This window comes from Bubalus bubalis, chromosome 22 (genome assembly GCF_019923935.1).
Source record: "Bubalus bubalis isolate 160015118507 breed Murrah chromosome 22, NDDB_SH_1, whole genome shotgun sequence".
Classification (NCBI taxonomy): domain Eukaryota; kingdom Metazoa; phylum Chordata; class Mammalia; order Artiodactyla; family Bovidae; genus Bubalus; species Bubalus bubalis.
In genome coordinates this window covers 54677057-54965414 of record NC_059178.1, presented here as the reverse complement: position 1 = coordinate 54965414, position 288358 = coordinate 54677057, and the positions used below count along the sequence as shown (strand labels likewise).

At 42.2% G+C, this 288358-nt stretch overlaps 2 protein-coding genes and 1 long non-coding RNA gene across 18 annotated transcripts in view; 2 read left to right on the top strand and 1 right to left on the bottom strand.

The window, feature by feature from the left end:
• The window catches only part of SOCS6 (suppressor of cytokine signaling 6), a 115884-nt gene extending 25354 nt beyond the window's left edge, over positions 1-90530 (bottom strand). The window contains exons 1-5 of one of the 11 annotated variants that reach the window (XR_006547804.2): positions 90048-90263; positions 84374-84564; positions 74309-74650; positions 42401-42523; positions 37644-37758 (exon numbers count right to left, since the gene is read on the bottom strand). Coding sequence is in view for 5 of the 11 variants with exons in the window: in XM_025273675.3 (XP_025129460.1) it covers positions 60519-62093 (1575 nt within the window). In the remaining 6 variants the exon portion in view is untranslated. Of the gene's footprint in view, positions 1-37643; positions 37759-42326; positions 42524-56595; positions 62222-74308; positions 74651-84373; positions 84565-85796; positions 89610-90047; positions 90273-90506 lie in introns of those variants that run through there. The other 10 variants (XR_006547803.2, XR_003106022.3, XR_003106021.3 and 7 more) reach the window with 10 other exon arrangements.
• LOC123331248 lies at positions 90359-91450 on the top strand. The gene is made up of 2 exons (XR_006547807.2): positions 90359-90611; positions 90731-91450. It is a non-coding gene; the product is annotated as an uncharacterized LOC123331248 (long non-coding RNA).
• Positions 91451-156027: 64577 nt separating this feature from the next.
• RTTN (rotatin) lies at positions 156028-271423 on the top strand. 6 transcript variants are annotated; one of them, XM_006061281.4, is made up of 49 exons: positions 156031-156357; positions 156663-156850; positions 157698-157875; positions 159800-159889; positions 161866-161956; positions 163304-163418; positions 164368-164518; positions 168628-168793; positions 170740-170918; positions 173332-173447; positions 176685-176855; positions 182320-182532; positions 184049-184161; positions 185940-186066; positions 187795-187920; positions 188427-188543; positions 189371-189510; positions 193293-193464; positions 195059-195158; positions 197115-197203; positions 197787-197904; positions 199494-199590; positions 200226-200294; positions 202474-202662; positions 203246-203485; positions 205731-205875; positions 211356-211510; positions 212894-213113; positions 220319-220447; positions 220913-221023; positions 222927-223085; positions 224251-224322; positions 232014-232203; positions 233644-233735; positions 239893-239986; positions 242310-242502; positions 244060-244150; positions 248611-248764; positions 249815-249952; positions 250266-250480; positions 251017-251122; positions 252085-252182; positions 253874-253951; positions 257255-257381; positions 258454-258656; positions 262495-262762; positions 268720-268823; positions 269856-269925; positions 271056-271423. In XM_006061281.4, the coding sequence occupies exons 1-49, from the start codon at positions 156327-156329 to the stop codon at positions 271139-271141; spliced, it is 6684 nt and encodes a 2227-aa protein (XP_006061343.3). In that variant the 5' UTR covers positions 156031-156326; the 3' UTR covers positions 271142-271423. The 6 variants fall into 6 exon arrangements, with proteins under 6 accessions (XP_025129469.3, XP_025129471.3, XP_006061343.3 ...); XM_025273680.3 differs by having other exon boundaries at positions 161863-161956; positions 224269-224322; XM_025273679.3 differs by having other exon boundaries at positions 161863-161956.
• The last annotated feature ends 16935 nt before the right edge of the window (positions 271424-288358 follow it).

Genomic DNA, 288358 nt, shown 5'->3' with positions numbered 1-288358 from the left:
TGGATTAAAGTTTTAAAATTGAGCCAAGAGATGGCCTAAAATTAAGCTGGAGGTTAAAGGGAATTGAGGGTGGGCGTGAGGATGGCGATCCTGAAACACAGGATCGAGACCAGAGCTGCCTGGTCCATCCAGACAGCGCCCTTGGTTTGTGGATGGTCCCCAAAGCCTGAGAGTCTCGTGTGTCAAGTCCCTTGGGTACAAGTCTGGGAGGTTTGGCAGGTGAGGTGTAGTAAAAGTATTTTTGACTTAAGGACAGATTTTATTTTCTTGGGCTCCAAAATCACAGCAGTTGGTGACTGTAGCCACAAAATTAAAAGATGCTTGCTCTTTGGAAGAAAAGCTATGACAAATCTAGACGGCGAGTTAAGAAGCGGAGACATCACTTTGCCAACAAAGATCTGTCTAATCAAAGCCATGGTTTTTCCAGTAGTCATGTACAGATGTGCAAGTTGGATCATAAAGAACACTGAGCATCAAGGAATTGATGCTTTTGAAATAGGGTGCTGGAGAAGACTCTGGGGAGTCCCTTGGACAGCAAGGAGATCAAATTAGTCAAACCTAAAGGAAATCAACCCTGAATATTCATTGGAATGACTGATGCTGAAGCTGAAGCCCCAATACTTTTGCCAGCTGATATGAAGAGCTGACTCATTAGAAAAGACCCTGATGCTGGGAAAGATTGAGGTCAGGAGGAGAATAGGGCGACAGATGGTGAGATGGTTGGATGGCATCACTGACTCAATGGATTTGAATATGAGCAATCTTCAGGAGATAGTGAAGGACAGTGAAGCTTGGAGTGCTGCAGTCCATGGGGTCACAAAGAGTTAGACACAACTCCGAGACTGAACAATACCACTACCACCATCGGAGTCGATGAATATCTGTATTATATGAGCCACAAAATTAAGAGAAACAAGTATAGCTTAAATCTAGCCAAATGAGATTAAGATCAGTATTGATTATAATCAGTTACTTAAAATTTGAAAGCAATTTGAAAATGAAGGGTAAAGAGCACTTATCCTATTAATATACACTATTATACTCTTCATTTTACTTTTTAAATTCCATGAGATCACTTGATAGATTAAACAAAATACTGGAAGAATGAATTCCTTGGACAATGGCATTGTTAGCAAAGGAAGCTAGGAAAAAAAAAAAACAAATGACACAGAGAGTCTGAAGCAGTGGGGTTCATCTAACACCACATAATGGAGAGGGAATGGTGACCAAGGAGGTCACATTTAATCCACTTGTCTGTTCATTCCAAGGTTACTGATTGATTGTGTGCGGGGGTCTGGTGAATTAGACAAATGAGAGCAGGTTGGCATTTCAGCAGGATGATTGGCTTCCCTGAAGAAAGAGGGTGGGGGTCTTCCCTGGTGGTCCCGAGGCTGAGACTCTGCACTCCCAATGTGGGGTCCAGATTAGGCTTTCCTGGTGGCACCAACACTTTTATATATTTTTTCATATATATATATATATGAAAGTCACTCAGTCATGTCTGACTCTTTGTGACCCCATGGACTATACAGTCCATGGAATTCTCCAGGCCAGAATACTGGAGTGGGTAGCCTTTCCCTTCTCCAGGGGATCTTCCCAACCCAGGGATCGAACCCAGGTCTCATGCATTGCAGGCAGATTCTTTACCAGCTGAGCCACAAGGGAAGCCCAAAAATATATATTATATTTCAAAAAGAGCATGAGGACGTAAGATTGGAAGCAGAAGTAGTTGGAGGCTGCCTCAATAATCCTGGGCAGACACAACAGAGCCTGAACTTCCTGATGACCCAGAAACAGACAAACTCATGGGGTAGCTACCTGTCAGGTAGACTCGGCTCCTTTGCAAAGATTATTCTTACAATCAGGAAGAGAAACTCCAGCTGTCTCCACCAAAGAACACTTCTTGAGATAAGGTTATAATAATGGTAGTTGAAATTAAAGTGCTTCTACACTCTCCATCCGTGTAGCAATAAAGCGGCTCAGAGTGTCCGTTCAAATCTTAGCTCTTCACGCTAGCTGTGTGACCTTGGAAAAGTTCCTAACCTCTCTGTGCCTCCATTGCATGGACAGTTTTATAAGGATTAAGTGAGTTAATTGTATGTCCCTGACCCCATGCACTTTTGTGTCTAATCATTTAGTGAGATCAATCAACTCGCATTCTCAGACAGCAGACACGCCAGGCCATCGATACTACATTATGCTGCACCTGCTCATTTTTAATCTGTGGTGTCCCCAGGGTACAGGTCAGCTCCTGGCACACCTGAGAAACCAACTGAGACCCGGCTGAAGGTCAGCTCAAAGGCCTCACCTAACCACACCTGCAGAGAAGGCGATGGCACCCCACTCCAGTACTGGGGCCTGGAAAATCCCATGGGCAGAGGAGCCTGGGGGGCTGAAGTCCATGGGGTCGCGAAGCGTCAGACACGACTGAGCGACTTCACTTACACTCTTCACTTTCGTGCATGGGAGAAGGAAATGGCAACCCACTCCAGTGTTCTTGCCTGGAGAATCCTAGGGACGGCGGAGCCTGGTGGGCTGCCGTCTATGGGGTCGCACAGAGTTGGACACGACTGAAGCAACTTAGCAGCAGCAGCAGCAGCACCACACCTGAGTATCGCCCTGCCTGCCTCTCAGACTCTAGCCGTCCTGATGGGAGCCATTAGTCATGTATTCCTAACCACCACTTGTGATGGGCCAATTTACTTTTTTTCCCCAAACGTTAAACTATTTATTTTGTATTGGGGTATAGCCGATTGGCAAATGCTGTGTAGTTTCAGGTGAACAGCGAGGGGACTCAGTCATTCATATACGTTCTTCCTCAAGGGAATTCCTTGGTGGCTCAGACAGTAAAGAATCCGCCGGCAATGGGGGAGACCTGGGTTCGATCCCGGGGTCGGGAAGATTCCCCTGGAGAAGGGAATGGCAACCCACTCCAGTATTCTGGCCTGTAGAATCCCACGGATGGAGAAGCCTGGTGGGCTACAGTCCATGCAGTCGGAAGGAGTCGCAAACGACTGAGTGACTTCACTTTCATGTTCATTCTTCCTCAAACCCTGCTTCCTATCCAGGCTGGCACGCAACACTGAGCAGAGTTTCCTGTGCTATACAGTAGGTCCTTGCAGGTTATCCATTTCAAGTAGAGCAGTGTGTACAGGACCTTCCCAAACTCCCTAACTATGCCTTCCCCCCGGCAACCATAAGTTTGTGTTCTAAGTCTGTGAGTCTCTTTCTGTTTCGTGAGTAAGTTCATTTGTACCATTTCTTCTCAGGTCCCACATATAGGGATGTCATACGGTGTTTCTCCTTCTCTGTGGACCTACTTCACTCAGTCTGACACTCTCTAGGTCACGATGGGCCAGTTCAGAACACGACTGTGTGGACAGTGGTTTAACCTCTCAGGTTGCTTGATTACACTGGTGTGATTTGTTCAGTGTTTATACTTTGCTGTTCCAGCAGGAGGGTCCATGTCTTCACTGCTTTCAAATGTTACCTAGAGCCCTCTTCCATGCTCCAGGGAACCGGAGCAGCTCTAGAAGTCTGCGCTGCCTTAGCCCCTGCGGGTCCCTGCCTGTCCATCCGAGCCTCGTCACTCCAATGACACTGGGACCAACCTTCTGCACAGTTAAGAAATGGGGATGTTTCCTGTACTTCTCCCTAGCGATGAATAACATGAAACATAATTCATGACATTTAAATTTTGATTTTGTTGTTCTTTCTATTCAGTCATGTCTTGTCTGACTCTTTGAGACCCCGTGGACTGCAGCACGCCAGGCTTCCCTGTCCTTCATTATCTTCTACAGTTTGCTCAGATTCATGTCCGTCGATTCAGTGATGCCATCCAACCATCTCATCCTCTGTCGTCCCCTTTTCCTCCCACCTTCAATCTTTCCCAGCATCAGGGTCTTTTCAAATGAGTCAGTTCTTCACATCAGGTGGCCACAGTACTGGAGCTTCAGCTTCAGCATCAGTCCTTCCAATGAATATTCAGGGTTGATTTCCCTTAGGATGGACTGGTTGGATTTCCTTGTTGTCCAAGGGACTCTCAAGAGTCTTCCCCAGGACCACAGCTGGAAAGCATCAATTCTTCGATGCTCAGCCTGTTAGCGGAAGTGCACTGACTGAAACTGCCCACCCTGGCCTGGCACCATAGGAACCATTCATGTGAGTTGTTTTACGACAGGAGGTCCTGGTGGGGAACACAGAACTAAGGAGCCACCGCCAACCGGAAGAGTTCGGGAAAGGTCAAAAGGAGACACCACGTGTCTGACCACCCCCGGGAATCCTCCTCTCTGGCATCCATCTTGGCTGAACAAGCCGTGCACCACCAGGAAGGACTCTGAGTCAGAGTGATTGGTGAGAGACAACCCGGAAACTAATCCCATCACCATAAAACCCGGGACTGCGAGCCACGTGACAGAGCAGTCCTCCTGGGTTCCCTTACCCTCATGCAGGGGCGCCCCTTCCCAACCAAGTTTCTTGCTTTGTCAGTTGGTGTGTCTCCTCAGACAATTAACTTCCCAGTGTTAGACAAGGATGATTTTTCGGGCCCTGGAAGGGCTCCCCCTTCTGCAACAAGCCTTCTTTATGGTCCAACCGTCACATCCATACATGACTACTAGAAAAACTGTAGCTTTGACTAGACAGATCTTTGTCAGCAAAGTGATGTCTCTGCTTCTTAATACACTAAGTTTGTCATAGTATATTTTAAATGATCATGAATCCTAATCTGTCCTATTAATTTTTATTGAATTCAGTGATATTGAGTAATGGTGCTTTGGGTTACTTTCTCACCCAAAATTTCCCTTTCATTATAAATAAGACCCTTTCTGAGCATGGGCTGGGACCTCTCCCACACCTCACAATGTAAGGGGGGTCCATCAGTCAGAGGCCCTCCGTCCTTACTCACAGGGACTTAGTAAGCACAGTAGCTAAATGGACCGTTTCACTGACATTGACAAATCAATGACAAATCTGTCACTTCACTGACGTCAGAGAAAACTGGTTTTCTTCATATTTTTTAACACCAATTTCCTCCAATGACTAGAAGTCCAGGGGAAAAAAATGAAGAGGAATATTAAAATGCATACAGGATCAAAGGCTACCTTAGCTTAAAGAATTAAACAGGTTTAAGCTAGGTAAACATTAACTTGGGAGGGTATGCATTTGCAGTAGACACAAATATTTAAAGGGTGAAGTCATCGGGATTGAGGAATTGTAAATGCAGGTAAATCACCAGAAGCAAACAAAAACTGAGATTCGTACATAGATCAATATCTCAACCATGAAGCTGATAGACTTATCAAACAGAATCTAGAAATACATGGAAAGGACAATGCATCTTGATTAAGTAAAATTGATAGCTAGAATCAGGACCCGTTTACTATTAGGATTTTAATTTAATTTACCACATTGAGAAAAAAATCAATATGATTATGTCATAACTAATCAATACAATTATCTCTATATATCTAGATGCTATGGGTTATATCTAGAAGCTATGCTATGGGCTTCCCTGGTGGCTCAGACAGTAAAGAATCTGCCTGCAATGCAGGAGATGCAGGTTTGATCCCTGGGTGGGGAAGATTCCCTGGAGAAGGAAATGGCAACCCACTCCAGTATTCTTGCCTAGGAAATCCCATGGATGGAAGAGCTTTGCAGGAGCTGCAGTCTAGGAGTTTGCAAAGGGTCGGACACGACTGAGCAAAATAACACTGTAACACTGTCACTATCCACAGTGATTTTGAAGCCCGAGATAATAAAGCCTGTTACTGTTTTAAGTTTTTCCCTATTTGCCATGAAGTGATGGAACTGGGTGCCATGATTGAGTTTTTTAAATGTTGACTTTTAAGCCAGCTTTTTCACTCTTCTCTTTCACCTTCATCAAGAGGCTCTTATGGTCTAAGGACATCATATACTCTGCTCGGTTATTTTTTTTTTACTTTCTCAGGGAGAGCTTCTGGGGGAGGCTGAAGGACAGGCATGGGACAGGGAAGAAGAAAGTCACCAGCATGGTGTCAGCTCTGAGATGGGTATGTTCACTTACATTATTCTACTGGATTCACGGAAAGCCCGATAAGGGTGATGTTATTCTACATTTGCAGAGAAGTGAACTAAGACTCTGAGAACTGAAGGTAAAACGCTAACGCACGTGTGCCAGGCTGCAAACCCACGCTCAGTCACCACACTGCACTTTCACACACCAAATGCAGGCTCCCTGACTCTGCCAGCCTGGCTCGGAAGGCCAAAGGCCGGCTTTTCACCACAGTCAGAGACTATTTTCTGTTTCAATATCCTATCTCCTCAATTCTAAGATTCACCATTTTTTCTTTCATTTTTAACATCTCTGAAATTAAAATGCATCTTATATTCACAAGGGCTCCCCTGGTGTCTCAGAGGGTAAAGAATCCACCTGCAATGCGGATTCAATCCCTGGGTCGGGAAGATCCCCTGGAGAAGGGGATGGCTACCCACTCCAGTATTCTTGCCTGGAGAATCCCATTGATGGAGGAGCCTGCAGGGCTACAGACCATGGGGTGGCAAAGAGGCGGACAGGACTGAGCGACTTCACTTTATATTCACAAAGCTTTACAATTATACATGGCAGCATTTGTTCCTTCCCCAGTGATGTATAAAAGAACGGTGTGTCTTAGAATGGAGTGTTCCTAGAATGAGAGAGTAGGACAGCTTCCCTGAGCCACATACTGGGCTCTGAGGTCACAGGCAGAACTTCTCCACCCTTCCTCAGGAACCCATGCCAATGGTCGTTTTTTTCAACATCAGGAAATATGTCTTATGCACAACCTAAATCTCTCAGGCTACAGCTGAAGTTCCTGCCTGGCTTGGCTGTTAAAAGAGAATAGTCATCTCTCTTTTTTCTTCTTAGCACTTTTTGCTAAACAGTGGGTTAGGAAGCTTGGAAGGATACAAACAAAGTGGAAGATGAGGCTTCTGCTCTCAAAAAGACCCAGAGAAAACCAACTGGGATTCAGGTAAGATAACACATGATTAAGGACCTAATTGTCACAGAGACCGCGGGGCAACTTATTTTAGTTTTGTTTTCAATACAGTCTCATCATTAAACTTCGTTCATTAAGCTTTTCAAAAGCTTTTAGGTAAAGAGACTTCCCTGGTGGTCTGGAGGTTAGTAATCTGCTTCCCAACACAGGGGACGTGGATTGGATCCCAGGTTGGGGAACTAAGATTCCACATGCCATGGAGCAGCTAAGCCCGTGACCCACAACTACTGAGCTGCGACCACAACTAGAGAGAAGCCTGCACAGTGCAACAAAAACCATATGCAGCCAGAAATAAAATAAATCAATATTTTTTAAAGCTTATGTAGAAATATCTTTGCATCAAGTAAGCTAGTGTAGTGGATCCAGTCGTTCCCCCCAAGAGCCGTGTTCAAGTCCTAACACCATGTCCCCCATTTGGAAATAGAGTCTTTGCAGATGTGAGCAAGTTAAAATAAGGTCATCCTTGATTAGAGGGGGCCTTACATCCAATGACTTTATACCCAAAAAAAGTAGAGAGTGATTTGAATACTGAGACCCAGAAGGAGGCACACAGAAGAAGGCCACGTGAAGATGGAGGCAGAGGTTGGGGTGACGCAGCTGCAAGCCAAGGCACCCCAAGGATGACCAGGAGGCCCCCAAAGCTGGGAAGAAGCAAGGAAGGATTCCTCCCTAGAAACTTGAGAGCAGAGGTCCCCTACCCCCGGGATCTGATGTCTGATGATCTGAGCTGGAGCTGATGTAATAACAATAGAAATAAAGTGTACACACATGTAATGTGCTCGAATCATCCTGAAACCATGGGCTTCCCAGGTGGCCTATCAGTGCAGGAGGCGTGAGGGACTTGAATTCGATCCCTGGGTCAGGAAGATCCCCTGGAGAAGGAAATGGCAACCCACTCCAGTATTCTTGCCTGGAGAATCCCATGGACAGAGGAGCCTGGTGGGCTACAGTCCATGGGGTCACAAAAGAGTCAGACACGACTGAGCATGTGATAGATGGAGAGATGAGATCTCTAAGTCATAGCTGATTTTTTTAAAGAGTCTGTATAGATCATTGTATCATGTATTGCTAAGAACACATTTTCTGTTAAAGAAGAACATTACGAAACTGTAGTAAACTCTAGAAGGCTATAGACAGTATTGCAGAACATAGAGATTTTTAGCCAATAAGAACCTTGAGGATCATAATTCCAGTATGAACCATTTGAGAATACTGAGGTCACAGAAAATAGAGACTTAAACTCGCCCCTCCCCAGAGAAGAGGAAAGACTCCGGGGGAAGGGAGCAGGCAGAGCGCATGCTGATTTCAAAGCAAGGAACAAGAGAAGACAGTGGGCCCCACGCAGATGAAAGGAAAGCTTCCTAAGCGTAAAGACCACCTCTAATTTAGCATGGCACTGTGAAAAGAGGCCCTTTCTGGGTGTCAGACAGAACTAAATTCAAAACCCCCATTAGCCACTTAACGAAAGCTGTCATCTTCACTTATTTAAGTGGGCTAAGATCCGTCCTCTTCACATGGACTGCAGGGATGATGTCAGAACTCAGTAAGGAGCAAGGGGTACCTAGGTTCCCTGCCTGTGTGGTACCAGGCGCCAATGACTCCCAGAGCCAACTTCATGAGGCAGGACCTTGTTATCCTTGTCGCCCAGAGTACACTGAGGTTTAGACGAGCAAGGCGCACGCTCACAGTGACACAGACGGTGAGAGGCGGGGCGAGGACAGCCTAACTCCACAGCAGCCCTCCTCTGTCTTTTGAATCCTGATCCTCAAAATATGCTGCTCCATCTCACCTACGAGGCATCGCCCTGAATCGCCGCCACCACTGAGAGCAACGCAGTGAAGACACCCGCTGTGTCCGGGGAACAGTCTACTCTGTCTTCACACCCTCGGTCCTGACCAGGATGACAGACACACAGCAAGTGTCTGTTAAGGGAATAAACTAACAAGGGAGGTGGGCAGAATGTGGGCTTTCAGGGTCTCGCCCATGAGACAGAGAAGGAGAGATTTGATGAGAAACGGCTCTGCGTTTGTCAAGTAACGCAGTCCAGTTTAAAACATCCACTGCGGGAAGTTCCCTGGCAGCCCTGTGGTTAACACTCTGCGCTTCCACTGCAGGGGGCTCAGGTTCGATCCCTGGTCAGGGAACTAAGAGCCCAAACACTGTACGGGACACCAAAAAAAAACAAAAACGCTGCATGTGACAGCCAGGTCGGACAGCTCAGTGGTGGCACAGAAGACGCAGGACACAGCCCTGCCCTCTGAGAGCCACATGCAAGGTCGTGAAGGGCCGCGCACAGACGCATAAGTGATTCACACACATACACAGTGCTCAAGGCTAATTATTATCTGAGGGATCCATAATGTAAATATATATCTTCATTTTATGGGGGAAAAACATGTACAAAGAAAGTGCTGAAAATCATTTCTGTTCAAAAAATAAAAGGGAATATGTAGATGATATATATATATATATATATATATATATATATATATATATATATACACGCTCATTTTTACAGAGAAAGACCTGAGACGCAAAGGTCTTGGGTGACCTGTCACCTCTCGCACAGGAGGCCCGTGCTGAGAAGGCCCACGACGAGCGGTCCAGGAGGCTGTCACGTTGCGTTCAGGTCACACGCGTTGCCAACGCCTGAGTCTGGCCTGTCCCTCCCGTGCAGCAAGGTTACGGGCTGACACAATTTGTTCCAATGGCTTCACCAGGGACAAAGGGCAGACGTTTGCACAAATAAATAAACCTCAGGCTTGATATCTTGTTTCTATCCAAAGCCAAAGACCCCTTGTCCTTTTGTCCCTGGGGCAATCTTGCAATAATTTTTCATTTGTTCCTTTGCCTGTTTTGTATCACACTAGGTTCCTGTCCCGGAGAAGGCGATGGCACCCCACTCCAGTACTCATGCATGGAAAATCCCATGGACAGAGGAGCCTGGTAGGCTGCAGTCCATGGCGTCGCAAAGAGTTGGACACGACTGAGCAACTTCACTTTCACTCTTCACTTTCATGCATTGGAGAAGGAAATGGCAACCCACTCCAGTGTTCTTGCCTGGAGAATCCTAGGGATGGGGGAGCCTCGTGGGTTGCCATCTATGGGGTTGCACAGAGTCGGACACAACTGAAGCAACTTAGCAGCAGCAGCAGCAGCAGGCTCCTGTCCATGGAGTTTTCTAAGCAAGAATGCTGGAGTGGGTTGCCATGTCCTCCTTCAAGGGATCTTCCTGACCCAGGGATCAAACCGACGTCTCCTGCCTGGTAGGTGGATTCTTTTCCACTGAGTCACCTGGGAAGCCCCACTGGGAGCAATCTTGGTGACGCTCCGCCTGGCGGGACAGAGACCTGTCCTCTGGCCTGCGTCACTGCGGGGCCATGGGGACCTGCAGATGGAGACCCCTTTCCACTGGGTCTTGTTACCCTCCCCAGTTGCTGCTAAGCTGACTTGTCTGGTTTTGTTCTCTGTCCTTGTACTGTGGCTTTTGCTTCCTGGCAGGGGCCTGTTTTTCTTTGCTTAGATCTACTTTTGTTAACACATTCTTATAGTCAAACCTCTATATTTTATTTTCCTCCCCCTGCATAAACAGCAGGACCTGGAGGAGAATGCAAGCTTTCTGATTTCAGATTACAAATTCTTTCTAGTCTACTCCAAAGTTTCTGGATACATTACACGGATTTTGTAAGAAACAATCAGTGAATATGTATTGAGTACCAAGCTCCCTGCTCAAGAGAAATATCAATAACCTCAGATATGCAAATGATACCACCCTTATGGCAGAAAGTGAAGAATAACTAAAAAGCCTCTTGATGAAAGTGAAAGAGGAGAGTGAAAAAGTTGGCTTAAAGCTTAACATTCAGAAAACGAAGATCATGGCATCCGGTCCCATCACTTCATGGGAAATAGATGGGGAAACAGTGGAAACAGTGTCAGACTTTATTTTTCTGGGCTCCAAAATCACTACAGATGGTGACTGCAGCCATGAAATTAAAAGATGCTTACTCTGTGAAAGGGAAGTTGTGACCAACCTAGACAGCATATTAAAATGCAGAGACATTACTTTGCCAACAAAGGTCTGTCTAGTCAAGGCTGTGGTTTCTCCGGTGGTCGTGTATGGATGTGAGAGTTGGACTATAAAGAAAGCTGAGTGCTGAAGAATTGATGCTTTTGAACTATGGTATTGGAGAAGGCTCTTGAGAGTCCCTTGGACTGCAAGGAGATCCAACCAGTCCATCCTCAAGGAGACCAGTCCTGGGTGTTCATTGGAAGGACTGATGCTGAAGCTGAAACTCCAGTACTTTGGCCACCTCATGCAAAGAGCTGACTCCTTTGAAAAGACACTGATGCTGGGAAAGACTGAGGGTAGGAGGCAAAGGGGACGACAGAGGATGAGATGGTTGGCTAGCATCACCGACTTGATGGACATGAGTTTCGGTAAACTCCGGGAGTTGGTGATGGACAAGGAGGCCTGGTGTGCTGCGGTTCATGGGGTCGCAAAGAGTCTGACATGACTGAGCGACTGAACTGAACTGAACTGAACTCCCTGCTCAAGGATCTTTCAGTCAAGTGGGTAAAGCAGACATACAAGCGGACAATCGGCTGTAACATCGTGTGTTAAATCAGGTGCTGAGAAAGCACAGAATACGATGGGGACACCCAAGGTGTGCTCCTGACCAATCTTGATAATGAGGCCAGGTTAACACAGAGCTGGCAAAGAGGATGGTTTGATGTTTGGAGCAGTGTGGTCCAAACAGTAAAGAGAGCTCAACCGAAAGCTGTAAACATTTGCTCATCCTGACAGGTTGGGACATTTGACAAAGTGAAGTTTAGGGACTTCCCTGGAGGTCCAGGGGCTGAGACTCTGTGCTCCCGATGCTGGGGGCCCAGCCTCGATCCCTGGGCAAGGGAACCAGATCCTACACGCCACCACTGAGACCCTGCACAGCCAAATAAATACATGTGAGAAGAAAAAGAAGCAAAGTTTGGAGTTTCTGTGGGTGACAGCGGGAGTCACTGTCACTCCAAAAAGGAGTTCAAAAGGATGTGAAAAGAGACTCAACAAAAGGAGATGATGTATAAAACACAATCCCCCGGGTTCAAGATGTTCATCACCTCCTGGGCAAGAGAGATAAATCATTACAGCACAATTAGCTGAGTTCTAAACACAGTGCAGACAAGCGGTTGGGGCCCAGAGGAGGAAACCATTAGCGCTGCCTGGGGGAGAAGAAAGAAAGGCTTCGCGTGGGAGAGAGTTGAGCAAAGTGACCGATGGGTGGGTGGCAGCCAGTCCTGGCAGATGAGGTAGACCCTCCCGGGCAGCTGGGACCAAGACAGGCACCTCCAATGCCAAATTGCATTAGCCAAATGTTTTGCCATTGTCTCTACATTATCCTGTTAGATACTGAATGTTAGATGGTAATTCACAGCCCTCTTTTCAAGGAGTCTAAATGTTTACAGAGCGCTCCCTACCTCGTGCATTCCAGAAACAAAAGGAGCTTTCAAAACACACTTTCAGAAGTATTTGCGGTACCAGGACGCTCTGCTCATTTCTGGAGGCTGTGTTTGTGGAATAACCACAGAATCAGAAGTAGGAAGGGCTGGTGTGGGCACAGTTGGACCCACCTGGTGAGTGTGTGTGTGTGTGTGTGTGTGTGAGTGCTCAGTTGTGTGCGACTCTTTGCAACCCCCTGGACTGTAGCCCACCAGGCTCTTCTGTCCATGGGATTTTCCAGACAAGACTACTGCAGTGGGTGGCCATTTCCTCCTGCAGGAAGGACTCTTTCTGACCCAGGGATCCAGCCCACATCGCCTGTGTCTCCTGCATGGGCAGGCGGATCCTTGACCATGAGAGCCACCTGGGAAGCCTGGACTCAGAATCCAAGTGACTGGGTCATGGGGTTAGAAAGGAAGACTCCTCCTTGTCTCGAGCAGCAGCAGCTTTTGCACAGCCTTCAGCTGGAAAGAATGCTACCCTTCCCGTGTCCTTACCATCTCACAAGGGCATCGCAGGAGCACAGAACATCACAAGACACAGGCTTCTGTTTTTCCCTTAACACAGCTCAGCATCAATCCATGGAGAAGGGGAGGCAGACAGCCTGACACCTCCTTTGCTGACAGAAATATGAGCCAGGTGGGGTCAGCTTTACTGGTTTGGTGGGGTTTAACTTATGCCTGGTGGGAGCCGTGGAAATAGTGAAATGGAAACTACACAAATGGGTTGAAAATAAAGGGCTGGGCAGGAATCTACCAGGGAAACACAAACAAAAGATGTAGAAATAAAAGAGGTTCATAAAAGATTAACAGGCAATTTAATGTTTTAAATAGTCAGAGGACAATTTGGTAATGATAAAAAGCCATGACAAGGATATTATAGTGATGAATCTTTAGGTACTAAATAACAATGTAGTAAATATATATGTATATTTATCATATATATATATGATAAAATCTCTTAGAATGTAGACAGATAATTTGGTGAAACTGCAATCACTGTAGAGCAGATCTTTTATTGTTTTTGTTGTTGGCTATGGGCTTCCCAGGTGGCGCTAGTGGTAAAGAACCCGCCTGCCGATGCAGAAGACCTAAAAGACACAGGTTCAAGCCCTGGGTCGGGAAGATCCCCTGGAGGGGGGCATGGCAACCCACTGCAGTATTCTTGCCTGGAGGATCCTAAGGACTGAGGGATCTGGCAGATTACAGTCCAGTGTCGAAAAGAGTCGGACAGGACTGAAGCAATTTAGCACACACACACATTATTGGGTATAGCTGCTTTACAGTATCACTTTCTGCTGTACAATGAAGTAAACCAGCTGTATGTGTACATATATCCCCTCCCTCTTGGACAGTCCTCCCACCCCACCCTCATCCCACCCCTCTAGGTCATCATGGAGCACCAAGCTGAGCTCCCTTCGCTAGACAGCAGCTGCCCACTAGCCCTCTGTCTCACACATGGTGTGTATATCTGTCAATCCCAGCCTCCCAGTACGTCCCCCACTTCCTCCCACCACATCCACACGTTTGTTCTCTATCCCTGCCCTGTAAATAGATTCATCAGTTCAGACAATATAAAATGCTTACAGGAAAACACAGGCAGAACACTCTTTGACATAAATCACAGCAAGATCTTTTTTGACCCACCTTCTAGAGTCCTGAAAATAAAACAAAAATATGGGCCTAATTAAATTTAAAAGCTTTTGCACAGCAAAAAAAAAAAAAAAAAAACATAAATGAGACACAAAAACAACACTCAGACTGGGAGAAAGCATTTGCAAATGAAGCAACTGATAAGGGATTAATCTCCAAAATATATAAACAGCTCATGCAGCTCAATATTAAAAAAAAAAAAAAAAAAGCAACCTAATTGAAAAATGAGCAGTGGTTCTTGACCAAAGGCAGTTTTGTCTCCCATGGGATACTGGGCAGTGTCTGGAGACATCTGTGGTCATTGCAGCCAGGTAGGGGAGGGCCACGGGCATCTAGCAGGTACCTGCAGCGCTCAGGACACCCCACAGCACAGAGTTAGTGGTGCAAAATGTCAGCCATGCTGAGCTTGTATAATATGTAGGATGCATCCGATGGACAGGCCCACTGGGGGAGGGAGGAATATATATATATATATATATATACACACACACACATATATGGAAAATATATTTTCTCTCTCACATCTATAAAACTGTTATAATGACGTTTAAGCTAGATAGCACATTTTGATTCATTTTTTAAACTTTTTATTTTTATTGGGGTATAGTTCATTATATATATATGGTTTTATATATATATATATGTATGAAAAGATTGAGGGCAGGAGGAGAAGCGGGTGACAGAGGCTGAGATGGTTGGGTGGCGTCACTGACTCAGTGGACATGAGTTTGAGTAAACTCTGGGAGACAGGAAAGGACACGAAGCCTGGCATGTTGCAGTTCATGGACTAAACAACAACACAGGCGATTAACAAACAGTGTTGTGATGGTTTCAGGTGAACAGAGAAGGGACCCAGCTGTACATATACAGGTATCCATTCTCCCCCAATATTTATTTTTGATATGCAAATTAGACTAATAAAAATTCTAAGCTGAGGTATTATTTGACAAAATCGTAAGGCATTTAAACTGTACAATGTGATCATTTGATATATCACATCAGATGTCGTGAAAGGAATAAACCCCATTAAGATCATTAATACGTCCATCACCTCACACATTTCCCTATTATTTTATGCCTTGTTTAATTTTGAGGTTGAATTCATGTTTTATAAAATTCTTAGAGTTAACATAAATATTTGAATACTCACTGAAATCAACTTGATGGATTTGAAATCAACTTAAGATTACAATCAAATTTATTGCCAATCCAATGTTGGCACAGATTGGCTGAAAAAGTTTTTTAAATTTCTTGAATATTACCAAATTTGATCTCCCTAAGAAAGAAAAAAATGCTCATTTAGACTACTAAAATATAAAAGGCTGTGAGAGAACTGTGGAGCTGGGATCTGTCAGAAATGACAAAAAGAAGCCAGAGGAAGTACCAAAGGCAGGAGTCCCAGTGAGGGGGACCCCAGGAAGGAGGCAACCGTTACACAGGGGTGATGGTGTCACACACAGGGGTAACTGTCTCACACACAGGGGTGACAGTCTCACATACAGGGGTGACTGTGTCACATACAGGGTTAACGGTGTCACATACAGGGGTAACTGCCGAAAGGACCAGACAGACGAGACCCCAGTGGCTGTTTCCCGGCCCTGAAGGTGCCACTGAACTTCACACTCAGCCAAGCCCTGCCAAAGAGCACCATGCCCGCACCAGCTGGGCCGGGGAGCTGCAGGGCTGGGCAGGAGAGAGGAGGCAGATTCCTGAGGCACTCCTGTTAAACAGGCCTCTTCCTCTTTTGAATGTTAAGTTTGAAGATTCTATCTCACCAAGCCAAAAATCAATAAAAATCTCTTAAGTCTTTGAGGAACCTGCCGATTCATTTTTATCTATCATTTACATTAAAGTTCCAGTTAACAATATTTTTAGAAAAATAATTGCTGCTGCTAAAAAAAATTAAAACTTGAAAATAAAAAATAACAACTTGAAAATGACTGCGGTCTAACATGCAAATATGATCAATCCCTGGTATTCATGAGGAATACACGAGATCTTCAAGAATCTCCAAATTTATACGCATCCAAAAATATTTATCTGGGCTGCTGTTCTTCCTCCCAAGTTCCAAGTCCCTGGCAGCATTTCCTGGACATATATTTTCTTTCTCAGTGGACAGTGTTCTTAAAAAAGAGAGAGAGATGTTGGGTAGAGAAGCAGTGAGCCAGGCTGGGGGGGTGCATGTGGGGGGCTTCTGAGCTTGCTCGCAGCTCTAGGCAGCTCCACACACGTGGTGGAACCACCCGATGCAGTTATCATACACATCACCCCCAAGTTATCACGTGCATCACTTCCTGTACATGCATCCAATTTACTCGCTAACAGCTGAAGTCACAAATGTCAAGTTTAAGAATGCCAAGGGTCTACGCAGCCTCGGTCCATGGAGGGCATACATCAAAAGCCAACTACAGACCAGGATGATCCCTTCAGTGGAGGTCAGGACCCCCAGGGAAGGATGCTGGTGGAAACACTCAGTGAGGTGAACCTGAGGGGAAAGAAGGGAGGCAGGCAGAGAAGCTGCAGAGTGTACGGTCTCGGGAGGACACACCCGAGAAAGGGGATGGGCCGAGCGAAGCTGCAGGCCCAGGAAGTGTGGGGATGTCACAAACTGGGCTGAGTGGTCCAACCCAAGTCAAGAGCTGTGTTCTAGTCCCAACCCTGAATCCCAGGGTCATTGTGAAAGGTTGTTGCTAAACGAAAAGACGCCAGGATTCTTGGCCTCCAGAGGAGAAGAATTCAGTCTGGGGCCAGAGACAAGGCTTGATCTCTCAGAGCTTTGTGTAATAAAGTTTTATTAAAGTATAAAGGAGATAGAGAAAGCTTCTGACGTAGGCATCAGAAGAGGGCAGAAAGAGTACCCCCTGCTAGTCTTCAGCTGGATGTTATATAGTCACTAGCAGTCTGTTAATGAAAGAAAGGAATGTCTTAAAACTCAGAATGGCACCAGGCCCCTCACCCATAAGATGCATTTTGGGATAATCTTGGCACCCTGGCCATAAAATGATTAACTTGAATCTTGTAGAAGGGCAGATTACCATACAAATAGTTATGTTTACATAGATTAGGGGAACAATATCTGAGTATAACATATGTGTTTGTCAAGTAGGTTATGAACCATTAGGCGGAACCAACTTGAAGACAGAGTTTGGTGTAAATGTATAGTACATTAGCATAGCTTAAGACAAACATTTCCGTAAGAAAAATGCATTGGTTAACTCAAGGTTTGAGAATAGTCAACTTCAGGTGAAACAGGGGTCATTATGGCAACACAGTATTTTAAGAGAAACCTCCTTTTAAATTTATAGAGAGAAGAAAAAAATATCGCTAGTTTGTTTCCTCCTGCCGCTTAAGAGAGATAAAAATGTCTGACAATTGCAGGCTATTTCCTCCTTTTGGAGACCCCTGGCCTTCCTGCCTGTTACCCTCTCATTCGCAGATGTGATCAATATAAGAGGTGGTCACACTGGAGAAGGATGAGCCCTAATGCCGTGCCTAGTGTCCCTATAAAAAGAGGAAGAGTGGACAGAGACCTACAGAGAAGAGAAAGCCATGTGACAACAGAGCAGAGACCAGGGTGATGTGTCTCTGAGCCAAGGGACCCTGAGGACCGCCAGCCATGGGCAGACCCCAGGAGAGGGCTGTGAAGTGGTCTCCTTCGGGGCCTCCAAAGAGAACCAACCCTGCTGACCCTTCCATTCTGGACTTCTAGCCTCCAGAACGGGGAGAAAACCAACCTCGCTGATTTTAAGACTCTCCGTGTGGGGCACTTTATGACACTTTACCCCAGGAAACTAACCCATGGGGTGAATCGACTCAGCGAGAAGCTGCCCAGGCTTGCTGCTTGCTGACCGTGAATGTGGACCGAGCTCCTAGTTTTCTCAGTTTACAGTCAAGGTTGTTCTCACTCACATGCATGTCATGATGCATCTTCCAGTCCGTGACTTATATGAGAGTGCAGATCTATTTTAGCTACCCAAATCAGTGACTAGAGGTGAAAAAAACTAGAGTCACCCAAACCCCACACTTTCATAGGCCAGACACGTTCTTCTGGGTCTGTGTGTGAGGCCTGCTCCCCAAACATACTTGAAATGCTAGGGAATCGGGGAGACATCCAACAGCAGACGAGCAGAAGGAGAGGGATGGGTCCACTCACTGCCCACGGGGCGGGGCTCCTCCAGACCCAGAGGTTCATGGACTTGGCCTGCGTCCTCCCCACAAACCAGGAGGTGGATGCTGCGGACTGTGTGGGATGGTGGCACCCACAGTGTGACGTTCTGACGAAACCTTCCAACGCTCGGACCTTGCTCCAGGCTGACAAGGCCAGGCGGGGCTCAGAACCAGTAGTGAGGAGGCCAAGGGGGGACGTCGGGGGCAGGAAGGGGTTTGGGCAGATGCTGACTGCAGCTGTGAGTGCATGAGCTGTGGGCGGGAGCCTCAGGATGTCAAGTCTAGAAGTTTGTGGCTGTTTAGTTGCTCAGTCATGTCCAGCTCTGCAAGCCCATGGACTGTAGCCCTCCAGGCTCCTCTGTCTGTGGGATTTTCCCAACACAAATACTGGAGTGGGTTGCCATTTCCTTCTTAAACAAAAGAAGGAGGGGTGTGTGTGTGTGCGTGTGTGTATAAGAGAGAGAAGGAGAGAGGGGAGATGCGGAGGAAATATTAAGTATTTGAAAAGAGAAGAAATGAGCTTCCTTTTTGCAATAAAACCTAAACGTGTCAAGAGCTTAGCAGCCAGCGTAGGCTTTCCGTTCCCCAAATGCTAGGAGTCGATGCTTTTTTCTGTCTAGTTTGCCGTGTTTCTGTCTAGTTGCCTGTTGATCCAGCAACACCACTGCTTCAGCCCAAACACCCACGACCTCTGAAGAGTCCGGCTTGGGTCAGAAGTACACGATCCTGCCTCATTATCATTCAGGACTTTTGAAGCAACGTCATTTTGTTTTTCGGTTGGCCAAAAGGTTCATTTGGGTATTTCCGTAGGACGTCACACGAACACCCAAACAAATACTCTGTCCAACCCCATATAACTTTACACGCATCCACCTTTTTTGCGTAGCCGGATGGGCGGCTTCATTTCTGTTTCCCTAATCATCTCACTGAGAATGAATTCATATTGTCTACTTGATTTTTTTAAAATTAAAAAGCCTTGATTAAAATATTTCCATTTAAAACACACTGGCAAAGTTTCAAATTATTTCAAAACATTCCATTCTTTGCTTTTCAGTTCCCAGTGCTGTCCCATCACTCTTTATGGTTCCAACTTCAACAGCAAATCAAATTCAGGCAGACGTGTCCACCAGCCAAACACAGAGGGAAGAGCCCTTTTAAGTCCTGTTGTGTTGTTGTTGTTGTTGTTTAGTTGCTAAGCCGGGTCTGACTCTTGCGATCCCATGGACGGTAGCCCACCAGACTCCTCTGTCCATGGGAGTCTCCAGTCGAGAATACTGGAGTGGGTTGCCATTTCCCTCTCCAGGGGATCTTCCCAACCCAGGGATGGAACCCGGGTCTTATGCATAGACGGGCAGATTCTTTACCATTGAGCCACCTGGGAAGCCCTTCAGGTACTGTTGATCTGGGCCAAATACTAAAGAGCCCCCACTTTAATAAGCTGGTCACGGGCCAGGGGAGGAAAGGTAACCAAAGAAACAGAAAAGCAGGGGAACTTGGCAGAGTGAGCAACAGCTCGCGTGAGAGGAGCGGAAAGTCCAACAACACAGAAAAGCATGATGACTGTTTCTCAGAAGTATACCTTAGTAGGTCAGAAAGAAGAAAACAAGCATCCTATAGGCAGACATGTGGAATCTAGCAAAATGGTGTTGATGACCTTATTTACAAGCCAGAAACAGAGATACTGACAGAGAACAAACCTGCAGACACCAAGTGGGAAAGAAACACAGGATGAGTTGGGAGATTGGGATGGACAAATACACACTACCATGTACAAAATAAAGAGCCAACGAGGGCCTACTGCGGAGCACAGGGAACTCCACTCAGTGTTCTGTGGTGGCCTAAATGGGAAGGAAATCTAAAAAAGAGGGGCGTAAAAACAATAAATTAGTCACTTAGTCGGATCTGACTTTTTGTGAACCCATAGACTGTAGCTTGCCAAACTCCTCTGTCCATGGGATTCTCCAGGCCTGTACTGGAGTGGGTCGCTATTTCCTTCTCCAGGGGATCTTCCCAACCCAGGAATCGAACCGGGCTCTCCTGCATTGCAGGCAGATTCTTTACCATCTGAGCCACCCGGGAAGCATTTATATACATATGTATGTATATATATATATATATATATATATATAGCTGATTTACTTTGCTTCACAGTAGAAACTAACACAGTGTTGTAAAGCAACTATTCACCAATAAAAATTAATTCTAAAAAAAAATGTAAAAAAAATATTTCAAGTCTACCTGAGATGAAGATTACCTTAGATGAAGATGAGTCGGACGTGACTGAGCGACTTCACTTTCTTTTCTTTCTTTAGATGAAGATTAGGACTTTTTTTTCCATTTATCTAATTAACAGAGAGCCATGAGGGATTTCATAAAATTGTGCTAAAGTATTATAAGGGGAGAAAGTAAGAAATTACAGTCTGTCTGGTATAAGTTTTCCTAGATTCTGAGACTTATAACCAAGTTAGAATAAAACTAAAAAATTTTGACTTGCCCTTTTGCTTGATTCAGCACCCAAATAGACTGTATATTTACTACTTAAATAACCAGAGCACATGAATTTCAAAGGCTATGTTAAAAGAAGAAAACAATATTTCTCCTCCAAATTAGAATATCTTTTGCTCTCTAAAAACCAATAGAATATATTTATTTATTGCTCACTACACTAATGGCTAATTTCCATCTAGTTTTTAAAACTCTAAGGTTAATTGTCATAAATTGTCAAAGAAGCGAAATTAAATATATTTAACATTTTTGTGGGCTTCCCAGGTAGCTCATCTGGTAAAGAATCCACCTGCAATGCTGGAGAACTTCATTTGATTCCTGGGTCAGGAAGATCCCCTGATGAAGGGATAGGCTACCCACTCCAGTATTCTTAGGCTTCCTTGGTAGCTCAGTCGGTAAAGAATCTGTCTGCAATGCAGGAGACCTGGCTTGGGAAGATCCCCTGGAGGAGGCCATGGCAACCCACTCCAGTGTTCTTGCCTGGAGAATCCCCATAGACACATGGGGCCACAGTCCCTGGGGTCACAAAGAGTCAGATACGACTGAGCGATTAAGCACACAGGACACACAACACTCTCATTACAAAGGACAGCAATATTGTTTTTAAGTTTATTTAAAATTGAATTTGCTGTGGTTGTGCTTTTTAATCCAAAAACCTGAGACTCTTATCTATTTGGAGCTTCTCAGGTGGCACACTGGTAAAGAATCCACCTGCCAATGTAGCAGATGAGGGTTCAATCCCTGGGTCAGGAAGATCCCCTGGAGAAGGAAATGGCAATGCACTCTACTATTCTTGCCTGGGAAATCCCATGGACAGAGGAGTCTGGCAGGCTACATCGGGTTGCAAAGAGTTGGACACAACTTATTGACTAAGCACATATCCTAAGACAGAAGACATTATCCTTTATGAACCGCTTGCTGTAGGGCTCCAGCATGGATCAAAGAGTTAAATGGTGTGGGCAAATAATAAGAACAAAACAGAGTCTGTCCACCCTCTGATTTTAGGAGCATCCAGACAACAGAAGACACAACAATGAGAAAGCATGTGTCTCTGCATCTGAACATTAAATTGCTACGTCTAAGTAATCAGTTCAGCTCAGTTGTGTCCAACTCTTTGCTACCCCATGGACTGCAGCACCCCAGGCTTCCCTGTCCATCACCAACTTCCAGAGTTTACCCAAACTCATGTCCATCGAGTCGGTGATGCCATCCAACCATCTCATCCTCTGTCATCCCCTTCTCCTCCTGCCTTCAATCTTTCCCAGCATCAGGGTCTTTTCCAAGGAGTCAGTTCTTCTCATCAGGTGGCCAAAGTATTGGAGTTTTAGCTTCAGCATGAGTCCTTCCAAAGAATATTCAGGAATGATTTCTTTTAGGATTGACTAGTTTGATCTCCTTCAGTTCAAGGGACTCTCAAGAGTCTTCTACAACACCACAGTTCAAAAGCATCAACTCTTCTGCGCTCAGTTTTCTTTATACTTCAACTCTCACATCCATACAATACTACTGGAAAAACTATAACCTTGAATAGACTGACCTTTGTTGGCAAAGTAATGTCTCTGCTTTTTAATATGCTGTCTAGGTTAATCATAGCTTTTCTTCCAAGGAGCAAGCGTCTTTTAATTTCATGGCTGCAGCACCATCTGCAGTGATTTTGGAGCCCAAGAAAATAAAGTCTGTCACTGTTTCCATTGTTTCCCCATCTATTTGCCATGAAATGATGGGACCAGATGCCATGATCTTAATTTTTTGAATGTTGAGTTGTAAGCCAGCTTTTTCACTTTCCTCTTTCCCTTTCATGAAGAGGCTCTTAAGTTCCTCTTCACTTTCTGCCATAAGGGTGGTGTCATCTGCATATCTGAGGTTATTGATATTTCTCCCAGCAATCTTGATTCCAGCTTGTGCTTCATCCAGCCCAGCATTTCTCATGATGTACTCTGCATATAAGTTAAATAAGCAGGCTGACAATAAATTGCATTGACGAACTCCTTTCCCAATTTGGAACCAGTCTGTTGTTCCATGTCCGATTCTGTTGATTCTTCACCTGCATATAGATATCTCAGGAGACAGGCAGGTGGTCTGGTATCACTATTGCTTGAAGAATTTTCCACAGTTTGTTGTGATCTACACAGTCAAAGACTTGAGCATAATCAATAAAGCAGAAGTGGATGTTTCTCTGGAATTCTCTTGCTTTTTTGATGATCCAATAGATGTTGGCAGTTTGATCTCTAGTTACTCTTTTCTAAATCCAGCTTGAACATCTGGAAGTTCACAGTTCACACACTGTTGAAGCCTGACTTGGAGAATTTTGAGCATTACTTTGCTAGTACGTGAGATGATTGCAATTGTGCAGTCTGATGCTATAAAGAGCAATATTGCATAGGAATCTGGAATGTTAGGTCCAAGAATCAAGGTATATTGGAAGTGGTCAAACAGGAGATGGCTAGCGGGAACATTGACATTTTAGAATCAGTGAACTAAAATGGACTGGAATGGGTGAATTTAATTCAGATGACCATCATATCGACTACTGTGGGCAAGAATCCCTTAGGAGAAATGGAGTAGCCCTCATACTCAACAAAAGAGTCTGAAATGCAGTACTTGGGTGCAATCTCAAAAATGACAGAATGATCTCTGTTCGTTTCCAAGGCAAACCATTCAATATCATGGTAATCCAAGTCTATGCCCTGACCAGTAATGCTGAAGAAACTGAAGTTGAATGGTTCTATGAAGACCTATAAGACTTTCTAGAACTAATACCCAAAAAAGATGTCCTTTTCATTATAGGGGACTGGAATGAAAAAGTAGGAAGTCAAGTAATATCCAGAGTAAAAGGCAAATTTGGCCTTGGAGTACAAAATGAAGCAGGGCAAAGGCTAACAGAGTTTTGCCAAGAGAACGCCCTGGTTATAGGAAACACCCTCTTCCAACAACACAAGAGAAGACTCTACACATGGACCTCACCAGTTGGTCAATACCAAAATCAGATTGATTATATTCTTTGCAGCCAAAGATGGAGAAGCTCTACACAGATAGCTAAAACAAGACCAGAAGCTGACTATGGCTCAGATCATGAACTCCTTATTGCCAAATTCAGACTTAAATTGAAGAAAGTATGGAAAACCACTAGAGCATTCAGGTATGACCTAAATCCAATCCCTTACAATTATACAGTGGAAGTGACAAATAGATTCAAGGGATTAGATCTCAAAGACAGAATACCTGAAGAACTATAGACCTATAGACGGAGGTTTGTGACATTGTAAGGAGGCAGTGATCAAGACCATCCCCAAGAAAATGAAATGCAAAAAGGCAAAAGGATTGTCTGAGGAGGCCTTACAAATAGCTGAGAAAAAAAGAGAAGCTAAAAGCAAAGTTGAAAAGGAAAGATATACCCATTTGAATACCGAGTTGCAAAGAATAGCAAGGAGAGATAAGAAAGCCTTCTTCAGTGACCAATGCAAAGAAATAGAGGAAAACAATAGAATGGGGAAGACTAGAGATCTCTTCAAGAAGATTAGAGATACCAAGGGAATATTTAAGGCAAAGATGGGCACAATAAAGGATAGAAATGGTATGGACCTAACATAAGCAGAAGATGTTAAGAAGAGGTGGCAAGACTACGCAGAACAACTATTCAAAAAAGATCTTCATGACCCAGATAACCACGATGGTGTGATCATTCACCTAGAGTCAGACATCCTGGAATGCGAAGTCAAGTGGGCCTTAGAAAGCATCACTACGAACAAAGCTAGTGGAGATGATGGAATTCAGTTGAGCTATTTCAAATCCTAAAAGATGATGCTGTGAAAGTGCTGTACTCAATATGCCAGCAAATTTGGAAAACTCAGCAGTGGCCACAGGACTGAGAAAGGTCAGTTTTCATTCCAATCCCAAAGAAAGGAAATGTCAAACAATGTTCAAACTACCATACAATTGCACTCATCTCACACACTAGCAAAGTAACATCTAAGTAATAAAGAAACATTAAAACAAGCCCAAGGACTTCATCTGATGGGGAAACTCTGCCAATCAGTTGTGTGGAGCAGTATAATACAGGACTGACTGTTCTCCAGGCTATAAGTGCAAATGTAATTAGACTTGTTCCAGGAATTCGTTTACCTTTTCCTCTTGTGCTGTGTTTTCTCTTAAACTTGTTCCTTTTTAATATGATCCATGGATCGCATTAAATTGCAAATTTAAATTGAACAAACAGCTACAAGGGTGTTCAAAGTGGGAGGGAGGTATGGAATGTTGCTTGTTTCACCAGATTAAGTTAAAACATTTTTTTTATCGTTGCCTCTCTGATGCCTCAGATGGTAAAGAATCTGCTTGCAATGTAGGTGACACCGGTTCTAAAGCAGGGTCAGGAAGATGCGCTGGAGAAGGGAATGGCTACCCATCCAGTATTCTTGCCTGGAGAATCCCAGGAACAGAGGAGCCTCGAGGGCTACAATCCATGGAGTTGCAAAGGGTCAGTCAGACATAACTGAGTGACTGACACTTTCACTTCCTGAATCCTGGAGAATATCATTGTAAGTTACTATCTCCATACCAAAATACTAGCCCCTTTCTTACTTTCTCTGTTTTCAAGCAGATATTTCTATTTGCCTGATGTAAGAACACTGACTAAGCAAAATTATAGAATATTTATAAATGGTTAAAATAAAAATTAGCCTCAGAGCCCAAGCATAAAACTGTTTTCATTCTTCATATCTTTCCATCTTCTTTCCCACAATTAGTGTTAAGCATAAGATAAAGGCAAGTTTATATTCTGCCTTTTTCACTTAAAATCATAGTATTTTCACAAACTCCCACAGCTATAATTTCTACGTGCTGTCTAATAGTGACCTCTCTGTACTGCTGCTGCTACTGCTAAGTCGCTTCAGTCGTGTCTGACTCTGTGCGACCCCATAGACGGCAGCCCACCAGGCTCCTCCATCCCTGGGATTCTCCAGGCAAGAACACTGGAGTGGGTTGCCATTTCCTTCTCCAATTCTCTCTTACTAGATACTGACTATTATAGATGGGACTGCAGTTAATAGCTTCATGTTTGTAGAACAGGAATACTTAGCTTCATGTTTGTAGAACAGGAATACTTAGAGGCTGATGACTCTTTGGCAGGGCTGGCATCGGTTATCCTGTGTGGCGGGGAGGGGAAGCTACAGTGCGCACACTTTAATGTCCGTTCAAAGATAAACAGAGGCATACTTAAAATGCTAACAGCTGGGGCTTCCCTGGTAGTCCAGTGGTTAAAACTCTGCCTTCCAATGCAGAGGGTGAAGGTTCAATCTCTGGTCAGAGAGCTAAGATCCACCAGCTTCCAGGCCAAAAAACCAAAACATAAAACAGAAGCAGTATTGTAACAAATTCAGTAAAGACTTTTAAAATGGTTCATATCTCTTAAAAAAAAAAAAAAAAAAGAAAGTTAAGAGTTTATTGAGCAAAAATGAATTCCAGTTGGGCAGCACCAAACTGGAAGTGGCCAGGAACTGGGAGGGACTTAGAGAAAGTGAGAGAAAGTCAGGGCGTTATGGACCAGCTTAGTTGGGTGTTCATGATGGGTTGTCCTTAGATTTCGATTTCATAACCTTGAGGCATTTACAGGCTTACCTTTTTGGTTTGCTTCCTAACTCCTCAAGGGCATGAGTGCCCCTGGATCTACTGACCTCCTTGGATAAGTGGTTTTATATGTCCTTTCCATCCTTAAATTCTGCTTCCCTCCAGCACAAGAAAATACCCCAAGTGGTCTTACGGATCAAGACGACCAACGTCAAAACCAAGGATGTTTGCAATAGGCTTGTCCAGTCCGACCAGGGCCCCGAGGGATTTCGGAGTCTTGACGTCAGTGAGGGCATGGGCGATTACAACCATCATTGTGAAACGCCTCCACCAGGCATTTAAGACAGAACATCCTTCACGGTGCCCAAATTCTGGCTAAGCTGTGCAGCCCAATGCTGACTCATGCTTTCTCTGGAAAAAGCAAGACACTGTTGAAAAGGTCATCTTGGTGACTTGTCCCCCATGGATCAGGAAGTGAAGGTAGAGAGAAACTCAGGATCCGTTGGGACCTTGGCCAAGGCGCAGTAGATGAGTACGTTTGCAAAACTTCCTTGGAACACGACGCCTCCGTGTGACCCAAACAGTACTGTTAGGGGAACTCCTGACCGAAACCACCCACGCTGGCCAGGCACCATAGAAACCACTTGCATGAGTTATCTTTGGTTTTTTCTAATTTATTTTTAATTGAAGGATAATTGCTTTACAGTATTGTACTGCTTTCTGCCAAACATCAACATGAATCAGCCATAGGTATACATATGCCCCTCCCTCTTGAACCTCCCTTCACATGTTATCTTCCACGGGAAGTCGTAGTAAAGAAACGGGGAACTAACTAACACCAACCAGAAGAATTGGGGAAAGGTTAAAAAGAGAGAGAAGGCACAGACCACATGTCCGACCAACCTCGCAGAATCTTTCTCTCTGGAATCCATCTCTGGAAGGGCTCTGAATGAGAGCAATTGACCACAGACAACCCGGACACTGACCCCATCACCATAAAACCCGAGGCTGTGAGCCACATGGCGGAGCAGTCCTCCTGGGTTCCCTTACCCTCTGCTCTCCACTGGCGCCCCATCCCAATAAAGGCCCTTGCTTTGTCAGCACATGTGTCTCCCCTCACAGTTCATTTCTGAGTAGACAAGAGCCTGCTCTCAGGCCCTGGAAGGAGTCTCCCTTCCTGTAATCGTCCTGGGCTCGACTCCTCTAGGATGCAAATACCTACACTGCTGTTGATCTGACGAGCAAGTTTCTTATTCTGTGTGCCCGCGTGAGTGTGTGCTCAGTCGTGTCTGACTCTTTGCGACCCCACGGACTATAGCCTGCCAGGCTCCTCTATCTGTGGAATTCTCCAAGAATACTGGAGTGGGTTGCCATTTCCTTCTCCAGGGGAATCTTCCCGACCCAGGGATCAAACCCAGGTCTCCTGCCTTGCAGGCAGATTCTTACTGAGCTATGGGGGAAGCACCTGGGAATCCCCTTGTTCTGGGAAAGCTATAAATAAGACATAATTTACAGAATACCTGATATCCTCTTACTCTGATTCATTTAATCCTCATGATTAACCCCATTAAAGAGTTTTTTAATCTGTTTTATGTGATATCCACCCAAACTCTGTCATGGAAGTGATCGAATTCATCTTCCCAGATAAACTGGCATTCTATCTGGAGAAGGAAAGAGAAAGAAAAAAAGAAGAAAACTGGTGTTCATCCATGCTGCTGCCTTCTGGGCACTAAAGTAGTCATTGAAGGGATAAAGCCAGAAAGAATAATAAATTCTCTAGATAAACAGGGGTGTGCCGGGATCCAATTTGTGTTTTACAAAGATCAGGCTGGATAACACAGAAAACAATGTAGAGACCAAGAGATCTGAAGCACGGAGAACTTTTAAGAGACTATTATTGAAGCCTCCCTGGTGGTCCAGTGGTTAAGACTCCAAGCTCCCCATGCAGGGGACCCAGGTTTGATTCCTGGTCAGGAAACTAGATTCCACATGCCTCAACCGCATGCCATACTCAATGGATACTACTGCACCTGAAACCTGGTTCAGCCAAATGAATAAATATTAAAAAGAGAGAGAGAGAATATTATCTTTGGTTTTGTCTTCTCCGTTCAAGTCTAGTTTTTTTTTTTAATCTCACACTGACCCCAGGCCATTTGTATCACCCATCTGCATCTCATACTTAACATATCTAAAAGCAAACTTGTCATTATCCTCTCAGAGTGAAATGCTGTGACTTTGGCCACTCACTTGAAAGGGCAATCCCCACCACCTCCCCCAGCATTTCTACCGCTTGACACTGATTTTTCTGTTCCTTAAAGCCCTTCCTCCTAGATTACTATGCAATTCACTTTTTTTTTTAATGCTTATTATCTGATCTCTCTGCTAAATCAAAGTTATTAAGGCAGGAATTTTCATCTGTTGTCATCACAAATGTATCTCCAGGGGCTATCCTGATGCTGGGAAAGACTGAAGGCGGGAGAAGGGGACGACAGAGGATGAGATGGTTGGATGGCATCACCGATTTGATGGACATGAGTTTAAGTAAACGCTGGGAGTTGGCGATGAACAGGGAGGCCTGGCGTGCTGCAGTCCATGGGGTCGCAAAGAGTCAGACACGACTGAGTGACTGAACTGAGGGGCTACCCAGCAGGCCGCCAGCTTCCATCCCAGGAAGGAAGGGATGAAAGGGGAGGTGCTCCTTCTCGCAGTCAGGAGACAGGCCTGAAGGAGAGGTGGGCAGGGGGCTCTGAGTGCAGGAGGCTCCTTTCCTGCGAACACCTAGAAATAAGTGGAGAAACCTTCCAGGGCTGGATGACAGGAGTAGGTTACACAAGATACACGTGAGTAAGTATGCAGTATCGCAGATGGCTTCCAGGGGGCACTAGTGGTAAAGACCCTACCTGCCAATGCAGGAGACTTAAGAGACACAGGTTCGATCCCTGGGCCAGGAAGATCCCCTGAAAAAGGAAACAGCAACCCATTCCAGTATTCTTTCCTGGAGAATCCCATGGATAGAGGGGCCTGGGGGGCTACAGTGAAGTTCAGTGCAGTCGCCCCGTCATGTCCAACTCTTTGCAACCCCGTGGAGGGTACAGTCCATGGGGTGTCAAAGAGTCAGAAGGACTGAGCCACAAACAACAGCAATGAATCTGGATAATAAGATCAGAGCCAACTTTATTTACCGAGGTGCTTTCTTTCCTTTACCTTCCCTTGTCTTCTGGTGAAGTCAGTGAAAATGAAGGTCGGGGAACACACAGTGACAATGACGCAAAGGCCGTGCGGGTGGCAAGGGGAGTCAGAGGGGAGTCTTCTGCGACCCTTTCCCCACTCTGCCTCCCAGCGGCGGCCTCCTGTCCAGCCAGTGGCCTCTCATATCGGGTTTAAACTTAGCCACGTTCTGGTAGGGGGAGCAGTGGAAATAAAGAACCTTGTTGCGAAATAACAGACAGGCTCCACTGAGAGGCTGCAAAGGAGGAAGAAGTAGGAAGAGCTGAGAGAGGCTCTGAGATGTTGAGCGTGCTCAGTCGCTCAGTCCTGTCTGACTCTCTGTGACCCCCATGGACCACATCCCACCAGGCCCCTCTGTCCATGGGCTTCTCCAGGCGAGGATACTGGGGTGGGTAGCCATGCCCTTCTCCGGGGCTGGGGTGCTGAGCTCTCTTCAACTAAGAGAATGGTCGTGTCACCACTGAGACCAGGAGGAACCCCAAGGGCGGATTTTGTCCCCCTGCCCCTGGTTTGGAAGGGAGGGGAGCCAGGAACAGGTGCGGCCTCGCAGGCTTTGGGGGAGCTTTGCTTCTGTGTGGAGATAACCGGGCCTGTTTGAGCAGAGAGGGGATCAGACTTGGGTTTTGAAAGAATGACTTCCGGGCAGCATTGCAAACCCACTTGACTTTTGTGGTCATGAACTGAAAATAAACCAGTCAACCCAGCTGTGGGTTTGTGTCCAGCCGTGGCCAGCTCTAACTGGGCAGACAGACAGATGTAAGTGGAGGTTTAGATTTGCCCAGACAGCTAGAAGAAGGGCAGGGTGGCAGGTTCAGCGTGTGGGATTCCACAGAAGCTCACAGAATGCTTTGTTGTTGTTGTTCAGTCACTCAGTCTTGTCTGACTCTTTGCAACGCCATGGACTGTAGCCCGCCAGGCTCCTCTGTCCATGGGATTCTCCAGGCAAGGATACTGGAATAGGTTGCCATTTCCTCCTCCAGGGCATCTTCCTGAACCAGGGATCGAACCTGTGTCTCCTGCATTGTCAGGGGGATTCTTTACCACTGAGCCACCTGGGAAGCCCAAGGCACCCTGAACATTCACCTCTAAAAAAATCAAGCTTCTTGGAATTCCACTTTCAAATTCCTGTCCTGAAAAGTCTCTGTATTTCTCCGTTACCTGCAGCTCCTGTTTGTACACTTTGGTCCATGGATTGGACCATCTAAGGAACTTGAAAAGACTGCAGGTTATAGGACTCACCAAGTTGCTGGGGCAGTCAGCTAGAGGCCCAGGAGTCTGCATTTCCATAAAGCTCCCTGGTGATCCTAATACACTACCAGGGGGCAGAATGGTTGAATTACGAGATAAAACCCAAGCTCTTTCCCAAGTGTGTCAAATTTCTCCACAACACATTGCTACCTGATCTATTTATTCCTGTTTATTTCTCCCTCTCTCTTTCTCTCAAGTCTCTCAGTCAAGTCCAACTCTTTGCAACCCCATGGACTGTAGCACCCCAGGCTCCTCTGTCTATGGAACTCTCTTGGTAAGAATACTGGAGTCCAAGTTCGATGCATGAAACAGGGCACTCAAAACTGGTGCACTGGGACAACCCTGAGGGATGCGATGGGGAGGGAGTGTATGGCAATAACCACCACAGTATTGTAAAGTAATTAGCCTCCAATTAAAATAAATAAATAAATTAAAAAAAAAATACTGGAGTGGGTTGCCATTCCTTCTCCGGGGGATCTTTTTGACCCAGGGATGGAACCCAGGTCTCCCGCATTGCAGGCAGATTCTTTGCCATCTGAGCCACCAGGGAAGCCTTGCAACCCACATCTTCTGTCCCAGGAAAGGAAATCAACGCAAGGATCTTTACAAGGCAAGGTCCCTCCTACTCCTGTTTACACTGTGCATCATTTCAGCTGGCTCTTCAATCCTGTGTGCCTGTTCCAAAACCGGTCCATCATCCCAGCCCAAGTCCCCCTCCACTCTCCACAAAGCCATCAGGGTGATCACCACCCAGTGATGGAACCCGGCTTGGTCCAAATAAAGTATCACTTGCTACTGTTTGACTTAGCTTGTTATGGCATTATGTGCAGTTTGTCTAAGGAAACTGCTCTTAGATAGGCCGGTGTTCATAGCCCTAGGGATCTGAACTATACCTGGGATGCAGCCTGGACGGAAGAGTCTACATCACTTGCAAAATCCCCCTGGCACCTTCCTCACGCCCTTTCCTCACTGTCACAATTTAATTATCATAAGATGTTTTCAAATATCTTTTAGGAAAAGTGTAGCTATCATAAAAATGAGGCAGCGAAGATAGCTTGGGTTTCGTTTGTTGTTCTTTTAATCTCCCACTTTCTATCATTGTTTTTTTCAGGTGGCACAGGGTAAAGAAACCACCTGCCAATGCAGGAGATGTGGGTTCGATCCCTGGGTCAGGAAGATCCCCAGAAGAAGGAAATGGCAACGCATTCCAGTGTTCTTGCCTGGAGAATCCCCTGGACAGAGGAGCCTGGCAGGCTACAGTCCATGGGGCCACAAACAGTCGAACAGCACTGAACACACACACGTGCATTGCTATTATTATATTTATAAAGCACCACAGATAAACTAATGTACCTTAGCAATTGCAATAAAATAATTTTTACAAAGCACATGGGCTGTGTGCTTTGTATGTTTTTTTGTACCTTTTTGTTTTATATTTTCCTTGAGCAATAATATTCATCTCCTGTATTTCACTTCTACTTATAGCTAATTACACTTCCTGGTTCCCATAATCCAAATAATGTTGCTACTGTATTTTTTTGTTTCCCATTCTCTGATCATTTCAAAATCATTTTAGAGATTTTTATTGATCTAATAACACTTTAATAATAAATCCCCAGTGAGGGGCTTCATCAATGTCTACATTCTTAGTTCTGTGATAGAACAGAAACACCCAATTTAAGGGCTTTTAGTGTCATAATGGGAAATACACACTGCACATCTATTTTCCTGGGGGCTACTAGGGGACCAAATCTCTATTTTTCTAGTAAAGATTTTAGAGGAAGTTTTTGTTTTATTAAAGGCTACTGTACACAAGCTGCTGTAAGATTTCTTTCTGGTCTAGTTTTCTTTCCCCAAAGTTGATGTTTGCAATCTATTATTCATCAGGTTGCAGAGTCGGACACGAATGAATGACTAACACACACACACACACACACACACACACACACACCCCTATAAATTTCACGAGAGCAGGAGTCATAGGCTCTTGTCCGGTGTTTTACCTTGTTCAGTGTCCAACATGGAGCATGTTGATGGCACTGTGCGTGGCAAAAGAAACCATTAACAAAATGAAAAGCCAGCCTACTAGGCGGGAGAAAATATTTGCAAATTATATATCTGACAGGGGTTAACATCCAAAGTATACGAAGAGCTCATACAACTTAATAGCAAAATAAATAAATAAACCATCCAGTTTAAAACAGGCAGAGGATCTGAACAGACATTTTTGCAAAGAAGACACACAGATGGCCAATAGGTGCATGCAAAGATGCCCAGCATCACTAATCGTCAGGGAAATGCAGATCCAAGCCACAACGAGGTGGTGAGATATTACCTCACACCTCTTGGGATGGCCATTATCAAAAAGCAAGAAATGACAGCTTTTGGCAAGGATTGGAGGCTGGGGGAGAACACTTGTGCGCTACGGGTGGCAACAAAAACTGATACAGCCACGATGGAAGACAGGATGGAGATTCCTCAAAAAATTAAAAACAGAACTACCATATGATCTAGCAACTCCATTTCTAAATATTTATTCAGAGAAAATGAAAACACCAAGTTGAAAACACATATGCACCCCTATGTTCCTAGAAGCACTACTTACAATAGCCAATACACAACAGCAACCTAAGTGTCCACCAATGGATGGCTGGATAATGTGGCACATACACACACAGGAATATTATTCAGCCAAAAAAAACAATGGAATCTTACTGTTTGCAACAACATGGATGGACCTTGAGGGCATTATGCTAAACAAAATATGTCTAAGAGAGAAACACAAATATTATATGATCTCACTTAATATGTAGCATCTAAAAAAAAACACATAAGTTTACAAAAAAAAAGCAAGCTCACAGACATGGAGAACAGATTGGTGGCTGCCAGAGGAAGGGGCTGGAAAAGTAGGATGCAAAATGGATGAAGGGAGTCAGAAGGTAGGAACTTCCAGTTATAAAATTAAAGAGTCATGGAAATAAAATGTACAGCCTGGTGACTATAGTTAACAATAATGTATTGCATATGTGAAAGTTGCTAAGTTATAAAATCTTAAAAGATCTCTCCACAAGAAAAAAAAATTCTGTATATATGGTGGTGAATGTAACTACACTTATTGGAGTGATCATTTCATAATATATACAAATATAAAGTCATTGAAAGTTAAACTGAAAGTTAAGTTGCTCAGTCGCGTCCAACTCTCTGCGACTCCGTGGACTGTAGCCCACCAGGCCCCTCCATCCATGGGATTTTCCAGGCAAGAATACTGGAGTGGGTTGCCATTTAAAGTCATTATGTGTACTTAAAATTAATATAGTGTTGTATGTTAGTTACATAGGCTTTCCAGGTGGCTCAGTGGTAAAGAATACACCTGGATTCTCCATTTGCAGGACATTTGGGTTTGATCCCTGGGTCAGCATCATATACATATATGATATTTTCCAGTATTGTTTTAAGTGTTGTTTAGTCACTAAGTCGTGTCCAACTCTTTGTGGCCCCATGGACTGCAGCCTGTCAGGCTCCTCTATCTGTGGGATCTTCCCAGGCAAGAAAACTGGAGTGGGTTGCCATTGCCTTCTCCAGGGGATCTTCCTGACCCAAGGATTGAACCCAGGTCTCCTGTACTGGGTTCTTGGCGAATGTCTCCTGTCGGATTCTTTACCTCTGAGCCACCAGGGAAGTATTGTTTTAAGTACTTTTCATATACTGATTCATTTCCATATAGTGACTTATTCCATATATTGGCTCAATGCATGTCTTTCCATATATTGACCTCATCTACTGACTCATGGTCTTCACAGAGGTCTGACAGATGAAGACACCTCGGGACTGAGCAGTGCAGAGACCAGCGAGTACAAGGCTAGGATGTGAACCCTGGCCTCGCACCTGAGCATCTGCGCCGCATTTCTTGCACGACCCCATGCGGTAGCCGTTAACCACATGTGGCCATATTCAAATTTTAAATTAACCTAATTATGCTAAAGGGGAGGGGGCTAGGGGAGGGGTGGTTACAGAGTTTGGGATTAGCAGATGCAAACTATTGCATATAGAATGGATACACAACAGGTCCTACTGAACAGCACAGGGAATTATAGTCAATATCCTGTGATAAACCGTAACGGAAAAGAATATGAAAAAGAATGTCTGTACATGTATAACTGAATCACCATGCTGTACTGCATAAATTAACGCATTGGATCATTGAAAAAGCAAGAGAGTTCCAGAAAAACATCTATTTCTGCTTTATTGACTATGCCAAAGCCTTTGACTGTGTGGATCACAATAAACTGTGGAAAATTCTGAAAGAGATAGGACTAGCAGACCACCTGACCTGCCTCTTGAGAAATCTATATGCAGGTCAGGAAGCAACAGTTAGAACTGGACATGAAACAACAGACTGGTTCAAAAGAGGAAAAGGAGTACGTAAAGGCTGTATATTGTCACCCTGCTTATTTAACTTGTATGCAGAGTACATCATGAGAAACGCTGGGCTGGAAGAAACACAAACTGGAATCAAGATTGCTGGGAGAAATATCAATAACCTCAGATATGCAGATGACACCACCCTTATGGGAGAAAGTGAAAAGGAACTAAAAATCTTATTGATGAAAGTGAAAGAGGAGAGTGAAAAAGTTGGCTTAAAGCTCAACATTCAGAATACTAAGATCATGGCATCTGGTCCCATCACTTCATGGGAAATAGATGGGGAAACAGTAGAAACAGTGTCAGATTTTGTTTTGGGGGGCTCCAAAATCACTGTAGATGGTGATTGCAGCCATGAAATTAAAAGACGCTTACTCCTTGGAAGGAAAGTTATGACCAACCTAGATAGCATATTGAAAAGCAGAGACATTACTTTGCCAACAAAGGTCCGTCTAGTCAAGGCTATGGTTTTTCCTGTGGTCATGTACGGATGTGAGAGTTGGACTGTGAAGAAAGCTGAGTGCCGAAGAATTGATGCTTTTGAACTGTGGTGTTGGAGAAGACTCTTGAGAGTCCCTTGGAGTGCAAGGAGATCCAACCAGTCCATTCTAAAGGAGATCAGTCCTGGGTGTTCTTTGGAGGAATGATGCTAAAGCTGAAACTCCAATACTTTGGCCACCTCATGCAAAGAGTTGACTCATTGGAAAAGACTCTGATGCTGGGAGGGATTGGGGGCAGAAGGAGAAGGGGACGACAGAGGATGAGATGGCTGGATGGCATCACTGACTCAATGGACGTGAGTTTGAGTGGACTCCGGGAGTTGGTGATGGACAGGGAGGCCTGGCATGCTGCAGTTCATGGGGTCGCAAAGAGTCGGACACGACTGAGTGACTGAACTGAACTGAACTGAGCTGAAATCAACTATACTTCAACAAAATAAAGTTTTAAGAATGAACTGCTGCTGCTGCTGCTGCTGCTAAGTTGCTTCAGTCGTGTCCGAGTCTGTGCGACCCCATAGAATAAACTAATTAACCTAATTAAAATCAAACAATATTACAGGTTCCGTTCTTCAATGGCACTAGCCACTGTTCAAGTTCTCAATAGCCATGCATGGCCCGTGGCTTCCACTGGGCACAGCAGATGAAGAACATTTCCATCATCACAGATGCTTCTACAGCCCGGTGCTCCTGACCAGGGCACTTCCCTGCCTTGTGGACTCCAACAGTCTGTCCACTTCGCCCAGCTTTCATAAAGGTTACAACCTGAATTCAAAGCATACGTCGCAGAACCGGACACAACTGAAGCGACTTACCACCACTACAACCACCACCACTCTATATTGAGCAAAAAGCTTATTCTGAGCCTACATTTTACACAGCTATTCAGTATAACACATTGAGGGTTGCAAAGCAGCCTGGCGAGACAATGGTTTGGATCCATGAAATTTTAAAAATTGGGAGGGGAGTTTGGGGGAGAACAGGTACATGCATGGGTATGGCTGAGTCCTTTCACTATTCATCTGAAATTATTACAACATTGTTAATCGGCTATACCCCAATACAAAATAAAAAGTCCTAAAAAAAAATTAAGCTCAGGTAGGAGTCAAGAAGCGCTTCCCAGGTAGCGCTAAAAGAACCCGCCTGCCAGTGCAGGAGACGTAAGAGACATGAGTTCGATCCCTGGGTGGGGAAGATCCCCTGGAGGAGGGTGTGGCAACCCACTCCAGTATTCTTGCCTGGAGAATCCCAGGGACCAAGGGGCCTGGCAGGTTACAGTATAGAATTGCAAACAGTCGGACACGACTGAAGCAACTTAGCATGCACGCATGCACAGAAATCAAGAAAGAGTAATTGTTTGCACAGGAGTGAGGTGGAAGGCTGTTGGTGCAAACCTAGCAGTGGAGTCAAACTGCACCATGTCTGGGATCATCTGTCTCTAAACAAAGGCAAGAACCCAGAAAGGAACAGAAACGCTGGATGACCATCAGCTGTTTTCCATCAACATCCTTGCTCTCTGCTCTCCTTTCCATCTCATCTCCCATCCTCCCACTTGGTCTCTGCTTTCCTTCTAATGACCCTGAAAGCACCACAGTCTTCTCAGGACCCACATCTTCCACAATCCCTTATGAGAATTCAGGAATGCGTTCTTCCCTTTAAATCCCTCCTCCTCCTCCTCCACCTTCTCTTCCTGCTTTTCAATGGCAGCAGCTGCTATACTGGGGAACCTGTCACTATATGCCAAAGCACTGTGCGATGCGTCTTATTTTGTTATCTCATCTAACCTCAGAACTGCCTCCTCTGGTAGGATTACAAGACCCTATTACAGAGCGGAAACCGAGGTGTAACTTACCCGGGCCACGTGATAAGAGCTGACGTCCGGATGTGGACTCAGGCCTGGGTGTCTCCGAGGACTGTGTTCTTCACAGCGCAGGAGACCATCTTCAGCGTACTCAAATCAGAATTCCCTGTTATAGTGGAAAGAGCTTTTTAACTAAGGGAATTTAAAAGCCCTCACTTTTCACCCTATTCCAGGAAAAGTTCAGTGATTATTGTGGAGAAATTATCTAACGTCTCTGGATTTCAGTTTCTTTTTTGACCCTGATGCTGGGAAAGATCGAAAGCAGGAGGAGAAGGGGGCAACAGAGGATGAGAAGGTTGAATGGCCTCACCGACTCGATGGACATGAATGGAGCAAACTCGGGGGAGATGGTGAGGACAGGGAAGCCTGGCGTGCCTCTCAGTCCGTGGGGTCACAAAGAGTCCGGCATGACTGAGCGACCGAACAACAAAAGTCTGTCAGAGGGAGAGGATTTTTGAAGTCCCTTCCAGCTCAAAACTAAGAATTCTATCCTACCAATATATTTTAATTTCCTCCTAAGTATCTAATTTTTACCACATTTTAACTGATGACAACTAGTATTGACTACTGTCAATAGGAGCCAGGCATTTTACACTCATCTTGATCATAACCTGGGGGGGATGATTTCAGCATAGATTAAATTAATTCCGTGATGCAGAAATTGAAACTCAGGGCAGCTAAATAACTTGCCCCAACTATTTTTTTTTAATTTAATTTATTTATTTCTGGCTGCACTGGGTCTTCATTGCTTTGTGCGGGCTTTCTCCAGTTGCACCAGACGGGTTTCCTCTCCCTTGCGGTGCGCGGGCTTCTCGCTGCTGTGGTTTCTCGTGCTGGAGAGCACAGGCTCTAGAGGTTCAGGCTCCAGCAGTTGTGGCATGGGCTTAGTTGCTCCTCGGCAAGTGGCATCTTCCCAGACCAGGGATAGAACCCGTGTCCCCCGGATTGGCAGGTGGGCTCTCAACCACTGGGTCACCAGGTGAGTCCCAACGTGCCCCCAGTATGAAGGATGGTGGCTGAACCCAAACCCAAGGCACTTGGCTCTGGACTCAAAGTCTGCACTGACCCCCGGTCACGCCCCCAGGTCCTCCCCTCCCTGGTCAGAGGCTGTATGCTAGACTTTTCATAGCACACAGACATCTAGCGCTAGAGAGAAGTAGTGCAGAGACACATTAACTCTCAAGAAAAAGCACACAACCGAGGAAAAAACAAGCAAACATATCTTGATGGCTGGCCTCCTAACAGGCTGTGAGGCAGCAGGCATATTCAACTTTTACTTGTCTCTTTGAACCCACAAATAGACTTTCATTTGTGAGTTAAGCTGCAAGGGCATGCGTGCTCAGTCGTGTCCGACTCTGCGACCCCGCCAGGCTCCCCTGTCCATAGGATTTCATGGAATCTTCAAAAAAAATCATATGACAAACACTGATTGTAGTAGCTCCACTGAGCTTAAAATCCCATGTAGTTTTTTTTTTTTTTTAATTGGCATTTCTCCCTACAAGTTTCATAAAAGTCACTTAAGACTGGAGAAGGGAAAGGCTACCCACTCCAGTATTCTGGCCTAGAGAATTCCACGGACTGTATAGTCCATGGGGTCACAAAGAGTCGGACACGACTGAGCAACTTTCACTTTCACTTAAAGACTAGGTAAATTCTGGCTCAGTAACACTATCAAAAAAGGAACCTTTAGCACTTTCATTGCCTAAAGTCCATGTACACCGGAAGCCTTATACGGGAACTGAGCCCCTCCCATGTTTGGCGAACAGTAGTGGTTTCTAAGGGCAATTAAGACATTTCTGGAGCTATCGCTGATTATTCTGTTGAACTAGGAACTCTCTTCATGTAAGTAAGTTTATAAACTTTGTTTTCTCATTAGCTTAATCAAATGTATCACATGAAATCCCTACTCTGGACTGAATACACAGATAGATATTTGACGAAGCAAACACAGTAACATTTTAATTACAGAATCTAGGTGGTGGAGACTTGGATGTTGACTGTACAGCTCTTTCCAGTTTTATATTTGAAAGTTTTTACAGTAAAATGTTGGGAGAAAGATCCCCCTTTTTTTATAAAATATGTATTGCATATTCTACGAATGGGCTTCCCAGGTGGAGCTAGTGGTAAAGAACCCACCTGCCGATGCAGATAGATACTGGAGACAAGGGTTCCAAGCCTGGGTTGAGAAGATCCCCTGGAGGAGGGCATGGCAACCCACTCCAGTATTCTTTCCTGGAGAAGCCCATGGACATAGAATCCTGGTGGGCTACAGTCCACGGGGTCACAAAGAGTCAGACACAACTGAAGAGACTTAGCATGCATCTCTATGAATACTTATTGACTCCTCACTATATGCCAGGTGCTGGTATATGCTGAACACTGGGGTTTGATGCAATGATCCTGCAGCGTTGGCTTAGGCTGGACTTAGAGCCCAAGGCAGAGGACCAGATATCCTTTCATTTGAGACAGGAACACTCCATGGCCTATCCATGAGAAGACTTCCCCCCATGAGCCTAAGGACAGTGAAACTATTCAAGACTGTCAAATAAGTTTACAAGTCAGTCTGAAAACTCCTCACCCACTCCTACCACCTCCAAACCACTTCCAAAAACGCCACCTTAGGGGACAATCCCTCCCAAAGAGGACAATGACCAAAGACTGTTTGAAATGTCCTCCTTTTACTCTAAAAATCATCCTTTCAAACCTCTTTGAGTCTCTTCATTGTTGTTTAGTCATTCAGTCATGTCGGACTCTTTGGGACCTCATGGACGGTAGCCCGCCAGGCTCCTCTGTCCTTGGGATTGTCTCAGCAATAAGACTGGAGTGGGTTGCCATTTCCTCCTTCAGGGGATCTTCCCAACTCAGGGATAGAACCCCAGTCTCCTGCGTTGGAAGGCAGGTTCTTTAGCGCTGAGCCACCGGGGAACCCTTGAGTTTCTTGCAGGAGTGCAATAGTAGCTGACTCCCTCTTGACAGAACTCTGAAAAAACAGACTTTGATGAACAGGTGATCTTCAACCTTTAGACAGTCCTCAGCTACCACTATCTACATGCTTCATTAAAATCAGTTGTGACAACCCTTCACAAACAAATCAGTCGTGGTTGGTTATTCATTCATAGGTTCTTGTTGGCTATGCATTTTACAAATAGCAGTATGCACATGTCCATTCCAAACTCCCTAACTATCCCTCCCCCTTCCCTCCCCCAGCCCTGAACAAACATAAGTTGGTTCTCTAAGTTTGTAAGTCGCTTTCTGTTTTGTTAATAAGTTCATCTGTATCATTTTTTTTTTTTTAGATCCCACACATAAGGGATGTCATACTGCATTTCTCCTTCTCTGACTTAACTACTTCACTCAGTATGACACTCTCTAGGTTCATCCACAGTGCTGCAAAGGGCATTATCTCATTCTGTTCAATGGCCGAGGTATATTCCATTGTGTGTATGTATATATATATATATATATACACCACATCTTCTTCATTCATTCCACTTTACATTTTTTATTTGACTGTGCTTTATCTGTGGCACACAGGATCTTTGATCTTCACTGCGGCATGCGGGATCCTTAGTGTAGCATGCAAGCTCTGAACTGTGGCTTGTGCAATATAGTTCTCTGTATAGTATAGTATGGTGAAGTCGCTCAGTCATGTCCGACTCTTTGCGACCCCATGGACTATAGCCTACCAGGCTCCTCTGTCCATGGGATTTTCCAGGCAATAGTACTAGAGTGGATTGCCATCTCCTTCTCCAGGGGATCTTCCCAACCCAGGGATTCAACCCGGGTCTACCACATTGTAGACAGGTGCTTTACCATCTGAGCCACCAGGGAAGTCCTAGTTCTCTGACGGGGGATCAAACCCCGGGCCCCTTGCTTCAGGAGCACCAGAGAAGTCCTCTAAAGTCCATCACACTCCTCTTGCAAGGTGAGCTGCTGAAGTCAATATTTTATTGACTACAATAAAAACAGAGCAAATACCCAGGATAAGGATGCCAGGATACGCTTCCTACTTTCCTATCCGTGGGAATTATTTTAGAAGGAACACATAGAATTGATTGTGCTGTATATTGCCTAATGACAAGGCCATCCTATGCCATTCTTCAACTGTTTGGAGCCAACAAAATACAAACTTCACTATAAAAGCATGGAAATCAGAAACAGTGATTTAAAATGTCAGACCCATGAATTTCAGATGAATTCCAGCTGTCCATGAACATATACCAAACATGTTTTGGACAGAAAATTTATAGTCCAGGCACCTTTGGTCATTCAGAGCCTAGAAATGAAATTGTTCACACCTGGTTCCTAGAATCTGAACTGTTACCCCTTTAACTGGGGCTTCCCAGGTGACGCAGTGGTAAAGAATCCACCTGCCAATGCAGGAGATGCAAGAGATGCGGGTTTGGTCCATGAACCAGGAAGATCCACTGGAGAAGGGCATGGCAACCCACTCCAGTGTTCTTGTCTGGAAAATTCCATAGGCAAAGGAGCCTGACGGGCTACAGTCCATGGGGTCGCAAAGAGTCAGACACAACTGAGCAACTGAGCACACAGACACACACAGCACTCCCCTTTAATTGCTCATCATTATTTATAAAATCAGCAGCATTAACGGTTGCCTGCCCCCTTCACAAGGCAGTTAAGAGGAAAAGATCCCCAGCAGTAGAGCTTTACCCCTCGATTCTTCAGCTTGCACAGTTGGTGGTGCTTTGGGTAAACCTCAAGGTGATTTAAATGGACCTGATCACCTTTCATGTAGCCAGGTTGGAAACCCCACTCTTCCATGCTCGACAGGAAGTGTCAGCAGCCACTGTCGTAACTTTCTCAGAGTCCCTTCCCGAGCAGGGCAGGCTGTTGTCAGATGATGCCGTCTGTAAACAGAGTAGAAGGGAGAGAAATAAAGGGAGCGGGTTAGTTGCAACAAACGCTTTGGTCAGCAGTTCTCCACCCCTTCTCCTCACCCACCTCCAAATGCAGATGCCAAAAAAGCGAGATCCTTTCTTTTCCAGCCACTTTTGTGGTTCAGGGAGGGAGGCCATAAGACCCCCTCTGCCCAGAGAAATGTAGGCAGAGCGACCTCCGGGAAAGATATTTCTCCGTGGATACAGGAGACGGGTGTGTGGGAAGGGTGGCCTTTTCCACCCTGACAGCCCTCCTCTCCTGCATTCACACCTGGCCGCGTGAAGACCTGCCGTCTGTGGGTGTGGCAACGACCTGGTGGCCTTGAAGCATGCCACCTGAGGATAAAACCTGAACCTGTGACAGATGTTGAAACGTAAGGAAATGTGACTTCCCTGGTGGTCCAGTGGCTAAGATTCCGTGTCCCCAATACAGGGGGTCCAGGTTCGATCTCTAGTCAGGGAACTAGATAAAGCATTCGCATGACACAGCGAAAGATCCCGTATGCCGCAACTAAAACTGAGCCCAGCCAAAATAAATAAATAAAAGTTAAAAAAAAAAATGGAAACATAAAGAAAGAAAAGAGCATGGGACCCCCATGATGCTAAATCACAAACCAATCCAGAAGCACCTCCTGGCTAAACATCTTATCAAATTTGCAATAAATGTGCTTTCTTAACAGGACACCTAAAAGAAAAATAGTGACTCAGTTTTAGCATTTCTGCTGCTGCTAAGTCACTTCAGTCGTGTCCGACTCTGTGCGACCCCATAGATGGCAGCCCACCAGGCTCCGCCATCCCTGGGATTCTCCAGGCAAGAACACTGGAGTGGGTTGCCATTTCCTTCTCCAATGCAGGAAAGTGAAAAGTGAAAGTGAAGTCGCTCAGTTGTGTCCGACTCTTCGCGACCCCATGCACTGCAGCCCACCAGGCTTCTTCATCCATGGGATTTTCCAGGCAAGAGTACCTGAGTGGGGTGCCATTGCCTTCTCCACAGTTTTAGCATTGGGACCTACCAAATCATAGAGGTTCTAAAAATATAACACAAAAATAACTCAAGACTTGGCAACAGTAATGGCCAAATCCATGAACAACCAGTTTCAACAGCTTGTAGTTCATGGAAATATTTACCTGGCAAGAATAAGAACCTGCTGGAACAGTTCCAGAGTTCCTCAGCCTCCGGTCAATTTAGAATGAATGCCAGCCTTCGGAAGGAATTTCACAACACCCTCTTCATTGAGAAAGTGCTGACTTACCCTACAGACACAACTATAAAGACCAAGGAGGGACTTCCCTGGTGGTCCAGTGGCTAAGACCCCACGCTCCCAATGCAGGGGGCCCAGGTTCCATCCCTGGCCACGGAACTAGATCCCACATGCCACAACTAAAACATCTCGCATGCTTGCAACTGACACTTGGCACAGCCAAATAAATATTTAAAATAAAGATATATTCTTTAAAAAAAGACCAAAGAAATAATGAGAATTGTTTCTTATATAGGAAACACCTCCAGAAAGATTGGCAATTTTAATAGCAACTCATTGGACTTCCCTGATGGCTCATCAGGGAAATGGTCTGCCTGCAATGAAGGAGACACAGGAGACTTGGGTTCAATCCCTGGGTCGCAAAGATTCCCTGGAGGAGGAAATGGCAACCCACCCCAGTTTTCTTGCCTGAAAAGTTCCATGGACAGAGGAACCTGGCAAGCTACAGTGTACACGGTCGCAAGAGTCAGACACAACTGAGGGACTAAGCACACAGTCTTTGCAATATCCCAGGTAGGGTGGGATAAAGAATAATCGCTGCCATTTTATAGGGAAAAAAAATACAAAGAACATGAGATTAAGTGATTACTTATACATCATAGTCAACATTCAGCCCCATGTAAACATAGCCAGGGACTTCCCTGGTGGCCCAACAGTTAAGACTCCACACTTCCAGAGCAAGGCACCCACGTTCAATCTCCTGTCAGGGAGCTGATGGGAAGAACTGACTTCTTTGAAAAGACCTTGATGCTGGGAAAGATTGAAGGCAGGAAAGGAAGGGGACGACAGAGGATGAGACTGTAGGACGGCACCACTGACTCAATGGACAGGAGTTTGAGCAAACTCGAGGAGATGGTCAAGGACAGGGAAGCCTGGAGAGCTGCAGTCCATGGGGTCTTGAAGAGTCAGACACGATTGAGCGACTGAACAACAACCCAACCCCCAATCTGAATGCCAAAGTCTGTTTTAAAGTATTTTATGAGTATACCCTATTTCTGAATTTCTTGTTTAAGCCTTAAGATTAAGACAAAGATTTAACTCTTCTATGTGCCCACACATTCACGTCCTACCCACTCCTCCTTTCCCCATTCTACCAATTTATCAATGATTTAACCAAAAATTATATCCAATTTTTGGTGAAATCATTATCCAGGTGTTTACATTATTATACACATGTAAACATTTTTAGGCTTTATGCAGAGTACATCATGAGAAACACTGGACTGGAAGAAACACAAACTAGAATCAAGATTGCAGGGAGAAATATCAATAACCTCAAATATGCAGATGACACCACCCTTATGGCACAAAGTGAAGAGGAACTCAAAAGCCTCTTGATGAAAGTGAAAGTGGAGAGTGAAAAAGTTGGCTTAAAGCTCAACATTCAGAAAATGAAGATCACAGCATCTGGTCCCATCACTTCATGGAAATAGATGGGGAAACAGTGGAAACAGAGTCAGACTTTATTTTTCTGGGCTCCAAAATCACTACAGATGGTGACTGCAGCCATGAAATTAAAAGACACTTACTCCTTGGAAGGAAAGTCATGACCAACATAGATAGCATATTGAAAAGCAGAGATATTACTTTGCCAACAAAGGTTCGTCTAGTCAAGGCTATGGTTTTTCCTGTGGTCATGTATGGATGTGAGAGTTGGACTGTGAAGAAGGCTGAGCGCCAAAGAATTGATGCTTTTGAACTGTGGTGTTGGAGAAGACTCTTGCAGAAGACTGCAAGGAGATCCAAGCAGTCCATTCTGAAAGAGATCAGCCCTGGGATTTCTTTGGAAGGAATGATGCTAAAGCTGAAACTCCATACTTCGGCCACCTGATGTGAAGAGTTGACTCATTGGAAAAGACTCTGATGCTGGGAGGGATTGGGGGCAGGAGGAGAAGGGGACGACAGAGGATGAGACGGCTGGATGGCATCACCGACTCAATGGACGTGAGTCTCAGTGAACTCCCGGAGTTGGTGATGGACAAGGAGGCCTGGCATGCTGCGATTCATGGGGTCGCAAAGAGTCAGACACGACTGAGCGGCTGATCTGATCTGATCTGATGGCTCATATTGGTAAAGAATCCACCTCCAGTGCAGAAGACATAGGAGACACAGATTCTATCCCTGGGTAAGGATAATTCCCTGGAGAAGGAAATGGCAACCCACTCCTGTATCCTTGCCTGGAGAATCCCATGGACAGAGGAGCCTGGCGGGCTACAGTCCATGGCATCGCAGAGTCGGATGTGACTGAGCGACTAAGCAGTGTGGAGAATGGTCTCTACCGCAGCCTGTAGCCGTGGAGTAGCAGAGAACAGCTCTGAAGGCATTGCCCAGAACAGCACCTCCACTGTGGCATGTTCCCAAGCAGATCACTTTTAGGAAACAACAACAGACACAGCACTTGACAGTCTGGGAAATGATTCTCTCAAAATATCCAGGCCTCCATAGTTTAGAATAGTTTTCATGTACTTTACCTCTAGACTTAATCCATACGCTAAACACAGTTTGAGGACTACTGTTTTAAAACAAGTCTTTCTGGTAACGTGGGATTCAAAAGGCAGAGAGAAATAAAAACGCTAACTTTCTTACTCTCTCCTTATTTTTCACTTGTCACCTTTACTTTTTTTTTTTTTTTAACAGAAACAAAGAGCTTTAGTTACTCTGTTCTTCTGAAACACTTCCTCCTCACCTAACATAACAGTGGGGAAAATGGCTCAGCAGCTTCTATGTGATCCTGATGTTCAATAACCTATATTTCTCTAGAGTCTAGACTACGCAAATAGAATCATCAACGATGACAATTTTCTTTTTTTCTCATTTTAAAATTTTAACTGGAAACGTCTATGGTCCTGTTGGCAAGATGCGAACATTTTAAGATGTACATGTACGTTATAGATTTAAAAAAAGAGATTCGTGATATTTAAGGATTTTAAGATAAAGATGATTTTAAGAATTCAAGATGAAAAAAAAAAAGAATTCAAGATGAAGAAAAGAAATATTTCAATAATTCTATAATCACCCTTATCTTTATTGTGAACAATTTTGGCATATGTGCCTGCTAAAGAAAATTATATTAATTTTAGTAAAATTTTAAGAAAGTCACCAAACCTAGATGCTGAATATTATGGAAACATTATAACTGTACTTTCCAGGTTCTTATCATCTCTTTGTGGAAACCAGACAGTTAATAAGTCAAACAGTGTATGATTAATTGCTGAAATGAGAGCTATGAAAATATAATATCTAAAAAAAAAGAAAATATCTGATTCAGTATCATTAAAGACTTAGATTATTAGGAAATTTGCTCCAAAACCTTATCTTGTCATTTATTTAGATGAAAAATAAATTTCACTAAGCTGTGAATTGCTGAGAAACGCAACTGAAAAGTACATACTAAAATTCAAACAGATTACCGTAATATATTTTCAACCTCTGGGTCTAAGCATATTCATTTATACCACAAGTTCTGAATAGAAACAAACATCATGATACTAAAATTGAATTTTAGTCTAACGCCAACACAGAAATGAAAATTGAAAAACTACAGCACAATATGATATATTTATTTCTTTTATTCAGAGTTTTAGGAAGAGTTTGAAGCTATTTGAACATTCAAACTTCTTACATTTTAACTTCCTCTGAAAACAATAGACATATATTCCCACCCTGTTACAATTTTATCTCCCAGTTCCTATAGAGAAATCCTTTCAACTGAAACAGTTTACAAAAAGGTTAAAATCCAAGATTCTATCAATTAATGAAGTTTAGCAATTTAGTAGTTGATAAATGTTACATAATTCTTTCATGCCCTTGAGCTAATAATGCATATTAATTAAATTATTAATTTAGTTAAATGTAAAATTAACATTTAATCTTCTTGTTCCATGGCAAACTTATCTTTCCATCACATGGCAAATGCCGATAGCTTGAAAAGCCACAAATGACTAGATATGTATGTAGCTATTTCAGTATATAGAAAAGAAAAAAAATCAGTATCTGGTTCACGTTTTTCTAAAAACTCAAGTTCAGACTTCCCTTTTCAGTCAGCATTTGCCACACATCTGTATTCCACCAATTGTCTCTAAGGTGTAAGCAGTGAAAAACTGCTTCTTCAGAAGTAGACCAAGAAAAGAAAGAAAATGAAATCACCTTTAAAGCAATGAAACCCAACCACTAACCATCATGACTGGGGAAATAAGTAGTCAGGGTTTCAGTGAGACCTAAATATAAACTTCTGCATACCAAACCTTAGCTGTACTTCTCAACCAAAGGCTCCAAAAATTACATGGTTTCTAATAAGTGAATTGGGCTTCCCTGGTGGCTCAGTGGTAAAGAATCTGCCTGCAACTCAGGAGACCTGGGTTCAGCCTCTGGGTTGGGAATATTCCCTGGAGAAGGAAATTGCAACCCACTCCAGTATTCTTGCGTGGAAAACCCCATGGACAGAGGAGCCTGGGGGACTACAGTCCACGGGGTCACAAAAGAATCAGATATGTTAGCAGCTCAACAACAATAAGTGAAATAAATTTGTATTTTTTCCATAATCAAAGGATATAGATCAAAGTTTGGGTTCTTTAAGCAACCTTGTTGCTTCCTGAAGTGGCATTCTCATGCAAAAGTGAGGTCATCACCAGGTAAATCAAGACACCAGCTCAGAAAGCGATCAAAGTCGTGAAAAAGTCATTTTGCAAATTATTGAGGGGCATGCAAACACACTCTATTGAGAGTTCCAAGGTTACAGCAGAGAAAAGTATTGAAGTATATTTTTGCCTTGTGCTTTATCATTTTCATTGAAACGGCTTCGTTTGGAGACCTATAGGGAAAGGCAGTGTTGTACCAAAAGAAGGCAAAGAGGCTGTAGATTTTAACCTTTCATGGAATCATTTAGATTTCCTTTTTTACCTTTAATCTATTCATGTGGAAGAAATATTCTGGAAATGAATCTCTACCTCTCCCCAAAAATCAATTCTTGTTTTTGAACAGGGAATTTTGTTAGATATTGCTCATCTTGCACAAATCAATATAGAATGAATTAAAATGTTATTTCTGGAAAGAAGAAAAAAAAAAAGGCTGAGTTACAGTTGGAAGACTTCTGGATGGGAGGTGGCAAGAACAAAATAAAAGCAAATTAATAACAGGATGTTTTCCATCCAGAGCTAATTCATCTACTGACAATGAAAGGGTTGGAAAAAGTTCTCTTGGTTATGGATTGGGTTGGCCCAGAACTTTTAAACAACCAAAAACACTGCTACAAATCATATGTGCTATGAGAAGCACTGTTACAACTAAACATTTAACTAAATGGAAAAAAAAGTTCTGCCCTTTAGGCAATGCTAAGTTCTTAACCTTGTTATAATAAAAGTTGTCCCTTTAAATAATTCAATAAAACAAAAGCTTTTCTTTATTTCCATAAATGGGTCAAAGGTATATGCAGGAACTGATAACGTTCTATATATAGAGTAAACGCTCTGAGCACAGCAGAGTCTTCATACCCCTGCAAACAATTCTTTTAGGGAAAAAAAAGAAAACAAAAAATAGAAATAATGTAGAAAATTTCATTCTAAGGGAATCTTGTATCTATTCTGCAGCTAATATACCTAAAAATTATTAGTTATCAAATGATTGTCAATCAGAATTATTTTTAATTCAGTTCAGTTCAGTTCAGTCACTCAGTCATGTCCAACTCTTTGCGACCCCATGGACTGCAGCATGCCAGGCTTCCCTGTCCATCACCAACTCCTGGGGCTTGCTCAAACTCATGTCCATTGAGTCGGTGATGCCATCCAGCCATCTCATCCTCTATTGTCCCCTCCTCCTCCTGCCTTCAATTTTTCCCAGCATCAGGGTCTTTTCCAATGAGTCAGATCTTCACATCAGGTGGCCAAAGTACTGGAGTTTCAGCTTCAGCATCAGTGCTTCCAATGAATATTCAGGACTGATTCCCTTTAGGATGGACTGGTTGGATCTCCTTGCAGTCCAAGGGACTCTCAAGAGTCCTCCAACACCACAGTTCAAAAGCATCAATTCTCCTGCACTCAGCTTTCTTTATAGTCCAAACTTCACATCCATACCTGACTACTGGAAAAACCTTAGCTTTGACCAGACGGACCTTTGTTGGCAAAGTAATGTCTCTGCTTTTTAATATGCTGTGTAGGTTGGTCGTAACTTTTCTTCCAAGGAGTAAGCATCTTTCATTAATTATTTTTAATTAAGATACTTCAAATTTTTTTTAATGTTTTAGTTTAGGCAATATTTATTAAAGTCAAAATATAGAAAAATCAGAAGTGAAATTCAAATAACCTCCTCTCTGTTCCTCATTTTAATGAGATGACTTTATTCTAAGAGGATTTTCACTTTTCTTTGATCTCTATCAAAACTCAACATAAACTGACTGATGTCGGTAGACTTACAAGGTTCATAAATGGTAGCTGGAGAAAACTAACAAAAGAATTTCTGACTAGCAGAGGGAATCTCTTAGAGTGAGCAGAAACTTTTCAGTCAATGAAGTTCATCTGCCACTAATGGGTCAATAATTGTGTGCACTTAGTCATTTCAGTCATGTCCGACTCTTTGTGACCCCATGGACTATAGCCCTCCAGGCTCCACTGTCCGTGGGATTCTCCAGGCAAGAATACTGGAGTGGGTTGCCATTTCTTTCTCCACGGGATCTTCCTGACCCTAGGATCAAACCCATGTCTCTTATGTCTCCTCCATTGGCAGACGGTTCTTCACTAGTGAAACCTATTGAGTGATAGTTGCTCAGTCATGCCTGACTCTTTGTAATCCCATGGACTGTAGCCTGCCACACTCCTCTGTCCATGGACTTCTCCAGGCAAGATTACTGGAGTGGGTTGCCATTTCCTTCTCCAGTGAAACCTATTAGAGGTTGTTTATTTTTAATTATAATACAAGGCACTGAAAAGATTTCAAATGTTTTCACATAATTTTCCAAGAAATGATCAACAATGGTATACTGTCCCACATCTATGCCTTCTAGATACTTTATTATCTGATGGGGACGAGTTAGCCAGGTAATCTCACTGTTCTACAAAATAAATAAATAAATCTAATCATGCCTACAGTAGGTAATCCTACCTGATTACCTCATAAAATAGAATGTGAAAGATGTACATTAAAATGTGCTTAATTAAAAGTGATCATATTTAACACACAGCTAACATCCTTATGGCAGAAAGTGAAGAGGAACTAAAACCCCTCCTGATGAACGTGAAAGTGGAGAGTGAAAAAGTTGGCTTAAAGCTCAACATTCAGAAAACAAAGATCATGGCATCCAGTCCCATCACTTCATGGAAATAGATGGGGAAACAGTGGAAACAGTGTCAGACTTTATTTTTGGGGGCTCCAAAATCACTGCAGATGGTGACTGCAGCCATGAAGTTAAAAGATGCTTACTCCTCGGAAGGAAAGTTATGACCAACCTAGATAGCATATTCAAAAGCAGAGACATTACTTTGCCAACAAAGGTCCGTCTAGTCAAGACTATGGTTTTTCCTGTGGTCATGTATGGATGTGAGAGTTGGACTGTGAAGAAGGCTGAGCGCCGAAGAATTGATGCTTTTGAACTGTGGTGTTGGAAAAGACTCTTGAGAGTCCCTTGGACTGCAAGGAGATCCAACCAGTCCATTCTGAAGGAGATCAGCCCTGGGATTTCTTTGGAAGGAATGATGCTAAAGCTGAAACTCCAGTACTTTGGCCACCTCATGCGAAGAGTTGACTCATTGGAAAAGACTCTGATGCTGGGAGGGATTGGGGGCAGGAGGAGAAGGGGACGACAGAGGATGAGATGGCTGGATGGCATCACTGACTCGATACACGTGAGTTTGAGTGGACTCCGGGAGTTGGTGATGGACAGGGAGGCCTGGCATGCTGCGATTCATGGGGTCGCAAAGAGTCGGACACAACTGAGTGACTGAACTGAACTGATTCATGGGAAAGTGCTCACATTTTTATACATATTGAACTATTTTGATTTCATTAGCACATTTTTTGGTTCATTAACATAGTGAAACATTAGGTACCACCTTCCCCTCTGTAAGCAAGAAGGGGCAGGTCCTATTGGAACAGACTCCTGTCTTCCCACCGTGGAGTAGCCATGTGACCCCACTGGACGTATCTGAGAATTTTATTATTCTGGCCACAGAGATTGGTTCAAGAAGGAATATATGATCCAGTTTAAGCAATTTGGAGTCTTGGCTAGCATCTCTCTGCTGTACTTGAGAGGAAAGAAACACCTTTTCTCCACTGATTACAAAACTATAACAATGTGTCTCGAGGGCTACCAGCAATCAGGCCCCTCATCATATGGAAAGCTTGAGAACAGAGCTGACAGCCAGAGACGACAGGCAAAATGAAAAGGTCAGGATGGCATGGAATCCCTGGTTCGAGTTCTGGGAGCGAGCCACCCACCAAACCATGAAGTTATCATCTATGGTTTGGGGGAGTAAAGGCATTGCCTATTTAAAGATGGAATAAACCATCTTCAGTTCCTTGATAATCACCTCCCTCAAGATTACATTAGGTCTTACTGAACCCTACCTTCCTATGACAACTCATCTCACTTATAATTACTTTTGCAGTTTGGACACATAATAGAAGCTCAAGAAATACTTTCAGAATCAATGAGTGAACCAATGACTAAAGAAATTCATTAGCAGTGGAACACGAAAAGTGTGAAAGTGTTAGTTGCTCAGTTGTGTCCGACTCTTTGCAACCCCATAGACTATAGCCCACCAGGCTCCTCTGTCCACAGAATTCTCCAGGCAAGAATAGTGGGGTGTTTAGCCATTCCCTTCTCCAGGGGATCTTCCTGACCCAGGGATTGAAGCTGCATCTCCTGCATTCTAGGCAGGTTCTTTACCTCTAAGCCACGGGGGAGCCCATAAAGCAGGTATAAATTGTTATTTCCCAGAAATGTGGAGGGGAATATCCCTTAGATTGATCACAGCATTTATCATATGAACAGGTGGTACATTTTTCTACCCATTTAAGTCCAGGCAGAGAAGCTAAAGACAGGGTTTAAGTATAGCTAGAACTTCTTCTGTAAAGAAGTTCTTGCTCAGGGTGTGGAAAGAGAATTGGCTGAGCACGGGTAAAGGAAATGAAAAAGGTGGACAACCAAGGCTACTAGTACAATAGGGCAATGTCATTATTTATTAGCAAAAAAAAAAAAAAAAAAATCAGAATTAACGCTTTTCTTTATGCACCAAACATGTGGAGAAGTCCTCCCAAGAGTTCATCTTCACTGAATCTTGTTCCTATGTTAGTATATTAGGTAGTTAAAAGAAAACTTGATGAGGCCGTACAAAGGACAGCAGTGGTCACCTCCCCCAGTAATAGAAGATAAAGTCCCCCAGATACACCACCAGCCAGGCCTCTGTCACAGAGTTTTTCTGCCATGGCTTAGACAAGAGTATTTTTTGTTTAAGCGACAGAGTAATCCCCTAGAGAAGATAGTAGGTCATTCATTTACTTATGCTACAGTTCTTTCCCAGACAATCACAGATAGAAATGCTCCAAATAATAGAAAGCCCTGAAGAAAGGAAGGAAGTATATCCTACTGGCTTCGAACATAGATTTTCGGAGCCAGACCGTGTGACTTTAAAACTGGTGTTTTTGGTGTTTTGTGTTTTTTTTTTGGTATGTGTGTGTGGCTATGGGAAGGTTCACCTCTGTGCTTCACTTTCATTTTTGATAACCCTCAGGTGTCTGCCTTGCATAGGGCCTAGGAAATGCGAAATAAACGTTAAGCATTAGAAGTATTAGGTATTAGAAGTATGACTTAGCGGACACGACTTAGTGACTGAACAACACTGAAGCCCAATTCATTTGCTATTATAATTGAGAAATGGTGTAAAATCCAGCTCTCGTTTCATCCACTGATTCCATTAACTGCATTCTAGGAGAACTCCCATTTTTTCTTTTTTGCAGAGTAATGGATTCTTCTGCCTTTAAAGATATATCAATGCATCTATTGATGTTCTAGGCAAGTGTCACACCCCATAGTCACAGTTAGGCTTGTAATTCTCAGTCAGTGCCAAATGGGGCTAACGATTTGCCAGCCACAAGAAAAAAGGTGCCAAAGACTACAGTGAGGAACGGGCTGCAGTAAAGCCCATTTAGGTGAGCAGGAGGCTTCACAGTACACTTCTCAGCGGAGAGGACCAGAGACTCTGCGTCCTGAAGCTGTTAGACGTGCACTGGGGACAGAGGACGGATTATTTACACAAGGAGGAGAAGTTCTCTTTAATGAGACTCTAGGATGGAATCCCATATACTTTAAGAGAACATTTTATGGGCTTCCCAGGTGGCACCAGTGGTAAAGAAAAAGAATCTGCCTGCCAGTGCAGGGGATGCAAGAGACAAAGCAAGGAGACGCAAGCCAATGGCAGGAGAAGCAAGGGTTCGATCTCTGGGTCGGGAAGAGCCTCTGGAGTGGGAAATGGCCACCCACTCCAGTATCCTTGCCTGGAAAATTCTATGGACAGAGGAGCTTAGCAAGCTACAGTCCATAGGGTTGCAGAGTCGGACACGACTGAGCACACACACACACGACTTATGACCTAAGGTGTTATCAAAATCTAGCGTGTATTAGACTTCCATAGGGTCGCAGAGAGTTGGACATGACTGAAGTGACTTAACACACACACATACATTAGACTTACAGAACAGAGACCAGAAAAGGCTAGCTTCCTAAAAGAATCTGTGCTTCCTAAAAACTTCCTTGGTGTGAAATCCATGGCTCATGATCGGAGTCTCTTTCCAGCTTGAGATGTACCTTTATTTGCAAGCCAGTTACCAAGGACAGAATTTGACAGCCCCAAATGACCTCTACGCAAAGGCAACTGGCCCTGTTCATAAACCCTGTAAAAATATTGATAATCCCTGCTCTGGTCAGCCTCCCCTGGCTTTTACAATCTGGAGGAGCCTCTCCTAAGAGGAGACTCCTCTAATTCTTCTGGAAGAGGTGGGAGGCTACCTGGTATGAAGTAGGGAAAATGCAATTCAAAACAAAACTCCAGGAGTCTAATGACTACAAATTCAGCTGTGCTCAGAAATGGATTTAATGTAGATGCCGCTGCTACTGGGCTCTTTGTCAGTGTCAGGCTCTGGTGCTATCAGGAGGCCCTGGATTCAGGGGAGGTAGCTTGGGGAAGGGGGATGGACAAGGCAGATAAGGCAAAAACATCCATTCATAAGGCATGCAAAAACAGCAGGAAAAACAGAAGTCAAAAATTTTTTTAAGATGTTACAGGTTAGGAAGCCCTTAAAACTGGAAATTGGAATACAAATACACTAAAAGAATTAAAGGATTTTTTTTTAATGAAGTTTAAATGAAACTAAAGAGTTGAAAAAAGATTGGAGATTAAAATAGCAGACAATAAGGACTAAATTCAAGTGAAATAAAAGTTAAAATATTTTTGATTCAGAAAAGTTGAAAAGCTTAAGTAAAACCTGTGGGGTTAAAAAAAAAAAGAAGAATTTAAAGATGAGGTGGCAGTGAGTTCTGTCTGCATGACCATCAAGTAGGAGCTTCATCTATATTATTTCATCTGATTGATGACTGTCATTTATCACTTTATAGATACTTCTGTCTCGGGTATTCTTTTGGAAAAGGTGTACGGATTCATTACATATTCTAATGTATTGTCTATAGATTATAAGATAAAGTCAAGCATGTATCTGCTGATACTTTTTAAGTTGACCTGTCTTTATACTTAGAAATGTCTCTTAATAGTAAGCTTCCCTGGTGGCTCAGATGGTGAAGAATCTGCCTGCAATGCAAGAGACCCATGTTCTTCTATCCGTGGCTCAGAAAGATCCCCTGGAGAAGGAAAGGGCAACCCACTCTAGCATTTTTGCCTGGAGAATCCCATGGATAAAGGAGACTGGCAGCTCCAGTCCACGGGGTCGCAGAGTTGGACACGACTGAGCGACTCTCTCTACTGTAGTAACAGGTCTGCTGTTTGAATGAGTAAGAGTCTATGTGGCTAGGGTGTTAAGTCTGTCAAGTCTAAACTTCTACATAGTTCTTGAGGCCTGACCATCTCTTTTCCTTAATTTCCCATTTCACTAGCACCACCATCAGCAAAGTCTGACACTGGAATCAGTGCTGTCAATTGATACCAGTTCTAGAAAATGTGGTTACAACAAGACATTATTTGCATTCTATGAAAGTCAAAATTTATGATATATTCTCAACCAGGTCATTTAAAAATTTATCTTTCTATTAGCCAGGATAAAAGACCTGTTAAAACGTAACTGAACGACAAATTTTCAAGTGAACATTCAACCCGATATGGTGTTTTAAGAACTTCAAAACATATAAGGCAACTCAGTGGCTATTAGATATCATTGTCTATGAAAGGATTTTTAAGTAACTCCTACAGAAAGATCAGCTGATTCTACTGAATACCATGAAGTAATAAGGGGCATATTTTTTAAATGTCAAAATCCAAACATTTTTTATCATTTGGCCTAACATTCTGTTAAGAGAAGTTTTATTATTACTGTGTTCATTTTAATTAGTCTTTGTTTTGCAATGTTCTGCCAACTGGCTCCAGCCTTTGTGCTGAAGGCTTTAGGGTATTAGCAACACTGGCTGTCTCCCCGTCACCATTTCACTTTTCCTGTTTTACTAAAACTTGTTGGTCCCTACCTCCAGTCTCTGCCCAGTTTATGGGACATCCAGAAATAATCTAGTTAGCCCTATACTGATTACAAGTCAAACTCTGCATTTGATTATTAAATAGACCACAAGGCAGATCTTGTGAACGAAATTTTTATTTACATGTTGTATCTAGAAGCAGATACATAAATTCTTTATACGATTAATCTCCAAAAATGTGCAAGAAATTACTATAGTTTGTTTACAAACCAAAACACGTATTAAAATCAATGGACTTTGGATAATTCATTCTGTGGTGTTCTCAGTACAAATGGTACACACCTGATTCGAAACATACAGAAAAAGTGTAAACTACAGCAATCTGGATTGCAAGTATTAATTCCATGGCACTCTGACGACTAAAAAATTTCTTTAACCCAACATGTATACTTATTACAAAATTCTATAAGAATTTTTCATCATCTCTGGAAGTAGAGCTTGGATCACTTTTCAGAAACAGCAACTACACATTCGCCATGTTATGACTGATTAATAAAAAGGATGTTTATAAAAAATCTTTACAGGATTAAAAAAGTATTAAACCGAATTTGTGATTACTAGCGTACCAATACTTTGTTTTAGAATTTTAAAGTTACTTATGGAACTGGCAAGTGTTCCTTATTAGAGTTTTCAACGAAACTGTCTATTGCTGGTAGTGTGATTTCAAATTAAGACTTCACATTGGATGAAAAGCCATGAAGATTTAAAACGGATTATTTTGAATCATTCATAAAGCAAATCTCTCTCATATACAATGTGAACTGTACAATGATCAAAATTGGCATTTCTGAAAGCATTGTTAAGAAAGAGATTCGGACTGGTAGCACTAGCAGGGACACTGAATATAACCTACTGAAGATTTCAGTAACTTTTATCCTGTTTTAGTAATACTGGCTCAGAAATTATCCTGTATATTGTACTTGGGTTTTATTTCCTATATTCCAATGGTTTAGCCTTTTGGCACGATTTCTTTTAACAGCAAGATGGTTGCCCTGTGTAGCCGGTTTCCTTAAAAACTATTTTAAATTCTGTGATTGTTTCCTGTGACATTTTTTGACCTTCTAAAATTTTCAGATTATTGCACCAAAATGGGGCACAGTTTTCCTTAGAGAAAGGAGACTTTTTCAAGTACTTTCTATGCTTTCTTATTATTTGTAAAAAAAAATTTTAAAAAGCACAATAGTGTTCTAGGAAGCCTGGAAATATCTTCTGGCTTCCATCATGTTTCTGGGATGAGATATTTGATAAAAAGCAACTCTGATTCATTTCGTACGGCAGAAGGATACAGCTTTCCTGTGGTCTTTCTCTTGCCTTGAGCTCAGATTTTCAGAAGCAAACATTTAAGAAATCACTTACAAGCAGCACCCATGTCATCTAAGCCACCATTCAGCGGAATTCAGAAATTCACCCAAATGCTACCTGCACAAAAACTACAGGATCAAGACTTCTCTTTTTCTCCTTTCCACTTTTAACCAGACTGTTTTACTAGCCTATAAAGCCAATTGCTCACATTATGTTGTGCTGCCTCAGCCAAATGGTTCCCTAAACAAAAGCAAAAAACTTTGCGATATTCCTGTTTGTAAATGATTTCTTTGCAAACACTTTTATTTTTATTGATACACTATCAGACTCTAGAAATCTGAAATTGGATTAGAATAGGGCATTTTACTTAAAGGAATTTTATATTATGAACATACAGAAGCACACTACGAATTGGCTTTCTGAATTAGAACAGTATCAAGACTTGCCCTCCATAAAAACACAAAATACAATTTTCAAGACATTTATATGGAAATCAGGATGATCTTAACTTGAAACCAAATGGCTCAATCTTAAACACATGGTTATCATGAAGAAGGTGTGGGGAACAGGCTATGCCCACATAAGACAGGGTTCAGGGCAGTCCAAAGACCTCTGTGCACCACGGTCTCACAAAGAGTACATGTCAATGCTTCTAGAAACATGGAGAAGCCATCTCAACACTTATTATTAATACACAGTGACTCTGTGACAATACCTGCCATCTAATATAGATGCACAGGGACTTTTAACTCACCCTAGATATATTTTAAATTGTTTAAAAATAAATAGTTTTGCAAAAAAATAGTTTAAATGTCTTGCATTAATTTGATAACAAGTTTACAACTCTGTAATAGTTCTTAATCCAAATAGCTTATAATGAACACTTAAATTATATTATTACAGTATACTCCATATTCAATCTTATTAGGTGAAAACATATCAGAAAATGAAAGAGTCTTTGCAACAAGGTACAATCAAACATTCCACCAAAATTAAGTACCTTTTCCCCTTTAAGTCAAATACCATAACACAGGTATTAATACACTGGGCCTTTTCTTGGTAATTCTCAGCTGACTCTTAAAAAAAAAAAAAAAACAGAAAAAAAAATGGGGATACTGATATGTCTGGATGACAAAGCTATTAAATTTGACCTAAGACCTTTACTCTGTTTGTTTTTTTTAATGAGGATAAGAGATAGGAAAAGGAAGAAATGTCTTAAATTACATGTTTCATTGGAAGGGAAAACATTTCCTTTAAAGTTATGTAGCTAGAAACATCTTCTGGATGGAACAATTTCAAAACACTAAAGAATCTGCAGTGAATAAGCACTGCATTTCAAAATAACTAAAAAGTATTGGATATAACATACTACCCCCACCCCGCAAAGGACTGAATCAAAAGAAATGAAAAAACTAATGATGCTAATTTACTTAAGACTTAGCTAAATTAAAAATAGAAACCCTATAGATAAATGGCAGTATATATGGTAGGTAAATGCACACACCTGATTCGGTATTAACACTTTTGTTACACGGTACGCCACAATTTCCACAATTTTTAAACTAAAGTCACTGGGATTTTTTGGTTTTGTTGCTTTTGTTTTTTTTTGGTGGGGGAAGGAAGTGTTAAATCTAGCACATTTTAATGGTGAATACATAAAAGAAAAATATAAACCCAACTTTAAAACATTTTCTTTCTCTTCAGATCAATTTAAAACTCTATATAGACTTTAATGTTGCAAGAGGATCTAGTCCATTTATGAAAAGCATTTCTACATCAAGTTCACCCAAGAAAATGTTGTCTAAGCTAAAGAAATCACAGATAAAACATTTTACCAGAGGAAAGTATAGATAACAAAAAATTGCTTATCACAGGAAACTAAGGTCATCTAATAATTTCTTTAATAGTTCTAGTTCCATAGGTCTTTATACGTTATGCCAATTTGTACCAGAGTTTAATGACAGAAAAGGCAACAATTTTTAAATTGGTGGTATACATTTCTTTACAACTTTTTAATGTAAGGCCATTTATTAAAAACAGACAAACCACAAGATGAAAATGAAGGCAACAGAAAAATCCAGCTTCTCAGAACCAAAAGACAGCACAACCTCAAACATAATTTAGAAACAAATGTGGCAGAAAGATATGTCGCAGACCTGCCTTCCATTACCCAAGGTTATGTCAGTTCACAATTCTAAATAAATCTTTGTAGAGCATGAAATTAAAAATCATTTTCAGTGTAGGTGTAAACTCTTGTGATTAATCACACAGCTATGCTGACTCAACACTATCTTTGAAGATGGGCCATTGAAAGAGACATAACAGGTTCATTCTGCAAGTTTCATTCAACTTTACTCAGGATTGGATACACATGAAATGTGCTTTTAATGCATAAAATCACAGTGGATAGCAGCAAAGGACTGGGGGTGGGTGGGTAAGGAGAATCTGATCATTCACATTGTGATTATTCTGCACGCTGATGGAAGAGACTTCACACCTCCTCAAACCTCCAGACTTCCCTTTTGTAAAGAATGAAAATGAACCCGACACCTCGCGGACGGTTCCCCACCCCTAAACGGACTGGACACTCTTTTACACATAAAACTGAAATAAAGAATATGGCAGCAAAAGATTCTGATGGCGATGAAGAGTCTGTAAACTGTATCTCAGTCTCTCTCTCTCTCACTCCCAAAGTGCACGATGCCGGGCTGCGGTCCTGTCAGTAGTGCTTCTCCTGTAGGTAATCCTTCATTTTGTTGGGCAGGGGCAGCTTCTGGATCAGGTCTATCCGGGTGTACTGGCGGATGACGAAGCGGCACAGGTACTGCAGCGAGCGCACCTGCATGAAGCGCGACACTGGGTTGGTGAGCCGCACCGGGTAGGTGGCGGAGCCCGGCAGGCGCGAGCGCGAGTAGCAGAAGGCGCCGTTCTCTGAGTCCCTGATGGAGTGCTCGATGAGGTCCACAATGGACGTGTGCCCCTCTACGTCCGGCTGCTCGTAGAAGCTGAACCGGCCGTTCGAGTGCTCGATCCGGGTGTGCAGGGTCTTGCCGTGCGAGCGGAAGCTCAGGCTGAGCAGGTAGCGGTCGTCCGAGCTGTCCCGCACCAGGAAGGAGCCGTCGGGCACGTTGGCCAGCTTGCCCTCCGCCTCCCAGCGCGTGATGGGCCCCCAGTACCAGCCCTGCTTGGCCAGCTTCTTGAGCTCCTCCGTCAGGCTGGTCACCGCCAGGGGGCCGCTGCTCTGCACCGAGTCGTACACCCTGGCCACCCCGGGAGCCGAGGTGGGGTCAAAATTCAAGTGGCAGCGCACGCTGTCGGCCGCGTGGGCATCCGGGCCGGCCAGCCCGGCGAAGGTCCTTTGGCTCGGGTCGGTCTGCAGCGGAGGTAGCAGCGGGGAGAGGGGGGGCCCGTCGTCGGGGCCTGCCCGAGGGCTCGGCAGCACCCCCGCCGCGGGGCCCGCCAGCAGGCCGCCCACCGGCGGGTCGCCGAAGAGCTCGGGCGCTGGGCGCCCGGCGTCCTCGTCGCGGCGGGCGGGGCAGGGGCCCCCTGCGGACGGGGGCGGCGGGACGGCCGAGACCTCCATCGGGGAGGAGCCGTCCAAAGGCACGGTGTACGGGAGGTAGTCCTGAGGCAGCAGGCCCAGGACCACAGGCACGTGCTCGCCCAGACGCAGGCGCAGGTCCCCGGCCGCGGGCGCCGGGCTCCCGGGCGCGGCGGGTGGCTCCGGGCACGGGCAGGCGGGCTCGGCCGCTGGGCGGAGCTCGCCGAAGTCCTTGCGCACGCCGTTGAGAGCCGGGCCCGTGCCGGGCGAGTGCACCAGCGCCTTGACCCGCACCTCCATCCGGATGCACGTCTCCTCCGAGGCGGTGGGCCGCAGCGGCCAGGGCGTGGGGCTGTAGTGGTGGCTGCGCAGCGACGTGGAGCGCATGGGCCGCGGCGCCCGCGCGTCCTTGAACACCAGCGGCGCCGACGACGACGAGAAGGTGTCCTCATCCGCCGCGCCCCCCGCCGCCGCGCCACCCTTGCCCTTGGCCTTCTGCTTGGCGCTCAGCCGCCTCTTCAGCGTGCCCATGAGGCTCTCGCTCTTGGCCCGGTTCTTGCCGCCGCCTTTTTCGTCCTCGCCGTGCAGCTCGCAGCCGGCCATCTCCTTCCCGTAGCAGCTCCCGAACAAGGACTCCTCTTTGCCAAAGTCGCCGGCTAGTGCTGGCTGTTGTACGACCATGAATTCCGCGTCTTCTTTGCTCTTACTCAAATTGAAAGATTTCCGGAAGGTCTTAAGGCTGATCTTCTTCATTCTGACGAGCTACCTGATCCGAGGGGCTCAATTTCTCTCGGGGAGATTATCCGCGAACATCTGGGCAGGCTGCAGGCGAGGCTGCATCCATGCGTTTTTCCAGCTTCATTCCCCTCTAGAGTCACTGTCTTAAAAAAAAAAAAAAAAATTAAAAGGTCACATTAAATAATGTCTCCACAAGTCTTAGTTTTAATTCTTCAGCTTCTGAACAAGGATGCCTAAGTATAAGAAGGTAAGCTCCATTTGGACAGATTTTTTTTTCCCGTTTCACGCAGCACAGTAGATCACTGCCTATTTGACCAACATGTGATAATGCTTCAGGAACAAACCCTAATCCTTTTCTCCCTGCACCTCGCTTTGATTTAACCCTAATTATGGTCCACGTGCCTGTCCTTCCTGAGTCAGTCGCCCTTTTCACAATGACCCACACCGTCCCAGCCACCAGCCTGTGTCCTGCAGACAGCCAACACTCAGCAAACAAGGCACCACGTCCATAACAAGCCCAACCGATTCTTCAACAACCTAGGTGTATTTTTAAATCTTTAAACAGCTGTAAAAATGAATTAAAGGAAGTCCATAATCTGTGACAAGTTATCTGGGGAAAGCCTAGACATGCCCTCCATAGCCACGAGTCTACTGAGAACAGGGTCTGTCCACCTGCATGATCCCAGAGCCTGGCCAGCCCAGACCTCCCAAGACAGGCACTTTCACCTGCAGGGGACACGGGTAACAACAAGTACAGTTCTTCACAGTAGGAGAAACTGCATTATTAGTCTTAACAGGCAGAAAATGGTGATGTGAAAACTAATAAAAACCTCCCTGTGTTAAGTGATCATTTTCTGGCTCACTAGCAACAAATCCAATTTTGTCCACCAAAAAAACCGACCATCAATTTACAGAGATTAAGAAAACTTAATTACCAATATCCATAAAACTAGAGGCCGTGAATACAAGCAGAAAACAAACATGTTTAGCCCCCAAAACAGGAATGCTGTAAAGAAAGTACCGTTTATAATAATAACTGAAAATCAGCAAAGTCTTGATAAACTAGATCAATGGCTCAGTATCCAAAATGGATTATGTCTGGTGTGTCTGGAGTGTTACCCCAACATCTCCCAAACCCAAGCAGGTAAACCCACTACACTTAAAGCTTGACCTAGTGGGTCAGGCCCCATCGGCTTTCTATGAATGGTATAAAATGTTAGTTCAGCCCTCTATTATTAAAAAAAAGCAAATCAAAACTACAACGAGGTACCAGGTCAAACTCCTCAGACTGGCCATCATTAAAACCTCTACAAATAACAGGTGCTAGAGAGGATGTGCGGAGAAGGCAATGGCACCCCACTCCAGTATTCTTGCCTGGAAAATCCTATGGACGGAGGAGCCTAGTAGGCTGCAGTCCATGGGGTCGCTAAGAGTCCGATATGACTGAGCGACTTCACTTTCACTTTTCACTTTCATGCATTGGAGAAGGAACTGGTAACCCACTCCAGTGTTCTTGCCTGGAGAATCCCAGGGACGGGGGAACCTGGTGGGCTGCTGTCTTGGGGGTCGCACAAAGTCGGACACGACTGAAGCGACTTAGCAGCAGCAGCAGCAGCAGCAGAGAGGATGCAAAGAAAAGGGAACCCTCTCCTACACCACTGGTGGGAATGCAAATTGGTACAGCCACTATGGAAAACAGTATGGAGGTTCCTTAGAAAACTAAAAACAGAATTACCATATGATCCAGCAATCCCACTCCTGGGCACATATCCAGAGAAAACTCTAATTCAAAAAGATACACGCACCCCTATGTTTATAGCAGCACTATTCATAACAGCCAAGACATAGAAATAACCTAAATGTTCATCAACAGATGAATGGATGAAGAAGATGAGGTTTATAAACACAATGGAATACTACTCAGCCATTAAAGAAGAACAAATTAACACCATTTTTGGCAACATGAATGCAACTGGAGATTATCATACTAAGTGAAGTAAATCAGAAGTAGAAAGACAAATACCGTATGATATCACGCATACATGGAATCTAAAATATGACAGAAATGAACCTATCTGTGGAACAGAAAGACTCACAGACACAGAGAACAGACCTGTGGTTGCCTGTGGATGGAGGGTGGGGAGGCACAGACTGGGAGGCTGGAGTTGGCAGATGTCAACCGTTACATACATAACGGATAAACAAGGCCCTACTGTGTAGCACAGAGCACAGGGAACCAGTCAATATCCTCTGCCAAGCCATAATGGAAAACTGACTCATCTGAAAAACAGATGAACCGTTTCTGAATAAAATGTAAGATATTAAAATGTTAAAAACAATCGCCTGGAGTCATTTGGAGTGCTCAGGGAGGGCTATCCAAGCTTCCCCAGCAGGCCATGTTGCCTCTAAAATTTTCTAACAATGGATGGGCAGGGAGAGCTCAAGTTCAACATATAAGCACTGGAGAGACTCAAATGTGAGTCAATTGCATGTAGAGGTTTTATTCACAGCTAACTTCCATTTGCAAGTAATTCTTCATAAGGTCCCAATTTTGTGACATAATTTTAGTGACATTAAGTAACATTCAGCCTCAGTTCTGGCAGGAAACAGCTGCAGTTGCAACCCTTCTAGGTCCACCAGTTACGGACATACTAATCACTAGAAATGTGTGTGTGCAGACACAGCTAATGATCGAGGAACACACACAGACTCGTCCCAGGGCTGGAGGGAAAACACCCACGGCACGTGCCACATGCTGTAAGTCCAAGCTTCAGAGATGAATAAGGAGGTTAAGTCCTGAAAAGCAAGTCCAGAAGATTAAGAAAGATCCAGAACACGATGCAGAAAGAAGGCCTGACTAGGAGAGAATCTGCGGCAGGATCTGGACTGCCTGATCCTGCCTACAGGCACTCCGGTCTCCCCCATATCCTGCCTGCCCCGCTGCAAGACGACAACAACCTGAAACAGCTTCTCAGCTCCCTCAGTGTAGGACAACAGGGGCTGAGGCTCCTGTCCTCACCCCGTTCCTCCCGGGCTCTCTTCACTCGCCTCCCGGTGCTCTGAGAACACTGTAAATACGCTGCCACTGAGGGTCTGGGAGCTGGCTGCAAACGTCATACAACCACCCCCTGCCCCCAGCTTCGGTCAAGTCTTCCCGATGTCACTGTCTCGATGAGACCTGCCCTGATCATGCCATTCAGGCTACACCACAAACCTTCTTACCCAGGACAACAGAAGTGTCTTGCTTTAACAGGCTCTCTGTCACCCTCGCCTCTTCCACTCACTGATGTGTCCCAGGCATCCAGGACTGTGGCAGGGGCCCAGGAGGTATGGTGATCAGACACCCCACCCACCTCCACTTCCCTCACACCTCACCTCAAGAGGTAATTCATCATCATAGGGAAAGGTTACACAGCTCCTTAACACAGTCAATAAAGTTCTACACAGTTTGGCTGTCCTGGGTGATTTCTGCTCCATTCATATTCACCATATTCTCACTCAACACAGAACTTTTTAACATACTGCTCCTTGGACCTGAACTGTTTGTGTTTTCCTTCTCCTCTTTGACTAATTCCTTTGAACCTCAGCTCATCTGTCAATTCCTCAGGGAATATAAACTGCTCTTCCTGATTAGATGAAATACTCCAATTAGGGGATCTGAGGACACTGCACACCTCTCCAGCTTCGAATTTCCATCTGGGATGTATGCTTACATCCATTTGTATAATTACTTGATTAATACCTATGACCCCAGAAGGCTATAACTGACACAAAAGCAGAGACTAGTGTCCATTTTTTCCTCAGTGTGTTATCCCAGCACCCATCATGGATCTGGCCCAAAGAAGGCACGCCACAGATAACTGCTGAATAAACAACAAAGTAAAATGAGTGAGAGCCCTCAAAGGAAAGGTCCACAGTGACAGACGACTTGATGCTGATGTATTCAACTGCCTCAGCAGCAGAATCAGTAACTGACTCGGATGTGCAAGTATCGTTTTTAACTTACCCTTGCTAGGTCTGGCTTCTCTCGGAGCTCAGATGGTAAAGAATCTGCCTGCAGTGTAGGAAACCCAGGTTCGATCCCTGGGTCAGGAAGTTCCCCTAGAGAAGGAAATGGCAACCCACTCCAGTATCCCTGCCTGGAAAATCCCATGGACAGAAGAGCCTGGTGGGCTGAGGTCCATGGGGTCACAAATAGTCGGGTACAACTGAGCAACTAACGCTAACCACCAGGTCTGTGGTTCAAATGTCTCTGCTTCCCACTGTTGCATCCATTTCACTGAAAACAAGACTGATAACTACAGTAAAATTACTTGGTAATTATCCACTTGATGACAATTCCTTTTTTCAACTATAAATCCATATGCAACTTAATAATAACATTCAATAAACAAAATTCAATCCTAAACATGAGAAACTACACAAAGTTCTATCAGGCCATATGGTCTTTTATCTTTTCCTTTCATTTTCTAGTCAAAGATTACTCTGGAATTTTTAAGAGTATCTGTTTTTCTGTTTGCACTTCCAAAAATATATGCCATCTTTTTATAGGACTACCATCTGTCTCATCATGCCTAAGTAAATGTTCTGAATTAGTTTCACTGCTTTTCTAATTGTAAAATTTTAAGTTTACACATGTATTGGCTTGGCCAAAAAGTTCACTCGGGTTTTCCCATAAGTGCTCTCAAGAAAACCTGAACAAACTTTTTGGCCAACCCAAAATGTGAATAAAGGTTCACATTGAAAATGTGCATAAAGGTTCAAGGGGAAGTTTTAGATGTGAATACACCACCCAGGCAGAAGATAACATCTTCAAATAATTTCACAGTCTCTTTTTAAAGAAATGAGTGGTGGTAGTCATGCTTGGCATTTTAACACCTAATGAAAAAACTTTTAAAAGACAACATCAAAACAACTACCTAAACCTTCAACGAACACAACAGCTTTATTACTGTCAATTTTTACAAGTAAGGAAACTAGAGAGATAATATTTGCCCCAACAGATTAGATAACATGCCTCTAGGAAAAACAGCAGATGCAGACCTTAAAGCCAGCTGCTGGCGCCAAAACACACACTTTCCCCTCTGGCAGCGGCCCTGCTGGTCGTGCTAGCGCTTAAGTCAGTGGTTCCCAAACTTTCAGGTCTTGGGACCTCTCTGCCCTCTTAAACATTACTGAAGATTACAAAAAGCTCTTGTCTATGAAGGTTATACAGAAATCATTTCTTAATAGTCAGTTGCTCTGGGAAATCTGAAAGCTTTTTTTTAACCCTATTACATTCAATTCCTATTAGAAATTAAAACTGAGATTTAAAAATATTAATTCATTTAAAATGACAATGTACTCATTACACGATAACATAAACCACTTTTCAAGAAAAATAGATACGTTTTCCCAAAGAACTAAAATTCAGAGAGAAGAGGCACTGTTTTACATGATTGTAAATCTTTTCCTGTCTGACTTTATTAAGACAACTGGACTCTCATTGGTGTTTGCATTGAATGTGTTACAATATGTTGTCTTAAAGTAGAAGAAGAAAACCCAACCTCTGATAGAAGCAGAACTGGAAAGGCAGGGTACTTTAATAACCTTCCGTGTAACTGTGGGTGGTCTTCTTGTGCTAACAGAACAAAGTCAAGGGATAGTTTCATAAAAGTCAGTATTGCTGAGAAATCTACAGCCATATCACTTTTTTTACTCTATTACATTTAAATCTATTGGTCTAGGTTACACTTTGAATGAATCTTTTATACATTCCCAAGTTCTTAACATCATGTATTAGTTATTTCATCATACAATATGAAAAAATTACTATCACCACTGATATAATAAGCAAAGTCTTTAAGTATTGCGAAGCTGCGAAGCCAAGAGTGGTAGGTAGAAGAAGTTCTGCAGTTGATTTTTGCTTGACAGCTTGAATTTAACGTGGGCAACAACACTGTCAGTGAAGTGAAAGGCTGTACTTTGACCATTTATGAGAAACCGTCTACTAAACACTCAAGATGATTAAGCATATCTGTCAATTGTTCTTTTAGGTAAAAGCAGTGCTCATGACAAAGCAGCTAGTTAAGCCAATTGCTCACACACGGCTTCCCTGTGGACACCTTCTCTAGTAGGCGGTAAAAGTGTTTTCTACACACTTCCAATTCATCATAAGCATTTTAAAAAGATGTGTACTCAGGGTCAAAATTTGATAAAATTAATAATTTTTATAGCTACATCAATGACATTCTTAAATGTAACTGGAATCTTCTTACCACAAGTGCTTGGAGGTGAAGAACATATGGCCATCATGAAAGTTTAATACTATCACAGTTGGTGCCCCAGCCTTGTTTGTGAACAGGCACCATCATTTTTATTCACGGCACTTTTGCACCCTCAGCAGAAATGGCAAAAACAGTGGAAAAGGCAAATAATGTTTTAGCATTATGATGAAAGGAGATCCACAGACCATATTTTGAGGACTGATAAGTTAAAACTATCTGTGAAGACAGTTTAAAAGAGAAAGACTTTAAATGTAGGCAAAGCATCCACATAAAAAGTCTGCAAGACAGGAGGCTGGTTCACCGTTGTAAATGTTTCTCTGCAGGTCAACACCCAGCCGGTGTTCCCGCATGCTATGGCTCATGCCCGTCCAGGTCAGTGCTCCCACTCCCTGCTCCTGAATCTGTCAGCTCACTACCTGTCATCACCTTTATCTAAAAAAAGGGAAAATAAACACCAGATACTAAAGCCTTTCCATGAAGGGAGAAACAGAAATGAGAGAAAGGAACAGACCAATAAAAAAGAAAAGAAGGGTAATGGCCAATGTAAATGAGATGCCATGGAATTTAGGGCCCAGTGCTTGTTGCAACAATAAATATGAAGGGGATACACCCAACTATAAGAAGAAAACGACTTTCAGAGCTGCTTTTTAAAACTCCAGTCATGTTATATTTTTTTATCGGTTGCATTATATCTGCTCATTTACTGCTTTACATCTGGAGCACTATCACTTGGTCACTAGTTGGACCCCAATACCTGAAAAACTTCGTGGGCACTGCTGACAGTCATCCAAACTTTACTAAACTTAAGACTCTTTTTTTTTTTTTAAGTTCTTTTTATTAAAAAAAAAAAAAGTTAATTGATTTGTAAACACTAAATAAATGCAGACAGCTAAAATGTTTTTCTGTGGAATTAGATGTAAACAAAACCACTCTAAAGAACTATGAAAACAGTACCTTAAAAAAAAAAAAAGAAAAAAAATCTAGGCCTTTGTATGAAGACTGCTTTGCAAATGTGATTAACTTCTAATTTTACTTAAAAGTTAAGTGCCAAACTGGAAAATCATAGATGACGCATTATGTAAAGCCAGAGATGACATAATTCAAACCAACTTTAGTCACTGAATATTTAAAGAAAGACATTGGTCCTACATTTGGAAACAAAGAGTGCATATTTACTTCTTTAAATTTAAAATAAAATGTTTAAAAGTATAAGAGTACATGCTTTCATGGAGTTTTTCAATGAACTAGTAAATATCAATACTAATTATTTTCGGAAAAGATCCTCTAACAGAAAAGAACTTTTGAAAAAAGGCATATGGTAATAACAACTGGCTGTGAGTATCAGCAAAAAGGGGAAAATGGATTTACACAAAATAGAAATGCAAAGAGCTGCTGCTGCTGCTAAGTCGCTTCAGTCGTGTCCGACTCTGTGCGACCCCATAGACGGCAGCCCACCAGGCTCCCCCGTCCCTGGGATTCTCCAGGCAAGAACGCTGGAGTGGGTTGCCATTTCCTTCTCCAATGTGTGAAAGTGAAGTCACTCAGTTGTGTTAGACTCTTAGCGACCCCATGGACTGCAGCCCACCAGGTTCCTCCGTCCATGGGATTTTCCAGGCAAGAGTACTGGAGTAGGTTGCCATTGCCTTCTCCGAATGGAAAGAGTAGTTAACAATAAATCTATATGAAATCAAAATATGTAAAAGTATGTGGAGATGCTATGAAAATTAAGCTGAAACTCAGATGAAATGGAAAATTTTATGGCTAATATATATTATTATACCAAAATTCTATCCGAGGAGGCAGGAACCCAAAAGAGGCTGACAGCTGTGAAAGAACCTGAGCGAGTGCCCATGAGCCACCAAGGCCTTCTCTTCCCGAGAGAAAAAGCGGCGAGTCAGTGACGACATACGGCCAATATTCCAATACTAAACCATGTCCAATACTCACTAAACTACTTCAGGGCACAGAGGGAAAAGAATGGCTCCCAAATTTATTTTTGAAGTCAAAAGAACATTGATACCATAACTGGACTAAGACAACAACAACAAAAAAACCAAACAACACCCAAAACACCAAATCTAACTTATGAATACCAAAATAGAACTCTTAAATATCAGCAAACACTGAGAGTGGTGGGGGGAAACAACTCAATACGATACATCTGAGGTTTGCTGGTATGACTGTGTATTTGTAAATCTACTAATATAATCTACCATAGATCAAGAAGAAATATTATGATCACAGCTGTAAATAACAAGAAAGATTTGAAAAAAATAACATTAATTCTTGATTCGCCTCAAAAGTAGTCTTTGCAGAATAGAAACAGATGGACATTTAACACAATAACTATAACAAAATTATGAACCATAATGAATAAATGCTGACAGGCGACAACAAGGACGCCAATTATCAATACTATTAATTAGCATTATTTTAACTGAGTAGCCAGTTAATCTGTCAACAGTAAGAAGCATAAATATTGGAAAGGAGGAAACAAGTTGTCATTATTTACAAATGACATGATTGAATGAATACTTGGAAACACAACAGATGCAGCTGAAAAACTATTGCGGGGGGAAGAAAATTCAGTCAAGTAACTACTTAAAAAATGTATACATAAAAATCAGTAGTAATTCTATATTTTTTAAAAAGCTGATAAGAAAATATAATAAAAGACTAGATTCTACTTATAATGGTTTTTAAAAGATGGAGGGTCAGGATGGGGAACACATGTACACCCATGGGAAAAAAAAAAGTTGAAATTAATTTTTTAAATGTCCCAAACTTTATGAAAAAAATTCTCAAACTCCTCAGAAGGGACCATAAAAGACCTAAAGACACATTATGTTCTTCAATAAAACAGTTAAATCCTGTCAAAATACTAGGTTCAAGACCCCATGAAAACATCAATGATGTTTTTGCAAGAAACCTGACAAGATGATGTTGAGCTCAGATGCACAAATGATGAAAAGAGAACCAAGACAGATGCTACAGGACAAATGAAAGGGATGAGCTGCACAGGATCACCATGCACTGCTGGGGCTCAGACCCGACGGAGGACTGCCAAGTCAAGAGACAGACACGGCACACGGAAGGACTCGGTGACAAGGACAGCTTGAACTACTGGACGGAAGGCGGGCTACTAAGGAAGCGATGAGAGAAGGCTGGAAAACCACTTGAGCATGGTGGGGAAAGCAAGACTTTGACTTCATTCCTTATGCAACTATAAATCTCAGAAGGATCAGATGTGCAAACAAAACAGATAAATGAATGAAAGTTGAAAGAACCCTTAAAAAACTTAAGACGGCAAGTTTCTATGCATAACATAAAACCCTGACTCCATAAAGGAAAAGATCAACAAACATTAACAATGAAAATGTACGGCACAAATAAACCCAAAAAACAAGCTGGAGGAAAACTGCGAACACATATGTTGCTGTCGTTTAGTCTCTAAGTCATACCTGACTTTTTTGTGACCTCCGTGGACTGGAGGCCACCAGGCTCCTCTGTCCATGGGATTTCCCAGGCAAGAATACTGGAGTGGGTTGCCATTCCCTTCTCCAGGGGATCTTCCTGACCCAGGGATCAAACCTGAGTTGGCAGGCAGGTTTTTGGGTTTTTTTCTTTATAAAACACACTAAGCTATCAGAGAAGCCTGTAAACACACATGACCAAGGATGAATTTCTGTCACATAGACCATGCTCTTAGCAATCAGCAAGACAAAGGTATACAGTTCTAGAAGCAAATGAGCAAAATATAAATGAAAATGAAAAATTGACACAGAAAGGACAGAAGGAAAGTAAAAAAACAAGCAAGAGAGAAATCAAGCAAGCAAGAGAAGGAGACAAATTCAAGTGGCCAGTTAACACCCTAGAAGATTCTCAACTCATCTACCACAAAGACATTAAACGAATTTGGGCAAGATGGAACTCTACTGATACACTGAGATTGTGGTGGTAGCTACATGACTGAATGTATTTGTATAAACTCAACAGATTGTACACTATAAAGGATGAGTTTCACTGTATGTAAACTATTAAAGAGATGGGAATACCAGACCACCTTACCTGCCTCCTGAGAAATCTTCATGCAGGTCAAGAAGCAACAGTTAGAACTGGACATGGAACAACGGACTGGTTCCAAATCAGAAAAAGACTACATCAAGGCTGCATCTTGTCACCCTGCTTATTTAACTTATAATGCAGAGTACATCATGCGAAATACTGGGCTGGATGAAGCACATGCTGAAATCAAGACTGCTGGGAGAAATATCAATAACCTCAGATAGGCAGATGATGCCACCCTTATGGCAGAAAGTGAAGAAGAACTAAAGAGCCTCTTGATGAAAGTTAAAGAGGAGAGTGAAAAAGCTGGCTTAAAATTCAACATTCCAAAAACGAAGATCACAGCATCCAGTCCCATCACTTCATGGCAAATAAGATGGGGAAATAGTAAGAGACTTTATTTTCTTGGGCTCCAAAATCACTGCAGATGGTGACTGAAGCCATGAAATTAAAAGACACTTGGCTCCTTGAAAGAAAAGCTATGACCAACCTAGACAGGATATTAAAAAAGTAAAGACATTACTTTGCCAACAAAGGTCCATCTAGTCAAGGCTATGGTTTTTCCAGTAGTCATGTATGGATGTAAGAGTTGGACTATGAAGAAAGCTGAGCATAGAAGAATTGATGCTTTTGAACTGTGGTGCTGGAGACGACTCTTGAGAGTTCTTGGACAGCAAGGAGAAAAACCAGTCAGTCCTAAAAGAAATCAGTCCTGAATATGCATTGGAAGGACAGATGCTGAAGCTCCAATACTTTGGCTACCTGATGTGAAGAACTGACTCATTTGAAAAGACCCTGATGCTGGGAAAGACTGAGGGCAGGAGTAGAAGGGGATGACTGAGGATGAGATGGTCGGATGGCATCACCAACTCGATGGATATGAGTTTGAGCAAGCTCTGGGAGTTGGTGATGGACACGGAAGCCTGGCATGCTGCAGTCCATAGGGTCGCAGAGTTGGACTGATTGAAACTGTATGCTAACTTTAAAAATTCACTAACAAGAAAATTCAAAACAAAACAAGATAATATCCTTCACTGGTGAGTTTGAAAAAACTAAATAAAAAACAACGCTGGCAAGGGTATGGGGAACTGCTGCTGCTAAGTCACTTCAGTCGTGTCCGACTCTGTGCGACCCCATAGACGGCAACCTACCAGGCTCCCCCATCCCTGGGCTTCTCCAGGCAAGAACACTAGAGTGGGTTGCCATTTCCTTCTCCAATGCATGAAAGTGAAAAGTGAAAGGAAGTCGCTCAGTCATGTCTGACTCTAAGCGACCCCATGGACTGCAGCCTACCAGGCTCCTCCGCCCATGGGGTTTTCCAGGCAAGAGTACTGGAGTGGGGTGCCATTGCCTTCTCCATGGGGAACTAGCCCTGACCATTAACTAACTGCTCAAGTGTAAACTGGTACAACTTGTGGAGGATTACTTGAAAATATTTATCAAAATTGTAGAATTCACATATGCTTGAGCCAAGTAATTATGCTATTAGGAATTTGTCTTTTAGATATATATACATGCCAAAAACAGGGACATATGGAAAATGATGTGCTGAAGAGAATTAAAAAAAAAAAAAAAAAAAACAGGAACTAATACTACTTCATCATTTGCCTAGTAATGACCTACATGTGGGCGTGCTTAGTCGCTTCAGTCATGTCCGACTCTGTGACCCCATGAACCATGGCCTGCCAGGCTCCTGTGTCCATAGGATTCTTCAAGTGAGAATACTGGAGTGGGTTTCCATTTCCATCTCCAATGACCTACTATTAGCAAATATAGGCCACATATTGGCCTTATGTGCCGAGCCTTGGAATATACTGCGTCTCATTTAATCCTCATAACCCAGTGAGTTTAGTTCTAGGCATAAGGAGTACCGAGTCTGACACAGCAGGAAGCACTCACCTGGAGCTAGACTGCTCCGGGTCCCCTGCATCCCAGCTCCAACTTCATCAGCTGTGTCATCTTAGAGGTATCGGTGTCCATCACACAAGTTAGCGGTGAGGTTTCAAAGTGCTCATAAATGTGATGTCCTTAAAAATGCCGCCCACAGATTAAGCTACACAGGTGCTTGAGGCTAAAGGCGGCAAGACCAAGAGTAACGCCCGCTCGGCACGAGTGGGGAAGCTGAGGCAGGAATCACAGCACTGGCCTCCGATCACACCGATTCTGCAGGATGATCCACTTAATCTAAACTTCGCGCGACTTCTGCTGCATAATGCATTCTGGTCAAAATGTAGAATGGATCTGGATATCAGGGAGCAACAGTGAAAACACATGTCAAAAGCTAGTGAACTAGCACAGTAAGTTATAGTCCATCCACATGATGGGGTATTATATGCATAAAGAAAGGGGTCCAGGAGACACTGGAAAAGGCAAGCTACAAAAGAAAAGGCAAATATGATCCCATGTGTGTATTTATATGGCTAAATATATACAGTAAAAGTCTCCGGGTATCAGTGACCACACATCCAGAGGCGGAGGACACGGGATCAGGAAGCCACACCTGCAAGGAGACGTACGTCTCCCACAGAGGACCTTGCAGGGACCACTGAGCAGGTTTTACTTTACACAGAGCCACCACCAGTCCCCTCTCCCCGCGGGCTAGGTAAACAAGTGTCTGTCTGTGTGTTTTCGCCACCTGGGGTCACAAAAGCAGGACGCTGATGCCCTCGGGGTCAAAGGTCTCAACAGCTTTCCTGAATCACCCATCTCTGTGGACCCTCTTGAACTGCTTCCAATGCTCCCCAGCTTCCAAACTCCTGATGCACCTGCCCCCCGACCCCAGGCCTGGCCTGGTCTCGCCCCCGGTACCTCAGTCTTCCGCTTCCCACTGAGACTCACCCGGGCCTCCACTCCTATAAACACCCGACCGAGGAAAGCCCTGGCGCCTAACAACCCCAGGACCTGAGCTCACCCCGGACAAGGCCTCCTCACCACTCACTACCGTTCTGTAAGCTCCTTAACTGCACTCACCTCTTTGCCTCCCTCTCCTACGGTATTATCACTCCAGCTCACACACGTGTCTTCACACTGATAAAACACTGCACTTCCTCCACCAGTGTGAGGAGAGAGCTGCAAACCAGAGTTGGAAGATAAAGTCCTGACCCTCCAGGGCCTTCAATCCTAGTGCTGAATGTAAGTAAGCAAACATGTGCAGAAGGATTGTAAAAGACACACATTTACAGCCCAAATGACGCTCTCATCCTTGAGAGGAGAGACCTTGCTCACTCCAGGAGGCAGAGGCTTCTTGTCACCCACTGTGATCACTTCTGCTGGTAGACTTACTTCCACCGCCACTGCAACCACCAACCCCAGGGGGATTACTGTGCATAAAAAAAATGCACACTAATCTTCCTGAATCCTCACAATAACCCTATTTTCAAGGTTCCAGCTTTACTTCTATTTTATAGAAGAGTAAACTAAACCTTAGAATGTTTAACAGTTGGCCTGAAGTTGCAAAGGAATTTGCCAAGCGACAGACACAAGAGCTGACCGTTGGCAGTTTCCGATGACATGTCATTTTATCTGACTGCGTTAACACTGTATGGAGCTGGGAGGACAAAGCCTTGTGGTTCTGAGCAAGACTCTGCAGTCACCACTGCCTAATGACCCTGGGCACTATGCCTCAGTTTCCTCATCTGAAAATGAGAATTTAAAAGTATGTACCAAGGGGGATCCACTTCTGGCATGATGGAAAGGGAGACTGATAAATCTTCTCTGTAAAAAGCAGAGGAAAACTCTACAAAAACTATCAAGTTTTTTCTCTGTAAAAACTATAAAGCTGGGCCAAACTGTCAAGAGCAACCATTTCAGCACTTCAGAGATAAACTAACTGCATACAACCGAGAACTTACTCATAAAAACCACTAAGCACTGGGACTTCATGAAAATTAAAAATTTCCGTGCTCCAAAATGCATCATTAAGAGAAAAGAGAAGCTACAGATTGGGAGGAAATATTTGCTTACTGTGTGTCTGACAAAGGATTTGTAGCCACAACAAATATATAAAGAACTCTTAAAACTGAATGATAAAACAACCTGTTCTTAAGTGGGCACAAGATTTAAATAAGACCTTTTACCAAAGACATACAAATGGCTAGTAAGCACATGAAAGGTGCTGGATACTACTGGTGGTGAGGAAAATGTAAGTGAAAACCTCAATGAGGGACCACAACCCACCCCAAGACGGGCAAGACCTAGAGTCAGCAAGAAGGGAGAGAAAGTGGATCCCTCCCACATTGCTGGTGGCAACGTAAAATGGGCTGGCTTTTAAACATTCTTCTTTTTTTCCTTATTATATGGAAAATGATTAAAATGCATAACTAGATGTGCACACCACAAAGACTTATGACAAGGCGGGTGCATTTCAGACCCCCAGGAATCACCCCGTGTCAGTTTATACAGATCGTCTGCTTTCTTTTTTCTACACTGTATAGCACTTGTGTCTTGACTTTCTCCTCTTGTGGTGTCCTGAGGAGCTGAAGTTTCTCAACGTATTTCAGTCGAATCTGTAAGTTTTCTTTTATTGTCCGCTGCTTCTATTGTCTTAAGAAACACTTTCAACACAGAAAGCATGGTATCTCCTGTTATTTCCTATAGAAAAGTATTAAACGGTTTGCCTCTCACAGGTAAGTCCTTGGTTAATACTTGGTTAGTACTGACTCATGTGTGAGGAAGGGATTAATTCATATTTTTGCACAGGGATAACCAATTGCCTCGACATATTCAGAGAAAAATATTGACCCTCTAAGAATCCAAAGAAATGCAAATTAAAATAGCAGTGATTTTTCACAAGCCAAATCAGCAAAGATTCTTCTAAATAATGATATTCATTAGTTGAAAACATCTTAATATAGTTGTAAAACATCACTTGGATATACGCAACTCTTAAAAAACATACTCTTTGACCCAATAATGCTATTTTCATAAATCCTGACTATGAAAACAAAGCATAATAACATCCCCTGCATTTATAATGTAGTGAAAAGATAAATTTAAATTTAAAAAATCAGAAACATTCTAATTTCCAACATTATGAGAACTGTAAACAAAATTCTTGCACATCTACACAATGGAACTTTAGGGAACCACTAAAACTGATATTTATACAGAGTTATAAATAACATGGGGGAAAAGTTCATATTGTTCATTTGTTACGTGCAAAAACACAGGAAATGAAATCTTATGTAAAGTGTGGCCTCGATTATGTAGAAAGAATAGGGAGGAAAATCAGACCAGAAAGAAATACAACATAACTGTCAACTGGATAACAGAAGACTTTGTAAGTATTATTTCCAGTACCTTATTTTCAAAATATTCTACAAAAAACATGGAGTGTTTTCTTCAGAACAAGGTCTGTAGGCTTGTTTGTTGGTAAGGCACTGTTTAGAAGGGGATGGCTGAGTAAATCCATCAAGTCAAAGCAGAGTGCAAAGCCTTTGCTCACTTTTCAGGCACAGCATGACCAACAAACAAAAAAGCAGGTCAACAGGTAAAAACACAATATTTTTGCTGTATTAAGAACCTATACAGCCTCCTCCTTCTCCTCAGTCCACTTAAAATAACTTTTTGCCAATCTGACATTACATTTTATTTAGTGTATATGTAGTCTGGACTGAAATATTCCAAGTTTAAACGTTAAGAGTAATAACCCCACCAGCTCTTCAGTGGCTTGTATTCCACGGTTAATCACCGTCATTCCATAGAACATTCCTTCAATTCCCTTTCCCCATTCTCACTCGGAAAAACTCTCCTGGCGGAACCACAACCCTGGGGACACCTGCCTGCACCCTCCCCGGGAACGTGGCTGGAGAAACACCGGCCGTCTGGCTGGTCTCAGTCTGCAGTCGTCTCCGCAAGCCGCAGGGGCAGCCTGAACGCAGCCTGTAAGTCACGTTCCATCCCCTGGTCCACTCAGCTCTCCCCTTCCTCGCCGAGCACGTCTCGTCTTCCCTCAGACCTCCTACATCTCCCCCACCTTCAATCTCAGCTGAAGGCCCGGCTTCCTACTTTCCGGAGACAATCGAGACCTTCAGAAGCAAACGTGACACTGCAGCGCCGCGGCAGCCCACGCCCACCCGGTTACCATAAACCACCGACCTTTCCTCGGGCCGCTCCGCTTGTGCGCCCGTCTCCTCCACCTGCCAACGAGTCCCCTAACCTGGGTCACTCCTCAAAGATACAAACCAACCTCCCCCACCCCCACCTATGCTTCTCTCTCTTGCAGCCTAACACCTTGGAGGAACCACGCGTGTATGTGAGGACCCCCTTGCCCCCATTTTTCTTAAACTCCCACCCGAGACCTTCTCCCCCGCGGTTACAGGGACCGCTCTTGCCAAGGTCACTAAGGCTGGCTGTGCTGCGCTGACCTCTCACGGACCAGCAGCGCCCCCAGGCAAGCTCGGCCGGCACTCAGACTCCAGTCACTTCTCCGTCTGCATTCACGTCCCTCATTCTCACGCAGGAGATAACACTGATGTGCAGCCCCCTCCCGAACCGCGCCTCTGTGCAGTCCAGTTCCAGCCAGTTCCTCTCTGGACTCTGCCGCTGCACTGTCTTATGGATACCTGAGACTCAAGCACTTTCAAAATGAAAATCTGGATTTTTTTTTCCTCCCCATCCCAGCCCTAAACCTGCTCAAGCTGCACTCTTTCCCACTTTCATTCATGGCTACTCCATTCTTCCAGTTGCTCAGATCAAAACCTTCAGCACCATCCAGGGCTCTCCTCTTTCTCTCACTCCACATCCAATCTCAATCCCTATCTTCAAACCATAGGCAGAGCCCTCTCACCTGTGGGTCCCATCACCACACTGGCCATCGGCACCCCTGCCGCAGCCTCCCCACTGCTTTCCTGCTCCATCTCCACCCCACCCCCCACCCCCACATCTTCTCTCAATATGGCACTGGTGCTCAGGGAACTGGCAACAGATGCCTGTTACTATCCTGAGTAATAAAGATCTGTATCTCTGACCCAGGAGTCTCATGTCTTCTGGCAGCAGCAATGGAGCTGTTTTTGGTTAACTTGGTAGCTTTCAAGTAGCATAAAATCTCTGACTCACTAAATAAGTGAAATGTAGTAAACATAATAGAATCGCTTTGACTTCTTTTAGAGTCTCTGATCTTTGCACAATAAGCTTTAAGAAGTCATATGAATATTTGCATGGCTATAAAGGTAGATAAGTGGGTTTCCCAGGTGGCTCAGTGGAAAAGAATCACCTGCTAATACAGGAGATGGGGGTTCAATCCCTGGGTCGGGAAGATCCCCTGGAGAAGGAAACGGCAATGCACTCCAGTATTCTTGCCTGGAGAATCCCATGGATAGAGGAGCCTGGCAGGCGACCGTCCATGGAGTTGCAGGGTCAGACACAACTGAGCACGCAACACACTGTGTTGACTTAAGTCGCTCAGTGGTATCGGATAATCAAGTTAAGACGAATGGACTTAAGTTGCCATATAATTTAAAATTAAGAATGATGTTTATGAGTACAACAAAAGCTCTAATAAATTTTCAAGTTCCAACTCCCACTTTGTGGGCTAGATACAAAACCATACCGTGGCACGAAGTTTTCTGTGTGACACAGGGCATCTCCAGAGTCTCAAACTCCCCATATGCAATGAAGACGCTGATCTCTAAAACACATGAAGCTCTAAAATTATCCGATTCAACGAGAACAAAAATATGCAGAGACTTAGAAATTTAACCTGTAGAAAACTTTTATGTGAGCATTTCTAAATACATTTTCCTATTACCGTGTCCAAAACATTCCTATTAAACTGAATATAGAAAAATTCATAAATTCAGTCATTTAAACCATCAATGGAGCTAGTTTATAAGATTTGATTACTGAAATAAACTCGCTCCTCAATTTTTTAACTGAGATTTTAACATGTTGGATTTGAAAAGTGTGTGTGCGCTCAGTTGCTCAGTTGTGTCCAACTCTTAGCAACCCCATGGACTGTAGCCTGCCAAGCTTCTCTGTCCATGGCATTTTCCAGGCAAGAATACTGGAGTGGGTTGCCATTTCCTATTCCAGGGGATCTTCAGAACCCAGGGATTAAACCTGTATCTCCTGCACTGACAGGCAGATTCTTTACCACTGCACCACCAGTTACCCATTAAAAAGTAGTATACCTATTACCAATTCATTACTGTCTCTATATACAGGCTAATTTTTAAATTATTTATTTTTATCATTTATTTTCAAATTAATGATATTCTATTTATTTTTAAACTGTTTATGGTGCTGATTCTCTGTTGCTGCTCGGGCTTTCTCGCTAACTGAGGACAGGGGCTCCTCCCCAGCTGTGGTGTGTGGGCTTCTCGCTGTGGTGGTGTCTCCTGTTGCTCTACAGCACAAGCTTAGGAGCTGGGGCGCGTGGGCTTAACTGCTCCACAGCACGTGGGATCTTCCCGAACCAGGGATCGAGCCTGTGTCCTGCACTGGAAGGCAGATTCTTTACAACTGAGCCACCAGAGGAGGCTGATCATTTTCTAAATGTATACATTTTTATACCTTTCCAGGCACTTACCAATGTTTTAGCTAAAAAATAGCAACTTCCCAAATAATCTCACCACTTTCACTGCCTACAAGGAAGTATTAAACTATTGGTTAAACTACCAAGTAGGTAAGATCCTTTGAGAATTTTTGACCAACTGTTGACAATTAAGCAGGGCCCAAGTATCTGTCTGTCATTTACTTTCATTCAGGGGCAGGGGTGCTGTACCAAACAGTGTAATGATTGAAGTTCTTTCACTACTTTTCATTTTTCAAGATTTGTTTATACACAAGGTCTCTTAAATATACTGAACTACTAAAGCAAAAATTTTTAACTCCTAGTGGCAACATGCACATAAAAATAACTGAAAAGTAAAGCAACTGCTTTGACTGCTTTCAGCCTTTAGGTCTTAACACAAAGCTCCAATTTAAAAGGCAATTTGTCAATTATGTGTGCAAATTATCTGTGCAAATGCTTTTGCACAGAACATTTAAGTTTTTCATTTGATTTGCATTAAAGAATAAGAGTTTTTAGCTATAACAATCTTTTCCTCATTTTATGTAAGTATACACAAATAAAGAAGAGCACATTTGGGATACAAAAAGTAATCCATGTAAGATTTACTAGATGTATATTAAGAGTGAATGCAAACTTCATTCATTGATAATTAGCAATAAAGGAGATCCCGTAGAGCAATAATTATTCAAATGAATGATACAGCCCTATTAAGCAAATATAAATATCTTATAAAATGGAAAAGGTCATACACATTGTAAAATGATAACTTAATTGTCAAAAGTAATCACTAATTCAAGGCTGCCAAACAGGGGACCTTTAATACTTGTAAAATGATCCAAGTGAAAACAATTCATGTTGCCCACTGCAGATCAGCAGGTATTTCGTAAATTAAGTTCCACCAAGTTCAGTGGCATGGGTGTGGCTTCATGACAGCACTGACTGAAAACACAATGAAAATCTTTATTTAAAGAAAAATCAGACTCGGGTTTCCCCCAAAGTAAAAGACTTTATTATTCCCTGATGCGGGCAAAGCAAACACTTTGGACAAGCTTCTGATGAAACATACACTTCTTTATCACCACAAAAAAACCCACAAGGAATGTGGAATTTCCTGGCGGTCCAGTGGTTAGGACCCTGAACTTCCACTGCAGGGGGCCTTGGTTCAATCCCACCAGCCACTCAGCCAAAACATTAAAAAATTTTTAAATAAAATAAATAAATAAAAACACGAGGACAATGAAAACTGGAATGCAAACAACAGCAGATGACAACAGTGTTAACCAGCTCAGACAAATCAAAGAAAGCTGAAATTTAAGCCTGCTACAAGGGCAGGCAACAAAAACAAACCTAAGAAAAAATATCACAAATCTGAAACAAGAGTCAGATGCTAGCCATTAAAAAGTGGGAGTGGAAAACATAAAACAAAAACTCTTACAGCCAAAATTTAAATTCAATAGAAGAAAAACTGAGAAAATCCTCCCCCCCAAAAAAACCCCCAAAATAAACCGACTTAAATATTTGAGAAAAAGCTAAAAAAAAAAAAAAAATTAATACATCAATCTAGGAGACCCAACACCCAACAAAGAAGAGCTTTCATCAGGAAAAGAAAGCAAATGAAGGGGGGAAAAGAAATTATCAAAGAAAATTTTAAACTTTTCCCCAAACTGAAGAACGCAGTTTACACACTCAAAGACCATGGAATGCTCAGTACACACACCCAAGAAAATAAATAATAATCAGGCACATCGTGGTGAAATTTTAAAATTTAGGTGATAATAGAAAAGATATTATAAAGCTTCCCGAAAGAGAAGAAAAAAAAAAAAAAATCACGCACACATGACAGGGAAAGAGATGGCAGCTGACACAGTGGTAACACTGAAAGCTGGAAGTCAGCCTTCAACTTCAGGAGGAAACCCGCTTCCAGTGCGGCCCACGTGCACATCAACAACTCTGCCTGAGCACAGCCCCCGCACCGCACCCGCACCGCCATGTGACGGCTTCCGGCCAACGGACTTCCAGCAACAAGGACGCGAGTCACTTCTGGGCGGGACATCTCGTGCTAACTTATCAGCGTACCTGCTGGGGTAACCTGGGGCCACCAGGTGATGCGACGGGGAACTGCAGGAAGACGCCAGGGGAGCCCCCGGCAATGGACTTGGTGAAAGAGAGCAAGAAGCATCATTTACACACTGAGGTTTCAGACATTTATCTGCCATTGCAGCATAACTATCCTGTGCCGACCAACACAGGGCCCTTGTGATTCTCCAGGCAAGAACACTGGCGTGGGTTGCTGTGCCCTCCTCCCGGGGATCTTCCAGACCCAGAGACCCTGGTCTCCTGCACTGCTGGCAGATTCTTTACTGTCTGAGCCACCTAGGAAGCCTGAACACAGCCAGACAACAAATCAAATATTTAGAACACGGACATTTTCTGACATATAAGATCTCACACTCCATCACCTTTCTAGGAAGTTAAGAGGATGAGCTCCGTCAAATCAAGGAGGTAAACCAAGAAACAGAGACGAGGCAAGTCACCTGGAGAGAGGAGAAAGCAGCCTCTAGGTTGGCAGCTCCCGCCGCTCGGCCTGTCTTCGATATTGTCCTTGCACCGACAGCCCTGCCGACTGCTGTCCCAGAGTCAGCACAACAGTGACATCCTCCCTGAAGACACAGTCCACGTTCCCTGGCTACCAGAAGTAATACACCCTGCATCGACAGCCAGGGGAGCTGCATTCTGAAATCTGCCAGCAACGTGGTAAGCGACTCAGGCACGTTACATAAGCACTCTTAGCTGCCTCCTCATCGTCTGCATAAGGATAAGGTTATCAGAAGGTGCCCTCTAATTCGAGAAAGGCAGTAATTCTTCAAATGAACAAAAGCACTAAAATCCTAATATAATTCTTTTGTTTGGTATACGTTTATACACTCTGACAGTCAGCGATACTTGCTAGTAATGTTATTCCCTAAATATATATACATATATTTTTATGTTAAAAGCAATGTGAACAGACAGAAATGACTTTAATCAGAGGGACGATACCTTCTTTAAAACCAAAAACACTTTCATTATTATTATAAACATCAAAACAAAAGGGAAATCACATGAAGTGACAAGTCTACCAGTAAAAAATTCATCCTCCGTTTTTTAAGAGTATTTATTAACCCTGCTGCCCCCACCACCCAACGTGTTGCTGATGTGGCCAGAATACCTCCACATAAGAACAACAGCAGGCAGCACCAAATGACAATCTGCAGCACCTGCTGCAGACACCTTTTCCAAATAGTTCTAAAGAGTAACATTAAACTGGTTTTGCCAGAACTGTTATCTAAGAGCAGCTATATATTGCATTGCCTTCTTGGAAGAGACACTTTACAAACAAGTGTGTACATAATCTCACGCTGCCACTAAACCACTCCAGACAGACAGACGTCTCTTCACACAACCAGACTCACCTGGTGGCAGACTTCAGGATGGCATGGTGACGCCGGCAGGGGTTTTCTGACGCTCGGACAGCTTCGGCTTCCAGGCCTGCAGAGATTTGGTCTCGTCTTCTGCGTTCCTTGCTCTCTACTACGCAAGAGTCGGCTCCCCGGGACAATGGAATAGCCACCGCTCCCCAAACATAGTCTCCAAGTGTGATGTCCTTTTAATAATTTTAAGAAAAAATTTCAGTGGGATGGCTGTTAAGAGTGATAACACAATATTAAAACACACAGTAGGAGAACAAGTGCCAGGGACCTTGCGGGCGGCCGTGTGCGGTATGTTCCTGCTCAAGATTTCCCACCAACCGACCACGATGACCTGGGGCCAGTTAGCCCACCACTGCTCACACTATCAAAGTGTCAGTTGCCCAGTCGTGTCTGACTCTTTGCGACCCCATGGACTGTAGCCTCTGTCCAGGGAATTCTCCAGGCAAGAATATTGGAGCGGTTGCCATTCCCCTCTCCATGGGATCTTCCCGACCCAGGGATCGAACCCAGGTCTCCTGCATTGCAGGCAGGTTCTTTACCAGCTGCGCCACCAGGGAAGGCCCACTGTAGCCATGTGTAATCCTCAAATTCTAGTAGCTGTACCAGCGGCACTTCTGTAGACTCCCATTCCCCTTCCTCTTTCATCTCCATTTTTCTCTTCTTCGTTTCACACCCTTTCCCCACAGAAGGCTTCTTCAGCAAGAAAAACCAAGTCTTATGCAGATACTGCAGGTTAATCAGAATACTTCTTTTAACTAATCACAGTATAAGTGAAATGAAGTCGCTCAGTCATGTCCGACTCTTTGCAACCCCATGGACTGTAGCCTACCAGGCTCCTCCATCCATGGAATTTTCCAGGCAGGAGTACTGGAGTGGGTTGCCATTGCCTTCTCCAGGGGATCTTCCCAATCCAGGGATCGAACGTGGGTCTCCCGCATTGCAGGAGGATGCTTTACCGTCTGAGCCACCAGGGAAGCCACCAATCATGGTATAGCTTAAACTAATGATTACTATTGTGCGTGCTCAGTGGCTAAGTCGTGCCCGACTCAGTGATCCCATGGACTGAGCCCACCAGGCTCCTCCATCCATGGGATTCTCCAGGAAAGAGTACTGGAGTAGTTGCCATGCCCTTCTCCGGGGATCTGCCCAACCCAGGGATCAAACCCAAGCCTCCTGCATTGCTGGTGGACCATCTGAGCCACCAGGGAAGCCCCTTACATGCATTATCTCACTTAATTTTTACACTGATGTGGAGGAAGGCACACTATTATTATTTTACAAGAAGATAAATAAGATTTTTATTTTATTTTAAAAATCACTGCCCTATAAAATCACAGAGCTGAAATTCAGGCCTCGATCTGCAGCCCTATGAGAGTGCGCCTTCACCAGCTATGCTAAGAGTCACCTAGGTCTCTGGCTGGTCTAATTCCAAATGAGTTTTTCCTTCTTGCTGCATCCTGAGGGTGCCAGAGGTTCCAGACAACTGAAGTCTCATCCCACCAAGTTCTGTAAGGCGACTTCAAGGGAAACGTGTCCTGGGGCGGATCTGTGATTCCAGATGAGATGGATCAGCCAGCCAGGTGTGTGAGTGAATTCAGACAAACACCTCAGCCCGACAGGTAGAGGTGACTCTCCCTACGTGCAGCTATGTAGGCCATGGAGTTTCAAGAACTCAGGCCTTATTAGTGCTATGATTTATCCAGCTGAGCAGATCAGCATAGCCAGGGGTAAAGAAGAGAAACACAAAAACCAACAGACGTCCAAGACCCAGGCAGCACACCTCTGCCTTTACTGTGTGGACAACCACGTAGAAACCACAGGAACTTTCTGCACCCCACGGCCCCACTCAGTGGACAGGAAGTATGATGAGTGTGAGGAGGGCAGAGGAGAAAGACCACAGCCCCGGCACTCCCCAAGGAATTCAGTGATGAACCTTAGATCAGAAACACACGAACTGATAAATGGGGTTCCTGAAGGAGCTATGAGGAAGCGGAGCCAGGGAAGGCTTCCCTGAGACGGTGACCCTGGCATTACGATCCGAGGAAGAACCAACCCCAGGAGGAGCCACTGAAGAGCAGCCCTGTTCAAGGTGAGGACTGAGACGCAGCCTGGAATGCCGAGGAAGAGAAGGGCTGGACCATGACCGTGCTGAGGCAGAGGGAAGATTCTTCAAGACCAACTGAGGAGTCGGGCAGAAGTCACATTTGTAACAATGGTAAACAGCTTGGATGTCACTTTACACAAAACATCTGCGAACTCACAGTAACTCTGTCAGATGGATTATTACCCCCATCTTAGCCCCAAATGAGGAATAAAACTCCGAGGGGATATACAGTGTATTCAAGGTCACAAGCTAGCAACCTACAAGCCCTACTAAAGACTTAACACCTCCAAAACATCCTCCATGTACAAAGGGAGAGTGGAAATCCTCAGAGACTTATCTCCAACTATTCTACGTCTATTCTTCAAACATCAACAAGGCCGACAGTCACCCAAGACAAATGTCACAAAGTATATGTAAAGTCTGTATGAATCATCAAAGACGACCCTGACTCCGGTTTAACGTGAAATGTGCCCTTAGTCTAAAAGTCTTCCCTACTTAACACATAAAGCAACATGTTATGCAGCATAATAAATTAACCATAAAAACACTAATGACAATTTCACTCTCAGTACACTTTAGAACACGTCCCAGTGTTGTTTCTCTTTTACTACCTGGATAACTCTTTAAATCAAGCTAGTCATACAAGAAAGTTTCCCCTTATCATGACAACTAATATTATAAATGTCTCCCTTACAAAATGACTTTCACAATTTTATGAAAGTAACCGGACACCACAGATGTGCCATGTCCAGAAGTGGAAGAGGTTAGGAATGAGGGCGGAGAACTAAAATAGACAATCTTCGTTTCCCATAAAAGATGCGACAAGCAGAAAACAGCAAAAGGCGATCTTTTTACCTCTAGGTCATTTACCTACCTGCCCTTTTTAAGTATTAAAATAGATGCATACACATCCATTAGTTACACCAGATTATAACTAACATGGGGAATCTGACCCCATGTGTGTGTGTTAGTTGCTCAGCCATGTCCAACTCTTTGCAACCCCATGGATTACAGCCTGCCAGTCTCCTCTGTTCATGGGATTCTGCAGGCAAGAATACTGGAGTGGGTAGACATTCCCTTTTCCAGGGAATCTCCCCAACTCAGGGATTGAACCTAGGTCTCCTGCATTGTGGGCAGATTCTTTACCATCTGAGCCACCAGGGAGGCCTCACACGTCAACATATTTGGTGAATACCTGACCTCATACTTCAACATATTTGTGTGTATCTTGTGTGTGTGCATGACCCATTTTGCATGACTGCATATTTATGAGTGAATAATAACAGTAATTGACACAAACTCAGAAATGATCCTGACAGTTTCCTTTTTTTTGGAGTACTGCATTTGTCGCTCGGTTGTGCCCAACTCTTTGCGATCCCATGGACTGTAGCCCACCAGACTCCTCTGTCCATGGGACTTCCCAGCCAAGAACACTGGAGTGGGTTGCCATTTTCTTATACAGGGGATCTTCCCGACCCAGGGATCAAACCCGGATCTCCCACATTGCAGGCAGAGTCTTTACCACCTGAGCCACCAGTGAAGCTACGTAATAACTCTGAAATAAGATCACACGATTACTTCCATGAGCCAAATAAAAGAAAATACTAGTAAAAAAAAATCAGCTTCTTGAAAACTGATCACAAGGGAGAAAATTACCAGAATTTTCTCTAAAGAGTGACGGTTACCTAACAAGACAGGCTTTAAGAAGATGCTTGCTTCTGTTCCCTAAAAAGAGGGCCATTAAAAGGAACCTGAGATGATTAGGAATCCAGTCAGCACAGCTGAGTTTTCCTCCCAGGGCACTGCCCAGCCCAGGTTGGCTGTAGCCCAGGTCAATGGCACCCCAACCTCTGCTTGGTCACTCCCCTGCAAGGTGCTACAGGGGAGGGTGTCAGGTGACACCCAAGTGTGTGCCCCTGGGTCCTGGGGAGGCCATGTCTAAGGCTTGCCCACCTTCCCACTAAGAGAAGGGAAAGGGGCAGTGCCAGGTACTTCCCACCAATTCAGGAGGTATTTAAAGATCATAAGGGGAAAAAGTGCTTCAAAAGAGATGCTGAAGGGAGGCCCCAAAAAGGTCAAGGTTCCGGTGAATAAGGTGGGGGATCCTACCCAGACCAGTAGAAAGTACTTGCCAGGTCACAGGTGAGCTGAGCTCTTCTAAGAATCCCAGTTAAGTCCAAGGCCAGTCTGACAGCTTCGCCAAAGGCAACAAGAAACCATGAGAGACACTGTCAGAACCAAAGGGTTGGTCACATATTCTGCTTGGAGCAGGCGTGGCCTCTGAAACTTAACCATATCCATGCTACCTGATGCAGAAATACTGAGAAATAAGACAGCACCGGAAGCAGATCACAGGCTGTTTCCAGGTTTTCTCTGTGAAACTCGATAAACAGCGCCATTCATGTTTTTAAATAAAACATTCCCCACAGCACTACATATTCCACTGAACATTCATTCATTCAAGTAAGCTAAGTAGATTTCATGTTGTGATATTTGTTGCGTTAACCAGAAAAAGGAAAAAAAAATAAAAGTCAAGATCACTGCACACCTACTGCGACTGGGAACACCTCGGCCGTTTCATCTTAAAGGAGAGGGCAGTTTACTTTTGTTTGATGACAGACATGTGTGCAGCCAAGGACCGCAGTCCATGAAGAACGTATTTAGGCAACATTTTGTGTCTCATTCACATCTAACTGTGATTACTACGTTCTCCATCCTCATCCACAGTAAAGTGGCAGGTCGTCTTTTCCAGGGCAGACGTTTCAAGAAAACATTCGTGGAACTGAATCCAACATTATTATCTACCGGAAGCCTAAGGTCTGCCCCCATATGCCCCCCAGGTGGGAACCTGGCCCTGAGTTCCAAAAAGTGGGGCTGGGAACCCCGAATTCCACATGCCGACTAAATGTGAAGTTGGCCTGCAGACGACCGCACACGTTCCAAGTTCTGGGCCGGGACCTGCCCCGGGACAAATGTCAATAGATGTGACCCAGAAGGGAGGCACCAAGGTGTCCGCGAAGCGAACCGAACGCCGCGGCCCGGCCCAACCCCGGGGGCGGGCTCAAGTACCCCCGTCCCCACGGCCACGAGGGTCCGGCGGCGCGTCCCCACGCGGAGCCCACCGGGGTCCCGGCCACGCCGCGGCCCGGGCCTCCCGCGCGCGCCCGCCGGCCGCCGGCCACGGGGTCCGAGCGCGCAGGCCCCGCGCCGCCGCCCCAGGCCTCGCCGAGCCCCGGCCTCTCCCCGCCGGGCTGCGGGCAACAAAGGCGACGGCCCGGGCCCGGCGCGCGCGGCGAAGGGCCGGAGGCCGCGGGGTCGGGCCGGCGCGCGCGGCGGAAGCAGGCCTCGGGCCTCCCCGGCCCGGAGCCCCGGCCCGGCTTCCCGGACGCCGCTCCCCGCCGGCCCGGCGCCCGCCCGCGGACCCGCCGAGGCCTTGGCCGCTCCCCGGCCCGCCCGCGCCGGAGCCGCCCCGCGCCGGCCCGCGGAGCCGCGGCGCCCCCTGCGCCCGAGGGGAGCGGGCGGACGGCCCAGCCCCGCGCCGCAGACGCTCACCCGGCGGCGGCCGCTCCGCGTCCTCGCCCCGCGCCGGCGCGACTGCCGCGCTCGGCCCTGCTCGCCCGCAACTCCGCCTCCCGCCGCCTTCCTCCTCCTCTTCCTCCCGCCTCGCCGCCTCCTCCAGGAGCGGCGCGCCGGCCGCCGGCCCGAGCGGAGCCGCCGCCGAGGAGCCGAGCGGGCTGCCCCGCGCCCACCTCTCGGCCCGCGGCGCAGGCGGGCGTCGGCGCGGGGGGCGGGCCGGCGGGGCGGGGCGGGGCCGGGGCCGGTGCGCGCCGGGGTCCGGGCGCCCGCACCCGCCCTCCCGGCGCCCCCGGCCCCTGCGCGCTGGCCCGCCCCCTCGTCCGCCGCCTTTGCAGCCTCGCCTCCGCGGCGGCCCGGCGGACGCGGGAAGGACCGTGTTCACGGCCCTCGGGCGTCGGCCCCGGCCTCGTCCCCTGCGGTCGGGGGTCCGCTCACCTGGCGCGGTGACCGGGACCACCCGACCCCCGCGGGCAGCGAGACGGAGTGGCCGAGCGCGCGCGTCCGAGCCGGGCCCTTCCCACACCTTTCTCTAGCTTAACCGTAAGATGTGCGGATTAAAAGAAAAACTTACTCCTTGTTTCAGCCCATCTGCTTTTCCCTTTAGTCCTTGTTAGTGGGTTTTTTTTTATGCATGGGTTTTTTTTTTTTTTTTAATGCAGGAATAGTTTATTGTTTGTGCCGCCGAGTTCCGAGGCAGTGTGATGTCAAGTTGCGTGTTGGTAACTTGACTCAAACTCTGTGGATTCTTTGCTACCTGCATATAGAATTAACAGCAAATTGGACTTTTGTCAGCGAGAAGCTACAGAAACATTTATTTCTCTTTTCATCCGAAGAAAAGTGGTTAAAGATAAGTATCATTAAAGTCTAACTTGAGAATTAGTGTTGGCTTTGAAAGTTGTATTTCTTGAATAGCATGGAGCTTTTAAAAAGGAAACAAGGCTAGGGGAAAAAAAGTCTTATTAAAGGTTTTCCAAAGTGAATGTATATCTGAGTTATACCTCATTAAAGCTGTTAGTTTTTAAAAACTTTAAGTAATTGATCTTAATTCTTATTAATGTTCGATATATAATTCTCATCTAAACACCAAACCCAGATTAATAATTTAAAAGTTGCATTGTCAGGTGATTCAGCTGGTTCGTATGACTGAATAGTATATATATAAGGTTGATGTCATCTGGTACATGTGATTCACCAGACCTCTGTCATCTTTAGTTCTTATTTCAATTTGTTATTAAATTCCTACAGGGACTTCCCTGGTGGTCCACTGGTTAAGACTCCCTGCTTCCATTGCAAGGGGTGCAGATTTCATCCGTGATCTAGGAACTAATAGCCCGCATGCCTGGAGAGAGGCCGAAAAATAAATAAAAATAAACTCCTATTATTAGTGTTAATCTGATTTAAATGCAACTCAGTTCTCAGATGTCCAATCACAGTGAATGTTGACTGAAATAGACCAGTCAGGTTAGTGAAAATAGTACTTATTAATTAGAGATGAAACAGGACAGAGAATGAGATGGTTGGATGGCATCACCGACTCAATGGACATGAGTTTGAACAAACCCTGAGAGTGAAGGACAGGGAAGCCTGCTGCAGTCCACGAGGTTTAAAAGAGTCAGACATGACTGAACCACTGAACAACCCCAACAACAGAGATGAAACAAACTTTTCAACCCACCCCTCTTGTGGTAAGCCCATTCAGAAGAAGACGCGGGACAGACTGGAAATTGGACTGGTGTTTCCTTACCTGATCTGAAGAAGGCCAGTAGTTGGAGGCTGGGGAGCAGTGCTGATAAGCATGAAGGTGGCAGTGGGCTGGCTTATAAGCATGATAAGCATGATCCAGGAGACAGGATCAAGACCCTGGCTTCTGAGTCTGGCAGAGCTGGTGTGGTGTCTCAGCCTTGACAATTCATACAGAGGTGTGAGCTTAACCAAGCTTCTTAGTTGTAACCTCAGTTTCTTAGAAGAAGGGGGGTGAGAATGGGGGAGGCGTTTTTATATTTTTGTATTAACTCTATTAAATCAGTTCATTCCCAGCTCTTTGAGACCCCATGGACTGTAGCCCAGGCTCCTCTGTCCATGGGAGTCTCCAGGCAAGTATGTTGGAGTGGGTTGCCATTTCCTCCTCCAGGGGATCTTCTTGACTCTATATTAAACAGTGGTGGCGATTGCTTGAGATAATGCTCAAAACCGTTTAACTCGGTACCTGGTCCATAATGATTGCTATTACTAGGTAATATGTATTTTACAAGCAAAGTATGCAACTATTTGGGGGCATATATTATCTACTTTTATTTTAACAGTCAGTTTGTAAGATCTGTATTATCATCATCCTCACATTACAGGTGAGAAAACTGTGCCTTCTTGACTATAAGTAGTAAGTAACTTTCCCAAGTCACACCCTGCTAGGAAGCAGAGTTGGAATTCAGACTTAGGTCTCTCTGACTCCAAAATATGAGCTCTTAACCATTAAAATAATAGTGATATAAAAGTATGAATAATACAACAACTTTAGGGTAGAGATACCCCAGTGGATAAATTAAAGTCTCCATGCTAATCTAGAAAAATGGTACTGATGAACGTGTTTGCAGGGCAGGAATAGAGATGCAGACGTAGAGTACCGACTTGTGGACACCGTAGGGGAAGGAGAAGGTGGGACCAGCTGAGAGAATAGCATTGACATATATTAAATAGATAGCTAGTGGCAAGCTGCTGTGTTACACTGGGAGTTCAGCTTGGTGCTCTGTGATGCGAGAGAGGTGGGAGGGAGCAGGGTGGGAGGGAGGTTCAAGAGAGAGGGGATATATGTAGACTTATAGCTGATTCACTTTGTTGTGTAGCAGACACTAACACAACTTTGTGTAGCAATTATCCTCCAATTAAAAAAAAACTTAAAAATGGAAATAGTGCTGTAGATAAGAAATAAATAACACACTAATTACTACTAAAATTTTTTAAAAGAAAGTCTCCATGTTTGGCTGAATTCCAACATTTTGGCTTTAGTCAGCACTGTCTGATACATCATATGCTTAGTCGTGTCTGACTCTTTGAGACCTCATGGACTGTAGTCCGCCAGGCTCCTCTGGCCATGGGGTTTTTCAGGCTAAAATACTGGAGTGGGTTGCCATTTCCTCCTCCAGGGGATCTTCCTGACCCAGGGATTGAACCTGTGTCTCCTGTGTGTCCTGAATTGCAGGAGGTTTCTTTACCACTGAGCCATCCATTGAGGAGGCCCCCGTCTGATAGACACACTTGCTAAAAAGGCGGTCCTGACAAAGGGCCCTTTGCCCTTTGGAAGGAGCTCAGCTCTTCCTCTTCCTCCTGAAATCACAGCTTGTAGAGCCAGAAAGAACCTTCAGGACCATGATTGGCATCCTCATAGTATGGAGGAGGAAAGAGATTCTAAGAAATCATATGACTTGCCCAAGTGACAGAGTTAAAAGTAGCTTGAGTCATGACTTCAACTGCCCTCTCCCAGTTTCAAGTCTGGCTTGATTTCTAGTATTAAAGATCTTCTTTCCTCCAGAAGAGAAAAAATGTGGACCTTGGACTAGAGAAAACTGGATAGAAGAAGTAGGATGGGACATGGTGGGTAGCCTTACAAACTCATCCTGACATTGCAAGTCCATCCTCGGTGCTAAAAGTCCTGGGGGAAATTGGCCCAAGTAAGCAACACTGCACACTTTCTACATCCCTCTTGCTTTCCACGGCCATTCTGCTGCCTCTCACCTTCCTGTCTTTGAGGCTCATGAGAGGTCCTCCACTCGTGCAGAGTCCCCTGATCAGGATTTGTACTGGATGGAAGAGTGTCCCCAAAGATACATGTCCTTCGCAGAACCTCTGAGTGTGACCTTGTTTGAAAGTGGTTCTTTGCAGATGTCATTAAGTTGGTACTTGGTCATACTGGAGTAGAGAGGGCCGTTCATCCCATTTGATTGTTGACTTCATAAGAGGAAAAGAGACACAGGGACAGGCATGCAGAGATACTCAGAATCCCAGGAAGGCAGAGAGGGCAGCGATGTGCCCACAAGCCAAGGACTGCCTAAACTGCTGCCAACACCTGGAGCTGGAAAAGGCAAGGAAGGATGCTTCCCTACAGCTTCAGGGAGAGCATGACCCTACAGGCAGCCTGATTTTCTGCTGCTTTATCCTCCAGGACCAGGAGAAGAACTACTGTAGTGTTAAAGCACCCAGTTTGTAGAGCTTACCCAGTGGCTCAGTGGTTAAGAATCTGCCTGCAATGCAGGAGACTCAGGTTCAATCCCTAGGTTGGGAAGAGCCCCTGGAGAAGAAAATGGCAACCTACTCCAGTATTCTTGCCTGGAGAATCCCATGGACAGAGGAACCTGGCGGGTTACAGTCCATGGGGTCGCAAAAAGAGGTGGACATGACTGAGCAATTAAACAACAACAACCCAGTTTGTGGTGCTTTGTTGTGACAGCCGCAGGGAGTCCTAGGCCTGCCCACCCCTCCGCCCTCCCCCCAACCCCTTCCACCCTGAAGGCCTGTTCTCTGGAATGAAGTCATTGCAATCGCCTCCCAGGCAAAGCTTCTCCTTGTAGAGCTTCCCAATTACTAGAGTCTCCAAATGTCCCAGTTTTCCCAGGATGGCACCAGGTTATAACTATCAGTCTGGCACAAATGTGAACGGTGCCACCTTTCATCCCGAAGTTGTTCCTGTTTGGAAAATAAATTCTGTGTTCACCCTGCATTCTCCATAAAAGCACAGAAGAGTGACTCAGTTACTTGGCATTCAAAGAGAGAGGTGGACCCAACCCACTTCTCCAGCCCCGCCGTCCACTGTTTCCTCATATTACACTTTGCCCGGCCAAGCCGCGTAGCTCCATCTGCAAGCAGTCCCGCCCTGTGCTTTTCTCTTCGCCTAGAATGTTCTTCCATCTCACCACACCGCCACCCCGCCAACAAACACACCCTCTGATTACTTCTATACATTGAAAACCTTACTCATCATCTGTCAAGGCTCAGATCCACCCCATCAGAAAAGACGTCATGCTATCGAGAAAGCCCACGTTGAGTTTTACAGCACCTATGCTCTACCCTGAATTGTAGCAATTCTCCTTTGAGTGCAGATACGTTGTTTTATTCGTCTTTCTATTATGCTACTAGTACCTAGAATGAAAAATGTTCACACAGTAGGGCCTCAGGAAATCGTTGATGAATAAATTTGAATATTTCATCCCTCTCTTCATCTATTTGAGAATAGCCTGGTGATAAACGAGTTTTCAAAACCCTTTTAAAGATCCACTTTAATATAGAAGAGTGGCTAGTTTGTGCTTCAGGAAATGATAGGTACCTGATCTCCAGAGCATAATTATGTGGACCCCCCCAAAATATTGCCTGCCACGTCAGTAAACGTCCAACAAGTTGCCCACTGTCAAGCCTTCGGCCACAGTAGCAGCTCGGAAGGTGCACCCCGAGGGGGATTCAGGATGAGAAACCAAGATACTGCCACTGGATAGTTGAGATGCTTATCAAAGGAATCATCGCAGTGAAGCCAGACGCTTGCATCTTCCCATACATGGAAAGGCATTGGATCATTATCTTGGGATGCCTGGATGTTTTGGTGTGATTAGCAGTAGCTTTTTGATGTTCAACTACATATGTTTGAAGCAAAAACTGCTGTATATCCTTGTGTGTGTGTGTGTATGTGTGCACACATGTGCGTTCAGTTGTGTCCAACTCTTAGTGACTCCATGAACTGTAGCCTGCCAGGCTCCTCTGTCCATGGGATTTCCCAGGCAAGAATACTCAAGGGGGTTGCCGATTCCTTCTCCAGGGTATCTTTCTGACCCAGGGATCAAACCTGCGTCTCATATGTCTCCTGCATTGATAGGCGGGTTCTTTACCCGCAAAGCTTCAGTATGTCCTTACTCCTCCTCTAACTCTTTGGAACACTTCCTCAGAGCTCTCCACGAAGCTGAAGCTCAGGTTATTGTCCTCAGAAAGCCACTGAATAAAAGATAATTCTCGACTTCTAGCTTGTGCAATTTTTTCAGTTGGCAATTATTAAGAGGAAGTGCTGAGGTCCATGGGGTCGCAAAGAGTCTGACACGACTGAGCGACTGAACTGAACTGAATACTTTTCCTGGGCTATTTCGATCAGTAGCTAGATTCTGCTCAGTGGGGATATGCTGACTGTAAAGGAATGGTGCCTACCTCCCAAATGATGAAATCTGAGGGTTTTTAAGACCTGGCAGGAGGTATGCGGGAACCTATTTGCTCAGAAAGGTGGCACTTCCTCAGATTATCATCCCTACGTGGTGACTGTCCCTTGTAGGCTTAGTTTCCTATTTATTCTTCATTTTCCTAGATTCCACATATGTGTTATTTTTCTCTTTCTGTCTTACTTCACTCTGTATGGCAGTCTCTAGGTCCAGCCAGAGAATCCCATTTGTTAAAGAACTCTTCTTTACAGCAAGATAACGCACTGAATTCAAAAGCCAGAAATCCAAAGTAGGATCAGCATTTTATAGAAAAGTAAACCTCTACCTATGTTCGTAATTTTAAAGCATCAGGAAGACCTAACGATCCATAAAAAAAGATAATACTGTACCTTCTATGGATGGATTAAAATTCTCTATTAGAGCATTATTCCATTATATTTGGAGTCATTAAATTAAAAATTTCTCCCTAGAAGCAATATAACTTTTAGACATCATCAATTGTTTATATTCTGTAACCTAAATATTACTATCACATTGTTATTTGATTTTTGCATCATTTTTAACTTTTCATATCTCTGTTTCCCCATTCACCTATAGTTTATATGAAATTAATTTTGCTCTTTTTAATTAACAGCAGACATTTAAAAAGTGTGAGATTTCTCCGAGGGCAAGAAGAAATATTGGTCATTCAAATGTCTTGTCACATAACAATAATGAACACACCTGGAATTGGCATGCACGTATTTTCCATCCTGAGTCACATGTTCGTGGCTGACAGAGAACTTGAGATCAAAAGGCACTCTCTTTGAAACAACACCTGCCATAGAATTTCCTGTGAATGACTTTCCAACAGGATCCATTTGAATGTCTCCCTGGACTTGAGTTTTGCTGGAGACTGGGAATCATAGGTGTTAAGTACCCTGAAGTTAAGTGCTAATCTAATTGCAAAAGGAGTGACTTCAAAACCTGTTTTGCCTGAATTAGCCCACCTACATAGCTTCAGGGTGCAGAAGAGGCTGTAAGCATCCCATCTTCCAATGAGGGAGGAAAGGGGCTGTCTCCTTCCTATTTGAAACCATGTAAGGGAAAGCTTCAAGAAAACCAGAGCTCTGGACCTATGCCCTTGGAGGACGTGCTGTAGGACAGTAAAATGCTGAGAATATAGCCTGACCTGAGCTGCCCTCCCCCAGCAAGAGAAAGAGGAGACCGGCCCACATTCCTAGGCTGGCAAGCCAAGGAGGCACCCTTGGGCTGTGTAGGCTACCCTGGTGGCTCAGTTGGTAAAGAATCCACCAGAAATGGGTGGATCCCTGGGTTGGGAAGATCTCTTGGAAAAAGAAATGGTAACCAACTCCAGTATTGCCTGGAGTATTCCAGGCAGGATTCTTGCCTGGAAAATCCCACGGACGGATGAGACTGACAGGCTTTACCGTCCAAGGGGTTGCAAAGAGTCAGACAGGACTGAGCATCTGAGCATAGAAAAATAGAGATATGAGCTGGAGGCAGGAAATCACAGGGGACTTCTTTCTCTCCTAAAAGGGTGCTAAAGAAGGAAATACAGTAAGTCCCCTACATACAAACATTCTGAGAGTGCCTTTATAAGTCAACTTTGTTCATAAGTCCAACAAAGTTAGCCTAGGTACCCAACTAACACAACCTGCTGTATAGTATTGTAATAAGTATATAATACTTTTCACAAAATGTAGTACATCATTTCAGTTCAGTTCAGTCTCTCAGTCATGTCCGACTCTTTGCGACCCCATGAACTGCAGCACGCCAGGCCTCCCTGTCCATCACCAACTCCCGGAGTTCACCCAAACCCATGTCCATTGAGTCGGTGATGCCAACCGTCTCATCCTCTATCATCCCCTTCTCCTGCCTTCAGTCTTTCCCAGCATCAGGGTCTTTTCAAATGAGTCAGCTCTTTGCATCAGGTGGCCAAAGTATTGGAGTTTCAGCTTTAGCCTCAGTCCTTCCAATGAATATTCAGGACTGATTTCCTTTAAGATGGACTGGTTGGATCTCCTTGCAGTCCAAGGGACTCTCAAGAGTTTTCTCCAACACCACAGTTCAAAAGCATCAATTCTTCTGCACTCAGCTTTCTTTATAGTCCAACTCTCACATCCATACATGACCACTGGAAAAACCATAGCCTTGACTAGACGGACCTTTCTTGGAAAAGTAATGTCTCTGCTTTTTAATATGCTGTCTAAGTTGGTTATAACTTTCCTTCCAAGGAGTAAGCGTCTTTTAATGTCATGGCTGCAATCACCATCTACAGTGATTTGGGAGCCCAGAAAAATTAAGTCAGCCACTATTTCCACTGTTTCCCCATCTATTTGCCATGAGGTGATGGGACCGGATGCCATGATCTTAGTTTTCTGAATGTTGAGCTTTAAGCCAACTTTTTCATTCTCCTCTTTCACCTTCATTAAGAGGCTCTTTAGTTCTTCTTCACTTTCTGCCATAAGGGTGGTGTCATCTGCATATCTGAGCTTATGGATATTTCTCCCGGCAATCTTGATTCCAGCCTGTGCTTCCTCCAGCCCGTTTCTCATGATGTACTCTGCATAGAAGTTAAATAAGCAGGGTGACAATATACAGCCTTGATGTATTCCTTTTCCTATTTGGAACCAGTCTGTTGTTCCATGTCCAGTTCTAACTGTTGCTTCCTGACCTGCATACATGTTTCTCAAGAGGCAGGTCAGGTGGTCTGGTATTCCCATCTCTTTCAGAATTTCCACAGTTTATTGTGATCCACACAGTCAAAGGCTTTGGCATAGTCAATGAAGCAGAAATAGATGTTTTAAATAAAATAGAGGTTTTAAATAAAGCAGAAAGTAGTACATAAAAAATGCAAAAAAACAAAGCATTTTTAACCTTACAGTGTGGTACCTTGAAAAGTACAGTAGTACCAGCTACTTCCCTGGTGGCTCAGTCAGTAAAGAATCTGCCTGCAATGCACGGGAGACCTGGGTTTGATCTCTGGGTTGAGAAGATCCCCTGGAAGAGGGCATGGCTACCCACTCCAGTATTCTTGCTCAGAGAATCCAATAGACAGAGGAACCTGTCAGGCTACGGTCCATTGGATAGCAAAGAGTCAGACACAATTGAGCAAGCAAGCATAACAACTATACCACTGCTGCTTTTATGCTTGCTTCTGGCTATCCTGGGCTTGATATAAAGATACTGTATACTACTATAGTCTATACAGTACTGTACAGTAGAATACATGGACCACAACCACTTGCAGAGAATGCATGCATATGACCATGCACACCAGACACATGAACTAACTGATGTGATTGGACATGAAGACACGTGTTTGCATCTTTGAAAGTTCTAAACTTGAAGGTTTGTGTGTAGGGGACTTACCGTACTCTGACACTTGTTAAAACGGTAAGGAGGGCTTTATTTTCATAGGTGTCAAGACTACAGCAATAGGGCAAAGTGATTGGGCTTTAACTCTGGGAACAGTGAAGACAGCGATTTATAGTCAGTGAGCAGGGTGAAGGGAGTCAGCGCACGGAAAATTATTAAGAGGAGGCATGAGGGGCAGGAGGGTTCTTGCTAAACTACCCCCATCTTGTGAGGGGACTCAAGCAGCCCGAGGGGAAGAAGCCCATGTGGACGGGAACAGAGGCCCTCTACCCAAAACCCAAAACCCAAAACCCGCACCACACAGGTGAAAGTTAGTGGGAACCCTAGCTGCAGACAAGCCTTGGAATGACTGCAGCCCACACCTTGACTGCAACTTCGTGAGACCCTAAACCAGAAGCATGCAGCTAAGCTGTTTCTGAATTTTTGACCCAAAGAAACTGATATAATAGAGTTCATATCCTGCCTTAATCATCACATACTATATCTCTGCCACTGAAAGAATGGGAAGTGCAATGTGCAGCCTGGGAACAAATAGGATTTCTAACTAGCCAATAGCTATCTGAGTATCCCAATGACACTATTGTATGTTATGATTTTTTTTTCAGAATTTTAAATAAACTTTAGAGAAAAATAGCTGATTATTTTTTTAATCATCAAGGCTTGCAGATATTTGAACGTACTCAGAAGCTGACAATGCTTGATTCAATGTTTTATAATAAGGATATTTTGGCGGGGGTCAGATCTTAGTTTTCTGACCAGGGATCGAACTCACACCCTTTGTGTTAAAAGTGTGGAGTTTTAACCACTGGGCCATCAGGGAAGTTCCTATAATAAAGATTTTTCTGTGCTTTTTTCATTACCTTTTGTGTGTGTGTGGGTGAGTGGAGGGAATATGTTTCTTTTACCCTGATTAACCTCCCTTCTCCATTCATATGAGCCTGGATTATAAAATTTAATTTGTGATAGACTGAATGTTTAATTTAAATAACCCAATGAAATATAAACATATTAAGAAAATAACCCTCAACATCTGCTCGTGAGAGTTCAAAATATAGAAACTGCTTACTTTCTTAACTCCATGTTCTCGTTAAAAAACCAACCAACACCCCTACCACCACCAAAAACCCCCCACAGCCTCACCTCATTCTTTTTTAATCTCTCTCCCTAGTTTCTCTTTACTCTTGACGTCAAGATTAACCCCCTGCTGTGCCCATGGTAATCATGTTTTGCAGGGAAGAAATGATGCAATAATTATATGAAAAGGGGGGGAGGGGCAAACCAGTTTTCAGCGTCATCTTATTGCTAAAACTTTTGCTCCAGCGGCATTGGGAGTAACTCGAAAGTAGAGTTAACGTTTGGTTGTATTTTAATAATGATCACAACTCGGTAAATGCTGAGTCAGCCACCTAGGCACCTCTTTCCTCTCTCCTTTTCTTACCCCGTGGTGGTCCTCATGAAAAAGTATGACTTCAAATGAAACTCAGAAGTAGAAAAGGCCTTACAGTCACTAAAGAATAGCACTTTGCAAAGAATTCTTCATTATGCAAGGAACTAAGGAAATGTCTAGCAATAAATACCTGTTTGACTATTACATTTTCATTAGCACACAGTGCGTACTTTAGTACGGTAGCAAACTAACGCCAGTTAAAAATAGTCGATGAATAATTTGGACCCAGATCTTCAGAAATAGTCTTCTCACAGATTCGCCCTTTAAAATAACTGCTGAGTGTGCGTAAACTCAGGAAAAATCTGGCACCTCCAGGATTTAACTTGAAAAGAGAAAGCAGCAGAAGACCTGGGGAGCTATTAAGGAAACATCAGTGTGATTCAGACTTCCTTCTGTCACTGACTATTTTCAGGTTCAGTTTTGTTTGAAAACAATTCTCCTGGGATGGGGAGCAAACAATAGCCGTCCCAGCACTTAGCCGTTCCTTTTCAGAGGACTCGCTGGAGCCCTGACAGGTCACCACCACAGAAACATGCCTCAGCTCAGTCACTGCTAAGCTTGAGAGGCAGAAGTATAAACACTTTATTCCCGACAAATGGCTGGAGAGTATTTAAGTCTTTATTTCCGGCCAGTGCAGAGAAGTCGGCTTAACTTTTGGACAGGTTGAGGGTAGGCCAGACACACACAGGGAAGGTTGAGAAAGCACACAATGATAGATCTGAATTCAAGATTCTTCCTACATTGGCCCCCAGGTTGTTCCAGGGCCTTCCTGAGGGCAGGCGGAAAACACCCTTTAATTTTACCCCTGCTCCGTCATTCTGACAGGCAATGCAGTCCCAGAGTTCAAAGTCGTGCTTTAACATGGCAAAACTTTTACCAACTAAAACGTGTATAAAGCAACACAAAACTCAGACATTTTCTGTGGGATGACATAAATTCTCTTTGTATTTCCTAAGCTTCTGGTTGATTACATCCTTGAGTTCCCCTTCTTATTTTGAAACAGGAGTTGAGAATCCATATAGTAAAAATGAAGAAATACCCATGCGGGTTTAAATAACACCTAAATTTCAAAAATACTCTGGTTAAATATTTTAACATGAATGCTGCCCGTTTAGAATGACTTATTGTTTCAAAATATTTTGGTTGAATTTTAATTTTGGTTTATTTTAAACTAGTGAATAGAAGAATCCAAAAGGCAATTTCCTCTCTAATCTTATTTATACCTTTTAGTTTCCTGCATCAGAGGCTTTAAAATAAATTACCTAATATATATATATGATATATATATATATTTAATTCCATCTTGTAATTCAAGACTGTTACAAAAATGAAGTGTTTCCTAAGTAATTACTACAAGAAAGGAAGGAAAAAACTAAAATTATTTTACTCTAATTCATACTTTATAAGGCAAGACCAGAGCTTTCTTGTTAATTTCTCAAACTAATTAAATATCATATCAAAGAACAGAAAGAAAAAAATTGACAATTCCTTTCAGATCATCAAATCAGTGGAAATAGACACATTGAAATGGACATTCAGTTCTAATTAAATTAATTGATACCAGTAGTTTAGTTTTGAGAAACTCAGGTAGGTTTCAGAAATGTTTGCATAGGATTTTCTATTTTTAGTGTTTGTCTGTAAAAAGCAGTCAAATGTTTGTCCAAGAGTAGTAATGCTCTTATCAGTGTCAGAATAAAAATTCAAATTTTTAACATCCAGAAAGAAGCAGAATAATGTTGTTGCTTTTTTTTTAACTGAAAATTGAAACTGTAACTCTGTAAAAATACCTTTAGCTGTTTATCAAAGCTAACTTGAAGCCTAGGTGTCTCTCAAGATAAAATTTTCCTCATCCTATGTCAGTATTAAACATTTCTTGTTATTGAAAATATAGCCACATTCTAAGAAAGCATCGATCAATGAATAATTAACAAATAGAAAACCCCACCACTAAATTAAGAAGAAAAAAAAGAACAAAAAACTTTATCTCAAGGTCTGAAACACTCAACTAAGATGCCTCATTTCAAGAATATTTGCAAGATGTTCCAGCCACTAGGGATCGCTTCAGGAAACTGGCTTCATTTGAACTATGGTTAAAGTCCTTGAGAGAATTTCTTAAAGAAAAAAAAAAAAATTACTGTAAAGGCCATTCTGGGCTCGTTTCATGGGCTTGGGACCAGCGCTGCAGCTTGGCATCCAAGTCAGAAGGTCCCACAACTGTCCGTTAATGCTCTGTCGTGGAATTCAGAGTGGCTATCTTTTAGCATTTGAGTTTTTTAAGTGAAGCGTGCTCTAGGGGCTTGGAACCTCAGCTCACACGTATTCCAGCTTCCACTGTCTCCCAGTCAGGTTCTAAGTCACTTACTCCATGACCCTGGCCCCAGGCCCTGCTGTTCACCCGGCCTAGTCTCTGCCCGAGGTCCACCTGCGCGGTGATGCAGGTGGGAACTGGGGCCAGAAGCGCATGCGCAGCACATCCTGGCGGGGGCCGTGACTCACCCAGTGCTGGCCGCACCTTGGTTCTTCACGGATGATGTGCAGCACTAGGCTCTTGCCCTCTTCCTTCCAGGTCCCTAGAGCATCCCTCAGAGGAAGTTGCAACACCCTTGGCCTTGGGCAGGGGGCAGCCGACCCAGGGGTAGGAGAGATGTCACCTCTGCTTCCAGGCAATGAAGGCAAGGCATGATGGTTTGATGCCAGGGGGCAGGAGGCTCAGAGAGAGAGCAGGGACCCAACCGTTGATAACCTGCACCCGCACCAAGTCTGGGGTAGTGGCATCTGTAAGGGTCTGCACTAGTTCTGCAAGTGTCCTGGGGCCCAAGGGAGCATGGCATCAAACAGCAAATTAAAACACACCAATATGGCAGAGAGACCCTTAGGAACAAATATCTTCTAAACAGTATTTCTGAGACATTTGTCAACCTTAGTAAAATTTACACAATTCTGTTACTAATTTGTAACTTCAGTGGGATAGGAATGAAAAAGTGAAGTCACTCAGTCGTGTCTGACTCTTTGCAACCCCATGGACTGTAGCCTACCAGGCTCCTCTGTTCATGGAACTTTCCAGGTGAGAATACTGGAGTGAGTTGTCATACTCCAGGGGATCTTCCCAACCCAGGGATGGAACCTGGGTCTCCCGCATTGAAGGCCGATGCTTTACCATCTGAGCCACCAGGGATAAACAACTATCTATATAGGTATAGATGTTGCTTATGAGGGGCTGCCCAGGTGGTGCTAGTAGTAAAGAACCCGCCTGCCAATGCAGGTAGATGTGAGAGACATGGGTTCGATTCTTGCATTGGGAAGATCCCCTGGAGTAGGAAATAGCAACCCCCTCCAGTATTCTTGCCTGGAGAATCCCATGGACAGAAGAGCCTGGCAGGCTACAGTCCGTAGAGTCGCACAGAGTCAGACGTGAGTGAAGCGACTTAGCACACACACATTTGCTTATGTCAGGGGGCCATTTTGGTATAAGTTGTCTTCGGCTCAAATCCACGCTAACGCTGCTCCTGTCTGTGCTGTGTTCAGGAGGCTGTCCTCTTGGGGTCCCCTTCTCTGGGCTTCCTTGCCCACTGGTGTCCAAGTAGGTCCAGCAACATTAGGAAAGAGGATGTGAGTAGAGACATGCAACAGAGAGAATTTGGGAGCTTGTTCCCCTGGTCGGTCCTTGCAGAGGCTGCCTTCCTCGGTTCTAGGTCTTCTAGACATGCCTCTTGGCCACCACTCCCTGGTTCACGGGGGTTGTTCCCTCTTCTCGCCATTTTGGGTGGTAATGGACTTCCGACTGTTGCCAATTCCTGGTGTCATTGTCCTGTGTTAGTCCTTAACCGTGCTCACCACGCTGTGTACTCTTCCTTGGTGTTGTTGTTCAAGTTGCTCAGTCATGTCCAACTCTTTGTGACCCCATGGACTGCAGCACACCAGGCTTCCCTGTCCTTCACCATCTCCTGGAGTTTGCTCAAACTCATGTCTGTTCATTAAGTGATGCCATCCAACCATCTCATCCTCTGTTGCCCCCTTCTCCTCTTGCCTTCAATCTTTTCCAGTAAGTCAGCTCTTCGCATGAGGTGGCCACAGTATTGGAGCTACTCTTCCTTCCTTAAGCTTTCTTTGGTGAAGCCCTTTGTGTTTTGCCAGTGCTCTGAGTGATACAGCACCTCTTATTGACACAGTGTCCAAATGGCTGCAGTTCAGCTATCTAGTTTGGAGGGGTTTTCCTGGAGCATGCATCTTAGAAATGCTGTCATTTCATTTTCTGGATAATCTCTAAGCATCCTTTGGTGGCCTGGCGATATGCTAACTTGGCTAAGGCTAACCAGCAGTTCCCGGAATTCTCGTCCCTGTGTATTTCTGGTTAGGGCTGGCCACAAAGACATTTGAAAAGGGGAAGTGAAGTTGCAGTTATATTACTCTTATGCTGGGAGATCAGTGGAGAGGCCTATGGGGCAGCTCACTCCTAGTGTCGTGTACCTTCCAGCCCACCTCGTGGGTGTCTGCAGCTGCTCCGTCTCCCGCACATCCTGCTTTTCACTTTTGTGATACCTGGACCAGGGGTGTGTGTTTAGCTCTAAGATGAAAAGTGCCAGGTCCCCGCGTGTCTCTGTGGGCTCCATTTCAAGTTCACGCACCCAGTTAGTTCCTTTTCCTGTCCTCCGACCCTTCACCTTCTTCCCTTTCTGCCCCTGGCCCTGTGGGCAGAAGGTCAAGCACTGCCTAACCAGTTGCTAGGATTGTGGGAGGTCAATCTTCATAACATAACCATATATGAATGATAAAGAATATATATATATAGTGGTTCTATGTCTCTGCTAAATCCCTCACACAGTGACACTACTATTCTCTTATCTTCCCATATGTACATTAGATGTTCAAATCCTTTTGTTATATTTTTATCTCTCTTCTTCATTAATGCCATTTCAACTCATTTCAGAGACTCATTACCTTCTAAAATATCTTAGAAATAGTGCTGTGAGACTGTATTCTCTCTGAGAACATAATTAAGTAATTAGCATCAGTCTGGATGCCTGATTTGAGGCCATTAGCATCCTCACAGAAGCTAAGATTTGGACATTAAAATTCAAATTAGCTATTTTTCATTTTTCTCAAACTGTTGTATGATAGTTATTAGGTTTTTTAAAAATATTTTAAAAATCATTGACTTATAAATTTGAAATGTTGTGTGCATTTCACTTAGCTGTGGTAATCCCATTCTTTCTTATCTTGTCTCTCTTGTGTTTATGGATGCCTAAATTGGTCAGAAGTACTAGTGTATTACACCATAGTGGTGGTGTAGTCGCTCAGCCTTGTCTGATTCTTTCGACACCATGGCTGCAGCCCGCCAGGCTCCTCTGTTCATGGAATTTTCCAGGCAAGAACACTGGTTTCCTCCTCCAGGAGATCTTCCCCACCCAGGGATTGGATCCGCATCTCTTGTGTCTCCTGCACTGGCAGACAAATTCTTTACCACTAGCGCCACATGGATGTCTAATTTGGGCAGAAAATGGGTGTTATTTATTCTTTTATTAAACTAGTAAGCAGCATCCTTTCATTCGTATTTTACCAGTGGAAGGTAAAGACCTTCTATTATTGGACCAGTAAAAATCCATCCAGGTAAACACATTTCTGATTGTGACATCCTTTACAATCACAGAAACATCTTTCATATTCCACATATTTGAAACTCATTATTATGTCACCCATGCCCTTTGCGGGCATAAGAAACAAAGGATGCTAATTAGTGTACGTAAAAATAAATTCTAGATGTGGCTACATTCCTATTTTTTTTTCTTACTTTGGAATTTATCCTTCAAAGTTAGGACTCAGATGCATAGTTTATTCATTGTCTGATATCCACATCTGATTAAAAAAAAAGGTGATATGATGTTAGGTAATAATATTCAGAACAAATTAAGTTGGGACTTTTTTTATGAACATCTTTGCTTTTATGGATTATGTGATGTTGTGGATTGCACCCAAATATTTTTGTATTAGAAAAGGGAAAATTTTACTTTTTCAAAGATAAATGTAATAAACATGATCAGCATACCTAAGAATCATAAGATCTTTTATTTCATAAAGGAAAGTGAGTGAGCAAAACCTGAATCTTAACTTGTTAATTTGTGAGGTTAGCTAAGTATAACACAATCATTATTTGGAAAAAGTTATAATTTAAATATCTTTTTATATGCACCAGTCTGAAAAATATTATTTAATGTAACCACTTTTTTTTTTTACTATGTGAACTCTATCTTAAGAGATAAGTAAGAACATTCATATTAATAAGGACATGCATTATCCTATTTAATTAAATGCCATCCACAGTGGAACTCATCAATCTGAAGAGGATACTGCACTTGAGTAATGGTAGACCATTACAGAAACTAAGCCAAGACTTCGTTCTAATTTTAAAAATCATTTTCTAAATCCAATAGATATATTGGCACAGTGTTCATTTTAGTTAAAAGATGTTTATTTTAAAAGTGATTGGCACAGAACCTGGCCAGTGTTCTATTCCACTAATTTTATACTCCTGGGGTACTCACTTCAAAGAGATGAGAAGCATGGTCAGTTCTGAGCGAGAGCTAAGTTTGTAATTAACACAGAGTTTGTTTTGATGGGCTGAAGGAAGGACAGAGAAGTAAATTCATAATAATGGCATCTGAAATTAATATTAAACTTTCCATAGTAAAATATATTTTGTATAATTTACCACTAGCAAATTGATTTTATTTGTGTGATATATATCCCATAATTCTTTAAAATATAGACTAGTATGATCAACAATGATACCAAAAACAGTCATTACCTAGATTTTAAAAAATCATTGGAAAAGAAGCAATTTCTGTTTTCAATGTGAAGAGAAAGGAAGGGACATTTGCCTTATGCATTTTATTCCTTGCTTGATGGAACAATTATTGGACATTTTGAAGAAAAAGAAAAGATTAATATTTCAACAAAAGAAAATGACCACGTAATCTTAGATCCAGAATTCCTGGTGGAATTCCAACAGATAAATTAAAGTCCTGCTTTCCTTTTCAGGAAAACAGAGTAATTAAATTATCTTCTTTTAAATAAGACTGATTTTTTAAAAATTCCTTTTGCATTGATCTAAGGTGATTTCAATATTTTCTAATTTGCAACATTGAAATGATCCTTTCACATAGTGTGAAAATTATTAAGCATATTATTTTTCTTGGATTAGATGCCTAGCATTCTAGTTCATATTAAAGTTATATATTCACTTTCAATCCCCAGTACCTTACTCATGAATGGTAGTTCTTTAACTTTCTTAATATATTAAAATGAACAGAAAACCATTTAAGTGCATCAGTGTGAGCATGTTTACATGTCTGGAATTTTAACCAGATCCCTCACTCTGTTGGCTTCAGCAAGCACCAAGTTATAAGAGAAATTTTGGATGATGCCGTTTGGATTGATTTTCCTACGTGAATTCAAAGACAAAGATGGAGGTTTAATTCTAGGAAATTTTATTGCCAGAAACGCATCTTTAGTGTTCTAAGTCTATACAAAAAGAGTCACTGGACTTTTTCTCACCCGTATTTTAATGTTATGAAATAAATTACCTCAACTCTCCCGCACGGGTTTCTACTCCAGAATATAACTGCAGTGCTAAACCTTTAGTAGAGGCCAATCTATTTGCAGAATTGTCTGTCATGAAATTACTGATTGATCCCTTTGGTTGGACCTGTTAACTGATTACTTCTCTTTCTTTTAGATAGATTTATAGACCTATTAGACATCACACAAAGCTAGTAATGTAGAAATGTTCCTCAATGAGGCTGCACAGACTGTGTTAGAAAGTATGATGTGAAAATTTTAAAAGCAGGTTTAGAGTGTAGGACCACCTTTAACACTTTTATTTTTCTTAGAAAATTGCAAATCCTTGAAAATAATGAGAACTTCTTAAAAATAAATTAAACTTAAACAATATAGTGCATCAAAACATACATGAAAAGCTTTCTTTTGATATTAATCATACACTTCTTGCCATTTTTATATTTTGATGCTTTTGCAAATTTCTTCTGTGGTCAGAGCGCAGTGGAAACTCATAAAATTCTAAATAATCAAGCGTTACAACTTAATATTTTATCTGAATTTCAAGATAATTCTAAGTGTGTTTAATTTTTAAAAGGATCTTTTGTTACATTGATGAATGAGTTGTTGATATCCAGCAGTTTGTGAACTCTTCGGGAAAAAAGCCAGGATCATAAGGCTATGGCATGGTTTCACTAAAATCAAGTCATGCTGCACTAACCTTATTTCTTTTTTAGACAGCATGACTAAAGGGGAAATTAAAGGGCATGCTATAGACCCAGGGTTTCTGGACTCGAGCAAAGCATTTGACAAGTTCTCTCACATAATGTCTTTGAGGATCAACAGAGAAATGCTAGCTGGGAGGCAAAGACACATTGCTGGAAGGAGCTCTAGATTAATGATCATCATCAAGGGCAAACTTGGTCTTTGGCCCTTTGCTGATCAAGTTTATTAGTGATTTAGCTAAAGAGCCCTTTAGATTTACAGCTTGTATGAAAAACTGAATAGAATGACCTGGACAATTGGGTTGAATTTACAAAAGTGGAATTTAATCCAATAAGTTCATAATCCTTGGTCTTTAAAAAATTTTTTTGAACAAGTGTGGTTGGAGGAAATTTAGCTCAGCAATTTTAGTGAATATATAAATCAGCCACATGATAGGACGTCGGCAAAGCTACCCTGACCTTGGGCTATATTACTGGCACTGTAATATCCAGAGTGAAGAAGACAATTGCTTCAATCCACTCAATCAGATCCCACTTGGGAATTACAATTTCTGTGTGCAAATTGGAGCCTCTTCAAAAGAAAGCAATCAAAATGGTAAAGGAATTCCAAAAGCATATGATCTGGGAAACAGCTAAAGAAATGGGGGCATTGAATTGGGAGACAAGAAGACTAGAGAATATAAAATCATGGCTTTACAGCATTTGAAGGATGGCCAGGAAAACGAGGATTAGACTCCTGTCTCATCCAAAGAGAAAACACAGATGATTCTCCTTACAGAAGAGGAGAAGCTCTTCCTGCAGATCAACCTTAGCTTACACATGAAGAAGTGTTAGTTGCTCAGTCATATCCGACTCTTTGAGATCCCATGGACTGTAACCCACCAGGCTCTTCTGTCCGTGGAATTCTCCAGGCTAGAAATACTGGAATGGGTAGCCGTTCCCTTCTCCTGGGGATCTTCCTGACCCAGGGACTCAGGTATCAAACCCAGGTCTCCCGCATTGCAGGCAGATTCTTTACAGTCTGAGCCACCCAGGGAAGCCCATAAATGTAAAAGGATTGATGGAATTAGCAAGTCAGCACTTCACGAACTGTGATTGAAATCACTGCCTCAATCCAGGATAATCAATGGACACTAAAACTAGGAAGAGAAAGGTTGGTGAGAAAGAGGGTATTCATACGGTGTCAAAAGGTTACTTTCTGCTATCACACTTATTTTAAAACCACATTTTGTGCAGGCATAGAGAACGTATTCGGACAAGGCAATGGCAACCCACTCCAGTACTCTTGCCTGGAGAATCCCAGGGACGGGGGAGCCTGGTGGGCTGCCATCTATGGGGTCGCACAGAGTCGGACACGACTGAAGCGACTTAGCAGCAGCAGCAGCAGAGAATGTACTTGTGGACACCGCAGAGGAAGGAGAGGGCAGGACGAATAGAGAGAGCGGCATTACATAGTGGATATTACTCAGCCATTAAAAAGAATACATTTGAATCAGTTCTAATGAGGTGGATGAAACTGGAGCCTATTATACAGAGTGAAGTAAGCCAGAAAGAAAAACACCTATACAGTATACTAACACATATATATGGAATTTAGAAAGATGGTAACAATAACCCTGTATATGAGACAGCAAAAGAGACACTGATGTATAGAACAGTCTTTTGGACTCTGGGAGAGGGAGAGGGTGGGATGATTTGGGAGAATGGCATTGAAACATGTATAATATCATATATGAAATGAGTCGCCAGTCCAGGTTCGATGCACGATACTGGATGCTTGGGGCTGGTACACTGGGACGACCCAGAGGGATGGTAAGGGGAGGGAGGAGGGAGGAGGGTTCAGGATGGGGAACACGTGTATACCTGTGGTGGACTCATGTTGATATATGGCAAAACCAATACAATATTGTAAAATTAAAAAAAAATAAAATAAAAAACAGAAAAAAAAAAAGAGAGAGAGAGAGAGAGGCATTGACCCGGGTCTCCTGCACTGCAGGCAGATTCCTTACCGACTGAGCTACAAGGGAAGCCCTATTGACATATATACATACATTCAAATTTGTTTACTAGAAAAAAATGAAAGTAATTACTGTCCAGTCAATATTATAGTGCCTGATATTCAAAAATACAGCCCCCTTCATTGAATCATGGGTTTCAGGGAATTATATTGGAAGGCCATGAAATAAAGAAATGGTTCATTTGTGTGAAACCTATGATGATAAGTCTCCCCTGGTGGCTCAGGCAGTAAAGACTTCTCCTGCAACATAGGGGGATGTGAGTTTGATCCTTGGGTTGGGAAGATCCCTCAGAGAAGGGAATGGCTACCAACTCCAGTATTCTTGCCTGGAGTATTCCTAGACAGAGGAGGTTGGTGGGGTACAGTTCGTGGGGTTACCGATAATCGGACATGACTGAGTGACTAACATTTTCTATGATGATAAGGCAAGAAGGGTATTCTGAGGAACAGTAGCAATGGTGTGAAAAAATAAGCAAAGACTTTTAGGGACCATTTGTTAAAGTAAGACAAAAGCAAAATCTACTAATATGTTGGCACAAACTCTTGATTCTAAAAGAATCATCGCGAGGTCTCTGTGCCTGCAAGTCTTGTCTCGGCCATAATGCATCAGTCTGCCCTACTGCTTAGAGAAGACTATGTCAGAGAAGCTACGGTCACAGAAGCTCATCTCAGGTAAAAGCCATCTCAAGTTTTTAATAAGACAGATTCTTTTTCAACTAGTAAAAAAGATAAACTCATTAGGGAAAAATGTCAGTTACGTGGCCTATGTTATATAAATCTGATTTTACTCTCTAAGTTTTAGAACCAAGTGTGATAAACTGTGATCCCACTGTAGTCACCTGTGATTTATTACAGCTCTTCACCACTGACAGAGCTTTGCTTTTTTTAGACTTTGGCTTTTCTTTGAATTGTTCTTTTTACATTTTCTCTACTGACGGGAAGGAAGTCAATTCTATTTACATAAATCTAAGACTGTTTAAATATCAGCTTATTTCCCAAACCCGAAAATTGGGGATCAGTATATCAAAAGTGGGGCTTCCCTGGTGGCTCAGACAGTAAAGAATCTGCCTGCAAGGTAAAGAATCTGCCTGCAGTGTGGGAGATGCAGGTTCAATCCCTGGGTCAGGAAGATCCAGGTTGGGAAGATGCTACTCTCTCAATTCTTAACCCTTATTATGACTTCTGGATTCCCTGGTGGCTCAGACAGTTAAGAATCTGCCCACAATGTGGGAGACCTGCGTTTGATCCCTGGGGTCCACAAGAGCCCCTGGAGAAGGGAATGGCAACCCACTCCGGTTTTCTTGCCTGGAAGATCCCATGGACAGAGGAGCCTGGTGGGCCACAGTTCATGGGGTCACAAAGAGTCGGACATGACTGAGAGACTAACACACACATGTATAAAAATTGGGGCTTCCCTGGTGGCTCAGATGGCAAAGAATCTGCCTGCAAGCTAAAGAATCTGCCTGCAATGCAGGTGACATGGGTTCGATACCTGAGTACGGATCAGGAAGATCCCCTGGAGGAGGAAATGGCAACCCACTCCGGTATTCTTACCTGGAAAATCTCATGGACAGAGAAGCTTGGTGGACTACAGCCCATGGGGTTACAAGAGTCAGACACGACAGTGACTGAACCACCACCATGTCAAAATTATAAGACAAATTGTTACCTTCCAGTTTTTTATTCAGAACAAAATTTTCATATAATAGGCTTGACCCTGTCTCACAGGGTAAAGCAAAATTAATTCTTATGGAGAAGAATACTGAGAAAATGGGAACTGGTTCTAGGTTCTGAATCCTGTGGGTTGTGAATGAGACAGAAAGTGGGGGAAGTGAGCCTGGGTTCACAATGGCCGCTCCAGGTAAGGGCTCTCTGTGCTGCTGAGTCTGACACCAGGGTGCTAGAGAAAAGAAAGAGGATTTGGAGACAACATCAAGAAGCCAAGAGGACTGGTACATTTTACACCTTGGTGCTTGCATACATCTTGGAGATGACTTTTTTGCATCATATTTTTTTAAAGGTCTTTTCTTTTGATGTTCACTATTTTAAAAATTACTTTATTGAGTCTGTTACAATACTGTTTGTGTTATGTGTTTTTTTTGTTTGTTTGTTTTTGTTTTTTTTTGTCATGTGGCATGTGGGATCTTAGCTCTCTGACGAGGGATTGAATCCACACCCCCTGCTTTGGACGGAGATGTCTTAACCATTGGATCACCAGGGAAGTCCCCTTGCACCATTGTTTATAGTCAAAATATGTTTATTATTTTTGCATAACAGATAACTTGTCTCTTCCTCCCTGAAATCTGTAACTTCCAGAACTCTGACGTCTCAGTTTTAACTGAGAGCTGGCCACAGTTTACAATTTCTTTCTTTCTTTCTTGCCATGTTCTGAAGCTTGTGGGATCTTAGTTGCCTGACCAGGGATCAAACCTGAGACACTGAAAGCAGCAGAGTCCTAACCACTGAGCCACCAGGGAATCCCCTACAGTTTTCAGGGTCTTGACTTCATGTTGGGAGCCCTCCCTAGACCATAGATACCATCCATCCTCTGTCTTCGATGAGCTCAGTGTTGGAGATGGGCAGGAGGAAAGAAAGAAGTTCGTTCCATTTTTTTCCGCCTCATCTCTTTGTTGATTATGGCTTATTTGATTGGTATATATACTTACTCTACATGCTCCCACCACATTTCTAAAGCAGTCGAGGAAACTGTACCCTGCCCCCCACCCTCTGCCTTTTTGTGGCCTTGGTTTTCTCTCAAGGGAAACTGAAATTTATTTAACTAGATTTCAGCTGGACAAAATTGATAGTTAGGAAGAGAAAGAAGCGTATAATGTGATTATGTGTGCCCCAATACTTCCTAGAAATAGCCCCGTGGACCAAATTCCCCTAAGGAGATGTTTTGCCCTTGTAAGGTCCATACAGCATCTTATAATTATATAGCCATTTATTCCTTTTCCTGCTCCCAATCTGACTGATTAACTTATCTAACCATGCCTTTAAAACCCATGTATCATTTTTCACCATTAATCAGTTATTCATGAGTTTTATTCATGTCTGAAGTATGTTCATCAGGAAAAATAGCCTCCATTTGCATTTTAATTGACCAATATATAGTGGGATCTGATAATACACATGGTGATTTCTGGCTAAGTAAAAGCTTATGTTTAGTAAGATTAAAATGATCTTTATTTGACAGTTCTCTGATGTGATTTTCATGAATGAGCTATAGTAAAAAGTAGGAATTGCTTATATGTTAAACTGGTTTTAACAATAACCATCCAACTAGGATTGCCAAATAAAATATAGAAGAATTTAAATAGAAAACAAAAGTTTTTTCCATTTTTTTCTAAATTTCTAAATTTCAGGAAAACAGCAAATAATTTGGTATATAAATACACATACAATATTTTGGGGACATATTTATAAGAATATTTGTTGTTTATATGATATTGAAATTTAACCGAGTGCTCTATTTTTATTTGCTAAATCTGGCAATCCTGAATACATATGTATATACAACTATGTACAAAATCAAAACAACCACATAATAGTCTACTGTTAACAAGGGTTTCCTATGTTAACCATGAATTCTCTTTAAAATATATTTTTGATAATTTTGAAAGTAATTGCTTTATTTGAAATTACTTAAGTCTTTTCAGATTTCTTTGTCTATAAAATATAAACAGCCTTATCTATATATAATCTTGAATGACTTTATCAGTAGCACCAGGAAACAGTGTTGACTTTCACTTTCTACAAGACCTTCTAGAACTAACACCAAAAAACAATGTCCTCTTAATTACAGGGGACTGGCATGCAAAAGTAGGGAGTCAAGAAACACCTGGAGTAACAGGCAAATTTTGCCTCAGAGTACAGAATGAAGCAGGGCAAAGGCTAACAGAGTTTTGCCAAGAGAATGCACTCGTTATAGCAAACACTGTCTTTCAACAACACAAGAAAAAACTCTACACATGGACATCACCAGATGGTCAACACCAAAATGAGATTGATTTTATTCTTTGCAGCCAAAGATGGAGAAGCTCTATACAGTCAGCAAAAATAAAACCGGGAGCTGATGTGGCTCAGATCATGAACTCCTTACTGCCAAATTCAGACTTAAGTTGAAGAAAGTAGGGAAAACCACTAGACCATTCAAGTATGATCTAAATCAAATCCCTTACAATTATACAATGGAAGTGACAAATAGATTCAAGGGATTAGATCTGATAGACAGAGTGCCTGAAGGACTATGAATGGAGGTTTGTGACATTGTAAGGAGGCAGTGATCAAGACTATCCCCAAGAATAAGAAATGCAAAAAAGAAAAATGGTTGTCTGAGGAGGCCTTAGAAATAGCTGAGAAAAGAAGAGAAGCTAAAGGCAAAAGGAAAAAGGAAAGATATACCCATTTGAAAGAAGAGTTCCAAAGAATAGCAAGGAGAGCTAAGAAAGCCTTCCTCAGTGTTCAATGCAAAGAAATAGAGGAAAACAATAGAATGGGGAAGACTAGTGATCTTCAAGAAGATTAGAGATACCAAGGGAACATTTCATGCAAAGATGGGCACAATAAAGGACAGAAATAGTATGGACCTAACAGAAGCAGAAGATATTAAGAAGAGGAAGCAAGAATACACAGAACTATACAAAATAGATCTTCATGACCCAGATAACCACGATGGTGTGATCATTCACCTAGAGTCAGACATCCTGGAATGCGAAGTCAAGTGGGCCTTAGGAAGCATCACTACAAACAAAGTTAGTGAAGGTGATGGAATTCCAGTTGAGCTCTTTCAAATCCTAAAAGATGATGCTGTGAAAGTGCTGTACTCAATACGCCAGCAAATCTGGAAAACTCAGCAGTGGCCACAGGACTGGAAAAGGTCCATTTTCATTCCAATTCCAAACAAAGGCAATGCCAAAGAATGCTCAAACTACCACACAATTGCACTCATCTCACAGGCTAGCAAAATAATACTCAAAATTCTCCAAGCCAGGCTTCAACAGGATGTGAACTGTGAACTTCCAGATGTTCAAGCTGGATTTAGAAAAGGCAGAGGAACGAGAGATCAAATTGCCAACATCCGCTGGTCATCAAAAAAGCAAGAGAGTCCCAGAAAATCATCTACTTTTGCTTTACTTACTATGCCAAAGCCTTTGACTGTGTGGCTCACAACAAACTCTGAAAAATTCTTAAAGAGATAGGAATACCAGACCACCTGACCTACCTCCTGAGAGATCTGTATGCAGGTCAAGAAGTAACAGTTAGAACTGGACATGGAACAACAGATTGGTTCCAAATCAGGAAAGGAGTACGTCAAGGCTGTATATTGTCACCCTGCTTATTTAACTTACTTGAAGAGTATATCATGTGAAATGTCAGGTTGGATGAAGCACAAGCTGGAATCAAGACTGCTGGGAGAAACATCAATAACCTCAGATATGCAGATGACACCACCCTTATGGCAGAAAGCAAAGAAGAACTAGAAAGCCTCTTGATGAAAGTGAAAGAGAAGAGTGAATAAGCTGGCTTAAAGCTCAACTTTCAGAAAACTAAGATTATGGCAAATAGATGGGCAAACAATGGAAACAGTGACAGGTTTTATTTTCCTGGGCTCCAAAGTCACTGCAGATGGTGACTGCAACCATGAAATTAAAAGATGCTTACTCCTTGGAAGAAAACCTATCACCAACCTAGACAGCATATTAAAAAGCAGAGACATTACTTTGCCAACAAAGGTCTGTCTAGTCAAAGCTATGGTTTTTCCAGTAGTCATGTATGGATGTGAGAGTTGGACTATAAAGAAAGCTGAGTGCTGAAGAATTAATGCTTCTGAATTGTGGTGTTGGAGAAGACTCTTGAGAGTCCCTTGGACTGCAAGGATATGCAACCAGTCAGTCCTCAAGGAAATCAGTCCTGAATATTCATTGGAAGGACCGATACTGAAGCTGAAACTCCAGTACTTTGGCCACCTGATGTTAAGAACTGACTCATCTGAAAAGACCGTGATGCTGGGAAAAATTGAGAGCAGGAGGAGAAGGAGACAACAGAGGATGAGATGGTTGGATGACATCACTGATGCAGTGGACATGAGTTTGAGTAAGCTCTGGGAGTTGGTGATGGACAGGGAAGCCTGGCATGCTGCAGTCCATGGGGTCACAAGGAGTCAGACACAACTGAGCGACTGAACTGAACTGAACTTGCTGTTGAGATAATCATGTTCTGTCTTTCCAACTTTTCATTGTGTGTGACCATGGATACTTGCTATAAAATTTCATATCTAGCAGGTAACAAATACACAAAATTTTGCATAGCTAAGTCTTAAACATTTGTTTAATTGATGTGCGATTTTCTTCTTTCTTAGAAGAATTAAAAACAGTCTTTTGAGTCAGTGTATGTCCCTACTTCAGAAAAACAATGAACATACTGTATCTAAAAATAATCATCAGATCACCATCTTAATTTTCATTTCTCGTTTTCCTTGACTTCAAGGGAAATATATTAGTTTCCAGTTACTGCTATAACAAATTACACAATCTTAGTGACTTAACACAAAACACGTCTATTCTCTTATAGTTCTACATGTCACAAGTCCAAAATGAATCTGATGGGGCTAACATCAAGACGTCAGCAGGGCTGGCTCCTCTTTGGTGCTTCTGGGGAGAATGCTTTGTTTTACTTTCTCAGTTGCTAGAGGCCCCTGGCCTTCCTTGACTCGTGATCCTGTTTTCACATCACCCCCAGTTCCTGCTCCATTATCACACGTAGGAGGACTCACTCTGATTTTTCTGTTTCTTCTATCTGATCCTAGTGACTACATTGGGTTCACTCTGGGAATCCAGTATAATCTCGATCTCAGAATCCTTGATTTAACCACATCTGCAAAATCTCTTTACCATGTAAGGTCACATGGTCACATGTCTGGAGAACTCAGACGTGAATCTTTGCAGGAGGGGGCCAGTATTCAGTCAGGCTCAGGGAGGGATTTCCACAGCTGTTTTATGAATACATTATGTATATATACACACACATATATGTATACATGTTCATACTCATGTGTCTTATATGTGTACTGTATTTATGTTGTTTGGGTTTCTAAGATGGCGATAGTGGTAAAGAATCTGCCTACCAATGGAGACTCAAGAGATACGGCTTCAATCCCTGGGTCGGGAAGATCCCCTGGAGGAGGGCATGGCAACCCACTCCAGTATTCTTGCCTGGTGAATCCCATGGACGGGGAGCCTGGAGGGCTATAGTCCACAGGATTGCAAAGCGTCAGACACGACTGAGTGACTAAGCACAACACAAATATATATATATGTATATATATATATTTTCAAGAGCAGTGCTTTTCACTCACAGGAACTCATTTGAATATTACAAAACACAGAAGGGTAGACAAGACAGGTATTGTTTTATTGACTTTCAAAAACTTATGAGTAATCATAATAGCAAACTTCTTTTCTAGGTAAGATTAAATCACTATGTATTCTTTTTCCACATTCAATTTAATGAATTATAATATTAATTCTAAATTATTTTTTAAACTGCTAAATAATAGCAAGCTTTTTTGAGTATTTACTCTGTGCTAAGCATAATGCTGTATTTTATTTCCTTAGTATTTTATTCTAACTCATAGGATTTTACTATGAATTAGAATCTATTATTATTCTTATTCATAGGTGACAATAAAGAGGTATAGAGAGGTTAAATAATTTAGCAGTAACAACAATTTTTAAAACAGGAGCTTGTTTATTTTAAGTATTTACTCAGGCACTCTAGTACTCTCTCTGTTGTCCCATTTAATCCTTACAAAACTTTTACATAGTAATGATATTAATGTCCACGTTTAAAAAGAGGTTAAGGGATGTGCCCAAAGGCACACAGTAAAAGGCACAGCCAGTATAGAAATCAAGGTCTATCAGATTCTGGGGCTCATATACCTTAAAAAAGCTGTCACCATGGAGGAGTTGGTAAAGAACCTGCCTGCCAGTGCAAGAGATACAAGAGAGGTGGGTTTGATCCCTGGGTTGGGAAGATCCTCTAGAGAAGGAAATGGCAACCCGCTCCAGTATTCTTGCCTGGGAAATCCCATGGACAGAGGAGTCTGGTGGGTTACAACCCATGGGGCTGCAAAAGAGTTGGACATGACTGAGCACCTGAGCACATATACTTTAAAAGCTACCTGAGTGATTCTAAAAAGAAGTCATTGTTGGCAGATCGTTAACTTCTAGGCTGTAGCAGGCTATGAGCCACAGGCAAAGTAGAAGGTAAGAATATTTTTCTGGAAGTCAATTATGTACCTTGTCACTGGTCATCAGGACTTTTGCTGCATCTGGCAGGTTATATGTAGAAGGTGACTGTGAGCCTGCATAGAGCTAATAACTATTTTTTTTTTTGATAGTCAAGTTTCTCCACAGAAGCCAAACCAATAAAACCAAGAGAGAGCTAGAGAGAGAGATGTATTATAAGAATCCGCTGATGTGATTACAGACTTCAGGAAGTCCCAGGGTCATGTGCAAGCTGGAGAATCAGAAAGGCTGATGATGTAAACTGAAGTCCAAGTCTAAAGTCCTAAGAAGCTGGAGTGCTGATGTCTGAAGGCAGGAGGAGGTGGACATCCCAGCTCAAACAAACATCAAATTTTCACCCTTTCCCTGCCTTTCTGTCCTCCAGATATTGGAGGACGCCCACCTGCAAGGGCAGGACAACCTTCTTTACTTAATCTACTGATTCAAATGCTAATCTCTTCCGGGTAACACCCTTGCACCTGTTCCCAGCAACACCCTCAGAGACTCACCCAGGTATAATGTTTCACCAGCTATTGAGGTATCATTTAGCCCCGTCGACTGGAGACATAAAACTAACCATCATGCTGTCATCCTTGAGTTTAGGGTAGGTTTATAATTCTAGGTTGGAATTTTTCCTCTAAAGGGTGACCGCATGGCCCTATGGTCTTCCAGCTATTGAATTCCCTGCCTTTACAGAGGACCTGTTTTTGCTTTGTTTTATTTTTTTTCCTTCTAGGAGCAAGTAAGATCCTCCTCTTATCCCCATTGCTTTGAAATTTCATAAAATAGTTTCTGTTTTATTTTAGATCTTTTTAAAGACTTAGAAAATTTTTATTTCTATTTTATTTTTTACTTGAGGCCATGCTGGGCCTCCGCTGCTGCTCGGGCTTTCTCTAGTTGGAGCGGGCAGGGGCCACTCTCCAGCTGCAGGGCTCGAGCTTCTCTTTGTGGTGGCTTCTCCTGCTGCAGAGCGTAGGCTCTAGGGCTGGCAGGTTTCAGTCACTGAGGCAGGTGGGCTCAGCCATTGTGATTCATGGGTTTTAGTGTACAGGCACAATAGTTGCGGGACATGGGCTTAGTTGCTCCTCCACACGTGGGGCCTTCCCAACGAAAGGGTTGGAATGGGACTTTCTAATCCTTGTCTCCTGCATTGGCAGGCAGGTTCTTTACCACTGAGCCACTGAAGCCCCAGTTATTACTACTATTTTTTTAATGTGGACCATTTTTAAAGTCTTTATTGAATTTGTTATAATATTGCCTCTGTTTTATATTTTGGGTTTTGGTGCACAAAGCATGTGGGATCGTAGCCCCTCAACCAGGACTCAAACCTGCACCCCTTGCCCTGGAAGGGGAAGTTGCAACCACTGGATCTCTGGGGAAGTCCCACCAAGATATTCTTTGACATTGGTCTTTTCCCATTCATTGTCCTGTGCTGTTGATAGGGGGTTATTAGTCTTATTTTTCAGTCTGTGCGATGTTCTGTTACACCTTTGATAAGTCTATTTTCTCTGTTCTCTGTTTCTGGAATTCTTACCAGCTGGGTGTTGGGTCTTTATATTGTAACCTTATTCTTTTCGTACTTTTCTCATATATTCTTTCTATGCTGGTAATTCTCCGAGAGGTGTGCTCTCCTTTATCTTCCAATCCTTCGACTGTATGTTTTATTTCTGCTATTGTTAGGGGAATCACACTGACTGAAACTGCCCACCCTGGGCAGGCCCTTTAGTAACCATTCGCATGAGTTGTTTTATGACAGGAGATTCTGGTAAGAAATACGGAACTAATAAGCCACCACCAACTGGAAGAGTTCGGGAAAGGTCAAAAGGAGACACCGTGTGTCGGTCCACTTCCCAGAATTCCTCTCGCTAGCATCCATCTTGGCTGAGCGATGCGTGCGCCACCAGGAAAGACTCTGAATTAGAATGATTGGCCAAAGACCACCCGGAAACTAATCCCATCACCATAAAACCTGAGACTGTGAGCCACGTGGCAGAGCAATTCTCCTGGTTTCCCTTACCCTACTGCTCTCCACCCGGGTGCCCTTTCCCAATAAAATCTCTTGCTTTGTCAGCACGTCTCTCCTCAGACAATTCTTTTCCGAGTGTTAGACAAGAGCCCGCTCTTGGGGCCCCCTTCCTACAACACTATCATAACATTAATTTCCCAGAACTGTTTTGGTTTTAGGAATGCTCCCTTTAATGCAAGACCAGACTTTGTTTCATAGAGGAAATACATTCTTGTGTAACTCTGAGAATCTATTTTTTTTTCCCCCACTGCTTCCCCCTTCCAGGTTTCTTAGTTTTGTTCTTGATCTTTCATTTCTGTGAGTGTGTGCTCAGTCACTCAGTTGTGTCCGACTCTTTGCAACCCATGGACTGTAGCACGCCAGGCTCCTCCTTCTGTGGGTTTTCCCAGGCAAGAATACTGGAGTGGGTTGCCATTTCTTTCTCCAGGGGATCTTCCCGACCCGGGGATTGAACTCACATCTCCTGCATTTCTGAGTTTCTTCAAATAAGTAGTGAGCTCTCCTGGTCTATTCCTACTTTAAAATGAGGCTCTACAAGAGTTATTCGGAAGCTCTATGTGTTTGAGCTGGACTGTTTGTCTTGGTGTCTGGGACACAGACGTATCTTTAGGGTTGATTTTTTTGTTTGTCTGAGTGTTCGTGTTTTCTTTTTTGACTGGCCGGTTTCCTCAGAAAGGAAGGCGTGGCTGCTTGTGTTCTCAAGGAAGGGACAGAAGACACTCTCCATAATGACGACTTTCACTTAATCCGCACACCCCCCCCCCCCCCACTCCTCAGTACAGGGGAAAGTGTGCATCTGTTTCCTGCCAAGACCCAGCCTGCTGTACTTTTGGCTTTGCTAGAAATCTGTCATCAAGAACCCTCTACTTCAGTGCATTCCATGAATAAATCTCTAGTCTTCACCGTGCACGAAGGGAGGAAACAAGTGTTTAATAAGCACAATAGGATACAAGTTATCTACAAATTACTCTGCCCACATCCTATTTCCACATAGCTCGTATATGTTTGTGTAGGCATTCACAATATCTGGAAAAATATACATTGTGCCATTAACAGGGTTATCTCTAGGAAATGGATTGTGGGGAGAAGGAAGAGAGTGGGGACTTCCAGTTCCTAGTTCTTGCAGCTCTATACTTTTCGCGGCTTTATCATAATTTTCAGAAACAGCTCCCAGTGTAATTGCAATGTCCATCTAGACTTGGAACCACTGGCCGTGATCTGACTTCTAGGTTCCCGTCTCATCAGTATGTTGGCTATAATAGGAATTACAGCAAAGGCTGCACGCGTAGATGAAATAAATTCTGCAGAAGTCTTCCTGTATGACGTTATGGGAATGTGGGTGTTAGCAAAAAGGAAATGGTAAGCTTGGAATTCATGGGTTTTGGGTTTGTTTTTTTTTCATTTGATGCATTTTTGGCATAAAAGTGTCTGACTGGTTGTTTTACAGAGTACTGTGGACATTTAACAGGTATTGATAATTATACCAACAGTCTACCCGTGATCCTGAGCAATGCTGTAGAACATGATGCAACACAGCTTTAAGTTGAGTAAATGATTCTGTTTAAATGTTCTCTTATACTTAAAATATACATATGGAAACCCACTGATATAAATTGATTCTTTTTAATATCTATATATCTATACTTATCTTTATCTATCTATATCAGAATATTTGTAAAAACAAAGAAAGGCATTAATTACCTGACCACCTAACACAGCGACTATTTTAAAAAATATTTCTTTACATCTGAGGTTTTTATACATTCTCCACATCAATAAAAGTTCTTACATTTTGTCTGATTTTTATGATTCTGAAAATTATTTCACTTTTCAATGCATGTCACTTTTTTGTACACTTTTTTGTTTTTTTTTTTAAATAGATAAACCAATATGTTTGAAAACTGTTAAATAAAGAGTAAAGTACTATGTTTCTGAGTGTCTGTTGTTACTCTTTCCACCCACTAAAAAAACATTCCATTGCTACTCAAAAAATGTCACTTTTTTTTTCCTGAGACATTTTCAGAAATTCCTGCGATAGTCTTTTTTTCCTCTTAATTCTGTACTGGGCTGGGAGGGAGTGAATATTACAGTATAGACTTTTGTCTTGCACACCATTGTCATTAGATTGTAAGAAACATAATTTTAAGAAAGAAATAAAGCACTAAAGACTTTATTTGTAAGCACAGTTAAATCATGTGTGGATCTTTCGTTTCTGGATATGGAGACGGTAAATAGAGCAGTTCCTCTGACTACTCTGTGGCAGGTTCCATTAGGTTTTCATGTGTGCCCAAGTTAGCAAACAATGTCATTTGTTGGTATTCACTGTTAATTATTGGTCTTCACACAAATCCAGGGAATTATTTGTAATTCCGTCAAGCTTGGCCACTGTTTTGCCTTGCATTGTAATGCCCTGCGAATTTGTGTATAAAGGAAAAATGCCATATTAAAAAGAATTACTTCAAAACTTTCAGTGAGACTATTTTTTAATCTGTTTCTGGCTCCAGTTTGAACATCAGAGTAAGCAGTGCACTGATTTGCCAGTTTTCCATTATCTGTGAATTAGGTATCCTCTTATGCCTTTGTTTTTATAAGCCTTAACTCCACGCGGACTGTGGGCTCCGCCACACCCTAGCTAGTCTTTGTTCACAGAGGCACACCTTGGAGAAGAATGTAGGATGTGCTGTCGGTGTTTCCTGGTTATACAATCTCACCACGGAGTAACGATGCTCTTGGTGTTTAAGCAATTGCATAAAGCTATGATGAATAAAGAGTCATTTCTTGTTTACTCTAACAGCACTGCAATGGTTGGAAATGGCTATAAATGTTCAAATGGAAACCGTTCTTGCCAAAGACTTTCACTCATTTATTGAACGTGCCCTTCAAAGAGATTTTTATCTCAGAGTCCCTTTTTTCTGCTCTGGAACAAGTTGCAAGATGGCCAAATGGAATGCTTTGTGAGCCGAACTTACCGTGTTTTACTCTTTTATCAGATTTTGGTAAATGTCCTGTCCCGTTGTTCCTTTTACCCAGAGAGCCTGCAGGATGTATACCAGAGTCCATCTGCCCCCAGGATTCAGGATTCAGGTGGTTGCTCAATCCAGGCTCACACACCAGAGGCTCTGCTTTAGGCTGAAAGAGCCAGACCTCTCCTTCTGCTGCAGGTGTTTAGGGTCATGTCTGACCCTTTGTGACCCCATGGACTATAGCTGGGCAGGCTCCTCTGGGATTTCCCAGGCAAGAACACTGGAGTGGGTTGCCATGCCCTCCTCTGGGTTGATCCCTCTTGACCCAGCGATGGAACCCACATCTCTTAACATCTCTTACGTTGGCAGGCAGGAAGCCCCATATTACTCTCCATTGACATATTCGTGTGACTTTTCCCAACTGTTAATCACTTTGGTGGAAGTTTCTCCGAGTTGCTTCTTAACTAAACTGTTCCCCTTTATCATGAAGCCAGGCTCTTTTTGATACTGTGGGTGCATTTTGCCTTTTTCTTCTCACTCGTGTTTCCACCCACATTTTATGAGAAATAGGAACGGGACTTTCTGTGATTTGGTTTCCTTCCTCTGCCTAAACTTCCCATCCACCCCCATCTGATGTAAGTGGGAGTGTGGCTGAACGAGTCGTTTTGCCCAGGTTACTTACAGCCAGTGAGCTTCAAAGCAAGCATCTGAGTGAGGGCTGACTCCCCAGCCCTGCTCTGCCCTGCACCAGGCATCACGAGCTCCAAGCCCTCAGGGCCCGTCAGGTGAGTGACTTAAACCAGCTGAGCGGGCAGGTGGGCAGACCTGGGGCTCAGCAACTCCCCAGTGCCAGGTTCCTCAGGAAGTCAGCCTGTGGCTTTTCACTCTATCTATAGTAACTTCGGCTTCCTAAGGGGCACTAGAGGTAAAGAATCTGCCTGCCAAGGCAGGAGACACAAGAGATGTAGATGGGTTTGATTCCTGGGTCAGGAAGATCCCCTGGAAGAGGGCATGGCAACTCACTCTAGTATTCTTGTCTGGGAAATCCCATGGACAGAGGAGCCTGGTGGACAACAGTCCACGGGGTTGCAAAGAGTCAGACACGACTGAGAAACCCAGCGCGCGCGCACACACACACACACACACACACACTCACACACACAGAGTAACTTCAAATTCCTTTACCAGCCCTGGTTAGTTCCTGTTATCAGGATCTGAGCAGAAATTAAATCCAGGTAAAAGAGGCAAAATGGAGAAGGCAATGGCACCCCACTCCAGTACTCTTGCCTGGAAAATCCCATGGACGGAGGAGCCTGGTAGGCTGCAGTTCATGGGGTCACAAAGAGTCGGACACGACTGAGTGACTTCAGTTTCACTTTTCACTTTCATGCACTGGAGAAGGAAATGGCAACCCACTCCAGTGTTCTTGCCTGGAGAATCCCAGGGATGATGGAGCCTGGTGGGCTGCCATCTCTGGGGTTGCACAGAGTCGGACACGACTGAAGCGACTTAGCAGCAGCAGCAAAAGAGGCAAAATGGTGATTTCATACCCACAGATAAGCTGTCAGTTGGGTGCTAGGTCCACTCGCGATTTCCATCTGAAACCAGGGGAAGATGAATCATGTCAAAAAAAAAAAGAACAAAACCTGAAAAAATTTAGTGATGCGTTCATTGACAGGCGGATTCTTTACCCCTGCACCACCCTAAAAAAAGATGATTAAACTTCCTCAAACATGTGATAGCCATTGAATTCAATACTGTTTTGAGAGGCAATTTTCCAATTAAGAAAAAACTTGTTCATTACCTTATTCCCAAGTGTGGAGAAAAGCGAATAAACCATGTATCAATAGAACTTAATTTGAAAATAGTCACAGAATTTTAGTGACTGTGATTGGGAAATACGGTCGTTTGGGCTTTCAGATAGAAAGCAATGCTGAGTAAACTGTAGATGTAGCTGCAAAGGAACTTATGCATTATTCAAGACACATTTACTCAGAGTTTAAGAAATCTTAATGTCATTTTTTCTTTCTTGGCTGTTTCCTGTGATTTTGTTTTTCAAGACTAAAAATATAATAACTGTGGGAAAAGCAATAAATTAACCACACTGCAATTCTTCATAAACTTATTTTTGTAAGATCTTTGTGAAATTCAGAAACTTCTAAGGAATTTACTACTATTTGCCTCTGTTTAACAAAATGGGAGTGAACTCATCTAACGCTGATATTGAGTTCAGATAGATATATCATATTTGCTTATCTTTTGTGTGGTGATCAACTCTCAAAATTGGAAGTTAGCATACTTCACAAGCAGGTTATTGACAAAATTGCTATTTATTTTCTAAAGGTAGATCTATTTTATTTTTTTTTATTTTTTAGATCTATTTTAAATACATTACTTTTCCTCTCTGGAAGATAGATTGGTAAATACTAGAGCAATATATTTACCAGGTCTTTTCTCAGGCATTACCACTTTTGATTTTCATAATACTAAAAGATAAAGAAGTGTTCACATCATTTTCACTCCACAGATGGAGGTGGAGGTCCAGGGATGGAGTTCAGCCACTCAGCCAGGGCAGAGCTAGACACTGAATTCAGATCTTTTGACTCAGTAACCTGTTGTTTTTGAATTAGTGAACACGAACCTGTCAGAGGGACTGTTGGCATAAATACCCAACGTGAAAGTGTGGGTTTCTTTCCTAAATCTGTAAATGATTGTTGGGAAGGTAATGGGAGAACTTTTGGAACTCTCATACCCACTTTTTTTGGTAAGGTATATATTTTCTTTTTATTATATTTAAAGTCAAAATTAACATATATAAACACATCCAAATATTATTATAAGAACATGACTGGCAAGAAAAACACCAAATATTGAGTTGCTTTTCTTTGATGGGAAATTATTGGTAATTATCGGGAATCTTCAAATAATTGTTAGTGTTCTATACAGGAGAAGGAAACGGCAACCCATTCCAGTATTCTTGCCTGGAGAATTCCGTGGACAGAGGAGCCTGGTGGGCTTCTGTTCATGGGGTCACACAGAGTCGGACATGAACTGAAGTGACTTAGCATGCATGCATGCATTGGAGAAGGAAATGGCACCCCACTCCAGTGTCCTTGCCTGGAGAATCCCAGGGACAGAGGAGCCTGGTGGGCTGCTATCTATGGGGTCGCACAGAGTCGGACATGACTGAAGTGACTTAGCAGGAGCAGCAGCAGTGTTCTATACATTACAGAATTTCTTACACTGCATGTGTGTGTGTGAAAATCGCTCAGTTGTGTCCTACTCTTTGTGAACCAGTGGACTGTAGCCTGTCAGGCTTCTCTGTCTATGGAATTCTCTAGGCCAGAATACTGGAATGGGTAGCCTTTCCCTTCCCCAGGGAATCTTCCCAACCCAGGGATCAAACCCAGGTCTCCCGCATTGCAGGCGCAGTCATTACCAGCTGAGCTACCAGGGAAACCACACAAACATTTTTATAAATGGAAAAATATAAATGTTATTTAACAGTGTCATTATTTAATAGACTTCAAGATACTTCTGACTAGAAACCAAGTACTAAAGTTTATATCTCATTGACCCTAAGAACCATTTTCACTGAAGTCTCATACCTACTTTTGATGTGCAGAGTCTGATCTTTACTTTCTTTGGTGAAGTCATAAAAACTATCTTAGAGTCTTGAAAAATACCATGGATGGGTCTCTCCTTATATTACTTAAAGTAAAGGCACTGTTTATCAGATGCTGAAATAGCTCAGTTGGGAGATAATTAGGCTGAAGATCTAAAGGTCCCTGGTTCAATCAGGGTTTCTGCAGCTGCAATTTGGGCTTCCCAGAGACCTCAGTTTGATCCCTGGGTCAGGAAGATCCGCTGGAGGGGGGCATGGCCGCCCACTCCAGTATTCTTGCCTGGAGAATCCCATGGACAGAGGAACTTGGTGAGCTACAGTCTATGACAGGACTGAATGATTAACGTTATATCACACTTTTACGGTTACCAGACACTGGTGTTGCTTGATTCCTTTTCCATCTTGGCAATTGATATTGACTTCAGACACAGTAGTGACTTTAATTAAAAGTATAACGAGGGAGGGGGATGGGAGGGAGACTGAACATGGCATGCTGCTGCCAAGTCGCTTCAGTCATGTCCGACTCTGTGCGACCCCATGGACTGCAGCCTACCAGGCTTCTCCATCCATGGGATTCTCCAAGCAAGAACACTGGAGTGGGTTGCCATTTCCTTCTCCAATGCATGAAAGTGGAAAGTGAAAGTGAAGTCACTCAGTCGTGTCTGACTCTTAGGGACCCCATGGACTGCAGCCTACCAGGGCTCCTCCATCCATGGGATTTTCCGGGCAACAGTACTGGAGTGGGGTGCCATTGCCTTCTCCTGAACATGGCGTGGATGTATGTATACCTAGAGCTGATTCACGCTGTTGTACAGCAAAAACCAACACAACATTGTAAAGCAACTATACCCCTACTAACTATATTAAAAAAAAAAAATTTTTTTTTAAAGTGTAATGATAGGCATGCTACAGAGTGCCGTGAAGTTAGTGTAGCTGCTAATATGAAGAGGATGGGGCACCTTCATACTTATCTTCTTTGTTGATAGGCTGTAGAAAGATGACTCCAGCATACAGTATCCATGGAGTGGCACTTCGGAACCACCCACGGGGGCGAGGGAGGAGGGACCTGGTCTCTAGCCCTCCCTCTGCCATCTTGAGGAGTTCCTTCTTGCTCAGTCTCGGGTGTTTCTTGTAAAACAGAGAAAGCGTTGGATTAGATAACTTACTTCCAAAGGGCTGTCGGTTCTAGAACATGAAGCACTTGCATTCTCATGGGCGGAGCATCTTTGGTGGTTTACACCGGCCTCACGTTGCCTTTGCCACCCCAGACCATCGTTCAGTGCCCCCCCACCCCCCACCGATTAGAGGTGATGGACCGTCTTTCAGTTCAGTTCAGTTCAGTCGCTCAGTTGTGTCCGACTCTTTGCGACCCCATGAATCACAGCACATCAGGCCTCCCTGTCCATCACCAACTCTGGGAGTTCACTCAGACTCACGTCCATCGAGTCAGTGATGCCATCCAGCCATCTCATCCTCTGTCGTCCCCTTCTCCTCCTGCCCCCAATCCCTCCCAGCATCAGAGTCTTTTCCAATGAGTCAACTCTTCGCATGAGGTGGCCAAAGTACTGGAGTTTCAGCTTTAGCATCATTCCTTCCAAAGAAATCCCAGGGCTGGACATTATGTATTTATCTGGCTGTGTCAGGTTCCAGTCACTGCATGCAGGGTCTTCATCGCATCATGTGGGATCTTTCGCTGTGGCGCATGGGTCTGTCTCTACTTGCGGCTTTTGGGCTCTGTAGTTGCGGTACACCGGTGATTAGTTTTCCCCCAGCGTGTGGGATCCTGGTTCCCAGACCAAGGATGGAGCCTGTGTCCCCTGCATTGTAAGGCAAGATTCTTAACCACTGGACCACCAGGGAAGTCCCAGTGATGTACTGCTTTTTGTGTTAACTCCCTAAGTAGAAAGGTGTGTCTTTTGGGGAGAGTGGGCGAGAGAGAGAGTTGAGAGTGCTGTTTTTCTCTTAGAGTACCAACAGGAAAGAAAAAAAAGGTAGAGTAAATGACCAAGAGAAGATGGATAGTTCCAGTGCAACAGACATGCTGCTTGTTTCTCTAGCTTTGGTTGCTGAGCCCGACTCAGAGTTAATGCCAAAATGATAGCTTCTCCCTAGTTATTGGGACACGCTTTCATTCAACCACTTATTCACTTATGTATCCATTCAACACATTCTACTCTGTGTCAAGTACTAGGTGGAGATCCTTTTATGAGCTAAGGATAAACATACTTGAGGATGTCAGCTGAAACCTTAGCAGAGATGAGGTTGAAGGCTGAAGAGGGAATCGGACCTAGGAGACTCACGTTCAGAATTAGAGAGCACAGAGGAAAGTTCCATGGAAAGACCTCTAGCTTGAGGCTGATTGCACACCGTCAGGAAGGTGATTGGTAACAGGGACAAATGAGTGGAGTTCCGGTCCCTAGCGACGCCAAATAAAAAAATGATGATTGAGTTTGGTCTTGTAGGTTTTCAACATGAGGCTCAACATCAGGCTTTGAACCAAGAGGTTCTCTTGCTGGTGGCAATTTCCAGAGTTTTACATGGTTGTGACATGTGTAATGACCCCCTGGAAACTCTGGGAAAAGAAAACCTTTCTAAGGAACACCAGCTCTCATACACTTTTATGGGAAGAGTGAAACTGTCACTTACTAGTTGCGTGTGTGCGTGTGTGCTCAGTCGTGTCAGACTCTTTGTGACCCCATGGACTGGAGCCCAACAGGCCCTTCTGTCCTTGGGATTCTCCAGGCAAGAATACTGGAGTGGGTTGCCATTTCCTCCTCCAGGGGATCTTCCCAACTCAGCAACTGCAACCTGAGTCTCCGGCACTGTGGATTCTTCATCACTGAGCCCCTTGGGGAGCCAATCCTAGACAAATGTCTTTAAGCTTTTTAACTCATTCTACTCATGTGTAAACAACCTCTTCATAAAATCATGGAGATTTAGCGATAGATTAAGTTGTGGACACACATATATTCAGTTCAAGTCATAATTATTATTATTAAACATAAGCATTTTCAAGATGGAGACTCTGTGATGTTAAGAATTATTCCATAATCTTCCTGAAATCCTAGAGCCCTACCACTGAACTAAATTTAGGCATGTTTACTCACCGCACTGCTGTGGTTAAGCAACCTGCACGCCCATCAGTCATCTAAAAATTGCCAGGAATTTCTGATTTTAAAAGAGGTACAGTCTTCAAAGTATTGTAAATAAAACTCTCATCTGTTGGCGCAATCATCGTTTGTCTATGTCTATAAACTAAAACTTCATTAAATTCAATTACTGCAAGCAGCAATAACAACTTCTTAAAAGTTCCTACTGTAACCACATCAACAAAAAACTAATTTAAGTGGTTAAACAGAGGAGAAAACTGTAGATTATCTAGTGAAAATAATCTGGTGGGTCTGATCAATGACTCAATCTCACTGGAAAAAATTCTTGTTTGACGTTACCTTTTCTGTACCCCTGTGTATGTGCTATAAACAGTGCTTGAACGTGTCGATTAAACAGATACCATACCGCAGGTACTTTCTCACTAAGCCGGGATGCAGAGCCCGGACCGGGTGAGTAACATCGTGACAGTATTTGCAAACGCTACATTTGGATCTGAAACCAGGCGCTTTCTCAAGCCAATAATTGGATTCAAAGATTGTAGAAGGAATATGAATGCACACGAAGAATAGAACTAAAATCTTAGATTTTACTGAACTCCAAGTTCAGTAGAGCTTGGGGTAGGAGCAGTAACATTACTTTTGTATCTCTGTAAGAAAGACATTTTGAATGGATAATTGATAAATGCATAAAAATTGTTACTTCAAATATATTAAACAAAAATCTCTCTCTCTTTTTTTTTCTGTGCGGCATGCAGGATCTTAGTTCTCCGACCAGGGATCAAACTTGTGCACCCTGTATCGAAAGTGCAGCGTCCTAACCACTGGACTCTCAGGGGTTTCCCTAAAGTGGCTCAAATCTGGACATGTATCTTTTGAAAACTATTTTCACAATGGAAACGACATTTATCATTGGCAAAATGAAAACAGTATCTCTTGCTATAGTGCACAATTCTTGCATATTCTTCTATTATGATGGAGGCGATAAATCATTATTATTTTAGCTGACAGGTAAAACTAAAGAAAAATATTATTATTGATATTACTAATATTTGAGCAAACTCTGGGAGATAGTGGAGGACAGAGGAGCCTGTCAGGCTATAGTCTGTGGGGTCACAAGAGAGTCAGACACGACTTAGTGACTGAACAATAACAACAACAAATATTACTTTGAAGACACTTATGATAAGTAGAGTGAGTGTGCAGTTAACAGCTCTTTGAGGCCAATCCTGGGTTTGGTTTTACTCTGCTTTTTTTTTTTTTTAATAAGTTTTTATTTTGGGGGGTGCTCAGGGTCTTTGTCGCTGCTCACGGGCTTTCTCGAGTTGCCGCTAGCTGGGGTTACTCTTCCTTACGAAACGTGGACTTCTCACTGAGGTGTTTCTCTTGTTGCAACTCAAGGGCTTGGTTGTTCTGTGGCATGTGGGATCTCCCCAGACCAGGGGCTGAACCGTGTCCCCTAAGTTGGCAGGCAGATTCTTAACCCCTGGACCACCAGGGAAGCCCCAGTTTTACACTGCTTTCGGTAATATGATGCAAACCTGCTTAAAATTAAAACAGGGAAGATGTTACCTCGATAGATTGTGGGGTTTTTCCACCAACTCTGTGGTCTCATTTAAACAATATGATGCATATTCTTCTGTGTTATAAGAAGTCATACAGAGTATATGGGGCTTCATTAACATTGCATATTTCTGATTAATTATTAAAATTTCAATATAGTATTGAATTTCTACTGCTATTTAAAAACAATTCAAGCTACATGGGTGCGTGTATGCTAAGTCACTTCAGTCGTGTCCGACTCTGTGCGACCCCATAGACAGCAGCCCACCAGGCTCCTCTGTTCATGGGATTCTCCAGGCAAGAATGCTGGGGTGGGGTGCCACACCCTCCTCCAGGGGAATCTCTCGGACCCAGGGATCAAACCCACATCTCTTGCATCTCCTGCGTAGGCAGGCAGGTTTTTCACCACTAGCGCCACCTGGGAAGTCCCTCAAGCTGCAAATCTGTGATTAATGATACTGATATAATTTCCTTGATCGTTAAACTGAGCTTTATGCTACAGAAGTAACTAAACATAACCAGTGTAATAATATACCTTGGATGAAATTCCTTTTGAACCACAGTCTAAGCATTTCAGTAGAAGGATGGCATCAAGGAAAGAATTGACAGCCAGAGGTAATAATAGCCCATGGGATAGAGATAAAAATTCACACGGCAATGGAAAGCTACCCTTTATAGATTTGCAGAAAATGGAGCAGTTACTAGAGGTTTAATGCTTAGAAGTATCTTACCATTATATTCTACAAGAGCCACCAATAATAAACCTTTCTGAAAGCCTGAAAGTAAAAATGGGTTATAAATTAAACATTCAGGAGGACAAAGAATTGACCATTAGCTGACAATTCATGATAGTTTCCCTATTCAAGAGAGGAAAAATATATTACTCCTTTGAGGACCTATTCTTAGGCTTCACCTACACTAGAATACCAGTTCATCACACATAGAAGTAAAGATTGGCCCTTGTCACTTCAGTACACATGCAGCTCTGATGTCAGGGAGGAATTGCCATGTGTTTTCAAATAATAATATTGTCAGTCCGTCAGTCGTGTCTGACTGTTTGTGACCCCCATGAACTGTATACCTCGCCAGGCTCCTCTGTCCATGGGATTTTCCAGGCAAGAACACTGCAGTGGGTTCCTATTATCTTCTCCAAGAAATAAAATTAATAACATATAACAAATTATCTAACCACAGCGGACAGAACGGTGGTACTAGTTACAGAGTCATTGGCTTTCAGGGCCAAAGCACCCTCTCTACAAGGCTTCCTGACATGGGGTTGGGGTCTCTGCAACCCATGTCTCAGCCCCGCCTACTGGTTCCCCGGGGATCCTGCCTGTGGTGGGGCGGGGGCACTGGAGAGAGGCTGGCAGGCTGGGGACGAGGACCGCCCTTCCTGAGGGTCCAGTCTGCTCCTGCTACTCTGTTGCCACTGCAGCAACATCAGAAGATGAACCAGTCTGCAGCTTTTCTAACCCATGAAGGGTTAGCCTCAAAGTACGTACTCAAGATGCACCAGCATCAGCCAGCTTGCAGAAGTCTCAATCCCAGTGCCGAGGAACAAACCCTCCTCAGGGAGTCAGCTCTAAGGGACGCCCCCCACCAGCACCCAAGTTTCTCTTTAGTTCCTCAAACAGGAGGGAACACCCTGCAGTTGTTGCTGTGGTGGTGGGTTAGTGTTCTTCTTTTTACATTTTCAGCACTTCAGACACAGTCAACAATAGTCTCTTCCTTTCTTCCCCTTCCTTTCTTTCGGCCTCACTGCGAAGCTCAAAGGATCATAGTTCCCCAACCAGGAATTGAACCCGTGCCCCCTGCAGTGGAAGCACAGGGTCTTAACCACTGGACTACCAGGGAAGTCCTCATAGTTTGCGATTCTTTCCCTTAAACTACGTTAAAAAATGTCATTTCTGTCTCTTGATTGACACAAGTATACTTAGAAGAAAGGGATGAAAACCACTCAACTATACAAAAACCATTAACTATAACAGCTGGGACTTTACAGAGGTCCACATTTACTTGGAAGGTCAAATGCCTAAGCTTATGATATTTTATAAAAAGGAAGTGGTGAAGTCCAGTTTATTTTTTCCTTGGTTGCTTGCACTTGTATGTCATATTTAAGAAACCATTGCCTAAGTCAAAAGACATTACTTTGCCAACAAAGGTCCATCTAGTCAAGGCTATGGTTTTTTCCAGTAGTCATGAATGGATGTGAGAGTTGGACTATAAAGAAAGCTGAGTGCCGAAGAATTGATGCTTTTGAACTGTGGTGTTGAAGAAGACTCATGAGAGTCCCTCAGACAGCAAGGAAATCCAACCAGTCCATCCTAAAGGAAATCAGTCCTGAATATTCATTGGAAGGACTGAGGCTGAAGCTGAAACTCCAATCCTTTGGCCACCTGATGCAAAGAGCTGACTCATTTGAAAAGACCCTGATGCTGGGAAAGATTGAAGGCAGGAGGAGAAGGGGATGACAGAGGATGAGATGTTGGATGGCATCACCGACTCAATGGACATGAGTTTGAGTAAACTCCGGGAGTTGGTGATGGAGGGAAACCTGGCGTGCTGCAGTCCATGGGGTGGCAAAGAGTCAGACACGACTGAGTGGCTGAACTGAACTGAGGTCAAGGTCATAAAGATTCAGACCTAGGCTGTCTTCTAAGAGTTTTATGGTTTTAGTTCACACACTTATTTAGCATATAAACCTGTACCCCCCCCCAAAAAAAATCCTAAAGTAAAATATAATTTTACCTTTTTCTACCTTTTTGCAATTTCAAACATGTCTTTCATGACAATAATCATTCTGCTATAAAGTGAAAGCTCCAAGCATATAATTTTAAAAGTCCAATGATCTAGAACTATTTGGAACTTAAAATACCCAGACTGAACTATAAAAAGGACAATTCATTCTTTTCAAGAGCTTACTGCATGTTTGTTTCTACAATGCTGAAAATAAAGCTGCTGCGTTTAATGTCAAATTGACATCAGTTAATTGTATACTTTTTTTTTTTTTGCAATTTCTAATGCTAAGTAGCTCAGGCACATTCATTTATATACTGTTTAGACTCAAATCATTTCTATTCTACTTACTAGGTTTGTTTTTCTTTTTTGGCCAAATAGGTTTCAGTTTCATTTTTATTCCTCATTAAAGCATACTCATGCTATACATTACTATGGAGAATACTTAGGTTACTCAATAGTTAGTGTATGTTGTTTAAAAAAGTTTATGAGCAGCAAATTATGCATTTGGCATGGAAGGAAATCATTTTTATTTCTCTTGGGGTAAATAATTCAAATTCTGGCTGCAGAGTTCAGGTCATTATCAGGACGGTCTGATCCCTCAAAACTCCTGACTAGTCATTTCATGCATATGAGGAAAAGCAAACCAATGTCTCTTATATTTGCTGTCCACATCGCCTGAAGCAGATTTATAGTTGTGCATAGGGCTTCCCTGATGGCCCTTGGGGAAAGAATCACCTGCCATGCAGGGGACACAAGAGAAGTAGGTTCCCTCCCTAGATCAGGAAGATCCCCTGGAGGAGGGCTCAGCAACCCACTCCAGTACTCTTGCCTGGATAGTCCCATGGACAGAGGAGCCTGGCGGGCTAACAGTCCAAAGGGTCGGACACAACTAAGCGACTAACACTTTTTTCACAGGAAAATGATTTATTGCTTGAATCTCCCCCATCCTTAAAACTCATCTCTCACTAGCTGAATCCTCTGAGCTGATGCTGTGCAGAGGTTGGAGCGTATCTGAGCTCTTCATCCTGTAAATGTCATGAATCCCTAATTGGAATAGGGTTCTGCTTCTAACTTCATGATGGAAAGACTTTGCCCCATAATTTAATTAGCTGATCATTCTAATTTGCTAGTTTAACTTCTTTTGAGCGTTGTGTCACTTGGCCCAACATTTTGAGATTTCATGGAAAAGCGCACAGTTTCCCGGCAGGGTGCCTTCATTCACTGAACCAATATGGCACCGTCATTACTTGAAATAACTCTTCTGTTCTTTGGGATTGGAAGGTGTTCAGCCAGACCTATTGATGCGTTCTCTTAATGACCAGTTGTGTGCAAAGCACCTGCTTTCCTGAGAAAGGATCTTATTTCTAAAACACAGCTAGTTCTTGCCAAGAGGCGGGTTTACGTTTCGTCGGCTGGCTTGATGCTTTATCAGGGTGCCTGTCTGGACTTTGTCGCTGCGGTGCTCAGTCCAAACTTCTTCCTTCTCCCTTTGTTCTGGGAAGGTCCTGCCGTGAATCAGTTTCCATCCTTCCTCTTAGAAGCTGGATCGTGCTGTGCCCAGCCCTGCAGCGAGATTGTGCCGTGATATGAATACAATGGTTCTAGTTCCTGCCACCTTCTCAGGGGAGTAGTTCCGATCCAAGGACAGGCAAGGAGATACAGTCTGCACCTCCCCCTACCCACCGCGGTCAGCAAACACCGCCGCTCCCACCGGTCCCCTTCCAGCCGCCCGCTTCTCTCCCTGCTGAAAGGACTCCCATTGGAATCAGGGGCAGGGCCCGCAAAGTCGGGGGTCGAGTTATCATCTGTTCCTTTTGTCCCGGGACAGATGATTCCAGCAGACCCGGCTTGAAAACGGAAGTACTCCCTCAGGGGAAATCACCTGAAACTCAGCGTACCTGAGCGAAAAAGCAGCCGCAGATTCTCCCTAACTCTGTGACCTTGGGCTTGAAGCCTCCTGTCTTCACATCTCAGTTTCCACATCGTAAAAAGGTGCGAGTGAACTAGATTCCTTTATTTCCTGCCAATGGATCAGTGCTTTGGGAATCTGATGAAACCCATGTGCTTTCTCTTGAAATAGTGCACACAGACAAATAAGAAAAGATTATAAAGGTTAGGGATTGACTGGCACCCTGGAGGTCCAAGGCCACTGGGTTAAAACAAAAAAAAAGAAGCAGCGAATAAGCAAAACCAGAAACACAACCTCTAAGTTCACTTTGATGTCCCATGTCCTGTGGTTCCAGCCTCTTTGGTCCAGGCTCTTAACCTGCCTTGAATATCCTCAGCCGTCCCTGATGCCTCACTTCTGTGTGACATCATGTATTCATTTCCCTTGCTGCTGCTAAGTCGCTTCAGTCGTGTCTGACTCTGTGCGACCCCATAGACAGCAGCCCACCAGGCTCCCCCGTCCCTGGAATTCTCCAGGCAAGAACACTGGAGTGGGTTGCCATTTCCTTCTCCAATGCATGAAAGTGAAAAGTGAAAGTGAAGTCGTACAGTCGTGTCCGACTCTTAGCGACCCCATGGACTGCAGCCCACCAGGCTCCTCTGTCCATGGGATTTTCCAGGCAAGAGTACTGGAGTGGGGTGCCATTCAAAAGTCTACAAGCAATAAATGCTGGAGAGGAGTGTGGAGAAAAGGGAACCCTCTTACACTGTTGGTGGGAATGCAAACTAGTACAGCCACTATAGAGAACAGTGTGGAGATTCCTTAAAAAACTGGAAATAGAACTGCCTTATGATCCAGCAATCTCACTGCTGGGCATACACACCAAGGAAAACAGAAGGGAAAGAGACACGTGTACCCCAATGTTCATCGAAGCACTGTTTATAATAGCCAGGACATGAAAGCAACCTAGATGTCCATCAGCAGATGAATGGATAAGAAAGGTGTGGTACATATACACAATGGAGAATTACTCAGCCATTAAAAAGAATACATTTGAATCAGTTCTAATGAGGTGAATGAAACTGGAGCCTATTCTACAGAATGAAGTAAGCCAGAAAGAAAAACACCAATACAGTATACTAATGCATATATATGGAATTTAGAAAGATAGTAACAATAACCCTATATGCGAGAAAGCAAAAGAGACACATATATAGAACAGTCTTTTGGACTCTGTGGGAGAGGGCGAGGGTGGGATGATTTGGGAGAATGGCATTGAAGCATGTATATTATCATATGTGAAATGGATCGCCAGTCCAGGTTTGATGCATGAGACAGGGTACTCAGGGCTGGTGCACTGGGACGACCCAGAGGGATGGGATGGGGAGGAAAGTGGGAGGGGTGTTCAGGATGGGGAACACGTGTACACCCATGGTGGATTCAAGTCAATGTATGGCAAAACCAATACAATATTGTAATTAGCCTCCAATTAAAATGAATAAATTAAAAAAAAAATCCAAACTCCTAAAAAAAAAAAAAAAAAGCAACAGAAGAAACTTGCCTACTGTCATTTATAAAACAATTCTCATTGCCTATCTGCCTACCAATGTAGACATACTTTGAAGATTTTATGCATCTATCAGATTGGCTTGTTGATTTCCATCAGTGCCATTTCACAGGGTTAAATTGTAATTAACACTTTGCTCATTAATTATTAAATAAATGTCTACAAAACATTACACCACGGAGTAACACTGAAACCAAAAGATAAAGATCTCACAGGAGACTGTTATATACCAGGGAATGTAATGAAAAACAAGAAAGCCTGCGATATCTGCCAAATTGTCGTAGAAATTCACTGGAAATTATAAAAAATACTCATGAGGGAGGAAAGGAACAGGCTGAGCTGCTTCCATCTTGAAAAAGACGGAAACTGCATTTCACAATTTCAGTGAGCTTTGGACTATGTGCCTGTTAGCCATGGGGATAACATACCTACGGCCTCCCGGACTGATACACCCCAGATTGCATACCAAGATTTCCCGTTGCCAAAAAGAATGTAATATTCCCCTATGTGGTCAGTCACCTTTGTAATCTTTATGGCACCCTTTGGTGTAGGCTACAATGTATAACCAGCTGACCCTTCTGATTATGAATCATGGCTGTAACCTGATTATGTCTCCTTTTAACATTTTCCAGGCTAGGTTTAAGGAATTTGCAGATGTGGGCTTGAGCAGTACACTTAAGGTATATAAGGTTTTCACAAAAGTTGGTCGGGGTCCTTGGCTAAGAGGAGACTCCGCTTTGGGCCCGCCGGTGCAATAAACTGCACTCCACTATCTGCATTGTCCTTCTGAGTGAGTTTGTTTCCCCGGACGCGTGGCTACAACACTCAGAGATAAATGGCTTCCCTGGTGGCTCACACTTAAAGCATTACATGCCAAAAATTTGGGGACAAATCCAAAGTAAAATATAAATTTATGCCTTTGGATACATTTGTCAGAAAGCAGATGAGAATAAAGACCTTTCCTGTCTACATGCCAAAAATTTGGGGACAAATCCAAAGTAAAATATAAATTTATGCCTTTGGATACATTTGTCAGAAAGCAGATGAGAATAAAGACCTTTCCTGTCCTTTGAGATCAGACATGTACTAGACCAGCTGCTGGCCTCGGAAATGCAAGGCATACAAGCAGGTCTCGCTCATCTGTATCATCTGCTGATATCTGTGCTTCTGTGAGACGGAAATAAATTTCTGTCTTTCTTTCTCTTTTAAATATTTATATGGCTGCACCTGGTCTTCGTTGCGACATGCAGGATCTAGTTCCCTGGCCAGGGATCAAACCCGACTCCTCTGCACTCAGCATGCAGTCTTAGTCACTGGACATACCAGGGAAGTCTACATTTCTTTCTTAAGCCTCAGATAGTTTGGTCTCTGTTCGGAGAAGGCAATGGCACCCCACTCCAGTACTCTTGCCTGGAAAATCCCATGGATGGAGGAGCTGGGAAGGCTGGAGTCCATGGGGTCGCTGAGGGTCTGACATGACTGAGCAACTTCCCTTTCACTTTTCATTTTCATGCATTGGAGAAGGAAATGACAACCCACTCCAGTGTTCTTGCCTGGAGAGTCCCAGGGATGGGGGAGCCTGGTGGGCTGCCGTCTCTGGGGTCGCACAGAGTCGGACATGACTGAAGCGCCTTAGCAGCAGCAGCAGCAGAAGGAGGAACACTAACGCTTAGAAAATTTGGTTCCGAAACTACTGGCACAATGACCTAAGCAGCATCAGGAAATTCATTCATTTACTCAATCGGAATATTTACTAAGCAGATATCGTGGATGAGATTTCTACAGAAATGGAAAGGTGGAGAGTTTCCAGGGATCTGCTATAGGCCCCCTTAACACCCAGCCTGTCCAGGGCCATAGGAGGTGTACTGAAATACTATAAATAAAAAGTCTATCAACTGTGGACACCAGCCCTATGAGAGATGTTCTTTGGAATTCCAAGAATTCTATCTTCATTTGGGAGTCAGAATGACACAGGGTTTAATCTAAAAACTGTGAAAAATTATCTTCCCAATTAAAGAGAAGATAAAAATTATTTTAAAATTACCATGTTAGCTCTGGACTACATTTTTGCCTTAACTGATGTCTCATTCTTCCTTAGAGATGCTGCTGCTGCTAAGTCACTTCAGTCGTATCCAACTTTGTGCAACCCCATAGACGGCCGCCCACCAGGCTCCCCCGTCCCTGGGATTCTCCAGGCAAGAACACTGGAGTGGGTTGTCATTTCGGACACGACTTAGTGACCTCACGTTCACTTTTCAATGGATGAAGTCGCTCAGTCATGTCCGACCCTCAGCGATCCCATGGACTGGAGCTCTCCAGGCTCCTCCATCCATGGGATTTTCCAGGCAAGAGTGCTGGAGTGGGGTGCCATTGCCTTCTCCTTCCCTAGAGATACCTAACTTTAAAACTGAGCCAGAAAATATCTGCAGAAGCAAAATGCATTCTGTGGCAGGGATTGGAATCAGTATTTTATTTACAGAGCCAAGATACATTCAGCACAGCTGTATTCATCAGCCAAAGCAGGACTGAAAGTCAGGGTCATTTTCAGAACGTAGATTAAATAGATTACTTTCAGCTGGAGCACAAATGGAGTTCATTATTATTAAAGTTGAGTTGAGAGAGGTTACCCACATGGGAATCACCTGAAGATCACAGGAATCTATATCTGTGTGCTGGATCTCAAAGGAGCCGGCTTTTTTTTTTTTTTTGGAGCTGGCTTTTATTACATTTTCCTGGAAGTAAAATTTGACCAGCATCATATAACTGATGGTCATAATGAGGTTGTGTGAATTTACATGTTGAAAAAATATCTGAACATAATCACAAGATTGCTTTGAGCTTCCCCTGCACTCTTTATCCAAGGACTTCCCCATCATTAGCTGGTTAAATCTCACAGTTTGGAAATCAAAGCATACATTTACCTCATTTTAACAAAGAGAATGTTTGGGGAAGTTAAAATATAGAGTAGACAGTTATCCCAATGGGAAGAAAGTAGAGGAATGGGGCAGGTACATTTTGCATTTACCCAATAATGTATGATAAATGTAATGAATCTTCAAGGTTCACGTAAGGACCACCCATCTAATCCATCACTTTAGAAGGGCCACATATAAATCTCACCAGAGAGAGGGGAAACATTCACAGTTTTGTGGGAAAGGATGCTGTGTGTCTTTACAAAAATAAGCTTTTTATAAAAGAAATTCTTGTTCTCAACTGAATATCTCCTTACTGCTTTTCATTTTGTAACACTTTATTGAGATATAATTCATGTAGCATATTACTCACCAATTTAAAGAGTACATATCAATGGCTTTTAATATATTTGCAGAAGTGCAACCATAACCACAAGCAATTTTAGAACATTTTTATCATTTCAGAAAGAAACCCTTCACCCCTTAGCTGTTACCCCTCTGTGCCTCCAATGAACCCCAAATCTAAGGAAGCAGGAAACCATTTTCTCTCTCTACAGATTCCCATATTCTGGACATTTCCTATAAATAAGATAGTATAACTTGCTGTCTTCTGTGTCTGGCTACTTTCACTCGGACTTTCACTCGACGCAATGTTTCCAAGGTTCATCCATGCTGTGGCACCTATCAGTATTTCATTCCTCTTTTAGCTACATAGTATTTTATTGTATAGCTATGATTTATCCATTCCATACATTCTTTGTTTCTCTTTTCCTGACCTGATGGACCTTGGGTTGTTTCTACCTTTGGGCTCTCATGAATAATGCTGCTCTAAACATTCCTGTGTCAAGTTTAGCGGTTAGGTATGTTTTCACTTGAGGGGTATACACTTACAAGCAGAATTGCTGGGTCATATGCTAACTCTGCGTTTAACTCTTTGAGTCACTGTTAACAATTTTTCAAAGTTGCTGTCATTATTTTACATTTTACCAGCAGTGTAGCAGGGTTGTGATTTCTCCAGATTTTCTCTTATTATTTCTTCTTTGACTTTTTTTTTAAAGTTTCATTTAATTTTTTTCTTGTGGGAAAATTCACATGACCTAGAGTTAACATTTTAAAGTATACCATTCAGCTGCATTGAGTACATTTCACCATGTCCCGTGACCATCATCGTTCAGTTCAGTTCAGTTCAGTCGCTCAGTTGTGTCCGACTCTTTGAAACCCCATGAATCACAGCATGCCAGGCCTCCCTGTCCATCACCAACTCCCGGAGTTCACCCAGACTCACGTCCATCGAGTCAGTGATGCCATCCAGCCATCTCATCCTCTGTCGTCCCCTTCTCCCCCTGCCCCCAATCCCTCCCAGCATCAGAGTCTTTTCCAATGAGTCAACTCTTCGCATGAGGTGGCCAAAGTACTGGAGTTTCAGCTTTAGCATCATTCCTTCCAAAGAAGTCCTCCTTCAGAATGGACTGGTTGGATCTCCTTGCAGTCCAAGGGACTCTCAAGAGTCTTCTCCAACACCACAGTTCAAAAGCATCAATTCTTTGGCGCTCAGCCTTCTTCACAGTCCAACTCTCACATCCATACATGACCACAGGAAAAACCATAGCCTTGACTAGGTGAACCTTTGTTGGCAAAGTGATGTCTCTGCTTTTGAATACGCTGTCTAGGTTGGTCATAACTTTCCTTCCAAGGAGTAAGCGTCTTTAATTTCATGGCTGCACTCACCATCTGCAGTGATTTTGGAACCCAAAAAAATAGTCTGACACTGTTTCCACTGTTTCCTCATCTATTTCCCATGAAGTGGAGGGACCGGATGCCATGATCTTCGTTTTCTGAATGTTGAGCTTTAAGCCAACTTTTTCACTCTCCACTTTCACTTTCATCAAGAGGCTTTTGAGTTCCTCTTCACTTTCTGCCATAAGGGTGGTGTCATCTGCATATCTGAGGTTATTGATATTTCTCCTAGCAATCTTTTTTTTTTAAATTGATCAAAGATAATTTATTAAAATTTTTTTAATATTGTATTTTTTTTAAAATTTTATTTTATTTTTAAACTTTACATAATTGTATTAGTTTTGCCAAATATCAAAATGAATCCACCACAGGTATACATGTATTCCCCATCCTGAACCCACCTCCCTCCTCCCTCCCCATACCATCCCTCTGGGTCATCCCAATGCACTAGCCCCAAGCATCCAGTATCGTGCATCGAACCTGGACTGGCAACTCGTTTCATACATGATATTTTACATGTTTCAATGCCATTCTCCCAAATCTTCCCACCCTCTCCCTCTCCCACAGAGTCCATCTTGATTCCAGCTTCTGTTTCTTCCAGTCCAGTGTTTCTCATGATGTACTCTGCATATAAGTTAAATAAACAGGGTGACAATATACAGCCTTGACGAACTCCTTTTCCTATTTGGAATCAGTCTGTTGTTCCATGTCCATTTCTCACTGTTGCTTCCTGACCAGCACACAAATTTCTCAAGAGGCAGATTAGGTGGTCTGGTATTCCCATCTCTTTCAGAATTTTCCACAGTTTATTGTGATCCACACAGTCAAAGGCTTTGGCATAGTCAATAAAGCAGAAATAGATGTTTTTCTGGAACTCTCTTGCTTTTTCGATGACCCAGCGAATGTCGGCAATTTGATCTCTGGTTCCTCTGCCTTTTCTAAAACCAGCTTGAACATCTGGAAGTTCACGGTTCATGTATTGCTGAAGCCTGGCTTGGAGACTTTTGAGCATTACTTTACTAGCGTGTGAGATGAGTGCAATTGTGTGGTAGTTTGAGCATTCTTTGGCATTGCCTTTCCCTGGGATTGGAATGAAAACGGACCTTTTCCAGTCCTGTGGCCACTGCTGAGTTTTCCAAATTTGCTGGCATATTGAGTGCAGCACTTTCACAGCATCATCTTTCAGGATTTGCAATAGCTCCACTGGAATTCCATCACCTCCACTAGATTTGTTCATAGTGATGCTTTCTAAGGCCCGCTTGACTTCACATGCCAGGATGTCTGGCTCTAGGTCAGTGATCACACCATCGTGATTATCTGGGTCGTGAATAACTTTTTTGTACAGTTCTTCTGTGTATTCTTGCCATCTCTTCTTAATATCTTCTGCTTCTGTTAGGTCCATACCATTTCCGTCCATTATCGAGCCCATCTTTGCATGAAATATTCCCTTGGTATCTCTAATTTTCTTGAAGAGATCTCTAGTCTTTCCTGTTCTGTTGTTTTCCTCTATTTCTTTGCATTGATTGGTGAAGAAGGCTTTCTTATCTCTTCTTGCTATTCTTTGGAACTCTGCATTCAGATGCTTATATCTTTCCTTTTCTCCTTTGCTTTTGGCTTCTCTTCTTTTCACAGCTATTTGTAAGGCCTCCCCACACAGCCATTTTGCTTTTTTGCATTTCTTTTCCATGGGGATGGTCTTGCTCCCTGTCTCCTGTACAATGTCACGAACCTCTGTCCATAGTTCATCAGGCACTCTATCTATCGTATCTAGGCCCTTAAATCTATTTCTCACTTCCACTGTATAATCATAAGGGATTTGATTTAGGTCATACCTGAATGGTCTAGTGGTTTTCCCTACTTTCTTCAATTTAAGTCTGAATTTGGCAATAAGGAGTTCATGATCTGAACCACAGTCAGCTCCTGGTCTTGTTTTTTTGACTGTATAGAGCTTCTCCATCTTTGGCTGCAAAGAATATAATCAATCTGATTGATTCGGTGTTGACCATCTGTTGATGTCCATGTGTAGAGTCTTCTCTTGTGTTGTTGGAAGAGGGTGTTTGCTATGACCAGTGCATTTTCTTGGCAAAACTCTATTAGTCTTTGTCCTGCTTCATTCTGTATTCCAAGGCCAAATTTGCCTGTTACTCCAGGTGTTTTTTGACTTCCTACTTTTGCATTCCAGTCCCCTATAATGAAAAGGACATCTTTTTTGGGTGTTAGTTCTAAAAGGTCTTGTAGGTCTTCATAGAACCATTCAACTTCAGCTTCTTCAGCATTACTGGTTGGGGCATAGACTTGGATTACTGCGATATTGAATGGTTTGCCTTGGAAACGAACAGAGATCATTCTGTTGTTTTTGAGATTGCATCCAAGTATTGCATTTCAGACTCTTTTGTTGACCATGATGGCTACTCCATTTCTTCTGAGGGATTCCTGCCCGCAGTAGTAGATATAATGGTCATCTGAGTTAAACTCACCCATTCCAGTCCATTTTAGTTCTCTGATTCCTAGAATGTCGACATTCACTCTTGCCATCTCTTGTTTGACCACTTCCAATTTGCCTTGATTCATGGGCCTGACATTCCAGGTTCCTATGCAATATTGCTCTTTACAGCATCGGACCTTGCTTCTATCGCCAGTCACATCCACAGCTGGGTATTCTTTTTGCTTTGGCTCCATCCCTTCATTCTTTCTGGAGTGATTTCTCCACTGATCTCCAGTAGCATATTGGGCACCTACTGACCTGGGGAGTTCCTCTTTCAGTATCCTATCATTTTGCCTTTTCATACTGTTCATGGGGTTCTCAAGGCAAGAATACTGAAGCGGTTTGCCATTCCCTTCTCCAGTGGACCACATTCTGTCAGATCTCTCCACCATGACCCGCCCATCTTGGGTTGCCCCACAGGCATGGCTTAGTTTCATTGAGTTAGACAAGGCTGTGGTCCTAGTGTGATTAGATTGACTAGTTTTCTGTGAGTATGGTTTCAGTGTGTCTGCCCTCTGATGCCCTCTTGCAACACCTACCATCTTACTTGGGTTTCTCTTACCTTGGGCGTGGGGTATCTCTTCACGGCTGTTCCAGCAAAGCGCAGCTGCTGGTCCTTACCTTGGACGAGGGATATCTCCTCACCAAACTATGTGAGTTAACCTTTATTTTCTTGGAAACGTTGGGTGGACTCCGTCGTAAACATTAACTTTCCATCCAGCAGGCAGCCGAGCCGCCGCGTCTCAGCGCCTCGGCCTCGCTCCCGGCTTCGCGGGCCGCCCTCTGCGCCTCCTCTCGAGCGCCGTGCTCACTCAGGAGCTTGGGCCGCCTCCGACCCTGACCTCACTCTTGCCAAGCTGCCGTGGTTTCAACTACCACCCGACCCCTAGTGTGCCCGCCGCTGGCTCCTCCCGGGTCCATCATCATTATCTGGGTCCAAAACATCTTCAATACCCACAAAGGACACTTTGTAGTCACTGATAAGTTACTCCCCGTTGCCCCTCCCACCAACCCCTAGCAACCAGCAATCTGCTGTATGGGTCTGTAAATTTGCCTATTTTTAGATATCTCATGCTGTTATAAACTCAATGGTTTGCCCCCTAAATCCATATGTTTAAGTTCTGACTCCCAATGTGATTGTGTTGGGTTGGCCAAAAAGTTCATTCAAGTTTTTCTGTCCAATCTTATGGAAAAGATTGGACCCTAGCGAACTTTTTGGCCAACCCAGTATTTGGCAGGAATACCAAAGAAAGGGTTTCCTTGGTAGCTCAATGGTGCTGCTGCTGCTGCTGAGTTACTTCAGTCGTGTCCGACTCTGTGTTGACCCCACAGACGGCAGCCCACCAGGCTCCCCCGTCCCTGGGATTCTCCAGGCAAGAATACTGGAGTGGGTTGCCATTTCCTTCTCCAAGGCATGAAAGTGAAAAGTGAAAGGGAAGTCGCTCAGTCGTGTCAGACTCCTAGCGACCCCATGGACTGCAGCCCACCAGGCTCCTCCGTCCATGGGATTCTCTAGGCAAGAGTACTGGAGTGGGGTGCCATCACCTTCTCCGAGCTCAGTGGTATAGTTTGCCAATTCAGGAGATGCAGGATCAATCCCTGAGTTGGGAAGATTCCCTGGAGAAGAAATGGCAACTTACTCCAGTATTCTTGCCTGGGAAATTCCATGGACAGAGGAGCTTGGCAGACTACAGTCCATGGGATAGCAAAGAGTTGGACATGACTTAAAGCAACCAATAAAGAAAAAGGAAGTAATTAAGGTTTAATGAGGTCAAAAGGTGAGGCCTCAATCCAATAGGACTGGTGTCCTAATAAGAGGAGGTGGAGTCACCAGAAAGCCCCCCCTCTCTCCCCACCACATACACACAGACGAAGGAACATAGTCAGAAGGCAGCCTTCTTCAGGCCAGAAAGACAGGCTTCCTCAGAAACTAAATTTTCAGGCATTTTGACTTCTTGCCTCGGGAACAGTGTGAAAATATGTTTCTTTTGTTTATGCCGCTCAGCCTGTAACATCTTTGTTACGCCATCTGGAGCAAACTAACCCACAGATAGTTGGAACCATGAAATATGTGACTTGCATTTTTCAGCAAACAGAATGTTTTCAAAGGTCATCCATGTGGTGGCATGGACCACTCCTTCACTCCTTTTTCATGGCTGAGTACTCTTCAATCATACAGATTTGCTGTATTTTGTGTTTCCATTCCTCCATTTTTGGACATGTGAGTTCTTTTCATCTTTGGCTATTGTAAATAGTGCTGTTTTGGATACTTATGTGCAAGTACTTCCTTGAATTCCTGTTTTCAATAATCTTGGGGTAGGAGATGCCAAAGATACAGGCTCGATCCCTGGGTTGGGAGGATTGCCTGGAGGAGGGTGTGGAAACCCACTCCAGTTTTCTTGCCTGGAGAATCCCATGGATAGAGGAGCCTGGTGGGCTATGGCCCAGAGGGTTGCCAAGACTTGAACACAACTGAAACAACTTAGCATGCATAAATCTAGGAACAGAATTGCTCAGTCATATTTTGATTCCATGGGGCTTCCCAGTCGGTGCTAGTAGTAAAGAATCTGCCTGCCAATGCAGGAGATGCAACGGACTTGGGTTGGATACCTGGGTTGGGAAGATCCCCTGGAGGAGGAAATGTCAACCTGCTCTAGTATTCTTCCTTGGAAAAATCCCATGGACAGAGGAGCCTGGTGGGCTACAGTTCATGGAGTTGCAAAGAATCAGACATGACTGAGCAGAAAGCACACACACACACATTGATTCTGTGTTTGTCGTTTTGAAAAACTGCCAGGCTGTTTTCCACAGTGGCTGCACCATTTCCCATTTCCACCAGCAATGTATGAGGTTCACAGTTTCTCCATATCCTTGCCAACAATGTTTTCTTCAACATTTTTTACTATAGCCATCCTAGAGGGTGTGAGTAGTATCTCATTCTGGTCTTTGATTTTCATTTCTTTGATGACTAATACTGTTTAGGATCATTTAATGTGTTTCCTAGCCATAGCTACATCTGTTTTTGAAGAACTATCTATTCAGAATCTTTATGCATTAAAATTCAGTCATGTGTCCTCTTATTGTGGAGCTGTGAAGGTTCTGTGTATGTTTCTGATAATAGATCTTTATTAGATATATGATTTTACATATTTTCTTTCACTCTCAGATTATCTTTTCACTTTCTTGATAGTGTCCCTAGAAGCAAAAAAGTTTTAAATGTGATGGTCTAAATAATTATTTTTTTCCCTGTTTTTCTTTCATGTCTAAGAAACCATTGCCTAATTCACACTCCTTAAGATTTATGCTTATAGTCTCATCTGAGAATTTTATAGTTTTAGCTCCTGCATTTAGGATTTTGATCTATTTTGAGTTAATTTTATAGACGATGTGAGGAATAGATCCAAATTCATTCTTTTGCATGTGGATATCCAATTCCATTTGTTGTAAAAAAAAAAAAAAAACAAAAACCAAAAAAACCCACTATTCCTTCCCTTATTGAATTGTCTGGGAACACTGATTGATAACCAATTGACTCTACATGTGAATGATTATTTCTGGGCTTTCAATTCTATTTCATCAGTCGATATCTCTGTCCCTATGTCAGTACCAAGCATTCATGAATACTGTAGCTTTGTAGTAAGTTTTGAAATGGGGAAGTATAAATCCTTCAATTTTGCTCTTTTTGAGATTGTTTGGGTCAGTCTGACTTAATTTCCATGTGAATATTATTTTCCGATAGATAAGCTTGTCAATTTTCACTGAAAAGGCAGTTGGGTATTTGATAGAAATTGCTATGCATCTGTAGCTTAATTTGGAGAGTATCACCATCTTAAAAGCAGTAAATATTCTAATCAAGGACACAGGGTATCTTCCCATTTATTTAGGTCTTCTTTAATTTCCTTTGATCGTATTTTATAGTTTTCAGTGTAGAAGTATTACATTTACTGTCTTAAATTTATTTCTAGGTGTTTTATTCTTTTTGATGTTACTATAAATGGAATAACTTTCTTAATTGAATTTTTGAATTGTTTATTGCTAGTATATAGACATATAATCGGAGAAGGCAACGGCACCCCACTCCAGTACTCTTGCCTGGAGAATCCCATGGACGGAAGAGCCTGGTAGGCTGCAGTCCATGGGGTCACGAACAGTTGGACACGACTGAGCGACTTCCCTTTCACTTTTCACTTTCATGCACTGGAGAAGGAAATGGCAACCCACTCCAGTGTTCTTGCCTGGAGAATCCCAGGGATGGCGGAGCCTGGTGGGCTGCCATCTATGGGGTCACACAGAGTCGGACACGACTGAAGTGACTTAGCAGCAGCAGCAGCAGACATATAATTGATTTTATATATTGATTTTGTATCCTTTAACCTTGCTAAGGTCTTTTTTTTAACCTCCAAGTTTCTGTTTTGATTCCTTAGGATTTTTCTCTAAATAAGATCATGTCAATGAAAAAACAGAAATAGATGTACTTTTTCTTTCTAATCTGGAGGACTTTTCTTTTTCTTGCCCAATCATCCTAAATAAAAACTTCCAGGACAAAATTGAACAGAAATATTGACAGCAGACATTTGTGTCTGCTTTTCTACATCTATAAATAAGACCCTTACTTATTAAATTGTATAAAAAAAAGCAGGGTTCAAATTTATGTTGCTCTACTATTTGAAATGGAACATGAATGTATCTTTTTTCCATCCTTCCACTTTAAAAGGGCATGAAATATTTATGAATGTTCTATTTTGGTATGGGGACAATAAATTAGAATTTGACAATCCCCTTAAAAATTAAATATTATGTAAATTCATAGGACAAAGTTACGGGGCATGATTAGGAAAATTCATGAGTGGGGAATGAAACCTCAGGCCTCAACCACTTTTCCTTCTTAGAGATCAGAATTATTAATAAATCATGATCTTCATTTTTAAATAAGGCAGGCTGGGGTCCAGGTGACTTTCCTGGAAGGCACACAGAATGTTTGCTGCCCCTGGGGGCCTGTGAAGCATTTCCACACATCTATTGGGTAGAGCTCCTTTTGTTTAGGAATCCTTCTTGCATTGTCTTCATAAATAAATTAGTATCCCGATTAATGTAAAAGTAGCCTGAAAAGGATTTGCCCTTTGGACCAATAATTTCTTCCCTCTGAAAAATGAGGAAAAGGGATCGAAGTACTGCGGGGTTTTTTGTTGTTGCTGTTGTTTTGCTGGACATTTCTCCTGGATATGGCTCTACAAATGGGTGTAAGGCTGCAAGCACCTCCAACCACGGAGCCTCCCTCACGGAGCAGCAGGGTCATTTCTGGGGCCCAGCGTTCCTCTGATGGAGCGTCTACCTTGTGGTTACACTTGCAGGTAGCACTGGGATATGACTTGACATTGCATTTGATTCCTAGAAAGAGGATTATTTCAGTCCTTTTGGGCTGCTGCTGCTAAGTCACTTCAGTCATGTCCGACCCTGTGCCACCCCATAGACAGCAGCCCACCAGGCTCCCTCATCCCTGGGATTCTCCAGGCAAGAACACTGGAGTGGGTTGCCATTTCCTTCTCCAATGCATGTAAGTGAAAAGTGAAAGTGAAGTCGCTCAGTCTTGTCCGACCCTCAGAGACCCCATGGACTGCAGCCTTCCAGGCTCCTCCATCCATGGGATTTTCCAGGCAAGAGAACTGGAGTGGGGTGCCATTGCCTTCTCCGCCTTTTGGGCTACTGTAACAAAATATAACGGATGGCTTGTAAACAAATGTATTTCCCATAGTTCTGGAGGCTGGTAAGATCAAGGCCCTGGCAGATTCAGCGTCTGGTGAAGGCCAGCTTCCTGGTTCCCGCCTGCATACTCAGTCACTTAGACATGTCTGACACTTTTGCGACCCCGTGGACTGTAGTCTGCCAAGTTCCTCTGTCCATGGGATTTCCCAGGCAAGAATACTGGAGTGGGTTGCCATTTCCTCCTCCAGGGGATCTTCCCAATCCAGGGATAGAATCCATATCTTCTGCATCGGCAGGTGGATTCTTTTATGCCAAGCCACCTGGGAAGCCCTCCTGGTTCTTAGATGGCTGTTTTTCTGTGTCCTTACTTGGCAAAAGGGAGGAAACCTTTCCTCTCAGAAACCTCTTTTGTAATAATATAAAAGCATAAATGCCACTCATGAGAACTCCATCCTCAGGACCCGATCTCTTCCTGAAGGTCCCACTTCCTAATGCCATCACAGTGGAGATTAAATATGAATTTTTTTTTTTTTGGTGTGGGGATAATGGGACATTCAATCCATGGCAAAGAAGCACCCTTCACTTGGACAGCTGTTAAAATGTTCGTTGTTAGTAGTAACTACAGGTTATGGAGGCCTTGGGGTGCCTGCTTTCTGTTACCTGCTTTGGTCCTATCAGAAGGTACAATTATTAACGTCAATTTCTACTTGTAGAAGTTGAGGTTATAGAGGCATCAGTTTTTCTCCCCTACCCCAAATTCTTTCCCCCATTTTATGTTAATATCTCTTCTTTTCCTTAGTGGAAGTCTTCTGCCCATCTCCTTATGATCCTTGCATAGTATCCTGTTATAATATCTAGTTATCCTCTTCTGCGGAGAAGGCAATGGCACCCCACTCCAGTACTCTTGCCTGGAGAATCCCGTGGATGGAGGGGCCTGGCAGGTTGTAGTCCATGGGGTCGAGAAGAGTCAGACACGACTGAGCGACTTCACTTTCACTTTTCACTTTCATGCCTTGGAGAAGGAAATGGCAACCCACTCCAGTGTTCTTGCCTGGAGAATCCCAGGGACAGGGGAGCCTGGTGGGCTGCTGTCTATGGGGTGGCACAGAGTCGGACACGACTGAAGTGACTTAGGAGCAGCAGCAGCCTCTTCTGCTCTTAAATGGGGCTTCCTTGATGTGGGCTCAGATGATAAAGAATCTGCCTGCAGTGCGGGAGACACAGGTTCGATCTCTGGGTCGTCAAGATCCCCTGAAGAAGGAAAGGGCAACCCACTCCAGTATTCTTGCCTGGAGAATTCCATGGACAGAGGAGCCTGGCAGGCTACAGTCCATGGGGTCCAAAAGAATCGAACACGACAGAATAACTGACTACTGCTTAGAGAGTGAACAGGTAACCTAGGATCAGGTATGGAATATTTCTTGCTGTATCAGTAAATGAAGACTACCATAATCTTCAGCAGTTGCAGCCACCACCTGATGAGGAACTCAGGGAGGAAAGACTCCCTTCCACCTGGCAGCCATCAGACTGCAGCCACTGGCCGAGGGTTGTGAAAACACAGGATACTGGCGCCAGGCAGGTGAGGTGCACATGACAGGAGTGATGTCAGTGAGCCCAGATTCCTGCATTTTCTCATATACCTAGAAAAGCACTAAATTCCTTCACTTGAGATAAGCGGTTTTCCGTTCAGACTACCTGCCCTCAGACTACCTGAGTGTTGTTGCAAAACTTCTGTATAACCCGGCTCACCCCTTCGCCTCCTTGGAGCAGTTCTCTCAGGGTTTTCCTGAGATTCTGCCTCTTGGGCTTGAAGTTTTAAAAATTCCCACCGAATAAAACATAACTCTCAGTGTTTAAGTTGTGCATATTTTTTCAGTGGGCACCAGGCCACCTTAGGTCCCAGCTGGTGGGCTCTTGGTTAAACATTCCCTCCTCCCCACTCCCTCAATTTCCTCCTGGTGCCTCTCACTGGCCACAGTCAACTCAGGGCTGGAGGCCCTGACTGGATGGTGCAGCCTTTTCACGTGGACAAGTCAGTTACCTGCAGGGTCCAGCGAGTGGAGAGGAGCCATTGGAGGGGCCACGTGGAGAGCAACTGGCAGGCTGGCTGCCCCTTCTCTTACTCCCAGACCTCATCCAGCCACCAAGACTTTCTCATTTTCAGAGTGACTCTGACAGACTCACTCTGATTTTGGGCCTTTGCATATACTGTTTCCGGGAGAAGGCAATGGCACCCCACTCCAGTACTCTTGCCTGGAAAATCCCATGGACGGAGGAGCCTGGTAGGCTGCAGTCCATGGGGTTGCCAAGAGTCGGACACGACTGAGCGACTTCACTTTCACTTTTCACTTTCATGGATTGGAGAAGGAAATGGCAACCCACTCTAGTGTTCTTGCCTGGAGAATCCCAGGGATGGGGGAGCCTGGTGGACTGCTGTCTCTGGGGTTGCACAGAGTCGGACACGACTGGAGCGACTTAGCAGTAGCAGTAGCAATATACTGTTTCCAAAAATCACGGCAGATGGTCACTGCAGCCATGAAATTCAAAGACGCTTACTCCTTGGAAGAAAACCTATCGCCAACCTAGACAGCATATTAAAAAGCAGAGACATTACTTTGCCAACAAAGGTCTGTCTAGTCAAAGCTATGGTTTTTCCAGTAGTCATGTATGGATGTGAGAGTTGGACTCTAAAGAAAGCTGAGCACTGAAGAATTGATGCTTTTGAACTGTGGTGTTGGAGAAGACTCTTGAGAGTCCCTTGGACTGCAAGGAGATCCAACCAGTCCATCCTAAAGGAAATCAGTCCTGGGTGTTCATTGGAAGGACTGATGCTGAAGCTGAAACTCCAATACTTTGGTTGGCCACCTGATGCGAAGAACTGGCTAATTTGAAAAGACCCTGATGCTGGGAAAGATTGAAGGCAGGAGGAGAAGGGGACGACAGAGGATGAGATGGTTGGATGGCATCACCGACTCAATAGACATGAGTTTGAGTAGGCTCCAGGAGTTGGTGATGGACAGGGAGGCCTGGCGCGCTGCGGTTCATGGGGTTGCAAAGAGTCGGACATGATTGAGTGCCTGGACTGAACTGAACTGAACTGAACTGATATACTGTTTTCTCTGGCAGAAATTCCCTCACCCCTTTTCACTGCATGGAAAACAAACAAACAAAGCCCAAACTCCTACTTATCCCTCAAGATCCAGCTCAAATGTCACCACACCACAAGCGTGTGTTTTACCTATACACTTGTACAAGTAGCTGACTCTGAAAAACGGGACAAAGAAACATGAATCCTCAGTCAGCCACTTACTAGTTGATATGACTATGTGCCAGGAACTTCTCAGATTCTTAAGTGCCTCTCCATCCCTTCAAAATAAGAATGGGAATTGGTGCCTCGTTATCCCCTTTCCCAGGATGAACAGGTCCCCGAGGTAAAGTGTTCTCTAAAATGCAAATCACTTTACAAATTTCGTTTTGCTGTCATCGCTTTTGCCATTGACTATATATATATATATTTCTTTCCTATTGAGATCAAAGTGCAGCAGTTAACTTCAGTGGCATTCAAAAAAGAATTCAAACCCCTCTTCAGCCCTTTTCTTTCTACAGGCCCCTTCTCTCCTATGCACTCCCCCTCCGCCGCACTCACGTCTTTTTCCACTTGTTTACTCTGAACCGTGACTTGATGGGTTACATCAACCTGGATGTGTTACATCCCACAGTTAAAGACGTTGGGTCGTTTAGTCACGGGAGGGAGGCAGGTAGGGGTGGGGCGGGGTGGGTAATCCTAACAGGAGCCTCCATTCTAAATGGTAAGGGAACTGGACTTCTCTGGGAGATGAGAATTCAGACTGGCGGGGTGCTGAGCCAGCCCCTCGCGGAGGCAGGACGCAGGGCGGGGTTGAGTTTCTGCAGAACCCGCGCCGCAGCCCGCGCGGGCGAGTCGGAACCGCGGGCAGGCCGGAACCTCGGACAAGCGGGCGCGGGGGCGGGCCCGGAATTCCGGGAAGAGAGCACTACAGCGCGAAGACTACAACTCCCGAGATGCACAGCGCAAAGCCCGTTCTCTCCCCGCTTGCCCCCTCTTTCTGGTCAGTGCTTACGATGGAGACCACCGTCTAAGAACCGCATACTGGTAACCGTGGAGACCGTATACGCTCTCCTGACAGTGCGGGGGCCGGGGACAGCTCACGGAGTATACCTCTCACTCGTTGGGTCCTTCGTGCACACGGTGCAGAACCCGCCTTCGGAGCGGCCGGGTTTCTCGGGGGGACGGTAATTGTGGCCGGACGCGGTGGCGCGGCGGTTTAATTCTCCGGCGGCGGCCGAGCGAGTGGAGAAGAAACGAGATGGTCTTGACGGGGCTCATCCGGAAACTCGGTAACCGTCCGCGTCCCCCAGCGCCCGGGCCGCCCGGCTGAGGCGGCCGCTCGCCGAGGATGGCCGGGCCACCCCGGTGACGGCTCCCCGTGGCTGCCGGGCAGCCCCCCGGGGACCCACGTCGGACTCGGTGTAGAGACCCCGGCGTTCGCGTCACGGCCTGCCCGTGTAGACGGAACCGGCTTGTTCTTTTGCCTCTTCAGCCCGCTCCCGCCCCCGGCCTGGATAGGGAAAGCGTTGGGGTGCACCCTCGGCGGGCGGCTCTCGGGGTCGGGAAACAGACGCGTGCTGTGCTGCTTTGACAGGTCACCCCCTGGCCGAGATCCGGGAGCGCGCGCTCAGGAGTATTCTCTGCAAGCTCGAGCACAGCTTGGTCTGCGGCGCGGACCTGACTTCGCACAGGCTGCTGTTTCTCCACTTGCTGGAATGGTTCAATTTCCCGTCCGTCCCAATGAAGGACGAGGTCCTGGGTCTGCTGAGCAGACTGGTTAAGGTTAGCATCCCTTCGAAATACCCAAGTGTTCCGTAGTCGCTTAGTTGGAGCTTCTGTTGAAAATTATTAATTTTAAAAAAAGAATCACAACGGGAGATGTTGAATTTTAATTCGTCAGGGTATATAATGTTCCTCCTTTTCTCTTATGTGTGATGTTGACCCTCACAGTGTCTCTCATATGCTCTGAAGTTAACACGGTTTCTGAGTTCAGGGATGTCCCCCCTTTTTTGGCATCATCTTGGGAGGTTAATATTTGTCATGCTGTTTTCCCTTATGGTCTGTTATTTACATGTTAAAAATTAGAGGTACTTTTGTATAAAAGAGAACACATGAAAGATGATGTTACAGATCCCGATGATAGCACAAATGTTGTTTTGTTTTGTTTTTTTTTTCTCCCCATACCTGGTTTTCAGATTATTTTTCTGTCTTGAGAGTAGTTAGTTGTCAGGGTCGAATAGCTGAGTGCTAGTTTGAGGTTTCTAAACTTTATAAATCACGTGCAGTTGTAGGGGGTACTTATTACTTTGGCATCCTGTGAGTGGTTGGAGGTAGGAAAGGATAGGGCCACTGTCAGTGGAGAGAAGTAATCAGTTTAATAAATAAAAGTAAGAGTTGATAATGTGCATTTCTAATGTTCATTGTCTGGGCTTTTCTCTCATCAGTGTTACCGAATATTTTATATATGTCTGTATAAATCTCTGTTCATGTACATCATTGCAAGTTTTATGTTTTAAAAAAGGAACATCTGATATACCAAGAATAGTTTTATGTTTTAATTGCTGTAACATAAAGTCTAGAGATTTTGATATTCGTAGTTTTTCTCAAGATTCTCCTCTTCTGATTGCAGTATCCTCCAGCAGTGCAGCATTTGGTTGATCTTGGTGCCGTCGAATTCTTATCTAAACTTCGCCCTAATGTGGAGCCGAATCTGCAGGCGGAAATTGATGGCATTCTGGATGGACTTTTTAGTCTTCCTTCAGAAGCTCCTGAAATGTATTCTTCATCTTATCAGACCAGTCAAACTGGTAACTCTCTGAAATCAATCTGATGAAGTCAATTAATCAATCATTCTGTTAATATATTGGTTCTAATGGTTAATTCTAAGGAAAAGGAACTTGATGGTGATGGTGGCAGTTGCTCAGTCATGTCCGACTCTTTGTGACCCCGCGGACGATAGCGCACCAGGGTCCTCTGTCTATGGGATTCTAAACCCTTCCCCACTCCCCCGTCCCACAACTTACTTTTCTTGTGTTAATTTATATGAATTTGACCATAACTCGCCTCCTCTAACATTATACAGGGACTTACCTGTAGGTCAAATGGTAAAGAATCTGCCTGCAGTGCAGGAGACCCAGGTTCAATCTCTGGGTTGGAAGATCCTTTGGAGAAGGAAATAGCAACCCACTCCAGTATTCTTGACTGGAGAATCCCATGGAGAGAGGAGCCTGGCGGGCTACAGTCGTGGGGTCACAAAGAGTCAGACCTGACTGAGCAACTAACACCACCAACATTATAGAGAGGAGGACAGTTGTGTAATTTTGCCTTTTTGGTTGAGGGGCATAAAAAGATGAAAGTGGCTTTCTTTTTGTGAGACTACTTTGACCAATTGTTTTTTAAATGATAAGAAATATTCATTGAGCACTCATTACTATGTGGTGGGCATTGTTTTAAATGTTTTATACTTTCATTTTGGGACTGTGTTCTTCATAATAGTGATAATATCTGCCCCACTCATGATTTTGTTATGGGATACAATCAAAATGAGCTAGACATATAGTATACCTGCTAAAATCAGAGTCAAAGAGACTAGATTTATGTCCCAGGTCTGCCACTAGTTGCGTGGTCTTGGTTAAGGGCCTCAGTCCCTCCAGGCTTTGTTTTCTCCTCCAGAAATTGGTACAGTAAACTAGAACATTTTACAAGATTTTTGTGAGGGTTAAGTGAGACAGTACTTAGCATAGAGCCCGTCTATTAAGCCCAGAACTCCTATTTGATGTCCAGTAGTTCCTTGCTCATTGAAAGCATTTAAATTGATTTGAAGAAAAGCAAGTGCTCTTGAAATTTATGAAAAGTATAAGATTTTCATACTCTTGAGTATAAAATTTAAGTAGAAATATAAACAAATGTGCTTTTGCTCATTTAATCTGTTAGACTCGATGTTTCTCTATGCCAGTGCTCTGCTGTCCCTGCTGTGACCCTTGGGCCTACTCTCAGCAGGAAATAACAATAGCAGCTGCCCTTTACTGAATTCCTGTGTGATTGTGATTTTTAACAGTGTATTTTAGAATTTCTTTGTAAGGCATAACAAAGAAAGGATAATCTTATATTATGAATTTTCAACCTAGTTCCTGCAGGTGAGATTAGAGGAGTGGTCATGGGCTAATTTGTAGTTATCTGTATCAGTCTGAGGACCACTGGTGTGAAAACTGCAAATGGAAAATTATAAAACTGAGTTTTAGCCTTTTCTTCATTCTCAGTCTCATTACAACTGAAGTGCTGAATATGCAATCATGTATGATAGGGGATAGTCAGAGTTACTGAAAGGTAGTACCTGACTCTTGCTTTGGCAACTTTTTTCTTAAAAATCATGAATGAAAATTGAAGTGATGGGGAACTATGTGGAGTAAAAGAGGAGAGAGATGGACTAAGAAGCAGAGGTGAACAGTCCTTGAATTAATCCTTGCAGCAAATTCTTTATGTACATCGTGATGTTTTCATTCTAAGAAATAATTGCAATTACTTAACAGTAAAAGAAGAAACTCTGAGTTTGAAATTGATTCAGCAGTCACATTTTTTTCCTCTTTACAAGGACAGATTATTCAGAGAAACATAACTGCGTTTTTTTCTAGTTTTTAAAATGATCCAGAAACTTAGACAATTAATATATGAAAAGAGCAAGTTTCACTTTCAGCAAGTAATGCACCAATAATATATATATTTTCTTTTCAGATTTGTTGCAACAACCTGAAATCTTAACAGGATATTTTCCTCAAGACAAAAGTACTTTGCAGCAGATGGAAGTACCTTCACGACCTGTGGGTGAGTGTCTGTGGTGAAGTAGATATTGTTGACCTGGGAAATTGGAACGTAATATACTTTCTCTCATTGTTCTGAAGATATGTTGTGGTCATACTTAAATGTTTCGGCACCAAACTGTTTATTTCCTCTAATTAGATTAGGATAGTCTAAAAGGTCCAACTTAATTGTTCTTACTGCCTTTGAGCCTCAGTGTGGGTGTGGTAATGGTGGCGAGGTCCCTGGCGCTTGTTGAGTGGGGAGTCTCTGTCAGGAGCTGAGCTGTGCCCCGTGCACGTCACCTCATGAATTCTCCAGCTCACCCAGCAGGACTGTCCGTCCAGTGACACAAGCCAAAGACTCTGGATCACTTTTGTTTCTCCCTTTGTCGTTATCCCCACATCCAGTTGACCTGCGAGTTCTGATTTAGAGCCTCTCCCGGGAACCTCATCCAGAATGGTCTCTGCTCACATGCCACCTCCTCAAAGAGGCCTTCCTGAGGACTCCGGCCAGGATCACTTTTTCTCTGTCTTCGGTTTTCTTCTTACATGTGTTTATTAAATTGTGTGTTTATTTATGTCTTGTTTGTCTCCCTTGTTCGCCCGGTGTGGGTGTGGGGGGCAGTGCCAGAAATGCACTAGGTGTTCAGTGTGTAGTTTTTGAACGAATGAGTGAATCTTCATGGAGTCCCAGATTGATACTCTTAATAACTGCATTTTACCAGTGAGGACCTTTGGACTTAGAAAAGGATACAATCTTTGTACTAGGTGACACAGTTAGGGCACGGTTAAGTGAGCACGAACTTTTTATTTTATTGCCTGTGAAGTTGAAATGAAAAGGCTGTTTCCAGCGATATTTCTGTGGACATCAAGTATTCAGAGCAATTCAGTTTGGAAGCCCTCTGTAACAGAAAAGATTTCGTAGAAATTCTCAGATTGAGTACAGTGTAAGAAGGAACAGAAGACTTGCTCAGCTGTTAAAATACTTGGCCTTTCCTTTCTGTAAAAGTTGGGTTAGATTTCTTGGGAGCTTAGGTTTGATATGGTAGTTCTTTGTGTTTGTGGCTGAGAGGCTTAATGTAGTGACAGCCGGAGACATCTGAAGGGACTGTCTCCAGGGCTGGGAAGGGTGGGTATTTGAGTGAAGCTGTTGAAAGCATCCAGGAAGACTGAGATGGTGACGCATTTTTGTGTGAGTTGTAGTTTGTGGATTTGATGGTGTGGCTGCTTTTAGATGCATCTTTATGTCCTTCCCAATTCTTGCTTTTCCCTTAGATGGTAAACCCTGCTTTTATGTTAACAGTTTTGAAGGAAGCAACTGTGCTGTGTTTGGGAATTTAATAATATCATTACCTGAATTTAGCAAACCCATGCTTTTTTCAAAGCATGTGGCAGAAAGACTCTGCCATTTGGAAGGGCTTGTATGTTGCCACCTTAAGTTGTACACTAGAAGATCTGTTTAAAAGTAATTTGAAGGAGGGTAGTATAAAATTGCATTCGGTTTCTCGGATTTCTTTTAATCTTGTTTGAGCACTGATATTTGATCTTTAACCTATGGTCTTCAAGTCATCCTCAAAGAGTAACCGTTAAAATATTGAACCCTATTTATGATATTTGAACTTGACTTACTAAATGCAGTGTATGATTACATTTATATCATTTTTAATTTCTATAGTTAGAGATCTCCAAATACCAGTTTCTTTTTTGTTTAAGGTCTCTGTTCTGGGTAGCCACGTGGTAGAATAAATAATTGATGCTATAAATGTCATTCATAATTGGTTTCTAAAAATAATAGGCATTCTGTTTAAATTGTGAAAAGAGATCTGTTATTTATTCTTTGAGAAGACAAATTTGCAGCTGATCTTTTTGACATACTTCAGGGAACTGTGAGCTGTAACTTTATTTGGGGAATTGTTTTGAAGGCAAAGCGTTCCTCGGGACATTGCAAATCTGTCCATGTTGCCTCCTTCGCTGCCTTATGTTTTGCTCTTCCATCAGCAGCAAATCCAACCGCGAAGTGTTTGAAGTTTTCTACTTTCCCCTGGCTCCCCCTGACCGCAGCTGACAGACACGTTCTCTCGTCCAACGAAAGGTACTGTGCCTGATGTACGGCAGATGTTTTGGCTTCTGGTATTTGTAGCCATGAAGTCTGAGAGTTATTACTATACGGTTTCATCAGGAGAAAAAAAGATTCTAAAAGTGGCTGTGGTTGGTAGTAATGGGAATATATGAATGATTTTAAGTATTTCAGAAAGCAAGCCAGAAAATTCCCCTTTGCTTTTAATTAGGCTTCACATCAAGTTTCTTTTATGTGCTTGGAATCCTGTGCGTGCTTTGGTGACATGAGTCATCTCTTATCAACCAGATTAGCTGGCCTTTGCTTAGGCCCTTGGTGTATAAAAATGGAGCAATTAAACATAAATGCAGTCTTTTTAGTAGACAGTATATTTCAAAACATGGACTCTGTTAGGGGAAGGTTGGGGACCTCTGATCTGATCTTATGTAATGGATTTTATTTGGTCATTACTCCTCAAAATAGAGAAATGATATCTAGAAGTTTGGAGAGAGTTTTAAAGTCTAGTTTCACTTTTTGCTAAAACTTAATTTCAGTGAATGCCACACCAAATGCGTTGTCTGCCTTGTTTTGGTGAGAGTCTGAAAAATAAAGACCAACTTCTAGAGTTCAGGCCAAATAGGGGGATGCTATTAAGTGACTTCTGATGATGGCCCTTCCAGGTCCACAGTGAATTCTCTTGGAACAACATGCTGAAGAGGTTGCATGCAGCTGGGGTTGGGCCCGGGTGGCATTGATCTGTCAGTTCTGCGTTGGTTGCTAAGGAGGGATACGGTCTCTAGGGGGCGCGTGTGGGTGGTGAATGGTGGACTGGAGCTGGACTGAGTGTGGGTTTGGTTTCTTGGGGTGAGAGGTGAACAACTGCTGTCTTGCTGGGGAGGCAAGTGCTGTCAGAGAAGTTGAGGGTGTGATCTCCATGGGACAAGAGAGGAGTACCAGCTTGATTCCCCCCAAGTAGGGAAGAGCAGTAAGGAATCTAATGCTTAGAATTTAATTCTGAATCTACTATGATTTCCTCTGTCTTATTTCCTAATTCATTTAGCAGATTTCATTGACCTCATTTCATGGCATTGTGATGGTCCCTGGGCACACAGTGGTGGGCACTGTGATGTCCCTGCTCTTGAGGAGGGCCCAGGGGGCTGCGAAGTCGACAGGCAGTAACCGCAGCGCAAAATCTGGGCACGAGAAAGAACACCTCCCCCAGGCTTGCTCATTGGTTAGAGGGGAGCTGGGAAGGTTGCCCAGGGAACGATGTGTCGGCCAAGACCTGAAGGGTTCTGATAGGGCCATTACTCCTGGTTCCTTAGAATCTGGCATGGGTAAACACTTCTTAAAAATAAAGACTGTGTTTTGTATATTTTGCAGCTCTTTAAGAAGTAGTAACCATACTGTAATCTGGAACACCTGTGAACTGTTGAAAGACGTTATCATGCAGGATTTTCCTGCTGAGATATTCCTTCAAAGGCCAAAAATTGTTCAGGTGCGTTTCCTCTGTAATTGTTTTAGATTTCGCAAGAGGGGACTTTTTGCAGTGAAACACATGGTGCAAAGTAGGGGTCCTTGGGAGGCAGATTTACACTCTCATGTTTAGATAATGAACTACCGGGCTTTTCAGATCCGTTATTCTCTAACTTGGACAGAGGTTGCCCTCCTGATAGGAGGTGGTCTCATTTGGCACACTCAGTCCAGTTTGGCCACCGTGGCCTCACCGTTGATGGATCACTTGAAGGGGAGGACAGATGTGGGGCACTGAGGTTGGGCAGCCGTGACCAGTCTGATCAGTGAGACTCGCATCACTCTGAGCGTGTGGGTTCTAACACACAGTGCCGGCTGCTGGGAATGGCAGAGGTGAGCGATGTGGCTGTCTTCTAGGTGCCGGGCTGCAGCCTGCCGCACGCGTGTACAGCAGAGATGCTGGAGCCTGCACTGGGCTGCAGCCTGTCCCAGCGTCCGGTCAGGCCCGGCACCCTTGCTCCCCAGTCACCAGGCTGAGATGGGTGCTGTGAGTGGCAGATGTGAATACATGCTGTCCCAGCTCCGAGTGATAGCAGAGGAACAGCTGTTAATCATCAAAACATGCCAAATGATTTAGCTGTTTGATATGAAAAAGGCTTGCTATACTTAAAAAAAAAAACAACTCCGTAACAGTGTCTTGAATGGGGACTGTTTCCTGTGTTCTTCGGGATAGATGCTCAAGTAACAGTTCAGATATGAGAAACGCTGACTGTTCCCTTTAAATTTGATCTTCAACCCGTCTTCCAGCAGTATGCTAAGTCATTTTTACCCGTTTCTGCTGCTTCTCTCCTATAACTATTTGGCACCTTATCATGATTCCTTTGATTGTCCATTTAACCCTGCGTAAGCTCCACGTCCGTCTTTGCAGTCGAGCACTCAGTTTCCGTGGTTGTTTTCCGCACTGTTCATTTCAGAGCCTTTTATCTCTGTTGAAACTGGCCTTTGGAGGAGACGGGAAGCATCGTCTGGCATTACAGTCAGTGTCCTGCCTGCAGCAGCTGTGCACGTGTTTAAGAAACAGACTCAATTTCCACAGAGATCCAAGTTTCTTCTCTAATAAACAAGGTATTTCTGTTTGTTTATTCCTTGCGCACTGGCGGTATTTGTAGATTCTTCCAAGAGCTCCCCATTGTACTTACTGTCAGGCTTACTGTGTGTGTACAAAGCAGAAACGCCCCATCCTGAGTGTTTATCAAATCATAATCTTTGAAAACAGCGTATTAATGAGGGAAGCACTCATGAGCCCATCCTCTTTTTTTTCTTTAAACAGAATGAACTCATTAACTTTTTTTTTTTTTTAATTTGTTTGTTTGGCTGTGTCTGGTCGTAGCTGTATTTCTGTTTGTTTGGCTGTGTCTGGTCGTAGCTGTATTTCTGTTTGTTTGGCTGTGTCTGGTCGTTGCTGTATTTCTGTTTGTTGTTTGGCTGTGTCTGGTCGTAGTTTAGCACGTGGGGTCTTCCTCATCACGTGGGACCTTGGAATCTTTTGTCGCAGTGCGTGGATGCTCTCGTTGTGGCTCGTGGGCTCAGTTCTTGCAGCACACTTGCTTAGTTTCGCCCCGGCATGTGGGATCTTAATTGCCCGACCAGGGAGGGAACCCTCGTCTCTGCATTGCCAGGTGATTCTTGGGCCGCCAGGGAAGTCCCCGCGTCCTCTTTTTTGATATGAGACGGCTGCACGGTGTTTTTTCCCATGCATGCAGTGGCGACAACTAAGGACTGGGATTGTAAGTCCAGCTGATCACGTGGGGCTTTGGGCATTTTAGCAAGTTATACATTGTGTTAAGAAATTGTTCGGTTTGAAAAATACTTGTCTGTATTACGGAAACTATTTTAATGCAACTTGCGATGTAGGCGGTGTTTTCTGTTAATATGGTAGCAGCGCCAGACTTCTCAGGGAAAGAGCACCACCTAATGGCCACCAGGAGTACTGGGCTGGCCTTGTCACACCTGCACTTCAGTTCAGGGTCTGTTCTTATGCAGTATGCATTGAAAGTCGAATGTTTAATTACAGTGACTTGTCATGCTTCATAGTTAAGCCCTATTTTGTTGAGAGCATCACTGATCCTGTGCTACTTGAATACTTACGCTTTATATTAGCTTTATTATGGACCTCAGGGGACATGGAGTTTCTTTAGTAATAATCTTGAGAGCTTGAGGGTACCCCATATTTCATCAGAGAAAGAGTTAAATGCAATTTGGTTGGTTAAAGTAGTGGATAAATCAGAAGACTTACTCATCTATTAAATAAATGTTTATCACCACTTCTGTGCCAACCAGTGCTTGTGGGCAGGGGTACCTCTCGTCAGATCGGGGGTGGCGGTACCTCTCGGCAGATCAGCGGCGGCAGTACGTTAGAAGTGAAGCACACAGTCCGTGTACTGTGTCTGAATCATCCCGAAACCATCCATCCACCTGTGGCCTCCCATCCCTGGAAAAACTGTCTCCCACGAAACCAGGTCCTGGTGCCAGACAGGTTGGGGACCACAGCTCTAGGGGGCGAGACACTGAACAGGGCAGGTGTGGCGCTGCCTGTCGGAGCTTATGCTGTGGAAGGCTGGTACAGGCCGCAAACGCAGGAGCATTCAGGTAGAATGTGCCTGAAGGGGATAGGAAGGGTGCTGTGATAGAACGTGACCCGGGAGACGGGTCACCTGGGTAGGATGGTCAGGGAGGGCCTCCAGGAGGAGGTGGCCTGACAGTGAGCAGGAACCTCCATTCGAAGGGCTGCAGGAGGAGAATTCAGGGAGGCCAGAGGCCTCGGCACCCCACTCTAGTACTCTTGCCTGGAAAATCCCATGGGTGGAGGAGCCTGGTAGGCTCCAGTCCATGGGGTCGCTAAGAGTTGGACGCGACTGAGCGACTTCACTTTCACTTTTCACTTTCACGCATTGGAGAAGGAAATGGCAACCCACTCCAGTGTTCTCACCTGGAGAATCCCAGGGGCGGGGGAGCCTGGTGGGCTGCCGTCTATGGGGTCGAGCAGAGTCGGACACGACTGAAGTGACTTAGCAGCAGCAGCAGCAGCAGAGGCCTCAGGCACAAGGGCGACCTGCTCGAGGAGCAGACTTCAGGCTAGAGTGAGTGAGGTGGTTAACCGGGCGCGGGTGCAGGAGGGGAAGGCGGGAGGTGGCCTGGGGCAGCGGGTACTGGGACTTGCAGCTCTTGGTATGACTTTGTATTTTCTTTGAAGTGCAGTGAGAAGCTCTTGGAGAATTGTTATTGTTCCTCCCTCCGCAAATGTCTTTGTTTTACCTAATTCTTTAAAAAAACTACGGTAAAACACACACCGCGTTAACTCTGTCGTAATGAACATGCAGTTCGGTGCATCATTGCATTCATGCTGTTGTGCCCTCATCACCGTCATGTGTTTCCAGGCCTTTTTCTTCACCCTAAACGGAGACTCTGTGAGCATAGCAGAATCCCCATTTCCCTTTCCCTCTGCAGCCCCAGTAATCTCTAATCTATTTTCTGGCTGGGTTCTTCATTTAAGTGGGATCGTATAATATTTTGCTGATTTCATTTGGTTTAGTGTTTTCAGGGTTCATCCATGTTGTCAGAACTTTATTCACTTTTACGGCCGAATAATATTTTATTGTATGTACACACCACATTTTATTTATTCATTCATCTGTGGATGGATGTGGGGGTTGTTCCCAGCTTCTGACTATTGAGTAATGCTCTAGTGAACATTGGCATATCTGTTCAAGTCCTTGTTTTCAGTTCTTTTGGGTGTATACCCAAGAATAGACATACTGGGTCTTGTGCTAATTCTGTTTATCTCTCTGTGTGTGTGCATGCTCAGGCATGTCTGAGTCTTTGCTACCCTATGGACTGTAGCTAGCCAGGCTCCTCTGTTCATGGGATTTTCCAGGCAAGTGTACTTGAGTGGGTAGCCATTCCCTTCTCCAGGGCATCTTCGACCCAGGGATCAAATCTGTCTCCTGCATTAGCAGGCAGATTCTTTACTGCTGAGCCACCTGGGAAGCCCTTAGCTTTCTGAAGAACCACCAAAATATTTTCCACAGTGGCTGTACAATTTTACATTTCCACCAGCAGTGTATGAGGCTTCCAGTTTCTCCACAGCCTCTCCAACACTTTTTTATTTTTAATCATAATCATCTTAGTAGGAGTGAGGTGGTATCTCATTGTGGTTTTGATTTGTATTTCCCTAATGATTATTAATTAATGACTAGTGATTCTCTCGGAGAAGGCAATGGCACCCCGCTCCAGTACTCTTGCCTGGAAAATCCCATGGACGGAAGAGCCTGGTAGGCTGCAGTCCATGGGGTCGCTAAGAGTCGGACACGACTGAGCGACTTCACTTTCACTTTTCACTTTCATGCACAGGAGAAGGAAATGGCAACCCACTCCAGTGTTCTTGCCTGGAGAATCCCAGGGACAGGGGAGCCTGGTGGGCCGCCGTCTATGGGGTCGCACAGAGTCGGACACGACTGAAGCGACTTAGCAGCAGCAACAGTGATTCTCTAGTGACTTTTCATGTGCTTATTGGCCACTGATAGATTTTTAGAGAAATGTCCATCAAAGTTTTTTGCTCATTTTTAAGTTGGGATATTTGACTTTTTTTAATTGTGAGTTTTGGGAGTTATTTATATATCCTGGATATTAAATCCTTAGCAGGTGTTTGACTTGCGAATATTTTATCCCATTCTGTAGGTTGTTGCTTTGTTGATAATGTCCTTTGATGCATGAAAGTTTTAAGTTTTGATGAAGTCTAGTTTATCTGTTTTCTTTGGTTGTTTGTGTTTTTGCTGTCTTATCTAAAAATTCGTTACAAATCCAAGGTCATGAGGATTCACCCCTATGTTTTCTGCTAAAGAGCTTTATCGTTTTAACTCATAGTTTGGTTATTGATTCATTTTGAGTTCATTTTTGCACATGGTTTGAGGTATGGTCTGTAAGAGGGCTTTAAGCAGGAGAGTAGATGGTTTCTGATGCTGTAGGTGAACGCTGCTGGGTAGAAGGTTCTGTGTAATCAGGTCAGTTTTATATGAACCTCATGTGCTAAGGGAGCACTGCATAAAAGTTTGACCTTCACTTTTACCTCAGAGAAGCATTTCTACTATTTTCATTTTTTTTTTTTTTAATGACAAAAAGCTCATAATCTGTCGTTTGTCTGTACCAGGGAGTAATTTTATTCTTTTCTCCCCCAGATGCTGTGTCCCAGAACTCTTCCCTGTCTTACTGTCCTGATGCCAGGGCGGCTCCGCATTCCCAGAACCCGTCTCCCGGAAGCAGCAGCCCGCGGCCCTCCGTGGTGGGGCGCCCGGGCCAGCGGCCCCGGGGGGACGGCCAGGACTGGGACGCCGCGTCCTCCAGGTGACTGGGGCCGAGGGAGCTTGAGCGCGTGCATCAGTGCTAGAGGGAGAGCGCCTTTCTCTTCTGTCGTGTCTTTTGATAAGACAGGTGTTATCAAAACACATTAACTCAGGTGTTGGCCTTGTGTTAACCAGTGGCTTTCATACTATTTTGACCATGACCTCCAGTAAGAAATAAGTATTATACTGCAACCCAGCACTCAGAGCACAGACATACCCTGAGTATGTGTGCGCATGTGTATGCGTGTGAGTGCCCCTGTGTCTGTACACCAAAACAAAATGTTCACAGAACTCTTCTCTGATTTTGCATGTTACAGAGTGAATTGCATTATTTGTTCATTTCTATTTCATCAAGAAAATGATGATTCTGACCCACTGAATGTTTGTGATCTAGTTTAAGAGCATAGTTTTTAAATGATGGCTACATCTTGATAACATTTTAATTAAACCCACTTCTGGGTTTCATTTAATTGTAATTTAAATGTATTGGTGTTCACTGTTAAAGGGAATGATTGGAGAATTAAAACAAAGTCCTCTTCAAGGTGCAGAGTCCATGTGTTTATGGTGTTTTATTTATTTGTTTGTACAAAGAAAGATTTTTGCACATCGTTTCCTTAAAGGAACTGGCACGGTGTTTGTGTGTTACCTCATCCTTAGGCTACAAGCATCTTAAACACCTCTTAGTCTTTTCCTTAGGTTCGTTCCACTGAACGCTCCCTGAGACCAGCACTTGTGTGTCGGCCTGATTCTTTTCCCCTGACATGACTAGGTGGCCGCTCCAGGCTAACACCGACTCACGCTTGCTGTGTTCTTGGTGTCACCTCAAGGGCTTCACGTGCTTTGTCTCCTGTGGTGTCCTCATAAGAGCCCTGTGATACGATTGGAATGATTATTATCATCATTTTATAGACAAGCCTGAGGCTGGGAGGGCTGGGGGCCGACCCCAGTCTGCACGGTTGGCGGAGTGCAGCGCAGGGGCGGGGCAGTGCGGCCCGAGCTGTGCTCCTCTGCCGACAGCGCGGCTGCTGTTGATCAGCGGGGTTTCCTCCTCAGCTCGTTCTGAGCTGTAACTAGTGTGCTGTGTGCTTTAAATTTTCACTCCTGAGGGAACTTCCTTCTAGGCCCTTTCAGAGTTAGAGAGAAGCCCAGCTCATTTCCATGTTTTGGGATGCTTGGTATATTGGAATTGAAGGAATGACAACGTGTATCAAATTGTACATGTTCAGTAGCGTCAGTGCATCTCTGTGATTCAGCTTCAGCTGTGGGTAACATCAAAAGTCAACATTTTGGGGTGCTTTGTAAACATGACGTTTCAAGCCTATCTATGGCACTTTGATCCCCACCCCACCCTGTATATCCAAGGAAAAAAATTTTTTTTTTTTAATAAAGAAAGCTAAGAAAGATGGGATGTTCCACTTTTGGGTACATTTTCAAAATCATATGATGTTGACTGTACTAAATAAAGTAATCCATTTCTCATCATGTTTTTCTGGCATTTTCTTGCATTCTTCAGTTGCTAACATTGGCTTACTTCGAACATTTGGTGAAAATCACAGAAAGTCTAGGGAGCCATATGAACTATTTAGTTTTTGCCTTTATAAGTTACGGAAGAACTTTGCTATGAATCTGTTTGCTTTCCTTTAGAGATGGATGGGTTTTCAGTGCTTATGTCTATTACAGGAATGTTGACATGTTTGGAGAATATCAATATGAAGAACAAAATATAAATGCATTCTTGGTTTTGCTTACAATTTTGAGCTATTTTTATGGAATTTAATCTCATAAACTTGTCAAGGTTTCTAGCAGTCTGACCACAGTTGTTCCATGGAACAGTATAGTCCAGCCCAGTACGAGGCTTCTTAATAAGCCAGACAGCAGCTGTGCAGTAGTCTGTCTGCGGGCGGGTTCCCCACCCCAGGGTCGTGACTGTCCTTGCTTACTTTGCAGTGGGAATAGCAGCCATGCTCACGTCAGCTCGCGGGTCTCTGCCCCCTCGCCTCTGGACCTGGCGCCCGTGGACCTGCCGGAGCCGGCAGAGGGCGCGCTGGAGCTGCAGCTGCAGCAGCTGAGCCTGCCCCAGCTCTGCGCCGCCCTCCTGGAGGCCGCCGCGCCCCTCCTGAGGACAGGTCGGTGGGCCTTGGAGCCGGAGCTCCTCTGTACACTTTGTGTTTGTTTCTGTTTTCTAGGACTCTCATTTTCCTCTTTTTCACCTTCTGTCTTACAATCTTTAAAAATCTGTATTTACTTGGTAAGTTCACATTACTGAGGACTTAGTAAGGGCTTTATTCTCTCTCAGTTAAATGTGGATGTCATGGAGCACCGTTCAGATAGTGTCCCCTTTCACTTCTGGCCTTTTATGGCACAGACGTCCGCTTGTGTGTGGCTATTTTAAAGGTAAGCAGTGAGAAAAAAAACAACACAACTGCAGTGAGTTAGAGAAGATGGACTGGCATGAATAGACCAAAAGAAAAACTTCTTGGCTTTAGCTCTTTAGAGATTTTTTGAGTTGCTTCCAGTTGTTCACTCTTCCCACTCAGTTTTGACTTGAGTGATAAGTGAAAGTGAAAGTTGCTCAGTTGTGTCTGACTCTTTGTGACCCCATGGGTTATGTAGTCCATGGAATTCTCCAGGCTGGAATACTGGAGTGGGTAGCCTATCCCTTCTCCAGTGGATCTTCCCAACTCAGGAATCGAACTGGGGTCTCCTGCATTGCAGGCGGATTCTTTATCAACTGAGCTATGAGGGAAGCCTGAGTGATGCGAACATGTTAAAAACCAAAACAGTCCCAACACTGGATTGTACCTTTGCAGTAATATCGTCCTCTTAAAAAACAAACCAGAGTTCCGAAAACCCAGACCTTCTGGAATGACATTTCCTCACCACTGTGCTCGAAGTTTGTGCAGATGTCCTGCAGTGAGCTCTGGGAAGTGGCTGTGATCTTCCTGGAGGAAGAATAACGTGGCCAGTGTCCAGGGCAGTCCCGCAGGCAGTCAAGTTACCACGCACCGAGGCCCAGCTGTGCTCAGCTGCTGGACAGGGTCTGCTGCACGTTATTCCACATGCTCCTCACACCAGCCTATTCGGTTCACCCCTCAGTGGTAGTTACTGCTCTTCTCCCTGTTTTACATCAAGGAAGCTGAGGTTTAGAGTGCTTTAGAAACTCACCCAAAGTCAGACAGCAAAGAACAGAGACTTGAACTTCAGTTCTGAGACCAAAATCCATGCACTTAGCACTTTGCAAGGTAAAGGAACATTTGCAATCTCCTTTGTATTTGTATTCTCTTTAAGTATATACATTTTAAGTAATTGATAAACTTGTCAGAATATAAACACAAGATAAATTTTGCTTTGTTTGGTTTATACTGGCTGAGTGATAAGTGTATCCCATGCTAATGGTTCTGTAAATCCTGTGGCTATTTTTTGCTTGCTTGGAAGTGATGTGGAAGAGGGAGGAGGTAAGTGTGTATTTGGGAACATTAACAGTTTTTATTCTGAGAACAGTATACCTTAACTTCTTACTGACTGGAGAACTCCGCTTTGGGAGTGAGGAGAACAGATTGATTCATTTACTAATAAAGTGACGTGAAGGAAGATCTGAACTTCTTCAGCATCAAGTGTGTATGTTTGGCTGCATGGTGTACTGAGGAGAACAGTTTTAGATTTAATGGTTTTGCATTTAACCTTTTCTTAATTTGCTGTAGAAAGTCAGATTGATAATTATAAAGCTGTATCATGGTACATAAAATTTTCTAAATGTTCTCTTGCCCTTTGGTAAAGGCACATTTTTGCTTAATTTGTAATTGTTCAAAGTCATAAGAGATTTCTAAGAGAATTTGCTCCAGCTGTTCCAATGAAGCAATTAATCTGGACCCTCATGATCCAGTAGTTTGTTTTACTCTCATTTGTTAGAAATTGACCTTTGGTATGTGGGGCAGGAAAGTCCAGATTGAATACTCACCTCACCTAGGATTATGGGTGGCGGAATTTCTTTGTTGTTCTGTCTCTGTGGAGAAGGGGGCTACCCAGGTGGGTTGACAGCACCCTTTCTTCTGGAATGTTTTTAGAGTTGAAGGTGAGTGTAGGTTTCCCAAACTCCTGTGTGGGAAACTACTAATTCAGACAAGACTTAAACCTCCTACTAAGTGGGGAATTTATTAGACCATATCTTCTCAACTGACCTGTGCCTTGTCAACATATTACATGTAACATGGATGGTCTCTGAATTTGAAAACTTACTTGACTCTGTCTCACAGTGCTTCTAGTTATATTGTTATTCTCTTCCTGGCTGTCTTTCCTACTTATGAGCACATTTGATTTTTTTGTAGCTGAATAGTGTTATGATTGAAACAGAAGCCTAATAGTGACTGTATACTGTGGCTTCCCTAGTCATCTCTCTTTTAACAGTTGTAAAGACATCAAAAAATAAGAAGAGAAATAGGAATTTGGGGGCATTAGTTAACCAGAGGATTGAGCAGTATGCTATTCACCTTTATCCGGAAGTTAACTTTTTTCCCTTCTGTCTCCTGTTTGTATTCCCAGGTAGTAGACAGATGATAGTAAGAGTTCTGGAGTTGCTCGCAGAAGTTGTGGTGCTTATTGGTGAAGCGATTTCAGCACATCTGTGGGATGACAGCAGTCTTTTTGCAATAGATATGGTGAGACTCAAGGTTTTCCTTGCAGCGTGGGTAATAATATCAGTCTTTTGTTTTATCTTGGTCCTTTCAAGTTGGCTTCATTGTCTCATTAGCCTTTGAAATCTTTCTTTGTTTTAGATGCAATAGATCCCAGGCTTATTTTGCACAGTGTCTAGAATTGGCTATTTCTCCAGAGATTCTAGTTACTTTTAATGCGTGCGTCCATGTAATGGAAACCATATCATATTTTACATTTCCCATATATCATAAATCATTTGCTTTTTTATATCTTTTATTTTCAAATTATCATCTATGATGAGCTTGCTTTTCTGGGCAGAACTGGTGTTCTGTTTTTCTATTAATGTAAATTTGTAACTTATGCCTCACTTTTCCTTTTTTTTCCCCTTCGTCAGAGAATTGGAAGTAAAATTTATTAGTCATAAAAATATATATTGCTTCCTAGAGTTACCATTTTTTCCTCTTTATGTTATTTTGACCTACCTAGATCTGTCTACATTTTATTAAACTTTGCTGTAGGCTGCTTGAAATCCTTGTGCATAGACATTAAAACAGAAAAACAAAATCCTGATGTTTTACTTTATACCAGTATCTATGTGTGAAGAACTCCCCCAATTTTTTTATATACACAAATCTCTTGAGAAGAAGAAGGATTTAAATCTTTTACAATAGGTTTAATAAATTGTTTCATGTCCTTCAATTTCCTTGTTTATAAAATAGGGATTATAGTTCTTAATCTTAGTTTTCTGATAGTTCTTAAGGTTATCCCACTATTTTGTAGTACTTTTAGAAGATTTTCACATATTGAAGATTTTCAACAAGTGAGTTTTTCCTGAGAAGTGTGAAGAATGTTTTATCAGTTGCTTCTTAAAATAGCTTGAATTTCTTGGCCAGAACATTTATCTGTAAAAGTTAGTCATTCACTTTTAACTTTTGGCTGCTGATCTTTTATGATTCAATGAATTATTTTTACTTTAAAGGTTAAATCTGATGTACAAGAGCCAATTGGTATGTTAGAAATGTTAAATAAAACAGTACTGCTTGAAATTATATTTGATCTACTTATTTAAAAGGAAAAAAATGCTCCCTAGGAAAAAAAAATCTCATTCCTTTGGGCTATATATTAATAGAAGCAGACAATTAAGTAGAATTTCTTAATGTCCTTTTGCAAAGTTTAAAAAGAAAACAGAGGTATATTTTTGTTGTGTCATTAAAGGAACAAAATAAAAAATTTGAGCAGTTCAGTAATTGAATACCTGAAGACGTGTAATAAATTCTCTAAAGCTTTTCAAATATTGCTAATAACACTCATGAAATTCCATAACTCAGTTTGTGTAAGCATAGTCGAAGAAATTTTTTTCTCTATAAATTGAATATTTTTATTTCACTTGAAGCAAATAAAATATTTTCACTGAAATTGTTATATTTTGTTAAAATTAAAAATTTATTGATAAGTGTTTGTAAATGTTAGAAGACCTGAAGGATGTCATCTCTCCTCTGCCTCCCTAGGAAGTTGTGTTTATTTTCCCTTATTTGCCTGGTAAGTGAGGCTCACGGAGTGAGGCCCTGCTCCCCGTGCCAGCTGACTCCAGACTCCTGGGGCTGCTTCTCTTCAACTTCTGCCCTTTTCCTCTCTGTCACTGCTGTCACTCAACGTCACGAAAAGCAGTCTTTGCTCCTTTATTACTCATTCCTTCTACACTCCCGCCTGACCTGCTGTGAGCTGGTGCCTTAGGTTTCCCGGTTTGTTAGAAGAGTTGCTGGTTGAAGTTCCAAGTGCAATTGCGAGGATTGTGAAAGATTCTAGAGAGAGGGGCTTGGTATCCAGTAAGGGCTCAAGAAGGGTAACTGAGCCAAAGTTTATGTCTGTTTAATTTATTAAGCTGAAAAAGATTGACTTAAAACCTATAATCCAGCTTCAGGTTTTGCTTGATATTTGTATTATTCAGACCACAAAGACTCATTCGTGTTGCGTCTTTACTCTCTATTACACATTTCATCAATAGACAGTTGTCACTTTATCGAATCCTTTTGTTCTGAATTATTCATTATTTATACCTTAGAGATTTTGTTCATATTTCAGTACACTAATTTTTTTAATTGAAGTGTAGTTGATATACAGTATTGTTCAAATCTTTGCTACACAGCAAAGTAGTTTTGTTATACACATATATACTTTCTTTTTTTCAATAATCTTTTCCATTATGGCTTATCACAGGATATTTAATATAGTTCCCTGTGCTGTACACCAAAACCTTGTTGTTTATGCATTCTAAATGTAATAGTTTGCATCTGCCAACCCCAGACTCTCATTCCATCCCTTTTCTTGCTGGCTTCCCCTGCGACAACCACAAGTCTGTTCTCTTGTCTGTGAGTCTGTTTCTGTCTTGTAGGTGGGTTTTTTTTGGTGCCATATTTTAGATTTATCGAATGATCCAGGTAACAGGTTTACTTTATATAAATAATTTTTCATTTTAGTTTTCATATCTTTTCCATGGAAAGTTGAGATGAGAACCACAGTGTTTTTTTTTCTTCTCCCACCTCCTAATGCTGTCCTTTTAGCAGGACGTTTATAGACGCATGTTGTTATGATTTGCCGGTCTTGTCTAACGTATTTTACCTTTCTCTTCATACTTGATGCATACCTTTCAGTTTAAAAGGTACAACTACTATTGGAGTCGTAAGCTATCTAGAAATTTATGATGGTGGGACATTTGCTCTGAATTGGCCTTGTTACCTGAAGAGAGATTATATAATTTAATGTTTCATTTTTTAAAAAATTATTTGTCTCTACCTGTTTCATGTCTTAAGTAAATTTGGGATCCCTTTGAGGGCAGAGATCATGTCTCTAAAACTAGTGCCTTTTCCCCCACAATCTTACCACTGTGTTCAGGAGACAATAAGTCCAGTAAGTTACTGGATGAGAGGTTTATATGTAATGTTGAAAGTTGAAACAATTAAGCACGAGAAACTAGGAGGAATTTATGGTCCGTTAAGGTTTTATATTTTGTTTATTTATTATTAGAGTTCATCATGTTAATTTCTTAAAACTTGTAGCTTTTAAAAAATTTAGGTGTGCTGCTTATTCTCTCCTACCATTAAAAGAATCTTGTTTATTCTTACTGGGAGGAATACATTTGAGTTATTTAATGATAACATTTTATGTCATTCTCCATGACGTTTGCATACTGGCCCTTGCAGTTGACTGTGGTCCCCTGATTGGTGTTTAAACGTTTGCAGAAAGAGAAGCTGCTCATGGTGTTGGCGTCCCTTGGAGACACCGTGTGCTACCATAAAAGCAGCGTCAGTCTGGAGCAGCCGGAGGCGCTGGTCGTGCACCACAGGATGGCCTTTGTCAGCATCTCGCTGTTTGCCGTCCGGCTCCTGCAGACGCTGCTCCCTGTGGAAAAGGTAAGGCGGGTAGTGTGGCTTATTTGTAGTTTACCGGGTGTTACGGTCCCTGTTGTAATTCCTTCTGATCATTTCACAGTGTACAGAGATTTTACTGGAAATGCAGAAGTTGAGAAATGGCTAATTTTAACATATTTTACTAGTTTTGACAAATCAGTTGATAGAAAAAAGCACTCATTTTGTAAAGTTCTTTTTTTTTTTAAGGTGATTTTTAAAAATTCTTGTGAAGCATGTTTAGAAAAGTCCATTCTTACTAAGTGACTACTAAGTAACAACTTGTTGTTCAGTCACTAAGTCGTGTCTGACTGCAGCCGCATGGACTGCAGCACGCCAGGCTCCCCTGTCCTTCACCGTCTCCTAGAGTTTGCTCAGATTCATGTCCACTGAGTTGGTGATGCTGTCTCTCCATCTCATCCTCTGCTGCCCCCTTCTCCTTTTGCCTTCATTCTAAGTGACTATATCTCTATTTAAAAAGTAACCACCCCCCCCAAAACATGAGGTAGAGCACTGCCAGCATTTCACCGCCCACTCCTGTCCTTTATCTCTCCTGCCCTCACCCCCACCCCCAGCTAAACTCCTTTCTGACTTCTGTCACCATAGAAGACTTTGTCTGTTTTTGAACTTTATATAAATAGACTTACAAAGTGTTTACTCGCTCAAGATGTTTTTTTGAGATTCATCCTTGTTGTTGCTTGTAGCAGGTTGTTAATTTGTATCACAAAATACTTCTCCATTATGTGACTGTATGTTAAATGTGATTTTAATCAGCATGACTGTTTCTTTTAAGTCCCCTTATTGACTGTACTTTTAATTGGAGGATATATCTCTGCGTTTGAATGTTAGTAGTAAAAATATCTCAAATGACTCATACGCAAGTGTTGTGCAGTGGGCTTAACTGCAGAAAGAAGGGTGTAGCATCATGCTTAGCTGAAGGTATGGGAGAAATTAATGTAGCTAAAGAACTGTTTCCGGTGTCTTTTGTTGTCCTTTGTTATAGGTACTTTCCCTTTTGGTTCCTAGAATCTGCAGAGCATGTAGTCTAAACTCCATTTAATAACACGTATGCAATATATGTAATATATTATCAGGCCATCTGGGAAAATCAAAATAAAACATTAAATTTTAAATATAGTATTTTGCTTTAGGGAAAAGTAACATCATTTCTGTTGATTTTAATTTTTAACTTTTATTTATTAGTCATTATATTTCTGAAAAGCATAACACTGTTAAAGAGTGATAATTTTCCAAGGCATTTGTTGTTGTTTAGTCACTCAGTCATGTCTGATTCTTTGTGATCCCATGGACTGCAGCATGCCAGGCTTCCCTGTCCTTCACTATTTTCTGGAGTTTGCTCAAACTCATGTCCATTAAGTCAGTGATGCCTTTCAGCCATCTCTGTTACCCTCTTCACCTCCTGTCCTCAGTCTTTCCCAGGATCAGGGTCTTTTCCAGTGAGTCAGTTCTTTGCATCAGGTGGCCAAAGTATTGGAGCTTCAGCTTCAGCATCAGTCCTTCCAATGAATATTCATGGTTGATTCCCTTTAGGATTGACTGGTTTGTTCTCCTTGCAGTCCAAGGGACTCTCAAGAGTCTTCTCCAGCACCACAGTTCATAAGCATCAATTCTTCAGCACTCAGCCTTCTTTATGGTCAACATTCACATCTGTACATGACTACTGGATAAGTCTTAGCTTTGATTGTATGTACCTTTGTCGGCAAAGTGATGTCTCTGCTTTTTAATACGGTGTCTAGGTTTGTCATAACATTTCTTCCAAGGAGCAAGCATCTTTTAATTTAATAAATTCCAAAGCATAAACATAATTTGAAGGATTTTAGTCATAAAAGACTGGAATTGCATTTAAAATATAGGTGTCTCACTTTACATGATAATATCGTATAACTGAAAACTTAGTAGTGCTACAGTAACTTATTAGGTGTTACCAGATTCAACATTCTATATGTTGAATGTTGTTGGAAAAGTTACTTGTTAGTTGTACCATAGAGCTTAATTTTTGCTTTTTTGATTATAGATGTTTTTCATCTATATGCTTATCAATTAAAATACAAATCAGTAATTTATTTTATTTGAATAGAATAATATAAAGCCAACTCTCCATGACTTTTTTTTTTCTTCAGATACTTACTTTTCTTGTTTTTGAAGGCAAATCAATATCTGCAATTTTTGCTAGCTCTTTTAAATATATAGCTTGGAACTTCATTAGAGCAGTAAATGGGTCAATGAAGAGACTATAATAAAAGTATCAGCTTATAGATGGTTATAATTGCTTTGAGAACTTTAAAGTGAAATTTAAACAAAACTGCTCTTCTGTTGCTGTTAAAATTGTCCTTTAATTGATAAAAATACAAGGTTTTGCTGCCCTCTGCCTGTTGCTAGCCTACCAGAAACTGAACTTGAATCTGAACTCTGAAACTTTCTACACTGAAAGTAGCTTTTAAATATTTGAGTTGCCACTTACCAAATATGTAATTGGAAGTTGGAAAACGATAGTATGACTCTATGTAAGGATTTCCTGAATTTGGAAATTTTGACAGAATGCCCTGGAAGACCTTTTTTGAAATTGATAATTGCTGGTTTTTAGATGAATTTGGCGAATATCCACTTACAGGTTAAAAGGAGGCATGGGTAATCTTATGAAAAATGCTATGCTTGGTTAGATCAAATTGGTGAAACAAATGATGCTGACTCTTTTCTACCTAATGGTGGTAATGGCATTCCACTGGAATATCTTCACTTTTAGTCCCACCTCACTGACACGTGACTAATGCTTGGAGGACTGCCGTCTCCAGTCTGGGGTGTAAACTGTGACAGGCCCTCTGGCCCTTGCGAGGATTAAATGTACGCCCTTCCCTTGGTGCTCTGAGTTCCTGAGATGAATTTCAGATGTAGGAATGTAGAATGAAAATGTCAGAATTCCTGAGTGATGGATGAGAAGAGGAAAGAGAGGAAATTAATATTTATTGAATGGGATATACCACATTTTCTACTTGTTTAATCCTCATGTCAGCTATTTATATTTTTGTGCCTAAAGTCAGAGAAAGCTCTTTTAAACTAGAACACAGTGTCTTTGGAGTTGATCCACTAAGATTTACTATCTCAGCTCAGTGTCCACCTCACTCAGTCTTTTTTGCTAATTCCTCTCTGTCTTCCTAACCTCTTAAAGAGGCAGAACCCCAAGACTGGCTATGCCCCTCATGAAATGTCATCCCATTTTGAGTCTTTAAATGCCATTTATTTGGGGACACCTCCCAAACTTATATTTCCAGACCACATGTGTCGTCTGAACCCCAAAGTCCTATGTATATCCTATATCCTTCTTACATCTTCCCTTGACCGTTCATATCTCCAGCTTAACAGGTCCCAAGCCTGGTTCTTCGCTTCCCTCCCAAGTGTGTTCTCCCTGTGGTCTTCCCATCTCAGTAAAGGACACTTTCATTCTAGTTGGTAGTTGATCATGAGAAAACCTTACAGGCATCCTTGATTCCTGTCTCTTATACACTTAGGTCCGATCCCTGGACAAAGTGTCTTTTTCCTTTGGTCATCGGTCCAGAACCTGAGTAGTTGTCACCACTCCCGCTGCTACTGCCTGAGCTGAAGCCGCCACCCCGTCTTGCCTGGGTTGTTGCAGTGACCTCCTCCTTGGTCTCTCAGCTTCCGCCATTGCCCTTTCCCACCTGTTCGTTTGGACTGATCATGATGTTTGCCCGAAACCTTCCAGTGCCCCCTCGGAGGACAAGTCCTTTTGATGATCTGAAGCCTTCCCTGATCTGGCACCACTGCCCCTGGAGGCCATCGCCCTGCGCTAGCTCCACTGGCCTGCTTGCTGCCAAAGATGCTCCATGTCTGAGCCTTTGTACTTGCTGTTCCCTGCGCTGTGACTGCTTTTCCCTCAGATGTCCACATGGCTCCTGACTCCCAGGTCTCCACTTACATGTTGCCTTGTCTGCGCCCCCTCCTGTCACTCCTCGGTCCCTGTCCATCCTTCCTGTCTCCTGTTTTGAGAATTTTCTCAGCACTCCCAGCCGCACCTGACAAGTGTGGCTTACTCTTTGCTTTCTCCGCTGGAATGTTAACTTTGTGAGGGCAGAGGTTCTGTCTCTTCCCTCTGTGTCCCTAGGAGCTGAAATGGTGCCCGCGTACAGTGGGGGCTCAGGGAGCGTTAGCCAAGGGAGCAAATAATTAGTCAAGAGGTAATTTAGTTTCTCTCTCTTTCCATTAGGAGTGTTCTTCACAGAATAAGAGAAATTTCTCTTGACTTTGTAATGGCTGCTATCTTAATAGGTTTTTTTTTTTTTTCCATGCTCAGTAACATAAAATTTTGATTCCTTTAGTTTTTGACTTTCATTTGACAACTTTATTTCATGTAAAAGCATTGTTTAGCTGATTTAGCTCTTAGGCCTTCAGACGGTTAATAATTATCCTTAAAATATGTTATCCATGAAAATATTATGACGAAACCTGCTAAAATAAAGGCAGCATAGTACTGAGCTCTTCTCAAATGGTTTTCTCTGAATGTTGAGTTTTCAGTTCTTTTCATTAGTTGATGCATAGCATCCTATCACAAAGCTAGAATCATTAAAAGAAAAAATCTAACAGAGTTTTCTTAGTTTTAAATCAATGAAGTTATAAAATGGGCCCCTTGATTTTATACTAATTAAAGGTCAATTTTTTTGAGTGTTCTAGAACTGTATTAAATATTATGTTGAATTTCTCCTTTCTCTTCTAAAACACAAAACCAAATAGAAATTAATTTCTGTTCAAATCAGTGTATAGTTATACTTGATTTATCTTTAAGCTCAGTCGTGTCTGACTCTTTGCGACCCCATGGACTGTAGCCTACCAAGTTCCTCCGTCCATGGGAGTCTCCAGGCAAGAATACTGGAGTGGGGTGCCATTTCCTTCTCCAGGGGATCTTCCCAACCCAAGGATTGAACCCAGGTCTCCCGCATAGTAGGCAGATGCTTTACCATCTGAGCCACTGGGGAAGTCCTTAATTTAGTGTTATTCAATTCAGTGTGTAGTTAATAAGCTCTGGGCTGTCTCCTCAGGGGTTTACTGCATTTTTTCCTGACCATCTGTGTGCGCCTGCACGGGATACTTAGAGAGGGAGGCCTGGTGCCTTCTCTTCAGCTCTCTCCTGTTCAGCATGAACAAGGTGTGGGCTCCGGGGAGAGGAATGCTAAGGGTTGCTGTGGGGAAGGGGAGGTATCCCGGACCCCAGGCTTTGGAAAGGAGTTGAAATTTGGACTTGGGATATTTTGGGCTTAGAAAAAATTGCATTGAACAAAAGTGTAGAGGTAAATTAAGTCTTGGGGGATAGAATTTTCTTTGGAAAAGCATGGATTTTGTGATAGAAAATTACTAAAAAAAAGTCGAAGTGCATTAAGATTATAGTTTACTGTATTTATCTGACAATGGTTAATTTTTTTTTTTTTAATTTATCAAGGCAAGCCGCTTTTTACCGGAGCCTATGTCAGCAGCATTATTTTTTATTTCTTTGGACATGCCTATTTCTTTGGAATATCCAAACATTCACGAAGCTGTTGTGGCCTATTTGGAACAGCTGAATTCTGAAAACTACAGTATTTATAAACGAACTGCAGAGGCCGCTTATTCAATTGAGTGTACCTGTAACTTCCTGTCTGATGTTGGGAAGGAGGTAAAAAGTTTTGTTAACGTCTCTTTAAAATTCCTTTGATAAAATGTTTAGAAAATTCAACCTATAGTTTTCAAACTGATGGACATTTAACAATTGAATTCTTCGGGGTAGGATTCATTATTACTTAATGGCCCAATTATAAGATTAAGGATACGATTTATATAAAATAAAATGAAGATTTGATTAATGAATGGTGTATTTTCATGAGACCAGTGGTATTTTTTAAAACAATTATAATCAATATCTTGATTAGATTGAGTTCCTCTTTGAAATGGTTTAGTGTGTGTGAACAGTGTGACAGGTGACATAAACAGAATTAGAAGGGAAAATTTAGTGCTTATTTGTAGACATATTTTTCCCTTAATATTTTATAGATCTTTATTTATTTATATAAAGAGCTTGTTCTTTTGTTAAATAAAATTATGAACAGCATTTTAAGGTAGAAGGTCTACTTTTGGTACCCTGTTACAGTAGTAATTATGTATTTGTTATTTATCCCTTTTAGGATATTATTTAGTATGTTATCTAAATAACATAAATATAAGTAGCACTTTCTAAATGAAAGCGTTGCTATGCTAAGTCACTTTAGTTGTGTCCGACTCTGTGCAACCCCATAGACGGCAGCCTACCAGGCTCCCCCGTCCCTGGGATTCTCCAGGCAAGAACACTGTAGTGGGTTGCCATTTCCTTCTCCAATGCATGAAAGTGAAAAGTGAAAGTGAAGTTGCTCAGACATGTCCGACTCTTAGCGACCCCATGGACCGCAGCCTACCAGGCTCCTCCGTCCTTGGGATTCTCCAGGCAAGAGTACTGGAGTGGGGTGCCATTGCCTTCTCCAAATGAAAGCGTTAATGAGTCTTAAAATAGACATTGCTTCAATAGTTGTTTACTGTCTGAAATATCAAAATGGGTCCTGAAGATTTTGAAAAATTAGGAGCAAAATTGTTACTCCTTTTGGCCCCTACAGTGGACTTTTTGGGAACCTCATACTTTAAATTTTCCTTATTTACCAATTATTGTTTATTTTTATTTTCTTTTCCCTTCATCTTTATGCCACTATATCTTGTTTCCTCCATGACAGAATTTTGAATTGCTGTTTAGTTGAATTATTCCTATGGCATTTTGCATGGCTAGTTAATCACACATGTATTGATCGTACCCTGTTTTCCTAGAACCTGTCAGGATGTTAGAAGGGGGAGGTAGATCTTAAAATACACGAGTCCTGCCTTGAGCTGCAGTTAATAGGGAGACAAGGGCACAATCGAGCCATCAAGGAACATGCCACTCAGAGGTAAATAGAAAAAAATCTCAGGTGGTGTTGAGTTGGGCATTTTCTCCTCATTTTTCCTCTGAGGCTGACCTTTTTGGTCTGCTTGTGGAGACGGTTGACTTAAGTAAATGTGAACAGGCTCAGGGCCTCTGGATGATCCAGTTTCTTGAAGCTGCTTTGTTAGCTGTTGAGAATCTTACTGTGTATGACCTTGACATTTACTGTTGCATTCTGCTTCTTTTTTAGGGAGAAAAGAATCTCTTCGAGTTAGTGGAGCTTGCAGATCAAGCCTTACGTAGCTTTTCCTACCATCAGCATTTCCCCCTAATAAAGGAAGTCATCTCCATTTGTTCAAAAATGTAATTTTTTTCTTAATAGTGATTATATTATTATATGGTATGTGTGTGTGTGTAAGTTTAGGGACAATGAAAATGAAACTGGCTTTCAGTCTTGTTATTTTTTCGTTTAAATTGCTTTTATATGTTCTGATTTTTAAACTGTGCGTGTATAGCTGCATTAGAGAGTTAAATGTTTTCTTCAGCAGTAAACTAGAAATGTCATGTTTGTAATCAACATTAATTATCCGTAGATTTTTATACTTTTTGATGTCTTTCCAAATAAGTGTTCAAATTTGTTAATTTATCTTTAACATTGTAATTAATAACTTGAATTGAGGGTTTTTTAAATGTAAGTTTCATTATTCCTATCTTTTATATAGATTTTTGGAAAGCATAATGCATTGATTGGTTTATTTTGGGGACATTGGAGCAGAGTTTGCTTTAAAACCTAGTATTTTCATTGCTTTTGGATAGAGTAAATTCCATGGTGATAAATATCCATTAAATATGGAATTTATTTTTCTATCTCTGTCCTGCTCTGTCAAGTCAGTCACCTCACATAATTATCTGGTGAGAACTACATTGAAGATTTACTCTTACTACATATCAAGTGTACAAGACAGCATTATTAACCATGGTCCCCAGAACTTACCTGCCCTGTGTAACTGAAATCTTGTGTCCTTGGACCCACATCTCTGCATTTCATCCTGTCCCTGGCAATCACCAGTTCTACATTCTGCTCCTATGAGTTGACTTTTGTAGATTCCACATATAGGTCAGATCATACAGTATTTGTTTTTCTGTATTTTGGCCCATGCCACTTAGCATGTCATTCAGCTTCGTCTGTATTGTCACAAATGATAGGATTTCCTTCTTTTTTCAGGCTGAATGGTATTCCATTAGGGGGCTTCCCTGGTGGCTCAGTGGTAAAGAATCTGCTTGCCAGTGCAGGAGACACAGGTTTAATCCCTGGCTCAGGAAGACCCCGTAGAGAAGGAAATGGCAACCCATTCCAGTATCCTTGCCTAGAGACCCCATGGACAGAGGAGCCTGGTGGGCTACAGTCCATGGGGTTGCAGAGAGCTGGACGTGACTTAGGGACTAAACAACAGCAGTATTCCATTGTGTATATTTAAACACTGATTGTTTTCATGTATTGGCTATTGTGAATAATTCTAGAGTGAGCAAGGGACTGCAGATATCTCTTTGAGAAACTGATGTCATTCCCTTTGGTAGCATACTTAACAGTGGGACTGCTGGCTCATACAATGGTTCTATTTTTAGTTTTTTGAGAACTTCTGTACCGTTTTACATAATGGCTGTACCATTTTACATTCTAAATATAATTTTCTAAAGACTTTTTTTTTGTACTCTTTAAGAGAGAATACTCTCTTTCCTAAAGCAAGTCATGTGCTAAGTTGCCTCAGTCGTGTCTGACTCTTTGCTACCCGCATGCACTGTAGCCCACCAGGCTCCTCTAAGCATGGGATTTCCCAGGCAAGAATGCTGGAGTGGGTTGCCATTTCCTTCTCCAGGGAATCTTCCCAATGCAGGGATCGAACTCTCATCTCCCATGTCTTCTGCATTGGCAGGTGGATTCTTTCACCACAGAGTCACCTGGGAAACCCAACTTGTTTTAAGTCTACTTAAACAAGTAGACTTGGCTAAATATTAATTCTGGGTTGGTTAAAGAAGACCCCAGGTGGAGGAATTGGAAGAAATCCCGTTCACTGTGTTTTTCAGTGTCATGTTAGTAACTTACTTGGCTTAGACGTCTTGGATGTTTACCTTCCTACTAGCTGGAAATCTGTGCAGGCCAGTCCTTTACTACAAGGAGAAAGTCAGAAGGTGTTTCTGCGGATGTTGTCTCACCCTTTGCTACAAGTAAAAGTTGAAACTTACCACTGCTGTCTGGAAATTGTTAAGGTAGGTTGTTTTGGTTTTTGTGGGTTTTTTTTTGTGGGGGGGGGAAGCATTAACAGTGGATTCTCTTATTATAACACTAAAACTAAGAATTATTACCATAAAAATAGATGGTAATTATTAGTCAACTCTAAAAAATTGATATTATTGCATGCGGGCTATGTGTGTGCATGTGTGCGCTAAGTCACTTCAGTCGTGTCTGACTCTTTGCGACCCTGTGGACCATAGCCCGCCAGGCTCCTCTGTCCTTGGGATTCTCCAGGCAAGAATACTTACTTGCCCTCCTTCAGTGGATTACTGTGTCCTCCTTCAGGAGATCTTCCCGACACGAGGATTGAACCCATGTCTCTTAAGTCTCCTACACTGGCAGGCAGGTTCTTTACCATTAGCGCCCTCCTGGGAAGCCCCCAAAAATTGTTAGTCAACTCTAAAAACTTTATACTATTAAATTCTGTAACTGTAAACTTGGTAAGTCTAGCATCTGAATTCGGAGAATGCAATGGCACTCCACTCCAGTACTCTTGCTTGGAAAATCCCATGGACGGAGGAGCCTGTTAGGCTGCAATCCATGGGGTCGCTAAGAGTCGGACACGACTGAGCGACTTCACTTTCACTTTTCACTTTCACGCACTGGAGAAGGAAATGGCAACCCACTCCAGTGTTCTTGCCTGGAGAATCCCAGGGACAGGGGAGCCTGGTAGGCTGCCGTCTATGGGGTCGCACAGAGTTGGACAAGACTGAAGCGACTTAGCAGCAGCAGCAGCAGTACATAAATATTAACTGTTTTGATATTTAAAAGAACACTGTACAGTATAGAAAATATAGAACACTGTACAATATAGAAAAATATATATGTTCCCATGTACTCCTGAAAATGTTCTCTTGTATTCAATACTTTTATAAGTACTATCTAGGTATAATGTGGATGTTTTGCCATTTTTACTTATGATCATTTTTTTTCAGGGAAATAAAAATATTAGTTACAACTGAGGCTTCTTTCCTTTCGCCACCAATATAACCATTCTTAAAAGTTGGTGTTTATCCTTCCCATCCATGTGTTTTACATTCATGTGTCTATAAATCATATATATTATTGTTTCTGCCTTTTTAAAGTAAATAATTTCATGCTGTACACATGTTTTTATGGCCTGTTCTTTTCATTTAATCTACCTAGTTCATTCATCTTAACTGCTCTTTACTTTGAATGTATTTTATTTATAGTAAAGTATTTAGGTTTGGTCTACTTTTTACTGAAATTAAGTTTTTCAGTATTTTCAGTAACCGTCTGTAACTGATAGTACATGTTTGAAAATGTCTTGATTTCATCTTACTCCTGAATGACTGATTAGCTGAATATAGAATTGTAGATTGACTGCTGTTTCTTCTTAGCACTTTTCCAATACTCCTTTGCTGTTGTTAGGCTTCTATCATTGTTGAGAAGTCTGCTGTCAGTTAAATTATAATTTCTTTGTATTTTTTCCCCCTCTACCTGCTTTTAAGATCTTTTCCTTATCTCTGCTGTTCTTCAGTTTCATTGCAGTATAACTTTGTAATAGGTATGTCATGCAGACTCAAAACTTGTCAAGAGAATCTTTATTTCCTACCAGTTAAAAGAAAAGTTTTAGCGACTTAAGTACTAAAATTGGATTTGAATTATAAAGAGAAAAAAGAGGAATCCTTTGGAAAAATCAGTGTCACTGATTTTTAAAAACTTTTTGTATTATTTTGCAGGAATGTTTAGGCATCCATAATATCAGTAAACCTGTGTCTTCCCTTTGTAATGGAATTCATTTTCTACTTCACCCAAAAGTTCTGTATGAAATCTCTGCATTTGGCATTCAAGACCCCAAAAATGAGGTATGGCATGTTAAGAGGAAGTGTCAATACAAGAGAGTAATTCTGTAGATATTCAGCTGAATCAAGGTAATATTCTAATGTAACAAGGCAGTAGGATGAGAAAGTAAAAAGAAACTTGTCTTTAATGTGTGGGTTCAGTTAAATTGTTGTTAAAAAATGTTTAAAAAAATGAGGCTCAAAATATAGGACATCCTTGTTCTCAGAGAACTCAGATCAAACTAAGTTTCTCATGTAAGGCATAGGAATGATGCAGTAGTTATAGTACGAGTATTTCCATAAGAAACATTTTTATTCAATGGAAAAGTGTACTTTAAAGATAAGAAGAGAAACCATTAAAGGGGGAAACACTGGTTGAGAACAGAATGTAGGATGATGCTGTGGAAACAGGAACTCGGAGGGAAGAGGTGCCGACTGTAGCAGCTCTCCGGACTTCGCGTGCAGTGTCCCGGGCACGTGAGACGGCTTGGCGGCCACCTCACTGCACTGCTGTCCGTGTTGTTGGGCAGGTGAGCGCCGCGGCCAAGGCCATCCTGGTGCACCTGCTGCAGGGCCGACTGAGGGTGACGGCGCCCACCTGGAACAAGTTCATCGAGGCCCTGTGCCCCGTCATCCCCGTGCTGCAGGTACACTGCGCTCACCCACCTGGGCCGCTGTTTCTGGTCGGTGAGCGAGACTGGTTGAAACGCGTGCTGTCGGGGAGACAAGAGACGCTGGGGCTCTGTGTGTCTGGGTGTGAGGTTAAGAAGTGAGGCACTGGCCTTCAGCACCGACTGTGGGAAATAGAGCTCAGCCTCATGTAAAGGCTTATAGGCAAAGCTAACCATGCTTTTCAAGCAGACTTGATAGAATGAAACTGGCTTCGTGGATTCTACCTGTTTATGTATGGATTAGCGTGATAGGTTGATTACTGAGCTCTCAGAGAGCCAGCTTTGTAAGCAGCCCTTCTGGGCTCAGGTAAAGGAGTGAGGGGCATGCAGGGCCCCCCTCCCTTGGATGAGAAGGTGGGGAAGATGGGAAAGGCCCACCCTCATGGGAGTGGTCCTTCAGAAGACAGAGCTGGGACCTCCAGCCAGCGCAAGACTGCTCCCGTCTTCCTGCAGGCGCTCCCGCTGTGTGTGCGGGGTGGGGGGTGCAGGGGGCAGCTCTGAAGATCTGCAGGGGCCCTATCCAGGGCAGCCCCACAGCTCGACTCCTGGAGAAAAATTAGCATGTGTCAGGAGGGTTGGCACATTTTGCTGAAGTTCTCCAGTATTATTTTTTAAATACAGTTGAGTGCAGGCTTTTTACTTCATGTTGGTTATTTTGAAAAGTCCTTATTCAACTGAATTGAAAGAAATTTGTGAGTTGCCTGACAGGTCAGCAGAGTTTCTTATTCTCTCAAGGTAAAGAATCAAGCAGCATGTTATGTATACAGTCAAATCATAACTTGCCTCTTGATGAAATCTGTTAGGGCTACGCCGACACTGAAGACCCTCTGGGGAACTGCATCCTCCACCTCAGCAGAGAGAGTCCGGAGACTGACGAAGGGGTGCTCCCCTCTGCCACCCGGCTGAAGTCCATGCTGCGGCTCCTGCTGGTGAAGAAGCCCTCGTAAGTAGAAGGTCCTCTGAGTGTGCGAGGCCATGGGAGCGTTCTGGGAAATGAGTGAATCCGTGTGGAACCAGAGAAGGTCAGGGAGAGTGCTGCTTTCATCAGAGGGCCCCGTGGGCAGTCTTGTGGACGCTTTCCTTGGTGCCCCATCCTCCTCCAGCCTCGCGGCCAGGCCCGCCCGTGTTGTGGTCCCACTGTGCTCACTGCTGGTCACAGCGCTGTTGCAGGCGGGGTGGAGCCGGGCACAGAAGCAGATGGCAGGAACTGTAGAGTGTTTGCACTATCTTCTCTCTTTAGAAATCTTTAGCCTCCTGGAGTGAAACTTCTCCAATGAAATATTTTTTCTGAAAACTAAAGTTTTTCATGAAAGTGTGGTGGACCAGTTGCCTCACATATCAGGGTCTGTTGTTGCTGTTCAGCTGCTCAGATGTGTCTTGACTCTGCAACCCCATGGATTGCATCATGCCAGGCTTCCCTGTCCATCACCAGCTCCCGGAGCTTACCAACGTGTGGGTATATTTTCATCTTGTTTAGCTTGTCCTCTTACTAGGCAAACTGAAGAAGTGCCCTTTCCTCCACCATTCGTGTGTCATTTTAACTAAAAGAGGAGGAGAGAAGGATTGTCTTTCTTCCTTCTTGGTCAGTGCAGCATGAATCTACTGTTACTCTCTTGGTGTAGCAGGGGTTAGATTTTCTCTCACCAAGAAGAGAAAAAACACTTAAATGTCCAGATGGATCAGCAGTGATGACGAGAAAGGACCAGCTGGAAAGGCTGGGGGACACAGACGTTCTCTTGACGATGGGTAATTTTGTTTTTCCCTTACCTAGTCAGGATGATACAGTGGCTTCTTTGTAAACAGGCAGTCAGACGACAAAATAAGGAAGTAGATGAAATAAAGTAAAATGATAAAGAGAATGGAAGGAGGAAAATAGGGACATTGTAAGAGCATGTGTCTTGTGCAGAGAGGAACCTGTGGGTGATGCTGGAGCCGGTGGGGCAGATGGGGTTAGTGTGCGTGTGCTCCTCAGGATTGGGCTTCTGCAAGTGCTCGCTAGTCAGTGTCTTTATTACTACTATGCTCATTTAGCACTCCCTTCCTCAAATTTGGTGATTTAGCAAAATAGATGTTTATTTCCGGATCACCTTTCCTGGCCCAAAGTCTCCAGGTAAACAGAAACACTGTTCTCAGGCAGGACGTTCTAGGGACTTAGAGATCCCCTCCCAGGGGCCAAGGGTTTGGGTAAGGTAATTCTCAGTTACACACAGCTTAAAGCAGTGTAAATCAGTGCGTAATTGTTTTCATTATTTGACTAATCCTCTCTCATCTCATCAGACCATAAACTCCATTAGGCAGGAACGCTGTCCACTGGCTAATCTTTACATCCTCAGACCTTCATTGACCACCTTGGGGATAAATATGCTCAAAATATATTCATTGAAAGAAAAAAGTGTAGGGAAATAATCGGATACTGGTGCTCTTGCTAAACCTAAGAAAATGCGAAGTTTATCTCCAGAGGAAGAGATGCCTAGATCCATGCTTGCCGTGTTCCCCGCTAGCCTTTTCCCTGGGGGTGGTGGCTGCCCCTGCACCAGTGACCCCAGACACTAATGCAGGGCATGGGCCCAAAAGAAGAGCGTCATGTGGGTGACACAGCAGAGGGGAAAGGGAGCTTTGCCTGACTTCCCACACCATCTGGAGCAAATATTTGCCCTTCAAAGATGGTACCTGCTCATAATACAGTAAATTCCTGCTTTCTGTTGATTTGGGAAGTACTTGGGAAACAGTGTCAGGCTTTATTTTTTTGGGCTCCAAAATCACTGCAGATGGTGATTGTAGCCATGAAATTAAAAGACACATGTATACCTGTGGTAGATTCATTTTGATATATGGCAAAACCAATACAATATTGTAAAGTTAAATAAAATAAAAAAAATAAAATAAAAGACACTTACTCCTTGGAAGAAAAGTTATGACCAACCTAGATAGCATATTGAAAAGCAGAGACATTACTTTGCCAACAAAGGTCCATCTAGTCAAGGCTATGGTTTTTCCAGTGGTCATGTATGGATGTGAGAGTTGGACTGTGACGAAAGCTGAGTGCCAAAGAATTGATGCTTTTGAATTGTGGTGTCGGAGAAGACTCTTGAGAGTCCCTTGGACTGCAAGGAAATCCAACCAGTCCATTCTGAAGGAGATCAGCCCTGGGATTTCTTTGGAAGGAATGATGCTAAAGCTGAAACTCCAGTACTTTGGCCACCTCATGCAAAGAGTTGAAAAGACTCTGATGGTCTTCTCATTGGAAAAGACTCTGATGCTGGGAGGGATTGGGGGCAGGAGGAGAAGGGGACGACAGAGGATGAGATGACTTGATGGCATCACTGACTCGATGGATGTGAGTCTGAGTGAACTCCGGGAGTTGGTGATGGACAGGGAGGCCTGGCGTGCTGCGATTCATGGGGTCGCAAAGAGAGTCGGAAACGACTGAGTGACTGAACTGAATTGGGGACCGTGGTTGGCTGTAACCTGGCAGCACACAACACAGACATGACACGGGCTGTCTAGAACTGGGCATGTAACTGAGAAGAGAGATCATGTCAGTCATACTTCATTACTAATTGTAACAAAGCGAGATCAGTGGTGGGGACTTCAGGGTGACGGAAAACAGGCTTGCTGTGGTAGGGAGGCCTGCGCGGGTGTGCAGGTTTTAACTGTAGTCTTCCATGTGGAATCTGAAACCTGGAACTCGGATTACTGCTTAGAATGTCCTGGTGTCCATGTAGTTCAAGAACCTGTCTCAGTATCCTCCAGCTCATTGCTGCTTGTCAACTTGATGATTCTAGTTTTGCATTTCAGTTGGTGATGGACAGCGAGGCCTGGCGTGCTGTGGTTCATGGGGTCGCAAAGAGTCAGACACGACTGAGCGACTGAACTGAACTCAACTAATAGTGTGCAGCAGCCAGCCTTTTCTTGAAATCTTCTACCTTCACACTCAACTGGCTTTAAAGCTAATCAAGTCCAGATAAAATAGAGTTTTGATGGGAGCTAGAAGTATTTGCATTTTCATATTTGAGGGGATCTATTTCACTCCGAGTATCTCACTTTAGCTATTAATATGATTACTCTCTTGGAGGTTCGACCTGTTGTCTGGACTGTGTTCTTGCGTCTGTGATAGTTTTCATGATTGAGATAGATCATTTGACATGGAGGCTGGAGTCAGGATTTTTAATTTTTAATTTGGAGTTGAGGCGATATTGACTGTGAACTTTGCAGTCACAGTGAGTCTGCATCTTCTCTTGTAATTATCAGTTATTCTTTATTTCTGCTGTCTATTTATAAATGTAAAATGCAGGAATAATTGTAGACATACAGTAAATATTTTAATAGAAAAAGTAAAATGTCATTCATAATTTCGGTATAGTAGAAAATGAAAAAGTGAAAGTGTTAGTCACTCAGTCGTGTCTGCTCTTTGTGACCCCATGGATTGTAGCCTGCCAGGCTCCTTTGTCAATGGAATTCTCCAGGCAAGAGTACCAGAGTGAGTATCCATTTCCTTCTCCAGGGGATCATCCCAACCCAGGGATCAAACCTGTGTCTCCAGCACTGCAAACAGATTCTTTACCATCTAATCCACAAAGGAAGCATAAGCATAGCTGATACTTGTGTTGATTTGTAATAATTCTTTGTGATTATGGACCTTTCTAATTTCTACACTTTTTTTTTTTAGCCATTTATATTCAGTTTATGTTACAAAATATTGACTTAAAAACTTTGTTTCTGCAGGGTCCGGGTGCTGGCATTAAAGCTCTTAGCATCTCACCTCACAAGGGAAGAGGGGTCTGAGACCAAGCGCCCTTCAATAGATGCCAGAGTTCTCTCCAGAGTTACTAATTTATTTATTGTGAAAAAACCTATTGAACTCAAATTGGATGACCGAAGAGAACTGATGATTAAGGTGCCTCTAACTTTCAAGTTTATTCATTTGTTTATAACTGTGTTATCTAGTCTGTGTTATGTTCTTTATTCCATTATACATCAGATAGGGAGAGAAGTGGTAGCTTCACGTGTGAAGTTGAAGTTGTATCCTGGCTTTTTCTGGCTTCTGGATACATTTGTTTATTGAACAGATATTTCTTGACTGCCCACTGTATGCCAGGCATCATGTCCCTTTTCATTGAGAATATACGCTGGAAAGGCAAATTCATTTGAATAGAATCTTAAACACAGCATAAGGCTAATCTCGAGGAAAGAAATTCTGTGATGACTCTTAAAAACAAATGTCACTGACATAAAAACTATTCTTTCTCTTCTCTTGGAAATATTCAAAAAAGAAAATATTCCTATGATAAAATTTTTCAGCCTTTTCATCACAGGAAAAGAATATAGAAGGCAAAGGTAGTTTCTCTTAAATGTTACAGTGGTTCTGAGGTATTTTTGTTAATCTCTTTTTCTGAATCTTTGGCTTTTCCCCCTCTCTTCAGAGGTTTAGCCTTCATCTCCTGTCTGCCCAGGGCTGCACCCGAATCATGGTGGACCTGTGGGATCAGTAACAGCTCGTGTCGGTTATCTCCCTTGGTTCATTCCCAGGTTTCATAGCTTCTCCTGGGGCTCCAAGTGTGCAGTCTGGCAGTTTTTATTCAAGTTTAGACCAGCCCTTGAGGCCTGTGGCAGCGCTGTAGAGCCACACATAATACAGTGGATTTTTTAAAATGGGGAAACACGTTCAGCGTTCTCCTAACCTGAGTGTTCGGGGCCATGTCATGGCCCTGACAGGTGGTTGGAGAACCTTCCATGGACCATACACCAGGTCCTGTTGGGGTTGTCCTGTGTACTGAGCCCCTGGTGTCGCTCCTGGCCCTGTGTGTGGTGTTGGGGAAGGAGTAGGTTCTAGAGCTCTCTTTCCCGAGTGCATGTTAGGGCTGCAGATGGCGGTGGGTGGGAGGATGGAAGAATGTGGTCTGAGTCCTTTTCTCTCCCCTGCTCCTGTTGTGTTCCGTGTCCTCAGACTCTCCTGGCAGGAAGCGACGTCCGGGGGCTGGTACGGGGCAGGGGCTGGTCGGAGAGCTGGGCAGCCTGCCTCAGAGAGCTCTCTGCTCCAGGGTGCTTGAGAGGGGAAGGGGAGCGGGCCAGGGGAACTCAGCTGGTGGCCCCTGGGAGCAGCAGAGAAACCCCGAGTCACATTGGGGTCGACTCACATATCTGGGGTTGCTGTTCTCAGGCTAGCAGGCTACCACCTGGAGTGATGTTGTGCAACTTGAACATTTTCTGTGAAATTGTTAAAAGTGGCTGCTAATGGGTTGTGAAGAACTTCCTGGCAAAAATGTACATTAAGAGGAGAGGCTTATTTGACATGATGACTCTTTGTTTTAGATCTTAACTCCCTCTCTGACCTAGCACATCTTTCTTCCAAATATAAATATATTGATTACTTAAATAAGTTGGCTTTTGAGCTTTTCTTTTTATGGTATGAACTATAGAATGCTGTAGAATTTTACTGGAGAATTGAAAGTAGATGAAAAAATAATTTTTTTTTTCTTTTTGGTTTTCAGTTGGAGACTGTTGAAAAGGTGTATGAAATCTTTGTCTCAGATGATATTGATCTTGTTTTGAGAAAGTCAGCCGCAGAGCAGTTAGTGGTGATTATGCAAGGTACTGTCTGAGGAACATGCTGCTGAGGATGGAATTTCAGGGTGCTGCATACAGTGGTGCCGGGGGTTGGCAAACGGCTTTGTAGGCCATTCTGACCTGTGGCCTGTTTCTCTTAACAGCCTTCAAGTTAAGGGTGATGTTTACATTTTTAACAAATGTGCAACAAAGGCCATATGTGGCCCACAAAGCCTGATATATTTACTATCTAGTTCTTTACAGAAAAAGTTTGCTGACCTCTGGTCTGGATTATCATTATTTAACCTATGGAATGTCATTTGATATGTTGATAGAATTCAAACAGTAAATTGCATCTTCCTTTCTCACTTTACCTAGTATGTGGTGTTCTGTTTGTTCCGTCTTGCTTAAAGAAATAAATCAAATCGTACTTTTTGGGTAGGTAAGATAAAAATAATGTACTGTGACTATGTATTTTCTTTAAAGGTTTATTTTTAAAAAAGAAGTAGCAGAATGTACTCTTACCTTGTTTGTAGTGTTGTTATTCTTAGTTTTTAGTTTTTTCTCATATGTGATGTGTGTAATTTATTGTTAATGTTTGAAAGAAGTACCTTTGCATTTACATAAAAGGATTTTTTTCAACTTGGAAGGTGGGATATGATGAATGTTAACATCCTGATTGGGATGAGAGAGTAACGTGGAAAGGCATATTCAACATATTTGTGGTTTTAATAACAGTAGTAGAAACTACAGAAAATCAGGCTCAAGCAAATGTGGAAAGCCTCTGCTAAGAAATTAAAAAAAGGTTTTAGAGAGTATTCTTTTGGTATTGTCTAGTATTTCAAAAAGAAAGCTCATAATTTGGCATGCACTGTATTGGAGGGTAGTGGAGCTGCCTTTTAAAGTGGCAGTTGAAGATAGTTACAGTGATAGCTACTAATTCAATATTAACTTTATGTTTGCATGTTTTTCTTAATGAGAATATGGGGGGACAAATTGAGAAAATGTGTCTGCAAGTTATGAAATACTTATATCTAACTTAGAAGCAATGAGAGTTTTTGGTCCTAATGATGTCTCTAGTACCTGTGTGTGTGTACATCTTAGTCTTTTAGGGCTGCTGTAATAGAATACCACAGACTAGGTGATTTATAAACAACAGAAATTTATTCTCACAGTTCTGGAGGCTGAAAGTCCAAGGTTACGGTGCTGTACATTCAGTGTCTGGTGAGGGCCTGTTTCTTGGTTCATAGTTGGCTGTCTTCCTCCTGTGTCCTCACATGGAGAAAGGGCAACAAAGCTCTCCTCTTTTTATCAAGACACTAATCTCATTCACGAAGCCTCCACCCTCATGATTGGTGACCTCCCAGAAACCCCACATCTTGGAACCTCCACTTTAGAGACTGGCTTTCACACAGATGAGCTCTGTGGGGACACAGACACTCAGACCGTGCCAGTGTGTGCACACGCATATCCGCACGAATACGTTTATTGGACAAGAGTCCATGTTCTTTAGAAATATTTAGAGTATGTTACAGACCCTTTCTTTTGTATTTGCTATTAAGAGTTTGGGATTAAAGAACTTGTGTTAATAGAAAAATCATGTTGCAAGTGATATTTACACATTTGCTTGTAGAGAATCTAAACGTTTTGAGATGATGGATTTGGAAAAGAGAAGAAATGCCAATGAAAGAACCTAAAATAATGTTCCATGTACAAATTAAAGGAGTCATTTGTATACTTAAAATTCTGGTACTTTTCAGAATCTGACTAGTTCATTTAATGATTCTTTTTAAAATAGTTTCTTTACATTATAGAAGACGTTCTTGTTACTTAAAAGTTCTCAAATTGTTGAGATGTGTATAAAGTAAAAAGTTTAAGCTGTCATCCTCTAATTTTCAACTATTTTTAACAGTTTGAAAGTTGTGTAGATGTCTGTTCTGTATTTTTAAGACTATAGAAAATGTTCTTTAATTTTTAATAACTTTTTTTTTTGGTCTACAGATATTAAAATGCATGCTGTGGTGAAAAAATTGTGCCTAGTTGACAAGATAATTGAGTATTTAAGTGAATGTGTGGGTCAGGATGGTGAGGTAAGACATATTTTTACAGACTGCTGTTTTTATTAATTAAATTTGAAATGAATTCACTTGGATTTGGATGAGTTCTTGGAGTGTCAGTCTTGAATAACACCCACGACCTGTTCATTTTTTTTTTTTTTAATTTCTTAGAAGTGAGGTCTCTAAAGGAAAAGTAACCTTAAAATTTATATTAGATGTATAAGCATAAGTATATACAAAACTTACTTTTAGTGGAAAACAATTCTTAATGTTTGCATTTTAGTTTCACATAATTTTGGTGAAAAAGTATGAATTTAGAATAAGATAATGTTATATTTTGGAGCTTCCCAGGTGGCACAGCTGGAAGGAATCTGCCTGTAATGCAGGTTTGATCCCTGGGTCGGGAAGGTTCCCCTGGAGGAGGAAATGGCAACCCACTCCAGTATTCTTGCCTGGAGAATCCCATGGACAGAGGAGCCTGGCGGGCTACAGTCCATGGGATCACAAAGAGTCGGACATGACTGAGCACACACGCACGCACACACATATGCAAAGTATACTTTATCTCATCTTAAAACGGATGACCATAGACAGCTGTGTTTCCCCCGCCGGCCAGGTGGTGGAGTGTTTGATTCAGCCGAGCCTCATGCTCCTGAGGAAGGTCCTCTGTGCCGACCCGGTCCTGCGAGTTTCTCTGTCCCAGAAGACTTCTGTCCTGACCCTGCTCTTCAGAGGTACATAAATTCTGATAGTAAGGAGCTCAGTCTTAAGCTTTAAGTGTTTATTCTTTAACTGTAGGTGACATTTACTTTCTACTTTACTAACAGAATACCAAAGTGGGTATGCTGCTAAAAGAACCCATTGCAGTGGAAAATGTTTAACACTTTTGTGGCAATTTTCTTAAAAATCCTGTTTCAGAGTAGGCCTCACAGCTGGGAGGGCTGCAGCCTCTGAGGGTTCCCCGCGCGGTGAGGTGGCTGTCGGGGGCGGTCAGCTCCCACCTGCAGGGCGAGGGGCTAAAGCAGCTGTCAGCACTGCCTTCTTTCCAGCATCTGTTTCCTCTCTGTTGTTTGATTTTGTGCCTTTAGATCTGACGCTTTGCTGCGATAACTGCTCACATCCTTAAACTGGCCTAGAGGGTATATATATAAACCCAGTCTGTGGGGAGTGGGAACTAGACCATCCTGAATGGCTCTGAGCATTAATGTATTATATTACATTTTATAAAGTGTGTGTGTGTGTTTTTTTTAACCCCTTTCAGTTTGGTTGTAATTGAGTAATGTATTTAGATGGGAAAACTCCATGTAATTTTGTTCTCTTTTTAAATTTTTCTTGCCTTTTCTGACTGTTCTCAGTAGAGAGCTTGGTAACATTATATGCTGTTTTCTTTCCTAGAAGTGTAGGCCACTGCTTTTAAATATTGTACAAGAAATGTCTTGATCGGATGTCTCAATATGTTTAACCTTGTCAGTTATTAAGCATATTAAGAGATAAATGATACTTATGTTCAAAATATCCTTAGAATATAGTCATTTTATTTTAGCATTTTCTTGTCTTCTGATGATTCCTGCTTGCCAAGTTAATAGGACAGAGTTTAAATAATATTGATAAAGCTTCTAACCAGGTAAAGTTCTAGAGACTCAGAGTGTTCAGCTTCATATATTTTGAGTAGTGTGTAAGATTTTATAATTTTTTTTATAGATTGATGTGGAAGAGTAGCAGTTATGGATCTGTAGTTTTCCTTCATCTCATTAATAATTATCTTCCTATTAACGTCATTCAGCAGAACTTAATTCCAGTTTACCATTTCTTTATGATTTTGATTTAAATTATTCAAGCAGTCAACTAATTATGAGTGCCTGTTAGATTCAAAGGTGTTTTCTAAGCTAACATAGTCTACCCTTTTTAATACTTTTTCTGTCTCATTGATGTTTCCAATCATTACTTAATTGAGTCTGAGAATAAATGATAGTATCTCTCATTAATGAATTTAGTTTCAGGGCAAAGTTAGTTTTTTACCTAGGTACTCAACAAGGAAAATTCGTTACTCAGCAGACGTTCGTTGACTGCATGCAGTGTGCTAGACCAGTCGTGTCTGTATCCTCCGAATGTACCACACCAGAACCTCTGTTAACAAGCCCTGCAGAGATCGCAGAGATGAGAAAGGTTGAGAGCCACTGTTTTAGTAATGTCAGTTTGTCTGGGTTAACACTGCATTTCTCTGAGGATGGCATGTCTTCTTTTAGAGTTAAGATATTTTAAATTTGAGGCTCATTCTTTTTTGAGGTGAAAATATAAAGTTATGCTTCTTTTTATTTCTCAGTTTCCTTGATATTTCATGAAGATTGTACCATTGTGACTGAAGTTGGAGCATTGTTTTGTCTTCTGTTATTTGATGAAGTATCAAGAATGGATATGTGGTGAGCTATAAGAGTTTTAAATGAATTTTGCTCTGAAATATCTAAGGTTTCTGATGCAGTCTTGCAGCAATACATGGAAATTTCTGACTTAGGAAGCTTATGCTTTCCATGGTAGATATATGTGGTATGATATTTGGTTTGAGTAAGCAGTATTAAAAAGCACATTGGCTCAAAAAGTCACCCAGAACTTTACTTTTGAACATCACTAAGTACAAAATTTAATAATTACTATACTATCATAAATGCATTTTTAAGTATATACTCTCAATTTTGTGTTTTTTTTTTTTCTTGAATATTTAATTTTAAAAACCTTGGGGAAGATGTTTAGGATGGTAGTATCTGATTAACACTGACCTTGAGCAGGATTACTGGGAGGGAGACACGGAGGCCACCTGCCAGGATAGCACTTGCATCGTCTGAGTCATTTCTTATATGGACTTCTTAAAGAAAAGCATTGTTTGCTCTTTATAAGTAGGTTGGGGAGTGGCGCCGTGTTGTAACTGGACTGAATGACAGAATCGGGTGCAGCTCTTCATCTGAGCGTCGGTCGAGGAGGGGAAGCGGGTCGTGTTTGTTCGACATGACGACGATCCACTCAGTTGTCTCTTTGCTTTTCTGTTTCTGCTGTGAAATAGGTCTGATAGTCCTTCCTGCACACCATCTTCACCATCAGTCTTCAGTCTGCCTGTTTCAGTTTCTAGAAGGTAAACAATTTCTTCCTTCGATTTTCTCGAAGGTAAAATACTGGTACTGAAAGGGAAATAAGAATCTGTGGTTTGTTCAAGTTTCACCTAGCTTTTCATCACATGCCTTGTAGCGCTTTCACGTCTCCTTCGTAAGGGGGCTTCTGAGGGCTCAGTAGGTGTGCATCCCCCGTCACCAGATATTTGGTTTGATGCTGTTCACGTCTATGGAAAGCTTGAGAGAACCGCGCAGTGAACACTCGCATACCCTGCAGTCTACATTCAGCAGCTGTTAAGATGTAGGTCTTCCTTCCTTCTTCCCTCTCTCCCGCTCTCTCAATACATTTATCTATTTTTATGTGATCTTTTTCCCCAACCAGTTTAAAGATAAGTTTCAGACATAATCTTACTTCCCTCCCAATTATTCCAACGTATACCTCCTTAAATTAAGATGTTATCTTATATAACCACTGTATCATGAATGGTCACATTTAAGAAAATCAAAAGTAATTCTGTAATTTGATCCAGTTTCTCTAATTATCCAAAATATCCTTCATGGATTTTTTTTTTTAAAGCAAGATCCAATCAAGTCATGAATTACATTTGGTATTCATCTTTCTTTAGACTTTTTAAAAAGTAAATTTTTTTTTATGGACGTGTACACAAAGTTTACAAATCACAAATTTTTCCAGATAAATACATGCATGTATCTAACACACAGATTAAGGTACAAAATATTACTAGCATGCTGGAAACCACCTTCATGCTTCTTCCTTACCTTCCAGTGCCCACAAAGGTAATTCTACTTTCATTTCTGTTATTATACATTGTTCTTGCACTTTATAAAGTATATTCTTCTCTTTGGCTTCTTTTGTTCCACTTGGGGAGATTTGTCTGTGTCACGTCGTGAAGCACTATTGGGTTTATTTTCACTGCTGTATAGTATTCTGTGTGAGAGTATACAGCTGTGTAGTTTACATTCTACCACTGATGGACACTGGGTTGTTTTCTGTTTGGGGCTACTATGAATAAATGACTGCTAAGAATATTCTTGAACATATATGGATCAGAGGGCATTTACACGTTTAGCTTTAGTAGGTGCTCCTAAACAGTATTCCAGAGTGGTGCACTGGAAGCACCAGAGTGATTCAGCCTCCCAGCTCCAGTGTAGCAGTCCCTGCCGTTCTACCCATATATATTAATACAACGTCCGGATCCCCACCAGGCACGTCCATCATTCATCTTTGATTTCCCTATCTCAGACCTTGCGTTAACCATTTCTCTGAGGAGTCCTGGTTACTCCTAAGGAAAATTCCAATTTTTAAAATTTATCTTTTCTTAAATGATGCAGTCTCATTTGTATATAGAGTCCTACCTTGGTCTCTTTTATTGAGATGCTTGAAGTGAAGAAGCACACTAAAGTTTCTCTTAGAAATCCTACTCAAGGGTGTTTACCTGACATTAGTTACAAATAAGTGAATTAGGAATTTGGGATTTATTTTATTAGCAAAATTCTTCTTTAACATTTGAGATGCTAGACATTGCTGTACTGCTAAACACTATGAAATTAACTTTAAGAGATGCTGCTATTGAATATTTCTTAGATCTAAAAATATTTCTAGGTTCTCTTGGTAACACAGAGTGATTGAGTTTATTGATGATGCCACTGTGTTCTCAAGCGAAAATAGTTAAGCTGTGATTCTGTCCCTTATTGACTGCTGTGAACACGGGCAATTCATTCGGCCTCTTTAAGTCTCATTTTGATCATTTGCCGTCTGTAAGTCCCATTTTGATCATGTGTAAAATGGGTATCATACTGCCATGCCAGGTAACTGAGTAAAAGGTAACGTGCATTGTTAGCACACAGTAGACATTTGTGTTTCAGTTGAACACCATGTGTGTGTCGTTCACTGTAGCCATGGGCCTTGATTTCAGGGGGTGTCAGTTCCCTCTGCAAACACCTCTAATACAACAAGGACTGTGGTAAATTCTCAGGGAATTGTTCAGTCAAGTGTTCTGGGAAGTTTGGAGGAGGGCAGAAGGAAAAAGCGTGACAGCTGCTCCGAATCGGGGCCATGAGAGAGATCTTCGTGTCATTGTAAAGTGGGAGGCGTAGAACTGACTCTCCTTTGTGGCTCACCATTTTGAGTAGCATTTAAGAATTTAAAAGTTTGTGATTATTTTTATTCTTTTTCTTCAGGTATCATCTACCAGTGCATGTACTTGGCCACCATGCCGTGAGTCCTTACTCCATGGTTTTGCCATTATCTGCTGACTCTTTGGCCTTGAAGCCGGTATCAGATATGCTGAGGATGGCTTGGAACCTGTCGTGGTATCACGGGAGTGACAATGTGTTGAAGCAAGTGAACTCCGAAGCTGAAATCCAGGAGTAAGTGTGACACATGTAGAAAAGCATTCACATTTAATTAATTTAATTAGGCCTTATTTTTCCTTTAGATCAAGTAGCTTTTTTGCTTATGGTCATCTGCTTTTTCACTGAAGATAATAATTTTTACTTTGTTTTATAGGTTGTATATATTTATTACTTTTAAAAAACTATCACACAAAGGAATTTCAACACATTGTTCTCTGCTGTTTTAGAGATTGTATAAAGTTGGGTTAGTTAGTAGATTAATTCACTAGGAAAAGTGCTCTGGGTTAGTGTAAAAGCTTAATAAGTCTGTGTGCATTTGGCATCATTACTGTGATGGTGAAGACTTCTAAATATATTGAAAATTAGTGTTTTTTTTTGGATGAAAATTATTTTATATTTCTCCAAGCAGGAAAATGTCAATATAAATGTCCTCAAGCTACTGTGAAACCCTAATATTGACAGATACACACCAGATTTTCTTTTGGCCATGAGTCACCCTTTAATTAAAAGGAAACAAAGATAAAACAGAATTTGGGGGAGCTAGTTTAAAAATAATTGTTAGCTTTTATTTAAATAGCTTCTAATGCTCTTTGTTTAGATTTTTAGATACACTGAAGTTATCCACCGAGGACACTCTTACTCTGAAGATGACTCACACACCTAGTGGACTCAAGGACTGTCTCTGCTCCATCGTTCAGGCCACAGGCCACAGGGAAGTGAGGGCTGCCCTCACAAGGATGAGTTTTTATCTCCTAAATGACAGACTGTCTTTCAAGAGCGGCACTGGCCCCTGTGGGGTTACCCTGAAGTCCTTGTCTTGGCACACCACACTAAACAGGTCAGTGTCAGCTCCAGGTGCCGGGCCAGAGACCTGGACTGGATCATATTTGGGTTCCTCTCCATACATTTAAGATAAGAGCATGTGTTCTTATTGTCGGTATCGTGAGAGAGAAATGTGATTTTAGAAAGAAAAACTTAAGGATTTTTAATTATCTGTAATGCATATCTTTTCCAATGAGTCAACTCTTTGCATGAGGTGGCCAAAGTACTGGAGTTTCAGCTTTAGCATCATTCCTTCCAAAGAAATCCCAGGGCTGATCTCCTTCAGAATGGACTGGTTGGATCTCCTTGCAGTCCAAGGGACTCTCAAGAGTGTTCTCCAGTACCACAGTTCAAAAGCATCAATTCTTCAGCGCTCAGCCTTCTTCACAGTCCAACTCTCACATTCATACATGACCACTGGAAAAACCATAGCCTTGACTAGACGGACCTTTGTTGGCAAAGGAATGTCTCTGCTTTTCAATATGCTATCTAGGTTGGTCATAACTGTCCTTCCAAGGAGTAAGCGTCTTTTAATTTCATGGCTGCAGTCACCATCTGCAGTGATTTTGGAGCCCCCAAAAATAAAGTCTGACACTGTTTCCACTGTTTCCCTATCTATTTCCCATGAAGTGATGGGACCGGATGCCATGATCTTCGTTTTCTGAATGTTGAGCTTTAAGCCAACTTTTTCACTCTCCACTTTCACTTTCATCAAGAGGCTTTTTAGTTCTTCTTCCCTTTCTGCCATAAGGGTGGTGTCATCTGCATGTCTGAGGTTATTGATATGTCTCCTGGCAATCTTGATTCCAGCTTGTGCTTCTTCCAGTCCAGCGTTTCTCATGATGTACTCTGCATATAAGTTAAATAAGCAGGGTGACAATATACAGCCTTGACATACTCCTTTTCCTATTTGGAACCAGTCTGTTGTTCCATGTCCAGTTCTAACTGTTGCTTCCTGACCTGCATACAAATTTCTCAAGAGGCAGATCAAGACTCTGATGCTGGGAGGGATTGGGGGCAGGAGGAGAAGGGGACGACACAGGATGCAATGGCTGGATGGCGTCACTGACTCAATGGACATGAGTCTGGGTGAACTCCGGGAGTTGGTGATGGACAGGGAGGCCTGGCGTGCTGCGATTCATGGGGTCGCAGAGAGTCGGACACGACTGAACGACTGAACTGAACTGAACTGACTGAATGCATATCTTATAACAGCAAAAGAGAAAATTTGAACATAATTACTGCAGTTTGGAGTTACAAATAAATTGTTACAATTTTTTATAGATATTAAAGTTATCCTATTTTTAGGTCCTATCATAGGATATCTTAGTTTATCTTACAAAAGGAAGTGATTAGGATAAGATGGGGTAAATAAACTGAATGCTTATCCTGTCCATATTATAAATGAGCTGAGATATCAGGGAATTGATTAAAGCCTTGGTAACCCTGGCTGTTTTATTTGCTTTTGCCTTTGTTTTGTTCTTAATTATCTCATTGATATTTTTACTCTGAATTTCATGAAATTGATAACCATGTGGAGGTCCTTTGATAGTTATTGGAAAACCCTGGCCTGTAAATTTAACATGTTTAACTGGTAGCAGATGGCTGCATTTGAAACAAGACTGATAAACAACTGTTGCCAGCAATTTTACATTTCAGTCTTCATATGACTTTAGTATAAAATGTATAACTTTCTGTTAAACAGAAAGTGTGCAGTTTTCAAAATGCAAGGTTTATATGCGTTTCTAAAACGTGGGTGCTCGTTTAGTGTAGCTCTCACAATTTGGATATCTAATTCGCCTTTTCTGGGGTGTGTGCTGGAGCCAGCTAGGACCACCTTGTTAGAGAGCTGTTTAAATTATCTGAATTTCTGCAAGTTAGTTGTTAAACACAACCACTCTTAAAAATTATATTTTGTAAACTTATAGTCAAATTATATGAAAGATAAAGGTAACAATTATGCAAAGTCATCGCTTCCTAATTATTTTACAATATTTCAATGTTATCTGTGTTCTCGAAGCTGTTTATATGGATCTGCCTGTGTGATGAGAACGCTGTGTAATGGTGAGCTGCAGGCCTCCCCCCACAGCTGGGTGGTCCCATGGTGGACGGCAGGCAGACACGGCAGGGTATTTACACTGTAGAAATCGGCAAGCACAGCAAGTCAGCCTCCCCCTCACTGCTTAGCCACTTGTTAAATACTTATCTGCCACTTATTTTGAAGAACTAGAAACCATGGTTATGGTTTTCTTTTATCGTAGGTTTTTACAAGTTCTTCCTGCTTGCACTGAAGATGAGAAGCTGTTAATAGATATCATACATTTTCTCAGTAAGTTATTGAAGGAACAAAGGAAAAACGTACCTGTAGAACTTCTAAACTGGCTTCTAGAAGTACTTCTTAGACAAGTAAGTGCTGTTAAGGAATTTGAGTTTTAGGTTTGACAGATGATATATTTTATAAAGATTATTAATACTGTGTATGGAAATATGGAAAAGTATAATTTTTACATAGCTCATGTTTAGCAAAGTAGTCTTTCTGTTGTAATCGATAGCTTTTAGCAATATGCCTTCCTAACATGACTGAGTTTAAGTTAAAAGTCTATGGACTAAATGGGACCTTCAGTCTTGGTGTTTAACAAAACCTGATCTCTGTGTGAACTTTCAGCTTGCAACCGTATTTTTCAGTGAGGTTCTTAGAGCGGGGAAGTTCAGATAGGCCTGTGAAGAGGCAGGGAGCCAAGCCTGGAGGCAGAGGGACAATGCTGGTGAGGTTGGAAAGAATGACTCACACTGTTCAGGCTTTAATGTAAGTTTAGTGTAGTATTTACCCTTCCAGCCCCGACTACTCTCTACTTTTTGTAGATGAATGTGTTTTAAGAAACCTGCCAAGAATCCAGGAAGCTAGCTTGCTTTTTATAGCTGGTCTGCGTGTTTTATCTTTACAGATACTGTAGGGATTTACTTAACCTACTAAAGACAAACCTTTGCACAATCATGAAAAAAAAACACAGTAAAATTAGGAAAAAGGGCCTAAACTGAAACAGAAGATAGTAGACCTTATAAAACAAAAATGTTTCATTATATGTTAATGCATTGCAAAGCTCATTTAAAGACTTGATTCTCTATAAAAATGCAAGGTGCTCATATAATGTAAGTTAGAAATTCTAATTGAGAATACTTTTATTATTTTTTTTTAATTTATTTATTTTAATTAGAGGCTAATTACTTTACAATATTGTATTGGTTTTGCCATACATCAACATGAATCCGCCACGGGTGTACACGTCTTCCTAATCCTGAACCCCCCTCCCACCTCCCTCCCCATACCATTCCTCTGGGTCATCCCAGTGCACCAGCCCCAAGCATCCTGTATCCTGCATCAAACCTGGATTGGCGATTCACTTCTTATATGATATTATACATGTTTCAATGCCATTCTCCCAGATCATCTCCCCCGTTCCCGCAGAGTCCAAAAGACTGTTCTATATATCTGTGTCTCTTTTGCTGTCTCGCATACAGGGTTATCGTTACCATCTTTCTAAATTCCATATATATGCGTTAGTATACTGTATTGGTGTTTTTCTTTCTGGCTTACTTCACTCTGTATAATAGGCTCCAGTTTCATCCACCTCAGTAGAACTGATTCAAATGTATTCTTTTTAATGGCTGAGTAATACTCCATTGTGTATATGTGAGAATGCTTTTAAAAGTAGTTATAGATTTAAAAGATATGCATATGAATGTTTATGTGTGTAAACCTTGTTTAGATGTTTATTCTTTTCTACCTTATTATGCTTGGTGTAAAGAGGACAGTTTTGTTCACAACTCCATCCCAGCATTTGCCATAGTGCCTTGCACATAGTGAGCTCTCAGTTCAGTTCAGTTCAGTCGCTCAGTTGTGTCCGACTCTTTGCAACCCCATGGACTACAGCATGCCAGGCCTCCCTGTCCATCACCAACTCCTGGAGCTTATTCAAACTCATGTCATTGAGTCAGTGATGCCATCCAACCATCTCATCCTCTGTCGTCCCCTTCTCCTGCCTTCAGTCTTTCCCAGCATCAGGGTCTTTTCAGATCTTTGCATCAGGTGGCCAAAGTATTGGAATTTCAGCTTCAGCATCAGTCCTTCCAATGAATATTCAGGACTGATTTCTTTTAGAATAAACTGGTTTGTTCTCCTTGCAGTCCAAGGGACTCTCAAGAGTCTTCTCCAACACCACAGTTCAAAAGCATCAATTCTTTGGCACTCAGTTTTCTTTATGGTCCAACTCTCACATCCATACATGACCACTGGAAAAACCATAGCTTTGACTAGACGGATCTTTGTTGGCAAAGTAATGTCTCTGCTTTTTAATATTCAGAATGGTTGTCTGAAGAGGCCTTACAAATAGCTGTGAAAAGAAGAGAAGTGAAAGGCAAAGGAGAAAAGGAAAGATATACTTATTTGAGTGCAGAGTTCCAAAGAATAGCAAGGAGAGATAAGAAAGCTTTCCTCAGTTATCAATGCAAAGAAATAGAGGAAAACAGTAGAATGGGAAAGACTAGAGATCTCTTCAAGAAAATTAGAGATACCAACAGAACATTTCATGCAAAGATGGGCACAATAAAGGACAGAAATGGTACGAACCTAACAGAAGCAGAAGATGAGAAGAAGAAGATGAGAGACAAGAAGAGGTGGCAAGAATACACAGAAGAATTATACAAAGATCTTCATGACTCAGATGATCACAGTGATGTGATCACTCACCTAGAGCCAGACATCCTGGAATGCAAAGTGGGCTTTCAGTAAACATTTATTAACTCACTAGTAAACATGTGGTATTAAGGAAGCTGTGTAGTTAATTACAAGAAACACACATTACCCTCATTTCAAAAGATGTTACAATACAACATAAATGGAAACTGTGGGCCGTATTACGAATTTAAGTATATTCACAGAATAACAACTCCTAGAACTATAATATCTGGAGACAGTTACAAATTGCAGAGACACGTGTATATGTGTTTCTTTTGAGTTTGTTGTAAATAGATAACCCTTATTTTGAATGATACAAAGATATTTACATGATTGGAGCTCTTTTGTTTGCTTTTCTGTGAATTGTCCCTTGATGCCCTTGTTAAGTTTTGCCCCACAATTGGGTTTTTGGTCTCCTCTAGCATATGTGTGTTCACACACACACACTCTCCCCCTTTCTCTTTCATTTTTGGCAACAGAAGAGCCCTTTATAAATTAGATTAGCCCTTTATCTGTGATACGGGTTACAAATTTTTTTTTTCCATTAGTCTTCTGACCTTACTGTATTTTGGAGTTATTTTCCTATTTTAGCCACCCCTTTTATCTCCTAGCTTTTGTTAGTTGTTTCTACTTTTCATCTTTTATTGTACTTAAACTGTGCTCCACGATCATAATTTCTACATTTAGGCATAGTCTACAGGGGTGTGTGTGGTGTGTATATATATGTATGTGAGAGAGTGAGAGAGAAAAATCTGACCTCTCACCCCTTGACCATTACTAGCCCAGGCTGAGCCATCTAGTATAAGGACATGGTAAACTGAGAAAAATACTTATAATATAAATGAGAGACACAGTACATGAACTGTGAAATTCCAGATGTTCAAGCTGGATTTAGAAAAGGCAGAGGAACCAGAGATCAAATTGCCAACATCCATTGGATCATTCAAAAAGCAAGAGAGTTCCAGAAAAATACCTACTTCTGCCTTATTGAGTATACGAAAGCCTTTGACTGTGTGGACCACAACAAACTCTGAAAAATTCTTAAAGAGATGGGAATACCAGACCACCTGACCTGCCTCCTGAGAAATCTATATGCAGGTCAGGAAGCAACAGTTAGAACTGGACATGGAACAACAGACTAGTTCCAAATTGGGAAAAGAGTACGCCAAGACTGTATATTGTCACCCTGCTTATTTAACTTATATGCAGAGTACATCATGAGAAATGCTGGGCTGGATGAAGCACAAGCTGGAATCAAGATTTCTGGGAGAAATATCAATAACCTCAGATATGGAGATGACACCACCCTTATGGCAGAAAGTGAAGAGGAACTCAAAAGCCTCTTGATGAAAGTGAAAGAGGAGAGTGAAAAAGTTGGCTTAAAGCTCAACATTCAGAAAACTAAGATCATGGCATCTGGTCCCATCCCTTTATGGCAAATAGATATGGAAATAGTGGAAACAGTGTCAGACTTTATTTTTGGGGGCTCCAAAATCACTGCAGATGGGGACTGCAGCCATGAAATTAAAAGATGCTTGCTCCTTGGAAGAAAAGTTATGACCAACCTAGACAGCATATTAAAAAGCAGAGACATTACTTTGCCAACAAAGGTTCGTCTAGTCAAGGCTATGGTTTTTCCAGTGGTCATGTATGGATGTGAGAATTGGACTTTGAAGAAAGCTGAGTGCCGAAGAATTGATGCTTTTGAACTGTGGTGTTGGAGAAGACTCTTGAGAGTCCCTTGGACTGCAAGGAGATCCAACCAGTCCATCCTAAAGGAGATCAGTCCCAAGTGTTCATTGGAAGCACTGATGTTGAAGCTTCAACTCCAATATTTTGGCCACCTGATATGAAGGGTTGACTCATTGGAAAAGACCCAGATGCTGGGAACAGTTAAAGGCAGGAGGAGAAGGGGACGAAAGAGGATGAGATGGCTGGATGGCATCACTGACTGAATGGACACAAGTTTGAGTAAACTCTGGGAGTTGGCAATGAACAGGGAGGCCTGTCGTGCTTCAGTCCATGGGGTCGCAGAGTCAGACATGACTGAGCGACTGAACTGAACTGAATGAGAGACAGCATGCTAATTTCCCTGAATTATAATTTTTGAGTTCTTAATAAGATAATTGTCCTTCCAGAGTACATAGACTTATTGTTCAAAGTTTACTCTTCTATTATTTTCCAAAGGATGATTTTGAACTACTGAATTTGCTTTTATTTTCTCTTATCCTTTACTTGCTAAAAAATTAAGGAAGCATTTAGAGGTGGTTTTTTCCTGAATATTTTTAATGAAGCAAACAGGAAAACCTAATGCATAGTTCTTTTAACTCTTAAGCCTGCTTTAATATTTTAGAGATTAGATATTATTAAAATAATTTCTATAAAGCTTTTCCTCTGAATGAGTTTTTTCATAACTTGATTTTTGATCTATATACTTTTTTATAACTTCATAATATTTTTGCTCATTTTAAGAAAAGAATAACCTTTAAAACAATCTCCTTCTTTGGTTAGAGTTCTTGTACACTGGGAGTTGTGGTGGCTTTGGTTTGTGAAAATAGCAGATATATACCAGGCTTTAGTTTTAGAATCTTTTCTTGAAAAGCTGTACAATAGTTGAATGTTTGTAAATAAGACGGTAAATAGTATATAACAGTAGAAAAATTAAAATATATTTACCTAAATTGAGTAAGTGTAGTCAATTAAAACTTTATATTTCAATAATTATGAATTTTATGTCATTAGTACTGATATATATTCTATAATTTATTCATAGTTTTTAAAATGAAATTTCTTCAGAGTTGTAAATGATGGTACTGTAATGTTAATGCAGTTTTAGAAAAGGATTTTTGGTATTTGTTTGACTTTGTATGGTATTAAAGCTGCTTTAGAAAACTTTTTATCTTGTCTTATATATTATCATCCCTAGTGTTATAAATAATAATGATAGTTTTAAACACGAGCAGAGTAACTTAAGGAGAATTTACTGTCTAATATCATGCTACAAGGGTTAAATTATTAAGTGTTATGTTAAATTATTAAGTCTTAGTTTCTCCAGAACATGATTAACAACAAAAAACCCCCAACCTTTTGGGGGAACAACATATAGCTCAATTAGAGAGTAAATACATGTTTTACAAACTTCATTTTTTAGAGTCCAAATCCACTGTTGGACCTGCTGGTTCTGACAGAGTCCCAGACGCAAGAGGAAACAGATGATGTCCGCACTGCGGTCAGGCAGCAGCTCCAGAAAGAGCTGATTGCTCTCTTTAGTACCTTGCTGCTCAGTTTTGAGGCTGTTACTGACAGGTACCATTGGGATCCTTGGAGGTTTGGGGACGTTTATGTAGAACCTAGTTTTATTTTGATTTCCAAAGAGTCTTTTCACTTGTTTCAAATTAAGAGGAGGAAAGATTTCAGTAAAAATCAGTTGTGGTGGTCTGTTTTTATATCAGCCTGATTGTAATTTCACACACACGCGTGTGCACTGTTTTGTTGTCTCTCGGCTTAGTTCTTGGGGCTTCCCTGGTGGCTGAGATGGTAAAGAAGCCGTCTGCAATGCATGAGACCCAGGTTTGATTCTTGGAGATCCAGGAAGATCTAGAGAAGGGAATGGCAACCCACTCTAGTCTTCTTGTCTGAAGAATTCCATGGACAGAGGAGCCTGACGGGCTATAGTCCACGGGGTTGCAAAGAGTTGGACACACACACACACACACACAAAAGAGCTGGACACGATTAAGGGACTAACACTTTCACTTTGACTTAGGTCTTGGTTCTCTCTTACTTTTCTACACATCTGACTGAGCAGTCATAGCCATTTCTATGACTTTACAGCTTTTTGCACTGATGATTTTCAAATGTATGTCCATAGCTCTGACTTAAAAATTTTAAATTCATAATTTTAACCATAATTTTAAATTCATAATTTTAATTTTAAAGTATACAATTGAGTGGGTTTTGATATATATCCAGTGTGCAACTATCACTGGTTAATTCCAGAACATTTTCATTACCCCCAGAGCAGTCTGTCCCCATTCACCCTTACCCAGACCCCTGGTAACCATTAATTAATCTTCTTTCTCTATGAATTTGTGTATTCTGGACATTTCATATAACTGGAGTCAGACAATACATGACCTTTTTTATGTCTGGCTCTTTTCATTTAGCATCATGTTTCCAAGGTCTGTGCATGTTGTAGCAGATGTCAGTGACTAAATGATAGTCCATGGACGGATATGCCATGTTCTGCTTATCTGTTCACCTGCTGCTAGACATTGAGTCCTCCTTTCACTGTGGTGAATTGTGGTGTTATGAACATTCATCTGCAAATTTCTGTGTGAATGTATGTTTTCAGTTCTTGAGTGTATACCTAGGACTAGAATTGTGGGTTCATGTGGTAATTCTGTGTTAACTTTTAGTTTCATTATCAGTTGTCAATACTGATTTCCACTTATGCATTTTTCAGTGTAATTGTTACCTGTATTTTACATTATATATTCTGGATGGTATATTCACTATGTTTTCCTTGGAAAGACTTGTTTTAAGAGGGAGTGTTTTCTGCTGTTTCCACTAGTTCCTACTTTTCTGATACAGTGAATTGTTAGTAACCCTCTACCACCAGTAAGAAAGCCCATTAAACCCATTACATTTGGTCTGTGGTTGAACTTTTTCCCTTCTTCACGTACACAGGAAATGCTTGGAGCTTTTTTACGTTTTCCAAACGCAGCTGGCCCTGAAACTCCTCCAGTGTCTGAGAGTCACGGACGCTCCTCACTTCTATGGCCTGCCGTCTCTCGAGAGGACCTTGCGGGGGATGGCCCACCTCACGGCGTGTCCGGGGTGGAGCGCACACTCTCCTCTGACAAAGCCACTCGACATTTGTGGGAAATACTTGTCAGGTCTCCTCGAAGTAAGTAAAAATAGCCACTGACTGTAAATAGCAATAGTACAACTCTAGATCGTAGCTATTCACGGTTTATTGATCACTCAGTGTGTGCCAGGCACAATATGAAGTGCATTGTGGGTGCTACTGTATTTAATGTAGATCATTACTGTTTATATTGTTGTTGGTCAGTCGCTCAGTTCTGTCTGACTCTCTGCGACCCCATGAATTGCAGCCTGCCAAGCTTCCCTGGCCTTTACTATCTCCTCGAGTATTATTTATGGCTCATCATGATTAAATGTTTTAATGATTTTTATTAGCAAATGTGTAAGTAAGGTTACTTTTATGAATAAACTCATTTTTAAGAAAAGTAAGGCTTACACTTAGTTAAGCCCCTTTATTTGAGTAACTTGTTTATTTGTGTTTATTAATACTTTTGTAAGTCATACTTCAGATGATATTATCTAGGATTTGTTTCCAAAAGTACATCTTACTTTTTAAAAAAAGTTCAAAATTTTAAATACTCCCAGCTGTCCTATAAAATTTAATGTGACTATAATGTAAAATTTGTTACAGTCACTTTAACGAAATATTTTTTGAGTAATTATACATATTGAAAAGGAGCAAAGTGTCAGTATATTAAGTAATTATTTCATATTCATGGAGTGGGAAACAGCAACCCATTCCAGTATTCTAGCCTGAAAAATTCCATGGACAGAGGAGCCTGGTGGGCTACAGTCATGGGGTCACAGAGAGTTGGACATGACTAAGCACACACACACACCCCTCATATTTAAAGGTGTCTATGGTCAGAAATATATGAAAGTTTAGAACAGATATATTAAGTAAATACTTACCGTAATGTTTTTTAAAAAGTCAACTCCTCCAATGCTTTTAATATAATTCAGTCTACAAGTATTCATTGGAAGGACTGATGCTGAAGCTGAAACTCCAATCCTTTGGCCACCTGATGCAAAGAATTGACTCTTTTGAAAAGACCCTGATGCTGGGAAAGGTTGAAGGCAGGAGGAGAAGGGGACGACAGAGGATGAGATGGTTGGATGGCATCACCGACTCGATGGACATGAGTTTGAGTAAACTCTGGGAGTTGGCGATGAACAGGGAGGCCTGACATGCTGCAATCCATGAGGTTGCAAGGAGTCAGACACTACTGAGTGACTGAACTGAACTGAGTTACAAGTATCTAATTTATAGCTTTATTTATAATACAATGTATAAATACTCTATCAACCTTTTGGAACACATCGCCTCTATGAGGTGATTCTGTCAGTTTCAAATCAGGGATAGGTGAGGACCTGCTATAGCAGTAACTGAAGAAATATTTTGCTGTTTATATTTAGAAACCATCAGAAGTACTTTTTGTTTTTAAAAGCTGTATAAGAGGAGAGACTTCAGATGACGCCTGTGTTTCAAACACCTGAAATTAAAATGAGCTTTCTATGTTATTGAAGAACAAAAAGGTTTAGTTCTAGGTAAGAAGTCAAGGCAAAAAGAAAATAATATCATTCTAAGCTAAGTTGTATTTGCGGTAGTGAAAATCAGCACAGCTAAGGAATAGATTAAAAGTATGATCCTTGTTTTTTGAAAACCTTAATAACAAAGCTTTGGAATAAACAGAGGAATGCGTTTTATTTTCATGTCAATATAACATCTTGGGAAGAATATCTTTACCTTAAATGACAGGACAGTAATACATATTTAATCTTATTTGGGTTCTTCTGCTTGCTTAACTAGCTAAACAGGTCTCTTTATTTTACTACTGACTAAATTGATTAGGGGCAGGAGGAGAAGGGGACGACAGAGGATGAGATGGCTAGATGGCATCACTGACTCGATGGACGTGAGTCTGGGTGAACTCCGGGAGTTGGTGATGGACAGGGAGGCCTGGCGTGCTGCGATTCATGGGGTCACAAAGAGTCAGACATGACTGAGTGACTGAACTGAACTGAAATTGATATTTTAGAAAGTAAAATAATGCTTATGTGAATGGACATTGAAACAAAGTCATTGTTGATCCAAATGATTTGCTTAATTAAAGCTGATTCCTTTTCAGATGGGAAATACAATTCATTATTAGATATTTTGTTTCTGCACAGTGAAATTTGAATGGGAGTATTTGCCTTTTGTGGTTGGGAAATGAGGCTTTTAGACTAAGCATGATTCATTATGATACGTGAATAAATATGATAATTAAATCCTTAAAAATTATATATGAAGTGCAATTCCGGGTATCTGACAATAAGTCAAGTTGAAAGGAGATAACCATCAAAGTTCTTAACTTGTCCATCATAAGCCAAAACTAAAACCACGATAATATAGCTCTCTCCAGTGAATCATTCAGATTTACTTCTAAAAATAGCCCCTTAAAATGTTAAGCTTTTAATTATGGAAAATCTTAAACATACACATATGCAGAAAGAATAGTCAAGTAGCAGTTACCTATAGCTTATTATCCCCTGTAAGATGGTAGGTGTTGCGAGAGGGCATCAGATGGCAGACACACTGAAACCATAATCACAGAAAACTAGCCAATCTGATCACATGGACCACACAGCTTTGTCTAACTCAATGAAATGAAGCCTTGCCGTGTGGGGCCACCCAAGACGAACAGGTCATGGTGGAAAGGTCTGACAGAATGTGGTCCACTGGAGAAGGGAATGGCAAACCACTTTAGTATTCTTGCCATGAGAACCCCATGAACCGTATGAAAAGGCAAAATGATAGGACACTGAAAGATGAACTTCCCAGGTCGGTAGGTGCCCAATATGCTACTGGAGATCAGTGGAGAAATAACTCCAGAAAGAATGAGGGAATGGAGCCAGAGCAAAAATAATAACCAGTTGTGGATGTGACTGGTGATAGAAGCAAGGTCTGATGCTTAAAGAGCAATAATGCATAGGAACCTGGAATGTCAGGTCCGTGAATCAAGGAAAGTTGGAAGTGCTCAAACAAGAGATGGCAAGAGTGAATGTCAACATTCTAGGAATCAGCGAACTGAAATGGACTGGAATGGGTGAATGTAACTCAGATGACCATTGTATCTACTACTGCAGGCAGGAATCCCTCAGAAGAAATGGAGTGGCCATCATGGTCAACAAAAGAGTCGGAAATGCAGTACTTGGATGCAATCTCAAAAACGACAGAATGATCTGTTTGTTTCCAAGGCAAACCATTCAGTATCACAGTAATCCAAGTCTATGCCCCAACCAGTAACGCTGAAGAAGCTGAAGTTGAACAGTTCTATGAAGACCTACAAGACCTTTTAGAACTAACACCCAAAAAGATGTCCTTTTCATTATAAGGGACTAGAATGCAAAAGTAGGAAGTCAAGAAACACCTGGAGTAACAGGCAAATTTGGCCTTGGAATACTGAATGAAGCAGGGCAAAGGCTGATAGAGTTTTGCCAAGAAAATGCACTGGTCATAGCAAACACCCTCTTCCAACAACACAAGAGAAGACTCTACACATGGACATCACTAGATGTCAACACCGAAATCAGATTTATTATATTCTTTGCAGCCAAAGATTGAGAAGCTCTATACAGTCAGCAAAAACAAGACCAGGAGCTGACTGTGGCTCAGATCATGAACTCCTTATTGTCAAATTCAGACTTAAACTGAAGAAAGTAGGGAAAACCACTCGACCATTCAGGTATGACCTAAATCAAATTCCTTATGATTATACAATGGAAGTGAGAAATAGATTTAAGAGACTAGATTTGATAGAGTGCCTGATGAACTATGGACGGAGGTTCGTGACACTGTATAGGAGATAGGGATCAAGACCATCCCCAAGAAAAAGAAATGCAAAAGAGCAAAATGGCTGTCTGAGGAGGCCTTACAAATAGCTGTGAAAAGAAGAGAAGTGAAAAGGAAAGATATTCCCATTTGAATGCAGATTTCCAAAGAATAGCAAGGGGAGATAAGAAAGCCTTCCTCAGCGATCAATGCAAAGAAATAGAGGAAAACGACAGGATGGGAAAGACTAGAGATCTCTTCAAGAAAATCAGAGATACCAAAGGAACATTTCATGCAAAGATGGGCTTGATAAAGGACACTATATAATTATTTGGCTTATGGAAATTCTAATTTAAGTCAGAATCCCCAAGTTATCTTACAAATAAATTGTTTTTGTTAAATAAGCTGTACCTAACATGATTTATATTTATACTGTCTTTTTTTTTTAAACTACTCTTTTTTGTTGCATGAGCTAAAAAAAATCCAAACTAAAAAGTAGTCTCTATTATAAGACTAAACGGCTTACCTGCTGAGTAAAAGCATTGAGTTCTTGGGTGGATGAATTGAAATACTTTCTGTTGTATTTGATAACAATTGGTTTTGACTGTTTTGACTTACAAGTGTTTCCTTTGTAATATATTGGCACCTAAAAATAGTTAGCATTCTTTTTTTTTTTTCTTGTACGGTAATGTGTTTCTACGTTACTCTTTCCATACATCTCACCCTCTCCTCCTCTCTCCCCATGTACATAAAGTCTATCTCTATGTTTGTTTCTCCATTGCTGCCGTATAAATAAATTCTTCAGTATAATTTTCCTAGATTCCGTGTATATGTGTTAGAATACAATACTTATCTTTCTCTTTCTGACTTACTTCACTAAGTATAATAGACTCTGGGTTCATCCCCCTCATTAGAACTGACTCAAATGCATTAATTTTTTATAGCTGAATAATATTCCATTGTGTATATGTACCACAACTTCAATCCATTCCTCTGTTGATGGACATCTGGGTTGCTTCCATGTTCTAGCTATTGTAAATAGTGCTGCAATGAAATGGGATACATGTGTCTTTTTCAATTTTGGTGTCCTGAGGGTATCTTCCTAGGAGTTAGGATTGCTTGGTCATATGGTGATTTTATTCCTCGTTTTTTAAGGACTCTCCATACTTCCTTCCACGGTGGCTGTATCAGTTTACGTTCCCACCAGTAGTGCAAGTGTTCCCTTTTTTCCCCTCCCTCTCCAGCATTTATTGTTTGCAGACTTTTTGATGATGGCCATTCTGACTGGAGTGAGGTGTTATCTCATTGTAATTTTGACTTGCATTTCTTTAATAGTGAGTGATGTTGACCATCTTTTCATGTGTTTGTTAGCCATCAGTATGTCCTCTATGGAGAAACGTCTGTTTAGGTCTTTTTCCCACTTTTTGATTGTGGTGTTCATTTTTCTGGTATTGAGTTGTATGAGCTGCTTGTGTATTTTGGAAATTGATCCTTTCTCCAGTTGTTTCATTTGCTATTATTTTCTCCCATTCTGGGGGTTGTCTTTTCACCTCACTTATAGTTTCCTTTGCTGTGCAAAAGCTTTTAAGTTTAATCAGGTCCCACTTGTTTACTTTTGTTTTAATTTCCATTACTCTAGGAGGTGAGTCATAGAGGATCTTGCTTTGATTTATGTCATCGAGTGTTCTGCCTATGTTTTTCTCTAAGAGTTTTATAGTTTCTGGTCTTAGGTTTTGGTCTTTAATCCAGTTTGAGTTTATCTTTGTGTATGGTGTTAGGAAGTGTTCTAATTTCATTCTTTTACATGTGGCTGTCCAGTTTTCCCAGCACCATTTATTGAACAGGATGTCTTTGCCCCATTGTCTGTTGTTGCCTCCTTTGTTAAAAATAAGGTACCCGTAGGCGCATGGGTTTATCCCGGGGCCTTCTCTCTTGTTGCATTGGTCTCTATTCTGTTTTGTGCCAGTACTACAGTCTTGATGACTGTAGCTTTGTACTAGAATCTGAAGTCAGGAGGGTTGATTCCTCCAGGTTCATTCTTTCTCAAGACTGCTTTGGCTATTCGCGGTCTCTTGTGTTTCCATATGAATTGTGAAATTTTTTCGTTCTAGCATTCTTTTTTAAATTAAAATTTTGTGAATTGTGATGTTTTGTCACTTTGAATTTTTTTTTTTGTTATTGTTTTTTGCTTGAATTGAAAGCTCTGAGGATTGTTATTCAATGTCAGCAAATATTTATTGAACCCCTATGTGGGGGACATTATATGATTTACATAGACATGTTTCAGAAGAGTCTATAACATATTTTAAAGGATTTTCTAAATCTGATGGAAGGACTTTTTCCTCAAACAGCTGTCTCCTAACTCCCTATGTTCATTCTGGTTCAGCTTCTCAGACAAAGGTTTGTTGTTGTTCAGTCATTAAGTCATGTTCAACTTTTTGTGACTCCATGGACTGCAGCCCGCCAGGCTCCTCTGTCTTCCACTATCTCCCGGAGTTTGTTCAGATTCATGTCCATTGAGTTGGTGATGCCATCCAACAATCTCATCCTCTGTCGTCCCCTTCTCCTTTTGCTTCAGTCTTTCCCAGCATCAGGATCTTTTCCAATGAGTCAGCTCTCCGACTCAGGTGTCTAACGTGTTGGAGCTTCAACATCAGTCCTTCCAATGAATATTCAGGATTGATTTCCTTTAGGCTTGACTGAGGTGATCTTGCAATCCAAGGGACTCTCAAGAGTCTTCTCCAACACCATAGTTCAAAAGCATCAGTTCTTCGGCACTCAGTCTTCTTTATGATCTAATTCTCACATCAGTACATAACTATTAGAAAAACCACAGCTTTGACTATACAGACCTTTGCCCAGAAAAGGGCAGATAGCTTCAAATAAGAAACATTTCTTCTGTTCTTATTGATGGGAATGTGTTAAATCTCTTGGATATGTGGGAGATAAAAAGCTGACAGCCAGTGATTTAAATAATTAATATATATTTAGATATGGAATAGAAATCTAAGATGGCTTATCAATGGAGAAACTGTTTACATTTGAACCATAATTCTAGAAACCTAGCCTCACTCTGGTGGTTAGTAAGAGTTAGTAAGAGTATAGCTAGCAAATGTCTAAGTATACTTTTCAACAAGGTATTTATAAACTGGACTCTTACTTCAAAAGGATATTATAATACTTGAAATATGTTATGAGCATAGTTTAAATCACAGAATCTCCTAAGAGTATACTACACGTGCTTTGTACAAATTCCGAAGGAAAAAAGCTTTATATGAAGAATGTTTACTTGTGATGCAATACATGTAACGAAATTTTACCTTCTGAACCATTTTTAAATATATAAACTGAGAATATGATAATATATGAATACTTTACGTGGTTAGGGTTCATCTCAGATGAGTCAGCAGAAAGGTATATATTTAGCCTCTAAGAGTACAGCTGCCCCTGAATTGTGTGCATTTGCTTTTCAGGTCATCACATCCTTCTACGTGGAGCGAGGAGGAAATGCGATGTCCTTCATGGGAAAAGGTGTCACAAAGAGCACCGTTCTCTGCCTGCTCCACTTGTCGCAGGAGATGATGGCCCAGGCCCAGAGCTCGGTGAGCGCACTCGCAGCCGCCTGTCTTCCCACGGTCGCCAGGAAAGGAGTGTGCTGTGCTTGACGGGTTTCAGGCCTGTCTGATTACTCGAGAAAAATGTCTTTTGATGTCTCCTTTTTAGGAGACAAAAATGATTTTTCAATGAGCAGTTTCTTAGAAGCTGTATATTATACAAATCTGAATTTTACTTTTTTATTTTGCTTGAAATCTGCACGCACTGAGAACTGCATTTTTGTCTAAATTACGTGGAAAATAGCAGTTCTGAAGAGAAAAGGGACATGTGTAACTTCTTAAGGAGGAGCTGAGATTTTTGTTTGTCGTATGTTGGCTAAATAATGAATTAAAGCCAAGTCTTAAGTATAACATTTTTACTTTGTTCTGCTTTTTAAAATTCAGATATTTTAAAGTCTGTTTTTTTCCTTAGAAACTTACCTAGTGTGTTTCTGTTCCCTTTTTCCATTCTAGGAGTGGATGTCACTTTGGTTCTTGCCTTTGGGGAGTCAGAGTGAAGACCATGCTCCCACTCAGCAGGGATTGGCTTGGCTGATTCCGTTGTGGGTTGACCGAGACCCAGAGGTCAGTGTGAAGGAGAATCGAGTCTATTATGTGTGGATTAGAGAACAGATAAAGCAAAACACACATGTATATACATGTTCATATTTTCCAAAATGAGATTATTTTAGTGACTAAACCTTAAGCTGTATTTACCCCCTTTCTCAAGCAGGTTGGGCTGCATAATAAAACACCATAGACTGGTTAGCTTGAACAAAGATACTTATTTTCTCACACGTCTGGAGGTGGGAAGTTGGAGATGAGGTTGTCCACCCATGTGGTCAGGTCTGGCAAGGACTCTTTCTGGCTTTCATGTGGCTCCCTTTTCACTTCATGCCCATAGCACCTTTTCTCTCTTCCTCTTCTTATAAGGCCACCAGTACTGTCAGATTAGGACCCGATCCTCATGGCCTCATTTAACCTTAATCATCCCCTGAAAAGCTCTATCCTCAGATACACTGGGCATTAGGGCTTCCACATACAAAATTTGGGGGTACATAATTCAGTTCATGGCACCCCCATATTCAGCCAAATTCAGAGTGCAGATTAAAAACAGAGGAAGTATTATAAAATCTATCAATCAGACTTATAAAGAACAGTGAAAAAATTATTGGAGAAGCCCAGCCATTTTTGAACAGTTTAGAGGAATAGTGGCCAAGTGACATTTGAGTATCATTTAATAGAATTATAACACTACACTGCAGTGTTTTATATTAATGAGTTTTCCTGTTTTGCCATTTGTCTACTGATCTTATTTTTTTAAACCACTTTATTGAGGTATGGTTGCCATGCAAAATTCTGTACATATTTAATGTGTGCAATTTCATGAATTTGGAGATAAATATACGCCTGTGAAATATACCTATCCAGAATCAATGCCATAAACCAGTCCTTCACCTCCAAAAGTTTCATTTTGTCTTCTTTACTGTTTGTTTTTGTGATTAGAACACTTACCGTAAGATCTACCCCCTTAGCAAATTTTTAAGTATATATTAATAATGTCCTATGCTTAGTTGCTCAGTCGTGCCCAACTGTTTGTGACCCCATGGACTGTATGTAGTGCACGGGCTCCTCTGTCCATGCGGATTCTCCAGGCAAGAATACTAGAGTGGATTGCCATGCCCTCCTCCAGGGGATCTTTCCAACCCAGGGATCAAACCCAGGTCTCCCACATTGCAGGGAGATTCTTTACCATCTCAGCCATCAGGGAAGCCCATATATATTAAAAATATGTAATGTTAGCATCTAGAGGTACATTCTTTAGCCACGTTGAACTTGGACTTGTGGCTTCATCGTGTTATGACTGCATTACTTTTTGTTACCTTGTGGTTATCACAGGGAAGCTCTATTTTGTAATCAGAATTTGGAGGTTCACCAAAATACATAGCTTGAGCAGCAGGAGTACTGTGGCAAACATATATCTATCTTACTTGAAACATTTTTCTTTGAAAATAATTTTGGAAAAAATACTAAGTTCCTTATAAAAAGATGATTCAGTTACTTCTTTTTGAAAAGGAATTTCAAAGAAGTTTAAACTGTTCGTTTGAAAGAAACACTGAAAAATTAAGGAAGGTGGAACAAAATAATAGTATCCTCTTAAAAATGAGAAATAAACATGAATCATGTTCATAAAAGATATGTAAGCACTGTATACTTTCCCTCGAAAAAGGCTTTTGAACTGTGCTTTTTTAATCTTCTTATTTATACCTGGTTTTGACTTTTTGTGATATTTGCTTTTATTATTTATATTAGGTATAGAGTTTTTATTCCTTCATAGATTTATAGTACAGTATTCTTTGTGTCTTATAATTTAGGATTGCCAAGACAATGTCATAAGAATATGGTATTTTATGTACCAGAAAGATTAAGAACTCATGTTATGGAATCAGGTTTTTTAATTTCACGACGTTTTCTCTAATTTGACCAGGTGAGGTTCACTTCGTTGGGATTAGGATCAGCACTAACCACCCTTGAAACTGGCTGTGTGGCCTTGGCAAACAGTTGTCAAAACATTTCTGGTGGGCTCTGGGGAACGGTGGTGAACATTCTTCTGGACCAGTCGGAATGCAGCATGGTGCGCCGGGAGGTAGGCCTGTCTGTGTAGTTCTTCCTTCCTGTTTCCCTTGAAAATCTGTTGTGAATGTTCTTATAAACCATACTCCCTGTTCACTGCCGTGGACTGACTGCTGACCCTTGTCTCTTCTGCCTGTGAAAAATCCAAATTAAATGGTTGCAGAGAACAGAATGGTATTGATTCACTGTAAAACTTGGAGTCCTTTGCTCTGAAAGATCAAAGCAGAATTGAGTCTGTTTTAATATGGACTCTTCTACTTTATTATATGTTGAAAAGTAGTTCACAGGGAAAAAATTATATTATCTCAGTGTTCAAGTTTATAAAGCTTTACTTAAGATAAGGAGCTGTCAAAATACTCATAACATGTAAAGAGGAAAAGTCAATGCTATTTTAACTCTCTCTAGACAGTTTGTGATTTTCTTTACTGCTGCTTTTATCAGAGATGATTGACGTAGACCATTTTAGAAACAGTAATCCAGTAGTGCTTAGAGACTTGTAAAGAAAACATCTGCTCCCAGGCTCACCATTAGCCAGTTTCCAGTTCCAAAATCCAAAGGCTGTAGTTTTCTTGTTAACTTGTTTCTTGATAGTAATGCTCAAACGGATAGCTTCTTCTTGAAGCTGTTAAGATTATCTGTTGGCCTCCAGTGAAGAGGGTTGAAAATTTCGCTCCCTCTGATCCCCTGTTATTCTGGTTGTTCTCCTGTTATAATGTAATCTTTCACTGAATAGGTAATCAGTGTTCATATTAGTGTGATTATTTAACTTGTCTGTGTTCAGGACCTAGGTCAAGTTGGATTTTTGTAGTTTGTGTTTCTAATTTGCCATTTCTTATTGAGAGGAACTTAGGTAGAAAGAGAGGAGGAGAGAGGTGTGTGTATGTGATCTGTAAGAGAGTAATAGAAACAGGAAATATATTTCTTAAATGCTGCCAGGATAGTTTCTGTTTTACATATCATTTTTTGGTAAGACAACATTCTGAAATAAGAAAAAATATCTTTGCTGATGAAGTAGTTTCTCCTCCTATTACGGCAGTTGGGGAGTTCTCACGATGACCTCTTAGCATGTTCAGCTGACCAGGGATATGCTTTTTTTGTTATTAAATTACAGTATATTGGTTATTTCAGACATGACAACAAGATGGCAGTATTGACATTTTTTTCCCCTTTAATTTCAGGCTGCATTTATTTTTCAGAATCTCCTTGTAATTCCAATGCCTTCAGTAATTATAAAGGATTATACTTGGCAGGTAGGTGTCTTTAAACAGTTATCAGCCTTGTAGATCTTTGAGATTAATTGATGATAGAGTTTCAGCATATATATTTTTATATTGGTATATATTTCCTTGGTGATGAAACTTTATACAAGCTAACAGGATCCCTTAAAAGAGAATGTAGAGATCTTTTTATGCTTGATCATATTTACCAGTTCTCTATGATGTTAAAAATAATTTTAAGCAGAAATAATAATCATTAGCATGGTGTTTACTATGTTCTAGGCACTCTTCTAGAAGCATTACAGATATCAACCTGTATAATGGTTTGAGTTGTGAACCATTATTCTCTTCATTTTGTAGAATAAGAAAATTTAGCACAAAGAGTTTAAGTAGTTTGCCCTACATCACACCCTTTTGCTTTCAGTCCAGCCAGTTTCTCTTTCCCACTGACTATATTGTTTTTCTAATAATAAGCAAATTTGTTTGTAGTTAAATATACATTGATCTTAACATCTACTTTTCTGGGTTAGTACACAGTGTCATAACTTAACCTTTCTTTGGTTTCTATTGGATTAATTTTCTGTTTCATGTTCTAAATGTCAAGTCAGTAAATAGTTTTAGCCGACTTTTTTATAGCCTGCTGCTTTTTAGATGTTTTGGAAGATAGAAAAGTGCTCTCTGTGGGGAGACAGGACATGCTCTTCTGCCCTGTTCCTTATCCACATGTCCTCATCCCGTGTATGTGTCTATGCCTCACATCGTGGCATCTCACACCTCAGGATCTTAGATCTAAGATTCCTTTTTCAGTTTTCATTAGAATACATCTTCAGGGGAGTCACTGAATCTAGTTGAGCTGTATTGAGGGCAGCTTTATGAGCACTCAGGTGGTTGTTAAGGCCTGGATCTCCTTTAACTCTTGGAAAATTCATTTTTCCAGACTTTACAAACCTCGTAACGCTGCCAATTATTGAATATCCCAGGCAGGTTTTGCCCTGACTCCTCTTGTTTTTTTAACAGGCCTTCTGATAATGGTTGTTATTCACAGTCTGTGTTGTAGTAAACCCTAGGAGAAAAACTAGAAAAGAATATACAGGATTAATATATTAACAGCATAGTGATTTTAATGCCTATTATCCAGTAACCAGATTTTAAAATGTGTTGTTTTTGGCTCAAATGATATAATCTCTATCTCATTGTTAACCTAGTGACACTTTTATACTATAATCTTGTTGATGTTCTGCCAGTGAATTTTTTAAAAAATAATTGAAATAGGCAAGCATAATACGTTTTCTTGGTTTTGTTAAATAGAACAGAACTGTGCTCTGTATTATAATATAGAACCATGTGTAGAAGTTCACATTTTTTTTTTTCTAATTAGTTAAATAGTCTGCAGTTCCTTTTTGATGCTGGTGATGTGCTTAGTGCAGCTTTTTGGTTTTGTTATTCTCCAGTTCTTCATCACAGAATTAGTTTTCTATTAAAAAGTTGAAAACAGTGGTTTAAGTATGATTTCCTACTTTTGCATTCCAGTCCCCTATAATGAAAAGGACATCTTTTTTGGGTGTTAGTTCTAAAAGGTCTTGTAGGTCTTCATAGAACCGTTCAACTTCAGCTTCTTCAGCGTTACTGGTTGGGGCATAGAGTTGGATTACTGTGATATTGAATGGTTTGCCTTGGAAACAAACAGATCATTCTGTCGTTTTTGAGATTGCATCCAAGTACTGCATTTCGGACTCTTTTGTTGACCATGATGGCCACTCCATATCTTCTGAGGGATTCCTGCCTGCAGTAGTAGATATAATGGTCATCTGAGTTACATTCACCCATTCCAGTCCATTTCAGTTCGCTGATTCCTAGAATGTCGACATTCACTCTTGCCATTTCTTGTTTGACCACTTCCAATTTGCCTTTATTCATGGACCTGACATTCCAGGTTCCTATGCAATATTGCTCTTTACAGCATCAGACCTTGCTTCTCTCACCAGTCACATCCACAGCTGGGTATTGTTTTTGCTTTGGCTCCATCCCTTCATTCTTTCTGAAGTTATTTCTCCACTGATCTCCAGTAGCATACTGGGCACCTATTGACCTGGGGAGTTTCTCTTTCAGTATCCTATCATTTTGCCTTTTCATACTGTTCATGGGGTTCTCAAGGCAAGAATACTGAAGTGGTTTGCCATTCCCTTCTCCAGTGGACCACATTCTGTCAACTCTCTCCACCATGACCCTCCCATCTTGGGTTGCCCCACAGGCATGGGTTAGTTTCATTGCGTTAGACAAGGCTGTGGTCCTAGTGTGATTAGATTGACTAGTTTTCTGTGAGTATGGTTTCAGTGTGTTTGCCCTCTGATGCCCTCTTGCAACACCTGCCGTCTTACTTGGGTTTCTCTTACCTTGGGCATGGGGTATCTCTTCATGGCTGCTCCAGCAAAGCGCAGCCATTGCTCCTTACCTTGGATGAGGGGTATCTCCTCACCGCTGCCCTTCCTGACCTTCGGACGCGGGGTAGCTCCTCTCGTCGCCGCCCCTGACCTCGGATGCTGGGTATCTCCTCTCGTCGCCGCCCCTGACCTCGGACGTGGGGTAGCTCCTCTCGTCGCCGCCCCTGACCTCGGACGCTGGGTATCTCCTCTCGTCGCCGCCCCTGACCTCGGACGCGGGGTATCTCCTCTCGTCGCCGCCCCTGACCTCGGACGCTGGGTATCTCCTCTCGTCGCCGCCCCTGACCTCGGACGCGGGGTAGCTCCTCTCGGCCGTTCCTGCGCCGTCGCTGTCTGGGACTCTCGGCCGCTGCCCCTGACCTCGGACGTGGGGTAACTCCTCTTGGCCGCAGCCCTTCGGGCATGGGGTCCTCCCGGCTTCTGCCTCTGACCTTAGACGTGGGGTGGCTTCTCTCGGCCGTGCTTTGGCGCGCTGGTAGCAGCCGCCTGGGCTTGTAGGAAGTCAAGAAACACCTGGAGTAACAGGCAAATTTGGCCTTGGAATACGGAATGAAGCAGGGCAAAGACTAATAGAGTTTTGCCAAAAAAATGCACTGGTCATAGCAAACACCCTCTTCCAACAACACAAGAGAAGACTCTACACATGGACATCACCAGATGTCAACACCGAAATCAGATTGATTATATTCTTTGCAGCCAAAGATGGAGAAGCTCTATACAGTCAGCAAAAACAAGACCGGGAGCTGACTGTGGCTCAGACCATGAACTCCTTATTGCCAAATTCAGACTTAAACTGAAGAAAGTAGGGAAAACCACTAGACCATTCAGGTATGACCTAAATCAAATCCCTTATGATTATACAGTAGAAGTGAGAAATAGATTTAAGGGCCTAGATCTGATAGATAGAGTGCCGGATGAACTATGGAATGAGGTTCGTGACATTGTACAAGAGACAGGGATCAAGACCATTCCCATAGAAAAGAAATGCAAAAAAGCAAAATGGCTGTCTGGGGAGGCCTTACAAATAGCTGTGAAAAGAAGAGAAGCGTAACGCAAAGGAGAAAAGGAAAGATATAAACATCTGAATGCAGAGTTCCAAAGAATAGCAAGAAGAGATAAGAAAGCCTTCTTCAGAAATCAATGCAAAGAAATAGAGGAAAACAACAGAATGGGAAAGACTAGGGATCTCTTCAAGAAAATCAGAGATACCAAAGGAACATTTCATGCAAAGATGAGCTCGATAAAGGACAGAAATGGTATGGACCTAACAGAAGCAGAAGATATTAAGAAGAGATGGCAAGAATACACAGAAGAACTGTACAAAAAAGATCTTCACGACCCAAATAATCACAATGGTGTGATCACTGAACTAGAGCCAGACATCCTGGAATGTGAAGTCAAGTGGGCCTTAGAAAGCATCACTACGAACAAAGCTAGTGGAGGTGATGGAATTCCAGTTGAGCTATTCCAAATCCTTAAAGATGATGCTGTGAAAGTGGTGCACTCAATATGCCAGCAAATTTGGAAAACTCAGCAGTGGCCACAGGACTGGAAAAGGTCCGTTTTCATTCCAATCCCAAAGAAAGGCAATGCCAGAGAATGCTCAGACTACTGCACAATTGCACTCATCTCACATGCTAGTAAAGTAATGCTCAAAATTTTCCAAGCCAGGCGTCAGCAATATGTGAACCGTGAACTTCCTGATGTTCAAGCTGGTTTTAGAAAAGGCAGAGGAACCAGAGATCAAATTGCCAACATCTGCTGGATCATGGAAAAAGCAAGAGAATTCCAGAAAAGCATCTATTTCTGCTTTATTGACTATGCCAAAGCCTTTGCTGTGTGGATCACAATAAACTGTGGAAAATTCTGAAAGAGATGGGAATAGCAGACCACCTGACCTGCCTCTTGAGAAGTTTGTATGCAGGTCAGGAAGCAACAGTTAGAACTGGACATGAAACAACAGACTGGTTCCAAATAGGAAAAGGAGTTGGTCAAGGCTGTATATTGTCACCCTGTTTATTTAACTTATATGCAGAGTACATCATGAGAAACACTGGACTGGAAGAAGCACAAGCTGGAATCAAGATTGCCAGGAGAAATATCAATAACCTCAGATATGCAGATGACACCACCCTTATGGGAGAAAGTGAAGAGGAACTCAAAAGCCTCTTGATGAAAGTGAAAGTGGAGAGTGAAAAAGTTGGCTTAAAGCTCAACATTCAGAAAATGAAGATCATGGCATCCGGTCCCACCACTTCATGGTAAATAGATAGGGAAACAGTGGAAACAGTGTCAGACTTTATTTTTGGGGGCTCCAAAATCACTGCAGATGGTGACTGCAGCCATGAAATTAAAAGACGCTTACTCCTTGGAAGGAAAGTTATGACCAACCTAGATAGCATATTCAAAAGCAGAGACATTACTTTGCCAACAAAGGTTCGTCTAGTCAAGGCTATGGTTTTTCCTGTGGTCATGTATGGATGTGAGAGTTGGACTGTGAAGAAGGCTGAGTGCCGAAGAATTGATGCTTTTGAACTGTGGTGTTGGAGAAGACTTTTGAGAGTCCCTTGGACAGCAAGAAGATCCAACCAGTCCATTCTGAAGGAGATCAGCCCTGCGATTTCTTTGGAAGCAATGATGCTAAAGCTGAAACTTCAGTACTTTGGCCACCTCATGCGAAGAGTTGACTCATTGGAAAAGACTCTGATGCTGGGAGGGATTGGGGGCAGGAGGAGAAGGGACGACAGAGGATGAGATGGCTGGATGTCATCACTGACTCAATGGACATGAGTCTGAGTGAACTCTGGGAGCTGGTGATGGACAGGGAGGCCTGGCGTGCTGCAGTTGATGGGGATGCAAAGAGTCGGACACGACTGAGTGACTGATCTGATCTGATCTGATCTGAAGTATGATTTCACAGAGTCTTCTGCTTTGCTTGTGTTGGCTAGAATAAAAGATATTTTGGGAGCTATTCTAAAATAGTACTTGATGATGAAACTTCTACTAGTCTTAAGCAAAATTTAAGTCTAATTTTTGGGGGGCATTTTTAATGTACACTCATTTTCTTCCTGTCTTTTTTTTTAAATCTGTTTTGGTTATTAGTTTTTGCTTTTAAGTCTCCTCAGTTGGCAATATAAGTAGTTGGTAATCTAATATTTGTCCCCCAGTTTAAAAAAGTCTGTGCTGTGCTAAGTTGCTTCAGTCGGGTCTGACTCTTTGCAACCCCATGGACTGTAGCCCTCCAGGCTCCTCTGTCCTTGGGATTCTCCAGGCAAGAATAATGAAGTAGGTTGCCATGGCCTCCTCCAGGGGTATTTGTCCCCCAATTTTTAAAAAGTTTACTGGTGCTTTAAATCTCAACGTGGAAACAACTGCTCTAGTAAGGGAGAAAGATGATCTTCACATGTAGACAATAGAATTTTATAATCTCCAAGAAGTGTTACCTCCACCATTTCACTACAGCCAAGAAAGAAGATATTCCTTTTTCAGGGCTTTAAAATTACAACTGTCTTTGGTAGAATGATGAATAATAATCTTATTCAAGAAGATGTTTCATTTACTTATCTTAATGTACATTTCGAAGTGCTCTGGGAGATGTAGCAGGAAGTAGCACTAGTATCTAGATGCTCATGATTTCCAAGAAGGGGTCACTGCTTCTGTTCACTCTCAGTGGATGTAGGTAGACTGTCTGCATATGTGTTCATATCTATTGTATAGAGATGGCCGACTCATTTATAGTTGTAGTATGTACTGTTTTCGTATTTAATGGGAGAATTATCAGTGCATATTTTCATTTTCTATTGTGTTCATCATAAATCATAATGGGTATGGATTTCACAAAACAGTAAATGCTTGGTGTCAGAAACAGTTTCATTTTAACTGAATTCTTAAAATGTAGTTAGGAATTTCTTATGTAATTAAGGTCATTTTTTTCAATTTATACATTACATTCTAGCATTTTACAAGTTTGTATACAGCAAAATAATTCCTTTTTCTTCTTGAAAACATTCTTCTCATATGTAATTTTGTTTTGCTTTAGTTCCTTTTGAATCATAGCTAGTGGGTATGTTAGTACCATGACATATTGAAGGTAAGAGGTTTAATTTTAATCATATCCTTAAAAAGAAGAGTTAATGGAGAAACTCTTCATTTCTTTAAGAATTCATATCCTTAAAGAAAAGAGTTAATGTAATTCTACCTTTAACTTGTAATTCTACCTTTAACTATTACTTCATCTTCCTGTATAGTAAGTTTTAAAGGTTCATCTTTCCTTGGTGATCAGGGGCCATGAGAAGTGGGGCACGTATGCAAATTTCATAGTTAATGCTATATTTGCAGACCTTTCCTGTTGGCACTTGGCTTTTTATTTTTTGTTTTTATTTTTCTCTCTTATGTTCTGTTTTAAAAGTCTGAACTATATTATCATTTTCAGAAAAATAGAAATAGTTATGAACTCAGTTCAGTCACTTAGTCGTGTCTTTGCGATCTCACGGACTGCAGTATGCCAGGCCTCCCTGTCCATCTAGTGATGTGATAATTAGCATACTTTAAACTGATCCTTGGCATACTTTTAACTGATTGCTTGGTTTTAGCCATTTCGATATTCCAGGAAAAGTCATGAGTGGCACCTCAAAAAATTATTTGGATAAAAAGTGCAAAGAGATTAAAAGTATGCAATGGTAGATTCTTCTCAGCCTTCTGCTGGAAAATATGTGTGTGTGTGTTTGTGCACACGCATGTGTTTATGTTTGTGTTAGTGTGCACACATGTGAAATGCCCTTGGAAGAAGGGTTCACTCAGTGGAAAATAAAGTGACAAACAGATTTTACTGTGGATATTAATGGGCATTTTCACTTTATCTACCTTACTGATAGGCACAAAAATAATTCTGAATAAAATAACTTGGTTTACGTTGTTTCAGATATTTTAATACAAATCATTTCATTGTTTTGTGTGCATTGCAACACACCACTTTTACTGTATTTGTGGCTGAAGTACATAATTACTTGATTCGAGCTGTACCATTTCGTAGAAACGTTTTAAACTAAGTGGCCCCTCAAGAGAGACTAGATCAGCTTTCTGCCTTTAGTGGATTTTTTGACAGCAGAGAGCTGGATTAACTTTCTGGGTCAGGGTCAGGCTGGTGTACGTGTGGAAGGACAGAGAGAAGTGAAGAAGTGTAGTAGCATTTGTTTCCTGAAGGGGACTGTGGGGAGACAGTGGGTCTTTTTGAAGAAATTATGTAGTAAATTCCTGTCTCTCTCTCTCCCTCTTTTCCTACAGGGCCCCTGTGTCCATGATGAGGACTCTGGGCTGTCTCTCATAGGAAAACCTGCCCTCCAGGCTCTTTTATACCACTGCCATTTTTATGAACATTTGAATCAGATGGTAAAACATTGTTACCTGGGACGGTATGCATTTGATTTCAGTTTTTCAGCTCTTAATGGAGCTCCTGAAGGCAATGATTTAAATGGTAAGTGTATTATGTTTATATTTTTAATAAAATATATTTCTTAAATTGTTTAAAACCTTTGTGTTGGTTACAAAATATTTGAAAACAATGAAAAATACCAGGAAAACATTCATATCTAGTCCTACTACCCAGAGCTTGCTAGTGTTGCATTTAGGGTGTATATTTCCTTCCAGTCTTCTTTCTCTGTATAGCTTTTGTTTGTTTTATATAATTGTGTTCATATCTTATGTACATTTTTGTATTTCCTCCTTTCACTGAACATTGCCTAAGCATTTTTCTATGTTATAAATTCTTCATGATAACCATTTTTGACATCTTATTAATGTTTCATAAGTTATTTCATGCCCTTCAGTAAAATTTTATAGTTTTTCCCTCTCTTTATGTCTTAAATTTTTTTTGGAAGGCTCTTCTCAAGCAATCAAGAATGAGACTTTTCCTACTAAGTTTTCTAATTTGTTTTGCTAATATAGTGAAAACCTGTTTTGGCATATTACTCATTTATCAAAATATTTGCTGAAATATTTTAATTTCTACTTGTTTGTAGATTCTCTTGGATTTCCTAAGTATAAGCTCTTAGTGCCTATAAATAATAATTGTGTCTTATAAAAAGAAATAGCAATTTAATAATAATAATTTAATAATGAAAAATAGTTTTAAAATATAAATAATAAAATTTTAAAAATTTAAATTTTAAAATAATGTTAAAAAACCTTGACATAATTTCCCACAGAAGAGGTTTAAGAGTAGAACAAAGAATTCCCAAATATTAACATTTTACTGTATTTGCCGTCCCGTGTGTGTATGTACATATAAGAAAAATTTATTTATTTATATGCATATTTTTTTTTTTTTCTGAGCCATTTAAGAGTAAATTGTAAACATGAAATTTCTTTACCCTGACATACTTAAGTGTAAGTTTCTAACTCACTTTTCTGCTCACTTCCTGGAGGAATTAAGAGGAGAAAGACATTTGATGAAGTTTCTGAACATTCTAAACAAATGTCCCTATGGAAAGCTACCCCTTTAATTGTTTGGATTTTCTGTACTGATGTCACTGGATGCATGGCCCTGGAACCAGCAGCATTGACATCTGCTCCCATCTTGTTAGAAATGAAAATGTATGTCCCCTGCCTCCCCGCCCCCACCTTGATTTGGGGAATGGAATCTCTGGGAATAGGACTCAGGAAACCTCTCTAATTAAGCTCTCTTTGATTCTTCTACACTTTGAAGTTTGGAAACTGGTGCTCTCCATAAATTATATTAGATTAAACTATAAAGCATATTGAAACATGCTGTATATATTAATTAATTACAGATGATAAAAATTAGGCATACTTTTTTCTTTAGTTCTGGACTGGTTTCATGTAAGGACTACTCTTCCTGTTAATTGTTAAGATACCCAGAAGGCCGTTCATGTTGACAGTTTTCCTCTTGTCACAGGTTTAGATGACTCGTTCAAGTTCTGGAGGGCTCCATCTCGAATGTCCAGTCAAGATCGAGATCCAAGTTCTCTCTCTACCTCAGAAACAATGGTACTTCCAAAGAACTCATAAGTGCTGCATTTTGAATTTCTGCAAAAATTTGCATTTACATAGTGGAGGGATAAGAATGGATGTGAAGAATGAGGTTATGACCACCATGGCAACTGGGATTTAGTTGAAGTGCTGTCTGTCTAGAACTAGGTTCTACTGGCTCAAATAAGTGTACTAAATATAATTTTATAGATGAATTTTCAACCTGTTTTCTACCTTTTTTTTTTTTTTTTAACAGAAGTTCAAAAGTTTTGAAATATTTATCAGTAGTAGCAGAAGAAAGGGCTTCCTGGGTAGTGCAGTGGTAAAGAACCCGCCTGCCAGTATTATAGATGTAAGAGATGTGGGTTTGATCCTGGGTTGGAAAGATCCCCTGGAGAAGGACAGGGCAACCCACTCCAGTATTCTTGCCTGGAGAATCCCATAGACAGAGGAGCCTGGTGGGCTGTAGTCCATGGGGTTGCACAGAGTCGGACATGACTGACCACACAGTAGCTGAAGAAGAGAACAGACCCCATGTGATTAGCAGTGCTTGATTACCCTGAAATTTTGCTTAAGGACCAGTTTGAAAAATGTTGACCCATTCAGGTGATTCCAGTGTGGTACTGATGACTTTAAACACATTTCTAAATACTTGTATCAGATAGGAGCTTGTCTTAATTATCTGAAATGCTTGAAATTTATGTACATCTGCCTGCCTTTCTTCCTTTTTATTTATAAGTTTCTTTGTTCTAAAAAGTTTGAGACACTATTTTTAAATAATGACATGCTAGGTTTCATTTGTTTTGGAAGCATACAAAGTCATTCTCAGCTGGAAAACATTGCAATGTATTTTTGGAATAATCGCTGTGTAGTAGAACCAATTAGGAAGGCAAAGGTTTGACTCTGCTGCTTCCAGGAGCAAAAATAATATGAGAATTAAATAATTATACAGGAATTAATGAGATTCACCTCCTGCAGTTTCTCAAGAGAGTGGTACTTTTTGCTAAGTTTTAAGTCTCCCTCCCTCCCCTGCCTCCAGACTCAGAAGAGTTTATGTTTAGTGCTAAATTGAACCTTTATTTAGAAAAATGGAATAATTACCCCAATTCTAGTAGGAGTGATGCTGTCTTTTGCAAGCTAGAAATAGTATGTATCTTTGTTTCAGTAAGAGAAATAATGATATGACTCAGTGCTAAGGGGAACCGTAGTAATTGGCTATTTAAATAGTTCATAGAAGGACAATGTTAATTATGTGCTTAAAAATAGTAATTCTTAGGTTTACCCTTTTTGTTTAAAGGGCTATAGGCTAACTTTGAAATCTGTACATACTTCAGTTCTTTGTTTATAGAAGGTATGTAGTAAATAGTAATTGCTCTAAGTAACTTTGAGTTATCTTAGCTGCTTGGTAGATAACTAAGTTGTATTTTTTCTTTACAAGGAGACTTAAAAAAAACCCAAAGCAAATCAAGCGTTTATATTTCTCTATTTTATAATAATATATAAACCTTACAGATTAAGATACTAGTTCTTCTGAGAAACACTTTGTAAATATGTCACTTATTATAATAATTAAAATAGAAGAACCTCTATTAATCCAGGACAGGGAAGCCTGACATGCTGCAGTCCATGGGGTCACAAAGAATCAGACGTGACTGAGCAATTGAACTGAACTATTATTAATGAAAGTCTTTAACTTGTTTATGTGAGGATATCACATAGACTTTGAGAAGTATATACCAATGTTGTTAAGAATTCTTCTGTATAGTCCTATGTAAAACTTACTTCTCAAAAGACTAATAGTACCTGTTAGAATTTTTACTGTCAGCTCTTTCTTTCTTTTTTGGTTTCCAAACAGAAAGTTTTGTTGTTGGTAACTTATTCACCAAATTGCTAACTTTTATTCACAAAAATTAGTCTAATTACTCCAGTTCTACAAATTGTCTTGTTTTCCTTATCATATGAGAGATACTGTATCTTTTTTTTTTCCAGCAGGAGACAAATGTGGAGAGTTTTTATTCATTATGTCAGTGTTACTTTAAACCTAAGCAGTCAGTACCCAGACCAACTAACACTTCCTCAGGTATAAGAAAATGTTGAGGTATCAGTTAAATGGCTGTAAATCTTGCTAATAAGCTTCTCTGGTTATTTAAATCATAGTTTTGTATGTCTTCCAGAATTGAGAAAAGATACAGCTTGTTGATGGGTTTGTCTTTCCAAGGGGAGTGTTGTCTTTTGCTGTGGGCTGCGCCATGCAGTGCAGTGTGGCCGGGCCGTTGTCTGGTGTTGGTGCCACACTAGGTGCCTGCGTGGCCGTATCTGGTGAACATTGGTGGAGGTGACTGCAGCCTGAGTGGTATCTGATGAACATTGGTGTGGGTGACTGCAGCCTGAGTGGTGTTATCTGATGAACATTGGTGTGGGTGACTGCAGCCTGAGTGGTGTTATCTGATGAACATTGGTGTAGGTGACTGCAGCCTGCATGGCGGTATCTGATGAACATTGGCGGAGGTGACTGCAGCTCGTATGCTTTGTGAATTACAGATAGAGTAAGGAGTGTCGTTGTTACCTTGGGGGATATTGCCCTATAAATAAAGCCTTTTTAGAGATGGCTTCCTCAACTCACTGTCCCCTTCCCCAGGGCAGGGGTGGTGGTGGGGGGTGGGGTGTGGGGGTGGTCAGGCATCAGTTGTTTTCCCTCTTGGAATCACATTTCTACTTCTCAGAGATATTCGAACTAGATGGGTGTTTATGCCTTGGACATACCAGTGTGTATCAACAGCTTTAACACTAAAGTTTGGTCTTTTCTGTGATCTTGAGCAGAATTATGTCTGTTTTATCAGTTTTCAAAGTAAAGGACATGTGGGTCATTTCCTTTTCAGCTTTTCTTGGTGAAATATGTGATTCTTTCAAACTTTCTGGAGCACTAATTTAAGGCAAGCTGATTTTATTTTAACATTTATAGAGAAATTTTACTCATGGGTCCTCCTACCCTTTAAAAAACTGAAAATCATTTTTACTATCGCTGTTTTACAAAAGAAGAGATGAATGCATGGAATGAGTAAGTGTCTTGTGCAGGGCTCCAGCATTGCTGACTGGTTGAGCGTTATTTGAATCCAGAAGCTGGCCGTGATGTCATGCCCCTTCACCACAAAGCAAATGTGACTGGTGCCAAAATAGATGCGACAGTGAGGGTGCAGTGAGATTAGGTGAAAAGAAATGATGAAATAGAGAGTGATTTTGTGTGAGAAGTGGCAATTGAGATGGGCTTTAAAGGATCAACACCTTTTTTATATTATGTACACATTTACAAGGAGCTAAAAACGGTACTCAAATATGTCTTAGAATTCAGTGCCCACATATGAGATTTGAAAGTCTAGATGAGACATAAAGCATAATTAGAAAATAACTGAATACCAAGCTGTGTGGTGCTGGAAGCATTAGATATTCAGAAAATGCATAGAGTTGTTTGGAGTGTGGGAGAAAGGCTTAAGTTTGATTACTAGTGTGACCAGATGGGATTAACCAGGAGACCTGAGTCTGGGTTTATGGATTTGAAGAGAGAATCTGTAATAGCTATAAAGATGTAAAGATACTTCAGCAGAGTGAAATGTTATGAAACATTATAATTGATATTAGAGAAATATGAATTGACATTTGTTTGATGGTAGTTAAAAGTTATTTTATAGACCAGGATGACAAATAACACATTCACATATCTATGTGTATTATTAAATATGATCAAATGAATGTCCTTTGGAGATTATTTTCAAGCAAGCAAGATTTGAGGACAGTATAGAGCAAGTCAGCTTAATACATTTTTACCTATTAAAATAGTAATCCTTGGTGACTCAGATGGTAAAGAATATGCCTGCAATGCACAAGACCTGGGTTTGATCCCTGGGTTGGGAAGATGCCCTGGAGGAGGGAATGGCAACCCACTTGAGTGTTCTTGCCTGGGGCATTCCATGGACAGAAGAGCCTGGCTGGTTATAGTCCATGGGGTCGCGGAGAGTCAGACATGATTCAACAACTAATACTTTCATGCTAATATAGCAAATTTTAAAAATGCAGATTGTTTAGTAGAAATACAAATAACCCCAGTCAGTTTTTAAACCACAGTATATTGGTCTAGAAAGAAGTTCTTATGTTTTATCAATCATATGGGGTGGGATAAGTTACAATGCAACCATTAAATATTTTCTAAAATCATATTTTTCAAAATTTGTTTGTCCCTTCTTCGGCTGATACTGAGGAACAGCCCAGTGTTTATTAAGGCCTGATGTTTGTTGCGTTCTTCTAACGAGCCAGGTATTTAGTGGGTCCTCAGAGGCTTTCTTCTCCTGCAGTGAGTGTAATCTTCATTTTCATCAGTAGAGAGGACTGCTTGAGTGTTTGTCAGTTGAAGCGATGTTCAGTGAAAAGATAGAGGATTTCAATTCCTTGTCCTCTTAAATTTTTCCCCGATAGCCGAGGGAGCTTGTGGCTGGAGCCAGGCTTGTTTGGCAGCTCCTGCGTGGTTGTGATGTCAGTCTCAGCATGTGACTGTTGCTTCACAGACTGAAAGTTATCTGGATGTCCATTGACAGGAACATTTCTTTTTTTTTTTTTAAACACATCTTTTATAGCCAGTTATAGGCAGATATAATTTTAAAATGTCTTTAGGTTTTCCCCTCCTCCTATGTGGATCTAATATTATATAAAATAAGACATTTAATACATGCTTATTTATGAATGATTTATCTAGACTGAGATTCATCTAGCCTCCATCTGTAGACGACTTTATCCACTCAGCTTACAGCTTTTGGCTGCAGCTTTCTGTTGCTTAGTTGCTGCTGCTGTAATGTCATACTTAAAGTGGTAGGAGGTGATCGAGGTCAGAAGTTGAAAGAGGGATTTTAAAAACTATTAATTTCATGTGCCATTTTCTTCAAATTCTTGTTTTTTTTTGCTATCAGAAACTGCGAATGAAAATCACCTTGGGTTTTGTTTCATCCTGTCAAATCAAGTCTAAGGTACCCTACTTTAAGGATTAGGACAAATGCGGAATCAATACACAGATACCGTGAGCTGTACAGTGTCTGGGTTTGTGGTAGGTTGATTCCTAAGTTCTGTTGACAACTTATTTGCGTGCATGCATGGACCTGGAGCTGACCCAGGTATGGGAAGTTTATGCTGACTTAGAGAAAAGAAACTGATGGGAGAACACAGTAATTTTTACACAGGAGGTGCTTGACAGTTTGGGCTTTTTCAGCTTTATAATTTTTATAATCTGTAAACCTACATGTGAAATTCTGTTTGTTTTCTACAGAATTTCTATCCTGTTTAGTGTTTCCAAAAAACATGATAGAAATTCTGTAGAAAATTTCTATCTAACACTCTGTAGAGTGTTTTCTGAAGTACAGTGTCAGTATAGTTCTTAATTTTTAAAAACAGTTCATTTGTGGCAGGGGAAGAGATAGAGAAAAATCTTTTAATACTTCTGTTAATTCTTTTATAGGCACTATTTAAATTTGTGTGTGCCATTTGAAACTAAAAAGACTCTTTTATTATGAATTAAGAAGTGCAAAATACCTTAAAGACACAACAATTTATAGTTAAAGTAGTATGCGTCTTGGCCTCTCAACATTTGAGCGTTAAGTGGGAATGGGCTTTGCGTGCATGTTTAGTCACTTCAGTCATGTGTCCAACTCTTTGCAACCCCATATACTATAGCCCACCAGGCTCCTCTGTCCATGGAATTATCCAGGCAAGAGTACTGGAGTGGGTTGCCATGCCTCTTCCGGGAATCTTCTTGACCCAGGGTTGAACCCACGTCTCCTGCATCTCCTGTATTGCAGGCTGATTCTTTACTGCTGCGCCACTGGGGAAGCCTGGGAGTGGGCTTTATCAGGACCTTAAAATCCTCGATGAGTTTCAAATCAAAACTTTGCTCCTTTAAGTTAACTGATTTACATAAACTATAACAGGTCTAAGAAGCAGAAAATGCCATTCCAAAAACTCTTATGACTCTCAAGACATGGAGTGTTTTTCAGTTATACTAACTAGTGTGCTTTTGTGGTAAATCTTTTTGTGTGAGGATATCTTGTGTGTATGTTGCTGGTGTTTCATTTCCCAGTTGGTGATGTTAACCAGTGAGTGCTCCAAGTATAAAGTAATTGTCTTTGCTAATCCCTAGGTGGCAGCTTCGTCGGGCAGTGCTGAATTTCAGTCCCTCGTGCTCTCCATGGTACCTCACCCTGAAGTCACACACGACCAGCTGGTGGCCCAAGGTATCCTTTTAGGAAGGCATTCTACTTTTAGGAAGAAGAGTGAAAAGTTGGTCCAGACAGATATTTTGAAAGTAAATGTCTAGATAAAAGAACCAAATTAAGTTGTAGAACAAGCTGTCCAGATAAGAACAAAATGAAATGTCACAGAACGTAATAGAATAAGTACATCAGAAATTAACAAACAAATACTCTTAACTAGTAAATGGGAGTTTGGCCTTCAAGTAATCTGATTGCCATATGGTTCCTTATTAGATAATAATGGATATTTGGTATTTGAATCAAGGAACTTATAGATGTTAATTAGCTTCATTTTTTTCCATTCTTTTGGGAACACACCTCAGTTTGCCACTTGAAAAGTGAATCCACTTGAAAGTGATGAGAAGTGGGGTCATAAGGATTTTTCAAAGCCTATGCTTTCGTTTTAAAGCACACAAAATATTTCGAGTCCTTATTTTATAAGAAGGTTGTGATGAGTAGCCTAGGATTTATTTTTATTAATGACAATGTGTAAATTTTATTCTTTGTTTTAGGGACTGTTGCCAGCTCTGTTTGCTTCACACTTTATATATTTGATAGATTACAGCCAGCTTTTGTTTCTTCTAAGGCAGTAGATAGGCCTTTATTCAGTAGCTTTAAATCCCTAATCTGTAATGAATATACTACCTAAAAAGAAGGTAATTTTTAACACAGAAATATGAGCATCTGCAGGGAAAATGCTGTCTAAAACTTCAGAAATATTTGTCTAAGTAAGACTTTACTCTGAATTTTCACTACAGTGTTTGTTCCAGAACTTCCTGAACAGTGTCCCAGTTTGGTTTTTAGTAATTCATGTTAACATATAAAAATGTTTAATTTTAGAAAGTACTCATTTGATCCTCTAAAGAACAAAAGAAGCAAACTCAGGTTGTTTTAGGTAGGTTAGAACGCAGAGCATGAAATGAAATTTGATCACGAACATTTATTTCTAAGAGTATGTTGAGTTACTGTTTTTTAAACAGCTTTATTGAGATAATAATTCACACTCATACAGTTCACTCTTTGTAAGTGTACAGCTCCTTGGTTTTTAATGTATTCACGCAGTTGTGCAAACATCACCACAGTCAATTGTAGAACACTTGTATCACCCAGAACAAACCTTGCTCCCGCTAGCAGTCACTCCTGATTTCCCCTGCTCTCCCCCGCCTGCCGCAATCACTAGTCTGCTTTCCCTCTTTATAGATTTGCCAGTTTGGGATGTTTCATATAAATGGAATCTTATTTATGGGTCAGGGTGAGGGTATCTCGGGAATTTTTTTTGTACTTTCGTGTAAGTTTGGTTTATTCAAAATAGAATGTTTCCTTCAAATAGAAATAAGAAATAAAGGTCATGAGGAAATCTTGAGGCGGATTAAACTGTCTCGTTAACAGTCCCTTGCCGAGTCTTCTAGGAAAGTTCCATACTCTTGTATCTTCAGTTCTAAAATCCAGAATTTCTGAAAGTGAAAAATTTTCTTAGAACTCAGGTGGCAGTAAGCCTTAGCTGTGCCTGAATGCATTTGGCTACAAAATCTGACCAATTCTAGTTGGAAGTTGTACTTGCTTATATGTTTGTCCTACTTGTTTTGATTATGTATCTGCTGCACTGCAGAAAGATTTCTTTCTTTCAACGCCTCTTGTGGGGCATTGCCCAAGATTCCACTGGGGGTGTTAATTAGTGTAGAGTGGTGGTGGTTGTTGTTTAGTTGTTATGTTGCATCTGACTCTTTTGAGACCCCTTGAACTATATAGCCCAGCAGGCTCCTCTGCCTATGGAACTTCCCAGGCAAGAGTACTGGAGTGGGTTGCCATTTTCTTCTCCAAGGGATATTCCTGACCCAGAGATTGAACCCGTGTCTCCTGCATGGGCAGGTGGATTCTTTACCACTGAGCACGAGGATACATGCACCTTATTACTTTTCTAAAATCGAACAATATTTTGAGTGCGGAAACACTTCTGGCCCTTAGTTTAAAAAAAAAGAAGAATTGTGGTGCATCTATTTGTTACCCAGTGTCTGAGTGCATGAGACATAAAACCATGCCCTGCCCTTCTCGTCTTGGCCAGTACATTGGCACCCAAGGTATCCCTCAGATACATGCATGTACATGCACACACACACTCTGGAGGAGCTGGATGTCTGACACGTTGGCCTCACGGTTGAGGTGTGCAGAGCAGTTAGGGGAATTCCCCAGCTGTCTCTCTTTAGCACTTTTAGGAACTTTCATCTGATTATCAGAACTTGTGAATTTTGTATGTAACCACAAGCTAACAAAATGGTGATAATTTTCACACCTATCTCAATAATAGGTCAGCGTGAAGCTGCGTCTCCACGGCTTCCTCCTGATTCACCCCTCTCTGCTCCTCTGCCCAGGCAGTGTGTGTTTGTCACCCCGCCCCTCCTCTCCGCGGTGTGCAGCCTCCTGGACAGCCTCTTGGTGGCCACTCCAGGCGACACTGCGGGCGCTTTCCGACGAACCCGTCTCGTTGAGCTTCTCTGTAGGTAAGAGATAAACACTCCCTGGGAAGCAGGGAGACTGAGGTTTTCGCTTTTGCCAGATTTGTCTGGAGAGTTTTTATTTTCATCTGTTAAAGCCTTTGCATTGCTTTGTTTCACTAACTGTTAAACTTCCCTTATCCCATCCTGATATTTTAAAACTCAGAAGTTTGTCCTCTGCCCCACTAAAGGAATATGATACAAGTCTCCTTGATTGTTCAGAATGCAAGTGAAGGAGTTATGGGGTTCATCTCCCTAGTGGTCATATCAGAATAACATCATTGGGTTGAAAAGTCATTTTTAAAATCCATTTGAAATTGTTTAGTTATGGTTGAACATATAGGCTGAAAGTTTTAATAGAAAGTAGTCTGATAAAATTTAAGGAAATCATGATTTGGTTCTTTGATGTATCTAATATTAATTGACATCTGACCGGACTTTTTCTGATTTTGTGATTGGCTGTATGGTATAGTTAAAAGGCCAAGGAAATTGGATTCAGTCCAACTTAGGTCCTGATTATGATTCATTCTCTCACTAGTGTTGTGGCCTTGGGAAAGGCACTTTAATCTCTGATGCATCATTAATAACACTAGTTAATGGGATGACTGTGTTAGGATTAAAAAGAGGTGTTGTCTACGATACTCTCTTACCTTGAGTAAAGTGTTCCTTCCCTCCTGACATCCTGCTTATTCCAGCCACGTATACCCACCTCCTGTTCCCCACATGCTCATTTGCATTTCTCTCTGTTTCTGCCCTTTGAACATCCACTCTGAATTGTCTTCCTTCTCTTTGCCAAAGCACAGCGCTTTCTCTTTCTTTTTGGGATGAGAGCAGTCTCAAGAGAAAGAAGTCTGCGGTGCTTCACTTACTCAGTGGTGTCCGTTTCTTTACTCTACCCTTTATAGTAGGCAGCAAGATGAGACTTTGGTCTGTTTACATTTCTTGTCCTACTAGAGTTGGAAAACGAAACTGCTAGGTGATTGTGTTTCCTTCTTTAATGTTTCCTATCTCAAAAATGGTCAAAATGGAGTGTTAGGAATATTTTTGCTTCTGCAGAGTCTGTTAAGAGTCTGTCGTGATGTTGAGGGCACAGAGGTATTAAAGAATCTTATAGGACAGGCTTATATTTCCATCCTTGTTACTTCTGACTTAAATTTTTTTGCTGTTTTTTTTTTTTTTTTCTTTTTTTTGGTTTTACTTTCTAAATCAGAACTTACTTCCTCGAAAGTGTTTTTCCTATTTTAAATAGGGACATAAGCACCAAGCTCTTTGTCTTGTTTGTCTTTTCCTTCTGAAAGGACTTTATTATATTCTGCTTATAATAGGTTTCATTATATATTTTCCTTAGAATTCTTGGTTTCTGACATTTAGTTGATGATATCTTTTCCCATGTTCTGAAATATTTTAGGGAAACTTTTTATAAACATTTATTTCCTTCATTTCATAAAAATCCCTTTTCTTGAGTTCTGTTCATGGTCATATCCAAACTGTAAATTCTGATTTGTTTGTCTTCAGTAACAAGCATCCCGATGGTCTGAAGGGTGCTTTTTTCTTCCTTCACAGCATCGCAGATGCCACCGTCCTAGAGACAAGCATCCACGAGCTCCGGGCCTTGCTGCCCACGTCTGTTCCTGCTGAACACACTCAGGCTCAGGTGAGCACCCACGTCTCTCTCTCACCTCGTCTGTGTGCGTTTCTGTAGCCTTCAGTGCCAAAAGCAGAAGTTCTGGAGGACATACCACAGGAGAGGAGTGAAAGTCTCTTAGGGTATACATGGTATGATGAGGTTGTTTGAAATGGGTTACTTAATATTTCAACCGGAGACATCTCTGAATGGTAGTAAAGAGCAGTGAAAGGTTTAAAGTCCTAGATTCTATGCCTGGTTCCATCATTAACCAGCTGGATGTATTTCATCAAGGATCTGGGTACTTTGAGCACTGTATTAGACAAAGGGGAATGTTCATTGTATAGCCCACCTTCCCCCTCTGTGATTTTAGGATATCTCTGTTATTTCTACCTAAATTAAAGTTGTAGAAATACTTAGTGAGTAAATTCTGTGTATTTTTAAAGCTCAGTTTAATAAGGAGAAATTTATGTTTGTTCCTTCACAGATACTTAGTGAAGTTGTTGCTAATAGAAATAGTATCTTAAGATCAGATTTTTAAAAAGGGCCACAAGATTTATTTGGGGTGAGAGATAATAAAGGTGGGCCAGACCAGTATCTCTTGCTCTGTGATGTCTTCTTCGAGCTTTCTGCGTAAGGCAGACCACGTTCTACAAGGCTGGGTACCACTGTACATCATCTTCCAAACACTGGCCCAGTGCAGCATTTCCACTTGTGAGTGTGCTTGTTTGCGTATTGGCCATTGCCTCCATTTTTCTTCCTGTCCATCCAGCATATCTTTATTGGGGACCTACTGAGTAGCAGGATCTTCCCTGAATGAATAAAACAGAGAACCTTCCCCTCAAGTTGGGAGTATAGACAGTGATCAAATACATATATGCCTGATGATGTCTTAGATAGACATCTAAGAAGAAAAACTAAAGGAGGAACAGGAAGTAGTGTCAGAGCTGGCAGGGCGCAGGGTGCCGGGGTCCAGCCCCGGCTGATCCAGGGTATTTGAAGGAGAGATGGCGTAGGCGAGGGTCAGGAAACAACTGCTTAATTAAACGTTAATTAAGGATATAAAGAGTAATAGAATGAGGATAGCTCAGTAGGAAAATTCAGTGGAGAAAAGAGGCTGAGTAGCTTGGTTTACGCCAGAGACCAATAAAACTTCAAGACAAGAAGTTTGCACCACTTACGTAGGCTGCAGGCGTCCTTCCATTCTCCTGAAGGAGAGGAGACACTGAGGCCTCCCCAGTCGGATCTTAGAAGCCCAGGCATAATTAGCAAGCATGGCGGGTTCCGCGCTCCAGATGGAGACTCAGCCAGAATTTGAAAGAGAGAGCGACATGGGGAGACCGAGTTTCGGTGAACAAGGCCCGCACTTTATTTTCCAAAGTAGTTTTTATACCTAAAGTTGTGCATAGAGGATAATGGGGGAAGGGGTGGAGTCATGCAAGGACAGCAGTTCCTGGTTCTAATCGAAGCCAGGCTTTCAAACTTATCATATGCAAAAGTTCAGGTGAATTACATCATCTTCTGGCCAGGAGGCCTGTTAACATTTTAAGAAACTTATTTTTCTCTAAAGGTGATTATTCCAAAGTCAGGCACCACCCTCCAAAAAAGCATTGGACAAAGCTGCATTTTATATTTCTATACACCCATTATATCAATCAATACACTGCCAAGGACACAGTAGGTAAGGAGTATGGAGACTTAGCAGCAAACATTGGCCCAACAAGTGAAAAACCCTTCACCAATACAATTTCTAATCAATCTTTTAACTACTCAAATGAATCTGTATTTAGGCAGTTTAGAACATCTCCTGCCTCTCACAGTTGGGAGGCTCTGAACAATCACATGTGGCCGGAAAAACCCTATTCAGGCAGGCTAGAGGATTTCCAAAGGAGTTTGTAGGTTGAAACACTGTCACACCCAGGAATTATTAACTGGAGCTGTAAGCTAACTCTTTTTTCAGAGAGAGGTAGTGGGGGACAGCCCCCGTAAAGTCAGAGGTGTAGGTGAAAGCACAAAGCAGAAAGTAGGCAGACTCAGGTTTGGGGGGTAGATGCTCGAGAATTTCCAGGGGGACTCCTGAGGCTCGATCCCGCCTTTGCGTATGCCGAGCCTCCTTCCTCATGACCTTTGTCATGGACGGAGTTCCTCACGCTGGCTCCCGGCAGTGATAGAATTCCAGTTGAGCTATTCCAGATCCTGAAAGATGATGCTGTGGAAAGTGCTGCACTCAATATGCAATATGCACTCAATATGCAATATTCCGGCTCCCGGCAGCAGGGCTTTTCTGTGTCGAGTGCTCAGGGAGAGGCTTTCAGACAGTGATGTGTGGCCTGAAGTGAGTGAGGAAGCCAGTCCATGGGGCCTTGCGGGGCCCCTGAGAGTTGCCCTATTCAGAAAACAGCACGGAGTGGCTGGAGCAGAGTCTGCGAGGCGGAGATGAGGCCAGAGCATCCAGAGCTCCGTGAAGGTGGAAGTGCCATTAGGGCCTGTTTTATAAAGGAAACGACGAGCCCAGAGACGGAGAGCTCGCCCAGGATGGCTCCCACAGTGAGAGGCAGGGCCAGGATTCCAGCCCGTGCAGGCTGCTTCTGGAATTACAGTCTTACTCTTGCACTATGTGGCCTGTGTAGACTGACTGCTTCTTGCCTTTTTGTCCTTAATAAGATGGTTCATTCATTCCAGAAGACTCTGGAGCGTGCACCCCACTATGTTGTGCTATAGGCACTAGTGATGCCTCTGTGAACAGAGCCGGCGTGCCCCTGCCCACAGAGCCTGGACCCTCGGAACCGAGACAGTAAACAGTGAATAGCAGTTACAGGTTTTATCAGGTGGTGGTGGATATAAAGAATCAGTGAGGGTGGGAGAGACCTCAGAAAAAGCCTCATCGAGGTGAGATGTGAGCAGAGCTGAGGAGACAGGCTGTGGTGGCGAGGCAGAGCATGCGGCGGAGCTCTGTGGGGGACAGAAACATGAGCTGCTGAAGCTGGGGGTCTCTTGGTTTGGCTTTTTTTTTTAAAGAGTTTCAAACATAAGAAAAAAGTTACTTTATGAACTATCCTACAGGTAGCTGACTGCATCTTCGATATTGTAGTTCACAGGAGAATCTGACAGCTCAGGTGTTCTCGCTCAGGCTTCCTGCAGGCTCTCCCGTCCCATGGATTGTCTGTTCACGGTCGCACTGCACACGCAGAGGGCAGACTCACTGTAACTGCAGTGGTGTGGCCTAGCAAGGGGTCAGGAAGTACTTCACAGCGATAAGGAAATTAAATTTCACAAACTGCTTGCATTTCACCCGACAGGAAAAACGTAGAGCCACCTGTACTTTTATGTAAAATGTGTCCACAGATTAGATAAAGGGAGTACCTTTCATCCAGAGAAGTAGGACAGAAGAACTCTTTGGAAGTAGTCTGACGCCATTCACCATAGAGGCACTTTATGTTGTTGTTCAGTCGCTAAGTTGTATCTGCATCTATTGCAATGCTGTGGACTATCGCCCGCCAGGCTCCTCTGTCCATGGGATTTTCCAGGCAAGAATACTGGAGTGGGTTGCCATTTGCTCCTCCAGGGGATCTTCCTGACTCAGGGAGCAAACATGTGTCTCCTGCATTGGTAGGTGGATTCTTTACTACTGAGTTATGAGGGAAGCCCTGTAGGTACTTATGCCTCAACAAATGTCTGGCAGTCCCTGACTCTTACAGTAACCTGGGAGGAAAAACTGTGAGTGTGTGTGTGTGCACACATGTACAAAAAGAGAGGCATCAGAATGTATCTGTGAAGTTCATTTCTATGCATTGTTGCATTGCCTGGGCATGGTGGAGAGAGAAGTCATCACAGTTTGTTCTTTCTTATTACATATCCAGAGAATTGTTTTTTCCCCCAATATTTTTGCCCATTAATACTTCTTATAGTATTAGTATCAAGCAACATTCCAAAGGTGGTTTATTGGTAATTTTAGGGAGGATTTAATTGTTCTTTTAAAACTAAGAATAGTATTTTTATGCTGAAGGATAGTTGAGGGCAAAATCAGACATGTTTTCATTTTATTTGTAATGATCACTAGGCTGTTAGGCTGACTTCTCCTACCCCTCAATTGTACATCTTGAAGAATGTGTTATAATGTTTCTTTACAGAATTGTAGAGCTTTGGATTGCTTTTTTTGCTTCTTCCAGAATTTTGACTCCACAGTTTAGCTATTTGAAAACCATAAAGACTTTCTAAATTCTCTAAATAGAATTCAGAATTTGGCTTTGAAAACAATGTTTTGTTTGGTATAATTATAGTTGACACTGTTAATGTGACCGTTAGTGACATGCTTATGAGAAAAATAATGCTTTGTCTGCTGTGCGTTCATTTTAGGTCTTTCAAAATTATGATGAATATTTTATGACTTTTTATTAACTTGTATTATAAAGAAGAAGTGCCACTTCATCACTGAGATGGGCTTTTCGCATGATGCGCTCTGTTTTTACTGTATCTCCTCTTTCGGGCAGGTGTCCTTTCTCCTGGAATACTTGTCCTCCTTATCCCGGCTCCTGCAGTCATGTTTATTGGTGGATCCCGACCTTGTGATTCAGGATGAGCTTCTGAAACCTCTTATCCCAAACATCATCCGAGTTCTCACCCTATGCACCAAAGATATATTAGGTGAGCTTTATTTATTTTTAAATTAATTATTTTAATTGGAGGCTAATTACTTTACAATATTGTAGTGGTTTTTGCCATACATTGACATGAATCAACCATGGGTGTACATGTGTTCCCCATCCTGAACCCCCCTCCCACCTCCCTCCACAGTGAGCTTTATTTTTAATTTTTTTTTTTTTTGGGGGGTTTAGAAGGAAAGTAAATAATACTGAGGAAAAAGTCTTAACTTTGCACCAAGTATTCAGATCAAGGTCACATTTTGGGTTGGTCTTTGCTAGTGTTTTTGGAAGACTTTTCATAAAGTGTCTTACAGGTTGGATATTTTAAGTGGCTCCAGGAGACCATTTGAGGAAGTACGCAGTATAGTGAAGGGCCGTTCCCCTGTGCTGTCATTTTAAATGAGGGTAAAGTTCTTTATGTAATGTTAGAAAGTACAGTGAGTGTCAGGTGTTAATTATTCTTATAAACTATGGCTAAATAACAAGTATAAGCAAGTCCAGAATATAATATCAGAAATTACCAAAGGTCTGCTATTCTTAAAAAATATGCTCTAATGAAATGCTGAATATAGAGCTTAGTAATGGGGAAAACTAAAGCAATGTCACTTCTTTATCAAAATTAAAATATGATAGTTGTCTGAAAGAGTTTATAATGAAGTAATCATTCATTTGGTAATTCTCTTTGTCCATTAGCTCATTCTTGTTTAGTCCTTTGCATTTATCGTTTTGCAGGTTTGGGGTCTGATAGGTGAAGTGGTTTACAATGCCCAGCAAAGGCAGTGTGCAGAGTCTCATCAGCACTGCGTCACCCAGTGCTGGGGGAGCAGTGGTTACTTACATGCAAGTTTGACAAGTGGCAGTGATGTCCAATGAGCTAGCGAGGGTACACCATGCGTTCTCTATAGAGAATAGGGTGTGACCAACCCCAGGGAGCGAGAGGTGATTTTTACGTTAAGTGTAATGAAGTGTCTTGGTGAGGTTTATTTTTCAAAAGGCTCTTTTTCTTCTTTGTGTTAATAAGTCGAAACATTTTGATTGATGTTTTTTACAGATGTAGAGTTAACGTCAGCTTTTTATCAGACGTGGACTCATCTGTTCAACTTTCTGGCCACACTGTTGAGGCGAGCTGGCCCTGCCTCTTTCCCATCTGTTACCATGGGTCTGGCCCGGTCCTGGGCAGCGGTGATCGGTAAGGAGATGGTCTTGCTGGGCTCAGGGTGTTTTTGCTTATAAAATTAAGATAATCCCTTATTTACACACACTCACACATTCTTATAAACAGGAACCTATGTGAAAAGAACAAAATGAAAATGAAATCAATTTCTTGATCAATAGGTTGTCTTGGTACTATTTAATTTACCTTTAAACACTGCAGTTATTGTTGTGCTAATAAACTTCATTAGGATTAAAAAACATATAAACTTTGTTACTCAAATAAATTTGACTGACTTCTTTAATTTTGAAGATGTTTCCAGTCATTTACACATGAAACTGTCTTTCAGATACATTCTGCAGGTGTGCGCGTTTGTCTACCACAAGCCCCGCTCTGTACACTGCCAGCCTGCAGTTCCTTTCTGTTCTCTTGACCGAAGAAGCAAAAAGGCGTCTCCAGGATGAGGAGAAAAGCTTATGCCACAGTCCAACAGTGGCTTCACTTCTTGACAAAACCCAGGATAGTCAGAACTCTCTAGAGCGACTTACTGAAGTCATTCTTCAGGTTAGTGGTTTCTTGATTTTTTAAAATTTGGTTTAGTTTTGAAATTGACTTTCAGTCTTGGTCTTGTAAGAATTTTATTCAGTCATTCGAATTAAAAAATAATGCTTATTACGACCATTTAAATAATAGAAGAAAGGAATTTGATAATCATTCTCCAATTCTTCTGTTTTCTAAGAGGCCTTTTAAATAAATTACATGTATGTGTGTGTGTGTGTGTGTGTGTATATATATGTATATATTCCTCTGTGAATTTGATTAAGTGCTTAAACTTGCTGTATGTTAATATTCAACCTAGCTTTTTTCTTTAGAGGTGAGTCTTTGAGAATGCTTTTCGGTCTTCTCTGTATTATAAATTTCTTATTCAGTCTCATCCACACAGAACATTCTCAAATCTTAATGATTTATCAAATTGTAGTGAATTTCATGAGGTAGTTGAAAACTAACGATAGCTCTTAAGTAGAATGCATCTTTTCATTCACAAGTGTTTGCTCCAGCCTAAGTTTTTCTCGAAGGCAGTTTGATTTGCATTCTTTCAGTGCTATGAAGGAAAAACCTCCAAAGATGTCCTGAAGAGGGTCGCTGCGAACGCACTGATGTCGCTTCTGGCCGTCAGCAGAAGAGCACAGAGACACGCGCTGAAGGGTGAGCCACCTGACGCCTCAGCTGTTTTTAATGTGTATATTTTACTGCCTGTTTATTTTAGGTGTAAAGAACTTAAAATCTTAGTGTCACTAAAAAGAGTAATTTTCTTCCCCCTATACAGAAAGATAGTAAACATGCTTTGCTTTTTAAAAAAATTTCTGTTGCATTCCATAGTTTTATTTGCAAAGCAGAAATAGGGACACCGATGTAGAGAACAAACGTGTGGATACCAAGGGAGGGCGGAGGGTGGGAAGAACTGGGAGACGGGACTGACACACGTATACTACCGTGTACAGACAGACAGCTAGGGAGGACCAGCTGCATGGCACAGGGAGTGCCCCTCAGCCCTCTGTGGTGGCCTAAATGGGGAGGAAGTCCAGACACGCATTTCTTTTAAAATAAGATCACACATGTGGACTACTGTTTGTGTAATGAGTCTTTCTCTAGAGAATCTATTAAATCTTAGAGAAGTTTTATAACGTAACATATCACTCAGTTTCATGATAATCACATGTTAACCACAAGCACATATTGCACACATAAAGAAAACATTTAGTTTCGATAGGAATAACAACCGTATTAGATGAGCCTATATTTTCATATCAATTTCCCTCTGAAGTGTTGTAATTTCTCATCCAGATTCAGGGAACACAGGTGTTTGACATGAAAGAGAAGATCAAGTCCACTAATTTCAGTTGTAACTTTGCTACTGAAATGCCACATGCCTCCAACATAGATGAGATGTGCAAAGAGTAGTAATAAGTTAAAAACAAGTGGGTTTTAGCATTGTAGTTCTCTTGTGTTTTTATCTTCTTGTTAATTAATGTCTCACTGAAAATGTGAAAATAGAATTGGTCAGAAACAGAAAATATCACTTTTTTGAGAAATTTGATTGTTGTATATAGTTTTAACTTATTTGGAAATAAAGTATCTTTCTGACTGTTTTGGACGTTGTCTTTCAGCCCATCTTGTAGACAGCTGCGTGGAGCAGATGAAGCACATTCATGCACAGCTGAACCTGGGTTCTCTGAAGCCGGGGAGGGCAGCGCTGAAGAAAAAGGTCACTGAGTTCTCAGACTCTGGGAGGCAGGGGTGACCATTTCTCGAGTCCTTGTGCTCATAAATGACACCCGTGTTTGGTTGAAGTGAGTGTTTTAGAGGAAAGGTACAGCCACATAAATTAATGGGATTTCTGCATTAGCAGGTTTATGTTGGGATTTATTTGTGTGTGTGTGTGTGTGACCTTATTTCTCACTTGAAGATCTTTAAGTGAGATTTATATAATATGTTGTTGTTTTAAGCCTTTTGGGATGTGTAAGATACATTTTTATTCTACAGAAAGAATATCTTTCATAGGTTCACTAGAAATAGAATAACTTACTAAGTGTTTTCTATATGGCAGGCACTGTTCTGAACACTTCATGTTTATTATCCACTTTTCACTCATGACAATAATCATAGAACCAGTAATGGGTAAAGCCAATGTTTGCCCTGTGTCTGTGCAGTTGCAGAACTGGTATTCCTAGTATCAGTTCATTTCCTTTGGTGACTCTCAGTGTCTCTTTTTAGCACTGAGTCTGCTGGACTCATGACAAGCTGCATGTTCACTGTCAACTTGATGTAACATAGGTTTTTAAGAAAACTGTATTTTATATTGCAATAACTTTGGTTTATAACGTTATATCAGTTTCATCTGTACTACATGATATCTGTTTCTGTGTATACTATACCTACTCATCACCAAAAATTTAGTTTCCATCCATCACCAAACAGCTGACTCCCTCTACCACTTTTGCCCTCCCCCTCAACCCTTCTTTCCTGGTCACCACTCCTCTGGTCTCTGTGTCTATGTGGTTTTTTGTTTTTTGGGTCTAGTTTGGTTTGTTCATTTATTTTTGTTTTTTGTTTTTTTAAATATTCCACATATGAGTATAATCATGTAGCACTTGTCTTTCTCTGTCTGACTTATTTAACTTAGCATAATACCCTCAAAATTCATCCCTGTTGTTGCAGATTGCAAGATTTTTTTTTTGTGGCTGACTAATATTCCATTGTATACATACACCACATTTTTTTAATCCATCATCTGTCAATAGTCCTTTAGATTATTTCCATATCTCAACTATTGCAAATAACAGTTTTTATATAATAGCAGTGGTTAATAATAATAATTATGGTTAAAAAGATCTGCCACAAAAGCTTATTGAGGAAATGAAGATGTGTGTGTATTTATAAACATATCTACATATCTAAGACCATTATTACAGCAGTCTGTGTAATGACTTGTTTCTACTGCATCTAATAAGAGAACAAGAAAAAGCCTTATTAAATAATTTTATTGGTCTAGGTGCTTATATGTTTGTCAGTTTCTTTTCTTGCCTCTTTTCCTTTTTCCTCTCGTGCAAAGGGCCTTTGCCTCATCATTGAGAAAGTTAGCCAACACCTGATACGATTGAAAACCAGCCAGTATGTGCTTTACTTTATTGAGATGAAGTATGGAGCTTATCATATATCTCAGTCCCTCTGTGCCTGATAGAACAGAAATAGCTTTTTTGTGGTGGGTGTGCTTCTCGAGATGTGGTCATCTTTCAGAGATCGTTAGGCTGTCAGTCCCCTCCAAGCCGTGGTGGTCGGGCCACAGAAAGAGCATAGCTGTGGTGTCCGGTGACCCAAGGGAGAAGGATCTATTGTATGCAAAAGTGGAATATGCCATTGTTGTTCACATCTTTCAACTGCTTTTTGTTTAAACAGGAGGATGGTTTTATTAAAGAATTAAGCATTGCCATGCAGCTCCTAAGAAACTGTCTTTATCAGAATGAAGAATGTAAAGTAAGTAGACTCCTTCTCAGTTTTGAAAGCAGTGCTGTTATGGAACAGTTTAAATTTCATATGAGATAATTAGGGCAACTGGAAAGCTCTTTGAAGTTTCCTTAGATGCACAGTTGATTGGTTCATAAGCTCAGTGTTGATTTCAGAAAAGAACGCACCTAATCTTACCGTTGTTCGTCAGCCTGGATGACATTTCTTGTTCGTGTCAGCATTTTAACTTTATTCCTGAAACTTTGACTTCAGGCATCTAAAGCAAACTTGAGTCTCTTTTTTCCTACTGTTAGCCATTTCATTTCATTTTTTTTTTTTTTAATTTTAAGATGGTGTGAATGGCCGTGTATGTTTTCTAGGCAGGATTTTTTTCTGCCTAGGCAGTTGTCAGACACTTCTCCATGGGGAGATGTCTGTATGCACAGGAAAGAAGATGAGGATGTCTCCTGCTTCAGAGGAGAGATGGTATTGCTGTGTTGATGTCAGGCAGGTTCTTCAGTCCCAGCTCCGCCGCTCGCGGGACCCCTGGCGCAGCCCCTCTGTCGGGACCCTGAGATGTTTTGCTGTGTCTGTGAGCATTGGTGCTGTCATTCCACACAGCCATCGGGGCTCTTGCACAGAACACAGTGTCTGGAACACTTTGATTTGCTCTGTCAGTGATGGGACATTTCTGAAGCACTAACCTCCACACAGAATCACTGTGGAAAATAATTAAGTCAAAGATAACTTAAGCAAGCTTTCTTTTAAAAAAATTTTTTCCTACCTCTTTTTAAACTTTTTATTTTGTATTGGGGCATAGCTGATTCACAGTGTTGTGATAATTTCAGATGAACAGCGAGGGGACTCAGCCATACGTATACCTGTATCCAGTTCTCCCCCAGACTCCCCTCCCATCCAGGCTGCCATATCACATTGAACAGAGTTCCATGTGCTATACAGTATTACCTCTTTCATGATTTTACTTGTGATAAAACTGGAAAAATATTCTATATCTTAGAAAATGAACATTTGGAGCACATATTCCTTAAGCCATATAAAATAATTTACTCAGGACACATGCCTAACAGTTTACATTTCAAAACAATTTCATGGGAATTAAGTATTGATATGTTTCATTAGTAATGTCACTTACTAAATTTGCTGGTGTCCTTGCAACTGGATGCAGTTAGTGTTCATCCATGACACGTCACTCAGGCAGTACTCTGGCACACTTCCCAGGTAGCATCTGCCTGTAGATTCACGAGATGCTGGCCTGGGTACTGGGTATAAATGTAGTGCTCACATTTGTAACACATTAGCCAGCTATGAAAGTGTAATCTCTGAACAGGTCAAAGCACGTGTGCATTTCCAAGTTGCTTAATAACAAATAAGTCCAAAGAAGAGTATTCAGATGACTCTTGAGGATAAATGTAGTTCTGTGGGACAGAGAGCCTTAATTTCTTTTCCTGTTCCAACTGACCTGAGGGGTGTCACACACTCCCAGTACTAAGTGTTGGTCACTCTCGTGGTGACTCAGCAAGTCCTCTATGCCCATGCCACCCTGATGTCGGTAAACGTGTGACAACGAGGAGCTTTCACACTGGGACAAGCCCAGGGCTGGGGAGGGCGATGGACTGAGGGTTAGAGGTGGGGAACGGTGCTGGTCAGGCAAGAGGTGACGAGGAGAACGGGGAGGGAGGGGTGGACTTGATGAAGACATGTGGAACGACTTCCAGGCTCAAGTGTAACATAGGCGTGAGTCACTGAGCAGAATGTAGCTGTGAGTGATGCTCACGTGGGGTGTGCCCATCTGTGGGACATCGGGGTGGAAAACGGCTGGCAGTCAGTGGATCATGTGGGCCTGGGGCTTTGACTGGGGGGTCTTAGGAGTTAGCGCTGGATAGAGGTGTTTGTAGTCGTGACTGTTGTTGAAATTTCCCAGTAGAGTACGTAGTGAAAGCCTAGGTCATATCCTCGGAAAATTCAACTATTTAAAAATGAGACTGAATAAGGAGTGCTGGAGAGTTTGGAGGTAATAAAGGATAGAAGGGCTGCATGGAAATGAAGAAGAAAGAGCCTTTAATAGATGCCACAGTGCCTGAGGGTTTCACAGCTACAAAGGTAGGAACAATTTTACCAGCATCATCAGTTCAGAAAAGAAATTGGAGATTAAATAATGGTTGGGAAATGACAGCAAGAAGCTCGCTTATGAAGAGCATCATTTATAATTGAGAATATGTAGCTGTAAAGGAAGCTAGCCTATATGTCGACTTCTTCTAACAGGTAGTGCTTAAGTATAGACAGAAGTGAGCAAATCGAGGATGAGTTATTAAAGAGAGGAAGAAACGACCTCCTAGATGGACTTAGAGCCCTGAGGAGGCAGCGGGCTCTTTCCAGGACACAGATGGACGGATCAGTGCTGCCAGAAGAGGGACTCCGGGTCCTCCCTGCCAGGCGGGAAGGAGGGGTGGGAGGAGACCCAGATGAGCCATGTGGAGTCGAGGAGGAGCTCATCCCTGCCTGGCTCTGTCTTCTCCGCGAAACAGCAAATGTGGTCATCCACTGCGGTCGTGGGGCTGCCCTCCAGGCTCGTGGAGAGTGGGGAGCAAGGGGAACAGCGTTGGGAACAACTCGCCTCTCTCTTCCTCCATGAAGTTGTGAGGGCATTGAACGAACGCCCACGTGTGTGTGCATGCGTGGGTCTACAAACTGCCTAGTCAGTCTGTTCATGAAGAAATTGCTGCATTTGCTGCCAATAGTTATATTTTATCCATAATACTGTCCCAGTGATCTTCATAATAAAAACTGAGTTCCTTAAGAATTATTGAGATAGCATAATATTTTGACTGGATTTTGCCATATTCAACTCATTTAAAAGCAGTGATCTTCTGATCTATCTGGCCACACACATTAGGTATGTATGTGCACACAGGAGAAGAGCAGGCGGGGAGGACTCAGAGTTGATCAGCATGTTTCCTTAACCAGAGAATCCCTTTTCTTAACTGTATCACAGCATTTGCAAGGGCTCATTCAGTGCTGTAAGATATTACTGTCTTGCTTAATGTATGTGTTCAGAAGCTGTTTTTCTACATTTCTTACCTGAGTTGCATATCGTGGTCACCCAGTGTTGGAGGGAATTCCTGAGACTGTGGGGCTCATGGTCAGGGTATTCCTGGTTGCAGGGTGCTGAACCTGTCCACAGGATTCTGTTCTCCAATCAGAACAAAATGAATTTTGTTTTTGTCTCCTGTGTTGGTGCAGATTTTCTGGCTTTGATTTTTGTTTATCTTTTCATTATTCCAACTAACTCCGCCTGCCTCTTTTCCCGCACAGGGGGCGGCTCTGGATGCTCACCTGGTCCCCGTCCTGCACGCTCTCTGGCCTTGGCTCTTGATGGATGACTCACTGATGCAGGTTGCGCTGCAGCTGCTTTGTGTCTACACCGCAAATTTCCCAAATGGTAAACTGAGCCCGATGCTGCCTTTCAGTAAAATACTAAAGTACTAGTGTTGTTAAGGTAGAAAAATGAATATACATTTTGAAGTGTTTCTTCCACTTATTTTGAGGGTGTGTTGGTTAGAGGTATGCTTTCCTGTAGGGATTATAAGAGTGAATGGTTTGATGAGATAGAAGAATCATCAGACAGCTCAGGGCATAGAGGGAGAAACTGTCCTGATGATACCGCAGGAGAACACTGGATTTAATAGAATTGGGAGAGGGAAAAGTGTGATGGAAGACCTTAAAAACCAGGTATAGGTTAAGCTGTTACAGATTCTAGAGCAGGAGGCTGGTGTGATGACAGGTGGTCCTGGTGTCGGGTGGCTTGGTGACAGTTGATGTCACTGGGGTGCCTTTTTTTCTAATGCCTCTGACAGGCGTTTTATTGAGCGCCTCCCATGGGCCCTGTTGTTAGTGGCCGACAGCTGAGAGTGAGAAAGGCAGGCAGGTGACGACTTGGGAAGGGAGGAGAAACTGTGAAAAACAGTCTCTGAGTAAAAGAAAGGAAAGTGGGGGCCTGTGGGCAGTATGCATTTCCTGTGTAAACTCAGGGGCACAGAGTTGAGGTTTAAGCCAGCAAGTCTGGGGTTCGCCTGCTTTTTCTAGCAACATGCAGCAGCTCAGCAGTTGGCTTTTCCAAATATCAAGAGACAGAAGGGACCAGAACTGGGGACAGTGCACAGCCCGTCTCATCACTGCTGTGCTCAGCGCGGCTTACTCCTCAGAGTCTAACCTCGGCCTCCGCTCTGGAGCTGCCCGTCCTGGTGGCATTTGTCCTCCCCCTGCCCCCGCCCCGGATTATCGTGTTCCTTGATTTTTTCCTTCTGTAAAATGGAGGCAGGAGCCACAGTGCTTTCAGTGCTTTATTGAGATCGCCAGCCCCTCAGTCCATTAGGTCACCAGCACCGGCCTTTAGGGCAATTGCATTTGACAGGTTAATGACCGAGTCCTTCCACAGACGGCTGAGCTCACCACTCAGGTGGTTGAACCAAAGTGTGAAGCTGAGCCCCTTGTGACAGCTGCTGTTTTTGAAGGCTGCAGTTCCCTCTGTTGGTCAAGTTATGGACAGCGTCCTGTTCAGGCCGCGCACCGAGGGGCCCCCGGCAGCTCCCTGATGCTGTGTATCCTGAAGATGGCGTCCCAGGTGCCTCCAGAGAACATGGCTGTTCAGCAGGCAGTGTTCATGATTCTTTCAAACCTGGCCTTGTCTCATGACTGCAAAGGGGTAATTCAGAAAGTGAGTATTACACTTGCCTTCCTATCATAAAAAAGAGACTCCGTAAAATACCTTTCCAACCCAGGACATGTGTGAAAAGTCTAGAATTCAGTTTTTAGGGAAACTTATTATGATTTCAAACATTTTATTTTAAAGGATTGTAAAGAGATTAGAAGGGTTCACTTTGTTTAAAGCCTGTTGATACATGAAGAGTGATGGAAACTAGAATATGACTCTGTCGTTTCCTTTTAATTTATCTTCTTAGCTTTTGGATTGTATTTTCTTGCTCTCAAAAATGATAGTTTTAGAAAGACAGCTGTCTTACGTCTGTCAGAGATCATAAGAGTAATATGTTCTGTGCTTAGTCGCTCTGTCGTGTCTGACTCTTTGTCATCCCTTGGATTGTAGCCCACCAGGCTCCTCTGTCAATGGGGATTCTCCAGGCAGGAGTACTGGAGTGGGTTGCCATCCTCCTTCAGGGGATCTTCCCAAACCAGGGATCGAACCTGGGTCTCCCTCATTTCAGGCAGATTCTTTACTGTCTGAGCCACAAGGGAATCCCAAAAGTAATATATTGGTCTTAAAACAGACCAAATTGAGAAGTAACAATTTCAGTTCAGTTGACATTGTCAAATGATTTTTGAAATTGCGGCCCTTTTTCCCCAGGTTAGACCTAACTTCTTTAGACACAGGTGAGTTTGCAGTCCTCTGGGACTCCTGTGCCAAAACTTGAATTCTAATCACTGGTTTTAACTTAGGGCACTTTAAAGGAGGCTGACTGGTTTAAACAAAATCTACTACACATGTTCAGTTAGACTGTATTTAGATGTATATAAACAGAATCCCTAGTTTGAAAGATCCCTAAAATCTGATTATGAACAGGTTATTGTTACTTAATAGTACACAGGCATTTGAGTGTTTCTGTTTCATTTACATGAAGGCCAAGATAAATTGAAAAAGTTGACAGCTCTCATAAGAATTGAGCCCCCTTTTCCTCTATTGTATCATCACCCCAACCACCCCCCTCAAAAAAAAAAAAAATACACTTTGAGTACAATCTCTAAATAAAGAGCCTTACTAAAGAAAGATCTTTTCTCAGTGATATGTTGTGCTAACTCACTCAGCATTGGTTCATGAGTCTCGTTGATCATTTTCAATTTTGCAGTCCAGCTGACATCATCGTGGTATCTTGAAATCAGCCATGGTGGGAACGTTCACTCCATGCAAATTGAGGACCTCCTGCTTCAGCCTCAGCTGTTTATTTCCTAGCACATGGCTGGATATCTGGTCGAGTGTGTGTATGTGTGTATGACTATCCTGGATTGAGTTTTTGTGGTTGCCGTCCTTCCACATGTGTGAAAGCGCAGCCTGGGGGTGAGGGGACAGTGCTTTCTGCCACTTCCTTATGGACAGCATGTTGGTAGGAAGTGAAGTAGGAATTTCCAAGTGGAACATAAGCGCTACTCTCGGATCTGACGTGTGACTGACTGGTGCTTATTTTCAGTTTCATCACTCAAAAAATGTTTAGGTTAAACAAAATGCTTTCTAAAGTATTTCAACTCCCAATCTCTGATCTGGCTGCTAACTTCAGCGTATTCTGATATCAGTGCGATCAGGCTCCACTCCAGGTAGGGGCCAGTGAGGTTGTTTTCCCTCTGCTGCTCTGTCATGACGAGCCCTAGACACTTGCAGTTACCCGTCCCCTAACTCTTGTTTTGGAGAAGGCGATGACACCCCACTCCAGTACTCTTGCCTGGAAAATCCCATGGACGGAGGAGCCTGGTAGGCTGCTGTCCATGGGGTCGCGAAGAGTCGGACATGACTGAGCAACTTCACTTTCACTTTTCACTTTCATGCACTGGAGGAGGAAATGGCAACCCACTCCAGTGTTCTTGCCTGGAGAATCCCAGGGACGGGGGAGCCTGGCGGGCTGCCGTCCATGGGGTCACACAGAGTCGGACACGACTGAAGTGACTTAGCAGCAGCAGCAGCAATAACTTGTTTAGTTACCAGAAAATGTCACAAATGCTGTTATACAATTAAGATTCTAAAATATCCGTCTACCATGGCATATTTCTTTGCATCCTAATCAGTGTGGGAAGTCGTCTGAAAAGGTCTTCCTGTGTGTGTGTGCATGCTCAGTCTCTGAGTCGTGTCTAACTCTTTGCGACTCCATGGACTGTAGCCCTCCGGGCTCCTCTGTCCATGGGATTCTCCAGGCAAGAATACTAGCGTGGGTTGCCATTTCCAACTCCAGGGGATCTTCCTGACCCAGGGATTGAACCTGCATCTCTGGTGTCTCCTGCATTGGCCAGTGGGTTCTTCACAAGTCTTTAGACCCAGCAGAAAGAGGGAATACCCAGAGCCTATTTGCGATTTAAGACTCTGCTGTGTATTTTATCACCGTTGTCAGCTCCAGGTCTCCAAGGTCACGGCAGAGCCTGGCTGAATGGGAAAGGCAAGGGGTGAATCTAACCAGCCCTCGTTTGGGTGAGAGGGGAGCAGACATGAGTGATAGCTGCAGGACAGCATGGGGTGTATGTAGTTTGACCGTTTCCTTGGTGCTTGGGTAGGGTGGCTAAGGCTCCTGTTGCTTGTTTTGTTCTCACAGTCAGAGTCCTTTTACATAAAAGTGCTAAATTTATTTTATAGATTCAAGCCAAAATCTTGATGTAGGTATAGAGAAGGCAATGGCACCCCACTCCAGTACTCTTGTCTGGAAAATCCCATGGATGGAGGAGCCCAGTAGGCTGCAGTCCATGGGGTCTCTAAGAGTAGGGGTCGCTAAGAGTAGGGCACGACTGAGCGACTTCACTTTCACCTTTCACTTTCATGCATTGGAGAAGGAAATGGCAACCCACTCCAGTGTTCTTGCCTGGAGAATCCCAGGGATGGCGGAGCCTGGCGGGCTGCCGTCTATGGGGTCACACAGAGTCGGACACGACTGAAGCGACTTAGCAGCAGCAGCAGGTGTAGAGGAACCCAAGAAATACGCCCGAGTAGATTGTTAAACAGGAAGAGACATGGGTGTCCTGGAGAGTTGTGAAAGTTAATGTTCCTATTTCTGTACCCTGATCAAAATGCTCGTCTGACTGGTTCCCATGCTGGCCCAGGCTGCTTCTTGATGACACCTTTATGCTTTCTTTCCTGTTGCATATAGATTATTCTAGGCAGTAAGTCACTGTCTTTCACATAGTCCAGGGTTTGGTGCGGTTTATGGAAGGGGTTTTATTTGGAGGTTGAAATGACTCTTACAGTTAAGTACTGGAGCTTTCTTTGCTCTAAGTTTACAAGAATGACATGTAGCCATGAGAAATCTTCAGTGATGATAAGCGGCTGGATAAAAGTAGGTATAATATATACCCACAGATTTAAAAAAAAAAACCACTTGTAGCTATAAAGATTCAAATATCCTTGGTAGTACCACAGTTATTAACTGGTGTCCAAGACTGACTGGGGTTTTGTTTCTTTCTCCTCCCTGTAGGATAGCTCTCAATGAGTAGCAAAATTGCCAGAAGGCAGACAGGAAGAGAAAAACCCAAGATGCCCGAAACAGTCCCCAAACTGAATGATCAATCCTAAATAACTGAGTTGACTAGTTGCTTTATCCATCATCAGGGATTGATTAGTAGGAATTAAAATTTGAGCACTATTTTGTTCTCCTTTACTTTTTCACTTCTACTTGGAAACAGTGTCGATGGAGTATTGGGAAGGTATTGGGAGGAAGGAGAAATTAAAGTTTCTTTAATTTAAAGGAAAACGAGCAGAATGCTGGTTAATTGATCTCTGTGGGACTCAGAAAGTAATTCTGAAAGACTCAGGGAGAAAGTAAAGTAATGTTCTCCGCATTTATCCACAGAGTAACTTCCTGCAGAACTTTCTGTCTCTGACGTTGCCAAAAGGGGGAAACAAACATCTGAGTAACCTGAGCGTGCTCTGGCTGAAGCTGCTGCTGAACATGTCCTTCGAAGAAGACGGGCAGCAGGTGATCCTGCGGCTGGAGGGCTGTCTAGACCTGCTCACGGAGATGAGCAGGTTCAAGCACAAGAGCAGCCTCTCCATCCCCCTTCTTATTTTCCATAACATCTGCTTCAGTCCTGCCAACAAGCCCAAGATCCTGGCTAATGGTGAGTCTTCTCCTCGTGCACTGCACGAATCCACTGATACACATGCTTATCCACACAGCGTTCTGTTCAGGTTAAAACAGAGTAGTTTTATAGACAATCCGCCTGGTTGTCATTCAGCACCAGCCATGTTCAAGGTTCTGCTGGAGGCGGAGGCTGTGGGAATGGATAGGGCATGACTCCCGCCCGGTGTTCACAGGTCATCGCACGAGGGCCACACTGGGTGCAGGAGGCAGCTCCTGGGAGAGTTTGGGCCCCTCCTTCCCCCGGTCCAGCCTCCCGGTCCTCTGACTCTTGAGCTTTTGGGCAGGCACGGCCCCGCCCTTGGAGCCTTTCCAGATGGCCTGTCAGCGTGGTTGGTGCTCCCCATGCCCATCTCCTGCCTCCCCCACCCTCTTTCTCTCTGCCTCCTTTCCCTGTTTTATTTTCCTCTGGAGAGTCACCACCAGCTGATACGCTGTGTGTTCAGTGTACATCCGTGCATTCCTCCTGTGCCCGCACTAGAGCAGAATGTCTCACGAGTCAGGCGGTTTCTGTCTCTTTTGCTGTGTGTACCCGGGGCAGCTCTGATCGTGCCCATCACGAGTGGGCCCCCGGGGGGCACGTGAGATGGAGCGAGTGACCAGGCCGCAGAGTTGAGGACCCGTGAGCGCATGGTGACAGGAGCCCCACAGCGACCTCACTCTGCCCTTGGGACAGAGGGAGGCGAGGATCAGTGAGGACTCAGAAATTCTGAAACAGGAGAAATGGAGCGCTGTTTCTGCAGCCATACGCTGTTCCTGTGAGGATTGTGTGATTTCAGGTTTTATAAGGGGATGTGTTATCACGAGAGAAAAAAAATAGAGGGGAGGTGGACTCTAGACCGCATGTATCCGATGCTGGATGCCACACCCTCGGGTGCTGCTTCTCTGGGTCCAGTTTCTTCATCTGCAAAAGAACCCCTTCTTTCTGACTTTGGTAGAAATCAGTTTTAACACATCAAGTGTCCAGCCCTGTCTATGGAATGTGGTAGGTGCTCCAGATGTATTAATTCTCTTTTCTTTTCATGTCTTCCACTTAATCTTTTCTTAGACGTGTTTTTCTACGAAACACGGTATTTCCCAAGTGGAAAACTGATTACATTATTGTGTATAGTCATGATTCTATTTTTCTGATGATAATTATTGAATTGTTAGAAATTCAGGGAAAGATTCTAGAAGCTCGGCCAGCCTTTAACTCACCTGAATTAACTGTCACCTGCTTCCCGGAGAGGGATTGACGGGAGTGTCGGTGGCTTTGTTTCCCCGTCTCTCCCTCCCTCACTGTGCCCCCCTGTCCTCACGTTGCTGAGATGACGGTGGCGGTAGGATCCTGCCTCATGGGACGCAAGAGCCTCTGGGAGGTGCCTGCCCCGCTCCGCGGTCGCCTGGTAGCATCACCTTTTTCAGGATACGTTTCTTCTTTGGGGATCAAAGACATTTCTTCTTTGCATTTTTGTTTTTGAGAAGGTCAGGAAGATCTGAAGGAGAGAAGCCTGCATCTTCCGTTTCTGGATTACTCAGGATTTATTTTTAAGCATTTCACTTGCATCAGCAGTGTTCTCTCTCCTCCATGAGCTTGAAGAAGGAGCCTCCCCAGCCCCACAGACGTGAGATGAGGGGCCTCCAAGGTGGCTGGGAGGCAGTGACTGTGCAGTTTCTCCATGACGTGTCCCAGGCGCGGCCTCCATTTCCACCTGGGGATCCAGAGGAAGGAAGGCGCTTGGCTGAGTCACGCGGCTGGAAGGTCTTCCCGGCAAGGCCACGTGACTCTGATCAGCAGCAGCCAACATCCAGTTTAGGTTTAGGTGGTCTGGAGTGGAGTGGGCAGTGGGCTCGACCGCTGTGTGAACAGATCCAGAGGGTGCCTTGTTTCTGGTCATGTCGGACCAGATCTCCTCTGAGCAAAACAAAAACATGCCAGGTAAAATATATTAAAATTCACCTTAAAAAAAATCAAATAACTGAAGATAGTGGGAAACTTCCAGGCCAACTTTGATCGGCAGTCTGTGCCCAGGACGGTAAGAAGTCTGGAGAAGTCTCTTCCGTTCCAAGGACGTTGGCCAGCCAGTGTGCTCGGGCTTTGGTCCACGAGTGCCAAATTGGAAGGGGATGGTCCTCGGGGACAGACTCTCTCAAGCCTTATGGGCCATCCTGCAGATACTAAGCTGGAATCTCAAAGAGCTCACCTCTTAGAAAAAGGTAAAAGTGAAATTGGCTCAGTTGAGTCTGACTTTTCGTGACAGCATGGACTGTACCGTCCGTGGAATTCTTCAGGCCAGAATACTGGAGTGGTAGCCTTTCCCTTCTCCAGGGGAATCTTGCTAACCCAGGGATCGAACCCACATCTCCTTCATTGCAGGTGGATTCTTTACCAGCTGAGCCACAAAGGAAGAAGGTGAATCAGAATTAAATAGGTGCCCTGAGCCTCATCCAGGCAATGATAAAGAAAAACAGGCGCCGCACAGACCGCCCCTCACAGCTCTTCAGCCCACAGACACACGGACAGTGGCCCATGAGCTTGGTGGGAGCTGCTCCTCAGTTGCACTGCCCTCTAACGGGCGGAGGACAGGTTCATCCTAGGCCTCAGGGAACCTCCACAAACACTTTTTCAGAAGCATCAGCCAATTCACAGTTAAAGGTGACCAGGCATGTCAGGGGAGAAGGCAATGGCACCCCACTCCAGTACTCTTGCCTGGAGAATCCCATGGACGGAGGAGCCTGGTGGGCTGCAGTCCATGGGGTCGCTAAGAGTCGGACACGACTGAGCAGCTTCACTTTCACTTTTCACTTTCATGCACTGGAGAAGGAAATGGCAACCCACTCCAGTGTTCTTGCCTGGAGAATCCCAGGGACGGCGGAGCCTGGTGGGCTGCCGTCTATGGGGTCGCACAACTGAAGCGACTTAGCAGCAGCAGCAGCAGCAGGCATGTCAGGGAAATGACAGCATGAAAGAGCAACAGCAACAGCAGGGGCAGAACACCAGCTTACCTGCCTGGACTTCGGATGTAGGAATTGTGAAACACAGATTTGAAAACAACTTTAGTGATGCTGCATTTAGATAAGTAAACAACAAGCTTGAAAGTATTTGCAGGGAATGAGAAACTAAAAAATTGAAAGATGTGAAGAAAACCAAACAGAACTTCACTATTGAGGATAATGTCAGCCCCTTACAGGTGTTTAAGTGTAAATTAATTAAGATATGCAATTCATTTATCACACTTAGCTGCAGGTGGCTGTTGGCTATCTTATTAGACTGCAGATATATAAATATTTCCATCCTTGTGGGAAGTTCTGTTGGACAGGAGACTGTTATAGAACTTCAATAGCCAAAATTAAAAATTCAGTATACATGTCTGGCAGCAAGTTGGGTGTAGTGGAGGAGAAAATTTAAGCATTCAAAGATAGATCAGGAAACAATTTCCAGAATGTAGCACAGAGAGCTAAAAAAAGATGAAAAAGGATTAAAGAATAAAGGGTTAAGGAAAAAAAAAAGCTAAGTGACAGAGTAGACATACTGGGGCAGTCTGATTGCATGTGCATTGAAGTCCTCATAGAAAAGGGGAAGTGAGAGAAAGTGTTTGAGGCAGTGATCACTAAACATTTCAAGAACTGTTTTCATCAGACACTAATCCACAGATCCAGGAGACTCAGATAATTCCAAGCAGATAAGTAAAAATAAGAGATTATCTATATGTTTCTGTGAGAGTTCATGGCCTACCTCTTGGTTAAACTTAAAAATGTTTTATATGCTTTTTGTGTGTGTGCATGTTATATTTCACAGTAAAACAATTTTTTTTTAACTACTTTCATTATCAGAGGGGGCACTACATGAATTGTCCTGTATATGTACTTTCTTTTAAAAATGTAAGCGATAGTAACTGGTCAGAGGAGTTGTATCAGCTTACATAGACCACGGGTTATATGTTCTGAGGGCTTGCTGCGAAGTGTGAAAACGCCCCTGGCTGGTACTCCCATGGAGAACACAGAATCAGCCTCCCAGTTGATGCTGTTCCCTAAGAGTCTGCCACGCATCACCTCCCATGATGAATTTCATCATCTGAAATGACCTCCCATGATGAATTTCACCAGAGAGCTATTTATGTAGGCTGGCTCCTGTAGGTTATGGTACAGGAGAAGCAGAGAGCACAGAGCAGGTGGTCAAGCAGGAGGGGGTGGGTGGTGGGAAGGTTGCAGCGCCCACACCTGCCTTCCTCTCTGTCTGTCCCTTTACTGCACAGAGTTCACTTTATGGAGCAGCTTTTTATTTATTTTTTCCTATAGAAGATTTTAAATTTCTTAAAATTTCTTTAAAAATTCTAGATCAGATCAGATCAGTCGCTCAGTCGTGTCCGACTCTTTGCGACCCCATGAATCGCAGCACGCCAGGCCTCCCTGTCCATCACCAACTCCTGGAGTTCACCCAGACTCACGTCCATCGAGTCAGTGATGCCATCCAGCCATCTCATCCTCTGTCGTCCCCTTCTCCTCCTGCCCCCAATCCCTCCCGGCATCAGAGTCTTTTCCAATGAGTCAACTCTTCGCATGAGGTGGCCAAAGTACTAAAGTTTCAGCTTTAGCATTATTCCTTCCAAAGAAATCCCAGGGCTGATCTCCTGCAGAATGGACTGGTTGGATCTCCTTGCAGTCCAAGGGACTCTCAAGAGTCTTCTCCAACACCACAGTTCAAAAGCATCAATTCTTCTGTGCTCAGCCTTCTTCACAGTCCAACTCTCACATCCATACATGACCACAGGAAAAACCGTAGCCTTGACTAGATGAACCTTTGTTGGCAAAGTAATGTCTCTGCTTTTGAATATGCTGTCTAGGTTTGTCACAACTTTCCTTCCAAGGAGTAAGTGTCTTTTAATTTCATGGCTGCAGTCACCATCTGCAGTGATTTTGGAGCCCAGAAAAATAAAGTCTGACACTGTTTCCACTGTTTCCCCATCTATTTCCCATGAAGTGATGGGACTGGATGCCATGATCTTCGTTTTCTGAATGTTGAGCTTTAAGCCAACTTTTGCACTCTCCACTTTCACCTTCATCAAGAGGCTTTCTTGTTTGCTTTCATTATGGTACCTTTCATCCAGCTAGAGTTTATTGAGCCCTTACAGTAAACTTGCACTGTGGATATTCGCCAGTGAGCAGATTCCACACAGACTCTGCCCTCAGTCATGCACAGGGAGAGAGTTCCCAGTAACAAGTGTTTCACCCCTAAGAATGCATTATGTCTTAAAAATCACTCATTTTAGAGGGAAAATAATTTGATAGAGTTAAGTAATAAAATGGGTTCATGTATTGCTCTGAAACTCTTGGACAGTCTACTTGGGGCTAGACGTCTCTACTTTAAAAGGAGGAAGCTGCTGCAGATAATCTGTAAGTCTTGATTCCATACTCTGGCTAGCTTTGCTCAAAGAGGGTGTATCTTATATGTTGTTATATCTTTAAATAACCTCACATACCTACACACAAAAATACCTTTGAAATGTTTAATCTTTTCTTAAAAGGCTTAGCTAATATGGTATTTCTTGATTTTTTTTTTATAGCAGCCCTTGCTATTGATATGTTCGTATAATGGCTTTATAATTTATCTTAAGAGCAAGTTCTGTTTTCCTGCATGTAAAAATGTCAGCTATGATCAAAGAGTTCATTAATAAACTCATTGTGTAATTGCTTATTTCTGCCCTCTCGTCTTTGGAGGGGTGGCTTCATTGAATTAGGGATGAAAAAGTTAAGCATCCACGGCTTCTGTGGTTCTGCACCTGTTCTAAAAATAGTTTGTTTTAGGGTTGTCCTCCCACATAATCACATGATGTAAAAGATTGTTTTTGCCAACTTTGTATGTATTGGATGGGTGAAAAGTGGGTATCTTTGACTAGTCTGAGATTTGATACTACTGTCTGGGTCTGACCCTTTCTTTTTTTGTGTGTTTATTATTAGAGAAAGTCATTAGTGTGCTCGCTGCCTGTCTGGAAAGTGAGAATCAAAACGCTCAGAGGATTGGAGCAGCCGCACTGTGGGCTCTCATTCACAATTACCAGAAGGTCAGTTGTTAAAATCATTGTCCCTGGGGGGCAAACGCCAAGCTTCTCGGGGTATCAGAGGAGTGTCAGCAAGAAAAAAAAAGTCAAAGACAGTGTTGCCTTTGTGCGTTCAAACCATTAGTAAACCATTGGTTGAAATCTCTCATGTTACCATTTCCATAGGAGGCGCCTCAGTCCCAAGTGTTTCTCTTATGTGAATTCTCCCTTGTTAATAGAACTAGATTTGCCATACTCATGCAGTGTTAGTATGAATCATTTTTTCTAAAAGATGTGTCCAGGAGAAATTCATCTTGACATCCAGCCAGACAGTGAATTTTTATCCAATTGTGGGATTCGCTTTTCTCCCAGACATGTCATTGTTGAGCTTTGAAGTCAGCTCACTTCTCACAGGGCCAGCCCTGTTAGAATGGCAGGCAGGTTCTCTGGCCTCAGCTCTCCTGATGGCAGACATCTCACTCCTTGGAGAGATAGCTGCATGTCCCTGGCTGCTAGGTGGTGACCAGCAGGCGGGTCCCCGAGTGGTGCTCAGGCAGCCGGGCGGCCCTGGTCAGTGGGCTGCCCTCCCTGCTGGCTGGGTCAGCGCACAGGGGGACAGAGGCCACTCTTGTCCCCGGCACCCCTGACACCCAGGGCCCAGGACACGCTCGGGCATTTTGAAGTCCCTCAAAAAATACGTGAGCAACTGACGAACTGCTCATATTCCATATTGTTGATCTGAAATCTGAGGCTTGAGGGAATAATGAAGCACTGAAACTAAGATTGCATAGCTGAAAGTAGCAGATTGAGATTGGGGGAGAGGTGGGGGAAGGGGAGGAAAGGAAGAGCACGGGACAGCAGAGGAAGAACCTGGTTACACGGGGAGGGGAGTGGGTGGCACAGCGGGACGGACCGGCTTCTCTGGCTGCTTCCTTCTCTTCTGCAGTGTCTTGTTGAATACTGTAGTCCACAAGTGCGGAGTTAGTACTGTGCCGTCCTGATTCTTAAGCACATGGGACTAAACCTGATTGATGGATGGCTCTGTATTATCTCTAGGCAAAAACAACTTTGAAAAATCCATCAATAAAAAGAAGAGTGGAAGAAGCATATTCCTTAGCAAAGAAAAGTAAGTTTTATTATTAAAGAGATTATAGTTAAACTTGAAATCTATATAGACTTCCCTGATTAATGAAATATTTGGACAGTTCACAGCAGAATGGCAGTTTCCTACACTGATGTTTTACACTGACGTCTGAGGAGCTTTTTTGTGAAAGCATTGTGAGGAAGCAGACTTCTTTGTGAAGGCATTGTAAAGTGGGCCAGTATTGATCCATGCTTTTCACTGTAAATATTTTTTTTCAGTAATAAAATACTGTAATAGGTGAGAATATTTGAGACATAGTAGTTTCTTAAGACATGTCAGTGGTCTTTCTCTCAGTCATTTTTTCTTCTTGTACCAAGTTTCTTTCTGCCAGTGGCTACCACTGCTGCAGTGTGTTCTCAGGTGATAAGAATTGGGCCCAATTAAAATTGACCTTGAACAGAAAACTTTGATCCAACGTCAGGGAGCTGAATTACAGTCTTCCAAGAATAGATTCCATTGTCCCTGCACGCACTCAGCCCTGTGATGTGATCGTGGTATGAGGCAGGGTTTTCCTCTCGAAGGGCATTTTTCATTTTAAATGACACCAGTTTTCAACAAGCTGTATTCTCTAAACCTTTTTTCTGTTAAGACACTGAACTGTGTCTTTCCCGTACTATTCTGTGTCTATTGGTTATTGATTTGTGTTTCTATAAAGTGCGATTTTTTTTTTTTTTGGTGGTAAGTGGTTCGATTGTGGGGGTTTGGCTTTTTTTTCCCCCTTTGGTTTTTTTCCTAGCTGTGACCATGAGTGTCTGTCGGTAGTGAATAACTGAGTTATGTGTTAGGGATGGTACATAAAAAAGCAAGACATTCATTTGGGTTTATAGGTAGTGAGTGTCCTATAATATAGCCCTATGGGGCTATATTATTTTTTGTTTATCTTCTTTGGCTAAACCATTAACTAAAGATAAATTTTACAGTGTCGTAATTTTTAGAATGTATTTTGAATATTAAATTTAAAAATGTTCTTACAGTGCTAGCGCATCAAGGATTGAAATAGAACTGGAAGCTGCACACAGTTCTGTCCACGTAGGCTAGCGTGTGTCTGCCGCTCAGTGCAGTGCTCAAGTTTAATAAACTTGCTCTTCTGTGCTCCGATCTTTCTGTCTCAGCTTTCTCAGACTCAGAAGAAACCCCTCTAAGTGCCTATTATTTGAAATGTCTTGAAAACCTTGTGCAGCAGCTTAACTCTTCATGAACGCCCTGGGGTGCTCTGCCCCGAAGCAGGTGGCCACTGGACAGGTGAGCCAGCCTTGAAGCAAGTTGTGTGTAGACCCATCCCGAAGACATGCTAAGCCTCCGCAACAAAAGGTGTGGAGTCCTGGGAACACAAGCAGTCTTACCTTTTTCTATACAATGTGTTTTGTAAAAATCTTATTTATCAGTTATTTAATAAAATATTTTTAGTAACTGAAAATTGACTAACAATTTCTGCTTGCAGGCTTTTATCAGTCTCATGAATATAAATTTTAGGAATGGAAAGAAGACATTGTGTTCTGATCTTTTTTTAAAAAAACATTGTATGTAAAATTTGGCTCTTGTCAATACAAATCCTTATTTTTCAAAACATACACATCAGTGAATGGATATTTGTAGTAAATGTGTTTAGTTTGGTGAGTAGCTTATTTTTGCAATTTTTAGTAATATTAACTCCTTTCCATATGATTTATAAATGTGTTATATTTTATTATTTTCACCTTTCAACTTCTGAAACGCTGTATAGTAAAAAACAAAAAAAAAAAGGAAGAAGTGGAATGTATGGTCATTTACACCTGGATTCAAATTCTGTCTCAACTCAGAACATCATGAAGAAAAAGAATGTGAGAAATCTAATAGGACCAACTCTGTTGAGGTCTCTGGACATAACTCGTAACCAACATGTAGTTCTTAACTCAGAACTTAAGGTCAGGAGTTCCCTGGTGGTCCACCGGTTAGGACTTGGCACTTCCAACCGTTGTGGCCTGGGTTCAGTCCCTGGTTGGGGAACTAAGATCCTGCAAACCACATGCAGGGGGGAAAAAAGAGAACTTCAGATGTAGTCACTTTCAGCAGTTTTCCCGACACTTTTGAAATTAAGAAGAGAAAATTTTGTCTAAGAAAAGAAAAATAAAAGCAGAAATACATAGATGTATGTGTGTATATACGCATCTCTTTGTATACACACATATACCTCACATGTACGTGATTTGATGATGATGATTTAGTCACTAAGTCATGTCTGACTCTTGTGACCCCATGGACTGTATAGCCTGCCAGGCTCCTCTCTGTTCATGGGAATTCTCCAGGCAAGAATACTGGAGTGGGTTGCCATTTCCTTCTCCATCACGTGTACATACACACTCATTATTTAGGAAACTGTTTTCTAAATAAATTAAGGTTAACAAGAAAAAAAGAACTTTTTTTTTTTTTACTAAGTGCTGTTAGCAAATTGCTATCATTAATAAAATAAACCATGTAATGTTATTTAAGCTGGAAGCATGGGGACAAAATATATGTTAAATACTGAGATAGAAGCAGATAAATTTGTAGTGTCTGAAAATTATTGATTAGAGATCTGAGAAGTAGATCTCAGAAGTTCAGAAGTTTCCAGGCAGCCCAAATTAATTTGAAGCAATGGACATGGCAATATTCTGAAAAATTCTAAGATCAGGAACCTTAGGAATTATTTCTTCCTTTTTGCCCGATTTCTTATATTTATGTCATTTTTGGGGTATTACCTTTTAATTCCTCACTGATTAATGATAAAATGGATTTCTTTGTAACTTCATTTAAAGAACTTCTTCCAGTGTGTCAGGCACTATTCTCAGAATGTTTATCATTCAATCTGTCTTCCTCTAAAATACTGCCGTTGTTCCTAGGTTGGAGGTGAGTGAATGGAGTCGGCTTGATGGCTCGTCTGTGGCTGGTGGAGAGTGCAGGTGAGGTTGGAGCCCAGGATAACTGTTGACTAGCCTGGGGGTTCCAACCACTGTGCTCTGCCCCCCTGCTTCTTCTCCCTCTCATTGATATCCCTGTCTTTGTGTTTGGATCTTATAGATAACTTCCATTTTTTCTACAAAAGTCGGGTTTCTTCAGGGAAGTCATCACTCCCTTTATGGTTCATTGGTTGATTGAGTCACATCTCAGGGTTTGCTTTGCTTCATGTCCTTGAAATCTGAGAGAACTGTAATTGATTGTATTCTCTTAGCAGTTCAGGGTAGTACAGTGCCATGGGGGGATTTGTGACCCTGCAGGGACATTACAGAAGGGCCGCCACCCTGAAAAGTGGGGGGGAGGTCCTGGCTTCAGGAGAATGCATCCAAGGTGTTCCAGGGCCTTGGTGGCTCACCCACCCGTCCTTGTCTCTTCAGCTTGTGTCCAGCCAACCCGTGGGGAAGCTGTTAGCGGACGGTCCCTGAGGTCACTGGCCCGCTGTTTGAGCAGCTGCCGTGGCTCTACCTTGAGGACCCAGCAGCATCAGAATCCCCCAGGATGCCTTGAAATGCAGATGCCTGGGCCACCTGAACCAGTCTTAGGCCTGTGTCTGGAATGGTTAGCAAACTGGCCAGGTGATCTTGGTCTTCATCACAGCTTGAGAACCACTGATTAATCCTTCAGCTTTACAGATGCTTTAACATCACTCAGTCACTTAGTGAGGAAGTCAGGGCTTGAGTTTGGATCTCTTGCCTGCAAGCCAGATGTTCCTCCCATCACACGTCCCTCATTTAGGCAGAGGACCAGGGCACGACAGGGTGGGTAGGGGGGACTAGCTCACGCCTCCTCGTCTTCAGACTCGCCATTTCCTGGCCATTTCGTTGGCGGGGGTTAGTGTGTGTCACTGCTAAGAATGAGCTCAAAGACTGTGCCGTGTTAACCACAACAGGCTGACACTGATCCTGTGGTGTCTGTGTTCTAAACCTTGAGCCCTCTGTGGGAGAAAGTGGCCCCCGGTTTTGAAAACAGAGGAAACAAGTAGAATAATTAGCTGACCTAGCTGGAGCCCTTCCTCACTCTTCCAAAAATTGCTTTCAGAAGTGAATAACTGGATGTTCTTTTCTTTGGTATTCTGTAAATAAGGGAGGGAAAGATGAAATTTGCGGGTTTAACTGCAGGTCATGAGTTTCCCTTTGGAGTGCTGAATGCACTCATCATCCGTAGTAATTTTCCATCATCAGTCTTTGTGGCTGCACCTGTCTACGCCTGTCTCCTGAGATCTGCCTGACACCTCATGTTTCTCATACCTGGCAGATGATGGATAAGAATAACAGTTGCTCTTGTCACGTGAGGTGTGTCCACTGTTCTTTCGGCCAACGAGAGAGCGTGGCGCAGTGGTTCAGGGCCTAGGGCTCTCGAGTCTAGGGACCCGGGGCCAGCCTGGCCTCACCCTACATGGCTGTGGGACCAGGGACAGCCTGCTGCTTCTGCTGTCCTTGGGAATACCGACACCCACCTTGTAAAGTCAGGGAGAAGACTGAGTGCCTGGTCCTCCCTGTACGTACGTGATTGTCTCTTGGACATTATCAGTGATTGATTATTCTTATGATCTCAACTAACTTTCATTAAAACATTAACATTTTTGTGTCCTTGCAATACTTCTGTCCCTTTCCAGATATACTGGAAAGTGAGTTTTACTCAGAACTACATTCCCCAAAGATCATCCGTTTCTGGAGGAGGCTCATGTCCACAGTCCTGTGGTCACTAATGGCAGACACTGAGCAAGTCATCAGGGAGAACTAAGTCTTGTAAAGCATTGCATAGAGGCACTTTATACACCTGGGTGACTTGATGCTTGTTCTTCTTTGGCCCATCAAGTTGTCTTGATTGAATGTCAGTTGGTGAAATATTGCTCTTTCTCCATTTGAATTGTGAAAATGGAAAACACAAGAAATTATAACCTTAGCAGCCAAAAGAAAATCTTAGCCTTAAGAACCCATCAGTTTGGGAGCTGATTTTTCCTCTGGCCACTTGTTGTTGACCTCATGATCCAAGCAGTTAGGGAAATGGATGACAGAAGACCATTGTTTTGGGGAGTTAGGAGGCTTAGTTTCAGGGAATTTAGAGTTTATTCTTAAGTCAGAAGGTATTCATCCTAAGATGTTCCTTTTAAAACTCAAGTAACAAGTCCCCTGGTTCCAAGTGAAATGGATATGCTGAGCTGAGTAGGTAGACCTTGAGGCTCAGAATATATGGAAGACCAAGCCAAGACCTGGGTCCTGAGGCTTGGTAGTGAGATGTGAAGAGCTCAGCATGATCCTGTTTCAGATGTTCTCCACAACATCCATTTTTGTGTTTCGTTCACTCCTGCCTTTGGGAAGTCTGCCTGAGAAAAGAAATCTGCTCTTTTAAAGTGTTCCATATGGTGATGTTCCATAAATTTCTCTTTAATCCAAGAGAAATGTATGTGTGTGGATGTAGACTGCAAGGAAAATTCTTTCATGCATTTCTCCATTTCCAACCATGTCACTTGCCCTGTGGCTTGCCCATGGCCGTGCCTTTGGAGGAGCGTCTGCGTCTCATTCCATTTGTTCATGTAGGCAGCGATGCTCGGTGATCTGGTAGTAGATTGCCTGCATTCTGGACACATTCTGGAAACATGAATTCCTCAGATCCTCTGTTAGAACATTCTTCCCTTGGCTTACCCTGGAAAGAAACAGACTATAAAGTGGAAAACTATTTTTAATCATTTTCTGATATTTGTAAAGCTTGAGTTGCAGAGAATCAGTTTATGGATATGGTACCTCTTATAAAAGCTCACCTCTTCTGTCTGTTAGGAAGAGCCATGATTGCTTTCTGCAGAGTAGAAAGCCCCAAATGATAATGGCTTCAGTAAGAGAAGAGTTTTATTTTCTTGTTCTTTTTGTTTGTTTTTTTGTTCCCACATCCAGGAAGCCCCCCACACCCCCCTCCTCCCACTGGAAGGCAGTCCTTGGGTACCAGTATCTCCAGTCACAAGTGCCCATTCTTCTTTGGTGCATTTTTCCTCCAGCAAGTTATCCTGTGGACATCTGGAAGGAAAGACCTCCCCCGGCTGTCTGTTGCCCTTTCAGCAGCCTTGTCAGCTCCCCTTTTATCCTCTTCATGTTCTCTGGCTTGCTCCTCTGTGCCCTTTCTCTTCCTGCCTCTTGGTTTAATTCTTCAACTTTCCTCCACCAGTGTGCCTCCACCCACCTTTCGTTTCCACTTCTGCCTGCTTTCAAAGGCCAAGATCAAAGGTCATCTCTCCCATGAAGCTGTGGCAGATTCCCCGACTGGCAAGAATGTCTGTCTTTACTCTTTGAGTTTCCGCATTGATTTTAGTCGAATTTTTTTTTTTAACTTTTATATCACTTAGCCCTTTTCCCCTTGTATTATACTCATTTGCATAAAGTCATTTTTCCCACCATCTGCTTCAAAACATAACTTCTGACAGCTTGAGACTCCCTGCCTCCGACAATGCCTCACAAAGCAAGTGTTGAGTTTATATTGATTTACTTGAATTGAATGGATGGATGGATATGGAAAATACTTTATTAGTAAAAGCTGTTGAATTTCATCATGTAAGTTAGGCTAAAATTCTGTTGACTTTGTCAAAATAGGCATTATTTTAAGCTTTTATGAGAGTAGATTTTTGTTAGGTGTTTAAAGAATGAAAGCAAAAAGCACTGCTTAAAAACACTTTAAAATCTGTAGAATTTTTTTTTAATTTCATAGAGAAAGAATAAAACCCCAATATTTTAGATATGATTTGAAAATATAACCGGCACTGACATGGAACAGAGATTCTGATCTAAACTGCCAAGGCCCATTACTTATGAGGAATCTTATTTCGGCTATTCTTTTTGGGAGGCAGGATGTAGGTATCAACTTTTTGCAAACAGAACCTTCAATTCTGAAAGTTATATAAGCTGCAGCTCCAGCAGTGTGGAAAGAACAGAAGAAGCCAGTTTGCATTGCCCATGCTGTGTACAAAGCACAAACCAACAGATAACCTGTTGGCTTCCTTCCAGTTTGCTTCTTCGTGCCCACATTTTGGCAGCAGCAGGCAGGCAGGCACTGTGAGAACCTTTGACTAAAATAAACGTGACACTGCTTTGCACAGAAAGGGAGGAGGGGGCAGTGGTAAAGGCCGAAAGGAAACTTTTAATAGTTTGACTTAAAATGGGGGGAAATGCTTTTTTGGTTGATACCACTGCAATAGGGAATGAAGTCTGGGATTGCTTCACTTTATGTTTTTCATGTATATTTTCTATCCCCAGCTGAAAATACACAGTTCTGTCTGCAAGGTGAGGATAATACTATAATGCCTGCACATTTTTACCCAAATGGGGACGTTTTAAGTATGCAGAGTCTAATTGAAAACTGATAGATCCAATGCATATGACATTTACTCTGAATTAAAGATTTGAAGTTGTTAAGGAGATGGGGGCTGGTATTAACCACAGTGCTGAGCTCTCAGGACTGTGGGTCCACCTTCCCCAGTTCATTCCCAGTTGGACAGGGAGCATGGTGAGCGAACCCTGGTGTCACGGGGCAGCTGTTGGAACCGCTGTGTGCAGCGGGTGGTGGTGTCTTGACTTAGGGGCAGAAGACAGCCTGTTCTCGCCTCCACCAGCCATCACCTTGAGGGAAGCAGTGCCTGCCTCTCTGTTCAGATCTCTAGGCTGGGGGTGCTTCCAAGCAAACTCGAGGCTGCAACACAGAGCCCCTGTGCTGCCAGGGAGTTGGTCTCTCTGATGCCCATCAGGCCCTCCTGTGCCCTGACACTTCAGATCCCCAGGCCTGGACACGCAGTCACGGAAGTATCCTTTCCTTACACTGTTTCTCAGTGACCAGCAGTGGTGTTTGGTTTGGGGATGACTGTGAATGATGGGTGCCCCAGAGACTCCGTTCTCTACTGCTTGAGCCGACCGGGCCTCTACAGGCCAAGGCCTGGGCTTTCACTTGTGAGTAGGCTCCTGCTATTCCCTTGGGGAAATGAGCTCACTTGCCAAATATTGAACAACAAGACATTTGAGAACTACCACCACTTTAGAAGGAAAATCACATGCTGAAAATACATTTTTCAAAGCGGCAGCAATGTCAAAACAGATGAGCCAGGAATTTTAAATTAGCCAAACAAATACATTGAAAGAGATAAGCAATTAAAAGACCTACATGAGGAAACATGAAAAAGGTACAAAAATATGTACAATGGATATGAAAGTTGAAAGACCACAATGGGTAGGACAAGTGGTAACATGGATCCAACTGAGGATGAATTAATCAGAAAACATGACTGAGGAAATTTTTGAAAAAGAAGAAAACAACAGTGACTCGGAAATAGAAAGTAAAAATATAAACACTAGGAGATGTGGAGGCTAAAAGTAGAAGTGCTCACATCTGGATGGCAGAAGTCTCAAAAATGGAAAAAAAATAAAATTGAAAATAAGTCCTTGAAGAAATGTGAACATAGCTTTCCTAATACTAAAAAAAGACAATAAAGTTTGTACTTAAACAGCCCATAGAAAACCAAAGAAGAGAGGGAAGAAAAAAAATATATAATACACTCATTGTGAAAATCTAAGAATGTCAAAGACAAAAAGCCCCTAAACAACCCAATAGAAAGGATAATAACCCCAAACTGGAAACAACCTAAATGCCCATCAATAAGTTAAAAAATATTGTACTATATTTATGGAACGAAATACTGCCCAGCAATAAAAAATAACAATACCAATAACCACAACATCATGAATAAATGTCAAAACATTTGGGCAAAAAAAAAAGCCTGACGCAGAGAATGTACTGGATGATTCCACTTACATGAAATCAAATGACAGGTAAACCCAACCTCTGGTGGCAGGAGTTTATAGAAACAATAATCGATTGTCTTGTGTTAAAAGACACAAAGCAATCATCCTGGCGCTGTGTCTCGATCTACAGCATATTATCCCTTGATCCAGGTTGTGTTAACATGCATATGTAAAAAGTCTTAAGAATGTACATGTTACTGTACGTATATTATATATATAATAAGACACCTGAAAGAAGGAAAATTATATTTAGATAATATCAACAGCATGGACATTAGTGAGGAGAAGAACAAAGCAAGTAAAAGAATGCTATATTGCTATTGCGAGGGGAATGCAGGTATCAATTTTTTAATGAGGATGAAAACAGTGACAAATTGAAGGACTAAGATGACAATCATATAATTATATCAATAAAAGTAAATGGGTTAAACTCAAGTGAAAGACAAACTTGAAAGATTGTATGATGAAATCTAAGTACATGCTATCTATAAGGTTGAAGTAAGGCTAAAAAAGCAAATGTAGCAAAAATAAAACTGGTATTAATGTAAAATGAAATTGACCTTAAGATAAAACATATAGATATGAAAAAGATCACTATAATGATAAAAGATTCTATGCTTTAAGAAGATGTGGCAATTTTAACATACATATATCTTACAAAATAACCTCAAAATATTTGAATCCCAAAGTGACAGAACAATAAAGATGAAATGATGAATCTGTTATTGCAAGAATAGCTTTATATCCATGCTGTTGGTTTTTGATAAGTTTAAGTAGGCAGTAACTCAAAAAAGATACAGAAAATCTGAATAATACAATTGATAAACTTGATCTAGTGGATATTTAGATTTCTGCAACCAAGAATTAGACACATTTTCCCCTCAATCCATGTAAAGCATTTAGTTATTCAAGTATCAGGCAACAAAGCCCTTAATAAATTTCAGAGAATAAGTTCATATGGAATGAGCTTTTACCACTTTGTAACTGAGTTAAATTTTAATAAAACAATAAGAATGTATACTTGGAAATTAAAAACTTCTAAGTAACTGACAATGAAAAAAAACCACAATGGAAAGTTACTGAATGATAATAAAAACTCTACACGGAAAGAACTATGGGATGCAGCAAAAGTGAGTCTTTCACATTTTTGAATCCTTTAGAAATTCTTTGCTTTAGATCTGTCTAGAAGAAGGCAGCCTCAAAATGAATAAGCTGTGTGCTTGTCTTAAGAATTAGAAAACTAATGACAGCATAAACCTAAATTAAGTTGAAGAGATAATAAAGAAACAAGAGCAGAAGGCAGTGAAATAGAATCAAAGATATTACAAAACAGAAGACAAAGCAAAAACTGGTTCTTTGAAGAAAATAGTAGACGAATTTCTGCCATAAATGATCAACTGAAAAAGCAAACGGAACAAATGGTGTAATGAATATAAAGGGAGACATAATACAGATAAAGTAGCATGAAGAGTTACTACAAAATATCAGCAGTTCTGTATGAGCAAATTTAAAAGCATAAACTGACAAATTCTTGGAAAGATATCATTTACTAGAATTGACCTAAAAAAGAATAGACTTCGATAGTCTTGTAGCTAATAAAGAAATTGAAGTAGTGATTATAATTGTCCCATAAAGAAAACATAAGAGTAATGGTCTCAGGCAAATTTTAACAAACATTCCAAGGGCAATCCCAATTTTATTCAAGCTCTTTGCAAGAGTGATAGGAAAAGAGGGAAGAATGCCCAAAGAGGGAAGAATGCTTCATTCTATGAAGCCAGTATAACAGATACCTAAACCAAACCAGGAAAATATGAGAATGGAAAAGTATAGGCCTGCTTATCTCATGAATAGAGACAAAAATCCTAAACAATATTACTAGCATCAAGTAAACAGTATATATATTAAAAAAAAAAAAGACATCTGTATGCTTCTCTTCACTGATAAGATGTAGAAAAAGTCCTTGATAATATTCTACTTAATGGCCGACTCTCTTAGTGAATCAGAAGTTGAAGGCAATATGTTAAACAATAAGGAGTATATTTAAAAAACATAGAGCACCATCATTCTAAATGCAGGAACAGTAGATGTACAGTTGGCCTGCCGTATCCATAGTTCTGCACTCTTGGATTCAACCAACTGCAGAGTAAAAATACTAGGAAAAAAATTCCAGAAAATCTCCAAAGCAGGCCTAGATTTGTCACACACTAGCAATGATTTACATTGTATTTACAGGCTTCCTTGGTGGCTCAGATGGTGAAGCATCTGTCTGCAATGGGGGAGACCCAGGTTCGATCCCGGGGTTGGGAAGATCTCCTGGAGAAGGAAATGCCAGCCCACTCCAGTACTCTTGCCTGGAAAATACCATGGACGGAGGAGCCTGGTGGGCTACAGTTCATGAGGTCGCAAAGAGTCGGACACGACTGAGAGACTTCACTTTCACTTTGCATTAGGTGTCCTGCGTAATCCAGAGATGGTTTAAAGTGAGAGGGGGGATGTCCATAGGTTATATGGAAATACTGCCCCATCTTATATAAGAGATATGTGTATCAGCAGACTTTGGTATCTGTATGGGTCCTAGAGCCAATACCTTGTGGTTATAGAGGAGTGATATTCCCTTGAAATTATTCCCACAAATGGGTGTTCTGAATGATAGCGACTGAGTTTCCTGCAGATGGCCGGCTTCAACAGCCAGTCAGTCATGTGAATAAGGAGCCTTCACATGAGTCCTGCACCTAGCCACTGCATCCCCCTTCAGCCTTTCCATCGGCCCACCCGAGGCCCCAGATGTCACGGTAGCTGAAAAACGGTCAGTGCTGTGCTTCCTCTGAATCCCAATCCTTGGATTCCTGACCACCAAAATGGTGGCTGCTTCATATCATTAAATGTAAGTTCTTCTCAAACTGATGAAAGTGAAAGCATTAGTCACTTAGTTGTGTCCGACTCTTTGGGGCCCCATGGATTGTAGCCTGCCAGGTTGCTCTGTCCATGGAATTCTCCAGGCAAGAATACTGGAATGGTAGTCATCCCCTTCTCCAGGGGATCTTCCTCCTGACCCAGAGATTGAACCCAGGTCCTCCCGTGTTGCAAGAGATCCATTACCTTTTGAGCTACCAGGGAAGCCCTCTCAAATTGATGGATAGGTTTAATTGCACCCAAAATTTCAACAGAGTATTCCTGGTAGAATTTGATGAGTTTATTCTGAAGTCTGGAGAAGGCAATGGCACCCCACTCCAGTACTCTTGCTTGGAGAATCCCATGGACAGAGGAGCCTGGTAGGCGGCAGTCCATGGGGTTGCACAGAGTCGGACACGACTGAGTGACTTCACTTTCACGCATTGGAGAAGGAAATGGCAACCCACTCCAGTGTTCTTGCCTGGAGAATCCCAGGGACGGGGAAGCCTGGTGGGCTGCTGTCTATGGGGTCGCACAGAGTCAGACATGACTGAAGTGACTTAGCAGCAGCAGCAGCATTCTGAAGTCTACAAGAAAGAATAATGAGATAGCCAGGACATCTTTAAAGATCAGTAGCAGGAGGAGGGAATTTACCTTATTACCAAGCAGCAGAATTTCATATGAAATTATGGTAATTAAAACTGTTCGACATGGTGTGAAGATAAGCAAAACATGTTTATGGAAGTTTGGTATATGTCCAAAGTGGCATGACAGATAATGGAGAAAGGAGGGACAATTTGATTAACAGGAGAAGAGAAAGTGTTATCCATATGGGAAAAGATGAAGTTGGATTCCTTCTTTGAAACATATGTAAAAACTACAAATGATTAAGGACTGATATGTCAAAGACAAAACATGAACACCCTTTAGACCTGGGGCTAGGAAAGAATTTTTTTCCAACTAGTTTTTAAAAAGCATTGAATATAAGAAGATTGATAAATTTTAATAAATAAAAATTAACGTTATTAATTAAAAAGCACCAAAAAGAAATTGAAAAGGTAAATTATAAACTGGAGGAAATATTTTCACCATATGCTACTGACTGGAGCAGGAAATGGCAACCCACTCCAGTATTCTTGACTGAGGAATCCCATGGACAGAGGAGCCTGGTGGGCTTCAGACAATGGGACCACAAAAGAGTTGGATATGACTTAGTGATTAAACAACAACAAATGGTACTGACAGTGGGCTAGTATCAATGATACATAAGTAACTTCTGCAAATCAGTGAGTAGAACCCAAACAGTCCAGTGGAAAAGTAGGCACAAATCATGAGCAGGCATTTCAAAGAAAAGTTCATATGCCCAATACACATATGAAAAGATCTTCAATATCATTTTCATTTAGAGAAGTAGAAATTAAGACCACAATCAGACTGACAAAAAGTAAACTGACAAATAACAAATATTGGCAAGGACATAAATCCATAGGAGTTTTTTATACATTGTTAGGGGAAGTATAAGTAAGTACAACCACACAGCAAAAACAATTTGACATTTGGGGAAGCAGGATCAAGTCAGCAGAGTAGACCTTGAGCTCACCTGCTCCCATGAACACACCAAAACTAAGCTGCATATAGAACAACTCTTTCTGAGAACAACCTGAAGACTAGCAGAATGGCTGTTCTACAATGAAGGCTGTAAAGAAAAAACAGGAGGGGAAGAGAAGCCATCTGGTTGGGACCCGTAGCCCCAGTGGGTTACCCGGAAGAGGAGGGCAAAGTTACAAGCTTGGGGAGCCTCCCTAAGGAGCAGGGGTTTCAGCCCCACGTTGGACACCTTAGCCCAGGGGTCCAGCACCAGGAAGTTCAGCCTCCTTGGCTGGTTTTAGAAACCAGTTGGGCTTACCAGAGGGCTGTAGGAAAACAAGACTCTACTCTTACAGTGTGCACCCAGATTTGCTTGCTGCTGGTTCCAGCACAGAGGCATCAGTCTGAAAAGTGGCTGGTGCTCTGGACCAGTGTACTGAGACCACCATAGCATACCCCCCAGCCCACATGGGGCTCTAGCTGCCAACGTACCCCAGGAGAGAAGATGCAGCTCACACTGGACTGTGGCCCCAACTCCAGCTTCAGCCCTGCCACCCACCTTCATAGTTGACCTCTAGCACCCCCAGAAGAAGCCATGGCTCATACCTGATATTGGCTGTGGCCACCACACCCCACTCCAACCCACCGTCACCAAAGTGACAACCCCAGCACATCCTGGAAAAGGCCTTGGCCTAAATAAAACCCCAGGAAAAAAGCCCTAATGAAATGGAGATAATTGATTGACCTGAAAAAGAGTTCAAAGCATTGCTTACTGAACATGGACAAAGAATAGAGGAATACAGTGAAAACTTCATCAAGAATTAGAAAATGTAAGAAAAATTAGAACTGAAGACTACAATAATTGAAATTTAAAATACACTAGACGGAATTACCAACAAAGGCCCATCTAGTCAAAGGTATGGTTTTTCCAATAGTCATGTATGGATGTGAGAGTTGGACTATAAAGAAAGCTAAGCACCAAAGAATTGATGCTTTTGAACTGTGGTGTCAGAGAAGACTCTTGAGAGTCTCTTGGACTGCAAGGAGATCCAACCAGTCCATCCTAAAGGAAATCAGTTCTGAATATTCATTGGAAGGACTGAGACTGAAGCTGAAACTCCAATACTTTGGCCATGTGATGTGAAGAGCTGACTCATTTGAAAAGACCCTGATGCTGGGAAGGATTGAAGGTGGGAGGAGAAGGGGATGACAGAGGATGAGATGGTTGGATGGCATCACCGACTCGATGATGAGTTTCATCATCATGATGGCAACTTGACTTGAGTTTGGGAAAGCTCTGGCAGTTGGTGATGGGCAGGGAAGCCTGGAGTGCTGCAGTCCTTGGGGACACAAAGAGTTGGACACTACTGAGTAACTGAACTGAACTGAGATGAAATTAATGGCAGATTAGGTGACAAAGAAGAATGCATAAGCAACTGGGTGACAGAATAGTGGAAATCACCCAGTCAGAACAGAAAAGAAAAAAATCAATCTTTTTGGGACCTTTTGGGATAACATCAAGCATACTAACATTTACATTTAGGGATCCAATAAGGATAAGAGAGAGAGGAAGGAGCAGATAATATTTTTGATGAAATAATGGCTGAAAACTTTCCTAACTGAAGAAGAAAACAGATATTGAGGTCCAGCAAAAGCTGCAAACCAGAAGGGAGTGGCATGATATAGTCCAGGTTCGATGCACGATACTGGATGCTTGGGGCTGGTGCACTGGGACGACCCAGAGGGATGGAATGGGGAGGGAGGAGGGAGGGTTCAGGATGGGGAACACATGTATACCTGTGGCGGATTCATTTTGATATTTGGCAAAACTAATACAGTTATGTAAAGTTTAAAAATAAAATAAAATTAAAAAAAAAATAAAATTCTGAAAGGGAAAAAAATCTACAATAAGGATACTCTACTCAGCAAGATTATCATTCAAAATTGAAGGAGATATAGTTTCCCAGACAAGCCAAAGCTAAAAGAATGTATCACCACTAAATTAGCCTTACAAAAATATGTTAGAGTATTGTTTAAGTAAAAGAAAGAAGGTCTTAAGAAGAAATAGTAAAATATATGAATGAAAAAAACCTCAATGGTAAAGGCAAATATCTAGTAAAGGCAGTGGATCAAACACTTAAAAAAGGTAGTATGAAGAATACAGGAGGGACGTCCCTGGTGGTCCAGCGGTTGAGACTCTGCACTTCCACTGCAGGGAACACGGGTGACATGTTTACATGAGAACTAAGATGCCACATACTATGAAGCGCGACCAAAAGAAGAATAAAGGACAAAAATTGTAAAATCAACTATAATTGCAATAAATGGAGAATACACAATGTCCAACATGGCATCAAAAACAAAACTTTGGAGGGGGGAGTAAAAAATGCAGTTTTTAGAAGGTGCTGGATCTTAAATCACTATCAGTTAAATAAAAATATAATCAATATTATGTATCCATTTATAATGTATATCAATAACATATCAATATATATGAACCTCATGGTAACCACAAACCAAAAACCTACAATAGATAACACTCAAAAAATGAGAAGGGGACCCAAACAAAACACTAAGTAAAATCATTGAACCACAAGGAAGAGACTAAAAAAACTACAAAACAACCAGAAAATAAGTGACAAAATGACAATATGTACATACCTAATAATAATCATTTTAAAGATAAATGGACTAAATGCCACAATTAAAAGACAGAGTGAATGAATGAAAGCAAACAAAAAAGACCTGTTAATAAGCTGCCTACAAGAGAGTTGGGCTTCCCTGGTGGTTTAATGGTAGAAAATCCACTTGCCAAGCAGGAGATGCAGATTTCATCCCTTGGAAAGATCCCTGGAGAAGTAAATGGCAACTCACTCCAGTATTCTTGCCTGGGAAATCCCATGGATAGAGGAGTCTGGCAGGCTACATACAGTCCATGGGGTTGCTAAAGAGTTGGACACAACTTAGCTACTAAACAACAACACAGGAGACTTGCTTTAGAGCTGGAGACACACACAGAGGAATGTGAAAGGATGGAGAGAAATATTCCATGCAAATGGATACAAAAAGGAAGTGGGGTAGCAATGCTCATATAAAGCAGTCTATGACAAAAGACAAAGAAGGGCATTACCTAATGAAAAAGGAGTTAATCCAAGAAGATATAAAATGTTCATAAATATATGTGTACTTAAGATAGCATCTAAATATATAAAGCAATTATTAACAGACATAAAGGGAGAGATTGGTAGTATTGTATTAATAGTAGAGGACTTTATTACTCCACTTGCATTAATGAATGTGGATAGATTGGACAGAAAATCAGTAAGGAGAGTGGCCTTAAATGACATGTTAGGCCATTAGGAATTCACAGTTACAGAACATTCCATCCCCCAACACAATAAACAGTCTTTTGAAGTGCACATGAAACTTTCTCCAAGTCATCTGCTAGGCCACTAAAGAAGCCTCAATAAATTTGAGAAAATTGAAATTATATTGTTTCATTTTCTGACTCAAGGTATGAAACTAGAAATTAATTACAGGAAGAAAACTGGAATAAAACACAAACATGTGGAGACTAACCAACAACCAACATGCTACTAGAAACCCTATGATCAAAGAGAAAACTAAAAACACCTTGAGACAAAATAGAAATGTAACTTTCCAAAATCTATGGGACACAACAAAAGCAATTCTAAGAGGATGGTTAGTAATAAACAAGCCTACTCAAGAAATAAGAAAAATCCCAAATAGTCCACCTAAATTTCCACCTAAGGGAATTAGAAGAGCAAACAGAGCCCAAAGTTAGCAGAAGAAAGGAAATAAAGTAGGATGAGAGACCACCACCAATAATAGAAAAAAACAATGAAATTATCTTCTCCAAAGGTAAAATTGATAAACCTTAACCCAGACTCATCAAGAAAAAAAGAGAGAGGGGCCCAAATAAATAAAACTAGAAAGAGAAGTTACAACCAATATTATAGAAATACAATCCTAAGAGAATACTATGAACAGTTATATGCCAATAAATTGAACGAGCTAAAAGAAATAACTAAATTCCTAGAAGCATATAATCGTCCAAGGCTGAATCAGGAAGGTCTAAATATAAAATCTAAACAAACCAATTACTAGAAATGAAATTGAATCATTATTCAAAACACCTTCCACAAATGAAAGAACAGGATCAGATCGTTTCATAGAGGAACTCTACCAAACACTTAGAGAAGAATTAATATCTAGCCTTCTCAAACTATTCTATAAATTGAAAAGGTGGGAACATTTCCACAGTCATTCTCTAAGGCCATCATAACCTTGAAACCAAAACAGGACAAAGACCCTACCAAAGAAGAAAATTACAGGTAATATCCCAGACGAACATCAATGTGAAAATCCTTGGCAAAATATTAGCCAATCAAATTCATCAATACATCAAAAGGATCATACATCGTGATCAAGGGAGATTTTTTTTTCCAGGGATGCAGTGATGGGTTTAGTCTTCAAATTAATCAACATGCTACAACATAGTAACAAAATGAAGGATAAAGAAAATCACATGATCATCTTAATAGATGCTGAAGAAACTTTAGGCAAAATCCAATGTCCATTTATGATAGGAACTCAACGAAGTTGATACAGAGGGAGCATAGATTGCCTGTAGATATCCAGTTTTCCCAGCCTCCTTTGTTGAAAGGAATACTGATTCTGGTGGCTATGAGGTCCATGACACAAACCTTGCTGATCATGTTTCCCTTCTTCTTTTCCATGTGGGCTGCCCAGGGCTTTCGAGTGAGATTTGATGTGTGCACGGACAGTGGACTTTTTTCTTCCTTCAAACTGTCAACTGTAAAAGTAGTCACTTGGAGCTATTTCACTGATTTTGTAGAATCAATTCCATCAGTTGACATTCCAAGCTATAAATGTGTGATGGGTTTTTAAAAGTTCATGTCACAAATGCACAGAATGAAACCTGATAATACATATTCATATGGTTTGCAAGTCTGTTTGGTAGACTGTTCAACCTAAGACTGCTCTCTCTCTCTTATTCCAGTTACGTATGAGTAACATGGGAGAAAAGCGTTATTTGATGCAGGACTTGGAAACAAACTGAGAAATAAATTGATAGAACAAGAAAAATGAAAATTGTATGTTTCTTAAAAGGGGGTCTAATGGCCAACATTTTTAAACTGAAA

Excerpts from the sequence above, each read along its gene's own strand:
- RTTN (XM_025273679.3), top strand. The coding sequence starts at position 156,327 with ATGGTCTTGACGGGGCTCATCCGGAAACTCG. Across the intron at positions 195,159-197,114 it reads GTTAGTGGTGATTATGCAAG|ATATTAAAATGCATGCTGTG; the intron begins GTACTGTCTGAG and ends TTTGGTCTACAG. Across the intron at positions 258,657-262,494 it reads GCAAAGGGGTAATTCAGAAA|AGTAACTTCCTGCAGAACTT; the intron begins GTGAGTATTACA and ends ATTTATCCACAG.